The sequence below is a fragment of the Acomys russatus genome, chromosome 16, assembly GCF_903995435.1.
Source record: "Acomys russatus chromosome 16, mAcoRus1.1, whole genome shotgun sequence".
Lineage (NCBI taxonomy): Eukaryota > Metazoa > Chordata > Mammalia > Rodentia > Muridae > Acomys > Acomys russatus.
The window spans coordinates 46,770,717-47,018,304 of NC_067152.1; the positions used below are offsets into that span (position 1 = coordinate 46,770,717).

The window sequence follows — 247,588 nt, forward strand, 5'->3', positions numbered from 1 at the left end:
CCCTGCTAGATGTCATCTGAACACACATTGTTTTAGTCGCAGGAAAACTAACACAAAGAGCCCGGCGTGGTGGCGCACCCCTTTAATCCCAGCACTCGGGAGGCAGAGGCAGGCGGATCGCTGTGAGTTCGAGGCCAGCCTGGTCTACAAAGTGAGTCCAGGATGGCCAAGGCTACACAGAGAAACCCTGTCTCGAAAAACAAAACAAAACAAAAAACTAACACAAAGTATCAGTACAGTGGGTTATGGTCTATTGAAGCCGCAACTTCCAGTATGACAGTGACTGGAAAAGTACTATTTATGGGGTAAAGTTAGCCAAAATCAAATGGTAGGGCTCTGCCCAGCCTGAGGAACTCTGGGAACAGAGGCTCCACTCTGTGAGGCTTAGCTCTCATCGTTAACTCCACACAACCTAGAGTTATCTGGGAAGAAGAAATTATCTAGATCAAACTGGGCTGTGAACCTGTGGTGGGTGGACGGGTTGTCCTGATGGTTAACTGATGGAGGATGAACCTGTGGAGGAGGGCAGTTAACTGATGGAGGAAGACCCAGCCCCATGTAGGCGATCCTGTGATGGCTAACGTTATGTTGATGCTAACTCTATGCTTAAAAGCATAAAAATTAATGTGCTTAAAAGAACTATACACACTGGAAAGGCAGAGGCAAAGGCTAGCGATCTCTGTGAGTTCGAGGCCAGCCTGGTCTACAAAATAAGACCAGGACAACCAGGACTGCAAGAGAAACCCTGTCTCGAAAAACAAAACAAAACAAACAAACAAACAAACAAACAAAAAACTACATACAAAGTGAGTCCAGAACAGCTGAAGCTACACAGAGAAACCCTGTCTGGAGAAACAAAACAAAAAAACGGGGGTGGGGGGAGGGGGCAGGGAGAATGGTCAGACTGGTGAATCTCTGAATGACCCCAGACCCATAACAGTATCTCTTCCTAGGCAGAAGCCCCGAACTTTACAAAGTTGGAGAAAGCTGGCTGCAAGCAAGGAACACAAGGTTTATTCTCTTTGCTCTCGACTATGGCTGTGACGTGACTAGCTCACGGAGCTCCTGCCTTGATTTCTAAAAAACTATGGGCTGTGAACTGGAAGTGTAAACCATATAATCCCTTTTCCCCCAGAGCTGCCCTTTGCAGGGGTATTTTATCACAGCAGCAGAAGCACAACATGCTCTCTAACCGCATGTGAGCACAGCGAAGGGCCTTATCAGCAAGCCGGAGGAGTTCTCTCCTGAAAACTTGATGAACGCTCACAAACACGATGGAAGAGAAACGTTTCATTGGGCCTTGCTGAAGAGTAAAAGATTCAAACCTACTTTCTGGGTTTGAAAACTCACCAAAACCAAGCCCTGAGTTTGCCTTGAGATCCCAGCCACATCCCTGACCTGGGAAACCCTGGCAAGGAAGCCGCATAGAGGCATTCCTCCCAATAAATCTCTTGTGTGAGGCTTACTGTGCCCTACGTATGACTTCATGGTTTTCCTTGGCTCCCAGCCGCCAGGTGCCTTTTCCTCACAGCTGCAGTACTTAAACATGTGTTATCATCAAGGCTAGCACAGGAAGTAAAATCAGTAACACAGCCTGGCCAAACAGATGGGAGGGGTGTGTGGCGCTCTTGGGTTTTTATTTATTTGTTTGTTTGTTTGTTTGTTTATTATCAGTTCCATGCCCTCTCTGAAGTCTTCAAAAGAAGTGGTGTTTCTCCCAGTCTACAGAAGTGAAAACGGCTTCAGGGGCATGGAGTGGGCACTGAGACTCGACTGGCTGAGGCGATGCTTTCCCAGAGTACCACAGGCTGTCTGCAGATGCTGTGACGGGAGTGTGTCTTCAGCTGGTTCTGTGGTGGCCCCCTCTGCAGCGGCTGCTCTGGCCTCAGAGTGACTGTGTCTAAACCAGCCTGGCTGACAGGAGGGCAGTCCAGTCAAGCCTGCCGTGTCCAAGACAGGGCTCCTTCAAATGCCTGCTGTTCCGGGCGGTTTAAGCTGCTTGTAGAAACTGCTTAATATCCAATACCATAACAAACACCTACAGAAAGTTCTGCACATAGCTAACCGTTTTACTAATCGTTAACAATACTAAATAGTGTTGACCAATGTTTGGTAAGGTTTAATCCCGCCCCAGTGCCCCAGGGGAGCCGGGTCCCTCTGCCCTGTCTAACCACATCCTGACCTCCCACTGCCAGTCAGCAGAGCTGTAACAATCTCAGTCTGTCCGTTAAGCTGCCTAGCCTTGACAGTTTGTTTTTATAGCCAGGCAGACTAAGACAAGAAGCAAGCCAACAAAAATAGCTAACAACTGAGGGCCCGGGAAAGTAGCTTACCTGGTGGAACTTAGGATGCCAAGACAGATAAAGGGGAAATGTATCATTCCCTGAAGAGGTGATGAGGTGTTAAACATTGTTTAAAAAAACAAAACAAAACAACAACAACAAAAAAAACCCAGACTTTGAAAACTACTGTTACTGTTAATAGCAGACCTGTCAAGTCCTTTACTGCAAGCCCTGACTGTGATGTTCATTTTCCTGTAAATAAATAAAGATGTTGAGCGTGGGTTGGCAATTTTACTTCCTGATTGGCAGCTACTGGATTCTGGCGGCTTTGAGCAAAAGACTATCAGTCAAATAGCCAGCAGAGCTGCCCTTATGACAGCTTAAATGCCTCGAAAAAATTATGCAGTGGCTCATAGCTGGTAGCCTGACTCCTCAAGGGGCAGCTTTAGCAAGGGCTGTCTCCAACAGTTGGCAGAGAACTTTTGTTATCACAAACCTTGGTGAACACTACACAGCCCTGGCCAGGGAGAAAAGAAGTGCTTCCTCTGATGGGCTGGCAGAGGGGCGGCAGAGGCAAGGATGTGACTGGTGAAAACACGACCCTTATTTGTACGTGAGGTGTGCTTCTCTGGTTGTGTAAGCACGTTGCTCAGGCTAATTTGATGAGTTAGCTGGAGGCTACCCTGTAGGCTCTCACTGTGTAGCCTTGGTTGACCTGGAACTAACAACGTAGCAACATAGAGCTGACTAGGCTCTAAGTAACGGATCTGACTCCCAAGCGCTGGGACTACAGGCATGGACGGCCTCATCTAGCTTTCTACATTTTTTTATTTTATGTGTATACGTGTGTTTGTATGTTCGTGTGTCTTTGTGTGTATGGTCACGTGTATGTAGGAAGGCCAGAACTCAGTACTCACCATTCTCTGTCTTCTGTATGTGAACATGGAGGTTGCTGATTCAGGCAGACATGGACCCCATGAACCCCAGAGATCCTCTGCCCCTGCGCCCCATTCCCATCTCACAGTGCTGGGGTTACAAGCACTTGCCACCACAGTCAGTTTCTCCCTGCCCCCCCCCCCCCAGGTGTTGGGGACTGATGCTCTCAAAACAAGTGTTTTACCGACTGAAACACCTCCCCAGCTTTTCAGAGGTCCTTGCAAGTGATCTTTTTTGTTTGTTTTTCGAGACAGGGTTTTCTCTGTGTAGCTTTGGCTGTCATGGCCTTGCTTTGCAGACCAGGCTGGCCTCGAACTCACAGAGATCTGCCTGCCTCTTCCTCCCAAGTGCTGGAATTAAAGGCGTGCGCCACCACGCCCGGCCAAAGTGCTCTTTTGGCTTTCAGTAGTGCAGGCTGAGCTGTTAACGTGAAGAGAGCAGCAGAGGCAGTAGAATGGCAGGGTGGCATATTAACGTCCTTTCTGTTGCTGTGATAAAATATAACCAGAGTAACTTGCAGAAGAAAAATTTTATTTTGGCTATGGTTCCCAATGGATAGACCATAATGACAGAAGAGGAAGGTGAGAGATCACACCTATAGCCAAAACCATGAAGATGAGAGAGCAGATTGGAAGCAAATGAGGCTCTGAATTCTCAAAGGCTACTCCTCCAGTAAGCCTGCACCACCTAAAAGTCCCAGAGCAGCCCCACCAACTGCAAACCAAGTGTTCAAATACACCATCTGAGCCGGGCGGTGGTGGCACACGCCTTTAAACTCAGCATTTGGGAAGCCGAGGCAGGTGAATCTCTGTGAGTTCGAGGCCAGCCTGGTCTACAAAGCGCGTCCAGGGCAACCAGGGCTACACAGAGAAATGCTGTCTTGAAAACAAAACAAAACAAAACAACAACAACAACAACAAAAAGGAAAGTTCAAATACAGGATCTTTTTCTTTTTTTTTTTTTTGGTTTTTCGAGATAGGGTTTCTCTGTGTAGCCTTGGCCATCTTGGACTCACTTTGTAGACCAGACTGGCCTCGAACTCACAGCGATCCGCCTGCCTCTGCCTCCTGAGTGCTGCGATTAAAAGCGTGTGCCACCACGCCCGGCTGCAAATACTGGATCTTATTTGATCTTATTGGACTTTTCTCATTCAAACCGCCACGGGTGTTAACAGTTGAACACTAAGGCCAAAAGGCAAGCGTGAGGATGGGCAGCTGGCTGGCTAAGAGGAGACAGCTGAGCCGTTCACGAGCACAGACGCCAGGTAATAGTGCGGGTAGAGAGAAGTGAGGATAAAGGGTGGAGGACTACACAGAGCCAGGCAAGACTGTCGCGTTTACAGCTGCACATAGCAGCTTTACTCATAAAAGCCACAGACAGCAACAACATACTCTTCATGAGGTGAGTGGATACACAGAGATATGTGCAGATAAAGGCGTATTCCTGAGCCCTGAAGTAAAGCTTGCCTCGGGCTGCCCCGGGGCACCCAGGAAACCTAGCCTTGTATCCTGCAAGGAAACTGGGATAGTCCTTGCTGCTTGAGGCCAGACGTGTGACATTCTGGATAGAACCGAATGGTCGCAGAGGTCAAGGCCAGGGCCGGGCAGGGCAGGACGCCAAGGGGAGGCCAGCCCGGAGGATCTGTAGAGAGAGTGAATCTGCCCTGCGCGACAGGGGCTCGCCATGGATGTCGGGGACGGACTGCGAGCACCAACTTGAGGGGCTAGCACCCTGAGTGGACCTCTGTGCTGTGAAGGCTGCGCTCGGAGCGACGCCGCTGGAAACCTTGTCTCTTCTGCCTGGTTTGTCTCAGGGTCCCAAAGTCTACAAAGGATACTAGCAAGAGTCTAAGAATGGAAAGGCCCGAGGGGGGAAAACTGAGTTTAAGCCACAGTGGAGGCCGAGGGAGCGTTTTCACAAGCTTTAAAGAACTTTTACTAAAGAGGCCGAGAAGAAGGAATCCTCTTTCCCTCCATCACGACATGGCCCAGGCCTAGGCACCCCCCAAGGGACAGAGACCCGGGGTCATGGGGCACCCAAGGCAGCGCACAGGAAGCTGGGGGACCAGGGTGACTCAGCGCCCTCACTTCCTGAGCTTTAGAGTTTATGAGAGATATGTAAATGAGCTAGGGCATCAAGGGGGCTTGGTCTTTATAAGGCGGGGAGGTCAGCATCCTTGCCCTGGTGTGGAATTGAGGCTTGTGACCCTAAGGAAGCTTCTGAAGCGGTGGGTGTGCTGAAAGAGCCTCCACCTGCTCCAGGTGAGCCTGAGCCCCATGAAGGCCTGAGTCCCAACACCCCTCCCCACAGTGGTCCTGACTGCTTGCCCAGCAGAGGGGAGCCAAGCCTCGTTTCTTTTGCCTTTTTAGTTTTCCAGATCCTGGAGCAAGCGAGAAGCTGAAGAGATTCTGGAAGCTCAAGTCAAGGAGGTATCCATTGAACTGGCACCCAGTTCTTGAACCGCCGCGGGCCCGTGTCCTGGGGCCCCAACACCCTAGGCCTCCTGTAATACCCCGTTGTCTCCTGTTTCTCCCACTCTCAGGTTTCCCCGCCTGTCCCCAGCATCTCACGATCCTGGAGACCTCAGCTGCTGAGATCCCACCAAGCAAGTCTCCCCCTCTCCGTCCAGTTAGCTGCAGGCAGGCTGCTTGGCCATGTGTCCCCCAGTCAGTGTTCGCCATGGCGACAAGGGCATGTCCTGCCTCTATGCAGCCTGGCTGTACCAGCTTGTCCATGGAGACCAGATGAAGATCTGCTTTGCTTGCTTCAAGGCAACGTTCCTGATGTGTAAAGAAAATCTGGAAGAAGCCCCTGAGGAGTCGTTGGCCGAGCCGGAGCTGATGGCGGGGTCGGGGTCGGGGTCGGGGTCGGGGTTGGGGTCCGGGTCCACATATGGGTATTTGCTATCGACTGACTCCAAAGACGGAGAGCCTGAGCTCCTGAAACCACTCCTGCAATGGATACAGGAAATGGAGGTACCCAAGCTTTTTCCCACTGAGCTGGGGCCTGAGGAAGTTGTGCCCCTGGATCTGGGCCCCGAGGATGCTGAGTGGACCCAGGCCCTTCCCTGGTTGTGTGAGGAGCTTTACCCCTGCCTGCACCAGCTCATGCCACCTATGTCTTTGTGGGATATTGTGGATTTTAACCCGGCTTTGAGGCAACCTGTTCTGTTGGAGGTGAGCACCATCTGGCCGGTGAACTGCTATGACGCAGGAAGCTTTTTGCTAAGCCTACAGTTTTTCGTCCCGTTGATGATCCATCAGTATATATGTCACTTGCTGTCGATGCACGTCTGCTGGGTTGTGAGGATTCACACCCAGCGCTGGCAGGTGTTGCTCGATCCCGGTGAGGTGATGGCGACCTACCTACCACACACATTGTCTATACTGCTGAATCCACACTGGAGGCTGAGCATCCTGGAGTCCTCACAATGTGTATCGGAGCTGGTGCCTGCCACCTGCAGCCTGCGGAAGAAAGGCTTCAGGCTGCACTCCTACCTGCCCTGGCACGATCACATCCCAGATGACTGGAGCAGACCAACAGAGGACAGGGTGTTTGTCACAAAACCTGTGCCTGTGAACCACTTGTTCTACTAACCACTGCCTTGCCCAGTCCTCCCTCCCCTGACTTCCCCCTCTCCTGATCCTGACTCCCTCCTACACATAACCGATACCCAAGCAGCCCCCAGGGCTCCAGCATCTGTGAAGAGCCAGAGGTTGCCTGTCCTGAGCAGCAGAACAGCTGGTCCAGGATTTGAGGGGAGCATCTTGAACGGCCTAGGGACTTAGGGGCCTCAGAGGGAAATCTGGCATGTTCACATGAGGCGTGTAGTTGTTCCCAGTTGTCCAATGTTTGGAAGGTGAGGGCGAGCTGTCTGAGTAGACGAAGTGTTGTGGAGAACAGGTCACAGAAGTTGTATTAGTATTGCCGTGGTCTCTGAGGCACTGGGTGACCTGGTACGTTACATACTTAGGTACTGTCTTAGGCATCAGGAGAACTGGGTTCAGGGTTAATCTTTGGTTTTACTCGTGTTCTGTTCAATTGCTTTTGTTGAATAAAGTTGGTATTTTAAGATTTATTATTTTATGTGTATGGTTTTGTCTCTACAAATTGCCTTCGTACTTGGTACTTGCAGCAGCCAGTTGAGGGCCTCAGATCTCCTGAAGCCAGAGTTGGTGACAGTTTTGAACCACCATGTGGGTCCTGGGAATTGAACATGGCCCCTAGAAAAGTAACCAGTGCTCTTAACTGCTGAGCCACCTTTGTAGCCCCGGTTGTCAGTGTTTAACGGAGGCTGTTTTCCTAAGTGGGTCTTGATGGGGCAACCTCCTCCCCAACTTCTGGCCTTGGGCTGGCGGGCTTGTAGTCCCACAGAGCTGGGACCCGGGCACAGAGGGTTTTGTGTCTCCTGTGACAGGCTCTCATAGCCACCAAGGGCACAAGAATTTAAAATAAAAAAGTGCCCCGTGTGGAATGGTTGTACGTGCTATAGAAGTTGGCAGGGATCTGTGCACCCATGCGCACGTCAGCTCTGCACTTGCGCGCTCTCACAGGTGATGAGGTACCCCGGTGCCTCATCAGTGCACACTAACTGGCCATTGACGTCTTCCTACAAGTGACACATCTAAAAACTTCTGCAGTTCTCTGGGTACCCCTGGCTACATCACCTTCTGGTAATACAAGTGGTTCAGTTGATAAAGACAGAAAGGTCTCCGTCCTAGGGCCATCATGCTGACCAGTTCACCACGTGATCGCATCCAATTATAGGTTTTCTTTGTTCTGTTGCTCTTTGAAATAAGGTCTTACTATGTGGTCTAGGCTAGCCTCAAGCTCACGATCCTCCTGACCGCAGGGATTACAGGTGTTTGCCATACGCCCCACCTCGAACATTGTTCTTTTACCTAACTTTTCAGTGTTGCTTTTCTTTTTCATATGTCTTAATTCTTCAGTCACTTAGGGTTCTGATGCTCGTTCCTGGACGCGTGGCGCTGCACCGTTGTGTAAAGGACACGGGAAGGAGCAGCCTCGATGTGGCCTCCTTCAGTGGTCAGTGGATCCCCAACTCTCCTCCATAGTGGGGGGGCTTGTTCCTCTTGTTCCCTCCTCCCTCCCGATTACGCCAGCAATCCCAGCAGGCATCTTGTTGTTGTTTTGTGTTTGTTATTTAATTTTGCTTTTATTCGTGTTTGTGTTTGAGAGTGTGGAAACACACATGCCACTGTCACATGTGGAGGTTAGGGGACACCGTTCAGGGGTCAGCTCTCTTCTCCCAGGAGTGGGCACTTAGGTCATCAGCAAGAGGCTTCACCTGTCAGGCCATCTCATCTGAGGGAGGTTTTTTTTTTTTTTCCTGGTACTGGCTTTGGCTGTCCTGGACTCACTTTGTAGTCCAGGCTGGCCTTGAACCTACAGCGATCTGCCTGCCTCTGCCTCCCGAGTGCTGGGATTAAAGGCATGTGCCACCATGCCCGGCTGTGGCTTATACCTTTAATCCTGTAGGTTCAAGGCCAGCCTGGACTACAAAGAGAGTCCAGGACAGTCAAGGCTACACAGAGAAACCCCGTCTCGAAAAACAAAAACAAACAAAAAAAAAAAAAAAAGAAAAGAAAAAAGAAAAAAAAAGGCGTAAGCCACCACCAACTGGCCCCCCCCCTTTTTTTTAAGAAGAAGAAATGTATTTGTTGGTTGATTTGTGATTATGTATGGGCCCAAAGCCCAGAAGAAGGTCCCAGTTGTCCTCTGTCACTGCCTGTCCTTGAGGCGGGGTCCTAGTGCCTGGACCTTGTGGTTTTCTCAAGTAGGCTGGAAGCCAAGTCCCAGGTACTGTCCTGTATCCACCTCCCTCCCTCCCTCCCCCAGGGCTGGGGTTGCTGGCATGAATTGTTGGCATGGTTTGTTGAATGGGCACTTGGATTTAAAGTCCAGCCCATCTCTCCAGCTCCCAGGCTTTTACATTTTTAATTACGTTCATGAAGGAAAGATAAACATGTTTTTTGTTATGATCCCAAGGGTGGGATGAGGAACGGACTTGTGAGAGAACAGGTGATGTTAATCTACTAGAAGACCAACCACCTCATGCGGGAGCTTGATTGTGGCCAGCTGAAAAACACAGGGCCAGACTCTGGGAGGAGCTATGCAAATGAGCCCAAGGCTTCCGGGCTTGGGCTGAGGCTCTGGTTCTGGTTGCTCCAGGTTCCAGCAGAAGAAATCTTGCTGACTACTCCAGGACAATCGTTCCTCGGAACTGATATCCTTATGGTTTCATTATTGTGTTCTTTAATCTCCTTTTCCTATTGCCTAGGTTAGTCACGTTATAAGTGAGGTACTCTCGGTTTACAAGTTCATAATAAAATATAATTGTTAAGAAAATTGAACCTGAACCCTGTCTCGAAAAAGAAAAAACAAAACAAAATTGAGCCTACGTGTTCATTTATTGTGGGGACTTGTAGGTGCGAGTGTGCCACACCACAGCATACATTAAGTTGAGGTGGCATTCACAACAAAATTATTTGATATGAAAAATTCGACGGCACTTCACATGTAGGGTTATTCTCCCCTTCCACACGTGGAAGACTGACCTCAGATGGTCAGTGTGGCTGCAGCTGCCTTTACCACTGAGCTCCTTCCACGTGTGGAAGACTGACCTCAGATGGTCAGTGTGGCTGCAGCCGCCTTTACCACTGAGCTCCTTCCACGTGTGGAAGACTGACCTCAGATCGTCAGTGCGGCTGCAGCGGCCTTTACCACTGAGCCATTCCCTGGCCCTTCCAGACTTCTTCTTTAGATAATGTCACCACAGTGGGACATTCTGGGGAGGGGGGTATATCATGTGGAGAGGCAGCCCCAGGATATCGCTATTTCTGTCCAGCAAGATTGTACTGGCTCCTCAGTTCTTCTCATGTAAAAATAGGGAGAAAAACATCTGACCCAGAGTAAACTTCAGAAGAATTCTGCACAGGTATGTTGATATTCTTAGCAGCGTTGCTCACAACAGTAAAGATGAGAAGCAAATGCCATGAGCAGATAAGTTGTGGGGATCCAGGCCTAGGGATGTTAGTGACAGACAGCGTGGGCTCATGCCCGCAGCACGGTCAGACTTCAGAGCATCATGCTGAATTAAAGAGCTCACACTGTTCACCGTGTTTTTATGAGACATTTAAAGTAGATCAGCCCTTAGGGAGAGAGGCCATGAGGGGCTGGAGGCTTCCGGCTCTTCTTGAGTGATGGACGAGCTCTGCCATCAGGTGGGGGTGGGGCTAGCTGCGCATGCGGGGAGCTCATTAAGTGCCCCTGAGTTCTTCATATCGAATCATTTTGTTGTGTGAAAGTCACCTCAGTCAAGTGTTGCAGTTCTAGGGTGCTGGCCCAGAGATGGGATCACCACCCTTTCCTAGAGCACCTGTGGGGAAAACCGAAGCAGACACACATCTGAGAGCACAGCCACTGCCTAGGGAAATACTGGCCTCTGTGCTCCCACAATCCTATGATTCCTGCATCTGAAGCTCTGTCACTCTCATTTGCACTCACAGCTTTCCAGGATCATAAGGTCTGTTGTTCTAAACATTAAAAAAATATTTTTTTGTTGTTGTTGACCTGAAATTCAAATTTAATTGAGTTCTGTACTTTATCAGACAATGCTGCCTGGATCAGTAGAGTAGACCAGTCTGGGCCTCTGGGGCTAAACAGAAAGCAGGAGATAAGGACAGGTATTGGGGCACCAGAGCCAATGGCAGCATACCCTCAGTGCTTGTTACCAGGGTGTCAGGGGTCAGAGCCAGGGCCCTAATGCTCTAGTAGCTGTGACTGGGCCACTTGTCCTCAACAGGCCAATGAAACAAGAACGAAAAGCAGAAAGTCATGTTGGATGAAAGATGTGTCAAGTATTAAACTGATTTAAAAAAAAAAAAAAACAGATACCAGCCTCGCGGTGGTGGCGCACGCCTTTAATCCCAGCACTTGGGAGGCAGAGGCAGGCGGATCACTGTGAGTTCGAGGCCAGCCTGGTCTACAAAGTGAGTCCAGGACAGCCAAGGCTACACAGAGAAACCCTATATTGAACCCCCCCCCAAAATGCAAAATATGTCATCTCATTGTCTGTGGCATTCTATTATATTCTTCCTGAACACTACGTGCCCTCTCATATGTCTGTTCTCAGCAAAACATCACGTGCCCTCGCACAAGACAGCTTCCAGCAAAAACGCCACGTGACACAACTGAGGTTTTAAAGAAACCGGAAACTTCCGCTTCAACTGTCATTTCATGATGTAGACGTAGGAGGTGTCTTTTACTTACTATAGGAATGAAAAACAGTGGTTACGATCATACTGCTGACGGTGGCGGTGACAGAGATGACGATGTTGACAATGCCTGTGATGGTGGTGACAAAGACGAAGATGGTGGCAACAGTGGTGGTGATGCTGATACAGCAAGGATAGCGAAGAAAGCTCCTGGGAGGGAACCTAGAGAAACAAGGGTCCTGCCCCTTAGATTCCAACTGTCACAACGGCTCCTCTATTGGTTTGGGGGTGAAGGCCCTCACACTGCTGTTAGACATAAGCTAGCTGATGCTCCTGCCTAATTGTCACCACTCAGGGAACAGAAAGGAAGCAACGGCCATGCTGAGGGGAGAGAGGGTTTGAAGTTATATGGTCACAGGGTCAGCGGTATTTTAAGCCCGTACAGCTTCAGTATACTTCTTGCAGGAAAATGTGGGCGTTTGCAGTCACTCCACCTTCGCAATACCCAGAAAGGCTCCCCCGTGGCTCTGTGTGCAGGCTCTTTGCCCAGGATGTAAGGGATTCGTAGGTCCTAGACTGAGACCTTTTCTCAAAGGTTACTCAGCCTTGTGGGACCAGGAGACTGCAATGTTGGGACCCTTATAATCCCTCTCCACAGCAGGAGGCCCCTGAGGTGGACTCTCAGGAACAGAGGGCGTCCATGTTTCTCTTTGCACCTGTGTTTCGGCTTTCACTAGCTTGGGCGTTTCCAGTCAGGAACCGGGTCTGCATTGGGCCCGCCTGGCAGCCTCAGGCCTCCATCGCGGATTACCAAGCCGTCTGGGGCTGCCCGCTAATCAACTGCCGCACCCCCAGCTGCCCGTACCCCCAGCTGCAGACGGGTATGGGCTCTAATTGATTTCATTGTGAGTGTCATCTCTCCAGCTGTGTCTCAGATGGAGGCTTCTGGGGACATGGCGCGGCCGCAGGCTGTGGAGTGCTGTCGCAGACATGTGTGCAGAGAGAAGCCCAGCTGACATTGGTGAGCCATCTCTGCCCCGAGCACTTTTGGTTCCCCAGGGGCTGCCTAGAATGTTAGGAGTGCACAGAAGCCTAGGCTGCCGGACTCTCGGCCCGCCCCTTACCTCTCCCAGTGTCTTCCATAGCAAATCACTGCTCTCGTGGCCTGGAACGGTGAAGAGAAGGACCTGTGGTCTCTAAGCATCTAGTGGTAGATGCTTACAAAGCATCGGGCTTCTTTAGTAAGCAGCTGTGTGTGGGCTGGACGTACACCTGAGAAGAGATATCCCCACAACTGGCTTTTCTGAAGAGTGTGCTAATGCAACTGGAAATGAGTTCTTTGATGAGAGAAATTATCATTATCAAATGTAATGAAGCCATTATGTGCAGAACAAAGCTTTGAAAGTCACATTCAGTGGAAGTGCAGGCTGCACGAGCAGCGTGCGATCTGATGGTCCGTGAAGTGACTCACAAACAGGTAGTGTGCTCCTTCACAGAGCATACTAGATGTGGGGGGTGGGGGGAGCATGGAAACCATTTGCCTCTGGACAGCCCAGAGCACTTGAATCCTGTGGACACTCAGGCGCCCCTTTAGCAGGCCACCTGTGCGATGAGAGAAGGGGTCTCAGATGGCCTCCCATTCCTGGCTCTGAAGTTTCTCTCTGACCCCTTTCCGTGTGCTCTCACCCCTGCTAACCACCCTTGGGATGATCTAGCAGCTTCCCTGCTCACAGGGTCTGTCCAGCATCCACATTACATAGGCGTCTGTTCCTTGGGGCTCTGCAGGGTGAAGAGATGAGGGGCTGGGCTGGGCCTCGGCTCCGTGGTGAATGCTTGCCCAGCTGTCCTAGAAGGGAGAAAGGACACCCAAAGACAAGGGCTTGCAGCTTCTGCTACAAGTGCAGAGAACCAAGGGACAAACGATGACCATCTCGGTCGTCCACATGTCTGGCCTGTGGCAGCTTCCTCAGGAAGGCCATCGGCATCTAGAGGCCTTTCCCTCTAGTCTGTGCTACCATCAGGCCAGAGCACTGGCTAAAGGGAACGATTCTCTGGTTCCTCTGCTGCAAGGAGAGTGCAGATGTGATTGCTCACCAGCCCGTTATCTAGAGCTTTCCAGCGGCCAGGGCTTCCTTTCTACCTAGGACACAGACATGGTTGAATCCAGATAAAGATGCCCGCCAGAAGGTCTTCTATCCCTCCTGGCTGAAAGTGCTGAGCCTGAGGTGGGAACCAGGGTTTAAAGGGATGTGGGAATCCGATGATGGCTTTGTAAACAAGAGAGGAATACGGCTCAGACAGAGGTGAGACTAACCCTAACCCTAACCCTAACCCTAACCCTAACCCTAACCCCGAGCAGAGGGGATGAGCCTGGCGCCCCGCCCACTCTGACGCCATCCAAACCCCACGTCTGAGCTCCAAGTAGGAAATGGATCCCCACAGAGTAATCTCTGTGGATTCATCTCTCTGCATTGGGGATGGTATGGCTCCCTGTCCCAGAGACATGGGAGATTCACTTTTGTTCAGCATGTGACCAACATGGACCTGTCCTTCTGAGCACTACCTGCTCATCATCTCAGCTGGGGTTAGCCACATCACAGGGTGCCTTTTCTAACACTGATGGGGGGCAGAGCGCAGAGTGACCCCTTGCACCCTAAGTTTGCCTACGCGATCTCTCCTAGAGGGCTGAGCCACCTGAGAATTGTGAACGCAGCAGCATCATTTGCTGCATAAGACCTCAGGGTTGCTACCCAAACCCAGGCTCCTGTTACTTAGAAAATAGTGGACCTTCACCCTACCTGGGCAATGAGCGCAGGGCATGTTGCTCACCTTTACAGTAAGTAGTAAATCTTTGCGCCTCAGCCTGACACTGGTGGTTACATGAGGTGTGGAGGGGATGAGCCCTCAGCATACACAGAGGTCCTTCCCGCTCCCTAGCCGGGCAAACACCTCGGTGGCCGGCCGCGACCTCAGCCCCGAATCCGGTGCCCATCTCTGCTGAAGAGCCCTCACAACGGCCCGCGTGGCCGGTTATTAATACTCAGACCGGCGCATTCCCAGCTGGCAGTGGGACAGGTGGCAGCTGCAGAGCAGGAGCGGGCGTGGCGTGGGACTCTAGGGAGGCCGGCGACCCGTATGCCCCGAGCCCAAACCGGCTCAGAACCCGGAGTTCGCCGCCCCGACTGCGGGGAGCGGTCCGCAACATGGCTTACTGCGCGCGACATTAGCCAATCTGTGCGCGGTGATGGCCACTGGGTCTCGAGCATCTGAGTGACAGGACGCAGCGCCTTTCTTAAGCCCGGGGCTGGGAGGCAGCCGATGACTTCGTGACAGAGGTGAGAGCACAGGCGCCCGCTGCACAGCCCGGGACGCATGGCCAGGGGCGCACCGGGGAGCGCCACGCTGCCTGTGAGCTTCGCGGGGCTTGGCTGGCTTCGCAGCAGCGGCTGGCACTGAAAACTTTCACCCTCCCTGAACCGGTGGCTCGAGGGGCAGTGGCTTCTGCGCCCTTTCGCCTTCGTAGCGGGGCTGGAGGACCTCCGTGTCTCCGGAGCTGACCTGTGAGGTGAGACAGCTGCAGGGCGAGGTTAGATGAAGCTGGGAGCTGCTGGTGTGGGGATGTCTTCTTAACCCTAGACCTGCCTGGGTTCTTCAGCTTTGGCTGAGGGGAAAGATCACTTCTAGAGGCATCCCTAGGCCTGGGTGTTATAGAGGCCTGTGCAACTCTGGGTGTTCTTTGCTTCCTTTCAGAAAGTCTACCCGTTAGGCCTTTTTCTTAGGAGGCTAACCTAATCCACAAGGCTTAGAGGGTTTTGGTTTTGTGTTGTTTGTTTTTGTTTTTGTTTTTTGAGACAGGGTTTCTCTGTGTAGCAGCCTTGGCCAGCCTAACTTGCAATGTAGACCAGACTGGTCTCAAACTAAGAGACCCGTCTGCTTCTGCCTCCTGATTGCTGGCATTAAAGATGTGTGCCACCACTGCCTGAGTGAAACTTAGAGGCTCCCCCCCCCCGCCCCCACCCAAAACATGTTCACTTGTGTGACCCCTGCTGAGGGAAGGGAGAGAGAGACAGAGAGACAGACAGGCAGACAGACAGACACACCACTGCTTTGGCTTCCTGTAACCATGACCTTGTCAGTTAATGAACTTGCCTCAGAGGGAGCCACATTTGAACACCTGCCTGCTACTGTCCTTTAAAACCCCGTGTCACCCAGCCTGTGGCAGTAGGTCTCACTGCTCCTGCAGGTCATTTCTCTGGAACTTTTGCTTATCCACACTACTGCTGCTGCTATTTATGGTCATTTGGGTCATTTTGAGCCCATTAAACATAACGGTGCTGTTCTTGGGGTGTGTGGGATCACTGCTAACAAGGGACGCACCTGCTTCGCTTCATTGTAGTGCCAAACTTTTCGAAAACTGCCTGTAGCATTTCACTTCTCAGCTGCAGTCAACAAGGAACCTAGCTCTCTCCTGTCCTCTCTCCCACAACTGGACGATAGGTGCACTGATCTCTTCGGGTATGGACTCGGCGCGCTGATTTCTCTGGTTACGGACTCGGTGTGTGTGTGTGCATGCACACATGTGTGTACTTGCATACGAGTGCTTGTTAGAGTATCTTTGTAGTTTTGATTTGCATTTCTCTGATGGCAACAACCCGTGTAGCATTTTTTCCTTAGCTTGTGGCCATTGGTGTGCTTTCTTTCAGACATTCCTGTTCAGTTTGCCTTTCCTGCCTGCAGACCAGGCTGGCCTCGAACTCACAGCGATCTGCCTGCCTCTGCTTCCGGAGTGCTGGGATTAAAGGCGTGTGCCACCACAGCCCGGCCATACTTGCATGGATCTTGTTCTCTGGTCTGTTGAGCTGATGCATATTTTCTCGTAATTTCTCAACTCACTTTTGTTTAGTGACGTTCTTAATTTTTGTGGGGCTTTTTTTGTTTTTGTTTAAACTGAGCCAGACATGGTGGCACACACCATTAATCCAAGCACTCAGGAGGCAAAGACAGGTGGATCTCTGTGAATTTCAGGCCAGCCTGGTCTACAAAGCGAGTGCAAGGACTACACAGAGAAACCCTGTCTTGACAAACCAAAAGTAAATAAATAAATAAAACAAACAAAAAACAAAAATAAAAATAAACCAAAAACCCAAAACACCTTATTTTTGCTTCTGTATGAATGTTTTCATTTGAGTGCATGAATGTGTTCTATATGTGTGCTGGTGCCTGAGGAGTTCAGAAGAGAGTGTCATCCCCCTGCAGCTGGAGTTACAGATGGCTGTTAGTGCCGTGTGGATGCTGAGAATCAAACCCAGGTCCTCTACAAGAGCAGCCAGTGTTCTCTCTTTTTTTTTTTTTTTGTTTTTTTGGTTTTTCGAGACAGGGTCTCTCTGTGTTAGCCTTGGCTGTCCTGGAGTCGCTTTGTAGACCAGGTTGGCCTCAAACTCACAGCGATCCACCTGCCTCTGCCTCCAGAGTGCTGGGATTAAAGGCGTGCGCCACCACCGCCCGGCCTGAAGTTTGCTTTTAAGTAATCTTTTCCTGGGCTAGAGGGATGGCTCCATGGTTAAGAGCACTTACTGCTCTTGCAGAGGACCTGGGTTTGGCTTGCAGCACTCACGTGGCAGCTTACAACCGTCTGTAACTCCAGTTACAAGAGAGCTGATACTCGGCTGAGGGCACCAGGAATGTACATGGTGCACATGCATTTGTGAAGTCAAAACACGCACACACAAAAAGTAAATCAGAGACACAGACAGACAGACAGAGACTGTATTCTCTTTAAAACAACAGAACAAAAAGCAGCGCATGACAGCACACTTAAGCAGAAGCACGCAGATTTCTGTGAGTTTAAGGCCACTCTGGTCTCCTCAGAGAGTTCCAGGGCAGTTAGGGCTACATAGTTGTGTGGGTTTTTCTTTTCATCATTTTGGGGGGTGGGGGGCTGGTACTGCTCAGTGGGTAAGGCTGCTTGCCTCCACGGCTGATGGCCCGAGTTAGAGCCTGGAGACCTGCACGGAGGGGAAGGAAAGACTTCAGTCTCCAAACACTGTCCTCTTAGCTCCACATGAACACTGGGGTATGCACATACGTACACACTCACACACACACCCTAAATACAAATGTAATTTAAACAACTTTTTAGAATAAATCTTTTCCTGCCGTGCCTCATGGTTTCTTCCAAAGGCTTTTTGACTGGCTGCCTCCATCACAGTTCATGTAACGTGAGGCAGGGACACAGGCTCATCTTCTTCATATGAATGAAAAGCCGAAGGCCTTTACCTGTTTTTCTATTTGAACTTTAAAGCTCAGTAGCTGTTACTTTTGTGATTGAAAGAAATAATTTTTTTAAAAGTGTACAATTAGGAGCTGGAGAGATGGCTCAGAGGTTAGGCGGGCCACCTGCTCTTCCAAAGGTCCTAAGTTCAATTCCCAGCAACCACATGGTGGCTCACAACCATTTATAGTGAGATCTGGTGCCCTCTTCTAGTGTGCAGGTGTACATGGAGGCAGAACACTGTATAATAATAATAAATAAATATTTTTTAAAAAAGAGCGTACAAGTAACATGAAATGGGAAACGGGACTCTGAGGTTGTAGGGTTAGAACTTAGGGCTCTTGTCTCTGCCCACAGCTGACCTCTGCCTTGCTGTGCTCAGCTTTTCAGAAAAGCAAAGGTCTTATACTTGCCTTGGGGTGGGACTTGGGGTCCTGCTGGGGAATGTCCTGGGGGACAGAGGGACCCAGTGGCTCTAGGGTCGTTCCCCCCCCCCCCCCCGTGTAGCTGAGGAGATAACAAAAAAGAAGTTCTTTGGGGGCGGGTGTTCCAACAGGGGACAGGACTTGGTGAGCCTGTGTCCCTTTGCAGGGGAACAGGGACTGTGTCCATCATGGAGGCCGCTAGGGCACGGATGTGGGTTGCTGCCTTGAACCTTTGACCCTACTCTCCTCCCACAGGACAAGCTTCCCACAGGCCCTCCTCACTGAGCACTGGGACTCCCACCAGAAGCCTAGTGTGAGGACAGAGATGGCGCTGCGCCTGGAGCCTACAACCCGCTTTCCCATCCTGGCTGTGTCAGGAAGCACTGTGTCCGAGTTGCCTGGTGGCCCCAATGTGTCCCTCAACGGTTCCTGGGCCGGTCCAACAGATCCCAGCTCCCTGCAAGACCTTGTGGCCACGGGTGTCATTGGGGCAGTGCTCTCAGCCATGGGTGTAGTGGGCATGGTGGGAAACGTGTACACTCTGGTGGTCATGTGCCGGTTTCTGCGTGCCTCAGCCTCCATGTATGTCTATGTGGTCAACCTGGCCCTGGCCGACCTTCTGTACCTGCTGAGCATCCCCTTCATCATAGCCACCTACGTCACTAAGGACTGGCACTTTGGGGACGTGGGCTGCCGTGTCCTCTTTAGCCTGGACTTCCTGACCATGCATGCCAGCATCTTCACCCTGACCATAATGAGCAGCGAACGTTACGCTGCGGTACTGAGGCCTCTGGACACAGTGCAGCGCTCCAAGGGTTACCGTAAGCTGCTGGCCCTGGGCACCTGGTTGCTGGCGCTGCTGCTGACCCTACCCATGGTGCTTGCCATCCGGCTGGCCCATAGGGGCTCAAAGAGCCTCTGCCTGCCGGCCTGGGGCCCGCACGCCCACCGCACTTACCTGACACTGCTCTTTGGGACCAGCATTGTGGGGCCTGGCCTGGTCATCGGGTTGCTCTATGTCCGGCTGGCCAGGGCCTACTGGCTATCTCAGCAAGCTTCTTTCAAGCAGACACGGCGGCTTCCCAACCCCAGGGTGCTGTACCTCATCCTTGCCATTGTCCTCCTGTTCTGGGCCTGCTTCCTGCCCTTCTGGCTGTGGCAGCTGCTGGCCCAGTACCATGAGGCCATGCCGCTGGCGCCCCAGACTGCGCGCATCGTCAACTACCTGACCACTTGCCTCACTTACGGCAACAGTTGCATCAATCCCTTCCTGTACACGCTGCTCACCAAGAACTATCGTGAGTACCTGCGTGGCCGCCGGAGGCCACCGGGTAGCGGTGGCCGTGGTCCAGGGAGTGCTGGCAGCTTCCTGCCCGGCCCAGTTCACCTCCAGCAGGACTCTGGCCGCTCCCTGTCCTCTAGCAGCCAACAGGCCACAGAGATCCTCATGCTGTCCCCAGTGCCCCCGAGTGGGGCTTTTGTCTGAAAATGTCCTGTGTGACCCTGGAGGGTAGGAAAGGACCCAAAGCCAGGCCACTCAGGAGCCCATTCCCAGAATCCCCCACTCAGACCTAATTAGCTTGTCTGTCTTAAAGTTCCCTTTCTCTTTTGCTGCTCAGCTCTATCACCATCTTGCCTGCAATGCCAACACACTCCTCCAGAAGCTTCAGAAGCTGGGCCCCAGACCCTCTTCCAAAGACCCTGGTGACTCAGCCAGAGCAGCTGGTGCCAGGCTGTCAGCCCGCCCTCAGCCCCGGGGACCCGCCCCCATCGGTTGGTAAGGGGCTGCGGGCATCACTACCCTCTCCCTCCGCTAGCCTTATCCCACAGTAGCTTCTTGCTTCCAGATGCACACGAAACAATAAACCCTGTACTCTGCAGTCTGTCCTGCCTCAGTGCTGGGGATGGAAGTTAGGGTGCAGTGGGGTCCTGGACTCAGGGATCCCCAGCATGAGGCAGCTGAGTGTTCGGCGAGGGCCTGTCTGCTTTCCAAGCCTCCTCTTACTTAGGGCAGGAAAGAGGGCAGGTAGCTGAGAGGTGTGAGAGGCTGGGGTGGGCTGGGCTGCCTGAGGGAAGCTAGGCCAGCTAGCACTGAAGCTCACATAAAGGAAGGGCTGAAGTTCTCGGATGAGGCAGCACAGCCCACAGGGGCTCACGTTGACAGCGATGAGGCCTCGGCTTCACTGTTCCTGGACAGACTGCTCCCCTGTCCCGAGAACCATCCTCTGGACACCCTTCCCTGGCGACCATCTCTCCTACCATGGCCAGAGACAGCTGTCCACCCCTTTTCGGGTGACCATCAGAGGCTGGGACAGCGCCTTGGTCTGGTACTGTTCTTGCTGAATGTCAGATACACTCTGGTGGCAGGACATGGAGTGCAGGTCCCCGGAGTGACAGAAGGTTCCAGAAATAGGTTCTGGTGCCACAGTACCGTGTGCTTCACCATGGTTATGATAGGTTTATCTAGCTATATTTTTTTTAAAAACATGAGGGCTAAACATGGGTACATACATGAACACACCCACACTCATACCCAAATGAATGGGCTGGGCCTGTAATCCCAGGTGTTGGGGAGGATTTAGGCCAGCCTCTGCTACCTATCAAAGACTCTGTCTCTAAATTTAAAAATAAAAATAAATTTTTTTTGAGACAGTGTCTCACTATGCAGCCCTGGCTGGCCTTGAACTCACAGAGATCCACCTGCTTCTGTGTCTAGAGTGCTGAGTGCTGGGATTAAAGGCCTGTGCCACAATGCCCAACTCTAAATTTTTTTTTTTAAATTCTTTTAAGGTCTGGGAATATAGCTCAGTGTCAGAACTCTTGCTTAGCCTGTGAAAGGCCCTAGGTTTTACCACCAACTCTGCAAAGCAAAACAAAACAAAAATGGCTGGTGGCGAGTGAATTCACTTGAGGAGTATGTAGGTGGTGAGGCAGAGCATCCTAACCCAGGCTGGAGACCCCTATCCCTGCCCTGCCCCTCCTTTGCCCCAAGCCCCACTGTGTCTCTGATGCTGGGCTTCAGCTTTAGAAAGCCCCTTCTTTCTTGACAAAGCCCAATTCCTGGTCGTGTCTCTAAGAACTCAGAGCTGGGCCTGCCACTTTCACTTGACACTCACATATGTTGTGGCCTCAGGCCTGGGTGGGGGTGGCCTTCATTTCCGGCTTCTTCATGCCTCAGAGCAGAGAGTTTCTGCAACTCTCAGAGTCAGCACACCTAAGGTCCAGGACAGTGTGCCAGGCTCCTGTGCCCTTGGGATGTCAGGTCCTGTCACCTCGGCTCCACCTGGAGAGAAGGCTGCCCACTCTTGGAGGGAGGATGTCTACCCACACCTGCCTGGGGCTCTGGCTTCTCATGCACCAGACTCAAGTGGGAGCTCCTGGACAGTTCAGCCTGGCTGCGGACTCCTGTGTCTGAGCCATGGGATTTGGATGGGGAACCAGAAGCACATTAGACATAGTGTGGACAGTGGCCAGGGGAGCAGAGGCTACACAGCGTTGGTGCCACTTTCCTCCAAGGTACTAAACATCTGAGCACAGTAGTCTTCCACTGGGGCAGCCTGGCTTAGAAGGCCCTGAGACAAGAGATTTCCCTTAGGTAGATGGGGCACTCCACCAGGCAGAACAAAACTCAGGTGGCATTTTAAACATTCCTGTGAAATACAAAATCATAAAAGAATGAGGGAGAAAAATGAGTGCTCATATTTCTAAAATAAGGAAAAGAAAGATGATTGAAGTCTGACCCAGCAGATGGTGGTGGCACACATCTGTAGACCCAGCACTTGAGAAGCAGAGGTAGGCGGACCTTTGAGAGTTCAAGGCCAGCCTGGTCAGTCAGCTGGGGCTACTTAGTGAGATCCTGTCTTAAAAAAAGAAGTCTGACCCAGAGCCATTTAGGGGAAAAAAAAAAAAAAAAAAAAAAAAAAAAAAAATATATATATATATATATATATATATATATATATATATTGAAAGCCAAAACAGAGATCCTGCAGTAACAAAACAAACCAAACAAGAACAACAAAATTTGACCTTTTTCATCAAGAGCCCTGTGGGGCTGGTGGGTAGAATGTTTGCCTGAGAGGCCTGAGGGACTGGGTCCCATGTCCAGCACCACAAGACAGGTAGGGTAGCCAGGTGTATAGTGGATACGACCAAGATACATTGTTTACATGTCATGAAACTGTCAAAGAATAAATCGAAACCTATCTTAAAATTCAAGTACATAAATACATTGAGCCACACAAATGTTTATAAGTCTTGCCTGAGCAATCAGGGCTTTATCCTGAAATCCAAGTATCAGGTGTGGATAAGGATTTACGCAGCGAGGAGCTAATTTCAGCATTGTCACGGAATGCCCCACAGCTGTTAACATGGCATGGCATCTTCAAAGAGCAACATTCTTTGGGGTCAGGAAGGATGAACCTGAGGCACTGACCCAGACTCCACTGACTCCACTGTCCAGTGGTCGTGGAGAGGAACCACGGCATAAGACTGTATAGCACAATCTTGTTTCATTTTTAAAAATGTATTTGTGCCTGTGTGGTTGTATGTAGGCATGCATGTGTGTTCATACAAGTGTGCCTGTGAGCATGACTCCTTGGTGTGTAAACACACATGCACATATGCAAAAAAAAAAAAAAGGAAGAAAGAAAGAAAGAAAGAAAAATAGTTTCACAGAAATGCTTTAAATATCAACAGTTAGTTCATGATGGGAAGACTTTAGGGATTTTTCAGTGTTTGGTTTTGATTTTGGGGGTTTTTGTTTTGTTTTTTGTTTATTTGTTTTTGTTTTTTGAGACAGGGTTTCTCTGTGTAGCCCTGGCTGTCCTAGAACTAGCTCTGTAGACCAGGCTGGCCTAGAACTCAAGGGACCCGCCTGCCTCTGTCCCGAGTTGTGGGATTAAAGGCGTGCGCCACCACCTCTCAGCTAGTTTTATTTAATATTTATTTTAATCTTATACTGTTCAGCACGCAGCTTAAAATCTGGCAATGTTACTTAAGCATTCCTGTGTCGCAGGCCTCCACTACCAGCCCTGGCTCAGGTGGATGACGGCATCTCCTGGTAACAGGGCCTGCGCCTCCCCAGGTCTCCTACACTACCACCCCTCTACACCGGGCCCCATCGGCTACACCATAGGCAGAAGGGAATGGACTGAGTACAGAAGTCTGGGAACTGGTGAGGTCAGAGCTAGGGTCCAGCCCGTGTTGCCCAACCGCCAGGTGCCCTGCTGCACCCTGCCTAGGCTTTTCCTTTCTCCGATGTTCACCCACTATTTAGGTCTGGGTCCTGGGCTCCTTTGCTTCATGAATCTCCACGAGCACTGGCTCTACTCTATGAAGTGATGTGGGTGAGGGAAACGGTGGTCCCTACACACCAGGCAGCTTGTAAAATCTGTCTACCCCAAAACCAGAGGCTTTCAGCAAGAGGCTTTTCTGCCCACGGTAAGCACCTGGCTCTAACCTGCCCATGATGTCCTTGTCTGTGAGACAGGGACCTGAACATGACCTGTGGGCATTACCAGCTACTTCGTCCTAAAGGTGCAGCCACCCCGAGGCTGCGAGAGGCTATGTTCCTGCTGCTGTCCACAGATTTTCAGACAGCTGCTCTTCCCGACCTTCCTGATACGGCAACCCTTTAATAAAGTTCCTCCAACCATCAAATTGTTTCCTCGCTACTTTGTAACTAATTCTGTTGGTTATGAATTGTAGGCAGGATATCTGATCCTGACCCCCAAAGGGGCTGCGCCCCACAGGTTGAGAACTTCCTGCTGGGACTCACACCTGTGGCCCTGGGCCTGCATCCTGTCGGTTTCCAGACAGGTGCACGCTATCAGTAGCCACAGCTCCCTCTCCATGGCTTAAGGAATCTGCTGATGACAGCCTACAGGTGGACATGTGGATTTATACAGTGCACATGTCAACAAGGTTGCCAGAAGGGGCCACAGTGGGGCCCCCACAGGGCCAGTGCTAGTCTGGACTAAAAGCCATTGTTGTAGTGTTTGGGTCATGACTGCTCACGGAGGTCTGGCCTTTCTGTTCTCAGCCTTCACCACGGATCCAAGGTATTCTGGTGTGTCTGAGAAGAAATTTCTTCTCATAGAATGCTGGTGGGCATTCTACCGGAAGACACTGACTTAACTGGGGTTGTGTTTTGTAAAAAGCAGAGTTAAAGGCTGAGGGTGCTATGGGCAGGAGACGTGCCAAGTGTGGGACAAGGAAGCCTGGAAGCTGGATGGCCTGGCTGGACTGAGTGTCCGTGTGCCTCAGGAGGGGGCCACAGGGACAGACATACCCTTCCTGAGCCAGGAGTGGTGACCGTATCCTGACCAGCTGTGAGCCCCACACGCAGGACAGTGGAGGCTGCATTTAGTAGATGAATGAATGGACTGAGTGAGTGAATGAAGACAGTGGCTCCACTAGCAGACCTGGTAGGTAAACGGCTCACAGGCACGATCCCACCCCCAGCCAGAAGGCTGAGCTGACTTCAAGCAGCTTTATTATAACTTGAGTCTGGCTTCAAATCATCTTACTTCAGCTCTGGGTTAACGCCACATCTCCCAGGCTGGATGTTTTCACAGCTCCAACGTGGAGAAGGTAGGGGGTGCCCAGCTGACTGCTCAGGGTGCATCAGCGCCTGTGTCAATCAGTCATCGATGGGAAACCGCGCGCACCAAGGTTTCCTGTGTACATAATCTTCCCGGGAATGAGGTCCTTTGGGAAGAATCACCTCCAGGCAAGAGCCTCTGCTCTCCTGCTGTGGGCAGTATCTCAAGTACAGGGAGGCACAGAGGCCCCACCTGGACTACGGGGGTGCCCTGCCCTGCAAGGACAGCAAGAGCAGATGACTGTCACTGGTTTGTGAAGGCCTGCACTGCCCCTGAACCTGTACACAGATGGGGTGGGGGAGGGGCACTGATCTTGCTGGGCCCCCAGAAAGCCAGCAGGGGATGGGTAGCTAGGTTCTCAAACACCCTTGGGTAAGGCCTTGGGAACTGGTCCCAGCCTGTCCTGGCACCTTCCTTCACCACATGCATGTTTTTCCATTAGAATTCCAGACAGATGACGGGTGAATGGAAGCCAGGCTGCTGGAGCCAACGGCAGGCACCTCCAGACTCAGGCCATTTCTAGGCCAGTGAGAAAACCTTGTCCCATGTGGGGTCAGGAAGGCCAAGTCCCTCCAAGGGATCCTGTCTCTGTCCCTGTCCCCTAGGCTGTCAGGGGCAGGTGCACAGGTTGGCAGTGGCCTAAGGCCGAACAGTCATGTACTACAGTGCTCCTGTCCTGGAACCACAGATGCTGGGTGGCCCAGAGGCTACAGAGGGCAGGAAAGCAGCACAGGGCAGCTGCTGGGGAACCTTCCTGCCTGCTGTCTCCTACCAACACAGCCTGAGATGCTTCCGTGACCTCTGTCCAGCCCAGGGGTCGCCTTCTGGGGGTGCCCCTTCCTCCTCTTCCTCCCGTAGTCGGCTTTTTTCACCTGCAGTGCTCTCAGGCTACACAGGTTGGCGGCCGGCTGTGCCTTCCACACATTAGTGGCCTTGCTGGCTGTCCCGATGCTAGGCTACTTTATATTAAGCCCTCTTAGCTAAGGCACCAGGGGCTTGGGGGGGCACCCCAGCTCTGTAGGCAGGGGGCATGGGAGGGGATATACAGATGCTACGTACTAATGGCTTCTTGCAGGGTTCTAGCAAAGACACTGCCCAGACTATGCTAGTGGAGCCTGCCATGAGCCTGGAATACAGCTACTTTGGCTAGCCAGCAGGGACACAGTGGGCCTTTCACAGCCTCTGGCAACTCACAGCATAATTGAAAGTCCAGATCCTATGCCTCACTCCATAAATATGTATCAGTGTGAAATTCAAAAGTCCCGCAGGTGCCCGGGGCGGTGCCCTGAGCACTGGTAGTCAGGATTGGCTGGTCTGTGCCAAGAACTCTTGTAGAACTGGGACCCTGAACAGGGTTGGGCCTGCGGGCTGATGGGTGAATCAACACGCACATACAGCCTGAAATACAGGCATAGACCAGGTCTGTCTGGGTCTGAGAGGGGCCTAGAAACATAGGGGAAAGAGACACTGGTGGAAATCCTTCCCAAGCCCACCCTGGAATTGACCCCATTGACAGACAGAGACGGGGGTGGAGTGGGGGTGTTCGGAGAGATGGCTCAGCGGTTAAGAGCATTGTCTATTCTTTTGGAGGTCTTGAGTTCAATTCCCAGCAACCACATGGTGGCTCACAACCATCTGTACTGTGATCTGATGCCCTCTTCTGGCCCGCAGATGTACGTGCAGATAGAACAATCATACATAAAATAAATAAATTAATCTATTGCTGGGCATGATGGTGCAGGCCTTTATCCCAGCACTTGGGAGGCAGAGGCAGATGGATCTCTGTGAGTTCAAGGCCAGCCTGGTCTCTAGGGCTACACAGAGAAACCTTGTCTTTAAAAAAAAAAAAAAAGCCAGGCGTGGTGGCGCATGCCTTTAATCCCAGCACTCAGGAGGCAGGTCTACAAAGCGAGTCCAGGACAGCCAAGGCTAACACAAAGAAACCCTGTCTCGAAAAACAAAAACAAAACAAACAAACAAAAACAAAAACAAAACAAAAAGACAGAAATGGGGAGGGCTCATTGGTCTGGCCCTAAGCATTGCCAAGGCCCCCCACTTTAAGTCCCCCTAAGTCTCTCTGTAGGTGACATGGGAGTGTTCTTGGGATTCCATTTATATGTGTATATTGGGGGAGGTGCCAGCCCTTCTCCTGGGGGTGTGACCTGGTAGGAACTGGGCTAATGGAACTGGAATTGCTGGGGCCCAGGCCTCCCCCATGGCACTTTTGTCCCCAGTTCCTCTGACTGTTGCTGATGGGGAAAGAGATGGTGCCAGAATAAGGAGGGGACAAGCATGCTGCCCCCACTGGGCACGGGGATGCTGAGCCCCTCCTCGGCAGGGGCACACCTGAATCTGTTCTGCTGGGGATAACGCTGGTGACAGGCAGGCCCGGCACAGCAAGACTGAACTCAGGTGGTTCCCCAGGTGCACACTTAGTCCCTGGGTCATTCAATGTCCATCTCCTCCCCCAATGCACAGAATTATCCTTCACCAGTGACAGACACCAACTGCTGGAGCCTTTTCCAAAGTGCCACCATTTCTGTTCCTATGTCCCCTCCTTTTCTCTCGTCTGTCCTAGGACTGACTATTTTTAGTGGGCTAAGTGGGCTGGGGCAAGACGTCTAGCTCCACCAACAGACGGGCGCTTCTTCCCTCCTGAAGGATGAAGCCCGCCCCCCACGGGGAGCAGCACCCAGAGCACACATGCAGAGGCCCCTTCCTTGATTTACTCACAGATGAAAAGATTAAAACATAAACAAATCAAAATTCAGGCTCATTCATAAGGCACTCTGTGCAGCAGCAATGGGCTGAAATGGGAGGGATCAGCAGATCACGCACTTGGCCTGGCCTGGGCGCGCCTCACTGATGACAGGGCTGTGTCACAGTAGGGTGCCTTGAACAGGCTTCCAGACACGGTGCTGAGGACCCAACCTAGCTGGTTACTTGAGAACGGGATCCGCGATGCCATGGTCAGGGTTGCAGGTGAAAGCGATGGTGATGGCATAGCGGGTGCCCCAGAGCACCTTCTCCACTCGGTGCAGGTTCTCAGAGCCTGAGGTAAAGAATGAGACTCGACCTGGAGGGAGAGAGAAGAGAGAAGGCCTCTAGGACACACTTACAGGACGAATGCAGCAATGAGCACAGCAGCACTGGACAAGATGGACAAACCCTGACCCCCAACTGCCGCCACAAAAGCCAGAGGAGTTAGAGCGCAGAACCAGCAGTGCTGGGTCTATCAGCAGGGGCGCAGGGCACCCCAGGTCTGTTCCTGAGTACAGTGCCCGTCCTGCGTTCCTGAGTACAGTGCCTCTCCTGCATTCCTGAGTACAGTGCCCGTCCTGCGTTCCTCAGTACAGTGCCCGTCCTGCGTTCCTGAGTACAGTGCCCGCCTGCGTTCCTGAGTACAGTGCCCTGCGTCCTGAGTACGTGCCGTCCTGCGTTCCTGATACAGTGCCCGTCCTGCGTTCCTGAGTACAGTGCCCGCCTGCGTTCCTGAGTACAGTGCCGCCCTGCGTTCCTGAGTACAGTGCCCGTCCTGCGTTCCTGAGTACAGTGCCCGTCCTGCGTTCCTGAGTACAGTGCCCGTCCTGCGTTCCTGAGTACAGTGCCCGTCCTGCGTTCCTGAGTACAGGCCCGTCCTGCGTTCCTGATACAGTGCCCGTCCTGCGTTCCTGAGTACAGTGCCGTCCTGCGTTCCTGAGTACAGTGCCCGTCCTGCGTTCCTGAGTACAGTGCCCGCCCTGCGTTCCTAGTACAGTGCCCGCCCTGCGTTCCTGGTACAGTGCCCGCCCTGCGTTCCTCAGTACAGTGCCCGCCTGCGTTCCTGAGTACAGTGGCCCGCCCTGCGTTCCTGAGTACAGTGCCCGCCCTGCGTTCCTGATACGTGCCCGCCCTGCGTTCCTGAGTACAGTGCCCGCCTGCGTTCCTGAGTACAGAGTCCGCCCTGCGTTCCTGAGTACCAGGTCCGCGCGTTCCTGAGTACAGTGCCCGTCCTGCGTTTGCTGAGTACAGTCCGTCCTGCGCTCCTGAGTACAGTGCCCGTTCCTGCGTTCCTGAGTACAGAGTCCGTCCTGCGTTCATGAGTACAGTGCCCGTCCTGCGTTCCTGAGTACAGTGCCCGTCCTGCGTTCCTGAGTACAGTGCCCGCCCTGCGTTCCTGAGTACAGTGCCCGTCCTGCGTTCCTGAGTACAGTGCCCGCCCTGCGTTCCTGAGTACAGTGCCCGTCCTGCGTTCCTGTACAGTGCCCGTCCTGCGTTCCTGAGTACAGTGCCCGCCTGCGTTCCTGAGTACAGTGCCCGCCCTGCGTTCCTGAGTACAGTGCCCGCCCTGCGTTCCTGAGTACAGTGCCCGCCCTGCGTTCCTGAGTACAGTGCCCGCCCTGCGTTCCTGAGTACAGTGCCCGCCCTGCGTTCCTGAGTACAGTGCCCGCCCTGCGTTCCTGAGTACAGTGCCCGCCCTGCGTTCTGAGTACAGTGCCCGCCCTGCGTTCCTGAGTACAGTGCCCGCCCTGCGTTCCTGAGTACAGTGCCCGCCCTGCGTTCCTGAGTACAGTGCCCGCCCTGCGTTCCTGAGTACAGTGCCCGTCCTGCGTTCCTGAGTACAGTGCCCGTCCTGCGTTCCTGAGTACAGAGTCCGTCCTGCGTTCCTGAGTACAGAGTCCGTCCTGCGTTCCTGAGTAAGTGCCCGCCCTGCGTTCCTGAGTACAGTCCGCCCTGCGCTCTGAGTACAGTGCCGTCCTGCGTTCCTGAGTACAGTGCCCGTCCTGCGTTCCTGAGTACAGTGCCCGTCCTGCGTTCCTGAGTACAGTGCCCGTCGTGTGTTCCTGAGTACAGTGCCCGCCCTGCGTTCTGAGACAGAGTCCGTCCTGCGTTCCTGAGTACAGTGCCCGTCCTGCGTTCCTGAGTACAGTGCCCGTCCTGCGTTCCTGAGTACAGTGCCCGCCTGCGTTCCTGAGTACAGTGCCCGTCCTGCGTTCCTGAGTACAGTGCCCGCCCTGCGTTCCTGAGTACAGTGCCCGTCCTGCGTTCCTGAGTACAGTGCCCGTCCTGCGTTCCTGAGTACAGTGCCCCTGCGTTCCTGAGTACAGTGCCCGTCCTGCGCTCATGAGTCCAGTCCGTCCTGCGTTCCTGAATACAGTGCCCGTCCTGCGTTCCTGAGTACAGTGCCCGTCCTGCGTTCCTGAGTACAGTGCCCGTCCTGCGTTCCTGCGTACAGTGCCGTCCTGCGTTCCTGAGTACAGTGCCTGTCCTGCGCTCATGAGTACGAGTCCGTCCTGCGTTCCTGAGTACAGTGCCTTCCTGCGTTCCTGAGTACAGTGCCCGTCCTGCGTTCCTGAGTACAGTGCCCGTCCTGCGTTCCTGAGCACAGTGCCCGTCCTGCGTTCCTGAGTACAGTGCCCGTCCTGCGCTCATGAGTACAGAGGTCCGTCCTGCGTTCCTGAATACAGTGCCCGTCCTGCGTTCCTGAGTACAGTGCCGTCTGCGTTCTGAGTACAGTGCCTCTCTGCATTCCTGGTCAGTGCCCGCCCTGCGTTCCTCAGTACAGTGCCCGTCCTGCGTCCTGAGTACAGTGCCCGTCCTGCATTCCTGAGTACAGTGCCCGTCCTGCGTTCCTGAGTACAGTGCCCGTCCTGCGTTCCTGGTACAGTGCCCGTCCTGCGTTCTGAGTACAGTGCCCGTCCTGCGTTCCTGAGTACAGGCCCGTCCTGCGCTCATGAGTACAGTGCCCGCCCTGCGTTCCTGAGTACAGTGCCGCCGCTGCGTTCCTGAGACAGTGCCCGTCCTGCGTTCCTGAGTACAGTGCCCGTCCTGCGTTCCTGAGTACAGTGCCCGTCCTGCGCTCATGAGTACAGTGCCCGTCCTGCGTTCCTGAGTACAGTGCCCGCCCTGCGTTCCTGAGTACAGTGCCCGTCCTGCGTTCCTGAGTACAGTGCCCGTCCTGCGTTCCTGAGTACGGCCCGTCCTGCGTTCCTGAGTACAGTGCCCGTCCTGCGTTCCTGAGTACAGTGCCCGTCCTGCGTTCCTGAGTACAGTGCCCGTCCTGCGTTCCTGAGTACAGTGCCCGTCCTGCGCTCATGAGTACAGTGCCCGTCCTGCGTTCCTGAGTACAGTGCCGCCCTGCGTTCCTGAGTACAGTGCCCGTCCTGCGTTCCTGAGTACAGTGCCCGCCCGCGTTCCTGAGTACAGTGCCCGTCCTGCGTTCCTGAGTACAGAGTCCGTCCTGCGTTCCTGAGTACAGTGCCCGTCCTGCGTTCCTGAGTACAGTGCCCGTCCTGCGTTCCTGAGTACAGTGCCCGTCCTGTGTTCCTGAGTACAGTGCCCGTCCTGCGTTCCTGAGTACAGTGCCCATCCTGCGCTCCTGAGTACAGTGCCCGTCCTGCGTTCCTGAGTACAGTGCCCGCCCTGCGTTCCTGAGTACAGAGTCCGTCCTGCGCTCATGAGTACAGTGCCCGTCCTGCGTTCCTGAGTACAGTGCCCGTCCTGCGTTCCTGAGTACAGTGCCCGTCCTGCGTTCCTGAGTACAGTGCCCGTCCTGCGTTCTGAGTACAGTGCCCGTCCTGCGCTCATGAGTACAGTGCCCGTCCTGCGTTCCTGAGTACAGTGCCTGTCCTGTGTTCCTGAGTACAGTGCCCATCCTGCGTTCCTGAGTACAGTGCCTGTCCTGCGCTCATGAGTACAGTGCCTGTCCTGCGCTCATGAGTACAGTGCCTGTCCTGCGTTCCTGAGTACAGTGCCTGTCCTGCGCTCATGAGTACAGTGCCCGTCCTGCGTTCCTGAGTACAGAGTCCGTCCTGCGTTCCTGAGTACAGTGCCCGCCCTGCGTTCCTGAGTACAGTGCCCGTCCTGCGTTCCTGAGTACAGTGCCCGCCCTGCGTTCCTGAGTACAGTGCCTCTCCTGCGTTCCTGAGTACAGTGCCCGTCCTGCGTTCCTGAGTACAGTGCCCGTCCTGCGTTCCTGAGTACAGTGCCGTCCTGCGTTCCTGAGTACAGTGCCCGTCCTGCGCTCATGAGTACAGTGCCCCTCCTGCGTTCCTGAGTACAGTGCCCGCCCTGCGTTCCTGAGTACAGTGCCCGTCCTGCGTTCCTGAGTACAGTGCCCGTCCTGCGTTCCTGAGTACAGTGCCCGTCCTGCGCTCCTGAGTACAGTGCCCCGCCCTGCGTTCCTGAGTACAGTGCCCGTCCGGCGCTCATGAGTACAGTGCCCGTCCTGCGTTTCCTGAGTACAGTGCCCGCCCTGCGTTCCTGAGTACAGTGCCCGTCCTGCGTTCCTGAGTACAGTGCCCGCCCTGCGTTTCCTGAGTACAGTGCCCGCCCTGCGTTCCTGAGTACAGTGCCCGTCCTGCGTTCCTGAGTACAGTGCCCGCCCTGCGTTCCTAAGTACAGTGCCCGCCCGCGTTCCTGAGTACAGTGCCCGTCCTGCGTTCCTGTACAGTGCCCGCCCTGCGTTCCTGAGTACAGTGCCGCCCTGCGTTCCTGAGTACAGTGCCCGTCCTGCGTTCCTGAGTACAGTGCCCGCCCTGCGTTCCTAAGTACAGTGCCCGTCCTGCGTTCCTGAGTACAGTGCCCGTCCTGCGTTCCTGAGTACAGTGCCTCTCCTGCGTTCCTGAGTACAGTGCCTGTCCTGTGTTCCTGAGTACAGTGCCCGTCCTGTGTTCCTGAGTACAGTGCCCGTCCTGCGTTCCTGAGTACAGTGCCCGTCCTGCGTTCCTGAGTACAGTGCCTCTCCTGCGTTCCTGAGTACAGTGCCTGTCCTGTGTTCCTGAGTACAGTGCCCGTCCTGCGTTCCTGAGTACAGTGCCCGCCCGCGTTCTGAGTACAGTGCCCGCCCTGCGTTCCTGAGTACAGTGCCCGTCCTGCGTTCCTGAGTACAGTGCCTCTCCTGCGTTCCTGAGTACAGTGCCCGTCCTGCGTTCCTGAGTACAGTGCCCGTCCTGCGTTCCTGAGCACAGTGCCCGTCCTGCGTTCCTGAGTACAGTGCCCGTCCTGCGCTCCTGAGTACAGAGTCCGTCCTGCGTTCCTGATTACAGTGCCCGTCCTGCGTTCCTGAGTACAGTGCCCGTCCTGCGTTCCTGAGTACAGTGCCCGCCCTGCGTTCCTGAGTACAGTGCCCGTCCTGCGTTCCTGAGTACAGTGCCCGTCCTGCGTTCCTGAGTACAGTGCCTGTCCTGCGCTCATGAGTACAGAGTCCGTCCTGCGTTCCTGAGTACAGTGCCTCTCCTGCGTTCCTGAGTACAGTGCCCGTCCTGCGTTCCTGAGTACAGTGCCCGTCCTGCGTTCCTGAGCACAGTGCCCGTCCTGCGTTCCTGAGTACAGTGCCCGTCCTGCGCTCATGAGTACAGAGTCCGTCCTGCGTTCCTGAATACAGTGCCCGTCCTGCGTTCCTGAGTACAGTGCCCGTCCTGCGTTCCTGAGTACAGTGCCTCTCCTGCATTCCTGAGTACAGTGCCCGCCCTGCGTTCCTCAGTACAGTGCCCGTCCTGCGTTCCTGAGTACAGTGCCCGTCCTGCGTTCCTGAGTACAGTGCCCGTCCTGCGTTCCTGAGTACAGTGCCCGTCCTGCGTTCCTGAGTACAGTGCCCGTCCTGCGCTCCTGAGTACAGTGGCCTGTCCTGCGTTCCTGAGTACAGTGCCCTCCTGCGTTCCTGAGTACAGTGCCCGTCCTGCGCTCATGAGTACAGTGCCCGTCCTGCGTTCCTGAGTACAGTGCCCGCCCTGCGTTCCTGAGTACAGTGCCCGTCCTGCGTTCCTGAGTACAGTGCCCGTCCTGCGTTCCTGAGTACAGTGCCCGTCCTGCGTTCCTGAGTACAGTGCCCGTCCTGCGTTCCTGAGTACAGTGCCCGTCCTGCGTTCCTGAGTACAGTGCCCGCCCTGCGTTCCTGAGTACAGTGCCCGTCCTGCGTTCCTGAGTACAGTGCCCGTCCTGCGTTCCTGAGTACAGTGCCCATCCTGCGTTCCTGAGTACAGAGTCCGTCCTGCGCTCATGAGTACAGTGCCCGAGTACAGTGCCCATCCTGCGTTCCTGAGTACAGTGCCCGTCCTGCGCTCATGAGTACAGTACCCGTCCTGCGCTCATGAGTACAGTGCCCGTCCTGCGTTCCTGGTACAGTGCCCGCCCTGCGTTCCTGAGTACAGTGCCCGTCCTGCGTTCCTGAGTACAGTGCCGTCCTGCGTTCTGAGTACAGTGCCCGCCCTGCGTTCCTGAGTACAGTGCCCGTCCTGCGCTCATGAGTACAGTGCCCGTCCTGCGTTCCTGAGTACAGTGCCCGCCCTGCGTTCTGAGTACAGTGCCCGTCCTGCGTTCCTGAGTACAGTGCCCGCCCTGCGTTCCTGAGTACAGTGCCTCTCCTGCGTTCCTGAGTACAGTGCCCGCCCTGCGTTCCTAAGTACAGTGCCCATCCTGCGTTCCTGAGTACAGTGCCTGTCCTGCGTTCCTGAGTACAGTGCCTCCTGCGTTCCTGAGTACAGTGCCTGTCCTGTGTTCCTGAGTACAGTGCCGTCTGTGTTCCTGAGTACAGTGCCCGTCCTGCGTTCCTGAGTACAGTGCCCGTCCTGCGTTCCTGAGTACAGTGCCTCTCCTGCGTTCCTGAGTACAGTGCCTGTCCTGTGTTCCTGAGTACAGTGCCCGTCCTGCGTTCCTGAGTACAGTGCCCGCCCTGCGTTCCTGAGTACAGTGCCCGCCCTGCGTTCCTGAGTACAGTGCCTCTCCTGCGTTCCTGAGTACAGTGCCTGTCCTGTGTTCCTGAGTACAGTGCCCGTCCTGCGTTCCTGAGTACAGTGCCTGTCCTGTGTTCCTGAGTACAGTGCCCGTCCTGCGTTCCTGAGTACAGTGCCCGCCCTGCGTTCCTGAGTACAGAGTCCGTCCTGCGTTCCTGAGTACAGTGCCCATCCTGCGTTCCTGAGTACAGTGCCCATCCTGCGTTCCTGAGTACAGTGCCCGTCCTGCGTTCCTGAGTACAGTGCCCGCCCTGCGTTCCTGAGTACAGTGCCCGTCCTGCGTTCCTGAGTACAGTGCCCGCCCTGCGTTCCTGAGTACAGTGCCCGTCCTGCGTTCCTGAGTACAGAGTCCGTCCTGCGTTCCTGAGTACAGTGCCCGTCCTGCATTCCTGAGTACAGTGCCCATCCTGCGTTCCTGAGTACAGTGCCCGTCCTGCGCTCATGAGTACAGAGTCCGTCCTGCGTTCCTGAGTACAGTGCCCGCCCTGCGTTCCTGAGTACAGTGCCCATCCTGCGTTCCTGAGTACAGTGCCCGTCCTGCGCTCATGAGTACAGAGTCCGTCCTGCGTTCCTGAGTACAGTGCCCGTCCTGCATTCCTGAGTACAGTGCCCATCCTGCGTTCCTGAGTACAGTGCCCGTCCTGCGTTCCTGAGTACAGTGCCCGTCCTGCGTTCCTGAGTACAGTGCCCGTCCTGCATTCCTGAGTACAGTGCCCATCCTGCGTCCTGAGTACAGTGCCCGCCCTGCGTTCCTGAGTACAGTGCCTGTCCTGTGTTCCTGAGTACAGTGCCCGTCCTGCGTTCCTGAGTACAGTGCCTGTCCTGTGTTCCTGAGTACAGTGCCTGTCCTGCGTTCATGAGAGCAGAGGCTCATCCTCAGTACCACTGAGGGGCATAAAGGAAAAATGAGGACACATCCTGAAACATCACAGCCTCCTTGCCACAGGCTGAAGGAGACGCTGCCAGCTGGAAACCCAGATCCAGAGAGGGGTGATAAGTACTAGAAAAGGCAAGCATGTGGAGGTTGGGGGGCATGGAGACAAGATGTAAACCTCCTGCTAATTCCCAAGAGAGGGAAGGAGTCATTTAAAGAGGGGGGGATCCATAGCACATTGCTTGAGTAAAATTAATGAAAATGAAAACACAAAAGTTATGCAAGCACTTTGGGAGGTGGGCCAGCCAAAGACCTTGATATTTTGCTGTAATTACTCCACAGATTCAATGCAACGCAAAACAGAATTGCTGAGGAGATTAACAACTAGACTCTAAAATTTGTTTGGATAGGAAGCCAAAAAAATTTGGCACCCAAATCACTTTTAAAATGAAGAATAAGAACTAGTGCCACCTGTTCCCGATTACAGTGCTGCAGCAGCCACAGAGGGGACATGTTGCTGGGTGGACAGAACAGGCAGAAGCAGATGGCACGGTCTAAGGATCTGGGGCAAAAACTCCAAAGGCCACTGGGTAAAACGGTCTCTTCAGCAGATGATGTAGCAACATCTAGAAGCCACATGTGACCAGTAGCCCAACTGCACACCACACAGCAATAGTATTTCAACAGAGATCAGAAACATAAACATAAACGCCATAAAGAAAGTCTCTACACGTAAACACACAAGTCCCTGTAATCTTAGGGTGGCAAATATTTCTTAGGCATTATCTTAAAGTATGAATACTAAAAGAAAAAGACCAGCAAGTGTGGCTTCTTAAGAGCTTCAGCTCTGATTTCCTTCAAGAGATGAGGAAATGATGCCAGGTGTGGCAGTGCACACCTGTACTCCCAGCACTTGGGAAGTGACAGCAGGAGGATCGGCTAGCCTCATGGCACTGTCTCAACCCAACCAACCAACTAACCAGCAAAAACAGGGGGGGGGGGGAGTGGGAGGAGAGAGACCGAGAAAGACAGAGAGTGTGAGCCAGGGAGACAGCACATGGGGTAAACATGCTGCCGGCCTGACCATCAGGAGCCCATGTGGACAGTGCAAGTGGCTGGAGAGTCCATAGCTGCGGGGCACGTGGCTACAGGATTAACCTTCAGTGGGAGGCCGCCTGGGCCCTGGGTGAAGCCTCTCCTGTGAGCAGGTGACTGGCCTCAGCCAGCTGATATAAAGAGACCCAACCCCACACAGGGAACAGTTATCTCCACAGCTGCACACCGCAGCTCACTACCTTGTGAGGGAAAACGTGTCACCACCTTCCTCGCTGCATTACCAGTGTCGCACACCAGATGATGTGGTGATGCTGACAGGGCACTTAACCCTGGCAGCTCGGAAGTCCCTCTCTGAAATGACATGGGAGGCCTTGGAGTCGCAAAACGGTAGAATCCGTATCAATGGAGTCAGAATGTGAGAGCAGAGACAAGGACAGACTGACAAGGACAGACAGACATGATGATGAGCAAGGGTACCCCAGTTCTCCGAACAGGGTATTGTATGACACCCACTCTTCCTGGAAGCACTGTCTGATGGCAACCAATCTTCTCAAAGCAGGACTGCTGACCTGGGCTGCGGGCCCCGCCACAGAGTCTAGCCAGCAGCATGGTTTACAGCAGGGCCGAGAGCCATGTGGACTAAGCCCAACCTCTGAGGGCTAGAGACTTACGTGGGTTGGGGTATCAGTCGTGCCCTCCTAACCAACATCCAATAAAAACCCTGCATACTAAGGCTCAATGGGTACCTGGTTAGAAGTACTGTGTGTGTGTGTGTGTGTGTGTGTGTGTGTGTGTAAACGTGTGTAGTATGTGCATGTGTGTGTGTTGCTGAGTGCCAGGGCTGAGGTTTGCAGTACATAGCAGGAAAGTTGCCTGGCTCAGCACAACCCTACCCTTCAGCTTCCTCCCTGGGTGAGTTATAATTTATCATGAATACATAGTGAAGGGCTGGAGAGATGGCTCAGTGGTTAAGAGCACTGCCTGCTCTTCCAGAGGTCCTGAGTTCAATTCTCAGCAACCACATGGTGGCTCACAACCATCTACAATGTGATCTGATGATCTCTTCTGGCCTGCAGGCGTATATGCAGATGGAGCACTCATACATACAAAATAAATAAATAAATCTTTAAAAAAAAAAAAGAATACATAGTGAAGAGTGAATGGCTTAACTACGTTCGGAGCTCCAGGCTGGACCACAGCAGACATGAGGAGAATACAGAGAAGGCAGAGAAGCTGCCAGAAGCCCAGGAAGAAGCTACATTGTCCTGACTGTAGGGAACTCATGACTAAGATTCATGAGTTTTAGTATTTATGAAGTTGAAGATTTGTTCTTTCTAAACTTTAAGTTCCAACACAGCTTTTAAAAGGAGGCACTAGCCGGGCGTGGTGGCGCACGCCTTTAATCCCAGCACTCGGGAGGCAGAGGCAGGCGGATCGCTGTGAGTTCGAGGCCAGCCTGGTCTACAAAGTGAGTCCAGGATGGCCAAGGCTACACAGAGAAACCCTGTCTCGAAAAAACCAAAAAAAAAAAAAAAAAAAAAAAGGAGGCACCAGATACACTCCTCACAGGAGAGGCACTGGTCATGTGCTTGATGCCTTACTTACCTCAGTGGACAAAGGCAGAGGCTGACATGCTATCAGCTTTTACTCCCATCTTAGGAGCAGCCTGGGTCCTGATCACCAAGCAGCCCTAAACAGGTCCCCACAGTTCCAAAACAGGTCCCTTTTGTCCCGGGAGAGACCATGCTCCCATCAGGAGCCCTAAGTGGTAAGTAGCCTTGTGGTGGTTGGAAGGCCTGGTCGCCAGGGAGTGGCACCATTTGAAAGGATTAGGAGGTGTGGCCTTTTTGGAGTATGTGTGGCCTTGTTGGAGGAATTGTGTCACTGAGGGCTTTGGGGTTACAAAGACCCCAAGCCAGGCCCAGTGGCTCTCTCTTCCTGCTGCCTGAGAATCCAGATGTAAAACTCTCAGCTCCTTCTCCAGCACCATGTCTGCCTGCGTGCTGCTGTGCTTCCTGCTATGGTGCCAGGACTAAGCCTCTGAACTAGGCCAGCCCCAGGTAAAGGCGTTCCTTTATAAGAGCTGCCATGGTCATGGTGTCTCTTCACACACCAACTAGGACATGTCCCCACAGCTCATATCATGCAGCAGCCAGCTCTTGTGCCGGCTCTTGGGTCCCAGTCTGCAGGGCGACCAAGGCACTGCCGTCTCCAGCCTGCTCAGCCTCCGTGGTGGACACCCTTGATTCTACCTTTTGATTTCAAAGCCATTTTCAGGAGTTGGAGAGATGGCTCAGCAGTTATGAGTACACACTGTCCTTGCAGAGAACAGAGAACCCAAGTTCAGTGCCTAGCACCAAGGTCAGGCAGCTTACAACCACCTGTTACTCCAGTCCCAGAGAATCTGACGCCTTCTTCTGCCCTCTACAGGTGCTGTGCTCGTGTGCACAAACCCATGCTCTCTCTCTCTCCCACCCCCACACATGAATCCCAATTTATTTATTTATTTTAAAGATTTATTAACTTATTACTTATACACTATTTGGCCTGTATGTGAGCCAACAGGCCAGAAGAGGGCACCAGATCTCATGAACTGAACTCAGGACCTCTGGAAGCACAGACAGTGCTCTTATCTTCTGAGCCGTCTCTCCAGCCCCTTATGTATTTATCACACATACACCCATAAACCCCCTAAAATTAATTAATTAATTAATTAGGTTTTTCCAGACAGGGGTTCTCTATGTAGCTTTGGCTGTCCTGGACTTGCTTTGTAGACCAGGATGGCCTTGAACTCACAGAGGCATTTATCTCTGCCTCCCTGGGGTGCTGGGACTACAGGTGTGTGCTACCACCGTGCCTGGCTTAAACCCAAAAAATTTTTAATTTTAATTTATTTTTTTATTTTATTCACTTTACATCCCGATCATAGCCCCCCACTCCCCTATCTCACCCCACCCCTGTCTCCTCCTGGTTAAACCCAAGAAGTTTTAAAGCTGTTTTCATGTTCAACCCTGTGGGGGGACGGAATCCTAAATGCACATGTAGTGTTGCTGTTTTCCTTGAAACAGTCTCCGTAGCTCTGGCTGTCCTAGAATTCATCTGTGAGATCTGCCTGCCTGTGCCGCCTGAGTGCTGACACCGAAGGTGTGCGCCAACACGCCCAGCCTCAGTGTGCATTACTGACATGAGCATGGCCGTGCCTAGGGCTGCGATGCTTCAGGCCTTTCTGAACGGCAAATCCTTTCTCTGGTGCAAACACAGGTGCTACCAATGACTGACCTTCAGCTTACACTAGTGTGCCATGTGCAGCGTCCTCCTTCCTGAGCCCTGAGGCAGGCCCCACGGTGCCATACAGGACACAGCAGAATGTGGCATGGCACGCCACCTCTAATGTTGCACTGGGACTATCACAGAATGTGGCACGCCACCTCTAATGTTGCACTGGGACTGTCACTTAATGTTTATTATATTACTGTCTTTGTTTTGTGGAGCTGATAGGCTTCAGAGAAGGTACTGGGCAGGAGCATGCAACAGTCAGGTGAGATCCTTAGGAGGCTGGCTCTGCCAGTCACCTGCAGTGACACTGGGCAACTGAGTAGCAAAGCTGGCCTCTGGGTGTCACAACCAGCAGGTATACTTAGACAAACCCAGAGCCAAGCCTAAAAGATGTAGAATAAGGGTTCTACATATGTAGTATTGACTGGAGCAAAGCCCACTCACCCACAATGTGCGTGTGCGTGTGTGTGCGTGTGCATGTGTGTGTGTAGATGCTTGTGAGCACGCACAAACGTCATCAAGCTGAACTACAGGTCTGTACCCCACCCCAGGCAACCCAGCAGCCCGTGTCCTACCAGCTCTGGGCTCCACTGTCTTGTTGGAGCCTTCCTCCATGAACACAAAGCGCCCTCCACCGAAGTCCTCTAAGTAATCCGATAGGTAAAGCAGCGACGTGTAGTCAAAAGAGCCATAGGTTACCTGTGGGGCGAAGCATAAGGGCCAGATGTGCCAACTCTTACGGGGAACAAGGCTCTTCAAGTGCCTGTGTCTGTGCACACCATGTGTGTCTGTGTCCACCATGTGTGTTAAGGCGCCCAAGGAGGCCAGAAGAAGGTATCAGGTCCCTTGGAGCTGACGTTATAGGCTGGTGTGAGCCGTCCAGTGTAGGTCCCCTCTACAAGATCAGCAAGTGCTCTTAACCTTTGAACCGGCTCTCTAGCCCCGGAATGAGGCTTCTGGGCCCAGCTTTGCTCCACAAAGCTGCACGGGGAGCTGGTGAACACAGAAGCTGGTGCAAACGCTCTGACCTGAGCACAGCAATGGGAGCAGGGTACTGCTGCGGAGAACAGCGTGTAAACTGTGCTCAGCTATGGGGCAGTGCCAAGTGTTCTGTAAATAGGGTAAAACAGATGTAGCGTCAAGTCTGCTTTCGACCATTTTTCCGAGCACTATCAGCAGCACTGAGCACACCACCTTGTGTGCGGCCATCTCTACCTTCTATCCTGGCCTCTGCGCCTTCCCCAGTTGGATGTCATCCGAATGACCGTAACTCCCCACCTGGCCCCTGGCAGCCACATTCTGTGTTCTCTTTGAGAATGTGGCATTCTGGGACCCTGACGAGCAGCGCAGACCGCTGGGTGTGGCAACAAGCTCCTCCATACTTCAGATCCTCGCCTTCCTGGAGCACACACAGTAGGAAGCCTCACTGGGGCCTTGACACGGGCCTTCAGGAGACGTGGCAACGCTGCCCGAGCAGCCCGTGGGCACAGAAGAGCCTGCTCCGCCACTCAGGTGTGCTGGGTTCCAGGTCTGGTGGGTTGATGAGCTTCCTGAGGCCTTGCGGCCTTTTCCTCAGAAGGAGGCGACACCAGCCCCAGAATACAAAGGTTTGTACCCATAATTCCCACAGAGCCAGTGCTGAGAGCAGGAGGAGCTTCCCTCTGTCCCATACAGCCCCACTGGACAGAGGCCATTCCGGAGCCAGTCAGTTGTGGGAAGAGCTGCACCCTGGAGCTCCCCGGCCCCATCCTACTGCGCCTGCACAGACCCCGCTGAGAACTTCCCACACCAGGTCTTGCTCAGGCCTTGCTCTGGTGATCCCAAACTAAGACAGAGTCAAGAGAGCAGAGCAATCGAATGTAGGAAAAACTTCAGCAGAATGCCTACAAAATAACACATCAGAAAATCTGCTTTACATCAAAGTGACGTGAGCGTGGAAAACCCTTTTACAGCAACTCAAAACATAAAAATAGGAATATATTTAACCAGAAGCACAGAGTAAGCTCTGTATGGTGAGCATGCCTGCAGTCACAGCTCTTGGGAGGTAGAAGCAGAAAGATAGAGTTCAAGGTCATCCGCAACTACATATGGAGTCTGGAGCCTCAAGCACAACACAACGAAACAACACAAAACGCAACCACACATGCAAAGGCGGGTGTAGGAGAGGGCTCACGGGGGAACGGTCCTTGATATGCCAGTATGAGAATCTGTTTGAGTCCCTAGTGCTCACATAAAACCTTGGACAGAGCTATGCAGTTGTCTGAAACTGCTGCACCATTGGGGGTGGGAATAAGAGGACTTCTCAGGCTTGCTGGCTGCCAGCCTTGCTCCAGGCTCAGTGAGAGACTCAGCCTCAAAGGAATAAAGTGGAGAGTGACAGAAAGAATGGGACACCCAGTGTCCACCTTTGCCCTCCACATGCACAGATGATAGTAAACACAAATACACATAAGGTATGAAAGTAATGTTACCCTGAAAAGCTGCACAACAAATGCTCCTGACACTGACTTTCAGGAGAACAGTTCCACCACGGGACAACTGTTGGAACACTCCTGGAAGCCAGGTGCGGTGGTGCATACCTGTCATCCTAGCACTTGGGAGGCAGAGGCAGGTGGATCTCTGTGAGTTCGAGGCCAGCCTGGTCTACAAAGTGAGTTCAGGGCAGCCAAGGGTACAAGGAGAAACTGTGTCTTGAAACAAACAAAAGAAAGAAAGAGAGAGAGAGAGAGAAAGAAAGAAAAACTCCAATTTGCCATCTTCTGGCCTCTGTAGACACACATGTGGTACACAGACATACATGCAGGCAAAACACCCAACCACATACAATAAAGTAAATTAATTTTAAAAAGAAAACATATTAGAACAGAAGAGAGAATTTAGAAACTCACATATGAAGTTATGGGTAACTGGCAATTGTATGTGTGGTACCCCCCAGATTTATGGGGAAACCACAGATGACTTTTTATCTTTTTTCGAGACAGGGTTTCTCTGTGTAGCCTTGGCTATCCTGGACTTGCTTTGTAGACCAGGCTGGCCTCGAACTCACAGAGATCCACCTGCCTCTGCCTCCCGAGTGCTGGGATTAAAGGCGTGCGCCACCATGCCCGGCTTCACAGATGTCTTTTAAAATGGCCTCAGAGCAATTGACCTTCATATGAAAAAATGATAGGCCTCTACCATCAACAGACATGGATGGCAACGTTTACTTCTCATGACTCACAATGTATGAACAGCTAGAACGTACAAAGGAAAAAACCAGTCATATTAACACTTTGTAATCTTAGCACATAGGAGAAGGACAAGGCCAGCCTGGGCTACACAGTGAGCTTGAGGCCAGCCTGGGCTACATAGTGGAAGTCTGTCTGAGAAACAGAGCAGGAAGGAGGAAAGGTGGCAGGAGAGAGAGAAAAAGAGAAGCTTGAAGAAGAATGGAGGGTTTTTTTGTTTGGTTGTTTTTGTTTTGTTTGGTTGTTTGCTTTATCGTTGTTGTTTGTTTTATTTTGGTTTGGGTTTTTCCAGACAGGGTTTCTCTGTGTAGACCAGGCTGGCCTTGCACTCAGAACTCACAGAGATCCACCTGCCTCTGCCTCCTGAATGCTAGAACTAAAGGTGTGCACCATCATCACCCAGCTAAGAGAACGTTTTCGAAACCTCCTTAAGTCAGGGGCATTCTACCTAGATTCCAGATCTATTCCTTATTCATCAGCACATTCACCCACACACACACCAGACTGATCAGGGGCCAGATGCCCTCCACTCCCAGCAGCATAAACTGTGGTAGCCAAACCCTGGACACAAAGGATACGTGACTGTGAGTGAAATGCAACATTGTCATAAGTAGAATATTCTTCCCTGTTCCATATAACAGATTGAAATCTGTGTATCAACCCACAAGAGACTGCTGCTGGTAAGAAGGGTGCTGGAGAGCACGGCGGTTACAGGACACATCAGGCCCAGCATGGAGGCTCGGTGGGTAAAGGTACTTACGTGCAAGCATGGTGCGTGAGCTCAGCCCCCTGGGCCCATGAAAAGGAAGAAGAAGAGAACCAATCTCACAAAGTTGCCCTCTGACCTCCACACATGCTCACACACACGTACCGTATATACACAGACACAGACACACACATGGGCATGCATGGATAATAATAATAATAATAATAATAATAATAATAATAATAATAATAATAATTTTATTTATCTGAAGGCTATCTCAGCATCTAATTACCTAGTTTCCATTAAAAACAATGAAAAGGATGAGGTGGCTCAGTGGGTAAAGCCTGAGTTCAGTCCCGGGAACGTGCATAAAGACAGAAGGAAAGAGCGAGCTCTACTTAGTTATCTTCTGAAGCCTGCACATTCACCACGGTACGCCTTCTCCCGTAACAATCACGGTTTTAAAGAGCACTACAGGTACAGACCTGCAGAGGGCAGTGTGCTGTGTTACTGCAAGATGAAAGTAACAGAAAAAAAGCGAGACAACTTAAAAAAATGCTGCTCTCTACAAATGACAAAACTCAGTATTTTATGCATTTGTTTTTGCATTAAAGTAGTTGGAGATGCCAGGGAGTGGTGGCATAAGCCTTTAATCCCTGCACTCGGGAGGTAGAGGTACATGGATCTCTGAGTTCGAGGCCAGCCTGGTCTACAGAGTGAGTTCCAGGACAGCCAGGGCTACACAGAGAAACCCTATCTCAAAAAACAAAAAAACAGAAAGAATAGTAGTTGGATGTCGGGCTGTGGTGGCGCACGCCTTTAATCCCAGCACTCGGGAGGCAGAGGCAGGCGGATCGCTGTGAGTTCGAGCCCAGCCTGGTCTACAAAGAGAGTCCAGGACAGACAAGGCTACACAGATCATCCATGTCCTGAAAAGCCAAAAAACAGAAGTTAGAGAAGGGACCCTAAAATCTGGCCAATGCGTTGACTTGGACAAGTGAGGGGCTTCTGTGAAAGGGGGTGCTTGTCTTCTCATATTCTCTCCACTTTTGAACCTTGTGGGGTGTATTACTCTGCAAACAACCCAACTTAAAGCGAAGCCCGCTGGCTGGAAGTCATATGGCATGAAGCAGAACACGGTGGCCGTCGCCCAAACCTCCACCCAATTCTGTTTCACTGAAGCAATTTTTTTTCCAAGACAGGATCGCACTATGTAGACCAGGCTGGCCAAAGCAAATATTTAATTAGGAACGACACGCCTCATATGCTGAGCTGGTTCCCCGGCAGACAGGTAGAATTTAGTCATGGGCCACAGGGAACTTGGAAGACTTTAAGTCACTGCAGTAACCACAATTTACCAGGCAGAGACACAAACTACGTCACAGCTCAAGAGGAACTGAAGAGAGCCAGGCATGCTGGTACTGGCCTGTGATCCCAGCACTCCAGGGGTGGAGCGAGCACCTCTGGAGTCAATGCCAATCTCAGCTGTACAGCAAGTTTAAGGCTAGCCTGAACTACATAAAGACCCAGTCTCAAAACAAACAAACAAACAACAATAAGCAAAAAAAAAAAAAAAAAAAAAAAAAAAAAAAAAATATATATATATATATATATATATATATATATATATATATATACATATATATATATATGTAGTTCTTCAGTCTGAAAGTCACACTGGTTTGGATCCTGGCTGATGGGAGAAAGAACGCCTTGGACAGGAGCAGAGCACCCGGAGGACAAAGCTCTGGGCGTGGAATCTTGGTAACATACCTAAGCTCTGGTATTCTGTTACTGAAGAGAAAAATTAATACAGAAAAACATTTAAAGAAATAATGGCCCCAAACTCTCCAAATGCAGTAACTAAGCTCACACTCTACCACTGAGAAGTAACCAAGCACCAGAAAAACCACTTTAAAGCTTTCAAAAAGCATTTAAAATTTCACATAGAGGGGTTTCAGAGGTGGCTCAGTGGTTAAGAGTGCTTGCTGTGAGCCGGGCAATGGTGGCGCACGACTTTAATCCCAGCACTCAGGAGGCAGAAGCAGGCGGATCTCTGTGAGTTCAAGGCCAGCCTGGTCTACAAATCGAGTCTAGGAGAGCCAGGGCTACACAGAGAAACCCTGTCTCGAAAAACCTAAACAAACAAACAAAACAAACCCTGTCTCAAAAAACCTAAAAAATGGGTTGGAGAGATGGCTCAGCATTAAGAGCACTGTCTGTTCTTCCAAAAGACCCGGGTTCAATGCCCAGCACCCACATGGCAGCTCACAACTGCCTGTAACTCTAGATCCTATGGCTTTGACACCCTCATGGCCATGCACATAAAATAAAATAAAATAAATTTTTATTAAAACAAAACAATACAAAAAGCAACAACAACTGGCCAAGTGGTGGCACACACCTTTAGTCCCAGCACTCTGGAGGGCGAGACAGGCAGCTCTCTTGAGTCTGAGGCTAGCCTTTCTACTAAGTCAGTTTCAGGATGGATAGCCAGGGCTATATAGAGACCCTATCTCAAAACCAAACCAGAGAGAGAGAGAGAGAGAGAGAGAGAGAGAGAGATTGAGATTGACTGACTCAGCAGGTAGAGGTGTTTGCTAATAAGTCTAAAGACCTGAGTTTAACTCCTGGGACCCACATATGGAAGGCGAAAACCGACTCCAGGAGGCTGTCCTCCACCTCCACACAAGCACTAAGAAATGTGCTTGCACATTCATATACCCACTGCCAAAATAAATGTGATTCAAAATATATTATTAAAAAGTCTATATTGTAGAGAAAAGTTTTTTAAGGATTTGTTTTATTTGTGTATGTGCGTGAGTGCAGGTGCCTACTCAGGCTAGCGATGTCAGATTCCCTAAAACCCGAGTTACAGGTGCTTGTAAAACACCTAATGTGGGTGCTGAGAGTTAAGTCAGTTCCTTGCAAGAGCAGTGGGTGAGCATCCTTTACTGATGCATCTCTCTAGCCTCAGGGGAGCATTCCTACTGTGTGACACTAGCAAAGTGACTTGACTTCTCTGAGCCTCAGTTCCCTGCTCTGCAAGAACAGGATGACAGACCAGGGCTTGGTGGCACATGTCTACATAGTGAGTTGCAGGCCACATAGGGCTGCACAGTGAGACCTTGTGTCCAAAAAAGGAGAAAAAAGACTGAGTACCTGTTTTCTTAGACTGGTCAGGGTTAGTTCAGGAACTGGGTGAGCAAAGCAAGACCCTGTAGCGGGAGAGCTGCAGCTCACTGGGGGTGCTACAGGTGAGAAGGTTCTGTGGTGCTGTGCGGAGAACATACCAGGAGTGTGACGTATGACTCTAGCAGCTAAGCTTCTAAAAGGGCAGATCCCCTGCAGGGTCAGAGGTCTCAGTATGTCAGTTCTGTGCTGGTGCCTGGAGACATATACTCACCCAAGGGCCCTCCCAGGCCATATTTCGTGAAATAAGAAGTGTGGGCCTGCCAGGCGTGGTGGCGCACGCCTTTAATTCCAGCACTCGAGAGGCAGAGGCAGGCGGATCGCTGTGAGCTCGAGGCCAGCCTGGTCTATAAAGCAAGTCCAGGACAGCCAGGGCTACACAGAGAGACCCTGTCTTGAAAAGCAAAAAAAAAAAACCCAAAACAAAAACACACACAGAAAAAGTGTGGGCCCTTGTCTGCAGGCAGAGGAGACACGAAACCCCTCCGCGCTCCCTCCCGGTAAACTTAGTGCTCAGACATAGGTGAGCAGACCCCCCTGCTGATAACAACTGCCAGACCCAAATGTGTTAAAAAGCTAGTTCCTTGCAGACCTTAACCCACACAAAAGGTGTCAAAACCTGGCTCTTTGAAGAAAGCGCCCCCCCCCCACCCAAGTGTCTTGGGAGTGTCTCCTGCTATTCAAGTACACTTAGTTTAAAACCCCAGGGGCTAGAAGGCTTGGCAGCTCACTCCCCATTTCTCCCTGTAGCTGCCTGTCCTTGTCTTTTTTTTTTTTAATCATTAAGCTTAGTAAATTAAAATCTAGTTCTTTGACATTTGACTGTCTTTATTTATTTTATTATTTTTTTATTTTTTTGGTTTCTTTGAGACAGGGTTTCTCTGTGTAGCCTTGACTGTCCTGGACTCGCTTTGTAGACCAGGCTGGCCTCGAATTTACAGCGATCCACCTGCCTCTGCCTCCCGAGTGCTGGGATTAAAGGTGTGCACCACCACCACCCAGCTGACTGTCTTTATTTTAATCAAGTGCATTAGGCCTTCTTGGTGACTGGTTCTCAGGACAGAGCCTTCTTCAGCTAGCCTCCAGAAGGCTGAAGAAAACTCTGTGACCAGATTCTGGGCCCAGCCTCCCGGAGAAAGGAAGCAGGAGATTCAAGCTCCCACAAGGAGCACACCAGGCATGACGGCCATTTCTGAGCAGCTATGTGGAGGACGCTCAGAACAAAGTGCAGATGGCGGGTGCTGCAGGAGCTTCCAGTGCCCTGTACAAGTGCCTGCCACATGCAGAGCTGTTTTCAAGGGATGTCAGAGAGAACACTCACAAATTGGCTTCTGGTTAATAAAGGTGACTAGTGAGACATGCCACAAAGACAGTGATATGTGACGTGCGCAGACCTTCAATCACATTAGACGACCATCCAGCCTGACACATCATTCAATTAGCGAGTCTGCGGTGAGAGGTTAAGAGGCTCCGAGGCCCAGCTGCAAACACTAAGCCCCCACCACCCGCCTGTGCCGTCCTCCACTCCCCTCCTGAGTTTAAAGACAGAATCAAATGATTGATCGTCCTCCACTCCCCTCCTGAGTTTAAAGACAGAATCAAATGACTGATCCGCCCTGCTGGCACAGGCTCAGTGAGGCGTGGAAGATGCAAGACTCCTGCTTGTGGGTGTCAGTCTGCTGGCGGACCCAGCTTGACCTTGTGAGCTGAGTGCTCCCCACCCCAGCATCAGCCCCCTAGGCTAACACCAAAGGAACACCAACAGGACAGACTCCAAACGCTTCAGCAGTGACACACAAGGCAAAGAAAGCAGAGAGAAACCACACCAATCCTCAGAAGACCAGGTGGAGCCAGCAGCACCAGGAAGCATGTGCGACTCTGACGCCTTAAGAGCCTCAGCCCACCCTCACACACTGCAAACCTCCTAACAGTTACCAGCTACCACACTCAAAGGGAAGGGTGGGGGCAGACTGCCACACAGAAAGGTGACACTGCACTTTCTCATGGTACCCTGGCAGCCACCTGGCACCAGGTGAGGAGAACTGGGTGGTGGGTACGAGTGAGTCCTCACCTGCTGTGCACAGTTGACGGGGAAGAGACCTTCACAGAGAAGGCTCCCGTCACTGACTGGGCAGAACTGGCCACCAGGGATTGAGAAACCTCAGCAGGGCTGACCCAAGCAAGGCAAGTTGACTACTTAGGAAACAAGCCACGAGACGCAAAAGGCCCCCTCAGTCTCTTTGCTCTGATTCCCACTTCCCACTGGCTGGCACCCCAGGAATTTTCATATTACTAATCAGACCACCTGCAAAATAGCTGTACCCACTATAAACATCCCAAGTCATGATTGTTTAAAATGGCAAATGAAGCAAGCCTTATGGGGCCTGCCTACCTGCGACACACACACAGAGAAAGGGCCTTTAATGAAAAGGGTTGTTCGTCTTTTAGCTGTTTTGGGACAGTACCCTGTAGCTACACTGGACTCAAGCTCTCCACGTAGCTCACGGTGATTGTGAACGCCTCTGCTTCTATCCCCCAAGTGCTGGGGTTACAGGTAGGAGCCATCTTGTGCAGCTGCTATGATGCTGGGGATCGAACCCAGGACCTCATGCGTGCTGGGCAAGACTCTACCAGCTGGGTCACACCCCAAGCATGAACGCTTTACTCCCTTCTCAGCAACAAGACCGCCCAGTGTACCTAAAATGAACTCTCCTTCAAGGACAAAACCCTGTGCCTAAGAAAGAAGAGGCCAGCACAGACTGTCCCCAATGTCTAAGCCTAGGAGCAGATCACACGGTTTCCGAGCAAGCTCCCAGACCACGGTCATGGTGACTGCTGAGGCGTCCGTGTGTCCCCGTCCTACCACCCACACCGAGTCTCCTCAGGTGCATCCTGGCTCCCGAGTTCATCAATAAACTTCCTAGCTTTGCTTCCTTCAGACTCATGCTGAATTCTCTGCTGTGGTAGAGGTCAGCGACACAAGAGAACCCTCATGGCTTCCCTGCTACGGTGACAAGGTCTTAGGGAGGAGACGAAGAAAAAAGAAGCAACGGCTGTGATGGGGAGAGGACACCCTGTGGAATAGAGTCCTGCACCCCACCCTCTGCTTACACAGCCCAGTCAGAAAGGCTGTACGTGACTTGGGAGCAAGTATAGAGCAAAGGCCGCCACAGCTGTCCCAGCCCTTGATGCTCATGAGACAAACTCGATCTCCTCAATTGCATCACCTAATTCAGAGTGCGCCCTAGGACCTCAGGAAGAAGAGCTCTAAAAAAGCGGATGCTTACCTTGTCCACATGTGCGTGCCAGTACTCATCGTGAGCCGTCTGGGCCGCTGTGCTGTTTATTCGGGAGAAGAATGTGGGCTTTGTCAGATACAACAAGGAGGCACTGATGCCAAAAGCTTTAGCAATGGTGAGCTGGACCTTCCGCCGGATGTCCCTGCACAGGACACAACGCAGCAGGCTGACAGTTTTGTACGTTTTAATTATTTCAAATATTTTATAGAGTGAAACATGTCAGAATATTCTTTCCACTTTTCCTCCTAATTGCAAATCTCTTTTTTTTTTTTTTTTTTTTTGAGAAAGTGTTTCTCTGTGTAGCCCTGGCTGTCCTGGACTAACTTTGTAGACCAGGCTGGCCTCGAACTCACAGCGATCCGCCTGCCTCTGCCTTCCTAGTACTGGGATTAAAGGCGTGCGCCACCATACCCGGCCTTCCACTTAACTCTTCAACCTAACAAAATATAGCAGACCTTTGGATAAAAACCCGGACTTGGTGTTTTCCACCTTTAATTCTTGGAGGGAGCAGCGTCTGTGAGGAGCAGCCCGAGGCTGGCACTGCTCCTCAGGCCCCCTGCTGCCGTAAACACACGTCCCACGTCCATCTGAGCGGCTCCTGGGCCTGTGTGTGGAGGGGGCCATGTGGAAAGGCCCTCGCTGCTCTCTGCATGCGGCTCCCGACGTTTGTGTCCCTGATGCTCAACAAGAACATGTAGCTCAATCTTGCTTTCCTGTCACATTGTGCGCACACGTGTGTGTGTGTGCGTGTGTGTGTGCGCGTGTGTTCGTGCGTGCGGGCGGGCGGGCGTGTGCACGTGTGTGTGCGTGTGCATGTGTGTGTGCGTGCGCGTGTGTGCACGTGTGCGTGCGTGCGTGTGCACGTGTGCGTGCGTGCGTGCGTGCGTGCACGTGTGTGTGCGTGTGTGTGCATGTGTGCATGCGTGCATGCGTGCATGTGCATGCGTGCGTGTGTGTGCACGTGTGCGTGCGTGCGTGTGTGTGCACGTGTGTGCGCGCGCGTGCGCACATATGTATCTTATAAACTGTGGAATTTACAATTGTCAAACTATCACAGGGCACTTTCCATCTCAGCCAGTGTGTGCATACCGGAAATAAACATAAAGACTGAGATGAACAAGTGAGGGCAGGCCACAACTGTCAGCTGGAGACGGAGATAGCACAGAGTGGAGCCGTATGCAAGGTGGGACCCTTGAAAGTTGCTGCAAAGCTTCTGATGGCTCCGTGCCACCTCAAAGAGCGGACTTAAGAGTGACTCTGTTGTGTGCACTGAGCGACAGCTCACTGCTGCCACTGCCAGGTGTGCAGAGTCAGTCAGGCCTTCACCTGCTCCCTGGACCAGGAGCCTAAGCGTTGCTTAGCAGCTGTTTCCCTGGGAACATAATGAAGGATAAATGTCAGCTGTGGTTCTGGCAGCGATGCTGGCGGTGAGAAGACGGGTGGGCATGGGGCTACAGGACAGCAGGAACTCGGTGCTCTGCTGGCAAGCTCAGCGTCGTGGCTAGTTCAACACTCTAGTAGGTGATAAAACCACATAAAATTCAACACACACATGCCCACACAGGGCTACAGGGCCTGTACTAGTGCCCACTCTGGGGAGCGATGTCATACTGCAGCCAGCAGCACTGGTGACGGGGCTAACCCAACACACGGTGGACGGAATGTCTCTGGACTATAAGCCACATCTTAACAATCTTTAAATAAAAGCTTTAATTTCAAAATTCTCCAGATAGGCCAGCTGCCTCAGGGTGAGGACTGTGCAAGAACCGTGTGACAAGTGCTGGACTGTGACCACTAACAGGACATGCTTGCGGCAGGACCAAGAGGGCTTAGAAAGTATTAGGGGAGGTGCCCATCTCCCAGAGACAGGCTGAGCTTTGTCTACATCTACATCCACAGGTCTTGATCGCCGACACCACAGGAGCGATTGTTCTGGCCTGATGTGACCTCAGCCCCCTTGGCATAGCTAGCTCTTCATCCTCCTTACCTATATAGCCGGAAGTCCTCCTCAGAGAAGATATTTTGTATTTTATCTCCAAAGTATCTGTGAAATAATAAGAGCATAGCAGGAATGGCATGTTACTAATCTTTTCCTTACTTTTTGTTTTTATAAAAACAGGGCCCCACTCTGTAGCTGATCTTCAACTTTGAGGCTCAGACTACAGGTACACACCACCACGCCCAGCATCCTTGCTTCCTCAAGCTAACCAGCCTCCACGCGTGGGTCTGACCCATCATCTGAGCATTATCCCACTTCTACAACAGCAACTATGTGAGCGAGGAGGACAGTGGGGCAGAAAGAGGGAGGGGGGGAGATGGTGGGAGGGAGGGAAGAGGAGGGAGAGGAGAGAGGGAGGGAGGGGAGGGGAGGGAGGGAGAGAGAGAAGGGGAAAAGGGGGGATGGAGAGGGGGAGACGGAGGGCATTCAGCAGTTGACAGAGTAATGACACGGAGGCTGAGAGCTCTCAGGTCTCTCCAGCCCTTGAGGGACATCACAGCCCTGAAGTCCATGCAACTGCCGGACACGCATCTGCACCCTTCCTCTTCCTCTTCCTCCAGCCTCTCACCTGTACAGGTTCACAAAGTGTTTCCCAACAGACAGAGCTCCAGAATGCAGGTCCAGGATAGATGCCTGGAAAAAAATACACACACACACACATACACACACGATAGTCACTTAAATAGCCAAACCCCAGTTACCACAATCCACTGTATAAATGTTCTAGCTCTGCCTTGAGACAGGGTTTCTCTGTGTAGCCTTGGCTGTCCTGGATTTCCCTTTGTAGACCAGGCTGGCCTTGAACTCACAGCAATCCTCCTGCCTCTGCCTCCTGAGTGCTCAGATGAAAGGCATGCGCCACTATGCCTGGCTTACCTCTGACTTCTTTTTTTTTAATTTTTTAATTTCTATTTTGTGTGCACTGCTTTAAGGGTATCAGATCTCTTGGAACTGGAGTTACAGACAGTTGTGAGCTGCCATGTGGGTGCTGGGAATTGAACCCCGGGTCCATTGGAAGAGCAGACAGTGCTCTTAACCACTGAGCCATCTCTCCAGTCCCTACCTCTGACTTCTTAAAACCCTGCCTTGTGCACTGTCTGCCTGGACAGATATGTCTTTCTCTCTCTGCTGTCCACACAGAAAACCAAACTCTTAGGCCTAACGTCTTTAGAAATAGTCCCCAGACACATTGGGAATGCTCATGGTGAGTCACAGCCCACACTATTGACTTTCTCTTTCCTTCCTTCTACTAGGTCTGTAGAGGTAAAAGTTTGGCACATGATTCTGTCCCTGTGTCAAGTGTGGCTAGTTTCTGCATACGTGCACACGTCTGCATATGCACCAGATGCCACCCAGTGTGACCCCTCTCTGCTCTACTGCCTCTTTCTACAGCCCGTCCTGGGCATCTGAAGCTCTACTCTCTGAGGGAGCGGCCATGTTCTATTGAGGCAGAGAATGGCAGAAAGACCCTGTGGTGGGCATGACTCATGCTGTTCATCCCAGCTAAGCACTGAGGCTCCACCCCATGCACGTGTCAAACCAGCTGGCCTGCCCCGTGGTAGCCACAGGTGCACGCAGGCGGCTCGTGGGCTCCCAGTTAAACGGTACATATAGGACAGCACCTCAGTAGCTTTTGTTTTGTTTCTTTTGTTTTGTATTTCGAGACAGGGTTTCTCTGTTTAACAGCTCTGACTGTCCTGGACTCACTCTGTAGACCAGGCTGTCCTTGAACTCACAGCGATCTGCCTGTCTCTGCCCCCCAAGTGCTGGGAGTAAAGGCGTGCGCCACCTTAAGAAACTGTCAAAGTGTGTTATGACCCTAACCGCCCACCTCTGAGTCCTTCCCTGTGTTCCAGGAAGAAAGCGGCCACCAACGTGGACCATTCCCCCCCCCCCCCCCCCGCACATGGTGGCCAGTGGTAACAGAAATCAAGCCCTTTTCTTATTCCTAGAGTGACTTAGCTAAGGTGTAGACACAACATGGGCTCAATGTTTACAGAACTTAAAGGTCTCCAGACTATTACGTGGGGGCGCTCAAGGGAACGCTGAAGACTGAGTGAGGGACAAGGCTCTCACTGATAGCCCGTTAGCAAATATCTCCCTGAACTCATCAGAAAACATAAAAGGAATTCCACTTTGAGAACTCTAAAGAAAGAGGTAAAAGCCTGGCGTGGTAGCACACGCCTTTAATCCCGATGCTTGGGAGGCAGAGGCAGGCGGACTGATGTGAGTTCAAAGCTAGTCTGGTCTACAAAGTGAGTCCAGGACAGCCATGACTACAAGAGAAACACCATCTTAAAAAAAATAAAAATAAAAAAGCTGGGTGTGGTGGCGCACGCTTTTAATCCTAGCACTCAGGAGGCAGAGGCAGGTAGATCTCTGTGAGTTAGAGGCCAGCCTGGTCTACAAAGTGATTCCAGGACAGCTGTGACTACAAGAGAAACCCTGTCTTGAAAAAAACGAAAAAAGAAAGAAAAAGAAAAAGAAAGAGTTATAGATGAAATCGTGAAGTCCTGCAATCACATAAAGTGTGAAATTATAGTCAAGTCTGAAAGTCAACCTTCCCAATGGCATCAGCTCTGCAGATTTGATCTAGGCCCACCACAGACTACAGTGCAAAGGCTAACAGGCCTCTGCTGGCCTCCTGCAGTGGATCCATGGACGCATCTTATGGGGCTTTGCCTTGCCCAGCAGCCACCTGGCCACCAGGCTCCTGACTCCTTTGTCAGCTGCCTCCCTCTCCCGTCTCTCCACCTTTACCTCTTCCTGTCCCTATCCACAGTGCCTAAGGTGCCCGTGTGACCTGAGGCCAGGCAGCCCATTACAACCTGAAAAGACAGCCACGTGTGATGTAATACACTCAAGAGGGATGTTTTGTGTCCACTAGGCAGAAGGAACACTGGCCACTGTCTAAGAAACACTATGGATATACCAGCCCATGCCTCTGGAGGGAACAGAAGGGACCCCGTGAGTCCAGCACTTTCTCCTTCCCTTCCAAGGAGAGAAAACTTAAAATGTATCAAGAGCTGGGCAGGGATGGCGCATGCCTTTGGTTGCTGTGAGTTCAAGGCCAGCCTGCTCTACAAAGTGAGTCCAGGACAGTCAAGGCTACACAGAGAAACCTGTCTCAAAAAACCAAAAAAAACCAAAAACCAAAAAAAAAAAAAAAAAAAAAAGTATCAAGAAAGTGAGAACGGAACCCATGCTGACTCACCCCTCCATCTGATCCTCCTAGAGAGAGCCCCTTCTCCGCTATTCTGTGGAGGCAAAAACAACTTAAGTCAGAATTTAGCTGACAGCATTACCCAGAAAGTATCTAGGCAAAACACCAACGGTATGGCAGTGCCTTGTGCATGGTTAACATTCATAATGTCAACAAACGTGAAATCGCAAAACTGTAGCCTTCAAAGCTGAGGACGGGTACGTCAGCGTCCTCTTGCTGCTAACACACGGTCTGCTTGGAAACCACTGGCCTAAACCCTGTGCTCTGACGGCTCCCCCGCAGACAGGGAGTTTGGTAACCACAGCTCAGAAAGTGAAATAGCCATCCCAGCGCCCAGAGGACCACCCTACTGAAGAGCAAGCAGCTCTGACAAGGCCACCAGGAGAGCTAAGCCCTCAGTAAAGTGTTAGTAACCGTCAGGCGTGGGGAAGCTAGAGGCTCAGTGAGCAGCAGGGTACAGCGGGCAGGCTCCCTGCAGCAGGCCTGGCCTGAAGACAAAGGGCAGTGGGACGCAAGGGCCAAATGAAAGGCCACACGCTAGATCTGAACAAACTGCTCAGAAAATGGTATCTTTCTTTTTAAGATCTTGATTTTTAAATCCTCACAAAGAAAGCTCCAGCACCAGCTGGTTCTGGGCTAGCATTTATGATTACCTAATGATTGTCAGCTGAGGCTGGGCCTCCAAACTGCTCAAACAGCAGAAACATTGCTAAGGCCACAGCATTTCCTCAAAGAAAGCAGGAAGCAGGAAGCCTGCCCTCTGACCCCCAAAGCCCTTGAGCACGGTCCACGGAACTCTGAGTTCTGTCCACTCTGTTGCTGGCCCGGCTCACTCCCCATTCACTGTTTAACTCAGCTCATGGATGCTCTAGGCAGGGCGTAGAGATGCACAGGTACCTGCGAATCTGCTCTGCCTCCTCCCTGGTGATCACCACGTCAGTGACTCCTCTGCCACACTTCCTGGGGGTGCAGCCTGGAGGAAGACAGCCAAGGAGAAATACTGATTTCCAAAGCCTCTGCCCCAAGATCTTGGCTGAGCTGGCAAGGCCCTCCACCCTGACAGGGGCCAGTTTGGCTAACATACCCAGTTAAAAGTCAACTTCAGATACACAGTGGTGACTTTCCACCAGAACTGCCCCGAGACAGTGACTGACAATTTTTTTTGGTTTGTCTTGTTTGTTAGAAATATGCTCACTAGGTAGTTCAGGCTGCTTCAAATTCAAGAACTTCCTGTTTCCTGAGCCTCCTGAGTTCTGTGAGATCACAGGCCTGTGCTAACACACTAACAGTCTGATAACATTCCTTATCTTGCTCGCTGGTGTGAGCACTCCTCACACCCACTGAAAAGTTCTGGCACGGCCCAAGCTCAGCCTGTTACTCTGGACACCATCTCTCTCCAGGACCAAAGCACCTGCCCGGCTGGCTGTACTCACTCCTGCATCTCCTCCTACCCGGGTGTCATGCAGAGAGAGGAAGTCAGGATGGGGAGAGGGTGAGTGTGATGGCGCTCAGGCTCGTGGGAGAGATGGCATGGATGGAGAAGCGCATCAGAGGCAAGCTCAGCAAACAACCAGTTCCTGTATTCTGGCAGCAAAGGGCCAGTTCCCTTGGCCCTCACTGATGAAATGGGACTTTAGACCCTGGGGACCTTCCTGTAAGATATGCTGGCTGGTAAGCTGCCATTTATAGCTCTCTCTCTCTCTCTCTCTCTCTCTCTCTCTCTCTCTCTCTCTCTCTCTCTCCCCCTCCCTCTCTGTGTTAAATTAGGATGCTGGAAGTAAAGTCCTAGCACAGAGCATCCAGCACAACAGAAACATGTTTATTTCACTGACTGCTGGAGGAGAGATGGTATGCCCATTGTCCCTGGCTACCCAGTCCACAAAGCACTCTCCTGCCACCTCCCAGGTGGACAAGTGCTGAGTTCCTGTGCATCACAACAGCGCCCCTTTGTGGAAGAACATGGAATCTTTTCGACATTCAAGTCCAAAACATTACTATGAATTAAAAAAAAAAAAAAAAAAAAAAAAAAAAAAAAAATATAATATATATATATATATCCTTATAGAGCCAGGCCCAAATGCTACATTTGAGAAACAGAATGAATCTGGGTGGCACAGAATGTTCAGGAAAACAGCAGCCCAAGGAAGCCTGCACCACCACACCCCTTCAGCCAGGGTGTGGGCTCCCCAGGTGCTGCCCTCGACCTGGCCCAAATCCCAGGGCTCCAGCTTGTACCCGCCTGGCTGCTCCTTTCTGCCTCACCCAGTGCCATCAGTAGAGCCGCAGAGCTGACCTGGGCTGGCGTCCTCATCATCACATTTGCTGGGTGTTTGGTCTCCCACTTATCATCCTCATCATCCTTTTCTGGAACTTTTTTTTTTTACATTTATTATTTTATGTGTGTGGACACATGGCATGTGCAGAGGTCAGAGGACCACTTACAGGACTTGGTTCTCTTCGACCATATGGGTTCGGGATATTATTGCACTTAGGCCATCCGGCTTGGTGTTATGCACTTTTAACTGCCGAGCCGCCTCTCCGACCCTTTCTTATCTTCCTAGTCCTGCTTCTCTGCAGGCAGCCTCTAGGCTAAGATGCTAAGATGCTGTGTACACCTGAGTGGCTCAGCATTTAAGAACACTTGCTGCCTTTCCAGAGGACCTGAATTCAGTTCCTAGCATCCTTGTATGGCAGCTCACAACTGCCAGGAACTCCACCTTCAGGAGAGCCAACTTCTTCTGCAGCAGGCACTTCCTACACACACACACACACACACACCGCACGCATGCACGCGCGCGCGCACACACACACACACAGTGACAGAAATGAACCGCACCATCGCCTTTTGCTACAACTGGAATCAGCTGCAAATGTTCCAGGTGGACAGGTGCAAACTTTCCCTTCCAAGACAGGCAAGCCCACACCTCACTGAGGAGCAAAGATGTCTCAGGGTCACCCTTTATTGAGAAGCACATACCTTCGAACCTCCGGTGGCCATCATAGTCCTCAGAGCAGGGGACTTCAATGAATCTGCCTTCTAGCACCTCAGCACGACGGGCCACAACTTCAGCAACATCGTCATCAGCCCCAAGGCTGCTCCAGAGCAAGACTGTGACCAGAGCAAGGCTGACCCCAAGGACCACAGCCTTTAGGCAAGTCCTCTGTGCCTCCCGCGGCAGCCAGTCCTTCTTGGTGCTGGGAATAGAAGACAACCTCTGGATGTATGCCAATCAAAACCACAGGGTGTCCACGCTGGGTGTCACCAGCCTCAGGCTGTGCCGACATTTGACCTCTGATCAAGATGGATGGACCCCCATCAATCCTGAGATGCTGCAGGTACCCATGGGCTGATTAAGAAGCAGCCGGTGGGAAACAGGGGCGTCTACTTCCACCCACAGCCCACCGAAGCTTACCAAGATGCCTACCATGCATCACCACTCAGAGGAACCTCCCAGGCAGTATGTGCCTTGTCTTCTCTGACAAGACAGGGCTAAACACATGCTTCAACAGGCAAAAGACCATGGGCTGACCCCAGGTTCTTTCTGTCCAGCCCACGAAATGCAAGTCTCTAACCTTACCCACCTATCCCTACAAGAACACACGTGTACTTGAACCAATACACATGAAGCATATCCATATGACTCAAATCATAAACCCAGGGCCAGAGAGAGCACAGAAGAATGTCAGAAATGATATGTGAGTTAAGGTGTCTCTATGAACCAGGTCTGTGTGGCCCAAACAGTCCCCGATGAAGCTGCATCAGGTACTGATGCAGCACATCTGGGTGTGTAACTGGGGTATCTGAGCTCTGCTGTCCAGGAAAGGTCTCAGGAGCCTTAGGTCTTGAAATACACGCTGAATTGTCAGAGTTAAGTCCCTGTCCCTAAAGGCTCCATCCCTTAGCTAACAATTCAGGTGAAGGTTTGGACAGGCGAGGTGTGAAAGGTGTGACAGCAGGGACGTGAGGAGGTAGGGCATGCATACAGAGCAGAAATGGTCCCTAGAGAGAAAAACCTGCTCACATGACTGAACGTGGATCGACTCCAAGAAGAAGCTCCCTGTGGGCAGGACCTCTGTGCAGAGCTCGGAGGTGGACAGCCACGTGGACAGCTCACTATGGGAGGGTTGCCGCAGAACACTGCAACCAAGCCACGCCCACAACACATCACGCCCATTCTCCAAGTCGTGCCAGGTCACACAGCAATAGGGCTGGTCCCGCCCCACACCTCCAGCCAGGAGCCAACCCAGACACAAGCACACCAGTACGGCGGGCCAGACCCCGCCTTGTCAGAACCGTGCCCGCCCCTGCCAGGCCACGCCCCGGGACGGCCACGCCCGCTCTGGCGCAGGCGCCGCGGTAGTGGCCACGCCCTCAGGGTGGCCACGCCCACAAGCCCCCAGTCAGGCCCCGCCCGCTGTTGCGCGCGGCCTCCCGGTCCCTACGGTCCTCGCTACCTGTTCGCGCGCCGGCGCTCGGCGACGCTGCTTCCTTCGGGAACTCGGGGCGGTCCCCTCCGTTGAGGCGCCATCGGGCCAGGCGGAACACGAGAGCCGCGGGACAACAGCCGCGACAGCGAACGCGAGGCCGGCACGGTGTGGAGACGCGGGAGCGACGCGCTCGACCCTCGGCCGGCTCGCGGCCAGACGTGAGCAATCGGAGGCCGAGCGGGGGCGGGGCGGGGGGAGCAGGTAGGCGGGGCTTCCTCGGCCCTGGGCGCCGCTCCCCTTAGGACACCTTCGGAGTTCAGCAGCAGTGGCGTGGGTGAGCCAAGGCCGCAGCCCTCTCTATCCTGTCAGGGACTCTGAGCTGCCTGACCGGTCTCTGGACAAATTCCCTGCCTGAGAATGGCCGGCCCGAGTTGGGGGGTTGAGGGCCGGGGGGAGTGGTTCCTAAGGCTAGGGCTTTGAGTCCTTGCACAGGATGAGCAGGTGAAATCATGGAACTGAATGCGCGACTCAGTAACTCTGCTTTCCTAAACACCCTCTTTGTGATTTTACAGGAGGTAGGAAAACGGTTTCTTTAAATTCCTGGCTGCTTCAGTATCATCCAGAAATGCAAACTGCAGTCAGCTCTGATATGTGTATAGCTTATTCCCTTTTCAAATTATTATTATTTGCGGTGGTGTGGGCGGATCCCAGGGCTTCCGGCACAGTGAGCAAGGGCTGTATCATGGAGCTAGCCACACTCTTCCCATCTCTCCAAATTACCATTGCCTTAATTGTTTTCTCAGTACCAGGAATTGAACCTAAGGCCTTATGCACGCTAGACACGTGTTGTGCCACTAAGCGATATCCCCAGGCCTTCTTTTACCTACTAGTACGGAGGCATGGTCTCCCTAACTTTCCAAGGCTAGCCTTGAACTTCCTTTGTAAGCCAGGCAAGCTTTAAACTTTAATTGTCCTTCCTTAGGTGGGATGGATGGGGACGGTGATACAGGTGTGTGTCACTGCCACGCTTGCAGGGTTTTTTGTTGTTGCTATAAGTCATAATCATCTCATAAATTAGTGCTTTCCTATTTTGGGGCAATTCAGAAATACTGTATTTAAATGTGGGAATAAACCTTTTGGCTTATTTTCATATTAGTAAAACGGTTTCCCTCTAGTAAGAAAGGGGAGAGAGAGCTGCCTCTGCTCCTAGTTGTAACTTGAGTTCTTTCCACCAGGAAGAAGTCACACACAGAGAGCCTGCTCTAGGAGTTTACAGGAAATACCAACATGTCGTGTGACTCGCCGTTCAAGATGAGATTCGTTCATTTGGACCTTAAAGGAGCACCACCAAAGGTCTCATATCTCTCTGAGGTAAGGGCTCCCTTCAGCTCTAGAGAATCACTTTTTACAGTGAGGGTGTGCACTGGTGACATCACCTTGAGGCTCTAAGGACCAGGCAAGGTAGTGACAGAGCACAGGTTTTTCATTTTCTTCCAGTTCCCCTCAAAACCAGACAGAACAACCAGGGTGGCACAAAGAACAGAGAAACCATGACCTCTTTGTTGAGGCTGAGTTGTACCCACCAAAAAGATAAGTTCAAGTCTTAACACTTAGTGCCGGTGCATGTAACCCTAACTCAAAGGTCCTTGGAGAATTGACCAGCTAAGATGAGGTCATACTGGATTTCTGTGAGCCTGAGTAAGAAGTAGGCTGTGTTGGGGGGGTTGTGTTTGGGGGAGCACACCTTACACTCGTGTGTGTGTGTGTGTGTGTGTGTGTGTGTGTGTGTGTGTGTGTAGATGACAGGTCGACAACACATGACTTCTGTATCGCTCACCATTCCTCCTTGTTCTGAGCCGGGAGCTCTCAGTGAACCTGGAACTCACCATTTCAGTTAGACAGGACGGCAGCAAACCTACAACCTGCTGTCTCTGCCTGCCAGAGCCTGGGTGACAGGCACCAGTCAGTGCACCAGAAGGATGATTGTAACCACCAGCAGCTAGAAGAGGCAGGCAGGCCTCTCCCAGGGAGCCTTTGGAGAAAGCATGCCCTGCCAGCTCCTGAGTGTGGGGCTCTCGGCCTCTAGAACTGTGAGAGGAAATCCCTGTTATTTGAAGCTGTTTCGTTTGTCATTTCTCAGAACAATCCTAGAATACCAATACACTCTTCAACATGGATATGGTGACACTCATCTGTAATCCCAGGACTTGGGAAGTAGAGGCAGAAGGTTGAGGAGATCAACGCCAACATTGACCCCCATAGCAAATTCAAGACCATTCTGGACTACATAAGACATTGTCTCAAGACAGAGGGAGTGTGGGGAGCTAGTAAAAGTGCGTGCCACCAAGCCTGTAGGCCTGAGTCTTATTTCTAGGACTTGTGTAATGAAAGGAGAGAATTCCTGCAGATTGTCCTCTGACCTTCACACTCACACACACAGACACACACACAGAGAGACTCACACACAGACTTACACACAGACACACACACATAGATACACACAGACTCACAGACACACACACAGATGCGCATACACACACTCACACACACAGACGCGCACACACACACACACACACACACAGATTCACACACACCACTAAATAAATCAATGTGCTGAAAAGGAGTAAAATTTAGGTGTTAGGTATCTCCATAGATTCTAACCCTGGAATAAGCAGAGCCGTACCCAGACACCACAAAGACCGTGTGGGGTGAGCAGCCCTAGTAGAAGATGATAAAGCAAAAAGAAAGGGAATTCTAACAACGCTGTGACAAAGGACCTAGGAAATACCGCCAAATGGATGTTACCCACATCAAGAAGAAATTGGGAGGCGTTTTTAACTGGCTTGAATTTGAAGATGGGTGTGAAAACTGAGTCAAGAAGGTACAGGGCGGTGGAGGGCCGTGAGGCTCAAATCGGAGACCTATAGTAAAAACAAAGCACTGGGGGTAAGAGGGTGTTCAGATACCGGGGCAAAGGAGGCAGAGACCCGCGGTGGCCTCAGGAGTGACCATGGCTGGAGGGTCTGGTGCCCACGGCAACAGTAGCCGGGTCGGAGGCCCATCTCCATCCCTACAGGTACCTGATCCTAAACACGAGCGGGAACGGGGGACATAACTTCAGCTGTACAGCGAGTGCCTGCCCAACATGTATGGAGCCCTGAGTTCCACCTGCAGCACCTCAGTGCATCATATGTAGGGATTGGAGTTAAACTCCATCTGAACATAGAAGGACACTGCAGAAAAAGAGGGTAGTATTCATGGCATAACAACAACGAGGTGTGGCAGACTGTGCAGTACCGGGGTCCTCAGGTGAGACACAGGATTTCTAGGAAAGAGCTGTAAGAATCAGAAACAAGACTCGGAAATGGGATAATTAGACAAAAGGGTGTGAAATCGCTCCTGCCAAACTCCAGAGTAAACCAAGGAGAACAGAAATGAGGAGCATAGAGAGCGCGGTATTGGAAGTAAGTGGCCAAAAAGCATGCGCTCGTCCTGTAAGCAGCCTGAGACGACTTGTGAAAACAGTCGTTTGGCCTAGAAAACTCTACAAAAACTTAAATCAAGAGTGTCATGTCAGCCGGGTATGGTAGCGCACACCTTTAATCCCAGCGCTTGGGAGGCAGAGGCAGGCAGATTGCTGTGAGTTTGAGGCCAGCCTGGTCTACACAGAGAGTCCAGGACAGCCAAGACTACACAGAGAAACCTTGTCTCAAAAAACAACAACAACAACAACAAAAAAAAACCCAAAAAATGCACATATTCAGAAGTCAACCAAAGAAATGGTTCAGAGGTTTCGAGTACTTACTGCTCTTGCCGAGAACCAGTACTCAGTTCCCAGCACCATATTAGGTGGCTCACAATTGGCTGTAACTCCAGTTCCAGGGGATCCAATGCTCCTTAGCCTTTGTGGGGAACCTCTGATCTACATAGCAAGTTCAAGGTCCCTGGCTAAAATAAAAAAAATTACATATCAGCGATGAGCTTAAGGACTATCTGGTCACTGAACATGTCCAAGTGAGCAAAGCACTGAGATGCACTTACAAAGCCCATGTAGGATTAAGCCATGTGATCATCCCCCTGCCACATCGTAGATGGTCCTCACTGAAAGGACCACACCATCCCTAAGTCAGCAGAGGCACCTGTGAAGGAGAAGATGCCCCAAGACACAAAAGCAAGCATTATAGGAAGAAATTCTACATAAGATAAATACAAATCATACTTCTTAAGAACTAGTTTATGACTTAGACCAGATCCTAGCACCCGGGAGGCAGAACGGCAGGAATTCAAGGTCACCCTTCCACCAACAGTGGCCTTGAGGCCAGGTTTCCTGTGCGAGCACCCTTTGTGACACACACCCCTTTTGCCAAAAAAAGAGGAGGAGGAAATAGGGAAGGAAAAAGGAGAGAGATCACTTAGTGACCATCATGAATAACAGCTACAGTAACTCAGGGCAGCACAGACTTGGGAAGAGTCGCCCTGGGATCTGAGAGGCTGGTACAGGAGGAGGCAAGTATGGGTGACATAGTTCTAGGCCAGCCTGGAGTGCAGTGTGACACCTTGACTCAAAAACCAATGTATAGCCAGGAAGTGGAGGCACTTAGATTTCTGTGAGTTCCAAGCCAGCCAGGTTTACGTACTCAGACCCTGTCTCAAAATTAACACAAGATACTGCTTTAGAAATCTGCTCCAGGGGCCAGTGAGATGATGGGTCAGTGGATACAGGTACTAAGTACCAGCCCGGTGTGAGTCTGATCCTGGTGGAGTGCGGGCCTGGTGGAGTCGGATCCGGGGGAGGTCTGAGCCGGGATCCTACACGAGGAAGCACTCCCAAATCTGACCGGACATAGACAGCCGCCCCCGACACACACACACATAAACACCACACACAGACACACACAACCCACACACAGACACACACACACACACATACACACACACATACACACACATACACACACACACACAACACCAACTACACCCACACACAAAACAACAACCCACATACACACAGACACACACCACATACACACACACACATACACACACACACAATACACAACACCCACACATACACACACACACATACACATACACACACACATACACACACACATACACAACCACATACACACACCACACATACACACACACACATACACACACACACATACACACACACACACTAGATGTGTGTAACCATGTTATCTGCTCCAGGGGCCAGGAGATGGCTTACACCTGTAACCTCAGCAGTGGGGGAGACTTCGGCCCTAGCAGGACCACACACACACAACATAACACCACAGACACACACACAGACACACACACACACATACCACACACACACAACACACACACAACACACACACACATACACACACACACACATACACACACATACACATACACACACACATACATACAACACACAACACACACCACAACACACACACAACACACCACATACACACACACCCACATACACACACAATACACACACACACACATACACACACACATACACACACACACATACACCACACATACACACACACTACAGACACACACACACAACAACACACACACACATACACACACACACACATACACACACACATACAGACACACACACACATACACACACACATACACACACACATAAACACACACACACACTACACATACACCATACACACACACTACACACACACACATACACACACACAACACTACAACCCACATACAACACACACAACATACACCCCCACATACAACACACACATAAACACACACACACATACAAACCACACACACAACACACACACACACACACAAACAAACAAAAAACTTACGTTAAAATGCATAAATCTGGCCCAAGCCACTGCTTTTTGCAGCAGGGAAAGTGTGAGAATGAGCAGCATCATGGGCTGTTATTGATTGGCTTGGTGGGGTTAGGAGCATGGTTATTGTCCTTTAAATTTGTAGCAAACCATTTGAAATATAAACTGAAATATTTACAAGTGAAATGGTGCTTGGCATTTACAGTGTTCCAGATGAAAGAGAAGTTAGTGTGCTCGCTTGGGCAGCACATATACAAAAATTGGAATGATCCAGAGAAGACTAGCATGGCCCCTGTGCGAGGATGACACACAAATTCATGAAGCGTTCCATATTTTAAAAGAAAAGTTAGCCAGGTGTGGTGGTGCGCACGCCTTTAATCCCAGCACTCGGGAGGCAGAGGCAGGCGGATCACTGTGAGTTCGAGGCCAGCCTGGTCTACAAAGTGAGTCCAGGGCAGCCAAGGCTACACAGAGAGACCTTGTCTCGGAAAAACAAAAACAAAAGGCTGCAAGAGAGAACTGTGGGTATCAGTTCCAATCCCTCTCCAGACCTAGGAAGGAAAAAGTGCACACTCCGTCTAAGCCGTTCGATGTTCAGACCCCACCGTTCCCACGCCCTCTTTGTCCCTGCAGGCTTTCCCCTTGTTCCACGCACTTGGTGCCAACGGCCTCCTCATAGAGTATGAGGACACGTTTCCCTATGAGGGCCACCTGCGGCTGCTGAGGGCCAAGCATGCGTACAGGTATCAGAGCTGGCGGAGGGTGCCGCATGGCTGGCGAGGGCCTCCAACAGGGAGGGCTGGGCATTGCAGTCTCACATGTCATGCTCCTCCTGTCTTTTTCCTTTTCTAAGTGGCTTTGTTTATATAGGTTGGTTACAAAATTAAAACACATAGCCACATGTGGTGACTCACACCTATAACCCAAGCACTGGGGAGGCAGAGTGATTGTTGATAGTTGAAGGCCATTTTAGGCTGTGGATTGAAATCCTGTCTCAAATACAAACTGCTGGAGGTGGTGGCACACAGTTGAATCCCAGTACTCAGGGAGGCAGAGGCAGGCGGATCTCTGTGAATTGGAGGCCAGCCTGGTCTACAGAGTCCAGGACAGCCAAGGCTACCCAGAGAAACCCTACCTCAAAACAAAACAAAATCCTGACTGGTGGTTCATGCCTTTAATCCCAGATAGATCTCTGAGTTTGAGGCCAACCTGGCACACAGAGCCAGTTCCAGGACAGCCAGGGCTACACAGAGAAACCCTGTCTCAAAATACAAACAAACAAAAAGCAAACCTAAAACACATTATGAAAAAAGCAATGGGCTGGAGAGATGGCTTAGGTGTTAAGAGCACTGAATGCTTTTCCAGAGGACCCAGGTTCAATTCCCAACTTCTACATGGTGCCTCACAACTGCCTGTAACTCCAGTTCCAGGCAATCCAGTGCTGTCTTCTGACCTCTCATATTAAAATATGTGGTATACAGAAAAATGCAAGCAAAGCACTCAATTTTTAAGATTTATTATTCTCTCATATTTAACATCCCAACTGCAGTTTCCCTCCTAGCTCTTCCCACCCCGACCTCCCCTCTCCCCCATTCCCTTCAGAAAAGAGCAGCCTCCCAGGAAGATCAGCCAACGTTGGCATAACAAGTTACAAGACCAGGCACATACACTCATATTGAGGCTCGACAGGGCAGCCATGTAGGAGGAAAAGGGTCCCGAAAGCAGGCAGAAGTCAGAGACAGCCTCTGCTCCCACTGTCAGGAGTCCCACCAGGACCAGGCTAAGCCCTAACGTGTGCACAGGGCCCAGGTCACACCTGCACAGGCTCCCCTGAGACCTGGCTAGTTGATTCTGTGTGCCATGTTGTGCTGTCCTTGACCCCTCTGGCCCACAGCCCTTCTTCCCCTCTAAGACCTGGAGTGGTGTCTTTTGTAGACAAACTTTCTATGCTACTTTTTTTGGGTTCTTTTATCTACCACCTTCTCCCCCCATTCTCTTCCATCACCAGGCAGGAGAGACAGGTTAGTGGGAGAGGGGCCATGTCAGGTCCCTGGGGCACGTCCAGTCTACGTCTTGTCGGGACATCTGTAACTTCTTCCCGTCTGTGTTCTCAGGAGGAACAGCTGCACCTCCTCTCCTGGGGCTCTGGTCTTTTTATACCCTCTCTAGAGTCCCCAGAATTAAACTATCAGAGCACACATGAGGCAAATAGTCTGCTGCTGTGCACAATCTGAAACAGCCCCATATCCCACACCTGGGATTAAAATAAAAACATGTTAATATGATGTAACTGAGTTTTGAGGGTTTTAGGGGGGTTTTTGGTTTTTGGTTTTTCGAGGCAGGGTTTCTCTGTGTAACCTTGGCTGTCCTAGACTCACTTTGTAGACCAAGCTAGCCTCAAACTCAGAGATCTGCCTGCCTCCGCCTCCCTGAGTGCTGGGATTACAGGTGTGTGTTTAGGAACACTGCTTTTACAGAAGATCTAGGTTTTTTCCCCGGTACTTATGGGGTGGCTCACAACCACCCGCAACTCTAGGTTTGAGGGAACCAATACCCTCTTCTAAGCTCCCTGGGCTCCTGCACTCAGTACACACATATGCAGAAAAACATGTACTTAAAAGGTCATCATGAAACTTTTTTTTTTTTTTTTTTTTTTTTTTGGTTTTTGAGACAGGGTTTCCCTGCATAGCCTTGGCTGTCCTGGACTCTCTTTGTAGATCAGGCTGTCCCAAACTCAGAGACCTACCTGAGTGCTGGGATGGGATTAAAGGCGTGCCCCACTACTACCCAGCTGTTGTGCTGTTTTCTAAACAGTGAATATCTGCTTGTCTTTTAAAGTTTAAAAGGGGGAGGAGGGGTGGTGAAGGGACCCTTTCTTAGGTTAAGGGCTATACAGAAGCAACTGAGGAATAAATTTTGCCCTTGGGCCAGTCTGCCAACCCCTGTTGATTCTGGCCAGTTCATACAAGATGCAAAGGGGCAAGAAAGGGCTGGGCTGGGCTGGCAAACATGTCAAGCAGCTGACCCAAGCCTCTGCTGCTCTTACTACCCAAGCCCCTCCGAGGTGACAGAGATCCTGCGCCTGGCCAGACTCAGCGAGCTGGAAGTTGTTCCCTTGGTGCAGACATTTGGACACATGGAGGTGAGTGGGAGGGAGCCTCAGAGACTGCGCTTGGGCTCCAGTGAGGAGCAAGGGCCTGACAGGGACAGCTCATGGCTGCCTGAACCCCTCTTCTCAGAAGCACCAGCCTGTAAGCAGCCAGAGAACACAAGTCTTGGTCAGGGCAGCTTCACTAGGAAGGACGGAGGGATGGAAGCCTTCTGTTTTCAGCTTATATCTTTTTACCGGGACTGAAATTGTTCTCATATGTAAGACAGACAACTGAGAAGCAAACACGGTGTTGCTTTAACAGCCTGTCGGCTGCAGCTGCATTCCCTCCTCTAGAGCTGTTCAGAGCACCAGTGTGCCTTCAGAGAACCCACGTTTGATTCCACAAGGCAGCTTAGAGCTGTCAGCTCCAAGGGCTCTAATGCCCTCCTTCGGGCCTCCATGGGCTCTAGACGCATGTGGTGCACAGACCCCTGACCCTAACAAGACAAACGCCCATGCAAGTAGAGATGAAGCTAGAGATCTAGCTTAGTGGAAGGTAATGCACTTAGCATGTGCAAGGCCCCAATTTAAAGTCCCAACACCACAGAGATTCGGGGGGGGGGGGGAGCAAAGAGAGGAGGGGAGGGAGAAGGGGAAGGGTGCTGCTGAGGAACTGGCTGGGGGGAGGGTTCACAGCCCAGCTCAGGCGGAGTCAGGAGCTCTGAAGCTTGCCTCAGCCGCTGAAGTCTGGAGAGCTAGGAGTAACTCTGCAGGCCACCCACCTGCCTCCCAGGCATACCATCAGATTAAGCAGCAAAAGCATAGACTCTTGCCGACATGGTGGCACACACCTTTAATTCCAGCACTCAGGAGGCAAAGATAGGTGGATCTCTGTGAGTTCGAGGCCAGCCTGGTCTACAGAGAAAGTCCTATCTCAGCAAACAAACAGTGTGGACTCTTGCCAAGGACATGCCAAGGGGCCCAGCTTCCTTCCCTCCCTGCCCTTCTGTCTATAGTTTGTGCTAAAGCATGCAGCATTTTCCCATCTCCGTGAAGTGGCGCTCTTCCCCAACACCCTCAACCCTCACGAGGCTGAGTCCCTGGCACTGGTACAAACCATGATCGACCAAATCCTCCAGCTCCACAGGGATGTCCGGTGGCTCCACATAGGCTGCGATGAGGTGAGTGAGTGAGTGCGGCCTCTGTGCTTCAGAGCCACCTGTGCGGGACTTCGCGTCTCCCTTTTCTCCTTTCTTTTTTGTATGTATGTATTTACTTACTTTATGTCTCTGGGTGCTTTGCCTGCATGTGTTCCTGTGTGCCATGTGTGTATGTACCTGGTGCGCCCATAGGGGCCAGAAGAGGGTGTCAGATCATCTGGGCCTGGAGTTGCGGATGGCTGTGCGTTGCTCTGTGAGGGCTGACAATCAAACCTTCATCCTCTGGAAGAGCTTCCAGTGCTCTCAACACTGAGAAATCTCCCCAGCCGGGCATGGTGGCACCTGCCTTTAATCCTAGCACTCAAGAGGCAGAGGCAGGCAGATCACTGTGAGTTCGAGGCCAGCCTGGTCTACAAAGCAAGTCCAGGACAGTGAAGATAACATAGAGAAACCCTGTCTGAAAAAACAAAATTTTTTTTTAAAAAATGGTTTTTTTTTTTTGGAGATAGTTTCATTACATCCCCTAGGCTGGTTTGAACTCTTGACCCTTCTGCCTCATCCTGCCAAACACGAGGATTATAGGCATGTGCCATGATGCCAGGCTGACAGATTCTTTTAAATAGAGAAACAGTCTGAATACTAAAGAGTAAAGGTAAGGATTGCCAAGGAGACAGGCCTACTGAGGGAGCCATTCTAAATGACATCTTCGGAGAAGAGCGTCGCCTGGCACGGGGCAATCCTGCCAAGTCCATGGAAGGTGCCCTGTGTACCAGATGGCACTGCCTTCCGGGCACAGGCTTCTTCACCTCCTCCTCTTGCAGGGACAGCCAACTCCAGCCACGAGCAAGTTCATACCCTCCAGACTCTGTGGCCGAAGAGCAGTTTGGGGTGTTGAGAAGAAGGTGTTGTATGTTTGGATCTTGATGCACTAGTTGGGACAAGTGCTGCTCTGGGACATCTGTGGTGTGTCCTCCTGCTTAGCCCACCCAGTGGCTAGCCTCTACCCTTCCGCTTCTCCGGCTTGATTCCAGGGCAGGGCTGGGGAGGCTCTGAGACAAAGGCCTCTGCCTGGCTTTATAGGCATTCAACCCTAAGGTTTCCATTTTTAAAAGGAAAGCAGAGCTGGAAATGATGGCTGATGCGTATAATCCTAGCACTTAGAGCACTGTGGAGAGAATTGCCATAAATTTGAGAGCAGCCTGGGTTACTAAGTGAGTTCTAGGTCAGCTTGGGCCATGGCATCTCAAAATAAGGAAATCTGAACAGTGTAATTATACACTCCTGTAACCCAGCAGCCTTTACAGCATAGGGAATTACAGGCCAGCCTAGACTACATGAAATCCTGTCTCCAAAAAGAAAGGGGGGTGGGGGCGTTGGAGTGATAGCTCAGCTCTTCCCGAGGACCTGGGTTTAATTCACAGCACCGACATGGCTGCTCATAACTGTCTGTAACTTCAGTTCCAGAAGATCTGACACATTCACAGACATATGCAGGCAAAACATCAATGCATATAAAAATTTTAAAAATAAAAAAGGAAGAGGAATAATAATACAACCTATTACAATCTGGCTCAGATGGAATTATACCCCCTGTTGCCTTCTTCACTCCCATTGTGAGTATAGGACAAGGCTCATCAGCATGATCACGTGTCAGCAGTTGACATGGCACAATGGGTCACATACCCACCCACTCTGCAGTAAGTCAAAAAGGCTGTCCTGCTTCTTAGTGATCCGAGCCGGCCCTGGGCGAATCCAGTCCAGAAAGGCAGAGTCTCGTGTGGAAAGCAAGGAATGCAGTCCAGAAAGGCAGAGTCTCCTGTGGAAAGCGGGGAAGCTGAGCTGCTTTCTCGGTCTCCTCTGTATGTGCAGCCCCCCAAGATTTAGGGCAGGTGGGTGCCCTACAGACAGAAGGATGGCAACAGATGCAATCCCACCCTGTTTCTTCTTCTAGGTCTACTACTTAGGTGAGGGGGAGACCTCGAAACAGTGGCTACAGCAGGAACAGAACAGCCACGCGAAACTGTGTCTGTCCCACATGCATGCAGTAGCCAGCCACGTGCTGGCCCAGCATCCTGGCACAACACCCTTGGTGTGGGATGACATGCTGCGGGACATCCCCCAGGAACAGCTAAAAGGTTGGCAGGGCCTGTGTGGATGGGGGCTGACATGTGGCTGCTGGCAGGCCCACAAGAGCCGTGGGACAGCTTTAGCCCAGGCGTTCTGTGTGGCCAGGGCCAAGGGTTTACACTGACCCAATGCTTGGAGATGAGAGCTGAAGGGGACCTTTCCCAGCCTGGAGACGGCACTTACACACTTCACTTAGCGCCACTGAGCCCTGCGGTTCACTGCAGAGCCCCAGGGCCAGCTGTGCCTGTACTCTGAGGCTAGTATAGGTTTTGTTTTTTTGTTTTGTTTTGAGACAGGGTCTCTCTCTGTTAGCCTTGACTATCCTGGACTCGCTTTGTAGACCAGGCTGGCCTCGAACTCACAGCGCACCACCACTGCCCGCCTGGCTGAGGCTAGTATAGGTTTTATGTTGATGAGTGAGAGTCAGTTAGAGACCTGCTCCAGTGCCCTGAGGCCGCAAGGCCAGCAGCTGGGAGAAGAGCTTAGTCTCTCCTCACAAAAGCAGGCAGCTACAAACATTTGTAATTCTGGTGTTTGTGGCCAAAAACCTAGCACAGCTGCAAGCTGTACGTAGAACCCAGTAGACCCAAAAGATAGTTTATGTTCCCACTTTAACATTAAAAGAATGTGGCTGGGTGCGCTGGTGCACAACTTTAGTCCCAGCACCTGGGAGGCAGAGGCAGGTGGATCCCTGTGAGTTTGTGGCCAGCCTGGTCTACACAGAGGAACCCTGTGCCAGATGAGATGAGCACAATGGCACATGACTGTACTGTCAGTACTTAAGAGGTTGAGGCAAGAGGATTGAAGTCCAAAGCCAGCCTGGGCAGCAAAGTGAACCCCTGTATCTAAATATGTCTAAGGTGCCGGGTGTGGTGGCGCATGCCTTTAATCCCAGCACTTGGGAGGCAGAGGCAGGTGGATCACTGTGAGTTCAAGGCCAGCCTGGTCTACAAAAGCGAGTCCAGCACAGCCAAGACTACACAGAGAAACCCTGTCTCGAAAAACCAAAAAACAAACAAACAACTAAATATGTCTAAGAAGCAGGGGTGTGAGCCGGGCGTGGTGGTACACTCCTTTAATCCTAGCACCCGGGAGGCAGAGGCAGGTAGATCCCTGTGAGTTCGAGGCCAGCCTGGTCTACAAAGTGAGTCCAGGACAGCCAGGGCTACACAGAGAGACCCTGTCTTGAAAGAAAAAAAGAAGGGGTGTGGTGTGCCTGGTCCTTCCCACGCTCACGGCCTTGCTCTGTTGACAGCATCTGGGGTGCCGCAGCTGGTGCAGCCTGTGCTCTGGGACTACGGAGCTGACCTGGATGTCCACAGCAAAAGTCAGTATGGCTTGCTCACGATGCAGCCCTCACGGTGCATGTGCCTGTGTGACTGTTTCCCAGTCCTTCCTAACACTTTAACCTGAATTACTCAGCCTGGGAAAACAGGCACCTCATTAGCTTGGCTGACTAGCATGGAACAGAAAGTCTGTGCTTAGCCTCCTGTCCTGGCTTGGGATCCCTTGCTGCCTCCAGATCCTCCCAGGTCCTTTCCAGCTCTCTTCCTGAAGAGTTTACCCTAGTGAGTGATAAACCCCAGGCATTGGGACCGGTTGGTCTCCTCAGCGAGCACAGGCATGGCTCTCGGCTGCCCTGGTCAGCCCGTGCGTCCAGGGCCTCTCTGTGAGAGCTGCTCATCTGTTTGCTTTCTTGCCTAGTCTCCCTCATGGGAAAGTACCAGGAGTGTGGCTTCCAGAGGCTGTGGGCTGCCAGTGCCTTCAAGGGGGCCACAGGGGCTACTCAGGCCCTGACCCCTGTGGAGCATCACGTCAGAAACCAGGAGCAGTGGCTGCAGGTGGCAGCCAGTGGGCCAGTGGACGCCCTGCAAGGAATCATCCTGACTGGCTGGCAGAGGTGAGTGCTCAGAGGCTTGGGGTCAGGCATGCCAGCAGCTGCTGTCTGTCTAGTGTTGGCCTTGCCTTCCCAAGTCACGCCCTTCATGCCTCTCTGGTTGCCTCAGTAACTGTACTGAGGAGACACGTGAGGGCCCAGAGCTGCAGGCGTGCGGCCTCTAGTGTCTGATCTGCATGGCCATGAGTGACACTGTTTCATGTGTTGCAAGGCATACAGATCAGTTAGCCTGGCTCTTCAGGGCGTCACACCCTTAGGGTAATAGAATGAACCCCGTCTTTGGTTCTAGCCACCAGGAAGAGCTGGAAAGATGTCCCTGTGGAGGCTTCATAGGTTCCAAAATGTGACTCGAGAGCAGGGCTCTCAGCCAAGTGAGGCTGTCAAGGTGGCTATAGGAGTTGCTCATGGCTTCAGTGCCTGCCCACTGTTGGCTTCAGAGATGAGTCTAGGCGGCTCCTGCAGCCTTCTCAAGCATTTGCCATTCTGGGAGAGTGGATTGCCGTGTGAGTCAAGCCCTTTCTACGCATTGGAAAGTGGCTAGGGACTCAGAGGTAAAGGAAAACTGATGGGAGTGATGTGACCCTGGCCTCTGGCCCTTCTGTCAGCCTCTGTCTGCCACACTTGAGGAGCTGAAGGAATGGAGGTCAGGCCAGGCCAGGCGGAGGCTCTCTGCCCAGCACTGAACGGATCAGATGCCCACTCTAGCCTGGGGCCGCGGGTGGAAAGCATGAGCTGGCTAGACAGGATCGGGCCACAGGATAGAAAGGCTTCCAGGACTGGAGAATGGCTGGTAAGGCTCTATAGGAGCTCCACCTCAGGCCACTGAGTGGACCCAAGTGCTCAGAGCCCATTTCCCCATACAGGCTCCAGCCTGCTGGGGCATCCTCACAAGCCTAATGAGGAGTCCCCATGACAAGGAACCCACTTTGCAAACCCTGAGCCAGGATATGCCAGGCTGCCACTGTGGTTCCCATAAATGTAAGAAAGGGCTCCCCAAGTCGGGGCACCCTCGTCAGGCTGAGATGACTGAGAGCTTCAGGGCTGACACTGTTTCTGGACACAGGTACGACCACTTCTCTGTGCTGTGTGAGCTGCTCCCTGTGGGAATCCCTTCCCTGGCTGCCTGTCTACAGTCACTTGTACATGGTATGTCCCAGCCAACAGTCCTTGCCCTCCTACCTACTCTCAGCAGCTTTCCCCCAGTGACTGCTCTGCTCTCTCTGGGCTGAGGAAGGCTCGTGTTTGCTGGACAACCACTGGTCCAGGACTGCCTGTATATACCCAGACCCTCAGCCTGAGCCTCGGGTAGATTAGGAAGTTATAGAGGATGTGCCCTCAGATTCAGAAAACCTATTTAAGAAACAGGCTTCAGATGCAGGTGTAGAAGGTTCTCTTTGCTGCGTAAGTGTCTGAGAGACATGAGGCAAACTCTGCAGAACTGGGTGCCCCACACACCAGAGGACCTGAGGGAGCAGCTGCCCACAGAAGGTAAGCATGGGCACTGCTCAGCAAGTGTAGGCCCTGGGGCCATAGTGAGATGACCACGCCCAGCTAGACTATAAAACAGCTCTCAGTGGATGCCCACATATACACATTTAGCAGCTATGGGTTAGAGGAAGGATGTACAAGTTGTCTTATTTCAGCTCTTTTACTGGCAGTTGTTCATTGTAAACTGTCTAGAATGTGCAGAAAAACAAGGAAACAATGTGTACAAACAGCCTCACCCACACCGAAGAGGCACTGATGTCAGTAGTATTGGCTTTAGCTCTTCCTGGTTTTTTTTGTTTTGTTTTTGTGTGGGTTTTTTTTTTTTTTTTTTTTTTTTTTTTTTTTTTCAGGACAGTTTCTCTATGTAGCCCTGGCTGTCCTAGACTCATTTGTACACCAGGCTGGCCTCGAGCTCAAAGTGATCCACCTGCCTCTGCCTCCCAAGTGCTGGCATTAAAGGCGTGCGCCACCACTGCTAGGCAGCTCTTCCTGTTTTTAAAGTGTGACCCAGGCCCCCCAGTGCAGAGCTAGGAACCCTCTGTCAGTGGTGCCATGCTACAGCCTTTTGTGCTGACTTGTAGGTGTGTCTGCTCTGGTCTCGAGCTGCAGCAGTCTCCAGGCTCTAGGCTGCTCCGCCCCCGATTGAGCCTGGACAGGTGCACGTGGCCTGTGTAACCCTGAGGGCTCACCCAGTGATCTCTAACAAAGACCCTTCACACGCGCAGTGAAAAGCAGCTGGCAGGGCTGGAGGGGCTCCCCGAGCTGCTGTGCCTTTTGCCCACAGCTCCCAGAGGGAGGCTAGGAGGCCTCCTGACCCCTTCTGCCTGCGGATGTTTCAGGAGGCTTTGCTGAGGATGTTAAGATGAGAGTGGAGCGACTCCTTGGGGTTTCAAGCCTGGAAATAACGGATGCTGTGAGGTAATCCCACCCTCCCTGACACTCCCCCACCCCTCCCTCTGGTGACCACTGTTCTCAGTGTGACTCTCTGGCAGTGAGGGAGCCGGCTCCTTCCCTGGCAGTGACATCCATGCCCTCGTCACACAAATTAGCCTCCACCTGCGCAGCTCTGTGGATACGCTTCTAGAGAGGAACCGGTAAGCAGTCCTACAGTTCTCCCGGCATTGTTCCTGGCAAAGGCTTTCTAGAAAGACTTGTAATAACCCCTGCCAGATTCTCCAGTTTTCCCAGCAGTTATCTCCGAGCCACTCCTGGCCACTGACAGCCACTGTGTGGACTTGCCGCAGGTATGTCACTGGCTGGTTCAGCCCCTACCATCGAAGACGGAAGCTTATCCACCCAGTTATGATTCAGCACATCCAGCCGGAGGCACTCAGGTAGCTGCCACTGTCATCCTCATGTCCTCCCACAACAGTAGCAACGTATACGGTCATCAGGGTTAAAACAAGACGGGCTCTCCAGTAACACTGCCCTAATGTTATCATGGGTGAGTGAACAGGCCACTGCTCAGGAACAGTGCCCTAATGTTACTGAGGGTGAGAGGACAGGCCACTGCTCAGGAACAGTGCCCTAATGTTATCATGGGTGAGAGGACAGGCCACTGCTCAGTAATACTGCCCTAATGTTAGCAAAAATCCCTGGCCTGAGATAGCAGCAACCACATGGCCAGTGTGCCCTAAGGCTCATCTTTGGAATCAGACAACTGAGGGTCCCTGCTGTTCTGTCATTCCCTGGTGCAACCTGGCAGAGCGCCCTTGTGGCCGGAGCCCCAGGCAGCCTGCACTGAATGCAAGGTGCTGCCAACAGCATGATCAGTTCATGGCTGTGAGAAAAACTGCCAGGCAGTGGTATGGTTTTGATTGTTAAAATATGACCAGCTGGCAGGCAGTGGTGGCGCACAGCTTTAATTCCAGCACTTGGGAGGCAAGAGGCAGGTGGATTGCTATGAGTTGGAGGCCAGCCTGGTCTACAACACGAGTCCAGGACAGCCAAGGCTACACAGAGAAACCCTGTCTCAAGCCCCGCCTCCCCAAAAAGTGACCAGTCGCTCATTTATTTTTGTCCCAATGTTAAACTGGGCCATGGAACATCCTGGCTCAAGGGGCTGAGGATGTGAGTGTAGCTGTGTGAACTGGCGTCTTAGCAGGAGCCCTCATCAAGTCAAACCATGGCTGCTGTTGCCCTCAGCCTTCTGAGCAGGTGGAGCAGCCTTGTGCAGCGGTTGGAGGCGGCCCTGCAGCTGGCCTTCCACCCGGACACCATCGAAGAGTGGCTGGAGGAGAACGTGCTCCCAAGCATGCAGCGGCTGCAGAGTCTTCTGCAGGACTTGGGTGAGGTGGCTGCCCCACCGCCACCGGCCACCAGCCCAGGCTGGGACACAGGTCAGAACCCCTGAGAGGCTGGAGCCCTGTATAACCTGGACAGCATCAGCATTTCTGCCTCAGTGGCCCAGCCCTGTGGGGCCTGTGCTCTTCCCGGTGCGCCCTGGACACCTGTGCAGACAGGCTCCCAAACTGCATAAACAGTAGCCTCGGGCAGAGCAGACACCAGAAAAAGGCACATTTGCAGTCTGCATGTAGAGCTTTATGAATTCTGAAATAAAAAGACCAGTAGAAGCAGAAGTCCCACAACAGAAACTTGAATGAGCTGTTTACCAGCACCCTAGCTTACAGAGCGTCTCGTTCCTTCACCCAGGAGCGAGTCTCCGCGCTGGGCAGTGTAGGAAGGAGACAGTACCCAAGAGACAGACTTCTCCCTTGTCTAAAGCACCTTAACAGTCTGTTGGCAACAAGCAAAGACGAACAAGCATGCATCACACTTTCATTGTGGGGAGGGGGTGGTGTGGGGTCTTTAACTTGGCCATTTTTAAAGCTCACTTTGGCAGTTGGGAGTAGGTGGTGCACACCTGTAATCTCAGCACTCAGGAGGCACAGGCAGGTGGATCTATGTGAGTTTAGGGCTAGCCTGGTCTACAGAGTGAGCTCCAGGACAGCCACAGAGAAACCCTGTCTCAGAAAACAAAACAAAACAAAACAAAACAAGCTCTTGGCATGTTCGATGAAGCGCGTTCCCTAAGTCAGGACTGGTGACAGTCACTTCAGAGAAGATGTACTCAAGGTTCTGGCCTAACCACCCAGCGTGGGTACGATGGCCTCAAGGCGGCCTTGACTTCTTTGTCTATCTAACTCTTCAGTTTCCCAGTTCTACCTGGCCAGGCATAGGCATGCAGCCGTGGCGGGGCTATGTGTAGACCAGAGGTCCTCACCACTGAGGCCTGGAAGCCAAGCAGGGAACTTAGTGAACACTGTACTTTTAAGGGACTGGAGTCCACTCAGAAGAAAACTAGAACAGAGAAGGGCCATCAGTGGCTCATACCAGCTGTCATTAGACAGGCAGTGGCCTAGCTGGCCTTGAGCTTTCTTCCTGCCTCACTTCTGAAAACTGGGGTGTCTAGAGGTGTGTCTTCTTCAGGTCCTGAGCCTGCAGGTGTAAAGAGGCGGCCTTTCCTCCACACGCAGCTTCTTCCAAGGCTGAGGGGGGAGCCTTCTATCCCTGACAGCTGTGTTACATTGCCGGGCTCTCAGGCAAACAGGGCAGTCGGCAGCACCCAGGCACCCAGACCTGCCTGCAAGGAAGCCCCTGACCACTGACGATGTCCAGCTTGAGGGATGGTCAGGGAGAGATGTCAGGATTTACAGCAACACATGTGTCCTCCTCACATGCATGTGTGTGTCTCACTGTCACCATGGAGTGTAGCCTTGAATGAGTGGCCTTGAAGGCAGGCACTAGGTCTGTGCTGAAGGAAGCCTGGCATCTTACGCTTCGGATTGCCCGTGGGTGAGCTTACTCGGACCAGGCTAGGCTGCCCGAGCCAGGGCTGCGTTCTGACTCTGGGGAAGGCACTAATTTCCTGAGACCCTGCCCTCCCCTGGATGTCCTGATAGATGCAGTCTTTCTGGGTTGCGGAAGAGGTCCAGCCCATGGTTCTGCAAAGCGTAGAAGCGTAAGTAAGGAAAAGGCAGGTGGTCCACACTAGAACTGCCCAAGGAGTCACAGGCAGATGTCCAGAATCTGCTTGTAGCCTGATAATTGGCAAGTCAGTTGGCGACATGTCAGGAGTGGGTGACACTTGCCAGCAGCCATTCTGTGCTGTCAGCTCTGGCCACCAGGACCATCAGGCTCACTGTCGCTGCTTTGTGACCGTTCAGAGGGGCTCTCCAGGCGGTGCAGCTCCAGGAAGCTAGTGATGAGTCTGGCGATGGCTTCCACATCACTAGGTCATCATCAAGAGAGCAGGTCACCTCAGCAAATGGTGCAGCTCCACAGCAGACCACAAGAGACCCACACTGTCTCACCCTCACAGAACACCTACAGCAACCCCAGGGGCTCCCAGATGGGCCTCAGTCCTCCTCTCAACAGGCCCCAGCTCTCTTCTGATGGTTCCCCTACAGACGGCCACGGCAAAGCTGCTCCTGAGCACACGCATCCTTCCCACAGCCCCAGATCCTGCCTGTGAATGTTCAGCTTCTCCTGTTTCCCTGAGAGACACTAAGGAGTTTCCTGGTCTTACCTGCGTCGGCCCATGACCGCACTCTGAGTAAGGGGATGAGAGAACCCTGTTGCAAACCGGAGTACCACAGTGTAGCCCTTCCCGAAGTAACGGACCTTCTCCTCCTCCACGTTCACATCCTGGATGTCCTTCAACAGGACCACCACTGGGGACAGGGGTTTGCAGATGAGCCGAGGTCCCTATGTTGCACCCTAAGCTGGAGGCCAGCCTGCTCAACAGCAGGAGTGGCATTAGTGGCACACGTACTTACTATTCCACATTCTGGACTGTGGATCCAGAATACCTTCTGGATAAGGAAGCACTCAAGAGGCCCCCCACACCTGCAGTTTCCCGCAGAAGCTGGCTGTCCTGGGCAGGGGTAACTAAGCCCAAGCTGCCATCACATGTCCTTTTTGCCTCATTTTTACCCAAGGCTGGAAAACCTGTCTAGGTCAAGTGGGACAGCCCTGCCATTTCTTTGCACAGGAAAATCAATGCCTAAGTAATATACGGCTGATGCTGCTTTCTAAAGAACCACTGGAAAACCTATCTCGTCTCACGGCCACAGTGACACGGGGTAGGCCCTGTGGGGACCGGCTCCCAGATGTGCAGTGCACTAACTCACAGCCCACAAGCCAGCTCTTGACTTCACCTATGCCACATTAAGCCACATTGCTGGCACTCCAGCAAGTTAGAGGCCTGAACCCTTGGGACTTAACTCCTCATGTTAAAAGCCTACTCAGGGGCCTGCACACACATAGTTATTTGCACGTTTGTAATGCAATGTAACAGGTGCGCTGGACACGTGGGGGAAGAGACCTGTGAGAATCTGCTACTTCACAGCTCGGCTAGTTACCAAGCCTAGAAGTTCAAGGATTGGAGGCCTCCCAACCATCTTCACTGCAGGGCTAGCATAACTGACAGGAATCAGGTTCAGGACCTGGGCCTGAGAGACGCCAAATGGTTCCTGAAGACCAGAATGGCTCTGTTCTAGTCTCCCTGGCACAGTGACCCACTCCTACCACCCTCACCCAACCTAAGCGAGCTGCTGAGTAGTTTCATCCTCCCTGGCAGGCTGAGTCCTGAAGTATTCAAGATGAGGCCTCGGCTTGGATCCAACACTGCAAGCCAAGATAGGCCTGGGGACCCTCATTCCCTGAGCTGGTGAACTTGGACCCAAGCCTTCACCCAACTGCAGCTCCCCACATCTTACCTTGGTCGTGGCCTGCTCTGAGAAGAGTCAGCAGCTTCTTGTAGAGGCTGAATGTTTTCAAGATGACCTTCCCAGTGCTCTTGTTGAAAATGGCCTCCTGCAAACCAATGCACGCTAACCACACACAGCTCCAGACAGAGGCCCATCCCCACCCACACGGCACAACTCAGGATGCCCAGTGCAAACTCAAAGCCTCAGGACTCTTCCAGAGGCAACGCCTGTGTCTGACCTCTTGTGCTCCTGTGGGTAAGGAGCACATAGGAGAATGCAGAGACAGAGTGGGTGCCAGGCTGGGCAACCTAGCTCAGTGGTAGAGCACTTGCCCAGCAGGTGTGAGTCCCTAGGTTCAGCCCTCAGTCCTGGGTATAAAAGAACAAAAGTATAGGATGGCAGTGCAGCCCTTAAGCAAAAAGGAGAAGCCTGGGCCAGGCGGCGTCAAGGATTCTAAGGCCAAGACCGAGGAAAGGGCTTCCCCAGAAGCTACACCTGGCTCCAGGCTCAGGTTCTGCTCCTGACCCCTGTCAGCCATTTTAGGCCTGCAGTGAGACCTAGATGGTCAGAAGGAGCCCCAACCCTTCAACTTCAAGGCCTGGGAGCTGGTCCAGCTGTGAGTCAGCAGAATGCTCTCTCAGGTTCCTGTCCTGTGCAACCAGCCCAGCAAAGGACAACACAGACTTGTTGCAACAACCCCAGAGAAAAGGCACTGCTGTGAGCTAAGGCTGAGGCAAGCCTGCCGAACACAACGCAACACAACACAGCATGCCATGTAGAGCCTTGGTGAGACACAGCATGCCACACAGAGCCTTGGTGAGACACAACATGCCACACAGAGCCATGGTGAAAACACAACATGCCACACAGAGCCATGGTGAAAACACAACATGCCACACAGAGCCTTGGTGAAAACAGAACATGCCACGTAGAGCCTTGGTGAGACACAACGTGCCACAGAGAGCCTTGGTGAAAACACAACATGCCACAGAGAGCCTTGGTGAAAACACAACATGCCACAGAGAGCCTTGGTAAGACACAACATGCCACAGAGAGCCTTGGTGAGACACAACATGGCATGCAGAGCCTTGGTGAGACACAATGTGCCACAGAGAGCCTTGGTGAAAACACAGCATGCCACAGAGAGCCTTGGTGAGACACAACATGCCACACAGAGCCATGGTGAGACAGTTGTGAGTCGTTTCTACATGAGCCCAGGGATATTACAAGACAGGACCGAGGAAGGGCTGAGTCAGGTGACCCAGTGCCTCGGGACTGGGACAGGTGCTTCCAGAAGGGAAGGGTGCCACTGTGTCATCTTACCTCCCAGTCCTCCAAGTTCTGTACGGCCACAAACAAGCAGCCTGTCACATAGAAGAGCTTCCAGCCCAGACTATCTGTAAGCAGACATAGTGTGTCAGCCCATTAGCTACAGAGGGATGTGTTCACAGGAGGCCCTTGCCAGCTCAGCCTTTCCTTTGGCTCAGGTTAAAGGTGCTTCTGTCCCTGCCTGGGTCAGTGATGACACGTGCATCCCAAACTCTGCCTAAGGCCACCTAAGAGATGGGTAGCTCCACACAGCCTTGTCACGGAGGATGAGACATATGACTCCTCCCTGTAGCAAGGTGGCAGGCCAGAGGACTTTATAACACAGGAAGAGACTTAAAATACAAGACATGGGCCGGGCTCATCTCCTACACGAGGCAAGGCAGAGGCTACCCCGAAGGCCACACGCACCAAGACTGCTTACAGGTCACTGGTTTTTGTTCATCTCCAAGTGCAAGGAGTTGAGGGGTAGCATACTTTACCTCCACTGTAGTAGGCAGCAGCCAAGCCTGTAGAGAGTATCCCTGTAGAGAGAGGAGTGTACCGTGTTAGCCAGCTAAGGGAGCCAGCAAGCAGGCCTGCCTCATGAGGCAGCAGACAGAGGCTACCTATTACAGAGTTGGTGCAACAGCCAAAAAGTTTATTTTAAAATGGGAGGACAGCTGGGCGTGGTGGCACACCCCTTTAATCCCAGCACTCGGGAGGCAGAGGCAGGCGGATCGCTGTGAATTTGAGGCCAGCCTGGTCTACAAAGTGAGTCCAGGATAGGACTACACGGAGAAACCCTGTCTCGAAAAACAACAACAACAACAAAGGACAAGGGGACTGGAAAGATAGCCTATTGGTTAAGCGTATATACTACTGTTTTAGAGGACCCAGTTCAGGCTGTAACTTCAGCTCCATGAAATCTAATGCTCTTTTGGGCTCTACAGGCACCTATGTGCACCTGCATAGACACACATAAATGCATATTTTATTTATTCATTTCAGTTTTTTGAGACAAGGTTTCCGTGTTAACACAGAGTGCTGGCTGTCCTGGACACTTTGTAGATCAGGCTGGATCCGCCTGCCTCCCGAGTGCTGGGATTAAAGATGTGTGCCACCATGCCCAGCTCTAGATACACATAATTTAAGAATAAAAGTAAATTAAATAAAAAGCAGGATACGCTATCCATGGCATTCGCCGTTTTCATTTGAAATGTACAGATGGCCCTGATGTAGGCATTTGCTGCACATGGTGAGGAATGAGACAACACAACACAGCTCAACACGCAGGTCATGTGTAGACCGTGAGAACAGACTAAGTCACAGCTAGTGCTTCCCCTCAACCCTGTACAGCCCAGCCAACAGGTGCAGCTGGCCTGGACATGCAACAGCCTTCTGATGGGCAGCGGTGTATCAAGAGGAACCATGTGAACCCATGGTCACCTGCCACATGGAAGAAAAACTACAGTGATTCAAGAAAGGCAGATAGGCTGGGAGTGCATCTCAGTGTTGAGAAAGGTTGCCTAGCATGCAAGGCTGCATGTCTTCTGAAAGAAAAGGCACACAGAGGGTTAATGAAACGTGCTTTATCAAGGCCTTGAATTGAGAATCGCTAGTAGAACGCAACGAAGCCGTTTACATCACTTTTTAGATTTGTATTGGGAAGTCTTACCGACCAGTAGGGACCAAGACCGGATGCCTGGAGCCCTCTTCAGATGGAGGCGGGTGCTGGTGCGTGTCTCCACCTGCATGTACATCCCTGGACCCTGGGCTCCACTGCACAGCTGACCAGGCTTGGGAAAACACACAGCTGAAGCCTGAAATCACAGGCGCCCAGGGGAAGATCACAGCTGACCCCCAGCCCCTTTCTCCTGAGTCCACCCCCGCTCGCAATTATACACATGGGCACCGGGGCTAGAGCCCACAGGCTCAGTGTTGGTCTCGCTTCCGAACCCTCCTCTTGAAGTTGTTACATTAGCCCCCCACAACTCCCCGGTTTCCGGCACCTTACCGGAAACTTCCAGACACCCCTCTTTCCACCAAGAAAGGGAACTGAAAGTGCCAACGTGCATGAGTCTACAGTCATAGCTGTGAGACCCGGACTGCTACTGACACCGACTACCAAACAATGCCCCGAATGCATTAATTAACGGAACACTGGAGATTTAACACCCAAAGCCCCCAGTTCTGAGTGGCTCCTTGGATACCCTACATCATCAAGAACCCTAGCTAGGCACACAACTCGCCTCCCTCTGGCCTCAGTTACCAACGAGCTCCACAAGAGGCCAGTTCCGCTCGCTCCTCCGCGGTGCACGCGTGGGTTTGCTCAGTCTACGCGCACGGAGCACGAACATGAGACCGGGAAGCACAGCGGGTCGGAACCTGAAAAGCCGCGGGGCGCGCACCTACTTGGGCACGGAGAGACGCGCAAAATTAGCGGGACGGAACAAGGGAACAGCCTCTCGAACTTCCGGACTTCTGTCGGGCGGACTTCCGGGATGAGAGCTGGGTAGGAACTTCCCAGGGGTGGAGACTGATTACGTAGTCCCGGGGGCGGGCGGTCCATGGGACACCTGAATTTAACCTCCTGGCTTGCCGAGGATGACATCATTCGGGGAGGCGTTCTACCTGTGCTGTGTGTGGGCGTGGCTTAGGAGCCTGAGGTGTGGATCTGAATTGTTCGGTTTTAGGGAGTGGGTGGGAATTGTCGTTTTGGTTTTTATAGATTTATTATTTATACAGTATTCTGTCCGCATGTACGCCTGCGCGCCAGAAGAGGGCACCAGATCTCATTATAGATAGTTGTGAGCCACCATGTGCTGGGAATTGAACTCTGGAAAAGCACTCAGTGCTCTTAACCTCTGAGCCAACACTCTAGCCCTTGTTTTGTTGGGGTTTTGTTTTTTGTTTTCCGAAACATTGTCTCTCTGTGTAGCCTTGGCTGTCCCGGACTCACTTTGTAGACCAGGCTGGCCTCGAACTCATAGCGAACCACCTGGCCTGCCTCTGCCTCCCGAGTGCTGGGATTAAAGGCACGCGCCACCACCGCCCAGCGAGTTTTGTTTTTGTTTTTTGGTTTTTCGAGACAGGGTCTCTCAGTGTTAGCCTTGGCTATCCTGGACTCACTCTGTAGACCAGGCTGGCCTTGAACTCAGTGATCCACCTGCCTCCGCTTCCCAAGTGCTGGAATTAAAGGCATGCGCCACCATGCCCGGTGAGTTTTTGTTTTTTGGTTTTTTTTGAGACAAGGTTTCTCTGTGTAGCCCTGGATGTCTGGGAACTCAGAGAGATCGGCCTGCCTCTGCCCCCTGCTTGCTGGAATTAAAGGCGTGTGCCACGACCTCCCAGATGGACCTGGATTTTAAGGAAACAATGAGAGGTTATACTCAGGAGCCTCCTAAGGTGCCTGAAGTCAGTCTAACAAACATGCACAATAAATGAAAATGAGGGCATGCCTGCGCCTAGGCTCTAGGTGTGGTTTAGGAAGTTTTTATTGTAGGTGGGAGGAAGGAAAGCACAGCCAGAGGCCCGTGGCAGAGCTCAGCTGAACAAGGCCAGCAGAATAGACAACGCCATGAGAGGAGAAAGGGAGGGGCAGAGTGAGGAAGGACGAGTAAAGAGAGAGACAGAAGACCAATAGGGCAGAGAGAACCAAGAGGCTAGGATAGCAATGTAGCCAAAATGGCTGGGCTTTATAAGCAAAAATAAGCTGGGGGAAGCCTGGCGTGGTGGCGTACGCCGTTAGCCCCAGCACTCAAGAAGGCAGAGGCAGGCGGATCTCTGGGAGTTGGAGGCCAGCCTGGTCTACAAAGTGAGTCCAGAATAGCCAAGGCTACACAGAGGAAACCCTGTCTGAAAAAAAAAATCAGCTTTAGCCAGGCGCTGGTGGCACACACCGCTTATCCTAGCACTGGAGAGGCAGAGGCAGGCAGATCTCTTGAGTTTCTGAGCAGCCAAGACTACATAGAGAAACCCTAATTTACTTAACCATACTAACCTAGCTTCTGTCTTCTGTAGTTCAGCTTCTGGTAATCTTGTATGTCAGCCTAGAATATGTCTTTTGTCCTTAAAATCTCACCCTGAAAAAGGCTGGGGGCTACACTGGGATCCAGAACACCCAGGGCAGTCACTGGCTGCCTAGAACTTTCTATTGGCTTCCACCTTGTGCAAGCAGCCTTCTCTGTTGCACACCACACAGCATTAGGACAGGCAGGACCACCTGGACAGTGTCACAAACAGCCAAACAAACAGAGAGGCTGAGGCAGGAGGACAGCTCACCTTGGTTTAGAAAATGAGACTCTGTCTCAAAGGCAGATTTTATTTTTATTTGTTCATTTTTAAACAATGTTAAAGATTTATCTGTGTAAATGTTTTGCCTGCATGTCTGTGTGTGTATCTATGTGTGTGTGTGTGTATCTATGTGTGTGTGTGTATCTATGTGTGTGTGTGTATCTATGTGTGTGTGTGTGTATCTATGTGTGTGTGTGTGTATCTATGTGTGTGTGTGTATCTATGTGTGTGTGTGTATCTTTGTGTGTGTGTGTATCTATGTGTGTGTGTATCTATGTGTGTGTGTGTGTATCTATGTGTGTGTGTGTATCTATGTGTGTGTGTGTGTATCTATGTGTGTGTGTGTGCATCTATGTGTGTGTGTGTATCTATGTGTGTGTGTATCTATGTGTGTGTGTGTATCTATGTGTGTGTATCTATGTGTGTGTGTGTATCTATGTGTGTGTGTGTATCTATGTGTGTGTGTGTGTATCTATGTGTGTGTGTGTATCTATGTGTGTGTGTGTATGTATGTATGTGTGTGTGTGTGTGTATCTATGTGTGTGTGTGTATCTATGTGTGTATCTATGTGTGTATCTATGTGTGTGTGTATCTATGTGTGTGTGTGTGTGTGTGTGTATGTATGTATGCATGCATGCACGCATGCCAGGCCGAACGCTTCCCTAGGACCTGGGGACATCAGAAGAGGGCATTTGATACCCTGGGAGTGGACTTCAGACGGCTGCGTGTTGTCGTGTCGGTGCTGGGAACCAACCCCACATCCCTTGTGAAGGGAAAAAGCGTTTGTTTGTTTTTCGAGACAAGGTTTCTCTGTGTAGCCTTGGCTGTCCTGGACTCTCTTTGTAGAGTGATTTTAAACTTGTAAACAGAACATTAACCGTCACAGTGCTGTGTGCTGAGTTTTACAGCTTGAATGGCACTTCCGTCATGGAGTCAGTTGTCAGTTGTACTCAGCGCTCAGGCCCTGTTACGCTAGAACCCACTCACCAGGCTGGCCTTGAACTCTTCTGTGCCTCTGCCTCTTAAGTGCTGGGAGTAAAGGTGTGTGCCACCACACCCAGCTAGTTAACTCTTTAAATCACTTAACTTTGGAGGTCACACACCCAGTGATTATTTCTCGAAGTAGGTTTGCTATAGGTGACACCTCTGCCCGTACCTGTAGGGTGAAGGGTCCAAGCCCACTTCTGGCTTTGAAGACCTACCAAACCCCACAATCCCTGGGCAACTCCTCCCTCAAGACACTTTGTATTAGCCCGTCTCCTGCTCAAACCACTTCTCGCCCAAGCAGAGACAGCCACCTTCTTGGGGCTCTCCCAATAAATCTTTTGTGTGAGGTTTGTTGTGCTGGGTTACTCTGAGTGTTAGGAGACCCCATACAGCAAGCGGTCCCTTTGGACGTGGACTAGGCACAAACCACGCCCAAACACCGGTTCTCGCAGCGAGCACCTTTATTAATCAGGGAAGACAAGTCAAGGTGGCTGCTTTCTGACTCAGGCTGGAAGACAGCAGCAAATGACCTCGCGGGTGCAACTTTTCAGAAGAGAATCACGGGAGGACTGTGTCAGACAGAGTAGGCGCGGTGGTGCGTTTTGACTGGGCATGTTACCTGGGTGAACCAAAAGACGCTTTGGTTGCTGCACTTTAGTACTTGGATAGCCAGACCTTGGCAGTCAGCCTCAGGAGGAAGAAGTGGCCAAATAAGGGAATAGACCTTGGTGGCTAGCTTTAGGAATGTAATCTACTGTTTTGATTTGTTTTGTTTTAAGCAAGACAGAGGGAATGGAGTTAAGGACAAGGTTGCCAGAGCCAGGCTCACTATGTCCAAGCTGGCCAAAGTTCCCTCACCTTCTAAGATGCCTTTCTCCTCAGAGCTGCAACACCTCCACGGAGGAGGCCTTTCCTCCAAAAGCTCTGACACAATGCTTATGTGGTGAGCTAAAATTGTAGAGCATTTGCCTGCCATACTGAAAGTCCAGTGCCTTTGTGAGTGTAGCTGAGAGTCTGGAGGTAGACCGAAAGCAAACTGCATCATCAAGTGTAAGGAGTTTTATTGTTTATCCAGCCTCCATGTTTAATGAGACTGAACATTTTTGTACCTCCCAGAAAGTGACGCTGGCTATGCAAAATTTATTTATAATTATCCACTTAATAGTGCTATAACAAGTACATAGGACAATATATTCTAATTTATTTTTATTTTATGTCCTTTGGTGTTTTACCGGCATCCTCTCCCTTGAACTGGAGTTACAGACAGTCATGTGGGTGCTTGGAACTGAACTCCTGTCTCTGGAAGAGCTCTCAACTGCTGAGCTATTTCCCTAACCCCCGATATAAGTACTTTATCAGAAAAGTGCATGCTCATGAGCAGATTGTACAACAGTTTCCGTTATTGAAACATTCTATCCTGACAGAAGTTCCTCAAGCTGAAGGTAGACAACTCAAAATAGCTTCAGGAAGCCCCTGAAACTGACCACATTCTTTAGGCTTTATCCCAGCTGCAATAATCAACAAAAGCTACGTTTCTCTCAGACGGAAGGAAGCTCTGAGACAGCAGCTGCCTGGCAGGGTTAGGGCAATGGAAGCAATGCTTAGAGAAGACACTCTGCCTGCAGCCCGAGCAGCGTGCGCCAGTCCCCAGCTTTGTGAGCTGTCACCCAGGCTGTGGTTGGCTTTGGTGCGGCAGCTGTCTTTGAGTCAGCTCTGCTCCTGCAGGTAACCCAGTGCAACTCATTGGCTCACCAAATTGTACTTTGGTGATATCCATACTTTGGTCTGTCATGGGTGAGTAGATGTGTGTGTTGTGTCTTCCCCAGTGGTAAAGAAATAATACTGCTAACTAATGTAGAACTTTCTTGATATTATGCCACTTCTATCTGAATTTTGAGAATAAAAGCACTTTTACGGGGCTGGAAAGATGGCTCAGAGGTTAAGGGCACTGCCTGCTCCTCCAGAGGTCCTGAGTTCAATTCCCAGCAACCACATGGTGGCTCACAACCATCTCTAATGTGATCTGATGCCCTCTTCTGGCCTGCAGGTGTGTGTGCAGGCAGAACACTGTACACGTAATAATAAATATATATTAAAAAAAAAAAAAACACTTTTAGTTGCATAAACAGGCAGGACTAAAGGAATGTCCCAATTAGACAGTCTCAGGGCTCCTGTCTTCAGGTCCTTTTCCTAGTTGTACCTAACCTTGCAGTTAATCAAGAGAATCAAAGCATCAGTGAATGGCTAAGTTGCTAAAATTCATCTCAGTTTGATCCTTGGAACCAAGATGGTAGGAGAGAACCAACTTCCACCTGTGTGCACACAAACACACACACATGCACTATCCGTACATATATGGAAAAACGGCCAAAGACACATGAGAGAGAGAGAGAGAGAGAGAGAGAGAAGAGAAGAGAAGAGAAGAGAAGAGAAGAGAAGAGAGAGGAGAGAGGAGAGAGAGACACAATAGCCTTTGCAGCAGAGCAGGTTTTGGCTCTAGGGATGGAATCTGGAGTTTCTCAGGCCCATGACATTACTAAGAATAATTTTAGTGAACTAAAAGTCAGGTATTTAAACTCAAAATGATATTTTAAAATGTACTTATTTTATTTTTTGGATTTTTTGAGACAGGGTCTCTCTGTGTAGCCCTGGTTGTCCTGAACTCACTTTGTAGACCAGGCTGGCCTCAAACTCACAGTGATCCACCAGCCTCTACCTCCCCAAGTGCTGGGATTAAAGGTGTGTGCCACCACACCTGGCTTAAAAATGTATTTATTTATGTTGTGTGTATGTATGCATCTATAGTGGCAAGTGAAGGGGAGGACAATTTGCAGGAGTTTACATACTAAACCATTTCACTGGGCCTTAAATTCATAATGACTTTTTTGTTTTGTTTTATGAGTGTTTTGCCAGCATGTGTGCAAATGCACTGTGTGTCTGTTGCCTCCAGAGGCCAGAAAGTGGCACTGGACCACCAGAACTGTAGCAAGGGACGGTTCTTAGCCAGTCAGTCATATGGGTGGTAGGAACCAACCTCAGTCCTCTGGAAGAACAGCAGTGCTCTTAACCGTCAGCCATATCTCCCTAGCTCCCTTAAATTCCTAATGATGCTTAAACTCAGTTTGTAGAAATACTGAAAAGTCGGGTAGTGGTGCACACTTTAATCCCAGCACTCAGGAGACAAGAGGCAGATGGATCTCTGTGAGTTGGAGTCCAGCCTAATCTACAGAGAGTGAGTCCAGGACAGCCAAGGCTACACAGAGAAACCCCACCCCCTACCCCTCACCCCCACAAACTCGGTTTAACACACTAACCTGACGGCACTGTTATTGCCTGACCAGAAATAAACTGCCCTATCCCAGTCATTAAGAGACACTTTCTGGAGAGCCCTGTGCATTAATTTACAAATAACTCCCCCATAATACCTCTTAAGGTATGGCACCTCTTGAGGGCCATTGACCTTTGACCTGGAATGTCTGTGAGATCCTAGTAGCCAGCAGGTGAGACAATGGGATGGTATTCCTGCTGTGAGGGATTTAGTGCCTTTTGCTGGCTGGGATGAAGCAACCTTTTTACTACTATAATATGTGAAGGAGACACAAACAATTCCGTGACCAGCTGTGGATTCTTTGCTATGCTTTATAAACCCTCTTTTGCCTCCTCCCAGCATGCTGTTTGGCTCTGGTACCAGTAAGAATAAATTCATTTAATCTAAGTTTGAATCGACTCCAAGTCTTTGGTCTTTCCCAGTGTTAGGGCTCTCCTTCCGTCCCCCGACCTGTGATGTCATTGCTGGTCCCTCTCTATTCCTTCTTACTCTACTTTCTCCTTCTTCTTGCTCTTCCTGTCTGTCTCTGTCTCTCTCTGGGGTACCCTTCCCCCCTTCCTCTCCCCATGCTCACTTAATAAACTTCATATAACATAATATCTGGTACCTTGTATCTATCATTATCTTATTCTCATATGTAAACCCCAGTGGATTCGAACGCCACAACAAAAGGTTGAGGCATTTAGTCTGCCTTTGAAACAGGTCTCACTGTGTAGCAGTTTAGGACATGTTGGCTTTTGTCCTACCATTCTCAAAAGACTCAAAACCCTTCGCCAACATCCAACATGCCTACCTATCCCACTTGGTTTTCTGTTTGTAGACAGGGTTTCTCCGTGTAGCACTGTACAGACCGGACTGACCTCGAACTGAAAAGATCTGCCATGTGCAAACCCCACCCACCCCACCCCGCCCACTTCCCAGCCCGGAACTGCCTACGTGAGGCCTCGCTGGATGGTCATGGCGGCGGCAGAGGGCGGCGCCGGCTCCGCCCTCCAGGGCTGCAGTACAGCCGAGCTGCTGCCGCTGGCCTGACTGGGCTGGCCGGGACGCGGCCTCCTCCGCTCGGACAGCGCTCACTTCCTGCCTCTTACACCACCTCGGCGCCTTCGGGACCAGGCCGCCACCGGGCAGACCGGAGGACGTGCCCGCGCCCGGCAGCTTCCAGCCCAAGGACACGCTCCACCCCCACTCCCTGATTGGCTCCTGGGAGGGACCTGCCACCTCCTGGCCCTCTCATTGGCTCAGGCGGAGGAGGCGCGGCGAGCGTGCCATCGGAGCCTTGCGCCCTTGTCATTGGCTCAGGGGTGTGGCTCATCATGTTTCGGCTCTCTGATTGGTCTACCCCAGTTCTTGGGGGGCGGGGCCACGGCGGACGAAGACAACAAAGGGTCGCGGGACGCTAGCGGGCGGCAGGCGGCGGTGTGTTCCAGTCCCCCTCCGTCCTCTCCGCCGAGGCGCGCCGGCCTCCCGCCAGTCCCGCTCCAGATGAAGTGTGAGCACTGCACACGAAAGGTGGGTGCGGCGTCCGGCGGCGGGGCTCGGGGCGGGATGGCGGCGAGTGGACCGTGAGGGTCGGGCTGCGCCGGGTGCGCCGTCCTCTCCGTGGTGTGTCAGCCTCTGACAGCCATCACCTGTCGCGGAGGAGTGGGCGGCGAGCTGGCTGAGGGCCACTGCGGGCTCGCGCGCCGCCGGGACTGTGTGGTGCCTCCGCTTAGTCCTGGCGCCCTGCTGTGGAAGAGAACGATTAAGGAAGTGATCAGAAAAGCTCAGAGTGGCTCTTGTGCTAAAAAAGCCCCAGTGAAACTTGAGTGGAAACAAACGGAGAAGGAAATCAGGGCAGGCCCTCCTTTCCTGCTTGCTAGGTGACTGAAGTGACTGACAACTACCACACCTGCGTACACATGGTGATGACCATGCGATGCCTGTGCAGGAATCCTGTTTTTGCAGAAATTGTATCATATGTAAATACTCCATAAGTTGTTCACCTGTCTTCTTGTGTAATAGCCACATCTAAGCGTTCGTATGTCCACCAGGGCCATATCACTTCCGTTCTTAGTGGTCGCCAACAATGCAAATGGAGATGTGTGTGTGTGTGTGTGTGTGTCCTTAAGTGTGGATGATGGTGTTTCTGTAGAAAGGGGCTCTAGAAGTAAGATTGGCTGCCGCAGGATATGTTTTGGTTCTTGGTACCGGAGAGAATCACATTAACTTATCCTTGGCTGAGCTTGGTGGTACACACCTATGATCCCAGCAATCAGGAGGCAGAGGCAGGAGGATCTCTGAATTTGAGGTCAGCCCGGACAGTCAGGACTGTGTAGAGAGACCTGATCTCAATAAATAAATAAATAAATAAATAAATAAAAAGAAAAATAATGCCCCCCCCACCCTGTTTTTAAAGGAATGTAGCAAAAAATCAAAGACTGATGACCAGGAGAATGTGCCCACTGCCGCATCAAGTCCAGCCCAGCGGAAGGAAGAGGTAAGTAAGCGTCTCGCTTCCGTGTCAGCCTAGTGCGCGTGGAGTGGCTGCTGCTGTACCTCCTCCTGTCAGGATCCCATGTCACCTTGTACCTCACTGCTCTGAGCCTGAAGCAAAAGGCGGTAAGGGCCACGAGCAGGGCAGTCTCGGGTCTTCTCAAGCACAGCAGGCTGCGTGAGAAATAGGGACATCATGGTGCTGTGCTGGGACCAGTATTCTATAACATGCAAGGAATTTACACCCTGTAATGCGTGAAAAGACTTGAAAGTCAGGTCTCATGAGTCTTTAGGCTTGCCGTGGAAATGGCTGTACTTCTTGCTTCAGCTAACAGTGATGCCTGTTCGTGCTTCCTTGTCACGCTCTGAACTGAGGTTCATACCTACCTCATTCATGCTCTCAAGAGGCATTTGCCTCTGTATGCGCCCTGGATTCACGGTCTTGTAGAAAATACTAGGAGCAGTCAGGAATGGTGGCACACCTCTGCAGCCCCAGTTTGAGGCCAACCTAAGCTATAGAAGGAGACCTGGTCTCAGAAAATAACTGAAGGCCAAGGTTTTAAGTCAACCCATAAAGGCCTTGGCTAGCTAGCCTGAGCTCAGTCACAAACAAGCAATTGATTTTAGAGCTGGTTAGAAAGCTCAGCTGGTAAAGACACTTGCCACCAAGTCTCAGGATGTCCGTTTGATCCCCAGAATCCGTATGTGACATAGGGTGACATGAACACATAGGTGACACGAGGGAGAACCAACTTTTACAAGTTGCCTTTCTACCTCTACACACATGCGCAGCCCCCAGCACCAAACAATGTAAAAGCCAAAAGCAACACAACTCTACGTAAGTGGAGAATTGGTAACAGGGGAGAAGCAGGCGGCAGGGTTCCCTCTGACATTTCGTAGCTCCGATGCATCTGATGGGCAGAGCTCTGGCTTTCCTGTGTGCCAGGGCTATGCCGCGGAGACCAAGCCTTTGGGGAGTGCCAGTGGGGCCTGGAGCCCTGCCAATGCTTTAGACACCAGGCCTGCACCCTACTGCCTGCCCTCTGTTGCCTGACTCTGGACAGAAACCTAATTCCAGTGGCATGTTAGTATATACCCGAGAAGTAGAGGCAGAAAGCCATGAGCGGGAAGCCTGCCTGGACGACACAGCAAAACTCTGCCTCCAAAGTAAATACACAAACAAATAAATAACCCCACAACCCTTTGACGCCCTATTTCTTATCAGTGTCATGGGGGCTGGGCGTCTTCCCTCCCAGGGTCCTGGTGAGGGTGAGATAAGTGCAAACACAATCTAACCAGCATTTTGGCAGTTTAGTGTAGACATTTTATTTATTTTTTTTTTTTAAAGACTGAGGGGTGCTGAGGAGGAGTTGGTAGACTGGGCGCTGAGGGTAAGAATTCAAGGTAGGATGGAACATTGGGTGGTTGTCTGTACTACATAATGTCTGGTGCCCACTGATGTCAGAAGAGGATGTTTGATCCCTGCCATTGGAGTGACAGACGGTTGTTAACCGCTGTATGGATACTGGGAATCAAACCTGGGTCCTCTGGAAGAGCAGCCAGTGCTCTTAACTGCTGTGCCATCCCCAGCTCCTATTTATTTTAATTTTTGAGATGGTCATACAATGCATCCCTATGGCTTGGAACTTGCTATGTAGACCCTGCTGGCCTTGAGTTCAGTGATCCTTTGTCTGCCTCAGGAGTCCTGATATTAATGGCGTGTGCCACCAAGTCACTTAGAAGACAGCTTCAGCTTCTAGTGCCTAGCTGGATAGCCAGGGGTATAGCAGGGACGCAGGGCTGGCTTTGGGGCCCTAGAGGTAGGGGTGACAGGCAGTGGAAGGCTTCTCACATCAAAAGAAGAGGGCTTCTGTAGAGTCTAGCAGTTCAGGAAGCACAAGAAAGGAAGGAAGATGAGGGGTGGGAAGGAAGCCAGCCAGGACCCGGAATGTTGTTTGTTTGCTTACTTATTTTGGAGACAGGATTTCACTATATAGTGCTGACTGGCCTGGAACTTACTATGTAGACCAGGCTGGCCTTGAACTCAGAAGTCACTTGCCTCTGTCTCTGGAGTGTTGGGATTAAAGGTGTATACCCATGCTCAGCTGAGAACTCTATGTATTTCTTATTATTATTTCTTCTTCTCCTCCTCCTCCTCCTCTCTGGACTTGCTTTGTAGACCAGGCTGGCCTTGAACTCACAGAGATCTACCTGCCTCTGCTTCCCCAGTGCTGGGATTATAGGCATGGGCCATTGTGCCCAGTTACAAGAACTATATCTTAAAGGAATACACAAACACAGACACACACAAACAAAAAGCTTAATCAAGCATGTGTAACAGGAGCAGGTGGATTGTTGTGAGTTCAAGGACAGCCTAGGACAGCCAAGGCTACATGGAGAAACCCTATCTCGAAAAACCAAAAATACAAATTAAAAAAGAAAAAGAAAAGAAAAACCGAAACAGAAAGGAAAAGAAGCAATGTTAACACCATTTTCTTTCATAGAAGGGAGAATTCCATAAGTTGGCAGATGCGAAGATATTTCTGAGTGACTGCCTCGCATGTGACAGCTGTGTGACTGTGGAGGAAGGAGGCCAGCTTTCCCAGCAGAGTGCCAAGGATTTCCTCCATGTCCTGAACCTTAATAAGGTAAGGTGTCAGCAGGAGCTGATGCGCAGGCCTGTAAGCTCAGCTACTGGGGAACTGGGGCAGGAGAGCTGCCAGGTCAAAGTTTGCCTAGTGAGCCTACAAAGTGAGTTCAAGGCCACCCTGGGCAACTCAACAAGACCTTGTCTATGAATGAGTGAGTGGAGTAGTGAACGCTAGAGACACAGCTCAGTGGTAGGACTTCCACAAGTGTGTTGGAATTCTGTTGGTTAACAAGTCTATTTTGTATGTAGCATTATATTTCATTTGGTTTTCCAGACAGGGTTTCTCTGTGTAGCTCTGGTGGTCCTGGAACTCACTCCGTAGACCAGGCTGGCCTCCAACTCACAGGGATCCGCCCGCCTCTGCCTCTTGGGGAGAAGCTTATCAGTTGACTTCTAGATTGGACTCTGGGGATTTGTGGTAGCTGTTCCTGTCACCTTGCATTTCACCTGCAGATAATAAGCCCTACCCTGGAGCCACATAGACAACACTGGGAGCCTAGGCATAGAGGAGATAGATGCTGATCTCCGTCTCCTGTCTCTCCACAACCACTCACCACACCAAGATCCCGTGCATCTTGTTTGTTTGTTTGTTTGTATTTTGAGACAATGTTTCTGTGTAGCCCTGGCTGTCCTTGAACTCAGAGATCTGCCTGCCTCTGCCTCCCAAGTGAGTGCTGATGATTAAAGGAATCATCACCACTGCCCAGGTTTCTTTTTTTGTAGGGGGGAGTGGGGGAGAAGTGGGGTTTTTTTTGAGACAGGGTTTCTCTTTTCTGTATAGCCCCTGGATGCCCTGGAACTTGTCCTGTAGCCTACATCTTTTTCTTTTTCTCTTTCTTTCCTTTTTAAATGTAATTTAAAATTTTTATGTTTTGTTGAGCTACAGTGGCACATGGCTTTAATTCTAACACTCAAGAGGCAGAGGCAGGTGCAGCTCTGGATTTGAGGCCAGCCTGGTCTACAGAGTGAGTTCCAGGACAGCCAAGGCTACGCAGAGAAACCTTGTCTCAAAAAACAAACAAGCAATCCATTTTACTATGAATTTTCCATTAAACATGTGACATTAATGTTTCTCTTTCCAGAAATGTGACACCTCAAAGCACAGAGTATTGGCTGTGTCTGTGTGTCCTCAGTCTCTGCCTTATTTTGCTGCTAAGTTCAACCTCAGTGTCACTGATGCATCCAGAAGGCTGTGCGGCTTCCTCAAAAGTCTCGGTGAGTAGGTCACCTTTTTATAATCCTGTGGATGAAAACTCATAAAGGCCGTTTTATTTCTCAAGTTCAGTTTTAAGGGCACGGGAGAGAGATGCTTGAGGGAGACCCCTGGAACGTCAGGGGTGACCTTGTGCTGTGAGTGGGCAGATGTCCTGTAGTGAGGGAGACCCCTGGAACGTCAGGGGTGACCTTGTGCTGTGAGTGGGCAGATGTCCTGTAGTGAGGGAGACCCCTGGAACGTCAAGGGTGACCTTGTGCTGAGTGGGCAGATGTCCTGTAGTGAGGTTGACCTCTCTGCAGTGAGAAGTGAACAGCTGCTAACTAGAGACAGCAATTACTAGAAGGCTTCTGTACTACCTCCAGCTCACATAATGATTACTTGACAATTATTCCTGCAATGATTCATGTCTCTAGCTAGTTAAGTGGCAGCCCTAGTTACATCTCCCGTCCCAGGGCATTTGTTCATTATAAGAAGACTGAAAGGTGGTAATTTGCCATAGTGGTGGCCCACGCCTTAATCCTAGAACTTGAGAAGCAGAGGCAGGTGGATCCCTGTGAGTTCAAGGCCAGTTGGTATACACGGTAAGTACTAGGCCATCCAGGGATATACAGTGAGACCCTGCCTGGAAAAAAATCTAGGCATGGCAGCTGACTCCTGTGACTCCAGCATTGTAAGATCTGAGACAAGTAGATTTCAGTTGCTGCCCAGCTAGCCAGTCTAGCCGAGACAGCAAACGAGGTTCTGTGAGAGCACGGCCTCAGAAGTAAGGAGGAGGGTGAGCAAGATGCTCAGCAAGAAGGCTGTGTCCAATAGAGGGGCGTGCTGCTGTGAGCCCATTGCCCCCAACCCTGTACACAAGTGAGAGGCACATGACTATAATCGTAGCACTCTGGAAGCAGAGGCAGGAGGACCGTCCATGAGTTTAAGGCCAGCCTGGGGAACATAGTGAGCTCCAGGATGGCCAGGACTTTGTTTCAAAAAGTAAAATGCTTGTCCTAACCAGGCCACTGCTATAAGAAAGGTATTAGGACTAGCGGTGGTGGTGGCTAAGGAGAGACGTGTGCCATCGAATCTATGATCCGTGTTTGTGTCTGAAGCAGAGAAGGCCAAGCTGAGGAAGAATTAGGGTGCTCAAAAGCTGGGGATGCTGTAATGTAAGCATTCAGCAGCGGGAGGTAGGAAGATTCAAGTTCAAGGCCAGCCTGGGCTATGTAGTCTAATGAGCTCTGGGCTGGCAGGGCTGCATAGCAAGACCTCGTCTTCCTATAAAGTACGTAGAAGGCAGTCAAATGTGACCTGGATCCATGTCCCTCTTCCCTGCAGGGGTGCACTATGTGTTTGACACCACAATCGCTGCAGATTTCAGCATCCTGGAGAGTCAGAAGGAATTTGTACGCCGTTATCACCGGCACAGCGAGGAGCAGCGTGAACTGCCCATGTTGACCTCTGCCTGCCCTGGTGAGCATAAGCCTGCTGGTACTGTTTCACCAGGAAGGTGGAAATAATCACGACTCTGGCTTTGGATGGAGGTGGCAGGCCCATCCCACTCAGCCTTGTAGAGCAGGGCACCTTATGAATAGGGACAGTGTGGAGGAGGAGTCTTGGCTCACCCTGGGGTGACAGTCTCAGGAATTCACTGTACCTAGTGCCAGAAGGCAGGAGGGAGTAGTGGGAGCTGATCCCTCCCCCGTGCTTTCTCTCTCCCTCTCTGTCTAGGTTGGGTCAGATATGCTGAGCGGGTGCTGGGCCGCCCCATCATCCCACATCTCTGCACTGCCAAGTCCCCCCAGCAGGTCATGGGCTCCTTGGTGAAGGATTACTTTGCCAGACGGCAGGTAAGCCGACCTCTCCAGAGAGCTGCATCAGGGAGTAGACTCAGGCAACTAAGGCCCGAGGGGAAACACTACAGACTGTGGGTAGGGTGGCCCTGCTCACCCATGAGACACTACTCGATTCTTCTGTTTTGGGGGCCTCAGGGAGCAAAGCCTCACCTCTATCCTGGATTTTTGCTCCAGACCACAGATGCCACCCTTATCCTGTCCTTTGGATGGGTTTGGTTTTTTGAGACAGGGACTCTCAGTGTAATCCTGGGTGTCCTAGAATTACTATATAGATCAGGTTGACTTTAGATTCACAGAGATCTGCCAGCTTCTGCCTCCCGAGTGCAGGATTCAAGAAATGTACTGTCACACCCAGCCCTTTAAAATTTTTTTAATTTTACTTTTTATTTTATGTGTATGGGTGTTTTGCCTGTCTGTCTGTCTGTGCACCACTTGCATGCCTAGTGTCTACAGAGGCAAAAGACACCATCAAATCCCGTGGCACTGGCGGTTACATCTATTTGTGAGCTGCTACATGGGTGCTAGGAATTGAACCCAGGTCCTCTGGAAGAATAGCCAGTCTTTTAAACCACTAGCCGCCTGTGCAGTCCCTGGTCCCATGGTCACAGGACAGCAGCACACATGGCGTAGGGCAGGAGCAGCAGCTGGGACTACCTGGTGCTGTAGCTGCCCTCATTGCTTGCCTGAAGCTCTGAGCTGAGCGCTCTCTTCCACAGAATCTGTCTCCAGAGAAGATTTTCCATGTTGTCGTGGCTCCTTGCTATGATAAGAAGCTGGAGGCTCTTGGAGACAGCCTCTCCACCACCGTAAGTGGAGCCAGGGGCACTGACTGCGTCCTGACGTCAGGTGAGAGGCGGGCGGCTACTCTCAGACTCACCACAAAGTGAGCACTTCCCTGCCAGGCCAGGCTGCCCGACGACACTGACAGCCAAGGGTTCCTGGGATCTCGAAGGCCTAAAGTGAAGAGGAAGGCCCTCCTCCTCTCAGGTCTGGGGCTTGACATGCTGTGCCCTAGGCCTTCCCGCAGAGAGGAGCTGGGTTAGCCCTTCCTGTAGAGAGGAGCCTGTGCACAGTGAGCATAGAGGAGCTAGGTTAGACCTTCCTGTAGAGAGGGCCCTGTGCACACAGGGAGCATAGAGGAGCTGGGTTAGACCTTCCTGTAGAGAGGGGCCTGTGCACACAGGGAGCATAGAGGAGCTGGGTTAGACCTTCCTGTAGAGAGGGGCCTGTGCACACAGGGAGCATAGAGGAGCTGGGTTAGACCTTCCTGTAGAGAGGGGCCTGTGCACACAGGGAGCATAGAGGAGCTGGGTTAGACCTTCCTGTAGAGAGGGGCCTGTGCACACAGGGAGCATAGAGGAGCTGGGTTAGACCTTCCTGTAGAGAGGGGCCTGTGCACACAGGGAGCATAGAGGAGCTGGGTTAGACCTTCCTGTAGAGAGGGCCCTGTGCACACAGGGAGCATAGAGGAGCTGGGTTAGACCTTCCTGTAGAGAGGGGCCTGTGCACAGGGAGCATAGAGGAACTGGGTTAGACCTTCCTGTAGAGAGGAGCCTGTGCACAGGGAGCATAGAGGAGCTGGGTTAGACCTTCCTGTAGAGAGGGGCCTGTGCACAGGGAGCATAGAGGAGCTAGGTTAGACCTTCCTGTAGAGAGGGGCCTGTGCACACAGGGAGCATAGAGGAGCTGAGTTAGGCCTTCCTGTAGAGAGGGGCCTGTGCACACAGGGAGCATAGAGGAGCTGAGTTAGGCCTTCCTGTAGAGAGGAGCCTGTGCACACAGGAAGCACTAGGGGAGCTGGGTTAGACTTGCAGCATCCTCCAAAGGAGAGTGATGTCTAGCCTGTCCTCCTGGATGCTGGGACTGGATGAAGTTTCTAAGGCTGTAAGAACCCATCTTAGCGAGGAAGCCATATGTAGTTTGTAAAGAGCCTCAGTATAAACATGTCTTAAGCTTAGGTGTACTCACAGGGCTCAGTTGTTACCAGAAAACTTTTTTTCTGAAATTGTACCATGCGTAAATATGGCTAAAAGAAATGAACTGATGTCATGGCCCAGCGCTGGTACCTAAAGCGGGGCTGACTCAAGTCTCAGTCTTGTCTTTTGTGAATTGTTTCCCTGCCTGCTATAAGGCTGCAGCAACCCTTCTCACTTTCCCACATGTGAGAAAGCAGTATACAATAGGACACAGTAAAGTGGAAGCTCAAATGTACTCTGTGGCGCTGCGGTTAGTGGCCCTGTTGGTAGCACTTTTCAGATGCTACGCTTTAGAGCAGCACGCTTCAGTCTGTGAGCCGTGAGTCCTCACATATCAGAGGCCCCGCATACCAGATACTTAATTATGATTCTTAACAGTGACAGAGTTATAGTTATGGACCAGCAATGAAAATAACGTTATGGTTGGGGGTCACCTCAACATGAGGAACTGTATGAAAGGGTCGCAGCATCAGCAAGGTTGAGAACCACTGCCTGAGACCTGGGAGCTTTTCAGAAGGACTAGGGCCAGGAGCACTTGTGGGGTGCTATTTAGGGTTCAGGCTCATCTACTTGAATTAGCCTGTGAGGACTGATCGTGATGGTGTCCTGCTTCTCTCTGGATGACTGGGAAGGAAGGTGTCCGTCGGTGCCTGAGCAGGAGCCATCTCAGAGCCTCACTGACAAGTTACCCCGTGCTGTGTGTCCATGTCTCATGGTGCCTGGTGTCTGACCGTTGTCTGGTGGACTCTGCCAGGGGCTTCTCCTGGGTACCTTATGTAGAAAGAAGGTAGTATAGCAAGTGCAGGGTCATCAGTGCGGCGTGGAGCCTGCACATGCTTCCACCTCAAGGCAGCACGGAGCAATACAGAGTTACCTCAGTTCAGGGTCCAAGCGAGGCCTTCTGTTCTCACATCTTTTTAGTGGTTTTAGATGTTAGCATTATTTTGTCCTGGTGAGGGGCTCCTGTTACAGGAAATGGATTTTACAGCAAGGAGGGGTCCCAGGTTCCTAGGCAAAGCCTGACCCAGAGCCGTGGACCACTCCTCCTTTCAGTGACTCGTGCCTCTTGTTTTTTTCCTCCAGGTGAGATTGCTCAGATGATGGAGCAGAGTGGCCTCACAGTGAAAGACACTGCCATGGATACTTTGTAAGTGGCATCGTTGTGATTTGGGAGGGGCCTCTGCTGAGCTTTGCAGGCCCGGGGCTGCCCTTCTCAGGTCATGCGGGTACTGAGGCAGCCTCTGCAGCCTTACCAACCCGGCCTTTGAAGGGGATTCAGGCAAGATCCTGGGGTGCGGCACTGTTCTCTAGTACTGCCAGGAGATTGGGGCTTCCTTGAGTGATGGCCATACTGAATTCTTCAGGAAGGGAGGTGACCCTGATGCCGAGCCAGGACTTTGGCTCTCCCTGCATCCCATACAAAGTGTATTGCAAAGGCCAAGTGCACAGCCGGTGGCCTGGGGGCTGCGTCTATGCCCCTTTTGTGGAAGGTGAGCTGGAAGGCTGTACAAGTCCAGCAGCTTGAGTACTTGCTGCTGGAGCCTACCTGACAACCCAGGGTGACCAAGGGTCCTCACTCTGGCAGGGCACAGTCGAGCACATGCTTACGTCACTCTCAGATGGTCACTCACCACACCACTACCCTGCTCTGAGTGCACATGTAGCTGCTCAAAGAAGCAAGCAAGCGAGACCAGCGAGAGCCCCATTTCAACCTTAGGCCAGGTGCAAAAGGACAGCTCATGTTGTTCGTTACAGCTCACTAGGAATTTGCTTTTCGGGGCTGGAGAGATGACTTAGTGGTTAAGAGTGCTTACGGCTCTTTCGGAGGAGCCAGGTTTGGTTCTCAGCACCCACATGGTGGCTCCCCAAAGTTTAAACACCTGCAAAGGACTAAGTGACTCCATGAGTCCTGTTCCAGTAAGAACTGGGTTGGTGAAGGCTTCTGTCTTCTCTGTTGGAGGTTTGGAGATGTGAAGGAGGTGGCGGTGCGACGTCACGATGGAGTGAGCTCAGATGGGCACCTGGCCCACGTCTTCAGGCACGCAGCCAAGGAGTTGTTTGGCGAGGATGTGGAGGAGGTCACCTACCGTGCGCTAAGGTTGGAACCAGCGTACCCATAGTGGTGTACAGGAGTGATGCTAACAGAGGAGCCAGAGCCAGGGTGTGGTGCCTGTGGCATATATGCCGTATGTGTGGGCTGTGTGGTAGCTCTATGGGGAAGCAGCACCAGCGACAACAGAGAGCCTTTGTGCGCCTTTCCATCAACATCTTGGTGACATCCTAAAATTGAAAAGTGGCGGATATGGTAGGCCCATCACTGGGGAGACCAAGGGGGAATTGTGCGTTTAAATTTAGCCTGGGCTACATACTTTGAGACTGTACCTCAGACAAACAAGTGATCTTTAGGCCACTGACCATTCAAATCCATTTTATTGATTCATAGAAACACAGACTTCCAGGAGGTCACCCTTGAGAGGAACGGGGAGGTCTTACTGCGCTTTGCTGCGGCGTGCGGCTTTCGCAACATCCAGAACATGACCCTGAAGCTCAAGAAGGGCAAGTGCCCCTACCACTTTGTGGAGGTCCTCGCGTGTCCCAGAGGTAAGGGGTTCAGAGGGCCACGAACAGCCTGTCCCCCCAGGGACCATGTAAGCCTGGGTGCTCCCTCATGCCACGGCAGGCCATCCTCACACATGAAGGCCCCCTTTCCTCAACTGCAGGGTGAGAAGTAGACAGTTGAATTTTGTTTGTTTGTTTTTTGTTTTTCAAGACAGGGTTTCTCGATGTAATAGCCCTGGCTGTCCTGCTTGCCTCAAACTCAGAGATCCGCCTGCCTCTACCTCCCTGCCTGCTGGGACTAAAGGTGTGCGCCACCACGCCTGGCTAGACGGTTGGATCCTTAGGCACTCCCTGTAGGTGCTCTACAGAGCCTCGGCTTGTTGCCAGGGGAACCAGCTCCTAAGGTCACTAACATGGAGTTGGTACCTAGGGCCTACAGGAAGAGAAGCTGAACCTGTGCAGAGGCAGCAGGAAAGCGCAGGTGTCACTAATTGAAAGACCCAGGCAGGTGAGGAACGTTCCCTGCTGGGGTGGAGAGGCAGTGGGAGCAGGCCAGAGCTAGGACAGGGTGCATGCCTGGACTCTGGCTCACACAGTGGGTGTCGGTAGTGGAGAATGAAGGGACCGTCCGAGGTGGTCTGTCTTCGGCCCTGGTGTGAGGGAGCCATCTCAAGATCAGGAATGTCTCGGTCATCCTGAGTCGGGTGACGAAAGGTACTCAGGTAGGAGCACTAGCGTTCTCAGGAAGGCCCAAAGGGAGCCCGGCAAGGGACACGGCCAGGAGTGCAGACAGGCCCATGGTGGGTGTGACAGGAGCACCTGTCCCTAGGGATCCTCTAGAGGAGGGAAGTGGCGAGTGGCCACCATTTAGCAGAAGGGATGTGAGCAGGGCACATCTGCTTTTCCTGGGCCTCAGGAAAGGAGATGCTGCTGCCTTGGAGCCTTGTGCTACAGTGGGTAGAGAAAAGATGGAGCCTGCAGGAGGGCTTCTCTTGCTCGCCGGGGAAAATTGTACAGGCCTGGGACAGAGAAGAGGTGGGCGCATGCCCACTGGAAAGGTGGATGTCCAAGCTCTAGCTGCCAGGTGTCTTGGCTCAGCGGACAGTGACATTAACCAGGTGTCTTGGCTCAGCAGACAGTGACATTAACCAGGTAGGTATTTCCTGCTGCTGCTGCTGGTTTTCCCCTGGTGCTGGAGTCTGAACCCAAGGCCTTGTATATGGTAGGTAAGTGCGCATCCACTGATCTGTACATTTCTAGCCGATCTCCTGGTTCTTTTCAATGAAAGTCTTGCTGCTGGGATTGGACATTAGGACCTTGAACGGTCAAGACAGTCTACGGTCAAACTGCCCACCCTATGCCCTTAGTGCAGGTTAAGAGTGAGTTGTTCTAACCGTAGCAGACACACACTTGGGCTGTGTGACTGGCATGTGTGGGCTTGCGTGGAACTCATGGACTCACCAAGGCCTGATACAGGCTTGTTGGGCCTGCACGCTGACAACACAATGCGAAAGCAGGAGCGTGCAGAGCTTGTCAGCCACCCTAATGCTCTGTAGGTGGGTAATTCTCACAAGCCAGGTGTACAGATCGCAGACACAGCTGCCCACTTCTAAAGGCTTTTTAGGAGCCAGGCATGGTGGCGCACGCCTGGGAGGCAGAGGCAGGTGGGTCACTGTGAGTTTGAGGCCAACCTGGTCTACAAAGTGAGTCCAGGACAGCCAAGGCTACACAAAGAAACCCTGTCTTGAAAAACAAAACTATGTAAAGGCTCTTAGGCAAGGCCTATGGTAACGTACATGTAAGAATGAAGAACACTTAGGGCCCTCCTCCCGGGCAGGCTCCCTGACAACACCGCGAGCCGCAGGAACAGCCTCAGCTCAGGTGGTCCTGCCTATTTCACCTTCTGCTTCAGCTGCCCCTGAGGTAAAGCTCCCTGTGGCAGGCCATTCCACGGGGAAGAAGAGGTCTACCTGTCTGTCTTTCAGGATGCTTGAATGGCAGAGGCCAAGCACAGACAGAGGATGGTCGCACAGACCGTGCACTGCTGCAGCAGATGGAAGGGATCTACTCCGGAATCCCGGTGCGGCCCCCAGAGAGCAGTGCGCATGTGCAGGAGCTGTACGCTGAGTGGCTGGAGGGCACCGAGTCCCCCAAAGCCCAGGAGGTGCTGCACACCAGACACCAGAGCTCCGAGCCCTGCACAGACAGCCTGGATATCAAGTGGTGACAAAGCCAAGAGAGCAGGAGGGGGACACTCTGAGCGGGGAGTGGGGGCGCTTCAAGCAACAACAGGTCACGTAGTGTCGGCAGCCAGCACTCGCGACGCGCAGTTTATCTCTGTGGTGCTATCCCTGTGGGGTGTGAGGGAGTGCAGTGTTTTCACACGGGAGAGGCATTTTCCCTCTGAGTGCCCTTTTACCCCAGGATTGTGAGAAAGACCCCAAAGAGCGAGGCCAGGGATAGACCCCCTGCCTTCAGGTTAAAAAAGTCCAAAATGTGTGCTTAAAGAATCAGGACTCGGGCTGGAGAGATGGCTCAGCGGTTAAGAGCACTAACTGCTCCTCCAGAGGTCCTGAGTTCAATTCCCAGCAACCACATGGTGGCTCACAACCATCTGTAATGTGATCTGATGCCCTCTTCTGGTCTGCAGGGGTATATGCAGGCAGAGCACTGTATACATGATGATAAATAAATAAATCTTAAAAAAAAAAAACTCAGGACTCCATGAGCCTAGACATCAGGATGACAGGGCTGCTGCAAAGTGGGCAGCTACGGCCAGTGATTGCACAGGCCAGTCTTCTGGCCCAGTTTTCCTCTTCTATTTGTACACGTTTTTTAAAATGAGCAAGATGCTGGGCGTGGTGGCACACACTCGGGAGGCAGAGGCAGGTGGATCTCTGTGAGTTCGAAGCCAGCCTGGTCTACAAAGTGAGTCCAGGATAGCCAGGGCTACACAGAGAAACCCTGTCTCAAAAGAAAAAAAAAAAAAAAAAAAAAGAAAGAAAGAAAAGAAAAGCAAGATCGCTCATTGGTCCCAGCCTTAGTTTGATCTTTGGAGCGCACATGGTGTGCATGTGCACCGAGGCCACCCCCCCAAAGTAACTATAAAGAAAGTTATACACAGTTTAAGTTGTAGTCACAGTGAACTATGTTCTTCACAGTCACCAAAGGTCATCAGGCACCACAGCCCTTGGCAAGCTGGACCTTTGGTGAGTTAGTCTTTGTATGTGACCTGTGCGTTCAGCTTTGGGCTGCACTCACCTCATGGCGGGGGAAGGCTGATGACAATGACACACATCCACCCAGGGGACCCCTGCTTAGCGTTTGTGAGGCCCTGCACTGGACGCAGTGTGTACTTAAAAACGAGTTAGAGAAGGAAGGAGGCTAGCCCACCTGGTCTGGGGTCCGCAGGGAGGGCCAGCTTGTTGTTAGCATCATGGGGCACGGTGACAGCTTTCTGAAGTGCTCCCCGTGCCCTTGTCTTTTCATACAAATGGGCCTGGACGCCCCCCCCCCCCACCACAGTGTGAGCATGCCTTAGAAAGGGAAACTACCATCCCCGACCCCCGACGCCGCCCTGAGATGGAATCCAGTCATGTGACACATAGGGAGTTCATCCAGGAGATAACGCCTGAAGAAACCCAGGGGCGGCTTTATAAAGCCCTTGAATTTGCTCGTGTGTGTGACTGCCCCGACTCCTCAGTGTTGTCACCTTTGGCCTGTGTGTGTTGGCCCTGCAGTCTGCCTAGGGGCAGCTCCTGTGTGTGACTGCCCTGACCGTATCGTTGGCCTCCATCTAGGAGCACACCTGGACATGGTTCTGTAAACCAGTGGTTCTCAACCTGTGGGTCGTGACCCCCACAAAGGGGTCACATTGTCCCATGTCCTGCATCTCAGACATCTACATTTAAATTCATAACAGTAACAATATTACCGCTATGAAGTAATTTTTATGGTTGGGGGTCACCACAGCATGAGGAACTGTATTAAAGGGTCGCAGCATAGCAAGTTTGAGAACTGCTGTTGTTAATTAGAATGTTTTGCTTTCTCGGTCTATATGCCTTGGGTATTTACCCCCCAAAGTAACTGATTATGGAATAAACAATGCAACAGGGTCTGAGTGTGAGTTGAAGGAAGCAGATGCTGTTCTGCCTGTCCTGGACTACCCCTGCACTATGCCTCCCTCACCATGCCCAGCCTGAGTGATGCTGCCTTGTTTCTGACTTCCTTCCTCACAGCAATATTAGGTCAGGAAGAAGCGGGCTCAGTGTGGAAAAGGACTGCTTTCCTGAAAAGGTCATGGCACCATCCATGATAGCAACTGAGGCTGGGCTTGTGTTTTGCTGATGCTAGGTTGTGGCCTGTGAATTTTTTTTTAAAGATTTATTTATTATTTATACAATGTCTGCCTGCACACCAGAGGAGGGCCCCTGATCTCACTGAAGATGGTTATGAGCCACCATGTGGTTGCTGGGAATTGAACTTGAGACCTCTGGAAGAGCAGACAGTGCTCTTAACCTCTGAGCCATCTCCAGCCCCCCTGTGAGCTTTTTAAGACTGCAAGTGCCTTTCTGTTCCATCACAATAGAAGCATGAGGAGGGTGGTGGCGGTGCATGCCTTTAATCCCGCCACTCAGAGACAGAGGCCAGCCTGGTCTACAGTGTGAGTTCCAGGACAGCCAGGGCTACACACAGAAACCCTGTCTCAAAAAAACCACAAGAAACCAAAAACAATGGAAGCATGACGTGAGCAAGTTCCTGACAGACAGGACCTGTCAAAGCAGCATTACAGTTAGAGTAGACACTGCTGCTGCTGAGCGGCTGGTCCCAGCATGAGAAGACGGCATAGTCCCAGACTTCTGTCCACCCAGTACTGTTGTGCAGCGCCTATGGCCCTGGCAGAGGCCCAGTTCCTTGGCTTGTTTCCTGCTGGCCTGAGCTGCATTGGTTTACACTACTCTACATGATGTCTCAAGGACAACGAATTTGGTTTCTGTTACAGGTGATTTAAAAATGGTTGTGTCAAGGCTTGGGGGTCATGGTTTAGGAACAGAGCCCATGCCTAGCATATGTGGGCATGAGTTCATCCTCTGCAACCATAAAAGCGCCCCTCCTGGTGACGTGTACTTCAGACTGCTGTTGGACTCAGTGTTGCCCTGCTCGTCATCAGTTGGCATCCGGGCTTGCCAGGTGCATCCCAAGTGGGTCAACTATGGAGCTGGGGTTGCAGCTGGCAGCTAAGCTGTAGATGCTGCCTTGGGTGCAGCACTCACTTGAGGGGCACAGCTGGCTGCAAAGGTAATGTAGGAAACGCGGCTTCTTTTCCACGTCTGCATCTGCACGTGGGAAGGTGCCTGAAGAACTTCCTTCTACCATTTGAGGGACCGCAGCCCATGATGGCAGAGACGACACCTCACACCTCCCCTTTCATGAAGCACAGGGTCTTCTGTGCATGTGGCTCCTTGTAAATCCTGAGTTGAGATGGAAGGTTGGTTTGTTTGTTTTTTCTTTCCAGCCAGGGTTTCTCTGTGTGGCCTTGGCTGTCCTGGACTCACTTTGTAGACCAGGCTGGCCTCGAGCTCACAGGGATCCACCTGCCATCCTGATCCTCCTGCCTCTACTTCCCAAGAGCCAGGATTACACATGTGCTACCATGCCCCATTTATACAGCGGTGGGACTGAACGCCGAGTTTGGGAGTCGGGTATACAAAGCTGGCACTCTGATAACTGAGCTATGTCCGCAGCTGTTTCTCCTCTTCCCTTCCCTGCCCCCCCACCCCCGCATTTTCTTTCTCCCTTCCCCTTTCTCTCTCCCCCTTCTGTTCACTCCTCTCCCTACAGAAACAGCCTGGTGCTCTGAGTGATGCTCTGGGATCTGTCTCGTCTCAGCCAACCAAGCAGATGTGACTACAGGCTCACATCACCGCTAGAGACGATTTACTAGAGAAAGTCTCAGAGTCAAGACTTTTTCAGCCAGATATGAGGGCACATCACCACAGCACTCATAAGGTAGAGGCAGATGGATCTCTGAGCTGGAGGCTAGCCTAGTCTTCATGAGTCCCAGACTAGCCAGAACTAAATGAGGAAAGCAAACTAAAAACAAATCAAAACAAAAAATCATTTTCTTCGAGCTTCCTGCGTCCTTTCTTCAGCCCTTAGGAGACAGTTATGGACCACTACACCCGGCCACGTCTACACCTCCCTCCCCCTCCCCTCGCCTTCCCCTTTGTCTACAGACCCCTCTCTTGTTTTGAGATACCGTCATATTTAGTCAAGGCTGGCTTTGAACTGGTTCTCCTGCCACCATCATCTTCCAAGTGCTGGGGTTCTAGGCATGAGCCACCATGCCCAGGGATGTTCTCCTTCAAATCCGACAGGAAGCTGGGGTGGCTGCTCAGCAGTTAAATATGCTTTCTGGTCTTCTAGAGGCCCTAAGCCTGGTTCCGAGGACCCACATCAGGTGACTTAACCACCTTTAACTATGGCTGTAGGGGATACGATACCCTCTTCTGGCCTCTACTGGCCCCCACACGCACATGGCACACAAACATAAAAAAGTCTTAAACCTTTAATACCAGTACTCAAGGGAGAGGCAAGTGGATCTCCGAGTTCAAGACCAGCCTGGTCTACAGAGGGGAATTTCAGGACAGCCAGGGCTGTCCTCGTCTTGAGCTAGAATACTTGCAAAAATTCAATTTGGAATGTATTATTCATCTGTGGAATTTATTCATAAAAAATTAGATATGTTTTCCTTGCATGGCACGCACAAAGTCCGAGGTCCATCCAGAGCACCACATAAAAAGCATGGTTAGTGCCTTTTATTCCAGCGTCTAGGAGGTGCTCTTAGGGTCACAGTTCAGGGTCCTCCTCAGGACTCTGCGGTATGTGTGTTTATATAAATCAGTGTTCTTAGCATAGATGATCATAAAATTAAAATTTGCTGGAGTACACATTAAATCTCAGTACTTGAGATGCAGAGAAAGAGGACACTGAGTTCCAGGCCAGGCTGGTTTACACAGTGAGACCCTGTCTCAAACAAACCAACCAACGAAACATACAGATCAACTCTGGAAAACTCTATGCCCTGCAGGATCAAATCTTCAGTAGGCTTGGGGCATGGGAGGGTCTTGGGGGCCCACTGGTCTGCCAGCCTTGACAAAACAGTGAGCTCTAGGCTCATCGAGAGGCCCTGGCTCAGAAAAAGGTAAGGAAGAAAAGCCACTGAGGAAGCCACCTGACATCGACCCCACCGTAGGAAAAACACACACGCCTACACAAAGCATACACATGAACACAAGCCTCATCTGTAATACATGGTGCAACTTACATGTACATTTAAGAATTGCTTTAACTGTGATTTATTGTAAGTGTTGGATTTGGCCAGATGTGGTGGTACATGCCTTTCGTCCAAACACTTAGGGGGCAGAGGTGTGTGCATCTCTATGAGTTCACGGAGATCTTGGCCTGCACAGTAAATTCCAGGCCAGCCGGGGCTATGTAAAACTGTACCTCCTCCCACACACACAGAGACAACACCAAAACCAACCCAAAAGCTGAACGAAACAACATAAGTGATTTGTATGCTTGCTTTATATACCTGTATAGCCAAGGTTATGTAAAAAGTTATCGGACAAAAAAATGGTGTATAGTGGGAAAAGATTTAGCCCTGCTGCGGACAGATGCTTGATGAGCCTGTCACAGATGCACGGCTGAGAGCCAAACCTGCCCTGGGCTCAGGAGGACACAGCAGTGTCAACAGTTGATGCAAAGCATTTCCTGCTCTTGACTACGCCTTTTCCTTTGTGTTCTGTCTCTAGATACTTACCTTGTTATCACTCACATAGCCATCATCTACAATGCCTCAAAACGAATGTTTAATGAGATGGCTTTCTGTCACATTTATAGTACAGGTAGATTGAGCCCTTAGGAGTTTATACTGTAATTACAGACAGATACGTCAAGTCAGATATGGAAGTGCTATAAAGACATTAATATCTATTAAATTTATCGTAAGTTCAGACTCAGAATGATTTAAAATGTAAAATGTTCCGATGCCTCTCGCCTGGGGCCTCCACTTAGAAGCTCTTGCCCAGAGCCTTCATTTTCCCCGTGCAGCTTAAGTCCAGCCTGCACTCAACCTTTCCACTCTTCCTGACCTGAACTCCTTTTGTGCATCAGTGGAAAGAACACTGCACCCCATCGCCTGCACCCAGTGGCCACCATATTGGTGTGACGTTCTTCGTGACCACGTGCCTCCCTCAGCAGAGCCAGAGCAGGTGCACCTGCGGCTGCCCTTCGCCACCTCGGTACCGGCACGGGCTTCTTGAACCCCTCCCAGCCTGCTCGATCTGCATAGCCCCGCTCTTCCCACGGGCAGTGTCACACTCAAGCTGGCGGAACGCTCAGCCCCGCTCGCAGTCAGTCCCCGGTGTGAATGACTGAGCGCAGCACTGCGAGCAGCGCGCGCGCACGGCTCCGCGCAGCCTGGGGCGGAGGAGGGCAAGCCCGGCCGGCGGCTCCCGGGGCGCACCGGGCGCCCGTCCTGACCTTGGACCCCAGCGCACCCCGCGAGCGAGCGAGCGCTCGACAGAGCGCGCGCGCGTCCCCGCGCCAGCTCCGCGCTCCGCTCCGGGTCTTCCGCGCCGCCGCGGCCGACCCGCGTCGCCCGACGCCGCTGGACGTACGTGCGTGAGGCGCGGCTCGCCATTGGGCGGCCCCGGTTGCCCCACCGCGTGCGGCGCGCTCATTGGCCGGCGCGCCCGTCCGTCGTGCGGCCCCGGCGCGCGGCCGCGCCAGCTCCCGCCCTCGCCGCTCTCCTCGCCGGCCGGCCGGCGGTCTCCGCGACCGTGCTCGGCTCGCGCGGCCCACGACCGCGCCCGGGCCTCGGCCCGCCAGGGCGCCCGCGCGGATCGGCCAGGCCTCCTCGCAGGCGATGGCGGCCGCGGCGGCGCTCTCGGGCGCGGGCGCCCCTCCCGCGGGCGGCGGTGGCGGCGGGGCCGGGGGCGGCGGATCCCCGGCGGGCGGCTGGGCCGTGGCGCGGCTCGAAGGCCGCGAGTTCGAGTACCTCATGAAGAAGCGCTCGGTGACCATCGGGCGCAACTCGTCGCAGGGCTCGGTGGACGTGAGCATGGGCCACTCGAGCTTCATCTCCCGGCGCCACCTGGAGATCTTCACGCCCCCGGGCGGCGGCGGCCATAGCGCGGCGGCGGCGGCGGCCCCGGAGCCCGCGCAGCCCCGGCCGGACGCGGGCGGCGACTTCTACCTGCGCTGTCTCGGCAAGAACGGCGTGTTCGTGGACGGGGTGTTCCAGCGGCGCGGGGCGCCGCCGCTGCAGCTGCCGCGCGTGTGAGTGGCGGGCGGGGGCCCGCGGCCTGGACCTGACCCACCCCCGGGGAGGGCGGGCCTCGAACCCACTGCCCTTGAGCAGGCAGGCGGGGCTCGGGAGACCCTCAAGAGCCGGGTCAGCGCCGGGGAGGGAGGGATCCTGGCCCGCTATCCAGGAGCGGGGCTAGAGCGGAGTCCGACCTGCAGCCTGGACCCTCCAGACGCAGGGACCGTCCATGCCCAGCGTCCGCCCCCGCGGCCAGAGCCGGCCCCACCCCCAGCACTCGGCCCCCACTCGCGCGCCTGCCCTCACAGCGCCAGACCCCACGCACTGGCTGGCATTCCAGCCCGCGGCCCTTTGTCCAGTCCGACAGGGCCCTCCCTGGGCACACATCATCCTTCCTGCCGTCGGCCTCATCCGCGGCGGTGGGTGCAAGTTTTCCGGGCTCTCTGTGCCTTCTGGGAGTTTGCATAAGTTGTTCACAGCCCTCAGGGAGGTCGCACCCAAGGGGGATGTTAAGCAGTGCGTGGTGGGAAAACTGCCCCGAACTAAAATACCTATCTGAAATCAATAGATGTCCGTTACTTTTTTTCTCCCGTTAGTCACGTTTTCAGTGGGGAAAAGAAAGAAAGAAAATAATAATAATAATGATGATGATGATGATGAAGGTAATGCCTTAAGCCTAGCAATTCTCTTTTCCCAGGAGTGTGTGTGTGTGAGTGTTTGTGGCCTAAAAATTGAAAACTCTAAACATGATAGGAAGTGCCTAGAACCTTAGAAAGCTGGGAAAACTGGATACTTTGAACACAGCTGTTTTTTAAAGAAGCATCTGTAGCCAGGTGTAGTGTCTTCACCGTGTCATCCCGGCACTCTGGAGGCTGCGGTGGAAACTTAAGTTCCAGGCAAGGTTGGACTGTGTAGTGTAGTTTGGTTTGCATGGTGAGACACTTGTCTTCATAAATCAAAAACAGGACAAAAGCTGTTCGCTTTTTAGGGAATTAATACAAGGTTACATAGAGTGACAAGGGAGCCTTGTAGCGAGCTGTCAATCACAATACAAAACAATTTCATTTGTTTCTGTGGTTGGATAAAATTATCATTTGCTGTGCTTGAAAAGCAGCTTTGCTCTCCAGGAAATTCTAATTATTCCTCGGGGTTCTTTTTTAGATCACTGACAGTATAGCTTTTGCCACAGACTGGAGTTTTTAATTGCTTTCAGTTTTTGGACATACTGGTAAGAGCTGTGCTTTTTAACTAAGGTTCATGTGTGTATACCCCATATTTCTTAACCTTGGAAGGGTGTCCCAGCATGTGACAATTGTGCTTGGCTACAAAATTTATTTACTTATTTATTTATTTAAATTAGCAGTCTTTGTGGTTAAGAACACTTGTTGCTCTTTGCCAAGGACTTTAGCTTCAATGTGCAGCATCAACATTATAGCTTGAAACCATTTGTAACTCTGGTTTTAGGCATCAGATGCCCTCTTCTGAATGATTTGATCACCAGGCATGCATGTAGTACATAGACATACTTGCAGGCAAAATATTCACACAGATAAAACAATAAATTTAAAATTACATTTGTTGCCAGGAATAGTGGCACATACTTTTAATCCCAGCATTCAGGAAGCAGAGGCAGGTAGATCTCTGTGAGTTCAAGGCCGGCCAGAGATAACCCTGCCTATAAATAAATAAATAAATAAATAACAAAATTCCATTTGTTTGTGTGTGTGTATACGTGCCTTGCTTGCACTTGCCACAGTACACACGTAGAGGCCAGAGGACAGCTTGGAGAAGCAGGAGGATCTCTGTGAGTTCAAAGCCAACCTGGTCTACATTTAGAATTCCAGGCCAGCCAGGGTTAACCTCTGCCTCAAATTAAGTAAGTAAGTAAATAAATAAAATACATTTGTTTATGTGTGTGCCTTGCCTGCATTTGCCACAGCACACACGCCTTACCCATAAGCTGTCTTGCTGGCCTATGCTTTATTTATTCATTTATTTATTTATTTATAAATTTTCAAATTAGATTAAAATTTTTTAGATTAAAGCTTGTAAGTATGTGTCTGTGTTGGTATGTGCGTGTGAGGGTAGGTGCCCGCAGAGGCGTCAGGAGCCCCTTAGCGGTGCTGGGAACCAAGCTCAGGTCTTCTGAAGGGCAGCTCGGTTTCTTAATTGATGAGCCATTTCTCCAGCTCCAAATTATTTGAATGCATTTTTTTTTTTATATGTATAGATGTTTTTCCCACAAGTATAAGTTTGAGCAGCACACATATATACCTGGTGCTTTCGGAGGTTAGAAGAGGACTTTGGATTCCTGGGAGCTGGAGTTCACACAATTGGGAGTCTCCCTGTGGGTCCTGGGAATTGAACCTTAGTTTTTTTTGAAGAATAGCCAATGCTCTTAACCACTGAGTTGACACTCTAGCCACCCAACAAATGTACACCTACAAACACGCTTAAGATTGTAAATATAGTAAGTATGCTGAAGCTGAGATTTTTTATTTTTATATTTTTGAGATGTCCTGACTATGGAGACCAAGGTGACCTTGAACTAGAGACCTTCCTGCCTCTACCTAGGATCTGGGATTACAGTGTGCACTGCCACAGCAGGCATGAATACTCTCATGTTTTCAGAAATAAACCCTCTATAATCTAGGCAGACTGGGAATTCAGTATTGTGTTAGGCTGGCCGTGAGCTCCGCCCCCCCCCTCCCCCCCCAGGGTTTCCTCTGTGTAGCCTTGGCTGTCTTGGACTCGCTTTGTAGAAGGATCCTCCTGCCTTTGCCTCCTGAGGGCTGGGATTACCGGCGTGAGCCACTGAAGTCTTGAACACTTAGTGAATCTCCCTCCCCAGGTGTTATATTTTTGTTTGCTTGTTTGTTTGCCTCAAGACAGGGTTTCTCTGTGTAGCCCTGGCTGTCTTTGAACTCACTCTGTAGTCCAGGCTGGCCTCGAACTCAAAGATCCTCCTGCCTCTGTCTCCCCAGTACTGGGATATATGCCACCACTGTCTGTCGTCCACTAACCCTGAGTGCTGGTATTTATAAGCTACCATGACTGACTTTGCTTGCAAATATGCTTTCTTTTCTCTCTCTCTTTTTTTTTTTTTTTTTTGTTTCTTGTGTGTGTGTGTGTGTGTGTGTGTGTGTGTGTTGTTTTAGTCTTGGCTGTCCTAGACTGACTTTGTAGACCAGCCTTGTCTCAAACTCACAGAGATCCACCTGCCTCTGCCTCTGGAGTGCTGGGATTAAAGGTTCCACCACCACCTTTCCACTTGGTTTTACATTTAAGCCACCATGACTTTATTCTAGTTCCAACTTTTATATGTTGTATTTTGTAGGTTACTTTAAAATTTCAAAGAGGTGGGGCTGGAGAGGTGGCTCAGTGGTTAGAGCACTGTCCGCTCTTCCAGAGGACCTGAACTCAATTCCAGTACCCACATGGCAGGTCACAACTGTCTGTAGCTCCAAGGGCTGACACTCTCACACAGACATCTTAGTGTATGCCTTTAATCCCACTCAACACTTGGGAGAAAAAGGCAGGAGAATCTCGCTTGAGTTCCAGGCTAACCAGATCTACAAGTGCCACCCTATCTAAGAAAACAAAACTTAAAGGTAATCTGAAAGAATATAAGGTGTGGTAGTTTTAAAGTGTGACTGATTCATTGAAATAGTATACACTGTCTGTATTTGGTATGCATATTTGCATAGGACTGTCCTGGCTTTGGTGAATATCTTTAGTAACTATGGTTGGAATAGTAACTGCTCTCTGCAATAGATGGTGAGCCCTGTGCCAGCAGTACTGTGGATGGGTGGGTACTGGGACTGTGGATGGGTGGGTGCTGGGACTCAGTATGCATGACAACAACAGGGGTGTGTTTCCCCAAAAACAAAAGCCCACATGATTCTGCAGGTCCTTCTTCAGCCAAGTATATCAAGCCTCATACAAGGGATGATAGCATACATACATTCATTCGTTTATTTATTTAGGGACCCTGTGCCTTGCTGGAAGCTCTGGTGCTCCTGGGCTGGCATCTCTGGGGTCTCCTGAAGATGGGCAGGTGGAGGTGGCTTCCCAGCTCTGGGTAAGCCTGTAACCTGGCACTGGAGTGGATGGAATCCCGGCTGGGAGGGTGTGCAGCAGCCCAATATGGGTTTGTCTAGACTTGGAGTTGGCTTCACCTTAGTGGCCGTGCCCTCCGTAGGTACAGACATTTGAGTATTTGGCCTCCAGTGGGTGCTGTTTGGGCAGGTGTAGGAGGTGTGCCTTGCAGGAGTCTGTCACCAAGCGTGGGCTTTGCGAATAAACACCTCTCCTAGTGTAGTTTGTTTGTCCTGCTTCAAGCTCTTGGTTCAAGATTTGATCTCTCAGCTTCCTGCCCCTGCTGCCATGGCTGCTGCTTGCTACTGTGCCTTCCATTATAACGAATTTGTATCCCTCTACATAAAAATATGCCAAAATAAATGCTTTGTGAATTTGCCTTGGTTATGGTATTTTGTCACAGTAACAGAAAAGACAAGGTCCTTTGCTGTCTAGTGACTAAGTTTAGTGCCTAAGACTAAGTTTTAAGAAATCAGTGGGTAGCTGAGCAGTGGTGGCGCACGCCTTTAATCCCAGCACTCAGGGAGGCAGAGGCTGGTGGATCTCTGAGTTCCAGGCCAGCCTGGTCAATAGTGCGAATTCCAGCACAGCCAAGGCTACACAGAAACCCTGTCTTGAAAAACAAAAATAAAAAATAAAAAAGAAGGGCTGGAGAGATGGCTCAGAGGTTAAGAGCACTGATTGCTCCTCCAGAGGTCCTGAGTTCAATTCCCAGCAATAACATGGTGGCTCACAACCATCTATAATGTGATCTGGTGCCCTCTTCTGGCCCGCAGGTGCACATGCAGGCAGAGCACTGTATACATATTATAAATAAGTCTTTTTTTTTTTTTTTTAAATAAGTCTTTAAAAAGAAAAAGAAAAAGAAAATATCAGTGGGACCAGAAAGTTTGAATTTGTTTTGTTGTCATGGTAGCAAACTTAAATGTAATATCAAAATTAGCGACTTTTTTTTAATACACAGCTTTTAAAAACCTTTTTTTTTTTTTAATTGTGTAAGTGTGGGTGTTGGTGTCAGCTCCTTCAGAACTGGAGGTAGAGGTGGTTGTGAGCTGGCGTGGGTCTGAGAACCAAACTTGGATCTTCTCCAAGAGCAGTGTGTTCTCTTAACCACTCAGCTGCCCTTTAGCTCCACCCCGGCCCTCCAGCAGCTCCTGGATGTACGTATTTGAGATAGAGTCTTTGTACATTGGCCTGGGACTCAGCGATCCGCCTGACTCTCTGCCTTCTGAGTGCTGGGATTAAAGGCGTGTGCCACCATACTGAGCCTAATGGTTTTTATACTTTGAAAATGTCAATTATGCCAGGTGTGGTGGCGCATGCCTTTAATCCCAGCACTCAGGGAGGCAGGTGGATCTCTGAGTTCAAGGCCAGCCTGGTCTACAAAGTGAGTCCAGGACAGCCAAGGCTACACAGAGAGACCCTGTCTCAAAAAACAAAAGAAAGATAATGTCAATTATGTAATTTATCTGTGTGAGTGTTTTCTTTCCATGTGTCTGTACCAGGTGCATGCCTGGTACTTTCAGAGGCCAGAAAAGGACTTTGGGTCCTGTGGAGCTGCTATGTGAATGCAGCCAAACCCTGATCCTCTGGAAGAGCGTCTGGTGCTCCTCACAGCCTCACCGTCTCTTCAACCCCAAATCCATCATTTTAATCAGTAACAGTCTAGACTAAGCCAGCATAAGCAGAACGAGTGGATTTTACTGTTGCCTGAAACTAAGTGTTTTTTTAGAGGGCCTCATTGTGTGGCCTGGGTTAGTGTCTAACTCCACGGTTTTCCTGCTTTGTCTTCCCCAGTGGGAGCATCTCGGTGTGCATCACCATGGTCAGTTGCCTCAGCTCGTTAATATGTAAAGCAAGTTACGCTTCTTAAGAAACTGACTTCATGGGCTCTCTGCAGTGGGTCATGACACAGCCATGCTTCTCACATAGGTTTTTGACTTGGAAATTGTATTTGGTAGGATCATGTTTGTAGGCTTGCTCTGTATGTCAGCGAAAACTGGAGAGAGACTGCACACGTTCAGGCAATGGCTGCTGCTGCCTACGAGTGGATGGAAGGAACTCTGGAGTGAGCTGGTCCTGATGAGCTGGACAGAGCCTTGGTAGTATCTGTGAGGGAGGGAGAGGTAAGGAGGGGCTGTTGGGTAGAGGTGGCCACAAAACAGGGCCGTCAGGATGGAGGGTGAAGGGTAAGGCGGTCTTGATTGATTGCTTTTTGAGACAGAGTTTCTCTGTTAATAGCCCTGGCTGGCCTCGAACTTAGAGATCCGCCTGCCTCTGCCTCCCGAGTGCTGGGATTACAGGCGTGTGCCACCACCGCCTGCCATGTAGGGGGATCTTGAAAGGGTGGAGAGGTGAGATCAGCGTTAGGAGTAGAAACCTTGTTCATCAGCAGTTGGCAGCAAAGACCTTGCTTGCCTGAAGAGGGACTGGCAGGTGTGAGCTGGAGGGTAGCTCCCTGCTGGGAAGGACCCAGGCAGAGCTGGTCAGAACACCCCCTGGACAATGCTTGGGTGTTTGCTCACCAAGGGCTGTGAGGCAGGTTGAGATGGCTTTGCTTAGTGACTTGCTTCCCTGGTGAAGTTGTTGTCAAATGCACATTCACTCAGCACACTGGCACATTTTATGACTGATTTATGGACATTGCAAGGTAGGACAGTCACTCTGAAATTGTCATTTTACTATGTTGAGAACCCATCAGTGGCCTAGGGATTTGTTGAGACATTATTTGTTCCCTGCCCCACACACATCCACCTCTATACTTGTCTCTTGATGTTGTTGTGGTGTGGTTTGTTTGTTTTTGTTTTTGCCCTGGAAATTGCTCTGCAGACTGTAGAACGTGTTGGCCTGAAACTTGAGACCTGCCTCCTGAGTGCTGCCGTTAAAGGTAGCCACCACCATGCCCAGTGTTTTTTACAATTACATTTCTTTGTGCATGTCAGTGTGCACATGCCACAGTACACATATGGAAGTCAGAGGACAAGTGGGAGGCGTCATTTTTCCTTCTACTGTTTGGGGCCCAGGACTGAACTGCCCTCTGTAGTCATTTTAACATTTACTTGATAATGTAGCTGTCTTAGATTTAAGTAACTTACCTTGTAACATTTTAAAGCAGTTCTGTTTTCTGTGTGTAAGCATGGGTGCCATTGCACTTATATGGAGATGAGCGTTCAAGTTCAGAAGTTGGTTCTCTTTCTCTTATTAAGGTAGAATTCTCTTATTTCTGCCTCTTTGTATACTTCAGTCTGGCCTGTGAGCTTCTGGGTGATTCTTCTGCCTCCACCTCCCATTTCACCTTAGGGGTGCTGGGATTTCAGATGAAACTGCTGTGTTTTGGCTTTGGGAATCAATTAAGGTCATTGGGCTTGCTGAGGCAAGCTGTTATATGCTGAGCCATCTCTATCTACCTGTTTGTCTGTCTGTATCTGGGGCAGAGTTTCCCTGTGTAGCCCTGGCTGTCCTGAAACTGTAGACCAGGCTGGCCTCAAACTCAGAGATCTACCTGCCTCTGCTCCTGAGAGCTGGGTTTAAAGATATGCACCACCACCACCACCAGCCCAACTGCAGTTTTTAAAAGAAAACATTTATTTATCTTCTTTCCTGTTCTCTCTCTTCTCCCCTGCCCCCGCCCCTTCTGTGTGTGCTGTGCATGAGGAGTCAGTACAGTCTGTGGAAGTCCCTCCTACCATGTGGGCTCTGGTGATGCAACTCAGGGCAACAGGTTCCATGACAAGTGCCTTTTCCTGTTGAGCCATCAATTTTTAATTTTGGTTGTCCTGGAACTCACTTGGTAGACCAGGCTAGCCTCCCAAGTTGTTTTGGTTGTTGTTGTTTTAATCACAACAATAGTAACCCTAATGAGGCCTCGATGAAGTCTGGTTTCCTACCCTGATGGTGACACCCAGCCCCACTGCCCAGTGTCCATTCCTTCTCCCTCCCTCCCTCTGCCTTTCCTTCTGTCTCCATCTCTCTTTAGAGACAGAGTCTCACCTATATAGCCTTGGCTGGCCTGTAATTCTCTGAATAGACCATGCTAGTCTAAAGCCCAGAGATCTTCAGGCCTCTGCCTCCTGAATGTTGGGATTAAAGGCATGCACTACAATGCTGATATCCTCTTAAATCTAGTGAATTTTATCTCCGGGGCTCAGTTTCCTGAGACCTGTTAGCACTTCTTGGGTGAAATAAAAAAGTGAACATGTATTGAAATCACTGATCTATGTTCAGATTCCAGATACTTAGAAATTACAAGCATTAAACTAGCAAAAGATTTTCATACCCAAAAGAATATTTTAAAAAAACAGCTCAGAACTCTTTGTGTACATAAAGTATCCCAGATTATTGCTGTGCCCTCTGTGCTAGCAGAGTAGCAGGTCCCTGTTGTAACTAACCAGCAAGGGGCACTGGGATAGCCCTGACTCCAAACTGGCTTCAGAACCATCCCCATCCCTGGCTTCTCAGTGACTGTAGGTGTGTTTGACAGGTGTGCTCTCCCTTCACTGTGAACTCCATGGAGACCTCAGGGCTCTTTGAAGCTGGGTTTGTCTGTGGCTTAGGAGAGAGACATCTCAAGTTTGCCCCCACAACAGTGTCTGACTTCTTAGATCCTCTCGCTTCTGACTGATGCACAGAGTGAGCCTTGTGGTGGAAGGGAAGGACCTTGGTGCTAGAGCCCTGATTTCTGACTGATGCACAGAGTGAGCCTTGTGGTGGAAGGGAAGGACCTTGGTGCTAGAGCCCTGCAGACCCTTTGTTAACAATCTAAACTGGCTCGACGAGAGCCTGCTCAATCTTCTGGGGGAATTTTCTTTGTAGAAAATAGGAAAAGACTCCAAGGTCAAGGTTGAGTTAAACATCTGTGATGGTTATGGTGAAGCCTCAAAAGGTGGTTCCCAAGTAACTTGTAAAAAAGTGTTGTAGTTCTAAAAGAAGCTAAAATTCCAAACTCCAACAAGTGATTGTGTTTTGGTGTTGGTGTGTGTTTCTGTATCTACCTAAGTGGGGCTTGAGCAGGCTCCTGACAGCTTCAGCAGAGCATGCCTTTCCTAAGGCTGGAGAAGGAGCCTGGGCATGTCCAGCCCCGTGTGCGACCACTAGCCAGCTCCTGCTGTGTTCTGATGGGAACAGAAGCTCTGTCCCAAGGCAGTGGTAGCCATGGTTCTTGTAGATGCATTTATGGGTAATAAGGGTTGATTGGGCCAGCACTGGTCGGGGTTTTGTTTTGTTTTTTTAGTCTGAGTTCTAATTTTGCCACCCTGTTTTACTGGGAGAGTGGAGTGGGTTAGATAAGTGTTAGAGTCACCGTAGCCATGTTAAGTGATAGTCACCCAAGATACTGTGTGTATGGTATATACGCAATGCTATGTATCTGCTTAGAGGGGTCAGAGTGGATGGACGGACGGACGCGCGCGCGCGCGCACACACACACACACACACACACACACACACACACACACACACGCACACGCACACGCACACACACACACCAGCTAGAGGACAGCCTGTAGGAGTTGGTTTTCGCTACTATATGAGTTTCAGAGATAGAACATAGGTTGGCAGCCAGTGCCCTTACCTGTTGAGCCATCTCATTGGCCATTGATGTAGGCTTTTTGGTTTGTTTTGGTTTTTTCAGACAGGATTTATTTATTTATTATATATACAGTGCTCTGCCTGAATGTACATCTGCAGGCCAGAAGAGGGCATCGGATCACATTACAGATGGTTGTGAGCCACCATGTGGGTGCTGGGAATTGAACTCAAGACCTTTGGAAGAGCAGACAGTGCTCTTAACCTCTGAGCCATCTCTCCAGCCCCTGGAACTCACTCTTTTGATCAGGCTGGCCTTTAACTCAGACCCGCCTGCCTCTGCCTCTTCCTCTTGAGTGCTAGGATTAAAAACATGTCCCACCAACCTACCGAAATAGGCATTTATTGATTGATTGAGACATGGGCTTTTAAAACTTGACTTTTGTGGGGTGGAGAGATGGCTCAGCAGTTAAGAGCAATGGCTGCTCTTACAGAGGACCTGTATTTGGTTCCTAGCACACACACCCCAAACACATGTTGTACATACACACATGAAAAATAAATATTAGAGGCAGGCTGAGGTCTCTGAGTTGAAGGCCAGCCTGGTCTACAAAGTTCGAGGCTCGTCAGTGAGATACAGTGCCAAAAAAACAAAAACAAATCTTAAAACAGAATAAAAACAAAACTTGGGAGCCAGCTAGAGAGAATGGCTCAGCATTTGTGAGCACTTGCTGCTCTGGCAGAGGATCCAGTGTCTGTTCCAGTCCCCAAACCAACTGTAATCCAGCTCCAAGGGCCCTGTTGTCCTTTTCTGTCTTCCGGGCACTAGGCATGCACATGGTACACCAGTGTACCTGTAAGTAAACACCCTGACTCACAGGAGAAAAGTGCATTCTTAAACAAAATACCAGAAAACCTTGGCGTTTGATAATGCTACAGAGCAAGGCAGGAATGTTAGAGGCAATTCACCTCCATTCTATAATTATCTCTATTTTGGGGGGTCAAACATGTGGCCTCACACATGTTGTTTAAGTGTTCTCCCATTGATCTGCACCCTCAGTCAGTCCCTCCCTGCTGCCTGAGACAGGGTGCCCCCCCCCACCTTGGTTGATGAAGGGCTACCCAGAATGGCTTTTGGGGCCCCCTGCCCTGGCTGATGAAGGGCTACCCAGAGTGGCTTTGGGTCTCCCCCCCCCCCACACCCCCTTGGTTGATGAAGGGCTACCCAGAGTGGCTTTTGGTTTTAAAGCTAAATAAACCTGATATATTATATTAAACATGTGGTTTAAGTAAGTAAAAGCATGTATCAGGGCACAGAATTCATGGCGGTGCTTACAGACTGTTCCTGGGCTGTTAGAAGAACAGGGTGGACCTGCTGCTGACCTCACCTGATGCTGGACAGAGGGGCTTGGTGTTCCTGCCAGCGTTGCTTGTTTCTATTTCTCCCGCAGACCTTGTGTAACTGGCTCCTGTCTGACCTGGATTCCATCTTCATGTCTCGGCTTGGTGTGGTGGTCTTTGCTGAGCTTCTTACTCATCCTGTGTATGGTCCTTGCAGAGCTCTGGGGAGACTGGAGCATAGCCTTGTCCTAACTGTGCTGGCTGCACCAGCCTGCGCTTAGTGACTTGGTAGCTCAACAACTCCCCCCCCCCCCCCCACCAGTTTCCTACAGAACACAGTCAAACTAGTTGAAATCAGTTTCTCAAAATAAAAGTATTACTCTTTTTTTAGTTTATTTATTTTGTTTTGAAACAGTCTCTGTGTATCCCAAGCTGATCTGGAGCTCTATAAAGACCAGGCTGTCTCCATGCTTGTGCCACCCTCCTGCCTCTGCCTTCTGAGTGCTAGAATTAACATGCTATTCTGCTTTCTTGTAGAAGGTGTTTCTCAGTGTGTACTTTTTTTTCTTCTTCCAGTGTTTTTTTGTTTTTAGACAGCGTCTCTCTATGTAGTCCTGGCTGTTCTGGTTCTCTCTGGACCTGAGCTTTGATCCTTGGAGTTAGTATACTCCATTAACCACTGAGCCAATTCTTCAGCCCCAGATTTTATTCCATTTGTTTGCTTTTGAGACAGGAATTTACTGTGTAGCCCAGGCTAGCCTTGAACTCTCAGTGATCCTCCCACCTCAGCTTACCAGGTACTGGAACTGTAGACATGAGTCGCCATGCTTGGGTAAGGAATGTTGTTTTTAACAGAATATCAGTCATTTGACTTTACCAGTAAAGACTTGGGAGCCAGATGCTGAAAGCCTGCTAGCTCAAGACAGAGAAAGAACCCACTGACCTTCCTCCTGAGCCAAAAGGAAAGGGAAGTCTCCTTCTCCACAATGTCTCCAAACCCCCTCACACTGAATGCCCCTCCCTTCTACTTCCTGTGCACCCCTCTATCCAGCTTCCTGACTTCCTCTTATTCTTCATAGTTTTTTCCTATGTTCACTCCTGTCAGCTGGTTGCTTGCTCCACCTCTTGACCTGTGATTGACTTAAGTTTAGTCCTGTTTACAAGCAGATAGCTCTTGGATAAAAAGTGTCTGCCACCGGGTTGGAGAGATGGCTCAGCAGTTAAGAGCACTGTCTGTTCTTCTGGAGTTCCTGGGTTCAATTCCCAGCAACAACATGATGGCTCACAACCATCTATAATGTAACCTATGCCTCTTCTGGTGGGCAGGCACACGTGCAGATAGAACACTCAACAATAAATATTTAAGAAAAGAAAAAGATGTGTCCTGGGATAAGCCGTACCACAACTAGAAACAGGATTTTCTAATAAACAGCACAATCTTAGTAGGGTCCACAGCATTTTCAAATATCCTGTAGCTTTTCCCTCCTTTTCTCTAAATAAAAAGGAAAGGTTTTAACTAACACAGTAAAACCTTTTAGATAATGAAGCTGTTTCTGCCAAGCTTTTCACAGTGTCCAGCTTGGTTTGATTGGTTTTTTTTTTTTTTTTGTTTTTTTGTTTGTTTGTTTTGTTTTGTTTTGTTTTGTTTTTGGCTTTTTGAGACAAGGTTTCTCTGTGTAGCCTTGGCCATCCTGGATTCACTTTGTAGACCAGGCTGGCCTCGAACTCCCAGCGATCCGCCTGCATCTGCCTCCCGAGTGCTGGGATTAAAGGCGTGCGCCACCACGCCCAGCTCGGTTTGATTGTTTTTTAGCAGTTTTCAGGTTAAGTACTTTTTATATTTATTTTTATTTATTTTATGTACATTGGTGTTTTGTCTGCATGTGTGAGGGTGTCAGAGCCCCTCAAATAGGAGTCACAAACAGCTGTGAGCTGCCATGTGGGTGTTGGGTCCTCTGGGAGAGCACTAACTAATTCTAGAAATAAGCTTTATCTTGCTTCCTGGGCGTATTTTCAGGTTTGAGTCTGAAGCAGGTAACTAAGAGCAAAACTTGTGTGCCAGCTGGCCACAGTGGCACACTCCTGTAATCCCAGCATTCAGGGAGGCAGAGGCAGGTGGATCTCTGTGAGTTCAAGGCCAGCCTGGTCTACAAAGCAAGTCCAGGGTAGCCAGGGATACACAGAGAAACCCTTGTCTTGAAAAACCAAAAAATTTAAATAAAAGTAAATAAATAAATAAATAAACAAACGTGGTGCCAATTTGTCCACTCTGTCATTTGTTTGATGTTTCATCCGTCTCGCCTGTATGAGCGGCAGAACATTTGATAAGTCTTGCTTGGCTTTGCCATGTCGACTTGTGCCTCCCATGACCAGATATCTTTGGCGTTTATCTGCCAGTTACGGTTTTCCATTTTAATGACCATGTAGCTGTACCGTTGCGCACGCCATGAACTGGAGAAGACAGGTTTCCCTTTGGCTTGTTTGTCTCATGGCCAACAGTGCCGCACTGACTTTGTGGCTCCTTCCCCAGGGTTGGCCTTTCCATCCCTGGCCTGTGGCTGCCGCTTTCCTTTAGTTCTGATGAACCATCAGTAAACCATGCGTTACCTATATGTTGTGACCATTCCATTGGTCCAACCAATTCAGTAGGCCCTCTTCTGGGGGTAGGGAGAATGGTTTAGGCATGGGGATTATAGGCAGCTGTGAGTGATTCCCTCAGTGTGGGAAGGCATTCCTTTGCTACCACCTCCTGGTCACGAGAAATGTTAGACAGGTACCAGTTCCTCTATAAAAACCTGTCCTCCCATGGCTAAGCCTGCGAAGGGATCCATGCGTCAGGGAACGTGGCCCTGACCACAGGGGTTGCTAGGACTGAGGATGAAGCTCTCCAAGCCCGTAAAATGTCCAGACTCGTTTCTCAAAGGGAGGGTATTTATTCTTCATATATGGAAAGTTTGCAGTAGAAGCCAACAGGCAAATGTTGGACTCTTTTTTGCTTTATGAAGAATCCCAGTTGCCAATTCAGCAATAAATATGATACCCATAGTTAGGGTTCAATATTGGTCAGGGTTGCATATGAGGAGATGAGCTAACTGGCAGCTGCAAAAGCTGCTCCTGGTTCCTGTTCCCAGTGTAAATTACTGACTTTCTAGTAACCCTATGGAGGCCTTTTAAAATAACCTGTAAGTATGGTATATGATGTCTCTAGTGTGCAAACATACCAATTAGGAGCCATATCTGAGTTTTGTCCCTGGGTGATGGGATTAAAGGCATTGGAAAGTGCTGGGTTTTTTGAAACCTCCGTCGGGTGACATACCAAATCAAGGCTATGTCTCCTACACCTGCCAAAACAGTGCCAACAGCTGGGGACCAAGTAGTCAAGTATCTGACAGTGTGGGCATCTCATTCAAACCATCACTGTGCTTTAATTAATAATATCAGATCAGATTTAGTTCTCACCCCCAAGGAAGGAGGAAAATGTGCTGGACAGTCCTCATCTGCGTTTCTGGCTGAAGTAGAGCAAAGGGATTAGATGTAATAACCTGAGCAAATTAAGATTTTCTGTTTGCTGCCTTTGGATTCTATGGTCTTCCTATGGTAAGAAATCAAGACCTGTTTTTTAAAATGATGGTTCAGTGCCTTGTGGGATTATAAGAAATGAAATCAATTTAGGCCAGTAAGATGGCTCATTGGATAGAGGTGATTACTGCCAAACCTGAGGGTCTGAGTGCAGTCTTCAGAGCCCACATAATAGGAGAAGAGAACCAACTCTTACATACTGTGGTGGGCACCCCCCCCCCCAAAAAAAAGGTAAAGAAAATAAATTAGCCTAATAAACTTTCTAACAGAGCTGTTTGCTTGCTGTGGAGATTAGATTCTTTCTTTGTATGGACTAATTGTGTCCATCAGGGTCTGAAATTCTGAGGCGATGAGGTGCAAACTTGTAAGTGAAATGTGCTACCCAGGTCCGTCTTAGACAGGAAGAGAATTCTAGTTCCTCATTTTGACTGGGTTGCAATGTTGTTTCTCATGGATTTAGGGGGATGGAAGATGGTTCTTAGCTTCATCTGTGGGCGGTGAGGGCAAGCCATCATGCCCTTGGTGGATGCTCTGAACTAGGCTCACTGGCTCCTCTAGTCTGCTCCTGGACCTGCATGTTGCTGTGGATTTGGATGCAGGCAAAGGCACCTATTGGCTCTTGGAGAAGTTGCTAGGAATCCTGCCATGTAACTAGTCCTGGTCTTGGTATCATCTCAGAAAAGATGGGTGGGTGATGCACGGGGTGCGTGGGTGATGAGAAGCCTTTCGAGTTGTGTCTAGACTGTAGAGTCCTTGAGGCTAAGGTTGGCACATAATAGGAACAGCTCGGTATCGGGAAATAAGACTCAAGAAAAGTGAGATGTTTCCTGTTGTCAGTACATAAGTGGGCAACTGACAAACTGCCTCTTAGAATGAGATTTTGTTCATTCTGTGGTACTTGGAGAAGAGATCCAACCTAGGTCCTTAAAAATCCCAGGAAAACATTCTACCAGCTGAGCCATTTTAGCTCAGCTAAATGGATTTTTTTTTTTTTCTTTTATTTTTCAAGACAAGATTTCTCTCTGTAGTCCTGTCCTGGAACTCTCTCTGTAGACCAGGCAGGCCTTGAACTCACAGAGATCTGCTGCCTCTGCCTTCCCAGTGCTGGGATTAAAGGCGTGCACTATCACGCCTGGCCAGAATGGAATTTTGAGGCAGCTTTGGGAATTGGAATACGAGGTTGTGTGCAGTTGCCTTAGCTTCCCTGTCTTTTTCTTCTTGGGCCTTGTCCTGCAGCTGGCGCACTGAGGCGTTTGTATAGGGCCCCTCCTGCCCTCAGGGTCTCCATCCGCCGGGGACCTGGCCGCCTCCCCCATGTGGTCGGGCCCTCACGACTTACTCCTCTCTTCTCCTGGGACTGGCCCTGCTGTGGCCGCTGCCCACTCTTGGGCCAGGATGACTGCTGCCTCTCCTTCCTCACATGGAGTTTCATGTTTACTAACAAGACAGACAGCAGAGTGAGTCGTGCAGAGCATAAAGCCCACCTAGGCTCACAGAACTTAGAGTGCGTTTGCCGTGGGTGACCCTGCATGTGGTCTCTCCTTGGGAATCCTTGGGGAGTCCGCGGCAGCGTTTGTTGTGCAGCCCATAATGCCCCTGGCTTTGCTTTCTAGTTGACTTCATTTGGCAGGTGAAGCTTTTTCTAGAGTGGTGCTAGGTAAGAATACAGTGTTTGTTGAAGAAATGAAAGATACAAGTACCCTGAGAGACCATTTAGAATTAGCATTCCCACTGATAAATAAGCTGAGCTTCTCAATTCATGAACTTGTACTTATTATAAATTAACACAGATAGGTGACAATCAGATGTGATCACTTTTTTAAAAATCTAAGTTTTTTAATGTGTATGAGTGTTTTGCCTGCATCTATGTGTTGTGTGTCCTGTATGTTCACTGGTGCCATGGAGACCATAGAGATGCTGGATTTTCTTGGACCTAACCTGGTGCTTTTAGCTGCTGAGCCATTTCTTCAGTCCTGTTTAGTTCTTGAGGCAGAGTCTTATGCAGCCCAGACTGGGCCTTGAGCTCAAGTAGTTGAGAATGATCCTGAGCTCCGTCTTCCTCCCCCACCACCAGAGCCGGGATCACAGAGCTGAGCTCTGCAGACAGGTGTTTCTGTTAGTGGCTGTACTCAGACCGCGCATGTCCCTCTCTGATGTCAGGGTTAGGGTTGGAAGATTAGAAGAGACTACTAAGTGGGAGTGGGCTGTTTAGCAGGTGTGCTGCTTTTATTGCTGATGTATTGTCATGTACACAGTGCTCTGCCTGCATGTACACCTGCAGGCCAGAAGAGGGCGCCAGATGTCCTACAGGATTGTGAGCCACGGTGTGGTTGCTGGTAATTGAACTCAGGACCTCTGGAAGAACAGCCAGTGCTCATAACCTCTGAGCCATCTCTCTGGCCCTGTTTGTTTGTTTTTCTTTCTTTTTTAGGTTTTTTCAAGACAGGGTTTCTCTGTGTAGCCCTGGCTGTCCTGGCGCTGAACTCAGAGACCGGCCTGTCTCTGTCTCCCCAGTGCTGGAATTAAAGGTGTACGCTACCACCTCCTGGCTGAAATGTCTTCTTTTTAATAGATTCTCCCCTCCCCCCAGTTACAGATTCAGTGTATTAAGTAAAGCGTTAAGAGATTTTCTTTACACTCTGCTGTGACTCAGGGAAGTATAAACCACCAGTCAGGGTTTCTGATATGGTGATCTGTGAACCTCTGCTCCTGAGAGATGGTGGCCAATAGAGGGCAGGAGTTACTAGCTTTCTTCTCTAGATAATCCAGTCTGCTGTGAGAGTAATCAAATGTTCTAATAAGTATGCTGGGAGTATTTATTGCCTACCAGTAACGATAGAAATACTAACTAGTGGTCTAGGATGGCAGCCTAGTGAACTTAACTCCTTTCTATATAAATACCTAATTTGCGCCTTTAACAAATGAGGGTATTTTGGGGAAATTTTGTGAGGAGCGGTGCTGTGTTGGATAGAATACTTGCAGGGGTCACAGTAGAGCCGCGCAGGCCTGTCTGGCGGGCACGGTGGGCACTCTCTGACTTAACACCCCCAGCACTGTGTGTGTGATCCAGAAGCGGAGACTTCTAAGGCAAAACCACAAGGTGGTTCTCGCTAAGTGGGACAACTGAAAGCTATAATTAACTCTTCAATGCAGGTCAGAATGGGCTGCCAGGGGATTTGAGATGAGATTTTCAGAACCTTTGCTCTTCCAATTTGGAGAAGGGACTCTAACCCTGTGTAAGGGACAAACGCAGGTGTCCTGTGACGAGCAGGAGGAGCATGCTCCTGCAGGCCTGCGGTGCCTCTTCCTGCTTCTCCCCTACCCTCCCAGGAGAGAGCCCTGCCACGGTTCTGAGCCCACACAACTGCTTATCTGCCCCTTCTTCTCGATTGAGCATTTCTCCAGTCCCTCTTGAGTCACCAGGAGACAGTTCAATCTCTGTTGTTATTGCTGCTTCACTGTAACTCAAACGTAGATGTACCCTGATGAGGAAAACGTAATGAAAGCCACATCTGTGGCCTGTCACAGTAAGGACGCAGAGCGTCAGCAACCATCTTCACTGTCACTCCCTCCAACACGGAGCCCTCTCCTCAGATCTGGGACAGCCATGCTGAATCCTAAACCACACACTAGCTGTCTTCCCTTCTGAGTGTGTATGGAATGAACTCTGAGGTAAGGGGGTTGAATGGTATGCTTATTAAATTAGTCTGTGTCTTTAACATAACTGTAGATCATTTCATTTCTATAAAGTTTTATGTTTGTTTGTTTGTTTTGTTTTTTGAGACAGGGTCTCTCTGTGTAGCCCTGGCTGTCCTGGACTCTCTTTGTAGACAAGGCTGGCCTCGAACTCACAGAGATGCGCCTGCCTGTGCCTCCCGAGTGCTGGGATTAAAGGTGTGCATCTCCACCACCCGGCTTCTGCAAAGTTTTTAAGCATGTGAATTTAGTAAAATTTATCTACTACAGATCAACACATACAATAGTTTTATTTGGAGCTATTATGGATGCTGCTGCTGCTAAGAATATTCTCAAGTGCTTTTGTGTAAGTTTGTGAGAAAAGATCTCATGTAGCCCAGTCTGACTGACATGATAGGTAGCTGAGGACGGCTTGAACTCCTGGTCCTCCTGCATCACTCTCATGACTGTCATGGTTATAGGCACATGCCACCATACCTACCTCTTTGTGTAGATTTTAAGTTGGGAAGCTTTTTTTTTTTTTTTTTAAATTATTTGGAAAAAATTTATTTATTTGCTATTGTTATTTGTTTACTTTTATATATTTTTTTTAATCCCAGACCTTGAATTCTTGGTAGTCCTGCCTCAGCTTTCCAGTATTGAGATTATAGGTATGTGACACTGTGCCTGGCTGGTTTTGTTCCTTTGAGACAGGGTTTCACTATATAGCCCAGGCTGTGTGCAGCTCTCAGCTGTCCTTCCTACCTCAGCCCCCAAGAAGAGACAAAGTCTCACTGTGTAGCCTTGGCTGGCCTGGAACTCCCAGAGATCTGCCTGCCTCTGCCTCCCACGTGCTAGTATTAAAGGAGTGTGCCATCACATCCAGATAAAGGATGCTTCTTATTTGTTTTATTTTTATGTGTATGAGTGTCTTGTCTGCATGTATGCCCATGCACATGTGTGCCTGGTTCTCATGGAGGTCAGAAAGTAACATCGAGTCCCTCGGAACAAGAGCAGTAAGTACTGTAACCATTGAGCCATCTTTCAGCCCCCAAAAGGATGCTTTGAAGTAGAAATTTGTTGTTTGGTTGGGTTTCTGCTCGTTTGTTTGGGACTGATTATCTTTATGTAGTCCTTGCACTCACTGTGTAGACCAGCCTGGCCTTGAACTCACTGACATCCACCTGCTTCTACCTTCTGAGAAAATTTTGCTGAAATTGTAGTGGATATTTTTGGTGACCTCATGTGAGCTCCTGTTGGGGGTGCTTCTTGGCTTTTTGTTACCCATATGAGGGGTGGTGCCTGCGTCCACCTTTCGTGGCTGTAGCCATGTTCCTTTTAATGAGCTCAGAGTGCTGTTAACTTCTTCAGCCTCAACATTTTCTCATCCTTCATTTCTGGTACTTTAGCAGGTGTTGAAGTTCCCCTGCTAGCTGATGACTTGAGCTTTTCCTGTGCTTATTAGCCATCCCAATGGCTTGTTTTGCTTTATTTTGTTGGTTTTTCAAGTCAGGGTTTCTCTGTGTAGCCCTGGCTATCCTGGACTCGATTTATAGACAAGGCTGTCCTCGAACTCACAGAGATCTGCCTGCCTCTGCCTCCCCAAGTGCTGCAATTACAGACGTGTGCTACTGCACCTGCCTCTAGTGGCATTTTAAAGACATACCTCTGAACTAAGGTGTGATGTGAAGTGTTGGAATATAAGACATTTAGGTGGCCTTGTGGCATTTGTCACTGCAGGTGCCTGGAGGGAGGGGGAGAGGCGGACAATTTCTTATCGGGGATCCTGATAATTGAAACACTTTACCCAGAGTCAAATATGTAAAAATCCCCCCCCCCCCCCCACCTTTTCCTTTTTTTAGGTTTTTCGAGACAGGGTTCCTCTGTATAACAATCCTGGCTATCCTGGACTCCAATTTTGTACATCCGCCTACCTCTGCCTCCTGAGTGCTGGGATTAAAGGCGTGCACCACCACCATGCCCGGCTGTAAAACTCTTTACTGCTGTGCAATTATCAACTTTATTAGTGATTAAAATGACACTCCTACACATTCATTTTGCTCAGACCCTTCGCAGACAAAAGTGATACTTTGTTCAGGGTGTCACCTCAGAGTCAATGTGTGTGCACTCTAAACTGTAGTTGAGGTGATCTTTTGGCGTTTAGGGGAAAAGGACACTATTGGGGTTTTTTTTGTTTTAAAAATTATTGTGGGTCCATGAGTGTGCACATTTGCCACAGGACATGTGTGGGGTCAGAGGACAACTTTCAGGAGTTGCTTTTTATTCCCACCATGGCTTAGGGTTTAAACTCAGGTGATGAGGTCCACACACCAGAAAGCTAGCTATCTTGCCAGCCCCCGATCATTTTCCTGACTTGCTTGTTATTTCAAGTAAGCTTTCTTTGAAATATACTTTATATAGAATAGAACAAGCCTAATTTGAGTGTGGTGCCCACATGCATCCTGGCAGCCGTCGTTCCAGTCTGGAGAATGGAGCCCCGGATTTACCCTCAGAATTGCAGGCATTGCCTTCCTACCTGGGAGCCCAGGTAGTCACTACTGTGTTCTGGGAGATGGGTTGTATTTTCAGGATTTCATGACCTGTGTTGCCTGTGTGAGTGCTTCTCCTTTGCAGGTGTTGTGGGTTCTCCTACTGCGTTGATGCGACGTCGGCGCCATCGGCTCTGCTTGTTCTCCATTGCTCTCTCCTTTGTTTCTTCTCTTTCATGCGTGCTAGAGACACACACGGCCACTGAGCTAACCTTCGCCTTCTTACTCTTTACTGTAGAGAGTGTCTCACTCCACAGCCCAGGCCTAGAGCTTGTGGACATCTCTTGCTGCTGCTTTCTGAGTAGCTGGCATTACAGGCCTGAACCATGATTGCACCTACCTTTCCAACAGCAAATTGTCAGACAGAACAGTAGGTGCAGAGCTCTTTCCAGAGCCTTTGTTAATAGAATTAGGGGGCAGATTGGACAAAAGTTGAGACAAAATTGGCTGTGTAAAGAAACTCAGATGAGTCGGGCGTGATGGCGCACGCCTTTAATCCCAGCACTCGGGAGGCAGAGGCAGGTGGATCGCTGTGAGTTCGAGGCCAGCCTGGTCTACAAAGTGAGTCCAGGATGGCCAAGGCTACACAGAGAAACCCTGTCTTGAAAAACCAAAAACCAAAAAAAAAAAGAAAAGAAAAGAAACTCAGATGATCACAGCAGGCATGGTGGCACACGCCTTTAATCCCAGCACTCCAAGAGGGGAAGAGGCAGGTGGATCTCTGTGAATTCGAGGCCAGCCTGGTCTGCAGAGTGAGTCCAGGACAGCCAAAGCTGCACAGAGAAACACTGTCTCGAAAAACCAAAAGAAAAGAAACCAGATGATCCGCTCAAGCTGCTCGGCATAAGCCGCTGGGTCCATGAGAAGAGAATCTGAACGCAGGGTCCCTGGTAGATGTCCACAGAAACACGTTCATCTGTGGAGAAGGACTGCCTGCTAATGAGGCAGCATTCATGCATTCACTGATTCCGTGTGCGGGTGCTCTGGTGAGCCGAGGGCCCTGACACTGTCGGCAGGGAAAGTATACATGGGCTCACTGGAAGTGTCTTGTTTCTTTCTTGGCTTTCAAACTCCTGTAGCCTAGGAAGGAAGAGGAGTCTTTCTCTTTTAAATTTTACCCCTGTTTTGCTTTTTTTTTTTTTTTTTTTAAAGACAGGGCTCCGGTAGCTAAGGCTGACTTTGACCTGGTGCTCCTGCCTCTACTTCTGAAGTGCTGGGATTATTACAGCTATGTACCATCAAACCAGCCTCAGAACTGAAGTTTAAGAAAGTGTTTTAAGGGGCTAGAGAGATAGCTCAACAGTTAAAAGCATTAAAGAGAGAGGTGGGGATATTTAATACAGATACAATTACAGGCATTACAACCAGGGAAGAAAGCCAGGAGTGGCTCCATGTCTTTAATCCCAGCATTCAGAGGTCAAGGCAGAGGGATGAGGGTTGCTGTAAGTTCAAGGACAGCTTGGTCCACATAGGGTTCCAGGACAGCTGGACTACGTAGTGAGACACTGTCTTGAAAGGCAGGGGAAAAAAGAAAAAGAAAAAAGACAGGGGAAGAGAAGATTCCAGCTAAAATGTTTTTAGAGGGTTTGCTGGGACTGTGGCCGTTTGAGTGGAATCTGTACTCGAGCCCCCAAGTTGGTGGTGTTGGTATGAAGGGGACAAGAGAGAAGGAGCTGGTCTCCAATCTTGAAACGTGCAGAACAGGAGCCACTGTGCTTGTGTGAGGGAACTCCAAGAGCAGGCGGTGCTTTCCCAGAGGCCGGGACGTTGTTGTCTACTGTGGGGAGGTGGTTGGGTTTCAAGAAATCTGTTGGAAGTACTGCTTTGAAAACCGTTAGAAAAAACAGTTTGATAAATCAGTTGAACTGGTTTTGTGTGAAGAGACTCTCTAATTTTAAACTGCCTTTCTTCTGTTTGAATATGGTTGATTTCCATGTATGTTGGTGTTACGGTCTGTTTTTATACCCTAATATAGATGTTGGGTGAGGCCTTAGGTCTTAGCTCAGAGCTTCAGACTGGCTGGCTGTCGCTTTTGTAATACAGTGAAGGAGACATCATCAGCCAGTGTAAGTGTAGGATAGAGGCCATATGTTAAAACCGCTAACCTTTGTTGCAGTAAAGGAAGCTCTTACTTAGCTCTTGGTGGGGACTGTGCCTGGTAGGTGCTGGGTTTCTTGTGTTGTTGTTGTTCTGTACTTTGTGCTTTCTGTTGGGTGGTCTGAGCACTGTTTCTCTCTGTGTGTCTCTGTCTCTCACTCTGTATCCCTCCTGCTATCTTTTTGGGGTGAAGTGGCGGGGTATCTCATGTAGCCCAGGTTGCCCCTTGAACTTGCTGTTTAGCTAGAGCTAGTCTTGAACTTGTACTCCTACCTGCCAAGTGCTCGGTTCACAGGTGTGTACTCTCATGCCTGGCTAGAGTCATATGAAATACCTCATTTGTGAGTCTGCTCATTAGAGACTTGGTGTCCATGGGGTGAGTAGAGAGGCCACGTCCTCGCCCTAAGGGAAGCTGAGGCTCTGGTGGCCACAGGCGTGCACTGACTGTCAGTTTTGTTTTCCAGGTGCACTTTCAGGTTTCCGAGCACAAATATCAAGATAACATTCACAGCCCTGTCCAGTGAGAAGAGAGAGAAGCAGGAAGCCCCTGAGTCGCCAGTGAAGCCTGTACAGCCGCACATCTCACCCCTGACCATCAGCATTCCAGACACCATGGCGCACCTCATCAGCCCGCTCCCCTCCCCCACAGGCACGATCAGGTACAGCAGAGGATTGTAATTCCCACGTTGGAGGTTGTGGATTCCCGTTCTGTCTATGTCCCTTTGGGTTTGTTTTACCAGGGCCGTGTTTGTGGGATTGGAATTATCGTTTGGGCACAGCAGTGGTTAGATACCTGAAGGCAGTCTCTTGAGTCTCTTGTAGTCCAGGGTAAGGGCTGGGGTCCCTGACTCAGGTGAAGAGGGCTTGCCTCGTGCGGCCCCGTGTGAGTCTGTGGCTACACTGACTTGTGCTGTGTCTAGAGCCTTAGAGGAGACTGAGCCCTCACATCACTGTTGTCAGAATCATGAGCTCTGGAGAGTTCCTTCATTCAGTGGTGGGAAGACTATTGAGGGGAGCTGTGGTGTTGGGGTCTAACCCTTAGGACCAAGGCTGGGGCTGTTTCTTTCCTTCTTCCTTTTTTAAAAAAACAAAACAAAAACTAGTGTCTCACTGTCTATAGCCCTGCCTCCCTGGCTGGACTAGAGCTTGCCATAGGGACCTGGCTAGCCTGGAGCTCACAGAGATCCACTTGCCTTTACCCTTGCTTCTGGATCCCAGCTCCAAGTTCAGCTCTGCTTCTTTTGGGGGAGGGGCTGAGGGGTGCTCTGGTTTTTCAAGACAGGGTTTCTCCTTGTATCCCTGGCTGTCCTATAACTTACTCTGTAGACCAGTCTGGTCTTGAACTCAGAGATCCGCCTGCCTCTGCCTCCCCTGAGTGCTGGGATTAAAGGTGTGCGCCACCACCGCCTAGCTCGTGTTTCCATTTTTTAGAGAGTATTTTTTTCATTGAAGAGCTAACAGATTATCTAATTACATTTCTTCCAAAACTCCTCACAGACTGAGAGTGACTGAGTCTCCAGGCACCATACTCAAAGCTGAAATTTAAAATTTTCAGGGGCTAGAAGGACGGCTCACTGTTTAAGAACACTTCCCGTTGTTGCAGAGAGACCCAGGTTCAGTTCTCAGCAGCATGTCACAGCTCACAACCATCTAATTCCAGTTCCAGGAAATCAATCTCAATCTCTCTCTCTCTCTCTCTCTCTCTCTCTCTCTCTCTCTCTCTCTCTCTCTCTCTGTCCACACACACACAAACACTTCAAACATAACATATGTTTTTTTTTAAAGTTTGGGGCTGGAGAAATGGCTCAGTGGTTAAGAGCACTGGCTGCTTGCTTTGCCAGAGGACCCAGGTTCAAGTCCCAACATCTACATGGCAGCTCACAACTGTCTACACCTTCAGCTACAGAAGATCTGATACCCTCACATAGACATGCAGGCAGGGAAAACACTAGTGCACAGAAGCTTTTTTTAAAAAATGAGTTCATATTGGCTATGATGGTTTACTTTTTCAGGTAAAACAAACGGGACACTGCCTTCCCACAGTTTGTATTGACAGTTGCATTTCCTGACACATTTGCTGCTGAAGCAATTTGAGACAGGGTCTCTCTGTGTAGCCTTGGCTATCCTGGACTCACTTTGTAGTCCAGGCTGGCCTCGAACTCACAGCGATCCACCTGCCTCTGCCTCCTGAGTGCTGGGATTAAGGGCGTGCGCCACCATGCCCGCCGATACTGAAGCAATCTTAAATGCCATAAAGAAGTCCTAGGAAATACTGCTTCCTGTTCTCAATTCTGCTCAGATAAGCTCGACATGGTAGCACACACTTAACAATCCCAGTACTTCAGAAACGGAGGCCAGAGAAGTGCTGCACATTTAAGACCAGCCTGCACTACAGAATGAAGCATTTTCTCAAGGAAAATAAAGAAGGTTGAGAAGTGTAGTTCCTGCGTCAGGAGACCCAGCACCCAGTCCTGGCCTCCTTTAGGCACCGACACATGCAGGCAAAGCATATAATACAAAAAAAAAAATCATAACAAAAAACTTTTCCCCTGATCTCAGATCTTCATCGAAGAGCAATACTATGTTTGCTTTAAAGTGGCCTCTTACCCCTCTTTCACAGCGCTGCAAACTCCTGCCCGTCCAGTCCCCGGGGAGCAGGGTCTTCAGGGTACAAAATGGGCCGTGTGATACCATCTGACCTCAATTTAATGGCTGACAGTTCACAGCCAGAAAATGAAAAGGAAGCTTCAGGTGGAGACAGCCCAAAGGTAAATGTTTACGGTTTTGTGCCTGGGCCTGGGGGACAAGTCCTTTTGGGAACGCTGTGTTGTTTGGTTAAGTTTCTCTGTTGCTGTGATAAAACACCGACCAAAGCAACTTGAGGGAGAGAAGGGTTTGGTTGTCTTGCATTTCCATACAGTGGTTCAGCACTGAGGAGAGTCAGGGCAGGGTCCAGAAACACAGTGAGGCAGCGGCCCTGAAGAGGAGCCTGCTTATACAGTGTCGTCAGGCCCACTGCCCGTGTCGCTGCCCATGGCGGGTGGGCCCCTCTCACGTCGCACCATAGCTAGTCGCCACAGGCTGCCCTGACGAAGGCCACTCCTCAGCTGAGGCCCCCTCTTCCCTACTGAAGCCAATCTATGTCAAGTGGACAAAAGCTAAGCAGCACACCTCACATGCATCTGTGAAGGAGCCTCTGTGGATTTAACCCTGTGTCCCTATGAGAGATGGCTCAGAGGTCATGAGCACTGCCTGTTCTTCCGGAGGTCACATGGCAGCTCACAATCATGCATGATGACATCAGATGCCCCTCTTCTGGCATGCAGACACACATGCAGACAGAACACTTGTATACATAATAGATAAATAAAGCGTATAAAAGAAAAAAGCAATGTGACACTATAATTGCAGAACTGAGAGTGATCCCTGAGCGGCAGGAGATGTAGACTGAGCGCCTTGTTGGAGCTTCTGGGTCCTGGCTGTACTGATGTTCACTTTGAAAAGTTTGTTCTGCCCATATGAATATATGCTGAGCATTTTCTGTGTTAAGTTATTTAAAAATAAAAATGTTTTTATGTTCAATGTGGTGGCATACACCTTTTTTTGTTTGTTTTATTTTTGAGACAGGGTTTCTCTGTGTAGCCCTAGCTGTCCTGGACTCACTTTGTAGATCAGGCTGGCCTCGAACTCACAGAGATATGCCTACCTCTGCCTCCCTGGGTGCTAGGGTCATAGGCATGCTCCACCATGCCTGGCAACATACACCTTTAATTTCAGAATTTGGGATGGAGAGGCAGGCGGACCTCTGAGTTCAAGGCCACCCAGGGCCAACAGGACTGCCTAGAGTATAAAGGCATCATCACTAAGCAGAAAGTCTGAGCTCGAGTCCTGGGCACATGTAGCAGAAGAACTGACACCTGCTCAGAAACAGTAAGAAAAAGGCCCTAGGAAGTACATGGCCATCTGAGCAGGGGTGAAGGTTTTGGACTCAAGCACTTGTTATTCCTGGTTCTTTTCCTGGAGCCTTGGAGTGCAGTGCTGTAAGTGCTTAGGCAGAGCCTTTTGTGGCCTAAGTGATTGCAAAATGTTACCCATGTAAGGTAGGCTGTGGCGGTCTTCTGGATGCGGGCATTGGCTGGGTGGTTAAGGTTTTTCATTTGGAGAGTTAAGAACCGTCTCTGCACCATCAGCTTGTAGGACAAAGCACGGCTGTTCCATCAGCCTGTTCCTCTGTGCCTTCTGGTTTTACCCTTACCCTCAGTGCATCTCTGCTGAGATGTGTGGTGGTGCTATCATCATTATTATTATTAATTTATTTTCTAAATCACTTTACAGCCTGACCCCGCCCCCTTCCTCCTCTCCTCCCACTCTCACGCCCTAGACGGTGCTCTTGTTTTTTTTGTTCTGCTCTTTGAGATAGGCTGGTCTTACACTCACTTTGTAGCACAGCAATAGTTTTTTTTTTTAAACTGTAATTCTAAAAATAAAAGGCAAGGTTGGGGAAGAGTCTGGAGACGTGGTTTCAGGTGTTCTTCCAGAGGACCTGGGTTTAAGTCTCAGCCCTCAAGTGGGGGCTCTAAGGGCTCCTGCTCCCTCTGTCCTACATGGCAGTGCACACACATGGATCTGGACACACATCCACGCAGTAAGTTAAATAAGTAGATAAAAAATGCACTTTAGGCCGGGTGGTGGTGCACGCCTTTAATCCCAGCACTCGGGAGGCAGAGGCAGGCGGATCGCTGTGAGTTCGGGGCCAGCCTGGTCTACAAAGTGAGTCCAGGACAGCCAAGGCTACACAGAGAGACCCTGTCTCGAAAAACTAAAAAACAAAACAAAACAAAACAAAATGCACTTTAGGCATGAACAATACACACAGCCAGGCCTGGTGTGGATGAGCTTTGATAAGTGGCATCGTTTGGATACACTTTATTGCACATTGCTTCTTATAATTTATATTGCTTTGCTATTTTGCAGTGGTGCTATGCATTTTCCAGAAGTTCATACGGAAGCTAGGAGCTCTGTTCTCAGAGGCTAATACTGGTACATGTGGAATTTTGATACATTAGAAAAGCTGGGAGGTCCCAGCAGCCTGGAAAGAGCAGTGGACTCTGTTTGGCTCCTTGACAGGCATGTCGTCCTCAGGTGTAGAGCCTTGACAGGCATTTGGACAGTTCTCCTCGCGTGCTCTTGTGACTTACGATCCCTGTCAGCTCTGCATCACACCTGGATGTGCCAGTTCCTCTCCATGTCTCAGGGGTCTCCTTGAAATGTGTCGCTCTGTGCTGCACTGAAGTCCAGTGGCTTTGCTTGGCTTTAGTTGATTTTTTTTTTTTTTTCTTGTCATTAAAATTATCTCCTTAAGTGATTTTTGTTGTTGTTGTTTTGTTTTCAGAGCTGGAGGCCAGCACCAGGGCAGCGCTCTACCACTGAGCTAAATCCCCAACCCTTGTTTATTGTCTTTTGAGACAGGATTTTTCTGTATAGCTCTGGCTGTCTTGGAACTTACTCTGTAGACCAGGCTAGCCTTGAACTCAGAGATCTCCCTGCTTCTGCTTTCTGAACTGGGATTAAAGGAGGACTGACTGGCTCCTGATGGGATTTTCAGTGTTTCTATGCTGTTCTACAATTTTTAAATGTACTTTTCTCAAATTTTCCCCATTCTATTACTTTTATAATAAATACACTGTTGTAAGAATGCCTGAAATACTCTTGAATCTTAGGTGATTTTTTTTCCTAATGCAGGATGACTCAAAGCCGCCTTACTCCTACGCACAGCTGATAGTACAAGCAATTACAATGGCTCCCGATAAGCAGCTCACTCTAAATGGGATTTACACTCACATCACTAAAAACTACCCGTACTACAGGACGGCAGACAAGGGCTGGCAGGTAAGTCGCCTCAGCCGCCGGAGCTGCTGGCTCTCACTGTGCCCTGCGCAGTGGCATCTCCGCTGAGAGCCCTGGGCCGAGAGGGCCTGTTCTTCGTTTGGCACAGAAAAAGCAACAGTTCTGGAGGAACTGGAAACTGACGTTTTTACTGTCTGGGAAATAAGGCTTTCCCTGAGATGCACAGAGCCTGAGCCGGCTCCTTTTCTACATGCTGAGAGTGTTGGAGAGTTTTAAACTGAAGTCCATTCTTTCCTCCATGCTCATGCACCTCTGCTGCAGGAACGCAGGGACTTTTCCAGCTGTCTAACTGGGGTCGTCATTGCCTCTTAGGATGTAGGCTCCTGTACTTGGCCATCACATCATACAGAGATGCACACAGTGTGAGCTGCAGCCGCCCATCCCCTGCCTCTTCACACTGCTGCTGCGCTGGGTGTGGGTTCCCTGCAAGGTGGCTGTTGTTTGGTTGGGTTGGGTTTTGTTTGTTTTGGAGAAAGGATCTCACTTTGTAGTTCTCTGGCTGTCCTGAAACTCACTGTGTAGACCAGGCTAGCCTTCAGCTCAGAGGGATGTGCCTGGCTCTGTCTCGAGTGCAGGTGTAAAGGTGTACACCACACACTACACAGGCTTTTCTCTCTGTATCTGTCATTTACTGGGTGCGTAGAAAACTTTGGAAATTGATATGGGAAAGGGTAAGTTTGGAATGCAGAATATTAAACAACAAAAAACAAGAGCTGTATTGTGGGTTTTTTGTTTTGGTTTGGGTTTTGGCTTTTGTATTTTCAAGACAGGGTCTCTCTGTGTAGCCTTGGCTGTCCGGGACTCACTTTGTAGACCAGGCTGGCCTAGAACTCTCAGTGACCCTGCTGCCTCTGCCTCCCAAGTGCTAGGATTAAAGGCCTGTGCCACCATGCCCGGCACCACTATGATGATTTTCAAAAGCCCCAAAGAATATTGCTTTATCCAGTCTGTTCCATGAGTTAGCATGGAACACAGTCAGTGTGAGCGCGCAAGGACCCTTGAATGTTTCTTAAACATTCAATATTTGATAATTTGAAATAAAGGGGATTTGGAACGGAGTAGTTCTGAAAGCTTGAGTTAGACTTGGGTGTGGTTGGTTGTGTCTGTGTGCTTCTGGGGTGTATTGCCCTGAGGGACCCTGAGATCTAAAGAGACTGGAAGGACAAGGCCAGCTTGAGCCTTAGGACACATATCTGGGACATGACCCTGGCCACTGATTCTTGCTGGCAGCTGGGAGTGACTTCACACCCTCTCAGGGCAGGGAGCACAGCGTGACTGAAGGACTGCTGAGTTGCTGGTGCCTCTCGTGTGTCTCTCACCTGAGTGTTGCTGTTCCAGGAATGCTTCATTCCTCCTGGTTCAGATAGCTATTTAGTGGGAGAGGATGGCCTGCTCCAGAACCTGTTCTAATTCACGGGCATCACCCCCACCCTCACCCCCACCCCCCAGCCTTTCTCTGTGTAGCCCTGGCTGTCCTGGAACTCGCTCTATAGACCAGGCTGGCCTCGAACTCAGATCTGCCTAGCTCTGCCTCCTGAGTGCTGAGATTAAAGGCGTGCACCACATGCCTGGTTCGATGGGCATGCACCTTTTTTTTTTTTTTTTTTTTTTTTTTTGCGGGGGGGGGGGGTTCGAAACAGGGTTTCTCTGTGTAGCCTTGGTTGTTCTGGACTCACTTTGTAGACCAGGCTGGCCTTGAACTCACAGCGATCCGCCTGCCTCTGCCTCTCAAGTGCTGGGATTAAAGGCGTGCGCCACCACGCCCGGCTCTGGGCATGCACTTTTAACTTGCTCCTGTTCTTAGTTTTGTTTTTAGTTTATCAAGTTTTCCTTATGAGTTTTTATTTTCTAAATTTTCTTTATTATTATTTTTTATTTTTTACATGTTTATATTATTGCACATATATACAATAAACTACCTACAGCAAGAAGAGCCATGAAACAATCAGGAATGATATATATGTTACACTCACAGTGTTTTGGCTGTTTGTATTTGGTGGCCTTGAAGAAAACATCTTTCCTATGTTGGTGCATCTAAAATTATGAATGTAAATCAGTATCTCATATTTTGTCATGATCAACCTAAAACATATGTCTAGACCTAGAAACATCTTAACCCCTAAACAACTAAGCTTAATTGTAAAACTAAACTCTCTGGTCTTCAATCCCATCAGAGACTTGAGAAGGAATAAAATTAATTACCTGAGTAAACAGGAAGTGCAGGTGAGCAGCTGCCCAAATGAGAAGATGGCAGAGACAGTTTGCTGCCTGAACAGTCACCCAAAACTCTCTATAACGTTGGAGCATCATCTTCAGCCTTCTGGCCCAATATCTCTGACATATTTGTGAGGCAGGAACTATGGAGGACTTGCTTACCCTGTCTTGGCAGAGTTTGGCCATCAACTCCGCCTGCATCCAAGCTTGCCCTTTTTTTTGTTTTTTGTTTGTTTGTTTTTTGAGACAGGGTCTCTCTGTGTGGCCTTGGCTGTCCTGGACTTGCTTTGTAGACCAGACCGGCCTCAAACTCACAGCGATCCGCCTGCCTCTGCCTCCCGAGTGCTAGGATTAAAGGCGAGTGCTATCATGCCGGCTGTATAACTTACTTATCCTAATTAGCTCGCAACAGCACTCTCAAAGTATTGGAGGTAAACCTTGCACTCTACTTAAATTATATGCATACAATACCTCATGTTAGAGTAGAAATGTATATAATGTGTTTAAGATGGAGAATCATCTTAAATTTGAATTCTGTACCACAGTATCAAAATTAAATTTATTTTGAATCAATATACAAAACTCTATAATAGTGAGTTAAAAATAACTTTGTGAGTAACAATCATGGCCCTGAGTAGATTCACTAGTCTGCTTTTTGTCCTGTCATCCCTACACTGTTCTTGGTTTTGGACCATTGACTCTCATCCGATCTTGTACTGCCATGGTAGCTCTGCTGCCTTTCCAAAAGCTGTCATTTAAATCGCTATATGTCAGGCCAATTTATTACTATTTTTCTTTGGGTCGGGGAAGGCCTTTCAACAGAACAGTTCATGTAAGAAAGTTGGATCTCCAGGGCTGGAGAAATAGTTGGTTTAAAAACATCATCAACAGCAACAACTAGTACAGGAGGACCTGAGTTCCATTGTCAGAATCCATGTAAAAACTTAGGGAATTAGGGAGGTGAATGTGGGCATCTCCCTTGGGCTCACTGGTAAGCCTTAGGCCTGTTAGAGACCCTGTATCAAAAATACCAACGTGTTTGGCTCCTAAGGAAGGAACCTAAAGATGGTTTTCTGGCCTATACACACACGTACGCACACAACAGTTACAGAGGTGGTTTCCACTTGAGACCTGATCTCTACAGGGTGTTGGGAGGAGGGAGCAGTCCCCTCCTCATCTCAGGCACCTGATGGAAAAGACTGCCTGCCTCTCAGACTTTCAGGGCACCACAGGGGGCTGCATATCAAACAAATTGTTCGTTAATTCGCAGAGGAAATTCTATCATAATATAGGGGCAGTTTGAGTGATTTTATAGAAAGATAGAATGGTTCTTTTTTTAAAAAAATAATAATTTAAGCCAGGTGGTGGTGGTACACACCTTTAATCCCAGCACTTGGGAGGCAGAGGCAGGTGGATCGCTGTGAGTTGGGAGCCAACCTGGTCTACAAAGCGAGTCCAGGAGGACAGCCAGGACTAACACAGAGAGACCCTGTCTTGAAAAACAAAACAAAACATTTATTTATTTTTATTTTATGTGTGCTAATGTTTTGCCTGCACATATGTCTATGAGTGTCAGATCTTGGAGTTACAGACAGTTGTGAACTGCCATGTGGGTGCCGAGAATTGAACCCAGGTCTTGTGGAGAAACAGTCAGTGCTCATAACAGCTGCACCATCTCTCCAGCCCCAGAATATTTCTATGTTTATAATTTCTGTTACAGCACCAGCACCTCTCCATCTCCCCCTGTCAAGTCTCCTTGTGTTGTGTAGGCCTCAAACTTGTGATACTCCTGTGTCAGCCTTCTAAATAAAATAACTTGGGTTACAATTGTACTCTCGTGCCTGCTTCCGAAATGATTTTTTTATAATTTTACCCAGCCTGGAGTAGGATGTTTGCTGTACCTACCAAAAAGTAGGAAAAGTTAGACCGTAACCCTGTAAAGGGACCAGAGCTTGGTTTGGGACTCCTGTCAGATGGGCATGTGCTGAGCCGGGGCAGCTGGGCAGAGGGACGAGGCTTGTTTCATTCTTCCTACTTAGATAGAAGGGCTGCGGCCTTCTTTGTTTTTGATGAAAGACAAAGAATTACTCTTAAGATTACACTCATGTGTAGGCTACCTGAACCTAGCAATTAGGGTTCTCATGCTTGTAAGACAGATTGAAGGCATATTTATTTTAGGCTTAACCACAGTATGTAACCCTAAAACTACACACAAATAGGTGTTTTCTGCTTGTATCTATTTGTAGAGAGTTGGCTGAGGGATTGCAGGTGACCACCCATGAGTCTGACCTCACACTGCATGCAGACCAAGCTGCTGGGAGCTGTTACTACTCAGAACTGGAAGCACCAGTTCCCTGGCCCCAGCACTGCACAGCTGAGTGGGGGGCGTGAAGTCCCTGCTTCATGCCCTGGTGGATAGAAAGCCTCCTCACCGCTGCCGCTTACCCACCATGCTAATGACATGCAAACTAGGGTGTTCCCATGGGCCACTGTGTATGGGACGGAGTCTGCAGGAACCACAGAGCCACAAGGACTCCTTTTCCAGGTGGTGCTTCTGAGCTGACTAGCTTACATCTGCTGTCAGATTGCAGTGATTCAGACTTTGGAATTTGCCTTGGGGAAGAAAACCATTTAAACATGGTATTCATTGATTTTTCTTTTCTTTTTTAAAGATTTACTTATTATGTATACAGTGCTCTGCCTGCATGTACACCTGCATGCCAGAAGAGGGCACCAGATCTCAGTACAGATGGTTGTGAGCCACCATGTGGTTGCTGGGAATTGAACTCAGGACCTTTGGAAAAACAGGCAGTGCTCTTAACTTCTGAGCCATCTATCTCTTCAGCCCATGATTTTTCTTGTACACATAGACTGAAGGTGATTTTATGTAATTTTTCTAGTGTGCCCATGCTTGATGGCAGCTTGGCACATGAGGGCAAGTGGGGATTTTCTATTCGGAGCATCATGTTTCCTCAAAGTTTTGAATTAGGGATGCTGACCCTGTGTCATCTTTGTTTGGGTTGATTCTCTTAATATACAGCGTTTGACTCTGCCTGTCTTCCAAACCCGAAAGGTCTGAATGCAGCTGCTGAGGGCTGGCCTTCTGTGTCTGATGGGCACCAGAGCAGCCCCTTTGATTTTCCAGAATTGGAAGAAAGTTTGGTTGTCAGCGGTACCTGTTAACACAACAGTGCAGCATGTATGTCCTGGTTATTTAAAGTATTCCCTTCACACTGCCTCTGAGGAGCTCAGGCCCTGTTTCCTGCCTGTGACTAGTCGGTTCTGGAACAGTCCCTGGGATTGATTGTAAAGGAATGCTAAATATTTGCTGGAGTTTTTCAGCTGCCTGTGACAAGTCAGAATTCCAGGCCATGGCTAGTTTTATTAGAAGACTAACGGGAAGAACACTGAGGCCTTTTCATATGCCCAGATTTTATTTGCATTATTACCATTTTGAAACTTTGATTTTAAATTACTCAAATACCTAAGAATATGGTATATTAGCTGTTAACCTCATGACTTTCTGTCCTGTGTGTGTGCACACTGCAGTGGGGTGGTCACAATACTTGATGACTTGCTGTCCTGTGTGTGTGCACTGCAGTAGGGTGGTCACAACAGGCGTTGTCTCAGACTCTTGGGAAACCTGAAGCTGAACTTTTTGAAGAAGAATGGTGGCTTAGCAGTTGAGTTTTCTGTTTCCCCAGTAGAGTTCTTTAAGATGAAGGCCAGATAAGCACCTGGTGTGCTTTACAGACGCAGAGACGAGCACTGGGGGGAGGGGGTCCTTAGCACTCCTGGCCTTGGCTGACTAATAACTCCTTTGTACCATACGAGTGTGCTTTAAATGGCTAAGCATACGCAGAAACATGAGATAACAGCATTTTAGAGGTGTGGCTTGTGTCAGCTTGTCTCCAGACAGAAAGGGTTGGCACTTTAGTCTTGACTCCACCTGCCAGAAGACAAGGTGGCAGTGACAGGCCTGTTTCCTACCTTGAAGGAGACAAAAATGGGAAATGTCAGAGACTTAACCCTACCCATGCCCAGGTTCCCCTCCCAACCCCAGACTCCCTGAGTTGTGGCTGCCAAGGCTCCGACCCAGTGCCATCTCACCCAGGGAGAGGTGGGCGGGAAGCCTTGCCGTTGTGTGTGTCACTGAGCATTTGGGTTTCGCTTTACAGGGCACTAAGGCTTGGGCACATCTTCATTGCTCAACAAAGTGAACTCTACGTATTTTTTTTATGTTTCATAGAATTCAATTCGCCACAATCTCTCTCTGAACCGTTATTTCATCAAAGTGCCACGTTCCCAGGAAGAACCAGGCAAAGGCTCCTTCTGGAGGATAGACCCCGCCTCCGAGAGCAAGCTGCTAGAGCAGGCTTTTAGGAAGAGACGGCCTAGGGGCGTGCCTTGCTTTAGAACCCCCCTGGGACCACTTTCCTCTAGGTAAGGACTCAGGCACCAGGGGCTACACCCACGGTCAGTAGCATCACCTCAGCATGTTGTCTGCAGATGCCCTGACTGGTGCTGGGTGGGAACTGGGAAAGGTTGGTGTGCTCCGCCTGTGCTGCTCGCTGTATCCGTGAACTTGTTGTGCATCTTAGAGTAACTAGACTGCACTTGGAAGGCCATGGAACCACATGGTAGCTTTCCTTTCTTTGGCATGTGAACAGTTCTTTAAAGCGGCCTTTAGTTCCTGTAAACTCAAGATTTCTCATTTGCCTGATTTTAAAGCCAGACACTTTCCCTTCTATATCAATGTTTTTTGACCTAAAAGAGATGAGCTTACTAGAAACCTTAAGGCCCCACACCGATTCCTGCTGCATAGGAACACTCAGGGAGGGTACTGAGCAGCCGCAGACGTTGCGGGATAACGCTGATACTGTCCACCTGAGGCTCACTGGATCCCCAGCTCAGTCTGTAGGTGAGTCCAGAGAAGGTCAGACACAGAACTGCACTCAGCTGCCAGGAAACAGAGGACTCCTTAGATTAAGTGAGCAATTCCCTCCAGAGTACCAGTGTGAAAACCCACTGTCTTCTTTTGGTGACTCAGGAGTGCCCCAGCTTCTCCCAACCACGCAGGAGTGCTGTCTGCTCACTCCAGTGGCGCCCAGACCCCTGAGAGCCTGTCGAGGGAAGGCTCCCCAGCCCCTTTGGAGCCTGAGCCTGGCGCCTCACAGCCCAAACTTGCCGTCATCCAGGAAGCACGGTTTGCCCAGAGTGCACCAGGTGAGCCCACAGGAGAGAGGTGGCAAGGGTCAGGCCTTGGGACCAGACATAGGCACCTGCATTTGGCACTGAAGCAGCCGTAAAACCCTCAGGAAGCTTTGTACTTGGTGCTTGGCACTTTGTGTAATACCTGAGTGATGGTGGAAGGTTTTAGAAAAAACTGGTGATACTGGGATTTTTTTTTTTTTTTTTTAAATCAGTGTCCAGGCGTGGTAGTGTTTTATTGTAATAGTACCCAAGAGGCTGAGGCAAAGATTGAGGTGTTAAGGCCAGCCTGGCATATATACTAATAGCCTGTTCCTAAAGACAAAACTAAAAAAATCAGTAGTTTTTGGCGCTGATCGGAACACAAATGTATCCATTTAATGAACAGATGAGTATTTCCAGTCTAGTTGCACAGCCACAATATAGAATAACTGTGCCTTGGTAAGATGGGCAGATAGGCATTTGGCCGCTAGGCAGGGTGTCCCAGGGAAGCCCTGCCCTGCCACCTGCCAAAAGAACACCAAGCTCGGTGTCCCTGTCCTACCAGGGTAGAAATTCTGGTCCTAGGTGTAGATGGCGCATGTCTTTAGGCCCCTGTACAGGGCATATTTTTGAAGGAGGAACCTAAGTGTATTGTCAGAAATCAGAACAGTTTTTAGTAACTAGACATGGAAACTAAACCATCCTTGTTAAGATAGCACATTCTGAGCCAAAGAGATGGCTCAGTGGTTAGGAGTGTTCCCTGCTCTCGCAGTGGTCCTTGCTTCACACTTGGTTTCTGTACTCACATTGTGTGGTTCACAACTATCTATAACTACAGTTCTAGAGGATTTAATGCTGTCTTCTAACCTCTGTAGGCACCATATACATACGGTGCACAGGCAGAAAGGCAAGCAAAACACTCAAACAGGTAAACAAAAATACATCTTGAAAAAATTTAATAAAGATACTGTGTCTCATTAATAATGTTCTGTGTTTCAAAGTCTAGTGTTGATGTTAGTAAAAGCTTAATGTGGGAGCTGTGAGACCCAGGGCCATGCATGCCTCAGCACTGCCATGTTCTCTCCCAACAGGGTCACCTCTCTCTAGTCAGCCCGTCCTAATTACTGTCCAGCGGCAGCTACCCCCGGCCATTAAACCTGTCACCTACACCGTTGCAACCCCGGTGACCACATCCACCTCTCAGCCACCTGTTGTGCAGACGGTACATGTTGTCCATCAAATACCAGCAGTGTCAGTCACTAGTGTGGCTGGACTGGCCCCAGCAAACACATACACAGTTGCTGGACAAGCTGTGGTCACTCAGGCTGCGGTGCTGGCTCCTCCTAAGACAGAACCACAAGAGAATGGCGACCACAGAGAAGTCAAAGGTGAGCAAGAAAAACACGTCTCCTGTGAGCTTTTCCTTCAGAGCCACAAGGCCATGGCCATGGCCTTGCCTGCTTTAACGTGTGCCTTGGGGGTTTGGTGGTGGTTGTTGCCTTACTGACTTTTGGGGGTGGCAGTACTAGAAATTGAACCTGGGCCACATACATCCTAGAGAAATCCTGCATCACTAGGCTACATCTCTAACCACTTTATTCAATTTAAAATTATAAATTATGTTTGTGTGTGCTCACGTGTGCATGCATGCACATGGTTCAGGGGCCCTTGGAGGTTATGGTGCTGGGGTTAGGTCCTCTGTGAGCAGCCCTGAGCCCTGAGCAGCCCTGAGCCAACTCTCCGCCCCATCACTGGGCTTCAGATGTTTTTTTATCGATATTATGGTCAAACCCAGGGCTTGTGCGTGCCAGGCGACTGTTCTGCTGCTCAGCTATGTCCCCAGCTGTTTTGCTTCCTTTTTAAAAATTAAGACATAGTTTCAAGTTGCCCAGACTAGTCTTGAACTGGCCTGCACTTAGGACCTTGTTCTCTGGCTCTTCACAGTAGCTGCAGGCATCCTGGCTCACCCGTGTTGGAATTAAGCTTGCGCCATCGTTGCTTGTTTTTAAACTTTGCAACCTTTTCTTTTATTTCAGTGAAAGTAGAGCCTGTCCCTGCAGTTAGCCCAGCCACACTAGGCACTGCTAGCCGGATCATCCAGACGTCACAGGGTGCCCCTGTGCAGACGGTGACCATAGTGCAGCAGGCGCCTTTAGGTCAACACCAGCTTCCAATAAAAACTGTAACGCAAAACGGAACTCATGTGGTACCCATGCCTACAGCAGTGCACAGCCAGGTGAACAATGGTAAGCAGCCTCATTTGTCCTCGCTGGCTCTCGGGATCGCATCCGGGAGCAGAGGTTCTTACCTCGTTGAAGGAGTACTGTGTGTTTGCTTCTATCCTGACTTTGTATTTCTGTCTGTAGAGATGTTCGAGTTTTAAGTTGTAGGCAGTGCAACAATGCTCTGGGCGTTAGAGTAGGGCATAAAAACTTTCCACCACGTCCCCTTTGTCGTTAGGTGTTTGATTCAGTGCTCCTGAAGGCTGGAAGAGGGTGTCAGATCCCCTGGAACTAGAGTTACAAGAAATTGTCGGCTGCCTTGTGGGTGCTGTGTGTGTATGTGAGGGTCAGAGGACATGTAGCTCTAGGGTTTACACTCAGGTTGTCCCATGTAGACAGCAAGTACCTTACGTGCTGAGCCATCTTATGCTGGCCCGTAAAGACAAGATCAGCTGCACAGTGAAGAGAGGTGTGTGCTTAGTGACTTGTACATAGAGCTAAATCTTGCCTGTCTGATGCTGTAGGACTTAGAAAAGCTGCACGTTTTTCAGAGCTGGTGTGTTCTTAAAGAGATTGCTCAGTGATAAGAGCACTTGCTATTTTTTAAGAAATGAAAACCATTAGCAACTGAAGCAGCTTTTGAACACTTCAACGGTGCAATACAAAGATAGACTGACTTGATTTAAATGCTGGGAGTGACGGTAGAGAAACATTATTCCTTCCCCTGTAATTAAAGCACGGTGTTCCTATGATAGCAGAAAACTTTGTATATACAGTAAAGATTGCATTTCTTTCCTTTTTATAAGGAGACTGTTTATTTATTATGTATATGATATTGAGTCTGCATGTTCACCTGAACGCCAGAAGAGGGCACTAGATCTCATTATAGATGGTTGTGAGGCACCATGTGGCTGCTGGGAATTGAACTCAGGAAAAGCAGACAGTGCTCTTCCCCTCCGAGCCATCTCTCCAGCCACAGCCCCAGCAGTGCATATCTTCATAAAGACCCACAAGTCGGGTCAGGGTGTGTGCCGAAGCATTTGCTGCCATTGTGCTGCATGGTGGTATAAGCAGAGCAAAGTGCTCGTGCGTTCAGAACCAAGGCTGCTGCACCTCAGATTCCTTATGTGGGTTTTGTTTGTTTGTTTGGGTTTTTTGGGGTGAAGGGGTGGTCGTTACCTATTCAGAAACCTTCTACTATTGCTAGTTTGTCAGGGGAAACTTCATGTTCAGAATTGTGACCATAAAGGAGGTGTCTGTCAGGAGACAGGGCGGAGAGAGGAGATCCTTAACCTTTTGTAGATGGCCAGTATAACGCGGGAAGCTGGATGGAGTGCCACCACCTGAGCCCTGTCTTGTGGGTTCTCACTGTGGAGGTGTTTGGCTTGTGGATTCTCACAGACTGGAGACACTGCAGGTGAGGACGCTGGCTCTTGGTTCTTATTGCTCCAGAATCTTGTGGAGCCCCATCTATGGAGACTCCAGGGAGGAGCTGCGGTGCAGGCCAAGACTAGTGAGAGCCCAGGCGTGCTCCTCTAACCTGCTGTGTGGAGCACTCTTTTGTTGCTGTTCTTGTTTTTAAAGATTTACTCCTGAAACTTGAGTTCACCTGGCTGTGAGCCACCTGGCATGGGTGATGTTGGATCCTCTGAAGAGGAGTGAGCTGATCGCAGCTCGCCCTGAGTTCACTCAGGACTCGGAGGTCTTTGGGGCTGGTGCTTCCTTATAAGAGTGTTTTATGGTGGGGTGTGGTTCTGTGGTTGGATGCTTGCCTGGCATGTTCCAGGTTCTCAGCCTCCTAGGTAATTGCAACTGTAGTATATACCACCATGCTTAGCTATAGACACTCCAAGCTGAGTGAGAGACATTTGGCAAAAATAAATGAAGAAAAGAAAAAGATGACCTACCCACACACGCGTGTGTGCCCGTACCCACCCATATCCAAGGTCTTGTATTGGAAACCTCTTGTGACTTCCTGGTGCCTGGATATGGAGTCTGCTTAGGAGACGGGTGAGATTCTCAGCCACCTTCTCCTGGGGCTTACGGTCAAGGTCCAGTCCTCACCTCCCTCACATGGATGGTCCTACCTAGTGCCTCAGGGCCCTTCTCTCCTTCCTTTCCCCCCCCCCCCCCCCCCCCCCCCCCCCCCGTCTCGGTTGTTGTTTTAGTAGTACTGTGAAGTGGGTCCTTGGGATGGTCCATCATAACCTGAGACTGTTCAGTTTCTAGAACCCATACGGTGGAGATAACTGACTCTGACACATCCTGACCTCTACACATTGTACCAAGGCACATACATGATAGATAATTATATGTGATTATAAGTCTAATTGATATATAAACAGACAGTAAGTAGTAAATGTCTTTAAAGAACAATGCTCACAACATTTTTTATGCATAGGTGCTTGCCTGCATGTACATCTGTGTGCCTGTTGCCCAGCTGGTACTTAGGGAGGCCAGAGGTGTTGGGGCTTGTGGAGCTGGGGTTACAGGTGGTTTTGGGCCACCATGTGGGTGCTGGGAACTGAACTACAGTCTTCTGGAGAGGCTACCAGTGTTCTTAACCACTGAGCCATCTCACCCACTTTAGAAATTAAGCTTTAGTTAGTGTAGTTAGTTAGTTAGTTAGTTAGTTAGTTAGTTTTGTGGTAGTGGGGATTAAACCAGGCAAGGTCTGTATCAGCTTCTTTCACATTTTTTGAGACATTTCTTTTGAAGTCAAATCTACCTGCCTCATTTAGTGTCAGGCCAGCTAAGTCAGACCTTCCAGACAGAAAAGATGGCTGCGGTATTAGGGCTGTGTGGAAATAGGACCCTGCCTTTGCTGAGGGTCTTTCAGTCTTGTTCTTCTGCCAATGTGGTGAGGCCAATCTAGGTTGGCACACAAGGTGCTGTGCTCCGTGTTCGTCTACACAGCAGCTTCAGCAGAGACCCTCAGGGTCACGCTGACATGCAAGATGGCCTTGCCTGCTGCCACAGCTGGAAGTTCAGCCTTTGTATAGTCAGGGTGGGGTGTGCTGTTGCACGCTGTGATTCAGAAGAAGGGAGGGGGTTACCCCCAAAACACATTTATTGCATGGTGGGCATGTGCGGCACATGAAGATCACAGGGCAGCTTGTGGTAGTCAGCTCTCTGCTTCCACCACGTATCTTCTGAGTATGGAACTCGGGTTCTCAGGTGTGGTGGCGAATTGTAAGAGTGCCTTTTTTGTAGACAAATGCTCTATAATGTCTTGAACGGGTGAGAAATGGCTGTCTCTGAAGGCAGAAGGGCACAGCCTTATTTCCTCTTTGGAGGGCACAGCCTTCTGTCCTCCCGGTGACTTGACAGTGCTGATGCCCGAGCAGCCTGTGCTCTCTTAGAAGCTACAAAGGTCACCTGTGCTGACGGGCATACCTGATGTGCTGTAGTGCGCCTCTGCTTAGGGGCCTTTGCCTTTGGCCCTGTAGGCCATCCCTGCGGTTCTGTGCAAAAAACTCAGTAGGTTTGGAGGGTGGCCTTCTGGTCGAGGGCTTGTGCTGCAGCTTGGGCCTCTAATTCACTCTCTCTCTTAAGCAGTGGCGAGTCCCCTGCACATGCTGGCCACTCATGCGTCAGCGTCCGCGTCCCTGCCCACAAAGCGCCAGAACGGTGACCAGGCAGAGCAGCTAGAGTGCAAGCGGATAAAATCAGAAGATGGCGAGAGCATTGTCATCGCCCTGAGTGTGGACGCAGCACCAGCAGCTGTGAGAGAGCAGGGGACCCAGAACTAGCTGCCGGGAGACCTTCTCTTCAGACATCAACTTTGTGGTGCCAAAAGGAGACGCTGCCTCTCACTGATGCAGGGAGCACGTCTCAGTGGGTACAGGGCCCTGCACTTGGATTCACCTCAGCACTGAAGACATGAACCCAGGTGGCCTTAACACTCTAGCTTAAAGACAGGTTACACTTGAACAGACCCACAATAGCAGCCCTGGCTCCAGAGGTGGGGTCTCCTACAGAGCACTCGCTGGGCTGTCGCCTGTGGGCGCAGCTTTTACTACAAGCAAGAACTCCAGGTCCCAAAGGACTGAGTCTCCTGTGAGGACGCAGCCCTGCTGCAAGTGGATCTCGCTGGCTTTCCTTTAGGGCACGGAGCCACAGCCACCTGCTGGCCCGCATAGGACCCGCTGGCTGTGGCTGAGAGACAAGACAGTATTTTGTTGTCCACATGTGGAATTAGAGTACTTGGGGACGTCCTTTCTCTACTAAGTAATGGGGTCTTTGACATTTCGTGCCACTCCATTTCTACCCTGGAAATTTGAGGTTCATTTGGGGGAAAGAGCATCATTTTGTTTGTTCTGTGGTTTGTTTTCTGCCGTGGAATGGTTTGCTCTGGTCTGTCCTGCCTGTGTAGGGTGGCACTCCCCATGTCACCTGCTGGCCCATTTCCGCTTAGAGCAGTTATCTGATGAATTTGACTGTCGAGGGTGGGCGGGCTAAGGCTGCATGGACCCTTAAGGCAAGAGGGCATCTGGACAAGAGGCCGGGAGCTGTCTAGCCTCCCAGCTGCACGCACCTGCTCCTGCTTGCGGGTTTTGTTGTGTGTTTCTTTATGTCGCCTTTGTTCTTGGCGTGATTCCCCACTCTAGTAAAACAAGTCTCCTACAGAGTGTGTATGCTTAAAGCAACAGAGAGCCCTTCTCCCTCTGTGGGAAACAGAGCCAGGCTTCTGCCACATCTTTTCAGACCAAGGTCATAGATCTCTTCCAGAACCTGGGGAGTCTTAGGGGTCAGCTCTGGGTTCTGACTGGTGATCTGCATGACACATTCATGGCAAGAGACGTGGCCACTTAGCCGGAGGGTCTTGGAAGGAAGACTTTGTGGCCAAGTATCAAGCATTCAGGCCATTTCTGATTCTCAAGGTTTCTCGGGCTTTTCAGAACAAAGTCCTGCCGGCAGTGACCCTGACCTCTGTCATATAGTAAGTAAAATAAGAGGGAAGGGTGAGGAGAGGTGGGAGGCCAGCAGCCCGCCCCACAGTCAGGAGCACCGCTCACCTTTCCAGAGCGTTCTGGACTTGGAGCTAAGCAGCAGGCAGAGAGTGTTAGCCTCATTGTGAGTTGTGTTGTGTTTTTTTTTTTTTTTTTTTTCCCTAATGTCATCATCATAACGTTATTTATTTAAATGTAGTTATTTTGGTATTTAATTTTTTTAAGAGGGGGGGAACCCTGTATTTTCCTGGTAGAATGAAATGGCTCAGAATGGTCTATTTAGGCAATTTAAAACATTATTTACATAAAGACCAAATATGCTAAGTCTGTTCTAAGTGTTGCTTCGCCCACAGTATGGAGCTGTCAGGTGTCACTGCAGATGGTGCGCGTTCCCATTATGGAGCCACTGCACACAGCTGGATTCATATAACTCAGCCACTTAAACAATAAAGGTGAGACGTCATGTGAGTGAGAACATATATGTGCCTCCCCCATCGTCTGCAGGTAACCCTGGGATGTGTATTTCCTAAAGGTTTGCAGTTTGCAAAGTACTTTGGGTTGTGCTGTGCCCAGCATGTGGGTCCAGATTGTGGGCCTCAGTTGACGTGGTGCTCTGGCAGGAGGCTACCCTACTGGGGTGAGCTCAGGCATCACCAAGTGGACGTACTGTGTATCTGGGGAAATCTGTGAGTAGCATGCTTGACCAGGACTTGGGTGGACGTTCCCTGTTTGAGTGAAGTCTGCAGACTTGTTACCTCTGAGCTCCAAACAGACCTTATGGGTCTGCGGGAGTTTGTTTTGGGGATCATAGAACATTTTTAAAGATATAAGGAGGATTTTTTTTTTCCCTTTAAGGCCACCTTTTCAGTCTCAAGTGAGCGAAGTGCAGCCACAGGCATGCACTCGTCTTTTCTCCTTGCTGCTGTACTGGCCTTGCTGCTGCTTTGGCGCATAGGAATGTAATGCTGTCAAGGAGAGGGCAGAAGTAAACCGTGCACTAACAGTACTGAACCCAGACTTTGTTCCCAGTGTTTGGCACTGCTGTAGTTTTATGTTCATCTGAGTTTCTAGAAGCCCCTCCACACACCAAGCTGGGCTCATGTTTTATCCCTCAAACAATATCTGATGTGGGGACATACGACCTTGCAGCAGCTCCCAGGCCCACGGTGGCACCTCAGTGTTGAATGCTTAAGGAGTCTCTCTTTGACCTTTACCAAACTCGTAAGCTCCCTCAGGGACTAGCTGACTTGAACAGCTTTGGCTTGAGCCACACCGAACACAAAGGGAAACTCACCTGTGTCCTGGGAACAGTGCATTCCGGAATGTGGTGCCATTTTGTATAGATATTCCCCACACTGCAGAATGTGTTCACAGACAGCAGCTGGCCTTCGTAAGCACCCCACCCCACTTCCTTGTCCTCTGCTGGGGGGGGGGGGGGTCACAGTAGCTGTAGTAGTTGAGAGGGGCTGGGGAGCATCAGGACTTGGGTTTCCTATGCTGTGTGACACAAGGAGGAAAGTGACAATCGTCAAGTCTGAGCACCTGCAGCTCTAGAGACAGCAGGGTGCTGATATGTGTGCAAAGATTTGGAATTTTTAAAAAGTACCAAGTTCCTGAAATTCAATAAAATATTTTTATTAATTTTAATTGAATACAGAGTATCATTGTCTTTTGATGAGCAGATACATCATCTATCTTGCTTTTTAGCCTGTGCTGGGGAGACTCCGGGAGCACAGATGGGCAGCACAGGCTCCGACAAGGCTGAGCGCACAGGGTCTTCATGAGAGCTACGGCTGCACAGGCAGCTGTGTGAAAATCAGTGTGCAAGTGTTTTAAGTTGTGGTTGTCTGTGCTACACCTGCTGAGGTGAAACTGACCAGATTCCAGAGAGTAAGCAAATGGCCAAAGAAAGCTTAGCCTAAAGAGGACAGCTATCAACTCCAATATGACCAAAATTTAAATAAAAGCAGATACTATTAGAACTAGCTGTGCTTCCTACGGTAGAGCAGATATTTGTTGTTGTTGTGTTTGTTTTTCGAGACAGGGTTTCTCTATGTAGCCCTTGCTGTCCTGGAACTCACTCTAGTCAGACCAGGCTGGCCTCGAACTCACAGCGATCCTCCTGCCTCTGCCTCCCAAGTGCTGGGATTAAAGGCGTGCGCCACCATGCCCAGCTCAGAGCAGATGATTTTTAATACATCAACAAGTTGTAGATCTGAAGAGTTAGCTTTAAAATAAACAAATAAATAAATAAATAAATAGGAGCCAGGTCTGGTGGCACACACCTTTAATCCCAGCAGAGGCAGGCAGATCACTGTGAGTTCAAGGCCAGCCTGGTCTACAGAGTGAGTCCAGGACAGCCAGGACTATACAGAGAAACCCTGTCCCTCAAAAAGAAGGGAGAAAAAAATAGGAACTTGAATGTGCTTTGGTCCATAGGTACAGACTAAACTCATCATAGACACAGAGAGGACCAGTAGTCGTAGGTCCGTGTATGAGGAGCACAGCCATTGCAGGCCAGCGGGGGGACGGTAAGCAAAACTGGACAGTTTAAAGGCCTAAGGAACAAGCAAAGCAAGGTGTCCTGGAGAATAAAAGCAGAGCTAGCTAGCCACTGCAGCTGCTACGGAAGTCCTTGGGCTTTTTTGTTTTGTTTTCATTTAACTGATTATAATAGGTAAAAGCTGAGACTTTTCAACTTTCAGGAATGAAGGGGGCAACAGCTGTTTGAGCAAATTAATTTTCTCATGTTCTAAAATGTGATCTGTGTAATTTTCCTCTATTAAAATCAAAACTTGCAATTTGGTTTTCAGAATTGTCTTAGAACATTCATGTTGATAATGTTATGAAGGGACCAGAGCTTTGAAGTAGTAAACTCATGCTGGAAAGTTAGCTTTGTCCTCTGTACTACACAATTATTAGGAACACCTAGTAAAGACAAGCTAAAAATCCACAGGTGAATTTTGATTTTGATTTTCCCTGTGAGCAACTCAGATAAATGCAGAGAAGGAAAAAATAGGGAGGGAAACAGACAACATATACCCTGGAAACAGAAATAGCAGTTAAAGACGCCGCACGGCTGGTACAAAGCGCACTGGTAGAATGCTCTCCTGGTACATGCAAACAGTAACAAAGCGTGGTCAGCACAGGCCTAAGTGGGTGGCGCAGTGGGTAAAGGTACTTGCTGCCGAAGCTGAGGACCCGAGTTCAGTCCCCAGGACGCACACTGAAAAACGCCAGCACCTGCTGCCTAGTGTGGCCCAGCACCACCAGCACACAAAAGGAAATGTCAAAGTTTCCAAACTCACGTCTTACTGGTTAATATGTTGTTCCCTCCCATCTACTTCTGCTTTTGTTAAATCCTGTGTCCATGTTGTGATTGATAATTGTGTTGAAAAATTAATGATACAAGTCACAGAATTTACTAATTAGAAATCCACAACAGGAGGGTGTGACAAAAAGCATTAAGTTATTACAAACCAGTATAATACCCTCATTATATAGATAATATATATTTTATTTATTTATTTAAGGTTTTTTGAGACAGGGTTTGTGTGTAACAGTCCTGGCTTTCGTGGACTTGCTTTTGTAGATCAGGCTGGCCTCGAACTCATGGAGACCCACCTGCCTCTGCCTCCCAAGTGCTAGGATTAAAGTGTGCACCACCACCACCTGGCTTCCTCAAATATTTTTAGAAGTACTAAATCCAGCAATATCAAAGACACCACGATCAGGTAGGATTCTCAGACCAGCAGAGTTGGTAGAAGGTTGTTGATTCACATGGACATTGTGAGCGTAGCTCCATGGTAGAACTATTGGTTAGCATTCCTGAGATTTATGGCATCCTGGAATGGGTCCTCAGCATTATACACATCCAAGTAAAAGCCAGATATGGCTAACACCTTTTAATCCCACTACTGAGGAGGTAGAGGCAAGTGGACTTTAGTGAGCTGCGGTCAACCTCGTCATACAGTAAGGGTTAGGCCTGGCAAGGTTACATAGTGAGATCCTGTGTCAAACAACGGAAAACCAGTGTGATCCACTATCAAAAGAGGCAGGAAGTGGTGTCATTGGCCTCTCACCCCAGCATTCCAGGAGGACCAGGGTAATGAAATGGCTCAGCAGTGAAGAGCGTTGGTGTTCTTACAAAGGACCCAAGCTGGACGCCCAGTCCCTCGAGGAGACTCACAACTGTGTTGACTCCAGCTTCGTGGAGTCCAGTGTCCTCTTGTGACTTCGTGCACAGGGCGCTCGATGTGCAGCACCCACCCCTACCTCGTGCACATAATTTTGCCTGTGTAGACCTGGCTGTCCTGGAGCTCTATTTAGACCAGGCTAGACTTGAACTAACATAAATCTGTCTGCCTCCAGAGTGCTAAGATCGAAGGTATGCATGCATATAATTTAAAATTAAATCAGAAAAGAGGGTTGGAGAGGCAAGCTTAGTTAAGAGCAGTTGTCACTCTTCAGAGGACCCAGGTGGACTGATGTGAGTTCTGCATGTTCCACTCTAGTTAGTAACTACATACAGGCAGTGGTGGGCGCATGCCTTTAATCCCAGCATTCAAAAGGTGGAGGTGGGTGGATCTGAGTTTGAAGCTAGCCTGATCTACAGAGTGAGTTCCAGGACAGCAAGAGCTTCATAGAGAAACCTTGTCTTGATTGCCCCTCCCCCAAAAAGATAACACACATTTTTCTTTTCTTTCTTTTTTTAATCCTAAGTACTTTCCGACCCATCTTAAAGAGAAAAACTCTAGCAGAATATCAGGTCCAAAATGTGCCCCAAAAGCCTCACACAGGCAAACGCAAAGACCATGACTTAGTCTATTACCCATGACTGTGCCCAGAGGCATGGTTTGCCTGCAGAAGCAGAACATTAAACAAGAACCTTTGGTCCTACAGTGATGCTGACCAACACGGCGGCAGCCATCACCCAAGTCTACCCAGGGCCACTGTCACTCAACCGTGTAAGGCTGTGGCTTCTGAGGTGAACTTGGCAGCTGTAGGAAAAGGGTGGCATTTAGCTTGCTAAGAGGTCCAGGCGAGGCAGCAAACAAGGTGCAGCTTTGCATATCTACGTCCTGGGTCTGGGCCTTGCATGCTAAGCCACACCCAGGAAAAATGGCCAGCCGGTAGCTTCTGGAACCCCTAGAAGGTCAAGACCCACAAAGCAGTGGATGTTTGAAAGCACTGCTGATCTCTGCAAACCTACAGCACCTGGCAGCCCATATTGTGTTTACCCAGAGAGAAGTACAGATCTGGGGAGCCGGCAGCACTAGGCGTCCCCACCTAACTCTCACCCTGCCATCCACAAAAGGAGCAGGAGCCTGAAGACCCCTTGCATGGTCCATCAAAGTTGTCACCCACTTCAAGTGCTGAGGGAGTCTGAGGGAAGGTGTGGGCTGGGAAGCTGACTAGGACGGCCACAGCCACAGCCTGGAGACCACAGATGGCGCGGGACCCTAACCCTCCCCACATGGCATGCCAATGCCATGGCTCTGGAGCAGAACCCTGCCTCACGTCCCAGTGTGCCATCTGCTGCCACCTGCTTGCCTCCCCAGTCCTGAATCACTAACTGGATAGACCCAGCCTTCTGCCTGTGTTCTCTTAGAGACTGCCCTTGGGGACATGGCCAGCTAGAAATGACACTGAAGGACCATCACACCGCCCATTTCGTAAAACTGCAAAACATTAAACAAACCAGCTTAACCCAGCCAAAGTACATTAGGCGATGGTGCCTCACAGCATCTTCTCAAGAGGCAGCATGCTGACACCTCTGAATGCAGGGAGCACGAAGCTGGTTTATAGCATGGGGCAGTGGCACCAAAATTCACGAGCTGTTCGTCTGCACCCGCTATCTGTCTGGACCTAAACCATACAAACATCCCCACCGTGTCCCTCTGCAGTGGCTGTGCTGGCAAGGCACCCACATAACAGCACCCTACTCCCATTTAACACCTACAGGTCTGGCTTGCGGCAAGTGCGGGACCCCAATCCCATTACACACTCAGGATGAGGACATTCGGTTTCATTACACATGGCTCTGCTCTTTACAGATGGAGTACAACAAATTAGTCACTTTTATTTCAAAGAAAACAGTACAAACAAGTGTGCAAAATTAAGTTCCATGATTAAATACACATAAAGTAACATGCATACTTGACATCAAATCCACAGTTAGCCGATAGAGGAGCATGAAGGGACTGGCAGAACTGAGAACCTGCTGCTGTGCACAAATTAAATGTTTGCAAAACCTGCAATCAAAACCGCAAAACTGAGCTGCTTAGAAGATATGTAAAAAACAAACAAAAAACAAAAAAAAACCTAAACATATACCTTAAGTGGTACAGAAACACAGACCCCACAGTCTGTGCCAGTACCAGGATGTGCCTGCCATCCCCAATGTTAGTGTGTGTTCCTATGGGTGTTGGGAAAGAAGAGACAGGGTAGACCCACAAGCCAAGGCAGTTCGCTCCCAACTGCCAGCTAGAGGCACATGGACACTGCACTGTGAAGGCCCCAAAGTAACGCTTTCTTCTGGGACTAATTTTTAACGTCTATGTGGTGTTCTGTTCCCTACAGGTAATGGGAAGTTCTGTTTTAACCCCTTGCAGCCTGAGGACTGTGCCTCAAGTAGGTGCTGCAAGCATTCTGCTCTGTGGCAGGTCTGGGATGTCAATCATTGTAATGGCCCAACAAGATGAGAGCATGCTCTGGACAGTGCTCCTCGCGTGCGGCAGAGGGCGCTCGACCAGACAAGCTGCTGGATTACCCTACTGAAATCCTCCTACAAGCTTCCAATGATTCCTGCTTGGATAGTCCCCAGGGATTGCAGGGAGCCTACTGGCATGAAGGTATGGTGGTACCACTAATGCTAACATCACAGTTGAATTAAAGGGTAGTGGCCAGCAGTGGCACAAGATGCCCAGAGCCACGGTGTCCGCAGAGCCAATACGATGATCCCTTTTACTATGCGAATGAGAAGCCTTGTTCAGGAAGGCAGACAACCACGTATGGCTTCGAGACCAAGGTCCTCAAGGGAGTCCTTGAGCCCTCCCCAGAGGCCTGGGGCACTGGCACCAGCCCCAGGAATCCACAGGGCGCTGGGTGGCGGAGGCATCAGCTGCACTCACAGGCACAGTCACAGCTTGTCATCGGTCATCTCCAGGAACTGTGCACACACATCTCGGGCACACTCGCCCTTGGGACTGAAGAGGAACTTGTAGTAGCTGCCATCCGCACAGATAGCTGGGAGAAAAGACCACATCGATTCATGGCTGTCCCCGCTCACAGTGACACAACGCCTCAAGAACCCTGAGCACACTAGCCAGGAGCTGTCGCCTGCAAGGGCACATGCCCACCTGTGAGGCTAGGGTAGGGACATAGCCCTGGGTCATCTTCACAATGCCCAGATCTGCTCTAAAGCATCCCTGGGAACCAGGAAGGCAGGTACTAATAGGACCCTAAACACTTGGGGGCTTTGCGTAGGACCCACGCCAGCCACAGAAGGAAGAAAGGGGCTTTAGCAGTCTGTGCGGCCTAGACCACATGCTGAGGCCTCCCACAGGATGGACCACTTACCAATGACTGCGTTGGGCTCTGTTCCAAAGGCACAGATGCACGGAGAGCCTGAAGGAACCTGAAACTTGGAAAAACTCCACTTGGAGCTGAAGTATTTTGGGAGGAAACTGGCTGATGCCAAACTACAAGGACAAGAGGAAAAGAGAGAATTTACATTTACACAGTTACATTAGAGGGGTCACTCTGGCTTAACTCCAGACTGCTGCTGAAAACTCAAGTCTTTTACAGAGCTGGAGAGATGGCCAAGAGGTTAAGAGCACTGCCTGTCTTTCCAAAGGTCCTGAGTTCAATTCCCAGCAATCATATGGTAGCTCACAACCACCTATAATGGGATCTGGTGCCCTCTTCTGGCGTGCAGGCTCACACGTGGGTAGAATACTGTACAAATAATAAATAAAAGAGTAAAAATAAATGTTTTTTTTTAAAGTCTTTTACAGTTTAGGGCTGTTATTTCTTTTTTGTTTTTGTTTTATGAGACAGGGCTTCTCTGTGTAGCCTTGGCTGTCCTAGACTCGCTTTGTAGACCAGGTTGGTCTCGAACTCACATCAATCCTCCTGCCTCCGCCTCCCGAGAGCTGGGATTAAAGGTGTGCACCACCACACCCGGCCAGGACTGTTCTTTCTAATTGACTGATTATATTTTGTGTGTATGGGTGTTGTGCCTGCACATATGTCTCTGCCCAGAGAGGCCAAAAGAGGGCATCAGATCCCCTGGACACTGGAGTTACAGACAGCTGAGCCCTGTGGGTGCTGGAAATTAAGCAGGCCCTAGCCCTGGGCTGAGAGATCCTATTTCTTACACACAAATTTATGGTTTTATAAATAAGAGAGCAAGGCTCTCAGTACAGTGAGGGGCACAGGACTCTCCTGCTATCAGACTAACCCTCTAAGAGCCTGGCAGCATTCAGAATCCAACCTGCCTTGGGTGAGTGGAACAGTGGGTACAAGGTCAACTTACATTCAGCTCCAAACTCTATATACACCAAATTAATGAGATGTGAAGAGCTCAACCTCAACTTACACTAGGATTTACCCTTCTAAGAGACAGAGGCAACCTGCGACACTGCAACAGGTGGGCGCTCCCTCCCACAGCACCGCAGGTAAAACCCACCTAGACTGTTTATTCCTTTTTGGATCCTCAGCTGCAAAAATGTGCACAGTGCCATGATCGCTGGACACACAGATGAGAGAAGCGTCCTGATTGAAGTTGATGCTGCGGAAAGACCAGACAGGCTTGTGTCTGCGCAGAAACAGAGGGCCCAGCTCTCTGGCCCTCAATACACAGCGCACCAGCCCACACCCCAGGTTTGCACTGCAGTATCAAAAGCAGTGGTGACGTGAAGCATCCACTGCGGAGCAAAGACCAAAGCCAACAGTCCAGGAACAGTGTGTTCACCAGTGCCCACAGCCACACCACTGATGCCTGTGCACAGTAAAAGGTGTGGGGTTTCCTGAGATGAGCCCCACGCCACTTTCAGGAGGTTCGGTGAGAAAGGCACACAATGACCCGAGGAAGTGGCTATCTTGTGCAGCAGGCAATGGCCACATGCATTCTGAACTAACAGCAGGCATGCAGGAGTGTGCAGAACCCAAGGGCCAGAGCACACAGGTTAGTAGTCTCCCAAATTTGGCTCAATGATGGCCAGGGTGGTGCTAGACTCTTGCTGTAGCCATGGTATGAAATCCTTCCAGGGTGGGCTTTAGCACCACAGACACCGTGGGACCTCTCGAAACCAACTGGTTACAATAATTATAAAGAAACCAGCAAGGTCAGCTGGAATAGACGGGCAGAAGCTGGCGAACACCCACACGAACAAGGTGCACGAAGGCCCGCAAAGTTCCATCTTTAATAACCTAACAGCTCAGCCACACCCTCGCACCTGTGCCACCGCCCCGGGTCACTTCTCCCAGGGTGAAGTCCTTACCAATAGATATTAGCTGCTTGAGACCCTCTTCTTAGCTCCTGGATCAAATGCCCTGATGAAGTATCAAATATTCTTATAAGGGTCCCCTTTGAAAAACAGTGAAGTGTTTTATTATCAACAATTTATAACTCTTTTCATTAGTCTGAAACCATTTATATTAAGACCCACTGGCCCCAACAGCCCCCAACTTTCTTTCTTTTTTTTGAGACAGGGTTTCTCTGTGTAGCTGCCGTTATCCTGGACTCTCTTTGTAGACCAGGCTGGCCTGGAACTCACACTGTCCGCCTGCCTCTGCCTCCCGAGAGCTGGGATTAAAGGTGTGCGCCAGCACGCAGGGCTCCATTCTTAACTCAACCCCAGTTAGGGGTCAGAAGACATCTCTTTGTGGGGTGGCCTTGACTGACCTCTGCCTGCTCCAGTTCTTCACTCAAAGACCTGTCACTTGCTAGAGCAATGTCATCTCAGACAGGAATCAAGAGGAGGGGCATGTACCCCCCCCCCACCCCGCCTCAGGAAATTAGGTAGCACAAAAGCAAAGGCAGACTATCCATGTCAACTGCATTAACCTCCTGAAAGAACTATGCTCAAAAGACTCAAAACTTAAAATACAAAAGAAAAAGCAAGTTTCCTTAAAAGTGACAACTCCTTAGTCAATTCTGATACTGGGACAAGCATCAGTGGTCAGTTTTTGTGAATATGACCTGGCAACCCTGTATTATAATAAGCCATCTCCCAGCACCACTCCTGGCAAGGCAGCAGGAGCCCTGTGCAGAACCAGAAGGGAAACTGCCTTGCTCTCCAGCTGAGTAAAAAACCCCCGACCCTGAACTGCACCTGATCCACCTGCTGCTCAGCCCTAACAATGCCAAGGCTGTTAGAACCAAGTCTAACAAGATGAAGCCGGAGGAAATTCTGGGGAAGAAAACATTAATTACTGCAGAAACCAGTGACAAAGCATTATCCATTTAAGACTAACTTGTTTAAAAGGGGGAGGTGCACGTGGTAGAGCACGCTGTTAATCCCAATGCTGGTAAAGCAGAGGCAGGCAGACTTCTGGGTTTGAGGCCAGCCTGGCTTATATAGTGAGCCCTTATCTCAAACAAAAATGAAAACCAAACCCCCAAACAACAGCCCCACTGCAGAAAAACAGGAACACTCTTGTAGTTATTAGTTTGTTTAACCTTTTTTTCTTTTTGGATACAGAGTCTCACACTGTAGCCAACACTGGCCCTGAAGCAATGTTCCTGCTTCAACTTTTCCTGCAGCAGCTTGCAAGTGCTAGCCTGCCTGTCCTTACTAGACTTGTAATATAAATATTAGATTAACCCTGCGGCAGGAAGAATATAAAGGGGTTTGTAATTGACAAAATGAAACCCCCTGACATTGGGTAGAATGCTTTTACACAAAGCATGTCTTATAACAGATGAGCAGTGAGGGCTGGGGTGTGCACTTACTGAGTATTTATATCCATAGTAAGGTTGGAGCATGACGGCACAGAAGACATCACGTCACGGTTATACTTAGTGAGACTTCCAAAAGGAAATGAAGCAAAACAAAACATCCTCCCAATTACTGAGTCAAATCATCCTGAACTGGCACTGGGGTTCAGCTCAGTGGTGGAGGGCTTGCCCAGGACCGTAAGGCCTGAGCCCTGGCTGTCCTGGACTTACTCTGCAGACCAGGCTGGCCTCAAACTCACAGCGATCCTCCTGCCTCTGCCTCCCGAGTGCTGGGATTAAAGGCGTGCGCCACCACGCCCGGCTCTCCCCAAAACCCATTTTTAAAGGGCCAAAAATGACACATCTGTAATCCCAACACTAAGGATGCAGAGACAGAGGGATCACTGGTCGGTCACATAGCCTACTTGGTGAGTTGCAGGCCACCTGAAAACACAAGGTTACCTGAAGACCATCCAAAGCTGACCTGTGGCCAGCACGAGTACACACGCACAGCATCTCCTGCACATGCCTGGATACAGCGTGAAGCTGAAAATGGATAATCTAAGGGAAAAGGAGATGAAAAAACCTGCCCAATCAGCCACCCTACCTACAGCAGCTGTTTTGTTTTTAAGACAGGGAGATATAGAGAGAGACTTGTCAAGACTTGATTCTCTAATCCACCTCCTAAGCACTGCATTTACAGGTATGCATCATATGTACCAATTTTTTTGTTTTGAGACAGGGTCTCACTAATGTAGCTCTAGCTGGGTAGCCTAGAACTCACTAGTGGATCAGGCTAGCCTCAGACTCATTCACTGGGTGCTGAAATTAAAGTGTGTGCCACCATACCAGCCCCGCCCCCCATTTTAAAAAGATAACAACTCATTGTGTAGGTCAGGCTAGCCTACAGCTCCTCTTACCGCCTTCAGCCTTTTAACTGGGTGATGGGAAATACTGGTGCCTGTAAACTTGCACACTTGGCATTTTTCTTCTCCGTCCTGTGCTGCTTTTGCTTGTTTTTGAGTCAGGGTCTCACTATGTGACCCAGACTGGCCTGAAGCTCACTGTACATAGACCAGGCGGACCTCTTAGTCCCCATCTGCCTCTGCCTCCCAGGGCTAACACAGCTCTGGAGACCACACTCAGGGATTTGGGTGCTAGGCAAGCATTATCCACTGCGCTACATAATCTCCAGCTTGAAAAGGCCTACTTCCAGATTTACATAAAACTGCACTTGTCAGCCGGTAATCTTAGCACTCAAGAGGTTGAGGCAGAAGAATCACAAATTCCGGGCCAGTGTGGGCCACCTGTGTCTCTGAACTTCACTCTGAACAGCAATGTTTGCAGATGTCTGGGCCTACCGGTAACCAGAACAAAAAGAAACAGGCCTTGCTTCCTCTCTGCTACTGGTCCACATACACACTGGCCACCGCTACCTGTCAGTAACAGCTCAGCCAACAACTAGACAGGGCAGAGCACGACTTTGACCTGTTCTCTCAGTGGGCTGAACACACCAATGGACCACTGGCTTGTGGGCTCACTCTAATTAATAGTTTCATACAAAGTGATACTGGTTTTTGTTCTAGTTTTTTCCTAGATAGGGTTTCTCTGTGTGTATCCCTGGCTGAACTGGATCTCGCTTTTTAGACCAGGCTAGCCTGGAGATCCGCATGCCTCTGCCTCCCCAAGTGCTGGGATTACAGGTATGCACCACCATGCCCTGCTCAAAGTGATACTGGGTTTATTGTCCTAAGTGGAAATCATAGTAAAAATATACCACATTTTCAGAGGCCTGTGTAGGTGGTCAGTGGTAGCACAAACCTGGCATCCAGAGTTCAATGCCTAAAACCCACACAAATGTAGAAAGAGAACCAACTTCACAAAGTAATCCCTATACCCATCGCCCCCTTAGTCTAAAAATAGGTATAAAATTTCAGTTTTCACTTCAGAGAAAATAAAGGGTAACATGGTTGTAGAGTTCAGATAAGCAATGTTCCCCCACAGACCCGGATGTGCACACCTGGCTCACAGCTGCAGTCAGAACCCGGCGTGAGGAGGCGCGGCACTGTGGGTGCTTTGAAAACTCATTGTCTGGCCCCATTTACAGTGTGGTCTGTCTCAGGATCTCACTTGCAGATGTGACCCCTCAGCTTTCTGCTCTAGCTATCTGCTGCCATGCTTCTCCAGTTATTAATAGACTCCTCCTCTAAAGTATAAATCAAAATAAACTCTTCCGTGCTTGATTTTTGTTTTATCACAGCAACAAAAATAAACTACTACAATGGACAATGTCCCAACTCTTAAAACTGTGGATGGGGCTGGAGAGATGGCTCAGAGGTTAAGAGCACTGGCTGCTCTTCCAAAGGTCCTGAGTTCAATTCCCAGCAACCACAAGGTGGCTCACAGCCATCTGTAATGTGATCTGATGCCCTCTTCTGGTGTGCAGGTGTACATGCAGGCAGAGCACTATATACATAATAAATAATAAATAAATCTTTTTTTTTCAGGACTGTGGTAATGCAATGCAGAAATGTCCTTAGGTAAGTGTGAAAAGACACTTCTGAAGTGTCACCAGACAACCAGGACAGAAGAAAGCATCACTGTAGCCCTTGGTGGCCTGGAACTCTGTATCATCCCTTCCAGTCTGGGGGGGGGGGGGCAGGTGGTGGGATTCCAGCAGCTGCCACTCCCAGGTCTGCACCCCGTCTATCTTTACCAGACTTCAATGACGAACAGGAAACAAAGCCTCGTCTGAAGACCTGGCCTAGACCTGCCCAAAATTAGATCGCACTGGTGGTGACGGCCTGCACTTACTTTTTCAGATGCAGTTGCAATCCTCGTTCCCTGAAGGTTGAGAGCAATGCAGCTCAGGGCACCCTCATGTGCAGGGATGTCCACTGGTGGTTTCTCAGTGCTGGCCAGGTCCACAAGCTGCACGTGGCCAGTGTGGGTGCCGGGGAAGGCAAGAAGGGAGTTGTTACTGTTGGGACACAGGACACAGAGGCCTATGCAGAGACAGAGAAAACGGGTTGGGAGATGACAATGGCACACCTACTTCCTGCCCTCAAGTCCCGGCCACACTTTAACCATTGTGGAGCACCTTGAATTGCTGTCCCTGGCAAGAGTAACCAAGGCCGACAACGCGCTGCCCGTGAGACTTTATAACTGGGAACATTTGCTGGATAATTTACTAGTGACCATGTATCAGGTGCCTGTCTTTCATAATACCAGCTGCTGCGAATACAATGAAAAATTACACAACTTAAGAGCTAGTCCATTAGCAATAACACAGACCCTTAAATACTTAGGGGTCGATCTAGAAACAGACGTGCCACAATATGCAGAGACCCAGACGCACTCCCAAGGCCGCGGCTGGAAAAGTCAGCTGTGCCTCTGTCTGAGTCATCCACAATCTGCAGACACTGCTACCCTCAGCGCACAGGCCGACAGGGAGCGCTATGAGTTAGAACAAAAGTCCTAAAAAAAAAAACAAATTGTTTTGGTAAAGTCTGGAAGGTTGATGTTACATAATTTGCAGATTAACTTCAAAGCTTCAGCAATCATGGCAGAATGGTCCTGGCGTGTAGATCACCAGGGAATAATGGAGATTCCAAAAGACTGTTGATTCTTATTGATCCAAACAGAAGGAAGTAAAGTAAAGCAACACAGAAAACAAAACAGCCAGTGTCAAAGACAGCGACTCTCAGCAGGGCGTGTGTGCTAGGCACAGCATCTGGGAAGGCTGAAGCAGGAGGAGCTGTGAGGGGCTGTGCGTCTGCCTCAAGAAGCCAGCGGATTCAGAGCTGAATGAGTCCTGGCTGGCTGGCACGTCAGCTGCTCTGGAAGTTGAGTCCTGAAGTGCAAGACTGGCCGGAGCAACCTAGTAAGACTTCATTCAAAAGAAAAGGGGAAAGAGGAAAAAAAAGAAAAGAGAAAAATGAAGGGAAAGATGGGTGGGGTGAGCAATGTAATTTATAATAAAACATAACTGGGGGGGGGGGGTGACAAGAGCATGAAGGTGACAATCGAATGCACAAGTCAGTCATAAATAGTCTTCTCCAAAGAAAGGAAGAAAAGGCCAGAGCTCAGCGGCTTCCAGTGTGGTTAGTGGTGGCTCAAAACCACTATGGAGGCACACAGCAGAAGAAGAGGCCCAGAATGTGGTGTGCGTGTGGCTTCAGAATTCTCACCCAGGTCGCTAAAGGGGCTCAGCTCAGGCAGGCAGGGAAGCAAGAGCTAGCACTCCTCCAGACAGCCCGAGTATGACCAGGACACACCCACCACAGTGCCACTGCTCAGACAGCCCGAGTGTGACAGGACACACCCACCACAGTGCCACTGCTCAGACAGCCTGAGTGTGACAGGACACACATACCAGTGCCACTGCTCAGACAGCCCGAGTGTGACAGGACAGACCCCCACCACAGTGCCACTGCTCAGACAGCCTGAGTGTGACAGGACACACCCACCACAGTGCCACTGCTTAGACAGCCTGAGTGTGACAGGACACACCCACCACAGTGCCACTGCTCAGACAGCCTGAGTGTGACAGGACACACCCACCACAGTGCCACTGCTTAGACAGCCTGAGTGTGACAGGACACACATACCAGTGCCACTGCTCAGACGGCCCGAGTGTGACAGGACAGACCCCCACCACAGTGCCACTGCTCAGACAGCCTGAGTGTGACAGGACACACCCACCACAGTGCCACTGCTTAGACAGCCTGAGTGTGACAGGACACACCCACCACAGTGCCACTGCTCAGACAGCCTGAGTGTGACAGGACACACCCACCACAGTGCCACTGCTTAGACAGCCTGAGTGTGACAGGACACACATACCAGTGCCACTGCTCAGACGGCCCGAGTGTGACAGGACAGACCCCCACCACAGTGCCACTGCTCAGACAGCCTGAGTGTGACAGGACACACCCACCACAGTGCCACTGCTTAGACAGCCTGAGTGTGACAGGACACACCCACCACAGTGCCACTGCTCAGACAGCCTGAGTGTGACAGGACACACCCACCACAGTGCCACTGCTTAGACAGCCTGAGTGTGACAGGACACACCCACCACAGTGCCACTGCTCAGACAGCCTGAGTGTGACAGGACACACCCACCACAGTGCCACTGCACAGACAGCCCGAGTGTGACAGGACACACCCACCACAGTGCCACTGCTCAGACAGCCTGAGTGTGACAGGACACACCCACCACAGTGCCACTGCTCAGACAGCCCGAGTGTGACAGGACACACCCACCACAGTGCCACTGCTCAGACAGCCTGAGTGTGACAGGACACACATACCAGTGCCACTGCTCAGACGGCCCGAGTGTGACAGGACACACCCACCACAGTGCCACTGCACAGACAGCCCGAGTGTGACAGGACACACCCACCACAGTGCCACTGCTCAGACAGCCCGAGTGTGACAGGACACACCCACCACAGTGCCACTGCTCAGACAGCCCGAGTGTGACAGGACACACCCACCACAGTGCCACTGCACAGACAGCCCGAGTGTGACAGGACACACCCACCACAGTGCCACTGCTCAGACAGCCCGAGTGTGACAGGACACACCCACCACAGTGCCACTGCACAGACAGCCCGAGTGTGACAGGACACACCCACCACAGTGCCACTGCTCAGACAGCCTGAGTGTGACAGGACACACCCACCACAGTGCCACTGCACAGACAGCCCGAGTGTGACAGGACAGACCCCCACCACAGTGCCACTGCTCAGACAGCCTGAGTGTGACAGGACAGACCCACCACAGTGCCACTGCTCAGACAGCCTGAGTGTGACAGGACAGACCCCCACCACAGTGCCACTGCTCAGACAGCCTGAGTGTGACAGGACACACCCACCACAGTGCCACTGCACAGACAGCCCGAGTGTGACAGGACACACCCACCACAGTGCCACTGCACAGACAGCCCGAGTGTGACAGGACACACCCACCACAGTGCCACTGCTCAGACAGCCTGAGTGTGACAGGACACACCCACCACAGTGCCACTGCTCAGACAGCCTGAGTGTGACAGGACACACCCACCACAGTGCCACTGCTCAGACAGCCTGAGTGTGACAGGACACACATACCAGTGCCACTGCTCAGACGGCCCGAGTGTGACAGGACACACCCACCACAGTGCCACTGCACAGACAGCCCGAGTGTGACAGGACACACCCACCACAGTGCCACTGCTCAGACAGCCTGAGTGTGACAGGACAGACCCACCACAGTGCCACTGCTCAGACAGCCTGAGTGTGACAGGACAGACCCCCACCACAGTGCCACTGCACAGACAGCCCGAGTGTGACAGGACAGACCCCACCACAGTGCCACTGCTCAGACAGCCCGAGTGTGACAGGACACACCCACCACAGTGCCACTGCTCAGACAGCCCGAGTGTGACAGGACACACCCACCACAGTGCCACTGCACAGACAGCCCGAGTGTGACAGGACACACCCACCACAGTGCCACTGCTCAGACAGCCCGAGTGTGACAGGACACACCCACCACAGTGCCACTGCACAGACAGCCCGAGTGTGACAGGACACACCCACCACAGTGCCACTGCTCAGACAGCCTGAGTGTGACAGGACACACCCACCACAGTGCCACTGCACAGACAGCCCGAGTGTGACAGGACACACCCACCACAGTGCCACTGCACAGACAGCCCGAGTGTGACAGGACACACCCACCACAGTGCCACTGCTCAGACAGCCCGAGTGTGACAGGACACACCCACCACAGTGCCACTGCACAGACAGCCCGAGTGTGACAGGACACACCCACCACAGTGCCACTGCTCAGACAGCCTGAGTGTGACAGGACACACCCACCACAGTGCCACTGCACAGACAGCCCGAGTGTGACAGGACAGACCCCCACCACAGTGCCACTGCTCAGACAGCCTGAGTGTGACAGGACAGACCCACCACAGTGCCACTGCTCAGACAGCCTGAGTGTGACAGGACACACCCACCACAGTGCCACTGCACAGACAGCCCGAGTGTGACAGGACACACCCACCACAGTGCCACTGCTCAGACAGCCCGAGTGTGACAGGACACACCCACCACAGTGCCACTGCTCAGACAGCCTGAGTGTGACAGGACACACCCACCACAGTGCCACTACACAGACAGCCTGAGTGTGACAGGACAGACCCACCACAGTGCCACTGCTCAGACAGCCTGAGTGTGACAGGACACACCCACCACAGTGCCACTGCACAGACAGCCCGAGTGTGACAGGACACACCCACCACAGTGCCACTACACAGACAGCCTGAGTGTGACAGGACACACCCACCACAGTGCCACTGCTCAGACAGCCTGAGTGTGACAGGACACACCCACCACAGTGCCACTACACAGACAGCCTGAGTGTGACAGGACACACCCACCACAGTGCCACTGCACAGACAGCCTGAGTGTGACAGGACACACCCACCACAGTGCCACTACACAGACAGCCTGAGTGTGACAGGACACACCCACCACAGTGCCACTACACAGACAGCCTGAGTGTGACAGGACACACCCACCACAGTGCCACTGCTCAGACAGCCCGAGTGTGACAGGACAGACCCCCACCACAGTGCCACTGCTCAAGACAGCCTGAGGGTGACCAGGACACACATACCAGTGCCACTGCTCAGACAGCCCGAGGGTGACCAGGACAGACCCACCACAGTGCCACTGCACAGACAGCCCGAGTGTGACAGGACACACCCACCACAGTGCCACTACACAGACAGCCCGAGTGTGACAGGACACACCCACCACAGTGCCACTGCTCAGACAGCCTGAGTGTGACAGGACACACCCACCACAGTGCCACTGCTCAGACAGCCTGAGTGTGACAGGACACACCCACCACAGTGCCACTGCTCAGACAGCCCGAGTGTGACAGGACACACCCACCACAGTGCCACTGCACAGACAGCCCGAGTGTGACAGGACACACCCACCAGTGCCACTGCACAGACAGCCCGAGTGTGACAGGACAGACCCACCACAGTGCCACTGCTCAGACAGCCCGAGTGTGACAGGACACACCCACCAGTGCCACTGCTCAGACAGCCCGAGTATGACCAGGACAGACCCACCACAGTGCCACTGCTCAAGACAGCCTGAGTGTGACAGGACACACCCACCACAGTGCCACTGCACAGACAGCCCGAGTGTGACAGGACAGACCCCCACCACAGTGCCACTGCTCAGACAGCCCGAGTGTGACAGGACAGACCCCCACCACAGTGCCACTGCACAGACAGCCTGAGTGTGACAGGACACACCCACCACAGTGCCACTGCACAGACAGCCCGAGTGTGACAGGACAGACACCCACCACAGTGCCACTGCTCAGACAAGGGCCCAAAGCTGGGGCCAGGGCACCCAGGCCTTGCCTTTCTCCCCACGTGGATCAATTTCCCATTGCGGCTCCTCCTCTGCAGATCTCACCTTTAGGGTTGTAGCAGGTTTCAAAGACGTGCAACTGATGGGGATTGTGTGTGAAAGTGAACACCTTAATCATGGAGTCCAAAACCACCACAATTCTGGAAAGAAAAATGCAATCAGAGTTCCTCTCCTCAAAAGAGAAATAAGCATTTTGTGACTTCTGTTCCCATACTGAAACTCAGGACACAGAAAGTACCTCATACAAAAAGGACTGGGCTTTTTACTGTTTTGTTTTGTTGTCAAGGCCTCACTCTGTAGCTGAGCTAGGTAGCTTCAGCCTCAAACTCGCACTAGTCTCTTGCCTCTGACTCCTGAGTGCTGGGATTAAAGTGTACACCAACACACCTACTGTGTTTCATTTTGCGAGACAGGGTCTCACATGGCTCAAACTGGCCTTGAGTGTGTGATACACTTGCGGGCGGCCTTGAACTCCCTCTCTTGCCTTCACTCCTCAAGCGTTGGAATTCCAGGTGTGTACCATTGCTCCTTTTAGAAACAGGTCCCAATGTGGCCAAAAGACTAAAGCACAGGGCTGAACACAGCCGAGTGGCCCCTCACCTTGCAGAGGTCAGCCTGGAAGACACTTGTGAGCTTAGAGAAACATCACGACCAGACATCTCGCCAAGAGATCAGCAAGGTGACACACATCACAGAATTACACTCCCATACTCTTAAAACATTTCTATAACTAAGAAGGTTGTGCCAGGAGTAGTGGCACACGCCTGGCCTGAAGTCCCTCCTGCCACTTGGGAGGCAGAATAGCAAGACTTTAGGGCCAGCTTAGGCTACCTAGTAAAACCCCGATTCATCAAATTAAAACAAAAACAGAACAAAACACCACCCAACAAGTCTTCAAATAGAAGGTTGTTCGTTGGGGTCAACTGTTTGCAGGATTAAGGCCCCTGAGCCGGCCGTAACAGGCCTAGGCGTGATGCAGGGGCAGCGAGATCAGCTCCTACATACACTTAAGTTCTCTCTCTACAGCTGACAGACACGGAAATCTTAACGTGGCACCTAAGTCTCATCAAATTAAAGACCACGTGATGAAGGTCCGCTCTCCCCCTGTCAACAAGCAAGGCGCTGCTGGGCGAGCCTGCTACCTTCACCAGGTAAGATCAGCGTCCAAGTTCCCCTCTACTCTCAACATGGGGACACCCAGCATTTGCCAGGGCCTGCCTGACACTGAGGTGCCTTACGTGCACCTGTGGGCAACCCCAGTCTACCCAGAATATCTTAGACCCTGCAGAGTCTAGAAGCTAAACAAACTCCCAGCCTTCCTCAGGGCAGAAGAAAAACCCTGCTTCCCCGCAGTAGGTCACAGCTACAGTTATTAACACAGAAAAGCAATGTGTCTACTTTAAATGAAAGTCCACTGAGAAAAGTAACAGCAACCCACCTATCTCTCCGCAACTTGACCGCCTTGACCTCTGTGGAGAACTCTATCTCGATGACTGTCTTCTTCTTCAGATCATCCCAGATCATCACTGAAACACCAGAAGAGCACACGTGGTGTCACAGCCCAGGTGCTGAACTGCAGATCACACCTGAGGCACAAGGCCAAACACACCAGGAAGACGACCTGGCAATGGCGGGGTACGGCCATGCTCACAGGCGAGGTGGGGTTTACCCTCACAGCCCTCTCCTCCTTACTTGTGTCCCACCCCTATGCAACAGACACAAGCAGAACCAAGGTCTTAGGAAAGCAACCTGCGTCTACACTGCAGGCACAGCCTCCCCTGACTGAGCTAAAGCAAACCTGACTGTGGTTATAAATGCCAGCGAGAAGCCTGCGAATGAAAAGTGGGCCCGGAGAGATGGTTTCTGGTTTCAAGTGCTCACTGCTCTTCTAGGGGACTCAAGTTCAGTTCTAAACACCCATGTCTGGCAGCTCACAGTCACCTATAATCTAGGTCCAGGGACTCCAATGTCCTCTTCTGGCCTCCTCTGACACCCACAGGCATGTGCTGTACATGTAAACACATGCACATAAATAGACTTTTAAAACTTGACTGAGAAAGCACGTGGGAAGCAGACACAGGTGAATCTCTCCGGTCTACAGAGTGAGTTCCAGGACAGCCAGGGCTACACAGAGAAACCCTGTCTGGGGAGGGGGAAAGGCTGGGCATACAGGGCACTGTTGAATACTGGCTAGCACGGTCTTGAGAACCTAGGTTAGGTTCCCAGCACCATAAAGGAGGGAGAGTGGGGAGGACGGGGAGAAGGGAAAGGCAGACAGCAGACAGGCTCAGTGTGGACAGGTTCTGGCCACAGAGTCTCAACCTGAGCTCAAGACCTGGAGTCCACATGATGGAAAGAGAGCCAATTCTGGAAACTTCTCTCTTCCCCATCCCATAAATAAATAATAATTTAAACAATCTATAAACACAGTGACAAGTAGTTGGGAATAGAGGGCCTGGGTTCGCTTCCCAGTACCACACAGTCAGGAGAAGGAGGCAGACCTCCAGCTTACAGCTACACTACTGTCTGCTCCAGTCTAAACAGAAGCAGAGCGGCAGGGCCAATCCCACGTAAGAGCTGGCTCTTTCTCACGTTCACGGCGCTCCACTGGGGACGGTGAGCCTGGCCCAGGCACCTCTGTCTTTGCACGTGCTCCACTCTCTTTTCTTTTTCTTTGCTATTTGGTGATAAAACCAGGACCTCAAGAATGGCAGGCACACACTGCACCCTGAGCTGCCCTCCACCCTCACAGTCCTTTCATCCGTCCCTGCGTCAGGCCTGAGCTATTCCAGTCTCTCCCAGTCTCCCTCAATGCCTCCCCTCCGGAAGCACCTTCCATGCTCCCTACACTGCTTCCTCCTCTGTAGGTCTCCTTCCCCTCCTTCCTTCTTCCTTGCATTCACTTTCTCCTTCAAACAAAAGGTAGATTAAGCTCAACAAAGGGCATGACATCTACAGTGAAAAGAAACGCTCTCTACCCCTCACCTCTCAAAGGCAATTTCCTCCACCCTACACCCCCACAGCAGTGCTGTGACCCAGCACCACAGCCAGCCTGGCTCCTTGTTCCAAGTGAACAGTGAGCTCATGGCTTTCAGCAGGGAAAGCCTTTCTTAGAGCTTGCTTTACCCCGAACCACAACTTTACCCACGGCAACCTACAGGTGCAGCTCACTCCTCTTATTAGCAGCTGACATGCATCCTTTCCACCCATCTAAGCACTTTCTGGAGGCTACTTTCCCAGTGGTTGGCCCTCAATACCTCAAAGGACTTACTAGAGAGGCTCTCGTGTGATTGCAGACAAAGGGTTTTCTACAGAGGGCATAACACTACACACGTGACAAGGTTTTTAAAGGCAGAGCTACTGTACCTTTGTTGGGAGGGTATTTCGGCTTTTTTCCACCACCAACTAAAGCTAAGTAGTTACAGCGAAATAACATTTCCACGTGGCCAACTCCTCCTTCTAAAAATTCTGAAAAGACAGTTTTTAAAGAAGATATGTTAAAATGCTGCCAAATTTTTTAAAAAGTGAAAACACACAATGCTCAGCATGTCGTTACTTTATTGCTTATTTTTGAGACAGGGCCGTAGCTTTTAGTCTCTATTTTTTATTCTTTTGGCTGCTTTATGGGTTCTTGTAACGTCTCTTAAACAGGCTCTTCTCTGGCTCAGCTGTCGCGAACTGTCTTCTCACTCAGCTAGCACAATTTACCTTCTACTCCGACTGTCTTCTCTGTGCCTGCTCTCCGGCCTCCTGGATCCCCAATCCTACTCCTCGCTTGTGTCCTCCTCTCTTCTCCCAGCCTCTGCTGGCTTTTTATATGCTCTCCTGTTCCCAGAAGTCCAAGCTAGCTTTTTTTTTTTTGTTTTGTTTTTTTTTGTTTTTCGAGACAGGGTTTCTCTGTGTAGCCTTGGCCATCCTGGACTCACTTTGTAGACCAGGCTGGCCTCAAACTCACAGCGATCCGCCTGCCTCTGCCTCCCGAGTGCTGGGATTAAAGGCGTGCGCCACCACGCCCGGTTTAAAACTCTTTTTTCTCACCTGAGAGAGGGTTTATCTGTCCTGGACTCACTTTGTAGACCACGAAAGTGTGTGTCTGTATGTATAATTTTCTCTGTGTGTTTAAAGACAGGGTCTCAAAAGATAAAATATAAAAAATAAAAAGTGTCTCTACATAGCCTTGGTTGTCCTAGAGTGACCTAGAACTCAGAGATTCATCTGCTTCTGCCTCCTGGGTGTTGGGATTAAAGGTGTGTGCCACCATGCCCAGTTCCCAAGTTCCTATTTTAAGATGCAGCAAGATCTGTCATTGAAGAAGCAAGCAGCTGTGTGATGTGTGCCTGTAATCCCAGTTCTCAGGAGGTGAGGCAGGAGGGCTAAGAACACAAGATGGCTCAGTTGGTGAAGAGCTGCCATGCCTAACAATCTGAGTTTCATCCCCAGAACCTATATAAAGGCAGGAGAAAAAGAACAGAACCCACAAAACTCTCCTTGCTTCAACATGTGCACCATGGCAAGCATACAAATGAAAACTGGTGTGTGCACACACACAGTAAGTTAAAATGAACAGAAAGAGCAAAATGCAGCCTGTAGAATATACAGTCTCAGAAGTAAACAAATAAATGAAAATATACTCAAAGCTTTAATGCAAAGGCCATGTGCCTTCACGTGTGGGGTGCCTTCGTGTGTGGGGTGCCTGCGCGCGTGTGTATTGTCCCAGCCATTCATTCTACCAGTCATGAGATGTTCAGAACCCCCAGGGCTGGGTGCAGCTTACCTTGTATGCACAAGGGCCTGGATAGGGAAGAAGGGAGGGAGGGTCACGAATTAAATCAGAGGGAAACACCCTAAGATTTCCCATGTCCGCTGTAACAGGAAGCCCCGTGCTCTCTCAAGTGAAGCACCCGGAGACCTGGGGACAAACTTCCTCCTTCACGTAACTCAGCAGGACCAGCGGCACAGGCCTCTCTAGTCTGTGACACACTGGAGTACCTCAGACTACAAGAGCAAGGCAGAAGGCAAAGCCTCTGGGAGGCAGAGGCCGGCGGATCTCTGAGTTTGAGGTTAGCCTGCTCTACAAAGTGAGTCCAGAACAGCCAAGGCTACACAGAATAACAGAATACAAACAGCAACTTTGCAAATAAGAGCGGATTAGGACAACTGGAAATGCACATAAAACAGAAGAAACTGGACCTTTACCTTGTACAACATAAGAAGAGTAATCCAAAATGGATTAAGAACCTATTAATAAGACCCCAAACTATAAAACCTAGTGCAAAACTTTAACCAACATGAGGTGTTGAAATAACTTCTTGACTAGGACATCAGAAGCAATAAAATTCAAAACAAATGAGACAAAAACAAATGTTAAAACTTACATGGGAGGTGGGTGTGGTGGTGCACGCCTTTAATCCCAGCACTCAGGAGGCAGAGGCAGGCAGATCGCTGTGAGTTCGAGGCCAGCCTGGTCTACAGAGTGAGTCCAGGACAGCCAAGGCTACACAGAGAAACCCTGTCTCGAAAAACCAAAAAAAAAAACAAAAACAAAAACAAAAACAAAAACAAAAAAACTAAACTATGCAAAACAAAACAAAAAAACAAAACAAAACAAAACTTGCACGGGGCCCTGTGAGGACTAAGTAAAAGTGGCACAAACCTGACGGTCTGAATTCAGCCCCTGGATTCCATGGTGGAAGGAAAGAAGCAACTCCTGAAAATTACCCTGACTGCTCCATGCACACTTGAGCATGATGGATGACACACGCTTGCACGCACACACGCTCGCTAGCTCATGCACTGACATTCTCTGCAGGCGCTAAAGATGCCTCAGTAAGTACAGTTTGCTCACTCAAGTCTGCAAACCTGAGACTGATCCCCACAGCCACAAAGAAAGAAAGGGAGGGAGGTGTAGCGGGGATACAAGGAGGAAGGGAAAAGAAAAGAGCGGGCTGAGCATGGCAGCTCGTGGGGAAGCAGAGAAGGGGATGCCTGGGCATCAGGACCAGCCAGCCTGGCCTCACCAGTGAGCCCCAGCCCTGTAAGAGTACCAGTTAAAAAAGCAAATCATATTTTTAAAAATTGGTTAGCACAAGACACTGACCCCTGGCTTCCACATGCACGCAGGCACATGCACACACACTGGTCACACACACACTGGTCACACACACACTGGTAGTATATATATGCATGAGCGAATATCTACAAACTATGTACTTCATAACAGAATGATAACCAGAGTACACAAACTCCCACAACCCACAAGAACCTAAGGCAATACTATTATTTTAAAAATTGGGCCAGGTGGTGGTGGAGCACACCTTTAATCCCAGTACTCAGGAGGCAGAGGCAGGTGGATCTCTGTGAGTTCGAGGCCAGCCTGGTCTACAAAGCGAGTCCAGGACAGGCAGGGCTACACAGAGAAACTTTGTCTTGAAAAACCAACCAAACAAACAAACAAAAAGGTCTTTACCCATGATACAAACAAAATGTTAGGTGAGCTGGAGAGATGGCTCAGTGGTTAAGAGCGGCTGCCTGCTCTTCCAAAGGTCCTGAGTTCAATTCCCAGCAAACACATGGTGGTTCACAACCATCTGTCATGTGATCTGATGCCCTCTTCTGACCTACATGTATTCATGCAGGCAGAGCACTGTATATGTAATAATAAATAAATAAATCTTTAAAAAAAAATGTTCTACTAAGAAACTTTTTAGTTCCAGGGCACCAGGAGAGTGACTCACCTCAGTGCTGGTTCCATTAGTTTTAGAAACAAGGTAGCAGCAATCTGAGAATTATCAAGATATACCCAGTGTATTCGTCAGCTTCTGTTCAAAGGGAAGTGTAATGCTGTGGCCTGACTGGTGCAGACGTCCCAGCACTGAGCTGCTCAGAGCTCACCATGCCCATCAGTCAGGAAGACCTGGTCCAGCTAACGATGACATGCACAACTGCCGGGAAGTTCCCAGAGAGCAGCCTCACTGACAGAGTACTGAAGAGCTTTGCTAAAAGCTTGTAAGGAGAGTTTGTTTATTTATCTATTTATTTATCTCTTTATTTTTTGAGACAGGCCTTCTCTGCATAGCTCTGGCTGTCCTAGACCAGGCTAGCCTCAAACTCTGCCTTCAAGTGCTGGGACTAAAGGCGTGTGCCACCACGCCCATTTTTAAATGCATTTTTGTTTCATCTTTTGACTTTGAGACAGGCTGTCACACTAGCCCAGGCTAGCTCAGACCCAGGGCAGGGACCCAGCCACAGCCTAAGCACGAGCACCACACACAGCCTCAAAGCGCCCTTAATGTTTTACAGTTTTATCAGCGTTATTTCTTCCTTATGCCTTTCCAAAACAAAATAATGCTAAAAGCAGTATCTAAAGAAAAGGCAAAGGTGCTGGGGAACCTGAGTTCAGTCCCCAGCACCTACATAACAGCAGTGGCCTCTGGACTGCACTGTGCTAAGCCCCAGGTCTCATTCAGTGTCACCTCTGGCCTCCACAAACACACAAGGCCACGTGCATCACCCTACCTCACTATGTGAGCGTACACTCACACAAAAATAAATATTAAAAAAGGGCAAACATCTTGCTTTACCTTTATGACTACTTCTGATGCAATTTAGAGTAAGACTTCAAATCAGAGTTAACAAGAGGCCTGGTGAAGCGACACAGGGCTGTTTAACGCAGGAGGATCTGAGTTCAAGGCCAGCCCGTGCTACATACTCAGGAATCTGAGGCCATCCAGGTCTACCTTATGAGACCCTGGCCAATAAATGAATAAACAAATAAAAGCAAGTAGGGTTGAGGGTCTATCTTTGTCAAGAGTTAGTGGTGCTTAGTATGTGATGCTCAGCCTAGGGCTTTGTTTGTTTCGGCAGGGGTGGGGCGGCAAGGGAAGGGAGCGCAGCACACAGGGCCAATTGAAGAGGGCAGCACAAGGGAAGGTTAGGCGTACTGTAAGACAGGTAGAAGCAACCTAAACAAGTTGAAGGTGAGTCCTTGTCACAGAGGCCTTCCACCTGACCGCGCTGTCCCTGACTTGAGACAGCACTGTTACCAAGGAAACGTCTACTTAAGAGGTTAAGGTACCAAGAACTCCGCACCCCCCCTACTCAGCAAGGCTGTCTAACAACACAGCTCAGAAGTGGCTCCCAGCAACCAGGACTCATTTAGCACCAAGGAAAACACACCTCAAGTCTAGATTCCTAAAGGAGCCCACCGTCAAGAGGCTACGGTGGGAGATGGACGTCTGTCCAGCAATCTCACGTCACTCCAGTAAAGCATGTGAGCAACACACAGCTTCACAGGAATAGGGACCTAGCCCTAGGCCTCAGCCCAGCTTCTGAGCTGCATACCCCAACTCCTACTTTGATTTTTTTATGAATTTTTTTAAATGGAAAATGTAATGTCTCATCATAAATTTTATCTCTTGCTCCTGTTCTCACGGAACAGTTCTGTCTGAGACCTGCGCACCCCCTTGAGGTGTTATGGCCATCTCTTCTCAGGCCGAAATGTAAACCAGTCCTGACATTTTTACTGCAGGCACACACAATTGTAAAGGTGGGCCGTAACCAAGGTAGCCAGTGTTCTAACGAGGGTCATCCAGCAGCTACCTGCTGTTTTAAAAGGTAATGACAATCGTTCTAGTTTGCCAATAGACTCAGAAGCCAGATGCTGGAGTGAAAACCTGCTAGCTCAGAGAGGCAGAGAAAGCACCCAGCTGACCGTCCTACTCAGCTCAAGTCTAGATGGAAAAGGCCCAAAAGGCTCAGTATCTCAGCTGACAGCCCAGGAGGAAAAGACCAAAAAACCAAGGCCAAAGGCTTGCTAGGCCCTCAACTCCAAGTCCTTCCTACTCTTTCCTCCCTGTCAGCTGGTTTCTTGCTCCGCCTCTTGATGTAGAGTTAATTGACTAAATCCTGTGTACAGAAAGCTGGGTGTGTGTGGCCAAAGCACACCATGATCACCTGCTTTCAACAAAAAGGTGTGTGTTAGGGTTCAACCACAAGAAACAGATTTACAGTTCGCAATTTCAGGGATCACAATGGGATCAAATACCCTGCAACACATTCCAATTCTTAATTTTTCTTAATTAGAAACTGCTAGAGCAGGGCATGGTGGCAGGCTACATTAATCCTTGCTTGCACTCCGGGAGGCGGAGACAGGCTGATCTTTGTGAGTTCAAGGCCAGCCTGGTCTACAAGGTGAGTCCTGGACAGCCCTAGAAAAAAAGAAAGAGCGAGCTCCAAGTAGTCTCTTCATACAAGTGTCTTTTCTCCAAGTTTTTCTTTAGTTGAAATCCTTTAAGTAAGTTGTTATATCAACCAGTTGATTTATATAAAACAAACACACACTTCCAAACTGGTTCTACAAACTGAAGCTTTTACCAGGTTACAAAACACTATCTAAGCTATGAAGTGCCTTTGCATCATTCTGAACCAAGCAGTCAGCCCATGGCCTTTGTCCCCAAACTTCCAATTTCTCTAGTGCCTTCCTTGAAACACTGGTGATCTAAAACATAAAGACAATAGGGCCCAAGCGGGCAAGGTGCACTGGGCATTATGGCCTGCATACAGTCTGATAAGAGGTAGGTGGATAGGGTAATTTATGCCTCTCCTCCATGTATGTCCAACCTCCAGCATCTAAAGACCAATAGGGACCTGACGACACAGAATTAGCAACCCTAAGAGAGAACGTGAAAACGGCAGCATGCCTCTGACTGCTTTTTCTGGGCAAATGGAATGTATTACGTTCCATTCAACTTGTAAGGCAAGAGAAAACTATGCTTCCTTTTTGTTTTCATTCATTCATTCATTTTTTGGATTTTCAAAACAAGGCTTCCGTGTAATGGCCTTGGCTGACCTGGAACTTACTTTGTGGACCAGGCTGGCTAGAGATCTGCCTGCCTTTAACCCCAACCCTGAGTGCTGGGAGTAAAGGTGTGTGCTACCAACCCTGGCGAGAGCTGTGCTTCTACATAAAGAACTCGCAGCTAATGGATACCGCACTTCACGCACACACGTCACTCTCAGGTGTCTGTCTTTACGGTGCTCAGTGAGTGTGACCATACAGCAGTACCCTGCAGCCAGGACACCATCTGCTCATAAACTCCAGGCAGCCCTCCCCCGAGCGTCACCTTCCTGAGTTAGTCATGCTGCTCAGGTGGCTGAGCTGAGTGTAAGCGGAAGACACAGCCTAGGAGTAACACAGGAATGGTGCCCCGACCTGGGGGAGAAGAAAATTTCATGTGGCAGCCCATCTCACAGGCTCCTTGCCATGGCCCACACAGAGGACAGGACGGTACCAGGACATGAGTGCCACATTTCTGTTCAGGAGAGTGAGCCAGGGAAGTAAGGCAGCTCCAAGGCCATCAACAGCAGAGGAGCCCCAAGGACGGCAGAGTCGAGAGCACTGGCTGTTCTTCCAGAGGACCCATACTTGATCCCAGCACCACACAGTGTCTCACAACCACCTGTAACTCCAGCTCCAGGGGCTCCAACACCCTCTTCTGGCCTTGGCACACACATGGTGCACACACACGTAGGCAAGCATTCAGACACATTCACACACACACACACACACACACACACACACACACTAAACAGGGCTTAAAAAAAAGACTTCAAAGATGGAAAAAACTTTGTACATACAAATTTCTTAAAATGTGGTGTCCTGGCTGATAGTGGTGGCGCACACCTTTAATCCCAGCACTCTGGAGGGAAAGTAAATCCTCTAACTCTATACAGTCTCAAAAAACCAAAAAACAAAAAACAAAAGGGGGGGGGTGTGCAGCTTGGCCACACTTGTCTCCTAATACAGGACCTCCTGTAAAGATGGACAGCTCTGCCCCAGTTCTTGAAGGGCCAAGCTCTGCTTACTCCTCAATTAAGCCCGTCTCTAGACTGGGTGCTAACAGGGGCCCAGCAGGTGACGTCATCCCTCACCTTGTTTCTCTTTTTCTTTGAGTGGATCGGTGTTATAGACTCGGAAGCCGTTTTCCATTCCACACGCAAAACACCCTAAAGCAAGAAATATAAACAAGACATGTTAATCCCCACTGCTACTTGAACACTGGGCGTACTACCTTTCACTAATAAATAAAAATAAAATTATAGGCACATATACTTTATTATTTAGTATTTATTTATCTATGTATTTGGTTTTTTGGAGACAGGGTTTCTCTGTGTAGAGGCCTGGCTGTCCTGGAGTCCCTCTGTAGACCAGGCTGGCCTCAAACTCAAAGAGAATCTCCTGTCTCTGCCTCTCCAGTGCTGAGATCAAAGGCCTGGCTTAAATGTATTTTTATTTATATGTGTCTGTGTGCCTGTTTGCATGTGTATCATGTGTGTGCAGTGCCTGGAGAAGCTGGAAGTGGGTATCAGACCCCTGGAGGTTGTAAACCACCTGACATAAGGTGGAACTGGTAACCAAACCCCCATCCTCTAAAAAACAGCAGGTGCCCTGAACAACTCACCGGATCCCTGCAGTGATCTCTGTGCCTAGAGGGGTCAGCAGCAGAGCGCTTGCTGCGCAGGCGTGAGAGACTGAGTCCAGGTCCCCAGCTCCTGCTTAAACGCCAGCCGAGGCCCACGTGCCTATAACCCTGTCACTAAGGGCAGTAACGGGCGGGTCCCAGAGGACTCAGAGGCTCACTAGCCTGCTAGCTTAACTGAAAGGGCAAGTGTCAGGCCCAGTGAGATGCAGGTGAAGATTGACAAGGGAAGACAGCCAATGGCTGCCTCTAGCCTCCACACGAGTGTGCTTGATGTGCACGCACACATAGTCACTATCAGACACAAATATGCTCCCTCACAAACACACACCCACACAGAGGTGATTTCCAAATCCAGTGTGTAACAAGTGTTTAAAACACTACGAGTGTCCAGTCAGTGATCCAGAAAGTCTCCCTGGGAGTTCAAGGACAGCCAGGGCTAGAGAAACTCTTGTCTCAAGAATAAAAACAAAGCCGGGCGTAGTGGCGCACGCCTTTAATCCCAGCACTCGGAGGCAGAGGCAGGCGGATCGCTGTGAGTTCGAGGCCAGCCTGGTCTACAAAGTGAGTCCAGGATGGCCAAGGCTACACAGAGAGACCCTGTCTCGAAAAACAAAAACAAAAACAAAAACAAACAAACAAACAAAAAAGAATAAAAACAAAACGAAAAAACAAGAGTAAATCTAAAACTTAGTATAAACAAAACCAAATTGTGACTGACTCAACTGCTTGCTGTGAATTCATATTGTAAGGCTTAACTGTAGCCAAAAATTTTTGTTATCAAAGTCTACCTCTTCATAGCTGGGTGTGGTGGCCCATACCTATAATCCCAGCACTCTGGGTAGCAGACAGGAGGCCAGCCTGGCCACCAATTGAATCCAGGACAGCCAGGGCTACAAAGAAAAACTCTTGTCTTAGGTGGGTGGGGGTCCTTTTTTTTTTTTTTTTTGAGGCAAGGTCTCACATAGTCCAAGAAGACCTCGGAACTCCTAACCCTCTTGCCTCGGCTTCCCCAGTGCTGAGATTACAGGACTGTACCACCACTCCCAGTTACGGGAAACACTAGGGCTCAAACTATGAAGTCACAAAAAGCTCAGCTCCCATTCCATCCCTGTGAAGGTCTGAGTAAGAAAAGCCCCCATCAGCTTATACTTTTGTTTTGTTTTCGAGACAGGGTTTCGCTGTGTAGCCTTGGCTGCCCTGGACTCACTTTGTAGACCAGGCTAGCCTCGAACTCACAGTGATCTGCCCGCCTCTGCCTCCCGAGTCTGGGACTAAAGGCGTGTGCCGCCACCACCACCAAGCAGCTCATACTTTTGAACACCTGGCGCCTAGATGGTAAACTACTTTCTAAGGATTTGGAGATAAGACCTTGTTAGGCAAGGTGCGCCCTGGGGCATGCACTGAGGGTCATTCCAAAAGTTCACACCATTCCCCGCCTTTGTCTCCCTGTTTGTGGATAGGATGTAAGCTCTCAGCTCGGCTCCAGCATCATACCTGCTGCCCTGATGGTCATGGACTCTAGGTCTGAAACTGTAACTCCCAACAAACTCTTGTGTAAGTTGACTTGGTCATGGTGTCTCATCATAGCACTAAAAAGGTAATTAAGGCAATACGCCAGCTCAAAAGCTATTTCCTTTCTTCCTCCTTTTTCTTTCCTTCCTTTGTTCTTTCTCTTTGGTATTTAGAGACAAGCTTTCTCTGTGTAGCACGGGCTGTCTTGGAACTCACTCTGTAAACCAGGCTGGCTTCAAATTCATAGCTGTTCGCCTATTTCTGCCTCCCAAATGCTGGAATCAAGTGTGTGCCACCATACCCAGCTTAAACGCTAATTTCTTTTTTTTTTTTTTAACGCTAATTTCTTAAGGAACTGTGTATAAATTCTGTGAAAGGTTTAATTACCAAAATTTATTTTAAGAAATTACTGATCTCTTGCTCTTGAAAATTCAGAATGTTCAATCAGATGATGCCCACTGTCCATCTCTCCCCTAACATGTTAACGCTAAATGCTCCTTCACAGTCCCCACAATGGGACCAAGCCTAACACGTCAGTCACCACCAGGCCAGTAGTCCCACGGTGGCTCAAGGCCACCATACTTGACTCTAACTGCTCTCTTCCAAGAGCTGTCTGAGCCTTCAAATGACAGTAATAATTGTGTCTGTCTCAGATCTAAAGGAAAGCTTTCTACACTCGTCACAGGATATGTACACTCTGGACCTCGTCTTTCCTTGGTTTACCCTTAGAAACAGAACAGCCCTCCTACGGGTTTGGATTATATTGAATGCATCCATCAACCTCAAGTGCCTAGCACTGTAAACACATACAGATGAAAGGCACAATAGTACTCTCTACTTGGAATTATTTATTGTTTGTATCCCAGCACCTCAAAATAAGTTATTTAAAACACCTAGCGGGATGGTGTAGTGCTGCAGAAGCAGGAAGATCAGTGGAGTTTGAGGCCAGCCAGTCTGCACAGTGAGACCCCCAGGTCAAAAATCCAAACAGTGCAATCAGCCTGTGATCCTGCCTACTCCAGAGGCTGCCAAGAAGATCCCTTGAGCACAGCTCAGGCAAGCCTGAGCAAGAGAGCAAGCAAGGTGCTGTCTCAACAACAAAATTCAAGTTAAGTTCACCTTCTGAGACAAACTAGACATTTGCCTAAGTTCCTTCAAAATCGTATATATGAAAGCTACGATGTTAAACCTATTAGAAGCCCGAAATGCCAGTCTTTACCCATTTTTTCCTTCCTTTGGAGGGAGATTTACAAAAGGGAAGTTAGCTGGGTGTGGTGGCACACTCCTTTAATCCCAGCACTCCTGGAGGCAGAGGCAGGCGGATCCGAGCTCAAGGCCAGCCTGGTCTGCAGAGTTCCAGGACAGCCAATGCCACACAGAAAAACCGCCTCCAAGAACAGAAGGGGCAATTTGACATCTGGAGCAAGGGAGATACAATCCCCACCGAGAGGAGTCCCCGCCCACACCCCGGAGCACTGCGTGCAAGGGCAAGAACCCGGAGACCCCAATCTCAAAAGGCAGTTTCCGAAAAGGCAGATCCCACGAGTACTTCCATCCCACTGAGCAGAAGAAAACACTAGAGGAGAGGGCAAGGCGTGGACCCGCTCCGGGGGGAAGGACCTACACTTCACACGGGCCATGACAAACTTCCACTCCGTGACAGGCAGGACGTGCTAGGGCACCGATGGCAACGCGAACGCCCGGTGGGAAGCCGCCCGCGGGATCTAGGCAGCCGGGCGGGGCGGGACGTGGCGGGACGGGGAGGGGGTCCCCTGAAGGAGCCGCCGGAGCGAGTGTGAGCGCCCAGGCCTGGCGGAGGTCTCCCGTTAGCGTCCGGGGCTCCCGGAAGGGCTGGGCCCGGGGTCCTACCGTGGTCCTGGTTGAAGCCGGCATACAGCAGCCCGTTGCCGTGGGGGTTACACGGCAGGAGGTTCATGACGGCGTCGTAGAGCCAGCGGCTCCTCAGCACCGCATACCGCTCAAACCTAGACGATCCACCCCGTTGCGCGGCGCTAGGGCCGCCGAGGCCGGAAGCGAGGGTCCCGGCGCTTACGTCGTGCGCGTGACGTCAGCGCGGGGGGCGGGTCCCCCTTGGCGCGCGCGCGCGCGCCGGCGCGCAGCCAGCGAGCGCCCAGCGCCTGGGACGTCGGACACGCTCCACGAGGAGACGCTGCAGGGGAAGAAGGTAGGTTCCCAGGCACTCACGAGCTGGGCAGGACTGACAGGACCGGGGACTTGGTAGAGACCCCGCCCGCCACGTCCGCCCGCCACACAACACCCCGCAGCCCTCGCCGCGTTCTCACGGAGCATGCCTTCGACCAGAGGCAGCCTCCTGGTGATGGCACCTGCATTTTCCAGTGGACACAGGTTCTCCGAGAGACAAACACAGAGACTTATCCCGTTTTTCAGGGCTCCCCACCCGCCGTCTGACACGCCTTCACACAGACACAGATTCCCTAAGAGACATTTCCTTAACACACACACACAGTGTCTCTGTCTGTCTGTCTGTCTGTCTGTCTCCTCTCTCTCTCTCTGTCGTCTCTCGTCTGTGAGTGAGTGAACATGTGTACAGGTCACTACAGGCAGCTTTGATTTTGTTTATGAAACTCGTATTTAATTGATGAAGCTGTTTTCCAGCAACGTGAATTCCATATCTCCAAATCTTTACAAAAACACACAGTGTGGCACCTAAATTGCACATGTTTTGTCTTAAGTGGGTGTGGGTATCCTTGGAGGTCACCCAAGGAAGTTGGCTCTCGGGAGGTGGAGCAACAGATGTGGATGCTGGGAACCAAATGCAGGCCCTTTGGAAGAGTGAAAAGTGCTCTTAACTGCTGAGCAATCTCTGCAGCCCAATAGCGTAGTTAATATCGGGTAAAAGTCGCAAAGCTTTCCGGCAGGAAATTTTCGCAAGGCAACTGAGGGCATAATTGTATGTGATATATTTTGAAACTCAGTGTCTGAAGAGAGAAGCTCACACACACCTGGGATCAATGTGGTACCCAATGCTCAGACTTGCCAGTGGGTAACACGGGAAAATGACAAAGGTTCACTGCGGTTTACCGTCTGTTTCAGTTATACTTTGTGTGTTCACCACCGAAACACTTGTGTAATATATTCCGTTTGGTAACTTTCGTTCTACAGAAATGCACTTTGATTTGTTGTAGCACTTCCTGGTTCTATTTATCAGGTCGCCGTGATAAACTGTCACAGCTGTGGTGGCATAAAAAGTGGATATCTATTCTACAACAGTCCCGGAAGGCAGAGGTCCAAAATCAAAGTGTGAAGAGGCCTCCGTTCACCCCCAGAGGTCCTGGGGAAGAGTCCTTCTGGCCTCCCCAGTTACCACTGATTTTCTGTGGAGGGCCAAGACCTCTGGGCAGCCTGTGCTTTCTATAAATACCTGTTGCGATGTAGAGGGACGTTAATTCAGACCGTGGCCGTTCTGGCAAGAGATCGCTTGGGTCCAGGTGTGGTGGTACACTCTTTTAATCCCAAACAATGAAGGTAAAGTCAGTTTGATGAAGGAAGCACCCATGTTTGAAAGTGATGTCTAGGGCTGGAGTGACGGCTCAAAGGTTAAGAGCACCATCTGCTCTTCCAGAGGTCCTGAGTTCAATTCCCAGCAACTACATGGTGGCTCACAACCATCTATAATGTGATCTAATGTCCTCTTCTGGCGTGCAGGTGTACATGCAGGCAGAGCACTGTATAAATAATAATTATTAAAAAAGAAAGTGATGTCTAATTGAGTGGCAGAAAAGGTGACAAATCAGAAGATCTGACAGAATAAGTATACCCAACTCACACCAGAAGAGGGAGGCTGGGTGTGGTTGGCGCACGCCTTTAATCCCAGCACTTGAGGCAGGCAGATCTCTGTGAGTTCAAGGCCAGCCTTGTCTACAAAAAGAGTCCAGGACAGCCAGAGCTCCGTGTACCAGAGAAATTCTGTCTCAAAAAACCAAACCAAACAAAAAAGAAGAGGAGGAGTAGGATACACCCAACTCTCACAAGAAAAGAGAGGAAAGGGAAGTTACTTAAGAGGCAGTTTTTGCCTCTTGCAGAGAGAGAGCCCAGGCGAAGACAGAACGAGTCAGAAAATGAGAAGCCAGAATATTAGAACAGATTGCTGAGTTAGTTTGAGGCCAAGCAGAACAATTCTGGGCCAAGGGTGAGGCCAGATTATATAAGTCAGCCGGGAGAAGAGTTTGAGCCAGAGCAGCTGAGTTGAACAGCCAGCCCAGAGCTCAGAAAGAACAAGGAAGGGTGAGCTTATCAACCAGTAAGTCTCAGAGGCTAGAAGCTTCCAGGACTAGGCCTAGGCTAGCAGAAGGAGGCAGTAAGCCTCCCAGACGACATTGAAACAGAATGAAAGTTACTTTTACAGTCGGTGTTGATCTGGAGCTCTGTGTATTCACATGTTGATTGCTCGTCCCCCAAGATCTGTGCTGTCTACCAGCAATTCCTCACATCTCCAGAATGACATTGTGTGGACCTTGCCCCCCAGATTATCCCTACATAAAGTTGCCTGCAGCCTGGACTGGCCAGAAAAGAGGTAGGCAGAGCCAGGGTCCAGGGGCTTGGGGGTGGGGTGCAGGAGGACCACAAGGAGAGAGGACGGAGGAGGAAGGAGCACGTTGCCATGGGTTACCGTGAACTAGAAGCTCGTGGTGGCTGGAGGAGCTTGCTCTGAGGACCGGCATGATGAAGAGAAGCAGCCCAGCTGGAAAACAGGTGCAAGCACTGATGGGGATTTTGGCTGAGGAGCAGACAAGATCGCTTAGAGGGTTAATATCTGGCCATCCTCGGTGCGTTAAGGCTTATTAAAAATCTAACAAGTATCCGGGTACAGTGGCGTACACCTGAGATCAATCTCAGCTCAGGGAGGCAGAGGCAGGCGGAGATCTGAGTTTGAGGCCAGCCTGGTCTACAAAGTAAGTCCAGGACAGCCAATGCTTTTACACAGAGAAACCCTATCTCAAAAAACAAAAAATAAAAAATTTTAAAAATTAAAAAAAAAAAAAAGAAAACTAACAGGTTTCTGTGTCTTTATTTATAAAACAGCAAGTTATGGAATAACTGCTGCCTTAATAATAACATGGCTCAATATTAATATAAATAATCATTCAGCAAATATCAGGCTTCCAAAAGGCTGCAGATCTGGACATGGCGGTTCATGCTTGTCATCCCAGTGTTCAGGAAGCTGTGACAGAAGTGCCTGCCTGGCGTCTCTGTGGTTATGAACCAAGGAAAGCGCTGCTAAGGCTTGACTGTGAGTGTCCACTTCCTAGGTGTTGTCTTCATCAGTGGCACAGTGAGTAGGAGGCTGTGAGGGCCCCGGCAGGGTGTCCACAGGTTGGCCACTGTCGGGGAGGCCTTGTTTCTTCAGGTTTCACTGTTTGTCTGTGGATGTAGATTCACCTGGTCTCCACAAGGCTGCATGGCCCCAGCCTCAGGCCTCCAGTGTCCCCATGCTCCCTCTTCTCTGAGGACATTGTTACTACGTATCTAGAGCCTCGAAAATCACTAACAAGGTCTTACTTCACGTTTCATTGTTGTTCAGTCCCTCACCATGTCCAGCATCCTAAGCAGCAGGACCAGAAGAGACAGACGTGTGAGCCTTTGTAAAGCCAGAATGGTTTTGGCAAAGAGTGCAAGAGTTCATCTGTAGGGAAGTACCTGGCCACAGCTTTAATGAGCCTCTGACATTTACCAGGCGACACACACAAGAGTGTTGTCTTTTATTACTTTCAGTTTAGTTTGTTGAGACAAGGTCTCAGTCTCTAACCCTGGAATTCCAGATAACAGGCATTAGCTACCACACCCAGCACTGCTTTCTCTCTCTGCATTTTTCTCTGGGAAGAAATATTTTCCAAAGATGACACAGGAAAAAAAAAAAAAAAAACAGGCTTTGTGGTTAGTATCATGAGCCAGGCAAGGAACCAAGTGGAGAAAAGAGCTGTGATGTTCGGGAGGCAGAAGCAGGCGGATCGCTGAGTTCAAGGCCAGCCTGGTCTACAAAGCGAGTCCAGGACAGCCGAGGCTACACAGAGAAACCCTGTCTCGGAAATAAGTAAATATAGAAAGAAATACCATGACTGTCAAGAGGGGAACAGGTATCCACTTTATTGAGAAATATTTCCTTAAATACTGTTTTCTGAAATACCTTTCTCCTTGCTAATCTGTGAAACAGTGCAGGCTGTGTCCAGCATACAGAGTTGGGGGTATCTTTGGCTTTTTCTTCCCATGGCATCATAACTTATAGGGTACTTTGTACAAAAAGTGTAGGATTACAGAAAAATATGAATATAGATTACTTATTAATCTCAAAATGTAGTAAACGACATAGCAAAAACTTTATCAAATCCATGTTCTACCCAAATGGGTCAGACTTGCACACAATCTCCGGGTGCAGCTGCAGCGTTTTCATAAGTTGGGGCTCTGCCATGAGGAGGTTTACAAATGGCCCCTCTCCTAACAGCGGCTCATGCTGGACTGTCTGACCCTCGTTGCTTCCGAAGGCCCCTGACTATGTGTTTACTACACACATCAGCCGTGTGAAAGCAGTTACGGAAAAAGTTGCACAACAGTCGTGGCAAAAGTAACACTCAGAATTTCATATTGTCAAGGGTAGAGCAGAGTACTGACTGTTGCCTTTGCACACACAAGTCTAGAACAGGAGCTTCATGCACATCCACGCAGACGTGTCAGTCACAGCACACTGGGCCTTGATACCACATCAGTGGCCATTCCAAGTGTCGTTACCCTAGGAGACGGAGGTGCGTTCCTCAAGTCTGGGAAGGTCTCTGTGTCTCTCCCAGAGAGGCAGCCCTCTTATTTACTCTTCAATCTCTAGGCGGGGGCCTCACTAGTTGCCCAGGCTGGCCTTGAACTCACTCTTTAGCCGAGATGGGTCTTGAGCTTGTGATCTCCTGCCTCAGTCTTTTGAGTAGCTGGGATGGCAGGACTCTAAGAAATTTTGCAGCTGTTCCTGGCACAGTGTCTGTGGGGGCTCTGGGACGGGCGGCTGGCCCTGGCCTTGCGGAAGCTGTTCCTCTTGTGGCTGGAGCTGGCGGTGAGGGAGTAGGAGCGGCCGTGCATCATCCTGGTGTTGAGGCCATTGGCCATGGAGAATGACTTAAGGTGGCTTCTTAAGGCAGCAGGGAGAGGGAGCTTGTCTACCAGGTGCACAGGCGTGCAGGACACCACAGCACGGCAGCAGAGGTCTTGCAAGCTCAGTACTTGAAAAAGGAAAAGAGAACGGCTTACTTTGTTTTCTATGATTAGAGAGTGTTACAAGGGGGAAGCCCCACGTCTGATTGCCTTTAACTAGGAACCTCAGGTGGGCAGCTGTGTCACTGATGAGTGTGGCAAACCCTGTTCTGCCCCCACCTCTGACCGTGTACAGGCCACAGAAAAATCTCATGAGCTTTCTTCCAAAGCTGTAACAATTATCCCTTTCAAATACATTTGATTAAAAATATACATTTGTCGTTTGTTTTGTTTTTGGTTTTGTTTGTTTGTTTGTTTTTTGTTTTTTTTTTTTTTTTTTTTTGAGACAGGGTTTCTCTGTATAGCCTTGGCTGTCCTGGACTCGCTTTGTAGACCAGGCTGGCCTCGAACTCACAGCGATCTGCCTGCCTCTGCCTCCCGAATGCTGGGATTAAAGGCGTGTGCCACCATGCCTGGCTAAAAATATACATTTGAGGTGTGTGTGTGTGTGTGTGTGTGTGTGTGTGTGTGTGTCACAACTTGTATGTGGAGATCAGAACCCTCCATGAAGGATCCAGGGGTGTGTGTGTGTGTGTGTGTGTGTGTGTGTGTGTGTGTGTGTGTGTGTGTGTGTGTGTGTACACCTGCATGTGGAGATCAGAACCCTCCATGAAGGTTCCAGGGGTGTGTGTGTGTCACAACTTGCATGTGTAGATCAAAACCCTCCATGAAAGATCCAGGTGTGTGTGTGTGTGTGTGTGTGTGTGTGTGTGTGTGTGTGTGTACACACCTGCATGTGGAGATCAGAACCCTCCATGTGGAGATCAGAACCCTCCATGATGGTCCCAGGAGGGCTGTGGAACCACCTCACACCTGACAGGGCTAAAGGAGACTTATGTGGCCCTCCTAACGTACCCTTGCTCGGCCTCCAGAGACGGTCCATCCCGTGCCGCAGCAGCACGGTCCTAGCCAGCTCCGTGAAGGACTCTGTAATGTTGAAGTTGCACAGAGGGCTAACCTCAAAGAAGGTCACGCCCAAGCGCTCAGCGTAGGCCTGCGCCTGCTCGGTGGGCACCTGCCGCTTGAAGGCCAGGTGCAGCCGGTTTCCCACCAAGATTCTAGGAACCCCAGGAGCATGCTAGAGTGTGAGAAAGGCAAGGAGAATGGGTTGAATGGAGCACCCCCACAAATTCATGGCCACCCAGAACCTCCAAAAGGTACCTTATTATTAAGTATGGTATTTGTATAGATAATAACTGGAGATGAAGTCTTACTGAATTGGAGGGGGAGGGGGAGCCCACAGGGAAATGCCACGTGACAATAATGTCATAGGATGGAGTGACTGCCAAGGCTATCTGCAACCACCAGAAGCTGGGTAGGCAGGAAGAGCCCTTTCCTAGAGCTTTTGAAAGAGCATGGCCCTACCTATCTCTGTCCTCCAGAACCTGGTACAAATTAATGCTGTTTTAAAACACTCAACCTGTGGCCCTTTATTAGGAAAGCCACAAGACCCTAATCAGCATTCGGGCTTGGTGCTCACCCAGTAGATCTCCACTAGTAGTTGGGCAAACAGCTGTCCATCCCTGCCCACCCATTCCACCAAGTGGGAGTGGGGCAAACAGAACCTGCATGCCTGAACAGAGGCACGGCAGAGCCCCTGCACTCTCCTGAGCCTTAAAAGTCCTTTGAGCACACTGTTGGGTCCAGCTGTGAGATGAGAGCATCCTCTGTGTTGTTGAACCTCTGACCAACAGCCACATGGGTCAACCCCTGGCCAATATCATGTATCCTACCTCATCAATCTCCTTAATCCATCGATTGATGCCATCGAAAGACCATCGGTTGGCAATGTCATAGACCAGTATCACACCCTGGGGGAGAAGTCACAAAGATCAGCACACAGAAGAGCACAGAGGCAAGCTTGGTCCAGAGACTTGGCAGAGACACAACCAGCTATTTAATAAAAATCAAGACAGCATCTCATTGCATAGATGAGGCTGGACTGGAACTCACTGAGACTCACTTGCCTCTGTCTCCCAAGTGCTGGGTGAAAGTCATGCACTACCATGCCTGGCCCTTAACTAATCATTTTACTTACTGTAACAAAAGCGTAAATTTTGATTTATCTCCTTACAGGAGTTACATTATTATTTCCAATGATGTTTCATGCACTCACTGATAGATGCTCAAATACCAAGTTGAGCTGGAGGCTGGAACTCATATCCACAAGCTGCTCTGGGGCGTAGGATGTGGGGACATTACCACCTAATTCAGAACAAGCCCCTCCCCCCAGTGGACACATGGACAATACTTGCACAGCCACAAGAAGCTCAAGTACAGATATGCACACGCATGTACACACACTCAGGCACTCAAGAGAAAGCATGCCCACACACCGCATCCGAAATGCTGAAAAAACACAAGCCACCAAACTGTAGCCTGTGATTGCCCGCGTCTGTTTATATATAGAAGCCTAATTGCCTTGTCCTCTAATTTCCATAAAGGAGATGGCTAAGTAAGAATTTGTAAATACTATTTTTCAAAAAATCAACTTGATCTCCAGGCTTGGAATGCTGTTTACCTGTGCTCCTCTGGAGTACGAACGGAATATGGTACAAAATCTCCCCTGCCCTGAGGTGTCCCTGAAAAAGATGGTGGAGACTGTTAAGAGGGAATTGGTGTTCTCCCTGACAACCACCCCCTGAATCTTCTGGCACGAGCTTGGCATCAACATACCCTTCTGGGCTCATTCACCTTTTAATTGTCTCTCGTGTGTGTGTGTGTGTGTGTGTGTGTGTGTGTGTGTGTGTGTGTGTGTACACATGCACAAGCCATGATACATGTGTGGAAGTCACAGGACAATTTGTGGGAGCCTCTTCTTCCACCATCTCGGTTCTGAGGACCAAATTCAGGCTGGTGGCAAGCACTCTTACCCACTGAGTCATCTTGAAGGCCTTGTTTGGTTTTCTGAGAAAACTCCTGACCACTGAGGAGATTAAAAGTGGACACCACAGCCTCTGACTTGTTCTGAGACAGCGTTTCTTTGTGTAACCCAGCCTTGACTGAGACTTGCAGTGACTCTTGCTTCCTCCTCCTCCCAGGTGCTGAGGTTATGGGTATGTGCTACCGAGCCTAGCTTTAACATTTACTTACAAAGAACAATTAATGTGTGTCTGCGTGTCTGTGTGAGTTTTGGGGCACTGTGTGCCTGCTGCTAAAACCAGAAGAGAGTGTCAGACTCTCTGGAACTAGAGTTCATTGTAACCTTGAGCCACACGTAGTGCCGGGCACCAAACCCAGATTCTCTGAAAGAGCAGCAATTGCTCTCAATACTGACCTGTCTGGAAGCCTCTAATATTTACTTTAAGGTCAAACTAGAGCCAGGCGGTGGTGGTGATTACCTTTAATCCCAGCACTTGACAGGCAGAGGTAGGAGGATCTGTGAGTTCAAGGCCAGCCTGGTCTACAGAGTGACAAGCCAGAGCAGCCAGGGCCACATAGAGAAACCCTGTCTTGAAAAAACTAAAACAAACAAAAAGTCAAACCAGAACCAGGCCTGGAGCACACCCCTTTAATCCCAGTACTCTGTGGCAGACGCAGGCAGATCTCTGAGTTCAAGATGCGTGGTCTAGATAGTAAGTTCCCACCACTCAGGGCGACATTAGTGAGAGCCTGTCTCAAAAATAACAAAAAAGGCACACTAGAAACTAGAGTTTTAACATGATTCTCAGGCATTTAAGTAAACCTAATATAATTTTACATTATGTTAAAGCTGAGGGTATAGCTTGGTGGCAGTATACTTCCCTCATGAAAGCAAGGCCCTGGGTGCTATCTGTAACAGAGTGTAGGATGTTTTCAAGATGGGGAAGATCCTTCCTTGACACCAGCTGCACCATAGGCAGACCCTCCAGGTAAGTCCCTGAACTGGTCCACTCTGCAGACGATGACACACAGCAGGAGTGTGGTGCTTGGAAGGCTAGCTTGGCATGCCAAGGAACTACCGGGGTGGGGGGGGAGGCTGTCCCCACAAGGGTGGGTCCCTGGCATTGTGCACTCCTGTGGTAACTCTGCAGAGAGTGCACTGACTCTTCAGGCCTGTTTAAAGCTGTGTGGACACACACCTGCACGCGGTGTGAGCACTCCCACCTCAGCGTTTCTCTCGGGAATGAAGTTTCTGGCTGCGTGTACAAGGTGTGTCTTCACAGCGCCCATGGAATTGATGTGTTTTTTTGTTCTACGTCATCTGTGGCTGGTGACTAACCCAACACCTGAGAGGAGGGCTGGGGCTCAGGAAGGGTGTGAGCCAGAGGCAGTGACTGCTGTCAAAGCCATGGGAAGGACTATCTCACTGTTCAGAGTGAAGCAATTAAAGATCTCAGGACCAGCCTCAACAGAACCCATGTGGAACGTCTCTGGCAAGAAGACAGTAAACTAGAGTTATGTCTGCTGTCCTTGGGTGATGCCGTTCATCACACAGGCCCATGGCCACAGCCCCCTCTACAGGCATGGGAGAAGAAATAGGCTGGGGGCTGACAGAGGGCCTGGTCCTGAATATGAAGACACTGCAGTGGGAGTGTGACTGAAGAAAGGTCAGTGTGACCATAGCAACTGGCACCACCTGAGAGAGGCCTCAGGTCAGACACGGACTAGGGTTGGTTTTTGTTTTGTTTGAATTTGTATTTATTTTTATTTTATGTGTATAGATGTTTTGCCTGCAATTATGTCTGTGCACCATGTATGTGCTGTCCCTGAGCGGGCTAGAAGACATCAGATCCTCTAGAACTGATGGCTGTTAGCCACCACGTAGTTCTGAGAATCAAACCCAGGTCTTTTAGAAGAGTATCCAGTGCTCCTAACCATTGGGCCATCTCTCCAGCTTTTGTGGTTAGTTTTGAGCATGGTGAGAGTCCCTAAGGCCTCTGGAGGAATGCAATAAAATGGGCCTGACTTCCTAAGAAAACAGCAAGAGCTGCAGACTCAGGAGAGACCAGTTCCACTGGGACGTTAGGCCTTACACACAGCTATGGACTCGGCATCTTTGTGCAGAGTCAGTAGGGCTAGATGTGCAACCTCAGGCATAACTCCCCACAGGTCAAGGGGGTTCAGGGGAGAGGATGAACCCCTAGTTCCCAGGCTCAGGGCCTGGAGAAAAAGGAAGATGGGCTGTTCAGCTGAGCTCAGGACTCGTGTGGTACCTGTAAGGAAGCCAGAGCTGAGGGAGCTGCGGCCCAGGTTGTCACCAAGTCCTTTGCCCTTGGCACTAGGAATTTCTGAACTCTGTGCTGTACACTCCGAACTAGAGGTGGGAGGAGCAAGCTATCCTGGTCACTGTACTTCCCTGACAGCACGGTGAAGTGAAACAGGAAGCAGGTGACAGTGTGGTATCTTTTGTCAACAAGGGCTTTTTCTTGGCCATAGCTTAGCCTGGGTGCACGTGTCCTTGAATAACAGGAAAACCGGCTTCAATAGACGCAGATACTGTGCCGACACCTTTTGAGGAAAGACACCAGCTCAAGCTGGCTCTGAGGGGCCTGGCTCCTGGGCTAGAGCACCCTGACTAGAATGGTCCCCCAACTCACCAAAGCTGCAGTTTCACCCTTCGGCCATCTAGCAGGATGGTGGTCGTCTTGTGATCAACCCCTGCAAAAGGGTTAAGGACATCTTAAGTTTGGGGTTGCTTGTATTTCCTCAGTCATCACCCATAACAGAACTGTGGAGTGTGTGAAACCCTTGCATTGAGAGAGAAAAAGGTTTCTCAGTGTATAGTTTCAAGTTCACAAGCAGGAACGTTAAGACCCTGACTATTTACCCCGAAGAGCCCCTTGGCCCCCAGACTGACCTTACCAGCTACTCAGATTCAAGCACTCTGGGATCCATGTTGGCATCTGTCATCAGCTCAGTGTCTGGGTGCTTCCCAACTGGGTGTGCTGGGCCTTGGTCACGCCTACCGCTGTCCTGAGGGTGGGCACTGCGCAGGGTGGTGTGGGGGCTGGTCACCCCCTACTGCTGTCCTGAGTGTGGGCACTGCGCAGGGTGGTGTGGGGGCTGGTCACTCCCTACTGCTGTCCTGAGGATGGGCACTGTGTGGGATGGGGTGGGGCTGGTCACCCCCTACTGCTGTCCTGAGGGTGGGCACTGAGCGGGGCGGGGTGGGGGCTGGTCACCCCCTACTGCTGTCCTGAGGGTGGGCACTGCGCAGGGTGGTGTGGGGGCTGGTCACCCCCTACTGCTGTCCTGAGGGTGGGCACTGCGCAGGGTGGTGTGGGGGCTGGTCACTCCCTACTGCTGTCCTGAGGATGGGCACTGTGTGGGATGGGGTGGGGCTGGTCACCCCTACTGCTGTCCTGAGGATGGGCACTGTGTGGGATGGGGTGGGGCTGGTCACTCCCTACTGCTGTCCTGAGGATGGGCACTGTGTGGGATGGGGTGGGGCTGGTCACCCCTACTGCTGTCCTGAGGGTGGGCACTGAGCGGGGCGGGGTGGGGGCTGGTCACCCCCTACTGCTGTCCTGAGGGTGGGCACTACGCAGGGTGGGGTGGGGCTGGGTTGAGCCCATGATGCAGACTTGGCCCTTCTACTTTTAAGAACCACGGTCAGTCTTCAGAGCAAGCATGGTGGCTGAGGATCTGCTGTAGCGCGGTGGCCAGGTGGGTTTGTACCCTTTATCTGTCTTGCCCTTGTCTCTGCCCTTGTCCTAGCCACCCTGAACTGTACATGAAAGCCCGTATCAGCTGTATCTGAGGGAACAGAGTTAAAATAGCAGGTCTGGAAGCAGGAGTGTGTGCCTCAGGGATCACACTCGGAATGTGAAGGAAATGCAGTAGTGTGGGGCAGACGGGAAGGCAGGCCTGGGAGCAGCCTCAAGCCAGGCGACCTCTAGACTGTACGTTACGGGCAGTTTTCTTTACTTTCCTCTCTTTTCAAGTGTGTGTGAGTTGTACGTATGTCTTATATTTGTGCACATGGCCCAAGTGTGCCCAGCATGTGTGAAGATCAGAGATTAACCTCAGACCAGACTTTACACCTTATTTTACAATTTTATTTTTAGTGTGGATGTGTGTGTGTGTGTGAGGGTGGAGGGAGTGTGCCACTGTGGTACTCATGGAGGTGAGAGGACAAACTCCAGGAGCAAAAATGTGTGTTTGTGTATGTGTGTGTATGGGGTGTGTGTGTGTGCGCGCATGCGCGTGCACATGTGCGTGCATGACCTTGTTTTGCTAGGGATGGAACTAAGGACCTCAGGAATGACAGGTAGGTGCCCTTCCACGGGCTGCATTCCAGATTCCCCCAAACTTCTGTTTCGGTTTGGTTTTGAGACAAAGTCTGGTGTGGTCGAGGCCTCAAATTAGCCTCCCTTTTGCTTTATACCTTCCATGTACTAGGGTGACAGGCACGAACTGTCATACCCAGCCTCAAAAAATATTTTTAAAAACAAAAATATCTTTCATTCATAACACCAGAATTCATTTTTGTGCTTCTTAAAGAAACCACTTAGTGGGGCTAAGAGACAGCTTAGGGATCAAGAGCCCTGGATGCTCTTCAAGGGACCACAGGTTTAATCCCAGCACCCCATTGGCAGCTCACAGCCATCTGCCATTGCAGTTCCTGTGGCTCCTATGTCCTCTCCCACCTCTGCATAGTGACGCAGGTACATACAGATACATACACATAAAATAAAAAATGTAAAAGAAGAAACTATCTCCTAAACTGGGTGTGGTGATGCAAGCCTCTAGCCCCAGCACTGGCCAGACCGATTACCCTGACCTACATAAGATTTCATGCTACCTTGGGCTACCTGCCACTCTTTTTTTAAAAAGAAAAAAAAAAAAAAATGAATGAAACTGTGCATTCACTTCTGGTGCCCTTGGGTGACAGCCAGATCTGGAGACTAGAACATACTAACAGCCCAAGAATAGAGCCCAGAAAATGAGGCCAGTAAAGACACCAGCATGGGGTGCACCCTTTGTGTCACAAATGCCACAAAGTTTGTAACCCATGCCACAAACATTTGGCTTTTTTTTTTTTTTTTTAAGGTGGAGTTTCACCATGCAACCTTGGTTAGCCTAGAACTTGCTTTATAACCCAGCCGGGCACAAGCTCACAGATAGAGGCCTGCTTCTGCCTCCATAGTACTGAGACTAAAGCAGTGCCCAGCCTGAAGAGTAGAGCTTGTGTGAGTCAGGTTAACATCTTCGCCACGCACCTTTTGATCTTCAACACTAAAGGACCAGCCTTGCAGCTCGGTGCAGCCCCCTGCAGGCTTTTCCAGGGAAGTGCAGCAGCCCCAGAGCGCAGGGCACAGCAAGGCAGGAAGGAGCCAGTTCCCCACGACTGGTGCTCTCTGTGCTCTGGCTCCACGTGCATAGAACAGTGGTTGACATCCCCCTGAACCCACCTGAGGTGCTCTGCCACGCATTTCCCCGGTGTCGAGGACAGGTCCCCTGCCCCAGCCACTTGTGACAGGCTCTCCTGTTTCTGGTCCAACTCCCTTACCCAGGCCCCAGTCTTCTTAGCTCTCAGTCCATGTCCATGTCTCAGAGTAAGGTCTTGAGTCCCCAGCTGTCTCCTGTTAAGCTGCCGTTCTGCCCAGAGGAGATGGTCCTCATGCCAGTGCATAGGTGAGTCAATGGAAAAATAAACCCTACTCCTTAGACATGAGTAAGCCTGCTGTGTAGAGGGATATTAATTCAGAGCATGGCTACTCTGGCAAGCTATCACATCCGAAGACCTTCTAGGTCTGTGTGATCCAGCTGGAATGCAGACAGGCTGGGCGCCAGTGGCACACACCTTTAATCCCAGGAGGCAGAGCAAGTAGATCTCAGAGGCTGGTATAGAGCAAGTTTCTGGTAAAGAAAAGTTTAGGACTGCGCGGTGTTGGTGCACAGCTTTAATCCCAAACAGTGAAGGTAGAGTTAGTTTGTTTGTAGAAGGAAGCACCCGTGTTTGAAAGTGATGTCTAATTGAGTGGCAGAAAAGGTGATGAATCAGAGAGGATTTGACAGACTAGGATACGCCCAACTCTCAGGAGAAGAGAGAGGAAAGGGAAGCTACTTAAGGGAGCAGCTCAGAATGAGAGAGAGCAGAGGCAGCTTTACAGAGGGAACAAGTCAGAGAATGAGAAGGAGCCTGAAGATTACAGCAGATTGCTGGAGTGAGTTTGAGGCCAAGCAGAGCAATGCCGAGGATGAGAGAGAAGCCAGCTTGAATGTCAGCTGGGAGAGGAGTTTGAGTCAGAACAGCTGAATTGAACAGCCACCAGGTGTTCAGAAAAAAACTAGACAGGGTGAGCCTATCCAGCAGTAAGTCTCAGAGGCTGAAAACATTCTAAGCCTAGATTAGATTGTACAGAGGCTAGAAGCTTCCAGGACTAGGCCTGGGTTAGTGGACGGAGGCAGTAAGCCTCAGAGATGACAATTAAATTAGGTGAAGAGAGGTTACTTTACACCACTGTTCTTTTTTAGAAACCCAGAGTCAGGAGCATGGTACCTGCTAGCCTTTAGTGAAAGGAAAAGGTGCTGGCATGCCTGTGACTTCGGACCTTCCTTGCCTTGGGCCTCTCTCACCCTTGACTGCCCCTCTCTGGTCAATTCCTTCTGAGACCCAGTAGAAGCACGGCAGGCCATCCTACCCTACTCAAGTCCCACTCCCTATTTAAATTTTTTTTTGTTGTTTGTTTTTGTTTTGTTTTTCGAGACAAGGTTTCTCTGTGTAACCTTGGCTGTCATGGACTCACTTTGTAGACCAGGCTGGCCTCAAACTCACAGCGATCCGCCTGCCTCTGCCTCCCAAGTGCTAGGATTAAAGGCGTGCGCCACCACGCCGGGCTTATTTAAATTTCTTTTGTTTCCCCTCCCGGTAGACATTATTTTGCCAATTTTTTGGCTTTTTGAGATAGGATCTCATCTAGTCCAGGCTAGTCTTGAACTCCTGACCTTCTTGCCTCCCAAGTGTTAAGATTATAGAAGTGTCCCAACACTCATAAAGCTGTTCTGGTTTTTGTTCATTTGGTTTTTTGAGACAAGGTCTTCTTAGTGTGTAGGCCATGCTGGCCTCACATGTTTGGCGACTCCTGCCTCACCTCCCTGTGGTTATAGCATGTGCTGACACGTCTGCCCACATTTTAACCTTTATTAATCATTATTTTGCTATTATGTCTCCAATTTTTAGTGACATTCTTGTGTTCTTGACTTCTGGGTTTACAGTGCAGAATTAACTGACTTCCCACCATGAGAAGTAAAACTTTAATAGTCTCCACACCTCTAGCTTAGCATTGTCTCTTCCCCTGCACTTGCACATGGACAAACGCATCCCACGAATAGCTACGTTGGTATTTTAGCCAGACCGTGAAACCGTCCACACTACACTGTGCAAGTCTTCATGTACAAACTTCTGACTTGTTGCTCGCTTTTTGTCTTTTGTTTTCATTTATGTGTGTGTGTCTGTGTGAGTGTCTGGTTGGCCACAGAGCAGCCTGACATGGGAGTAAGAGCTGTTTATTAGCCTTCTGGGAGGGCGCCGGGTGCTCTAACCGTGGCATCTGTTCAGCCCATTAAGCAGTGGCTCTGGATCAGTGAGATGGGTCACTGGGCAAGGGCTGCCACACAGGCCCTGACTTGATACCTGGTGGCCATGTTCAGAGGATAGAACAACTTCTGAAAGTTGTTCTCTGAACCCAAAGTAGGCACCATGGCATGCCTACACACACCCATTCTCCCTTCCTCCCTCCCTCCCTCTCTCATCAAGTTCCTCTTGATCTAAATCTGCTGTCAGAATCTCTCTGCTTTGTCTGGGCCAGACACGCTGCTGCACATGGACCTCCTCGGTTCTTTGTGATTTCTCCGTTTTCTGTTGAGAAAGACGTGTGGAAGGTGACTGTGGAGCTCTTGGGGACGTCCCTGCTCATATGTGGATTCTGTCGGGGTTTGGACTAGGTAGGGAACACCTTTCTTTCAAAAGTATGTCTCTGAATGTGACAGCTGTCAGACCGGTCCTCCATCCTTCAAACACACTTGATTTCCTCCTGGCCATGTGCAGCACTGGTTTCCCCTTCAGCACCTGCCAGAACAGGCTTGCATCTTCATGGGAGCTTATCATGGTGACTGTTGTGTGGGACACAGTTGGTGGAAGAAGAAAACTCACTCCTGCAAGTTTTCCTCTTACTTCCACATGTGTGACATGGCATGTGTGTGTGTGCGCGCGCATATATACAATAAATAATGAAAAATATGATTAAAATACAAGGAAGCTTCTTTTTTTGTTATTGTTGTTGTTTTTTGTTTTTTGAGACAAGGTTTCTCTGTGTAGCCTTGGCTGTCCTGGACTCCCTTTGTAGACCAGGCTGGCCTCAAACTCACAGCGATCCGCCTGCCTCTGCCTCCCAAGTGCTGGGATTAAAGGCGTGCACCACTACCTGGCTTTTCTTTCTTTTTGTTTTTGTTTTTGTAAACAGGGTTTCTCTGTGTAACCTGGCTGTCCTGGATTCATTTTGTAGACCAGGCTGGCCTTGAACTCACAATAATCTGCCTGCCTCTGCCTCCCTGAGTGCTGGGATTAAAGGTGTGTGCCACTGTGCCTGGCTTCAAGGAAGCTCCTAAAACAAAGCCTGTCAGAAATGTTCACTGAATGAGTCAGAAAATAGGGTTATCAAGAGAGAGATTATTTTAACCCTAAAAGAAAAAATCACACACACAGAAAAAGAAAGAAAGAAAAAATTCTCAGCACACGTGGATGAATCAGTGACTTTGTCATCTAGTGTGACGCCTCCACCAGCTGCTGCTTCCTATTTCTGGGAGTGAGCTGACAGGAATGTGCCCCTCCATACAAGAGGATCACTTATGGTGCAAGTATTGATGAAATGTAATTTATAACATGTTTGTTCTGAGCACCTGACTTCTGAGTAACGTAGCGGGTTGGATTACAATGTGCTGGAGGCTCGTGGGTGCAGCTGGTCTGGCTTCCTACTGGGATGAGGAGAATGTGGCATCAGTAGGCAGTGGTGATGACTGCTCACCGATGTGAATATCCCCAAAGCACTTTAATAAGGTCAGTCTAAAATGGTTTACTCCGACCTTAAATATGTGACTTTGGCCGCCTCCGAATGAGCTTGGCCTCTTGGCACCCCGCCCAGGCCACACCATTTACCTTTGCAGTTCACTTATGTGGACAAGTGAGGTGAGGGCAACGTTCTGGTTTTAGCAGCATCCTGTTTAACTGTGCCCAGAGGGCACCACTGTGTTATTACATGCCTTTCATTACCTGTCTTAGAAGGATCCCTGTGCCCTTCCTGGGGCTCATTTTTGGTTCAGCAGACACCGCAGAGAACACACGCCGTGTGTGTGTGCAGTGGGAAGGGCAAGGCCTCATTGGAACCTAGCTGAGAAAGTGGCCCTGGTGGCTGTGACTACACTCAGCCCAAAGATGGCAAGTCATCTGTCTGTTCTGGGCCGGAAAAGGGAGCCACCTTCCCCATGAGCCTAGAAGATGCTCAGACCTGACTTTAGGGAATCATGGCTGGGAAGGGCAGGTGACTGCGAGTCTGAGGCTCTGACCCTGTCTTGCCTTTACCCCTGCAGAAAACTGGGAAACGTGAAGGAAGCAGGCTCACATACAGCACACGGGAGCAGTCATCCTGGGGTTTGTGAGCTACTGACCCTAATGCTGAGAACAGACATGAGCAGGAGAGGCCTAGAAGGTGACATCGTCTTGGGAGAGGGCTCTACAGGGCACAGAGCCACCTCCTTCCCTGGTACTCGGCTGGTCACTTAGGGCACACTAGCTCATTGCATACCCTGGTCTCTGTGCTGAGACGGACATTCAGTGGCCACAATTCCCTGGAACTAAGGAAAGCCATGGCCTAAATTCTGCTCAGGGCCTGGTATGGCTCAGTTGATCAATTTTCTACCACTGTCAAAAATGCCTAAGAAAAAAACCTTAAAGGATGACCACTTTGGATTTGCCTGACAGTTTCCTAAATATCAGCAGTCCAACTCAGCTGACTCCTTTGCTTTGGCCCTGAGGTGGAGGAGTGTGTGGCGGGACAGTGCTGCTAAGCTCATGGCACCCACGAAGCAGACAGGAAGGGGCAGGGACATGTTTCCAAGCACCTGTTCTCTTCAACTAGCTCCCATAGTCTCCCACCTCCTAACAACGCCGTCAAGTTGAGAGCCCATCAAGGGGTTAATCAGCCCACTGAGGAAGTCCAACCCCTAATCCAGTCACCTCCCAAAAGTCCACGTGACCTTTATACTTATAGGACATTGTACAAGTAAACCATAGCAAGGACCCCAGCTCGGCCTTGTCCGGCATCTTAGCCAGCTAGGAACCAGCTCGTAGAGTTAGGTGCTCATGAGGACTTCAGTGGCCTGACTCTGTGCCTGGCTCTCTCCCATGTCCTACCACAGCCAGGGAAACACCCTCTAGCCGGGGCAAAATGGCCCTTTATAGGCATTCCCGCTAGGCCCCAGACCCCACATGGAGTAGCACCTGCCTTTCCAGTCACTGACATCTTCTCAGGGAGACACTCTGAGGCTTGGCCGTGTGGAGGACCAGAGTGCAAAGCTCCACCCTCACTCCAACTCCTGGTGGTTTCCACAAGTGTCTATTCAGGGAGCAGAGGTGACGAGACCCTGGAGCAGGGAGGGTCCCAGCAGCTGCTGGAAGCCACCAGACCTTCTTCTGGAAGTGAGCATGCAATGAGATGGGCACTAACACGGCGCACATCTGTAACCACAGCAGTCAGGAGGCTGGAAGTGAGCATGCAATGAGATGGGCACTAACACGGCGCACATCTGTAACCACAGCAGTCGGGAGGCTGGAAGTGAGCATGCAATGAGATGGGCACTAACACGGCACACATCTGTAACCACAGCAGTCGGGAGGCTGAAGTGAGCATGCAATGAGATGGGCACTAACACGGCGCACATCTGTAACCACAGCAGTCGGGAGGCTGGAAGTGAGCATGCAATGAGATGGGCACTAAGGCGGCGCACATCTGTAACCACAGCAGTCGGGAGGCTGAGGCAGGAGGACCTTGACTTTGAGGTTAGCCTGGTCTGTATAATGAGGTCTTGTCTCAACAAAACAAAAATAAGAGCTGGGGCCTATAGCTCAGAGACTGAAAGTGTATCTAACATGGAAGAGGCCCTTGGTTCAGTATCTAGTACTAAAAAAAGAAAAGAAAAGAAAAACAAGCATATCGAAAAGCTATTTTGAAACAAAGTAATACTTTGAAAACTTAGTGAAATCGCCCACAGTTTTACCTCCCTCCGACCACCCACGGGACATCCGGTCCTTGCACTTTCACTTTTAGTCTCTCTGCCACATGACAATACTACAGTAGACGTCATTTATAACTCTTTGTATGAAATTAATAACCTATAACCTAAATAAACAACCTATGTTTCTAAAATATACTTTCTTTTGTTTGATTTTTCAAAACAGGGTTTCTCCGTGTAGCCCTGGCTGTCCTGGAACTCACTCTGTAGACCAGGCTGGCCTCCAACTCAGAGATCACCCTGCCTCTGCCTCCCAAGTGCTGGCATTAAAGGTGTCTGCCACGACTGCTTGATTTAAAATATACTTTCTTATAGTTTGAGTAATATCCTTCAATTTTTTTAAGGCAACAGAAACTTTATAATGTAATTAAATGTGTATATGTGTGATTGTGTATCTGTATATATTTTTGGGTTTTTTGTTTTTTTGTTTGTTTGTTTTGTTTTTTTGAGACAGGGTTTCTGTGTTAGCCTTCGCTGTCTAGACTCCCTTTATAGACTGCCTGCCTCTGCCTCCCGAGTGCTGGGATTAAAGGTATGTGCCACCACGCCCGGCTTATTTTATTTTTTAAAAGTTTATTTCTTTGTGTATTTTATGTATGAATACATTACCTACATGTATGCTTGACCACCAGCAGCAGGCACCAGATCTCATTCTGGATGGTTGTGAGCCACCGTGTGGTTGTTGGGCATTGAACTCAGGGCCTCTGGAGGAGCAGAGCATCCAGTGCTTTTGCTGTTACCTGCTTAACCTGCACAGCCCCTGCGCTGAGACCCACTGGAGCTCTTAGCGTGACTGTAGCTCCTGGCAACACCAGCTCTTAGCACATCAGAAACCATTTAGACTCCAAGTCTCCATTTTGATTATAAGGTGAAATCAAGTTCTCAGGCCCTACATGCCTGAGACCAGGAAGGGTCAATGCTTGCTGCCTGGAATAAAACAATAGATGATAAATGCATGTTCCGCTTGGGTAAAGATAAATGTATGTTCTATCAGCATTAAGACCACAAGGTCCTGCTATGTTCTTTAAGCCCAGAGAGCTGGAAAGCCCCCAAGAGCTTAAATCAGCCCGTCAGCTTAAAATGCTTTGTCTAGCCACCTGGAACACTGTGCAAAGAACAAAATCGATTCTTGTGTTTAACTGGTCAAAATGCTGTAATGCTGACCGCCCCTTGCTCCCCACATGGTTACCTGACTGTTACCTGGTTACGGTTTTCCTTATAAAAAGTCTGCCTTAGAAGCTGACCAAGGTCATAGTCTGGCGCTGGAGCCTGGATTATGGCCCTGACCAGCCAGTTTGTGTTTAGTTCATGTCCAGTTTGTGTTTGGTTTGTGTTCAGTTTATGTTCAGCATTCAAATAGACTCCCATGGAGCTGAGCCTGGGGTTTGAGTGGTCAGTGTGTGGCTGTTCTTGAACCCTAATACTTTTAATTTCTGAGCCACCTCTCCACCTCCTCTCTATATAAGTTGAATTTCCTCTAACGTAGTGAAGGATAGTGAATGGGTAATAATGTCAATTATTAGAAGTAAAAGGCTATTACAGGTAGTAGATAAAAAGTACTTTCATGTTGGGTTGGACAAACAGCTCAATGCGTAAGAGCACTGGCTACTCTTGAGGAGGACCTGGGACCACTTCTCAGCACCCACATGGTGGTGGCGCACACCTTTAACCCCAGCACTCCGGAGTCGGAGGCAGGAGAATCTCTGTGAGTTCAAAGCCAGCCTGATCTACAAAGTGAGTTCCAGGACATCCAGGGCTACACAGAGAAACCCTGTCTTGAAAAAACAAAAGAAACAAAAAGCCCCTATAACTCCAGTTCAAAGGCTCAATACCCACTTCTAATATCCTTGGGCATTATAGGCACATAGTGTATAGACATATGTATAGGCAAAACATTCATTCACATAAAATAAAAATAAATCTTTTTTTAAAAGTTATTTTTATGGGGGCTGGAGAGATGGCTCAGAGGTTAAGAGCACCGGCTACTCTTCCAAAGGTCCTGAGTTCAATTGCCAGCAACTACATGGGGGGGGGCGGGTGTCACAACCATCTATGAGATCTGATAAGCATAACACTGTATACATAATAAATAAATAAATCTTTTAAAAGGTTATCTTCATGTTTATCTTCCTTTTCTCCTTTGCAATTTAGAAAATGTTACTAAGAAAGATTGGATAAAGGCAAGTTAAACAGATGAATGGCAAAGCCTTGTGCTGCCTGCAGGCTTGTGGGGCGACCAGGGAAGTGCATGCATAAAGCTCAGTCCTGCATAAATCAGGTGTGGCAGTACAGTTCTGTGATTCCAGTCAGCAGCCTCCCCAAACACACAGCATTCTGACCGGAAGAAACCAATCCCACCTGTGGATGGGATTTATCAATCTAAGAGAGAACTGTGTACTATCCACAGTAGTCAATGAATATTTTCCTGATAAGACAATAACCTTTTGTGCTAATAATAACCTACAGGTCACAGCCAATTACTATTTAATGTGGATATTTATGAGTCTTTCTCTGTAAACCTGCTTTGTTTTTATTTTAAATTAAGCCAATCAAACCAATCCTGCCAGAAGCTACGGTGTAAATAACACTGTCAATTCAGATGTCATGTTTGGAGGAGGGAATTAGAATGCACAACCATACACTATAGCAAATTTTTGTTTGTTTTGGTTTTTGGTTGTTGGGGGGGGGCCGGTTTGAGACAGGGTTTCTCTGTGTAGCCATGGCTGTCCTGGACTCACTTCGTAGACCAGGCTGGCCTCGAACTCACAGTGATCCACCTGCCTCTGTCTCCCAAGTGCTTTATTTTGGTTTTTCAAGACAGAGTTTCTCTGGGTAGCTCTGAATGTCCTGGAACTCTTGCTATAGGCCAGGCTGGCCTTGAACTTGTAGATTTACCTGCCTTTGCCTCCCGCGTGCTGGGACTGCCTGACCACCTATGTAACTATTTACTAACGACATTATGGGACTCTTTCTGACACATGACCATCAGCTGCTGAGGCCACAGCACCCTGGACTTCGGCCTGGCTGTCAAGCTCTGGCACTGACACGCAAAGAGAGCATCTCCCAACCTGGGCTCCTGACGGTGCATGCGTATTGCTGTTACTCTCCCAGCTGAGTCTAGGAACAAAAGCCATATGGCAGCTTCCCCATTAGCAAAGGGTCCAAGGCTCAGCTGTGTACCTGTTGGAGGTCCGGATTCTATACACTGTGTTAGGAGTTTAAAATCAGTAGGTTGGAGAGACGGCTCTGTGGTTAACGCCACCTGCGGCCACTCGGCAATGGCGGCACGTGCCTGTGATCCCAGGATTCAGGAGACTGAGGCAGGCAGATCTCTGAGTTGGAAGCCCGCCTGGTCTCCAGAGCAAGCAAGTTCCAGGACAGCCAGGGCTACACAGGCAAATCCTGTCTTTGACCGCCCCCTCCCCGCAAAAAAAGCATTGTTTAATTCCCAGCACGCATATGGCAACTCTTACAACCGGCTGTACTCAGCGCCCTCTTCTGGCCTCAGCAAGCACTGCATGCATGTGCCGTACAGATGTGGAACACCCTTTCTTTCACACTGAGCCAGCCAGCCAGCCCCAGAACCCAAATTCTTATTTCATGGATGTAAAATGTCTCAGATACCACCAGATCACCACAGCTCCATCTGTGTTGTTCAAACAGGAATTCTTTTTTTTTTTTTTTTGGTTTTTTGAGATAAGGTTTCTCTGTGTAGCTTTGCTGTCCTAGACTCACTTTGTAGACGAGGCTGGCCTCAAACTCACAGTGATCCACCTGCCTCTGCCTCCTAAGTGCTGAGGTTAACGGCGTACGCCACCACACCCAGCTCAAACAGGGATTCTTTGTGTAGGTTAATCCAGCATTTAGGAGGACAAGCCAGGCTCACATGCCCATTTAGACGAGAGCAGCACAAACAATGCATACAAACTTGCTGCACTCCCACAGAAAGTCCTAATTAAGTCCAGTTGCTCTACCGAGACACTGTAACTATGTTTCATTTTGTAAGGTATTCAATAATGGTTTCCTATTTTGATGTCAATTTTTCAGTAAAGTTTTAATGGTGGGAGTTTAATATCGGTGCCAGCCATGGTGTCGCAGGCCTTTAATCCTAAAACTCAGATCAGACAGATCCCTATGAGTTCAGGCCAGCTTCATCTTCATAGTGAGCTTCATCCAGGGACACACAGTGAAATTGTCCCAACATCAGCAACAACTAACACCCCCTTCACCGCACCCCACTCTCCATCCCCCCTCACCCCACCCCACCAAGGGTTTAATACCATGGAATGCCAAGTCTAGTTAGGGAGAGGAAAAGAGCACATAGCCAAATTCATTCATAGAAGAAAAATACTGTTGTGGGCTGGTGAGAGGATCGGTGAATAAGGGTCACCAAGCCTCATGGCCTGAAATCCATCCCTGGAGCCCTTCACAGATACGCCATGGCATATATGATAAATAAATAAAATGCTAAGAAAAAAATCATGCTGTGGAAAAACAAAACTAAAACCATCCAAATTGCCCAAAGATCACACACATTGTGCCATACTTACTTACGAACATCTGTAAATATCAAGAAAACTTTCCCAAAAAAAAAAAAAAAAAAAAAAAAAAAGTGCTGGGCGGGTTGGTGAGATGGTTCAGTTAGAGTGCTTGTTCTTCCAAATGCTGCAGGTTCGGTTCCCACCACCAACTGTGACTCCAGTCCCAGGGGATCCGATGCCCCTCTTGTGATCTCTCCAGGCACTGCATGAGTGTGGCACGCAGACATGTGTGCAGGCGAACCCCCATATACATTGTTTTTAAAGAAGAGAAACCCTCCGTCCACTTACTTCACAGGAGTCACTATCCTTAGTCATCAGGGAAATGCAAATGAAAAGGACTCTGAGATTCTATCGTACACCCATCAGAATGGCTAAGATCAAAAACTCAAGTGACAGCACAGGCTGGTGAGGATGAGGAGAAAGGGGAACACTCCTCCATTGCTGGTGGGAGTGCAGATATACATCCACTTTGGAAATCAACTGGTGCTTTCTCAGAAAACTGGGAATAGTGCTACCTCAAGACCCAGTTGTAACACTCCTGTGCACATACCTGAAAGATGCTCTGTCCTACAACAAGGACATTTGCTCGACTATGTTCAAAGCAGCATTATTTGTAATAGCCAGAATCTGGAAATAACCAAGATGTCCCTCAACCGAAGAATGGGTTAAAAAAAAATTGGTACATTAACACAATGGAATACTACTCAGCCACCGAAAACAAGGAAATCTTGAAATTTGCAGGCAAATGGGTGGAACTAGAAACACTCACCCTGAGTGAGGTAACTCAGACCCAAAAAGACACACATGTATATACTCACTTATAAGTGGATATTAGCCCAACATAGATGTCTTCTGAGAGACTCCACCCAGTGGGGCATCGGGACAGATGTGTGGACTTTAGGGTGGACTCTGGGCGGAGTGCTGGGAGTCGCAGGGAAGACTGGGGGACAGAAGGTCTGGGATGGCGCAGGGTCTCCACTGGGAGACCATCAGGCCGGAGGATCTGGACACAGGGGGCCTGCACAAGCTGATGCACCAAGCAAGGTCAGTGCCTATAGATAACCCTGACCCTTGCTCAGATGTAGTCGACGGACAGATGATTCTCTACGAGTGGGGGGGGGGCAGGGAGGACTGCAGCGGAACCTCAGACATGCCCCCTGGTGCCCACCATTTGGTCACTGCCCCTTGGCAAGATGGCCTTGTGGGCACACAGAGGAAGGGCATGCAGGCTGTCCTGGTAAGACCTAATAGGCTGTGGCAATGTGGTGGAGGAGGAGAGCCCCCCATCAGAAGTCTAGGGGAGGGAGGCTGGGAACAGGAAGATAAGAGAGAGGAAAAAACAATTGGGATGTAATGTGAATAAATTATAATAAATAAAATATACATAAAAATAACCATAAGTGGAAAAAATTAAAATTTACTACATACTTATAAGTGGTACCATAGTCTGTAAAGCAGCAGGAAATCTTCCCCTCTTTGGGGAGGTTCCCCAGAGGCCATGGGTTCAGGTAAGAACTCTTGAGTTCACACTGGGGAGCAATGACTTTGTACATCATGTTTTAAGTCTTAAAGAGGTTGCCATGGGAAACGTACAGGGTAGCTTTGTAAATGAGCAAATGCACGGTTGCCTGCAGAAAAGAAAGAGGAGGAACACACAGCTCTGCGAGGAACATCTGTCCCGAGCAAAGAGAAAGGAGAAGATATTACCGTTGTGCCAATGAATAAAGAAGCCTGGGTGGAAGAAGAGGACTTTCCCGGACAGCTCCTGAGCCCACTGTGCCATCCTACGGGCATCACTCAGATAATAGAACTGTCTCATGAAGTGATTCTTGCACACTCTCAACAACCGCAATTATTATTACCTCTTGGTGAATAGGAAATAGGAAAATAGGGGGATTTTCCTGAGAAAAAGAGGCTGGAGGCATTGCCAGGAAGAAAGTACTCGGAGAAGATGGCATGTCTGCTTTGCTGGAAACATTTGGGAAGCAGCAGATGTCATAGTCAGGGTCTGTTTAATGCACGTCCCCTCCTCACCACTAGTGACATTCACAAAATGCAGGAAAGTCCTCAGAAGCTGACAGGGAGGTCGGGCGTGGTGTAGATCCAGGCAAGCGTGGTCCATTCTGTCGAAATTCAGGACTGTGGCTATGCCGAGGGCCACCCTGTGCCTGGCAGAGGGACAATGCAATGGGCACTAGGCTGGCAGTGCCACATCTTAACCCAGGTGTGGTGACATGGTGCGTTAGGTCTGCGGAAGCGCACTGAGCCATGTAATGACAGAATGTGCACTGTTCTATGTGTTTCTCTCACTTCCAAAAGCTAAGAGGAAGGAAAACATGGCAGACAGCAAGGAACAAAAAAAGTCCATTCTGACTGCTTTGACAGCACAGCAAGTTAACAAAAACTATGTTGCAAAGCTATGAGTTGAAAGAGATGTTTTGCAACATTGTTTTCTTTTCTGGTTTTTTTTTTTTTTTTTTTTTTTTTTTTTTCCGAGACAGGGTTTCTCTGTGTAGCCTTGGCCATCCTGGACTCACTTTGTACACCAGGCTGGCCTCGAACTCACAGTGATCCACCTACCTATGCCTCCCGAGTGCTGGGATTAAAGGCGTGCGCCACCACACCTGGCTGTCTTTTCTGTTTTTTAAATAATTTATTTTATGTGCATTGGTACTTTGTCTGCATGTGTGTCTGTTTGAGGGTGTCAGATCTTGGAGTCACAGACAGTTGTGAGCTGCCATGTGGGTGCTGGGAATTGAACCCAGGTCCTTGGGAAGGGCAGGCAGAGCTCTTAACCGCTGAGCCATCTCTTCAGACCCCAGAGGCCAGACTGGTCTACAAAGCGAGTCCAGGACAGCCAAGGCTACACAGAGTAACCCTGTCTCGGAAAAACAAAATAATATTCACTGTTTTAAACGTTCTGTGTATGAATGGCTTGCCTGCATACATGTATGTGCAGTGTGCCCATGATTGTTGCCTACAGAGGCCAGAAGAAGAGATCAGCTTCCCCTGGAAACACAGTTATAGGCAGTTGTGAGCTTCAGCACCAAGTGGATGCTGGAAATCTCACCCAGGCCCTCTGAAAGAGTAGAGAGTGCTCTTAACTGAACCATCTCCAGCCCCTCAAGGAGATTTTTAAGTGAAATGTAAAAACTGAATTGAAAAAAAAGAAAATAGCAAAAATAAAGAAAAAATTGAAATGACAACATCATTATTGAATAAACAACCAAATTGGGAACAGCTGCAAACTATATTTACTAAAGTCAAAATGCTCAGTAAAGACATGATAGTCACAGAAAGCAGATGACAGAGACAAAACAAACCAACCCACTAAAGCAAGTGGAAAGAGGTAGATGCGTATGGAAAACACAAAGAGACGCCCAGCGTAGCAGTGAGGGGCAGAACAGCAGGCCTGTTGTCAATGAGCACGTTCAAGCCCCGTGATCTGTGAATCTGTTAGGGTGCTTGGTGTTTGAGCCCCGTGATCTGTGAATCCGTTAGGGTGCTTGGTGTTTGAGCCCCGTGATCTGTGAATCCGTTAGGGTGCTTGGTGTTCAAGCCCCGTGATCTGTGAATCCGTTAGGGTGCTTGGTGTTCGAGCCCTGTGATCTGTGAATCCGTTAGGGTGCTTGGTGTTCAAGCCCCGTGATCTGTGAATCTGTTAGGGTGCTTGGTGTTTGAGCCCTGTGATTTGTGAATCCGTTAGGGTGCTTGGTGTTCAAGCCCCGTGATCTGTGAATCCGTTAGGGTGCTTGGTGTTTGAGCCCTGTGATCTGTGAATCCGTTAGGGTGCTTGGTGTTTGAGCCCTGTGATCTGTGAATCCGTTAGGGTGCTTGGTGTTTGAGCCCTGTGATCTGTGAATCCGTTAGGGTGCTTGGTGTTTGAGCCCCGTGATCTGTGAATCCGTTAGGGTGCTTGGTGTTCGAGCCGCGTGATCTGTGAATCTGTTAGGGTGCTCGGCAAAGGGCGTGTAAGATGCAGTGGAATCAGAGATGGTCGTAGACAGTGTGGAGATAGAGACGCTGTCTCAGATTGTAGCCATGGACAAAAACAAAAAACAAACCATCACCGTGTCCTTTGAAGTGAAAGAGGAGGCAGGACAGTGAAGGGACATTGAGAGGACTCCACTGGTGACCAGTGTCTCTGAAGACCAAGAAAGGGCCAAGAACTCTTGCGGGGGGTGGACAGGAGGGTTCTAGAAGCTGAAAAAGACAGGAAGGCTTTGTCCTAGAGCTCCAGGTAGAAATAATGTCCTACTTGTGCCTTACCTTTGGCTCAGCCAAACTGTGTAGATTACCAGACCCCAAAACTGTGAGAGAATAAACTCCTGGTGTTTTAAGCCAGTTTGTAGTAATTCTTCATAACAGCAAACAAGAAACTAATACAAAAGTAATAGATATTTTATGAACATAAAGAAAATTCCTCTGAAATTACGATTTTTTTTGTTGTTGTTGTTCGAGACAGAGTTTCTCTGTGTATCCCTGGCTGTCCTAGAACTTGCTCTGTAGACCAGGCTGGATTTAAACTCATAGAGATCCTCCTGCCTCAGCCTCCCGAGTGCTGGGATTAAAGCTATTCCCTGGCTAAGAAAATATTTTTTTTTATCTAGGAACTCAGAATATACAATGTATCAGAAGTCTGAGTCATGACCTGATTAAACAAGGTAAGGCAAAGAAAAACAGGCGTCAAACGTTCCATAAGAAAAGGCAGATCTGGGAAATGAGCTGATGTGAAGCTTTCCTCATTCATCAAATACCAGAAAGACAGTGAAGCCGCTACCAGGTGCTGAGCGAGAAGAGCGGAGTAACCGCGTGCAGCCAAAACATCGTCCAAGACAGACAGCCAGCTCTCAGTGCGAGCAACTCAGACAGTCCTAAGTCCTTCCCAGATAACCAACCGAGCCGCCGCCGCTGGTTAAGCGCACTGTTAAGAACTCAGGAGTCGCTATGGTTAAAGAGAGTTAGCTGGTGCTGAATCCATTTAAACACTGCACGAATACGGAGCACTCTGACTTTATAGCTGCGACCTGCCAGAGCACGGAGACTCTCACAGTGAAACGCCCTTGTAACTAACGAGAACCCCCGCTTCTAGGTGTTTGTTTTTCCCCCTATTTGTTTTTTTGGTCTCCCCTTTTTTTCTCCCCTCCTTCTTTTTCTCCCTCGCATTTTTTTTCCTCCTCCCAGACAGGGGTCTCATATTGTAACCCAGGCTGGCCTCAACTCATGGCAGTTCCCCTCTGCTTCTTGAATGCTGGGATTACAGGTGTGTGCCACCGTGCCTTCCCAAACTCTTGTCTTAGCCCTAGAAGAAATATGTAGTGAATCAAAGGCCTACAAAGGAGCGGGCCTTAGTGGCGCTCGCCTTTAATCCCAGCACTGGGGGCAGGGGTGGGGCAGAGTAAGCAGATTGGTGTGAGTTCGAGGCCAGCCTGGTCTACAGTGCCAGTCCAGGACAGCCAAGGCTACACAGAGAGACCCTGTCTCTAAACAAAAAAGTCCACAAAAGCCACAACCCATGGCACCAGCCCTCTGCAATCTGCCATGCTGACAACAGTCACAAAGGAAAGCAACGGAAGCCCAGCGGGCCTGACTCAAGCCAATCAGTAGCAAGTCTGCTCCCACGCCCGTCAACAGCTTTCTCACTCCCCATATCAGTCATCTGCTGTGGGACTCACGTGCCTATTTTTGAGCTTGTTAAATGTTCTACTCTGTTGCCTCTGCTGAGGCCTGTGCTTCACTGAGCAGCAGCACCTGACGCTCTGGACACACCCCCTGCTCTCAGGGTAAAGACATCCGACAGAGCTTGGTCCTGCTGGAAAGGAAAGGTCTAAGTCTGTGCTGTCCAGGCTGGCAGTTACCGGCATTGAACCACACTGTTTTAGAGCCTCGCTAGCCTTTGTGGCGTTGCCACGGGGCTGGAGATGCAGGAAGCAGTCTGCAAGCCCAGAAAACAGAGGGTGGCAGGGTCTGTACTGGAAAGATGAGATGAAACCCCCTCAACAACCCCAAAAGGCAGTCGCGGACATCTGTGCACAGCCGCAGTCTGAGGGAGGGGTCACTACATGATGTTCTGCCCAGGTTTCTGGAACCGTCTCGTTCCTCTGGGGTGTAGGGTCTCAAATCTCAAGCCAAACCTCAGGCTTCTAGAACACAGGGCTTACTGCCTTCGAGCCTGAGGCCCTCTGGTCTAACCTGTGCCCGGTCTCCTGAGCCTCTTGGTTGGGTTCCTTCCTACACTGTAGCCAACTCTACAGGGTCACTTACGCTCCTCCTCCTCCTCGAAGTCCTGTCCATTAGGACGCAGTTTGGTGCTTGGAACCAGAGGCTACTGTCTGCAGTCCCACGCACCAAAAGGTAATGGCCCCGGAGCCGGTGGTCTCCCTGCCCTGCTCTAGGACCCGCTGCCTCCCTGCCCACGCCTCCCGCAATCGCACGCACGCCTCCCAAACGCGTCGCTCACACCTGCGGTCTCCCTCGACTCCCACCCCCGAGCCGCTTTGAGGACTCTGCCCTCAGAGCACAGTCCTCCCCAGCCAGCATGCGGGACCTAGCCCTGCCCAGCCGCTCCGGGGGTAGACCCACGCTGGAGAGGCCGCTCGCACCAACACCCCAGCGCTGCGCCCCGGGTGCTGTGGCCGCGCTCACCCGCCGGGTGGCCGTAAGGAGACTCGGCTGCTCCGTCCTGCAAACTGGCCAGGATCTCTCCCTTGCCCACGTCGCTGTCGCCCACCAGCAGGAACTTAAGAAGAAAATCGTAGGCCCGCACCGGGCTGCCCAGGGAGCTCATCGTGCCGGCCCAGCCACTCCGCCCATGCCGGCCCCGGGCTGTGCCGGACCCCGCGAACTCCCCACGGACCGGGGGTGCTTGACAGCCCCAGCGCCCCGCCCACCCTGCCTTGCCATTGGCGAGTGTCGGTTGCTGAGGTAAATACCCATGCTCATTGGTTAGCAAGCTCGTCCATCTAATTCTTAACGCCTCCGCACCGCGCCCACCGCCTCTCTTGAAGACTTGTTGCCTCGGCCAATGGAGGTCCGCAGGCCGAGCCAGAAGAAGCAGAAGGAGGGAGAGGTCTGCTCCCACAACCAACGGGAGAGCGGCGCTGGCGGGGAGGGATGTGGCCAGTGTTAATCCGCCCCTCGTGCTGGTGCTCAGCAGGAGCTGGCTCTAGATTGGTGTGGGAAGTGTTTGAGTCCCTGCATGGCAACAAGGGTTTGTCCCGCAGCTCCACAGAGCTTCGAATGCTAGCCTGAGAGCTGAGGCACACGCGCATGTGTCCGTGTAGGGGATCAGATGTAATGCGAGGTACAGCAATTGTGAGTTCCAGCACCAACTGGACACATGGACACAGGACATCTAAAGGTGTCTGCTCCTGGGCCCCTCGAGGTCTCCATGCATGTCAGTGTGTCTACTCGTGTGTGCGTGATGTGCCTGTGCGGTTGCTGCCAGGGAGCACGTGGTGTTCTGCCTGTCTTTGACCTCTTAACCCCTAGGGGAGTAGTGGACCGCTGGACAAAGCCTGCGCTCTGCTCTGAGTTATTAAGAGCAGTCCTAGTTCAGCATCTCTGCTGCTACCTGAAGTGGAAGCACCTCCTGCACTCGGTGCCCTCCACTCTGTAAAGGAGCAAATGTTTCCATTCATTTACTAGGGGCAAGTGGAAAAGAAAAGGCAGTGGGGCTGGGCTTGGTCACGCACGCCTTTAGGTGGATCGCTGTGAGTTCAAGGCCAGCCTGGTCTACAAAGCGAGTCCAGGACAGCCAAGGCTACACAGAAAAACTCCGTCTCGAAAACAAAACAAACAGAACAAAACAAAACAAACAAACAAAAAGGAAAAGAAAGAAGAAAAGGCAGTGTGTGTGGGGGGGACTACAAAAGCGTTTGCGGACACTGCTGCGCTTCAGAACACGGCTGTTTTGCCTCAGAACAGGCTGGTGTCAGATCATGGTGACTGCTGCCTCCCTACAGAACCATTATCTTTTCAAAAAGAATTGACCATAATAAGCCCCTGTTATAAGGGAGGATTGCCAGTCTAGAATGGGTAATAGAGACAGGGTTTTTGCAGACAGGGTTTCACGGTATAGCCGTGGCCATCCTGGAACTCGCTCTGTAGACCACTCTGGCCTTGAGAGCTGCCTGCCTCTGCATCCTGAGTGCTGGAATTAAAAGCATCGGCCTCCGCTGCCCAGCTAGGATGGGTGATCTCGCTGAGCCGTTTCTGACTCACAACAAAACTATCTTTGACTCAAGGCTACTTTGTTGCCAACCAAGAAAAGCCCTAGCTGCAAGTATTTCAGTGCACCGTGACATTGCAACATTGCCTGACTGCCCACACAGGAAAATCTTTCTTAGAGAGCCTTTTAGAATGCCTGTTCCCCAAACAGCCTTTCCCTACTGTTTTGCCAGCTGAAGTGCTACCATAGTGCATTAAATAAATTCCACTGTTGCTTTCTGTCACAACTCATATCTCACCAGGATGTCAGTGTCACTCCTGTGAGATGGCAGCATTTGAGTTAAGGTTTGAGCCAGTGTGATTGATGGTTTGCCTGTAATCCTGTGATTGCTGATCTGGGCAGCCTGGTAGGATCTGAAGGCACCTAACAAACATGCTTCCTGTCACATCTGTGAGGGGGGAAATGCGAAGACTGAGTAGTTGCCATCTTGCAGGAGGATGTTCAGACATGAAGAGGTGCCTTCATTTCACCCTGAGTGAGCGTGTGTGTTGTGCAGTGCCTTTCTCCACCGACATCACACTCCAGCGTCCTGCATGGGCTGAACATTGGTAACTTTTCAGGAATCTTCCAGGCCTGCAGCATTAGATTCAGACCTGCTGAGGCATCTTGCTTCCTGGCTTGTCAGCTTCTAGACTCTCAGCCTCTGCGTCATATAGGTTCTATTGTGTAAGCCAATCTTATAAATCACTCTTTATTACATACAAACATACATACACACATGCACGCGGGCATGCACACACATACACACAATTAGCTCTGTTCTATTCTATTAGTTCACACACTATTCTCTAGAGAATCCTGCCTAATACAAATCCCAAACAGTAAGGCAGCAGAGGCAGGAGGATAGTGCATTTGAGACTAGCCTGGGCTAACTAATGATTATGGGGCCAACCGGGACTACGCAATGTGACCCTATGTCAACAAAAAAAACCCAATGTCTATACACAAAAATTTGCATTCATTCTGATTTTATTTTAATTTTTTACGATTTTATTTATTATTATTATTATTTCTAAATGTATGTGTGTGTATGTCTGTGTGAGTGTGCACTGTTGTTTATGCAGATGCCCACAGAAGTCTGAAGGTGTCAAGTCTCTTGGTGATGGAGTCACAGGTGCTTGTGAGCCCTGCCTGTATGTGGTTGCTGGGAACCAGACTTGGGCTCTCTGGAAGAGCAGCAAGCACTCTTAACAGATGAGTCATGTCCTCAGCCCCCAATTTGGACTTCAAAATGTTCATTTTTGATTACCAGTTTATTTTCCCAAATTAACGAGTTACTGACTGATCAGCTGATTGAGGTGCTGGTGAAGCCACTATTTAAAATAAGAACAGGGGCCTGGGCTGTTGCCTTGGTCATGGCATCTCTTCACAGCAATAGAACAGAGACTAACACACCTACCAAGCACAAAGTCGTGGGTTGGATCCCGAGCACTGAATAAAATGGGCACTGAGGGACATGCCTGTAGGGCTGGCACCAGGTAGGTGGAGGCAGAGAGATCAGAAGTCGAGCGTCATCCTTGGCTACACATAGATTTTGAAGCCAACTTGGACTACATGACACCCTGTCTCAAAACAAACAAAACCAAAACAGAAACGTGAAAGACTAGGAGATAGAGGAAAGGTAGAATTTTGTCCCTACTCTGAATTGCCCCCCATGGAAAAAAATCCTCTGAAAATAGCTGGCCTTTATCTCCCCGTCTCTAACTCTTAGCTCTCACATTCCATATTGCTTCGGGTCCTTTGCCACCTCGATAAGAAAGGACACGTTCCTGTTCTGTGCATGCGTATTTGTTTTATGACACATCATTGAGTTCTTTTATCTACCACCCTTCTCCACCACGATCCCTTCCAGCACCCCAAGATCAGGTAGGAGAGACAGAAGGTTGGAGGGGACAGGGAACATAGGTTGCTTTAGACTACTTCCTGCTGATAAGGGTTGTCGGGTTCTTCGGGGCGGGGCCTGTCGGGTTCCTCAGGGGCGGGGCAATCTCTGTTGTCAGGGAGTCAACAACTTCTCACCAAATTGCAGCAACAGCAACCAGGAACGGCAAGGGGAGCGCAGCCATCTTCAGAGCCCCCTTCCCCGCCCTTCTCTGAGCTCCGGTATTTATTCCTTCTCCAGATTCCCCAGAATTAAGATGTCTGCAGCTGGCATAGATCACAGCCCTGCTAGTGCAGGAGACAATCGTAGCTAACGGCTGTGGACTAACTGAAGGGGCCCCAAATCCCACACCTGGATATTCATATACTATAAAACAGAAACATATTAATAAAACGCAATTGGGTTGTTTTTTTATTTTTCTTTTGTTTTGTTTTGTTTTCAAGACAGGGTTTCTCTGTGTAGCCTTGGCTGTCCTGGAACTCACTCTGTAGACCAGGCTGGCCTCGAACTCATAGCGATCTGCTTGCCTCTACTTCTCGAGTGCTGGGATTAAAGGTGTGCACCACTACCACCCGGCTCACAGTTGGGTTTTTTAAGAAACCCAAATTCTCACTACTGTTCTGAGTTCCTTACCCTGCATGAGTAGCCTCGGGTAGGTGCTAAGGAGGCCCAGGGGTCAATGGCACGACTGCGTTTCTAGAGGTCTAGGTTTCAATTCCCAGCACACACATGGTGACTCGCAGCCATTTGTAACTCCAGTTCCAGGGTGTCTGACGCCCTCCTCTGGCCCTTGTGGGACTAGGCACACACACAGTGCACAGACACACATGCAGACAAGACACCATTCACATGAAAGAAAATAAAATCCCTCACGTCGCTGCCAGGAATCACACTCCATGGCCTCTCGGCCCTTCGCGGCTGTGGTGCACTTCCAGAACACTTCCTGGAAAGGTGACGAGTGACGCCTGCTTCCTTTTCTTCCCATCCCATGGCTCTTGTCCTGTCATAACGGTCACTTTGAGGCTGGTCTTTACTCAGCTAAAACAGGGTAGCTTCTACCTGAAGGGGAAATCAAAGACTCCCTGATATACTGAAGGAGAGGCTACAGGCCAAATATGAGTTCAGTATTCATGTTTTGTATAAAATGACATAGGATTGGGGCTGGAGTGGTGGCTCAGAGGTTAAGAGCTGTCTGCTCCTCCAGAGGTCCTGAGTTCAATTCCCAGCAACCACATGGTGCCTCACAACCATCTATAATGAGATCTGGTGTTCTCTTCTGGCCTGCAGGTGTACATGCAGTTAGAGCACTGTATACACAATAAATAAAGCCAGGCAGTGGTGGTTCACGCCTTTAATCCCAGCACTTGGGAAGCAGAGTCAGATGGATTGCTGTGAGTTTGAGGCCAGCCTGGTCTACAAAGTGAGTCCAGGACAATCAAGGCTACACATAGAAACCTTGTCTCGAAACAAACAAACAAACAAGTAAATAAATAATTTTTTAAAAAAATGACAGAATTTGCATGGATCCTATAAATATCTTCCTATATACTTAAAACCATCTCTAGGTCACTTACAATACTTAATACAGAGCCGGGCGTGGTGGCGCACGCCTTTAATCCCAGCACTCGGGAGGTAGAGGCAGGTGAATCGCTGCGAGTTCGAGGCCAGCCTGGTCTACAAAGCGAGTCCAGGACAGCCAAGGCTACACAGAGAAACCCTGTCTTGAAAAACAAAAACAAAAAACAAAAACAATACTTAATACAGTGTAAATGTTACTACTGATATCATCTACATTATTTGTAATAGTTGTTCTTACTGTTTATAGAACAATGGTAAGAAAAGTCCTGCTCAGGCTGGAGAGACGGCTCAGAGTTCAGAGCACTGTCGGTTCTTCCAAAGGTCCTGAGTTCAATTCCCAGCAACCACATGGTAGCCCACAGCCATCTATAATGAGATCTGGTCCCTTCTTCTGGTGTGCAGGCATATATTTGGGCAGAATACTGTATACATAATAAATAAATTTTTTAAAAGTCCTGCGCATGTTCTGTACAAGTGTAATTTTTTTCATCAAATATTTTTCCTTTTTTTTTTTTTTGAGACAGGGTCTCTCTCTGTAGCCTTGGCTGTCCTGGATTCGCTTTGTAGACCAGGCTGGCCTCGAACTCACAGCGATCCACCTGCCTCTGCCTCCCGAGTGCTGGGATTAAAGTCGTGCATCACTACCGCCTGGTTCATCAAATATTTTTAGGTCATGGTGAATTGAGTCCATAGGGCAAAACCTACAGTTTGAGAGGCCGCTGAAGTGGTGGGAAAGGACTGTGGCCTAAGCTAGGTACATGATATGCACCAGAAAACAAGCTCATTAGAAGCTCAGAGCAACAGTTTTTTCAAACATTATAAGTTAGCAAGGGTTTTGTTGTTGTTGTAGTTGTTTTTCTCCAAAAACAAAACAAAACAAAAACAAACGAACAAACAAAACCCAGATCATCTGTCTTATATCTCATTTTAAGGCCTTGTATAGCCTAAATTATTATCATGGTGCCTACCAAGACTCATGACTCTAACTTTGGACCTAACCCAGAGTGACTGCCTTCCTAGATGGTAAATTTGCCTGAAGCCTGTTCTTCCTCCTAGTGCAGTTTATGTGCTTGTGACATATGAAGAGTCACAGAGCTCTTGGCAGTTTTTGCTATTCTGAGGGAGGGAAGGGCTTAGAATTACTTGAATTAAATGAGGAATTCCATAAAAGCCATCAGGAATCATAAAATTATCAATTCATCTAAACAGCATTTTATGAAAGACAATCTTCTTATTGATCTGCAAGAAATTTGCCCAACAGAGTGGGTTAATACTCAGGAAGCCTAGGCGTGGTGGCACACACCTGTAATCCCAGCACTCGGGAGGCAGAGGCTAGTGGATCTCTGTGAGTTCGAGGCCAGCCTGGTCTACAAAGCAAGTCCAGGACAGCCAGGGCTACACAGAGAGACCCTGTCTCAAAACCCCCCTAAAAAGGATGGCTAACAGACTGGGTATCCATGTCAGCGTGCTTGGCTCACCCTCTGTACCTCTTAACAACCCTCAGGGTAGGGATTACAGCTCCCACTGACACCAGAGGCAGCTGTGGCTCAGAGAAGCCACGTGGGTGGAGGGTCAGTATAACACGGTCCTCCTTGAATGATGCTGCTCACTATTAACCCCAGGAGGCAGACACAGGCGGACCTTTGTGAAGTGAGGCCAACCTAATGCAGACAGTGATGTCAGGGCCAGCCAGGGCTTTATGATGAGACCTTGTCTAAGTAAGTAACCATGATAACTTTAGTTTTATAGCAAAATATATGTAACATGAAATTTACCGTTTTAACCTTATTTTTTTCTGTGCTGTGGACGCCCTCCCAGGACTTGCTTTACCCCTGAGCTACATCCTCATCCCACTGTAGCTCTGTTTAGTTATGTAACCATTTCTACACTGGTTTCTCGAACTCGTCCATCTCCCCACGCTGATGCTTTGTGCCCACTAAACTGCACAACCCTCTTCCATTCCCCACTCAACTTTTACCTCTATGAGTTCGCTCACTCCTGGCACCTGTACCGGGCATACCGTATGTAGCATGATCACCTCAAGGTTCATGCACACATCAGGGTTTCCTTCCTTATGTAAATACATATTTGTGCATTTATCATGCATCCAGCTGCTAGGGATGTCCTGTGCAAGTTTCTGTGTGGATGTTTGTGCCTTGGGGTATATAGGAAGAGGTGGGATTCTAGCTCATACCGTGGCTGATTAGTTGTTTGAAGACTGTCAAGGCATGGGTTGTATCTTGGAAGAAGCTTACTCTGTAATTTTCAAAGCAGTTGATGGGTGGTGACATTCTCCCCTCCTCCTGCCTAGAGCATAGTTTCAGGCCAGGGGTCCCTTATTGTAGAGTGGAGGGGAAATTCCAGCCATATGCAAGAAATACCTTTCCATAAAATTAGATTTTTATCTCCATCAACTAGAAGAAAAGTAATCCCTTTTTGTAACTTTCTCTAGTGCCCAAATAAAAATAAATCAAAGACCTGTAAACATGGATTGACCATATTTATCTCAAACCAAGGGCTGTGCAAACAAACAAACTCTATTTTCTTTTCCTTTCTTAAGAGAAGTAAATTGAAATTAACAGCTGGGCACAGAGTGGGTGTACGTTGGCTGATGACTCACCAAAACTCATCGCCATGCACCAGTTGCTCTCTTGCTATAGAAAGAAAATTTATTTTAGGCCACACTAACATGTGGATGCCTCAGAAGCACCAGAGATTCTATCAGAAACTTCTAGCAGAGCCCTGGTTCCTGTGCCCTGGCCTGCCCTGTCAACAGTTCCTCCCCTACACAGGTAGGCAGCCCGCCCACCCCTGCCTCACCAGGGCAGCCACACCTCCATCTGAAAAGCCTACCTTCAAGCTTCCCCTGTAGTTTGCCCCACTTCACCCACACTCCTTCCAATCAGCTCAGCCCAGGTTAGTTCAGAGCCTGCTAAAACTGCCTAGGGATCCTCACTGACATCCTGCGGCCACTGGACAGGGCCTACCCCTCTGTGGCCCATCCAGATGTGGCTGACATCTTCCGAGGACCTCTGGGGGTGAGTAAAGGACTATCTGGGGGCCCACTGGAGAACGATTATAGGGTGCCCATGATCCCTACAGCCACCATCATGTCCCCAGATGGCCAGAGTATGAGGTGGACACTGGATGAGATCACTATAGATTTGCGTGGTTAGGGGGACGGCTGCTTCAAGTGTGTGTCATGTTGACTTGCACTGCGTGCAGCACCCTCCCCCCCGGCAACATGATGTATCCTCACAGTGCCGGGCTGTGTCCTGGGCCATGGGCTTCAGGCCAAGTGCTCTCCAGTAGCTCCACCATAATATAACTGGGAAAATATACTTGGGGGACCAGAAAGACAGCTTGCTGCCAAGCCAATGACCCTCAGAACCCGTATGGTAGAAGAAAGCTAATTGTCCTCTTACCCGCCCACACATGCTTACTACCCCCCTCACCCACACCTACCACAGATAAATACATCCTGGGGGCCCTTTCAGCAGCCAGGGGTGACTGATAGAGGGGCCAGGACCATAACAGCCATGTGAGGTGTCTATCAGACCCAGGGAGCCAGTTCTAGTGGCAGACATGACAAACAAAGTGTGGTCCTGAGCCAGGCTGGTAGCACCAGATGTTCAGACGAGCCTTTGTGGGGCAGAGGATGGACATTCCACAACAGAGCCTCAGGAAGAATGCTGCTGTTCACCCCTTTGTGTTCACTCATTGCACGTGCAATGTGACCAGCCACCTCATAGCACTGTTGTCATGGTTTCCCTGCCATGATGTGACCTTCAAACTGTGAGCCAAAATGAACTCTCTTCCAATCACCATCACCATCATCATCATCACCATCATCACCACCATCACCATCATCACCATCACTATCATCATCATCACCATCATCACCACCATCATCATCATTACCATCACCACCATCACCATCACCATCATCACCACCATCACCATCACCACCATTACCATCACCATCATCACCATCACCATCATCACCACCATCACCATCACCATCACCACCATCACCATCACCACCATCACCATCACCACCATCACCACCATCACCACCATCACCATCACCATCACCATCACCATCACCATCATCACCACACATCACCATCACCATCATCACCATCACTACCATTACCATCACCACCATCACCATCACCACCATCACCATCACCACCATCACCACCATCACCATCACCACCATCACCATCATCACCATTGCCACCATCACCACCATCACCATCATCACCATCACCACCATCACCTCCATCACCATCACCATCATCACCATCACCACCATCACCACCATCACCATCACCACCATTACCATCACCACCATCACCATCATCACCATCACCACCATCACCATCATCACCATCACCACCATCACCATCACCATCATCACCATCACCACCATCACCATCACCATCATCACCATCACCATCACCATCATCACCACCATCACCATCACCATCACCACCATCACCATCACCACCGTCACCATCACCACCGTCACCATCATCACCATCACCATCACCACCGTCACCATCACCACCGTCACCATCATCACCATCACCATCACCACCATCACACCATCATCACCACCATTACCATCACCATCATCACCATCACCACCATCACCACCATCACCATCACCACCATTACCATCACCACCATCACCATCATCACCATCACCACCATCACCACCATCACCATCACCACCATCACCATCACCACCATCACCATCATCACCACCATCACCATCGTCACCATCACCATCATCACCACCATCACCATCACCACCGTCACCATCATCACCATCACCATCATCACCACCATCACCATCACCACCGTCACCATCACCACCGTCACCATCATCACCATCACCATCATCACCACCATCACCATCACCACCGTCACCATCACCACCATCACCATCATCACCATCACCATCATCACCACCATTACCATCACCACCATCACCATCATCACCATCACCACCATCACCATCATCACCATCACCATCGTCACCATCACCACCATCACCATCACCATCATCACCATCACCATCACCATCGTCACCACCATCACCATCATCACCATCATCACCACCATAACCATCACCACCATCACCATCATCACCACCATCACCACCATCACCACCATCACCACCACCATCACCCCCATCACCATCACCACCACCACCATCACCACCATCACCATCATCACCATCACCATCACCATCACCATCATCACCATCACCACCATCACCATCACCACCATCACCACCATCACCATCACCACCATCACCATCACCACCATCACCATCACCACCATCACCATCATCACCATCACCACCATCACCATCACCATCATCACCATCACCACCATTACCATCACCACCATCACCATCACCACCATCACCACCATCACCATCACCACCATCACCATCACCACCATCACCACCATCACCATTACCATCACCACCACCACCATCACCACCATCACCATCACCATCATCACCACCATCACCCATTACTTTTTTTTGTCAGGCATTTGTAGTGGAAGTTTTGGTTTCTTTTATGTGTTTTTTGTTTGTTTGTTTGTTTTGTTTTGGTCTCACATGTGGGATGTGGAAATGTCTTTAGTTCATTTTCAGCTGACAACAGACTTAAAAGAGGGCACATGATCTTAGTCTGAAGACAGATTCATGAAAGGTACGTGATATTTGTCAGCTGAAAACTGTCTTGTGCGAGGGGTGTGGCTTTTGCCCGCAGGAAAACGTCCTTGTGTGGACTCTGAGAGGGGATGTATGAGAGCCCACAAACAGAGCAGCAAGTCTTCACATCACTTTGCTGGCTTTTCCTTGCTTCGTTACACTCCACAGAACTCTGTGCTGCTGCTGTTTGGTGTTTGCGACTTGACTGGACAACCAAGAATCACCCAGGGAACTGCGTCTAAAAAGGTCCACGTTCCCTGCCCCTATTAACCTTCATTCTCTCTTTTATTTTTATTTTTTTCAAGATTTATTTATTATTATGTATACAGTGCTCTTTCTACATGTACGACTGCATGGGGCACCAGATCGTATTACAGATGGTTGTGAACCACCATGTGACTGCTGGGAATTGAACTCAGGACCTTTGGGAGAACAGCCAGAGCTCTTAGACTCTGAGCATCTCTCCAGCCCCTAACCTTCATTCTCTCTTACCTAAAGTTGGTGGGTTGGAGGGGAGGTAGAGGCATTTAAAAACCCCCAAATAAAGTAGGTTTTTGAAAACTCAAAGTCAACAGGCATTTGGTCACAGTAATAAAGAAATTACTAGCCAGGCGTGGTGGCGCACGCCTTTAATCCCAGCACTCAGGAGGCAGAGGCAGGCGGATCCCTGTGAGTTCGAGGCCAGCCTGGTCTACAAAGTGAGTCCAGGAGAGTCAAGGCTACACAGAGAAACCCTGTCTCAGAGAAAAACAAAGTTTTAATTACTATGCCGAAGAGATCCATGCCAATGGCCTGTAAGCCCCTTGCCGAAGGACAGATACTTCCTAAGATGTTAGCAGCTGTTGTTTATGGGAGATAAACCACATTTTTTACTTCAGTAAACAAGTTTATTTGGCCCAACTCTACCAGACATGCTTGGTCACATGTGGAAGGGAGGATTGTAGGCAGGGAACATGTCAGAATGTATGTTTGCCACGGACTGGATCTGACGGAAAATGCAGTGAAGTGTGGGCTCTTCTTGCCTTTGTAAGCCCCTGCAAAATACGACTGGCGCCATTTCCCTGGGAACCTGGGTATGGACCTGTCCGGACTATATCCACTTGGCCAGCATTTAATTAAAGCTTGCTTTAAAACTGGGTTTACACTGTGGTAGTGGTCTTATTCTTGACCAGTGGGATGAACGTCTTCCTTAGAGATAGGTTCTATAGACAGACAAGCTCATGATAAGGGTGTGGGGGGAGGATTTGGTTTGGTCTCAGGCGCACAGATAGCACAAAGGTCACCAGGCTCCTCTGAAGGAACAGAAACGTGGGTTACATTCCTGGCTCCCCCAGGAATGCAAGCACAGGGAGCTCCATGCCTCCCACAAGGAGGTCAGGCCTCATCAGGGCTGGGAAACGGGCTCCTGGCCAGCGCAGCCTGAGAAGGGACTGGGTCACCCTCTGCAAATCCTAGTGTCCCAGCTTCACCTCACTAACGGTTTCACGGAGAGTCTTCACGGACGTCTGGGAACTGGTTTGAACCGGTTTGAATAGAGAAGAGCTTCCAGGCCAGGGGGGTTACCCACTACCCCTGGCTCCATGGAACCAGAGAGACCCCCGGACCTCGCTCTACCTCTCACCGGCACGGGCCACGCCCCTCCAAAGGTGTCTCCGCCCCCTCTCCAGACACACGATCCCCAGGCGGACCCGCCTCTTCCTCTGCACACCATCCTGGAGTTGGTTTCTCCGCCCCTTCCTCCTGGTCACCCAATCCCGTCGCCGGCCTGTGTCTGCCCCGCCCCCGCCCCGCCCCGCCCCCGCGCTGCACCAGCTTCTGCTGTGGGCCTGACCCAGGTTTCCTGTCGCGCAGCTAATCATGGAGACGCTGCTCAAGCAGGAGCTGGGCTACGGCTCAGTCAAAGCCTCGGGCCACTCGGGAGGCGGGTGCATTAGCCAGGGCCAGAGTTACGACACGGACAGAGGACGGGTGTTTGTGAAAGTGAATTCCAAGGCGGAGGTAGGGCCCCCGGCGCTGGGCCAGGCTGGCCCGGGCTCCTTGGCCCCCCGAGACGCGGAGACCCCCGGGGTTCCAGCTCTGGGTCCAGGTCCCTGTCCACGCGTGGCCGCCCCACCCTGGCCTCGGGCGTCCCAACCGCTGCCCACGCGGATGCGGCGCCTGGTGTTCTCTGACATAGCGGTACCCGCTTCTTTGAGAAGAGCCTTTGTATCTGGCCAGTTTTGAGGAACGTCACAGCACACGCGTTTATCTGGGGGCTTATTTTAACTCGCAGAGACTCAAACTTAATGGATCAAAGATCGTAAAGTGTCAAGAATAATGCGCTTCCCCCCGCCCCCCGCCGTGCTCTGTTTGAGTGTGAACTTTTCTGAAGTGCCCTAGGGAAAGATAGGGCGAGCTCCACTGCTTCCGTGTGCTACTGGTTGCTGCTGTCCCTTTGTCACTTTAAGCGGTTCACTCCAGGGCTTGGTTGGAAGGAAGGCGGGGTGGGGATGGATAGCTTATGTGGGAGTTAGAGATGACCTTTTGAATAAGACTGAAGGTGTTTATCTTCTGGCCAAGCGTTGTACCTCACACACCTTCAAAGTAGCCTTTTCTTTTTTTAGTTTTGTGTGCACTGGTGTTTTGCCTGCATGTATGTGTATTTGAGGGTGTCTGATCCCCTGGAACTGGAGCTGGGAACTGAACCCCGCTCCTATGGAAGAACAGCCAGTGCTCTTGACCGCTGAGCCGTCTCTCTAGCCTCTTTTATTCTTAAAATTGGTTCCTGTAACCAAGGCTGGCCTCCAACCCCTATCGTCAGACATCAGTTGAACTTTATCAACTCCTGGACGAAGTTGCCCTCAGCACTAGCCTTTGGTGTGTCCTGGACTTCAAGGCACCCGCCTCTTCTGGCCTCCCTGCACCCTGCCTTTACACATGCCTCTGCATCTCCACCTTGATTTTTCTTTTCTTCTCTTTGTGATGACAGAGGTTGAGCCCGGGGCCTGGCACATGCTAAGCAAGTGCTGTATCGCTGAGCTCCCTTCTCAACTCTTGGGATGTTTTTAAAATGTTGTTTGGAGTTCAGTGTGGGTTTTTTGTTTGTTTGTTTGTTTGTTTTTGGAGACAGGGTTTCTCTGTGTAGCCTTGGCTGTCCTGTAGACCAGGCTGGCCTCGAACTCACAGAGATCCGCCTGCCTCTGCCTCCCGAGTGCTGGGATTAAAGGCGTGAACCACCACGTCCAGCTTCAGTGTGGGTTCTTTTTCTTTTCTCTTCTTTCAAATTGATTTTTTTTTGGGGGTGGGGGTTATTTTATTTTTTGAAACAGGATCTCACTATGTAGCTCTAGCTGGGCCTGGAATTTGCTATGTAGACCAGACTGTCCTTGAACTAACAGAGATACACCTCCTTAAGAACCTGCATTTTCTCTGAGGAAGTGGCTTGTTTGTTTGTTGTTGTTTCTGGGACACACTCCACCCAGGCTAATCTGGAACTTACTGTGGAATCCCCAGCCCCTCAAGTGGTAGGATTCCACTTATTAGCCAACATGTACTGTTGAGTTCTTAAAAAAAAAAAAAAAGAAAGAAAGAAAGAAAAGAAAAAAAGATTTATTTATTCTTTATTTATTCAGTTTTAAAGACGATATGTATGCATGTATTTGTGTGTGGGGTGTGAGTGTAGTGCCCATGGAGACCAGAGGCATCAGATTCTCCTGGACCTACCTGATGTGGGAACTGAACTCAGGACCCCTACAGAAGCAGTGTGCACTTTCAACCACAAAGCCCCACTGCTGGGTTATTTCCACTTCAAAGTCTACTTTCAGTTTTTCCGGTCTTCCTTTTCCTTTGGTCTTTTTCTTGTTTGCTCTGGAATACAGAGTATGAGTTATGCAGGTGCACTGTGTAAGATAAACATTTGCTGGTGTAAACATAACTTTTGTGTTGGAAAATCTTCCTTGCTCTGCTTGCTATGAGGTAAGGCTTTTCAGGTGCCTGGCTGCTCTTATGTTCACTTTCTTGTGCCTTGCTAGGATCTGCCTGGTCTAAGTTGTTTTCCCACTTCATTGCTCTTATTTGACTCTTGTGAATGTATGTAATTGATTTTCTCATTTTTAGATTGTTTCTAGATTTTGTTTTGTTTTTCACAATGATCCAACCTTGGCTTAATTTTCCCATGGTCTATTCATGAGTAGCTGTGTTCTTAGCTTAGAATATCGAGACCACACAAGCAGTAAATTACTTCTGTAAAAGAGCTCTGCTTCTTTATGACTTTACAGTTCCTTTTAAAACCTCTCTTGCTGGCCGAGTGTGGTGGTGCACACCTTTAATCCCAGCTCTCGGGAGGCAGAGGCGGGGGATCTCTCTGAGTTTGAGGCCAGCTTGGTTTACAAAGGGAGTCCAAGACAGCCAATGTGACACAGAGAAACCCTGTCTTGTTTTGTTTTGTTTTGTTTTGTTGAGACAGGGTTTCTCTGTGTAGCCTTGGCTCTCTTGGACTCGCTTTGTAGACCAGGCTGGCCTCGAACTCACAGAGGCCTGCCTCTGCCTCCTGAGTGCTGGGATTAAAGGTGTGCGCCACCATGCCCGGCTGAGAAACTCTGTCTTGAAAAAAAAAGAAAGAAATCCTGCCTCTGAAAGCATCTCTTTCACTGGTATTCTCATCACCAGTGCCTTTGCGTACATTTAGCTTTGCCTTCAATTATAAAGAGATTGCTATGAAGGTTCTGTGCAGGGCGCAGTTCCTTCTCAGAAGCTTTGACCTTCTTAGTGACTAATAACATTTGTAAAGCTAAGAGGTTCAGTATTCTCTCATTTTATAGGTGAGGAAACTGAAGCAAAGAAAACTTGAGTAACTTGCCTGGGATCACAGAGGTAGCAACTAGGAGAGTGAGTAGAGGGATTTCTGTGGCAGCCCTGTTCAGTAGGGTGCGCGATCCCATCTGGGTGTGACACACTGTGAAACAGTGAACATGAGAAGGTATAAAAAATACACCAGATCCCAGAGCCTGTATGATTCTGTGTAAAATGATCAAGCAGCCCTCGGAAGCCTGAGGCAGGAGGATTGTGAGTTTGAGGCCAACGTGGACTACATAGCAAAACCCTGCCTTTAAAAACAGCAGCAGCAGCAAAAACAACAAAGCCCAGAAACACAAAAAAGCAGGCAAAATAGCTCTGTGATGGCAGAAGCCAGGGTGGAGACAGCTGTCTCATGTGGGCAATGCTCTGAGTAAGAAGCCAAATTTCTGTTGCTATCTGGACTCTTTGTTTTGAGACAGAATCTCTCTGTGTCACCTTGGCTGTCCTGGAACTCACTCTTTAGAGCAAGTTGGCCTTGAACTCAGAGATCAGCCTGCCTCCGCCTCCCGAGTGCTGGGATTAAAGGTGTTTGTGCCACCACCACTCAGTGGTATCTGGACTTTTGAATCTCATATGATGGTGATGCCTCAAGATTAATTGATTGGTGCACGTGGGAGACAGAGGCAGGCCGTTCTCTTCGTGTTTGAGGCCAGCCTGGTCAACATAGCGAGTTTCAGGACAGCCAAGCCTACATAGAGACCCTGTCTCAAAAAACAAAAATCAAACAAAAAATGCAGCCCCAAGCTGGGAGTACAAGCTTGCTTATGTCTCTGTGACTTATAGCCGATTCCTCTGCCGAGTACCATGGAAGAACTTTCCATTTCCCTTGAGTCCCAGATCTGGCATAAATGCGGTTTAAAATTGTAACACCAGAAGAAATCATGACTAAAGGTCATCTCTGGTGACTTTAGCCTCTTCTTTCATCCTTTTCCTGACAGGCTAGAAGAATGTTTGAAGGTGAGATGGCAAGTTTAACTGCCATTCTGAAGACAGACACAGTCAGGGTACCCAAGCCTATCAAGGTTCTTGACGCCCCAGGAGGCGGGAGTATGCTAGTGATGGAGCACTTGGACATGCGGTATCTGAGCAGGTCAGTCTGGACAACATCTCTTCCGGTTAAAAGCAAAGGCTTTGTTTTTCCTCTGTGGTTCTTTAACTTTGGAATCTTGTGTTTGGGGGGTGCTGTACAGAGCCCACAACAGATGACAGCTGTATATTATGAATGGCATGCATGCTCGGCCAAAAAGTCAGAGAAGTAAGGTGATCGCAGAAGACTCAGCTGCAAAGTCTAAGAAGACTAGGACACGTGGTCAAAATATGGGACCCTCTGTTTCAGTTTTGCTTTGTTTTTGGAACAGGGTCTTGTAGGCGTTCTCTTTTAGATATTTTATTAGGTTCTTGTATCTACCACCCTTCTCCACCCCAATCCCTTCCAACCCGAACACTAGGTAGGTGAGAAAGCAGGTTAGAGAGGAAAGGGGGCATATCGGGCTCCTAGGGGCAAGTCCAGTCTCAGCCATCAGACTGTCCAGCAATCCAGCAAACCAGCAATTGCAAATGCAGCAGCAGGAATCCGCAGCAGCATGGGCAGCAGCTGCCACCACAGGCCCTTTCAGGGCTCCCCCATTTATACCCTCTCCAGAGGCCCCAGAATTAAACCATCTTCAGCTGGCAACGATCTCAACCCTGTCAGTGCATGAGTTAACTATGAGACATCATAGTTATGGGTGTGGAGCAAGTGAAGCAATGCCATACCCCACCCACACCTGGGATTAAGACAGAAACATATTCACATAACATAACTGGGTTTTGGTTTTTTGTTTTTTGAGACAGGGTTTCTCTGTGTAGCCTTGACTGTCCTGGACTCACTTTGTAGACCAGGCTGGCCTTGAACTCACAGCGGTCTGCCTGCCTCTGCCTCCCGAGTGCTGGGATTACAGGCGTGCGCCTGGCTCTTCTTAGGATTCTTGTTGTGTGCTACCTAATTTCCGCTTTTATTTCAGTAGAATGTTTGACTTGCTTTATGTGCCTCGAGACCTTTCAGATCTATCTGCTGTTTGTGTGTCATTTCTTTACTTCCTGCATTTGGGTTTCAGCCACGCCGCCAAGCTTGGGTCCCAGCTTGCAGATCTACACCTTGAGAACAAGCAGCTTGGAGAAGGGCTCCTGAAGGAGGCTGGCACCGTGGGTAAGGGGCTGCATGCGCCCTGGGGGCTCCTGAAGGAGGCTGGCAACGTGGGTAAGGGGCTGCGTGAGCCCTAGGGGCACTGCCTGGAAGGGTCTCAGGGGTGGCATGATGCTATATACAGCCTATGCTGATGTCAAAGCGAAGGGTGGCCACCCCGGGGCTGCACATAGCAGTGCCGTGAACACCATGGCGGCAACGGTCACAGTGTACCCTCCACATACTGAAAAACAGGAAATCCCCTGGACTTGAAGCCATGTGATGTTATGGTTGTTTTACATCTTACTAATAAAAGTTGTTTTGGCTTTTGATACAAAGTGTTGCCTTTAAACACACTGTCTTCGGTGGGGGAGAGATGGCTCAGCAATTAAGAGCACTGACTGATCTTCTAAAGGACATGGGTTCAATTCCCAGCACTCCCATGGCAGCTCACAACCGTCTGTAACCCCAAGATCTGACACCACCACACAAACATACATGTAGGCTAAACCCCAATGCACATAAAATATATAATAAATACATTTAAAAACAAAACCAAAACACTGTCTTCTGTTCCATGCACACACCATTCTTGAGGCTAAGAATGACAGCCCTAATGCCCCCCGTGTAGAACAAAGTACAGTGTTAGCTCATGTGCTGACTCTGTTAGACAGAGTAGCTGACAGCCAGAAAGCAGATAATCATTCTGGAATCTACTGTGTAGAGTGCTGCTGATGGGCCCTGCTAGCCTGTCCATCCTGCTGCAATGTGCTGATGGTAGCACCAGCCCATCTCCTTGTCCTGTAAGATCTGCTAACTAACACGTCCTGTAACACTGGCTCTCCTGTTGCTTCCAGGCAGCATGAAGTTCACTTGATTGGGATTTTCTTAATTTTGGGGAGACACATGAGGTTGAGTCACTTAAAAGCATAATAGTTTTATCTGTCAAAAATGGAACTATATTGTCACTGAAATACATCCTTTCCTGATGGGTTATAGGGTTGATATTTTTTTTCTCTAAAGAAATGTATATATTATCTATTTATTTTTGACACTGTTACCCATCCCTCCATCCCCGTGTACCGTCTGGTACTTGGTTCTGCTTCTAGAATAGCTAGTGCCCTTGGTTATTAAGTCTGCTCTGAGTGACCTGGGGGTCTTGCTTATCTCTGGGTGCAAGCACTGGGGGGAAGGACGTATTGATACCAAAACAGCAACTCTGAGCTCCAAGAGTGGGCCTGAGGGGCTCTTGGGACAAGGGGACAAACGAGTCACCTCTGTTCGTTTCCTTTTTATGAAAGGGAAAGGATGTGGACAAGCGGAGCGGCTCTTTGTGGACCAGTTTGGGTTTGACGTAGTGACGTGCTGTGGGTACCTCCCCCAGGTGAGTGACACAGAACCCACAGTCAGACTGCCTGTTCAAACAAGCGGGGAAATTATCTCTTCCTTTTCTGTGAGATTTTGTAACTTTTTCTGGTTTTTTGAGACAGGGTTTCTCTGTGTAGCCTTGGCTGTCCTGGCCTCAAACTCACAGAGATCCACCTACCTCTGCCTCCCCAGTGCTGGTATTAAAGGTGTGTGCCATCATGCCCAACTTATTTTCAGAGATTTATCTTATTTTAATTAGTGTGTGTATATAGTAGATAGAATGACAGTTGTGATCATTAGATTTAATTGTCAACTTGATACAATCTAGAGTCATCTGGGAAGCTGGGCCTGGTGGTGCACACCTTTAATCTCACCACTCAGGAGGCAGAGGCAGAGGCAGGCAGATCTCTGTGAGTTCGAGGCCAGCCTGGTCTACAAAGTGAGTCTAGGACAGCCAGGGCTACACAGAGAAGCCTTGTCTCGCAAAACCATACCAACAACAAAATGTGCCCGAGAATCACCTGGGAAGAAAGTCAGAGTGAGGGATTATCTGAAGTGGCCTGTGGGCGTACTTGTGGAGGCTTTCTTACTTGGGTTACTTGATGAAGGCAGCACCACCCGAATTTGGGCAGCACCATTCCCTACTCTGGATGTGAGCAGCTGTCTTTAGTCTGGGCCTGCCTTGACCTTCCTGGAGTGATGGGCTATAACTTGGAATTGTTGGATGGGCTAGTTTTATCACAGTGACAGAAAGGAAGCCAGGAAAGCACGTTGCCAGGGAGAGAGAATGCAGAACATAGAAACTCTGAGGTGTTTTATGGTGGCACAGGAGCCGTAGCTTTGGGCGTACGCAGGAAGTTATATGTAACCTGTTTTACATGGGGCTTCAGGTTCTACGGGTTCAGAGCATATGTCAGGCGGCGTTGGTCCTTCCTCCCTTGCCTGTAACTCATGATGCGTGTGTGTCCACGTGCAGTTATGTGCATGTGCCTATATGTGTGCTTATGTGTATTGTCTGTCCGGTGTCGTGTCCTGCTCTGAGCTGATTTATCCTCACATGCCTATCTTATTTTCCTCCTGGGTGGTAAGCGCCTGTGGCCTGTCTGTTGAGAGAGGCTCCACGTGACCTTTCTCATCACTCTCAGGACAAGCCACGAGATCCAGGGGGTCAGCGAGCGCTGGCCTTTGCTCCACAGCTGTTCTAATTAGACTGTGGCTCTTCAGGCTTGGAAGGCTGCAATGCTCCCTTGGCGCACCTGGCTTACCATTCCTCCTGGGACACGGGACCTCCAGCTCAACGTGTGTTGGGTTCCGTGTGGCCCGGTCATGCCTCCCCTCTTTAGCCGCCTGTGACTGCTGCCCCTGCTCCTGCTTCCCGCAGCCCATTCTGCTTTGGGAGCCCTGGGCACACAAGCCTCCTTCAGCTCCGGTGTTTCTGACAAAGCCCGCTTTCTCCCCTACTGTCACCTGTGCAGGTAAATGACTGGCAGGAGGATTGGGTCACGTTCTATGCCAGGCAGCGCATTCAGCCCCAGATGGACATGGTGGAGAAGAGGTCTGGGGACCGGGAAGCTCTTGAGCTATGGTCGGCTCTGCAGGTGAGCAGGGCCTCTGCCCCACTGAGTCCTGACACAGGGGAGGCACCACGGCAGCATGGCATCCGTGTGGCTTCTGTGTAGGAAGCACAGTGCTTGTCAGTGTCATGTAAATGTGCCTGCCCAGACACGGAACAGCACCTAGGCAAACGTGTGCCTCCACGTGCGCTGAGCACTTTGCTTAAGGCTCCACCTTCCTCCCTGCAGCTGAAGATCCCTGGCCTGTTCCGTGATCTGGAGATTGTCCCTTCCTTACTTCATGGAGACCTCTGGGGAGGAAATGTGGCAGAAGATCCCTCTGGCCCCATCATTTTTGACCCAGCATCCTTCTATGGCCACTCAGAGTACGAGCTGGCGATAGCTGGCATGTTTGGGGGCTTCAGCAGCTCCTTTTACTCCGCCTACCACAGCAAAATCCCGAAAGCTCCAGGGTTTGAGAAGCGCTTGCAGTTGTACCAGCTGTTTCACTATCTGAACCACTGGAACCATTTTGGATCTGGGTACAGAGGATCCTCTCTAAACATAATGAGGAATCTCAGCAAGTGAGCTGGCTTCCCACCAGAGGGAGTGTCTTATGAGTGTGCTGGGTCTTCTGGTAGAGGATCAAGTCTTAATTAATATCACAAGCGTCACTGTGAACTGAGGGTCAGGTGACCAGATCCAACTATTTGGTCAAGGGACACAGCCCCTTTCCCTGTGAAGTCTTCTCGTTTACTCCACCCTGGACTCGCTTAAGATCCATTGATGGTTTCTTTCTTTTCTTTTTTCTTTTTCGTTTTCTTTTCTTTCTTTCTTTTTTTTTTTTTAAGACAGGGTTTCTCTATGTAGCCTTGGCTGTCCTGGACTTGCTTTGTAGACCAGGCTGGCCTCGAACTCACAGCGATCCACCTGCCTCTGCCTCCCAAGTGCTGGGATTAAAGGCGTGCGCCACCACTGCCCAGCCCATTGATGGTTTCTTTCTTTTCTTTTTTTCCCCTCTCTTTCCCTCCCTGTTCTCTCACGTTTTACATTCAGAACACAGTTTCCCCTCCCTACCATCCCCCGAACCCCCCCATCTCCCCCAGATCACCTCCCCCACCTCTCCTCAGGAAAGAGCAGGCCTCCAAGGGACATCACCAAACATGGCATAACATAGCATCACTTCAAGGCTGGATGAGGCAACCCAGTAGGAGGAAAAGGGTTCCACAAGTAGGCAAAGAGTCAGGGACAGCCCCGCTCCCACTGTTAGGATTTCCGTAAGAACACCAAGCTCCTCAGCCATAGCATATCTGCAGAGGATCTGGGTCAGCCTCACAGGCTCCCTGTCAGTTGGTTCTGTGGGCCCTAAGCTTTGTATAGCATTGGTTAGCTCGGGCAGGGGAAGGTTAGGTGTACATTGGACTTCCTGGCTAGACTGAGCCTCACTGGTGATGCAAACACAGACGTGAAGAGCCACACTCTGCTGCAAGGTCGAGAACTAAGTGACCGTGTTGGCGTGGTGAAGGATGTCCACTGTGCGGGAAGTGGCCAGTGTGCCATCCCCCAGCTCTTCCTTGTTGTGAATTGTCAACACTTCTGAGCCATTCACAGTGATGCTTATGATGGTTAGACTTGATCCAGACATGGAGGCATCTTATTAGAAGATATGAGTGATGACCAATTCTAAAATCAATGAAATTCCCTTTGCTTATGTAGCGCTTCTGGTCCCTGCTATGAGCTGAGCTGTAATGGATGTTTTGGTTTCTTTGTAAACTCAGTTATGTTATGTAAATATGCTTTTATTTTAATTTATTTAATTTGAACACAGCTGTTAATTGTCTTATGCGGGCTGTGGTCTTTGCCAGCTGGTAAGAGCCTGCCTTGTGCAGCACACAGAGGGGCGTGGTCGAGGACACTGAGGAGGATAAAAAGGAGAGCGGAGCCTGGAGAGAATGGTGTGGTGGGTGGCGTGAGGTGGGGAGCAGCTTGAAGAGACCTGAGACCAGTATGGTGGATGAAAATGACCGTTTCGAGGCAGCGGCTCGGAGGAGGCTGCTTGCTGCGTTTGCTGTTGGTGGAGATTAGTGTTGCCCCGAAAGAACCCACGGACCCTAAACAGCTGGGAGAAGTAAAGGTGTCTGCGCCCCCTCTCCCTGCTAACGTTCTTTCTCACACCTGGGGTTAAGGGTTGGTGGAAGGGAGGTAGAGGCTTCAATACCCCAAATAAAATAGAGATTAAAAAAACAAACGTCACCACTGAGCAGGTCTGGAGACTGATTTGGGGACTGAGCAACTTACCAACCTTAAGGGTAGCTTTTTCTCAGTTCAGTTTAGGAGCCTAGGATACTCCTGGTACGGCAACTTTGTGTTCTTTTCTTTTCTCCTTATTTCCTTCTTTATCTCTTTCCTTTCCTTTCCTTCCTTCCTTCCTTCTTTTTTTCTTTTTGGTTTTTCGAGACAGGGTTTCTCTGTGTGCAGCTCTAGCTGTGCTGGAACTCACTCTGTAGATCAGGCTGGTCTGGAATTTGGAGGTCCTCCTGTTTCCCCGCCTCCCAAGTGCTGGGATTGAAGTGTGTGCCACCTCCATCCAGCTTTGTTTTCTAACGTTGTCATTCTTTTGAAGCTTATGAACATTGGATTTTTTTTTTCTTTTAACACTATAGAAATGGGAAGTTTCATGAATGACATTGATCTTGATAAATATTTTTGCCTAAAATTTTGAATAAAATTTCATTTTCAGTGATGCCTGAGACTAGTATATCTCCCTATTTATGTACTCAACCTTTGTTTGTTTGCTTGTTTGTTTTTTGTTTTTCGAAACAGTGTCTGTCTGTGTAGTCCTGGCTGTTCTAAACTTGCTTTGTAGACCAGGCTGGCCTCGAACTCACAGTGATCTGCCTCTCTGTGCTGGAATTAAAGGCGTGTACCACCACACCCGGCTATGTACTCAACATTTATCTTAGGTGTTTGCTAGAAAACTTTGTGTCTTAGGGTTTCATTGCTGTGAAGAGGCATCATGACCGCGGCGAGTCTTGTGAAGGGGCTGGCTTACAGTTTCAGAGGCTTCGTCTGTTATCATAACAGCGAGAAGCATGGCAGCGTGCAGGCGGACACGGTGCTGGAGGAGCTGAGGGCTCTACATTGTGACACGAAGGCAGCAGAAAGAGACTGTCCCACTGGACGTGGCTTGACCATTTATAAGACCTCAGATTCTGCCTCCACAGTGACACGCTTCCTGATGGACCTATGGGGCCCAGTTACAGTCACACTGCCGCACGTGACGCTGCATTGTGATAATAAGTAGGCAGAACTGCTGTTTCTCTCTGTTTCGAAAGGGGACTGTATTAGTTACTTTCAGTGTGATGAAACATGACAGCCACGACAATTTATAGAAGAGTTGAGTGAGGCTGACAGCTAAAGAGGGTTAGGGTCCACAATGGAGGGAACCACATGGCAGCAGGTGACAGAGAGCGAACCCGGAGTGGCTTGTAGCTTTCCAACCTCAGAGCCCACCCCCAGTGACTCACTTCCTCTAGCAAGGCCACACCTCTGAATCCTGCCCAAATAACACCACCAGCTGGTGACTGGTGTTCAAAACAACCAGGTCACAACCAGTAGTGTGGGGAGCGGAGGAGGTCTGGGTGGGCTTGTGTTTCGACATGAGCCTGCACTGTCAACGCCAAAGCCTCAGATTAATGAGGATTTGGCAAAGCCCTTCCTCCAAGTGAAGCTCAGGGAGATAACAAAGTTTTCATGGAGTCTGAGTGAGGAAAGTGTCCACCCCAGCTTTTCCTCCCAGACACTTACTGCCTAAAGACTGCTCCCTAACAGAGACTGCTCCCCGACACAGAGAGACTGCGCCTACGGAGACCAGTTAAGCCTGCCTCCTTAATTTAGCTGCAAACCACAAACCCTGCCTGCTTGTTCAGCTGAAAATAACAGACAGACAGAGATTCTGGGACCCTGAAGCTCCTCCATCAGAGAGCCCAGGCCACCCTGTCCGGGCTTTTCTGTGTGTTCACGGGCTTGTCTTTTCTTCACTCTCTCACCACCCGTTAGGTCAGTCCCTGGAGCCACGGACCACCCAGCACAGAGGGAAGAGTGGAAATGGTGCTCACCTTCAGGTTAGACAAGGCCCTCAGGGTAGAACTCTGGCCTCCGCCATGGGGAACGATCGAGCCACGTTAGGAGGCCGTATCAATGTATCTTGCGTGATAGTGTCTGCTGAGCTCAGGTTGCGGTCATGCCAAACAGGCACCAGACACAGGAGTTACTAAAGCGCCTCCAGGGAAACCCAGTCTCAGTTTTGAGGCAGGGACAGGTCACAGAGACCATGGGGATGACCAGCACTGACAGGCTTTGCCCCTCTGAGGCCTGGTGGAGCTCCTAAGATAGGCATGTTAATTACACACACACACACACACACACACACACACACACACACACACACACACACACCTCTTCACGTGCTTTGGGCTTCTTCACCGTAGCTTAATCCTTAATGTGAGGGAGTCTGATAAGGAAACAGCTGTAGAGCTGTCAGACCCCAAGGAAAGTGTTGAGCAGTGTGGTGGAGTCATACTTTCCTTGTTGTTGTTGTTTTGGCTTTTTGAGACAAGGTGTTCCTGTGTAGCCTTGGCTATCCTGTTCCTTAGACCAGGCTGGCCTCAAACTCACAGAGATCTGTCTGCCTCTGCCTCCCGAATGCTGGGGTTACAGGCCTGTGACACTGTCCCTGGCTGGAGTCAGGCTTTCTAGGGTGCACGCTGGGAAGAGCCTTGACCTGTTAGGGCCTGAGACTAGGATTCGGAGGATGGAGCCCAAAACCAGACTGAGTTTCAAATATTCTGAGCTGTGTCTCAGCACTGGGTCTGGTGCAAGGTAACTTTTCTATGCGTGTTTCTTCAGAGAGTGCTGGGAACTAATTGTAGGACCCTCTCAGAGGACATCTGTGAACTAAGGTGGCATTCACGTGTGCCCTAGTGCACCCCACTAATCTTTATAGTCAGTTGGAGACATTACAGTACAGGAGAGGCACCAGCAGCTCGTGGTGGCAGCTGGGATTTGAGGCAACCTCTCCTGAGTGTGCATCCATGTACACATGAGCACGTACATCTTGAAGCTTCTTTCCTGTCATGGCTGTCTGAGGCCCAGAGTCTCCTCCGCCCTGGGTGGGGTAGGCTGCTGCTATCACAACTCCCAGAGCAGCCTCTATCACCCAGCCCTGTGGCATTAAAGCTGCCACTAGGGCCTAGCTAGGGTATCCCCTGGGCTAGGACTCCACCCTTATCTGGGCTGTCCGAGCCTCTCCATAGAATAGCTGAGTCTCTAGGCTGTGCCTTGTGTTGCAAGGATAAAGAAGCCCTGGCCCAAACCTTCCTGTTGGCACGCCTGATTCACCCAGTTGTGCATAGAGCACAAGGCCTAAGGTGGACCCCAGATGAGCGCAGAC

At 50.1% G+C, this 247,588-nt stretch overlaps 10 protein-coding genes and 1 non-coding gene across 12 annotated transcripts; 7 read left to right on the forward strand and 4 right to left on the reverse strand.

The window, feature by feature from the left end:
- Positions 1 to 5,872: 5,872 nt before the first annotated feature.
- LOC127200851 (testis-expressed protein 19.2-like) lies at positions 5,873 to 7,083 on the forward strand. Its single transcript, XM_051159314.1, has one exon. It carries the CDS (start codon positions 5,873 to 5,875, stop codon positions 6,812 to 6,814), a length of 942 nt encoding a protein of 313 aa, XP_051015271.1. The 3' UTR covers positions 6,815 to 7,083.
- An 11,269-nt stretch (positions 7,084 to 18,352) lies between these two features.
- On the forward strand, positions 18,353 to 19,660 carry Uts2r (urotensin 2 receptor). Its single transcript, XM_051157892.1, has one exon. It carries the CDS (start codon positions 18,477 to 18,479, stop codon positions 19,635 to 19,637), a length of 1,161 nt encoding a protein of 386 aa, XP_051013849.1. The 5' UTR covers positions 18,353 to 18,476; the 3' UTR covers positions 19,638 to 19,660.
- Positions 19,661 to 27,661: 8,001 nt separating this feature from the next.
- On the reverse strand, positions 27,662 to 59,875 carry Ogfod3 (2-oxoglutarate and iron dependent oxygenase domain containing 3). Its single transcript, XM_051159256.1, has 9 exons — positions 59,777 to 59,875; positions 58,299 to 58,516; positions 56,219 to 56,294; positions 55,313 to 55,355; positions 52,667 to 52,731; positions 52,087 to 52,143; positions 50,088 to 50,241; positions 40,251 to 40,374; positions 27,662 to 27,832 (listed from the first exon to the last, which is right to left on the reverse strand). Exons 1-9 carry the CDS (start codon positions 59,848 to 59,850, stop codon positions 27,696 to 27,698), a joined length of 948 nt encoding a protein of 315 aa, XP_051015213.1. The 5' UTR covers positions 59,851 to 59,875; the 3' UTR covers positions 27,662 to 27,695.
- Positions 59,876 to 60,860: 985 nt separating this feature from the next.
- Hexd (hexosaminidase D) lies at positions 60,861 to 78,028 on the forward strand. The gene is made up of 12 exons (XM_051159257.1): positions 60,861 to 61,120; positions 66,220 to 66,329; positions 68,641 to 68,728; positions 69,694 to 69,858; positions 71,789 to 71,972; positions 73,220 to 73,291; positions 73,669 to 73,864; positions 74,925 to 75,007; positions 76,189 to 76,267; positions 76,342 to 76,443; positions 76,594 to 76,683; positions 77,495 to 78,028. The coding sequence occupies exons 1-12, from the start codon at positions 61,037 to 61,039 to the stop codon at positions 77,700 to 77,702; spliced, it is 1,461 nt and encodes a 486-aa protein (XP_051015214.1). The 5' UTR covers positions 60,861 to 61,036; the 3' UTR covers positions 77,703 to 78,028.
- Positions 65,817 to 65,923, forward strand: LOC127200939 (U6 spliceosomal RNA). The gene has a single exon (XR_007832155.1). It is a non-coding gene; the product is annotated as a U6 spliceosomal RNA (small nuclear RNA).
- A 1,346-nt stretch (positions 78,029 to 79,374) lies between the features above and the next one.
- Positions 79,375 to 84,206, reverse strand: LOC127200789 (cytochrome b-245 chaperone 1). Its single transcript, XM_051159258.1, has 6 exons — positions 84,044 to 84,206; positions 82,869 to 82,910; positions 82,384 to 82,457; positions 81,070 to 81,166; positions 79,878 to 80,022; positions 79,375 to 79,580 (listed from the first exon to the last, which is right to left on the reverse strand). Exons 1-6 carry the CDS (start codon positions 84,126 to 84,128, stop codon positions 79,460 to 79,462), a joined length of 564 nt encoding a protein of 187 aa, XP_051015215.1. The 5' UTR covers positions 84,129 to 84,206; the 3' UTR covers positions 79,375 to 79,459.
- Positions 84,207 to 92,350: 8,144 nt separating this feature from the next.
- Positions 92,351 to 105,998, forward strand: Narf (nuclear prelamin A recognition factor). The gene is made up of 11 exons (XM_051159259.1): positions 92,351 to 92,488; positions 93,375 to 93,455; positions 95,956 to 96,099; positions 97,184 to 97,316; positions 98,641 to 98,775; positions 99,034 to 99,152; positions 99,875 to 100,004; positions 102,218 to 102,281; positions 103,095 to 103,232; positions 103,578 to 103,735; positions 105,679 to 105,998. The coding sequence occupies exons 1-11, from the start codon at positions 92,462 to 92,464 to the stop codon at positions 105,918 to 105,920; spliced, it is 1,371 nt and encodes a 456-aa protein (XP_051015216.1). The 5' UTR covers positions 92,351 to 92,461; the 3' UTR covers positions 105,921 to 105,998.
- A 6,627-nt stretch (positions 105,999 to 112,625) lies between these two features.
- Positions 112,626 to 156,089, forward strand: Foxk2 (forkhead box K2). 2 transcript variants are annotated; one of them, XM_051159260.1, is made up of 9 exons: positions 112,626 to 113,038; positions 136,351 to 136,545; positions 138,507 to 138,654; positions 141,629 to 141,775; positions 148,257 to 148,450; positions 149,058 to 149,233; positions 150,292 to 150,588; positions 151,237 to 151,446; positions 154,978 to 156,089. In XM_051159260.1, exons 1-9 carry the CDS (start codon positions 112,626 to 112,628, stop codon positions 155,172 to 155,174), a joined length of 1,977 nt encoding a protein of 658 aa, XP_051015217.1. In that variant the 3' UTR covers positions 155,175 to 156,089. The 2 variants fall into 2 exon arrangements, with proteins under 2 accessions (XP_051015217.1, XP_051015218.1); XM_051159261.1 differs by having other exon boundaries at positions 154,981 to 156,089.
- Positions 156,090 to 163,163: 7,074 nt separating this feature from the next.
- Wdr45b (WD repeat domain 45B) lies at positions 163,164 to 190,815 on the reverse strand. Its single transcript, XM_051159262.1, has 10 exons — positions 190,631 to 190,815; positions 186,699 to 186,773; positions 179,136 to 179,237; positions 177,208 to 177,295; positions 175,815 to 175,909; positions 170,134 to 170,324; positions 165,881 to 165,966; positions 165,067 to 165,168; positions 163,956 to 164,077; positions 163,164 to 163,622 (listed from the first exon to the last, which is right to left on the reverse strand). The coding sequence occupies exons 1-10, from the start codon at positions 190,695 to 190,697 to the stop codon at positions 163,516 to 163,518; spliced, it is 1,035 nt and encodes a 344-aa protein (XP_051015219.1). The 5' UTR covers positions 190,698 to 190,815; the 3' UTR covers positions 163,164 to 163,515.
- Positions 190,816 to 195,550: 4,735 nt separating this feature from the next.
- Positions 195,551 to 221,613, reverse strand: Rab40b (RAB40B, member RAS oncogene family). The gene is made up of 6 exons (XM_051159264.1): positions 221,434 to 221,613; positions 201,553 to 201,613; positions 198,555 to 198,615; positions 197,767 to 197,844; positions 196,889 to 197,111; positions 195,551 to 196,002 (listed from the first exon to the last, which is right to left on the reverse strand). Exons 1-6 carry the CDS (start codon positions 221,573 to 221,575, stop codon positions 195,731 to 195,733), a joined length of 837 nt encoding a protein of 278 aa, XP_051015221.1. The 5' UTR covers positions 221,576 to 221,613; the 3' UTR covers positions 195,551 to 195,730.
- A 12,427-nt stretch (positions 221,614 to 234,040) lies between these two features.
- On the forward strand, positions 234,041 to 242,818 carry Fn3krp (fructosamine 3 kinase related protein). Its single transcript, XM_051159265.1, has 6 exons — positions 234,041 to 234,213; positions 237,990 to 238,141; positions 239,148 to 239,239; positions 240,517 to 240,599; positions 242,059 to 242,181; positions 242,386 to 242,818. Exons 1-6 carry the CDS (start codon positions 234,073 to 234,075, stop codon positions 242,722 to 242,724), a joined length of 930 nt encoding a protein of 309 aa, XP_051015222.1. The 5' UTR covers positions 234,041 to 234,072; the 3' UTR covers positions 242,725 to 242,818.
- The last annotated feature ends 4,770 nt before the right edge of the window (positions 242,819 to 247,588 follow it).

What these genes read in the sequence shown, in the direction of transcription:
- LOC127200851 (XM_051159314.1), top strand. Translation starts at nt 5,873, where the DNA reads ATGTGTCCCCCAGTCAGTGTTCGCCATGGCGACAAGGGCATGTCCTGC.
- Uts2r (XM_051157892.1), top strand. Translation starts at nt 18,477, where the DNA reads ATGGCGCTGCGCCTGGAGCCTACAACCCGCTTTCCCATCCTGGCTGTG.
- Ogfod3 (XM_051159256.1), bottom strand. Translation starts at nt 59,850, where the DNA reads ATGGCGCCTCAACGGAGGGGACCGCCCCGAGTTCCCGAAGGAAGCAGC. An exon ending in TGGCCACCGGAGGTTCGAAG is followed by an intron (nt 56,295 to 58,298) that starts GTATGTGCTTCT and finishes GTCTTCCTCCAG; the next exon opens with GCTGCACCCCCAGGAAGTGT. An exon ending in TAGGAGGATCAGATGGAGGG is followed by an intron (nt 52,732 to 55,312) that starts GTGAGTCAGCAT and finishes ATTTTTTTCCAG; the next exon opens with GCATCTATCCTGGACCTGCA.
- Hexd (XM_051159257.1), top strand. Translation starts at nt 61,037, where the DNA reads ATGTCGTGTGACTCGCCGTTCAAGATGAGATTCGTTCATTTGGACCTT. An exon ending in TCCACATAGGCTGCGATGAG is followed by an intron (nt 69,859 to 71,788) that starts GTGAGTGAGTGA and finishes TTCTTCTTCTAG; the next exon opens with GTCTACTACTTAGGTGAGGG. An exon ending in TCTACAGTCACTTGTACATG is followed by an intron (nt 75,008 to 76,188) that starts GTATGTCCCAGC and finishes CGGATGTTTCAG; the next exon opens with GAGGCTTTGCTGAGGATGTT.
- LOC127200789 (XM_051159258.1), bottom strand. Translation starts at nt 84,128, where the DNA reads ATGTACATGCAGGTGGAGACACGCACCAGCACCCGCCTCCATCTGAAG. An exon ending in AGAACTTGGAGGACTGGGAG is followed by an intron (nt 81,167 to 82,383) that starts GTAAGATGACAC and finishes ATTGGTTTGCAG; the next exon opens with GAGGCCATTTTCAACAAGAG. An exon ending in CAGAGCAGGCCACGACCAAG is followed by an intron (nt 80,023 to 81,069) that starts GTAAGATGTGGG and finishes CCCTGTCCCCAG; the next exon opens with TGGTGGTCCTGTTGAAGGAC.
- Narf (XM_051159259.1), top strand. Translation starts at nt 92,462, where the DNA reads ATGAAGTGTGAGCACTGCACACGAAAG. An exon ending in CAGCCCAGCGGAAGGAAGAG is followed by an intron (nt 93,456 to 95,955) that starts GTAAGTAAGCGT and finishes TTTCTTTCATAG; the next exon opens with AAGGGAGAATTCCATAAGTT. An exon ending in GTCACCTACCGTGCGCTAAG is followed by an intron (nt 103,233 to 103,577) that starts GTTGGAACCAGC and finishes ATTGATTCATAG; the next exon opens with AAACACAGACTTCCAGGAGG.
- Foxk2 (XM_051159260.1), top strand. Translation starts at nt 112,626, where the DNA reads ATGGCGGCCGCGGCGGCGCTCTCGGGCGCGGGCGCCCCTCCCGCGGGC. An exon ending in CAGGTGGAGACAGCCCAAAG is followed by an intron (nt 138,655 to 141,628) that starts GTAAATGTTTAC and finishes TTCCTAATGCAG; the next exon opens with GATGACTCAAAGCCGCCTTA. An exon ending in CGACCACAGAGAAGTCAAAG is followed by an intron (nt 150,589 to 151,236) that starts GTGAGCAAGAAA and finishes CTTTTATTTCAG; the next exon opens with TGAAAGTAGAGCCTGTCCCT.
- Wdr45b (XM_051159262.1), bottom strand. Translation starts at nt 190,697, where the DNA reads ATGAACCTCCTGCCGTGTAACCCCCACGGCAACGGGCTGCTGTATGCC. An exon ending in CGGCTTCAACCAGGACCACG is followed by an intron (nt 186,774 to 190,630) that starts GTAGGACCCCGG and finishes TTCTTGCTTTAG; the next exon opens with GGTGTTTTGCGTGTGGAATG. An exon ending in CAAGCAGCTAATATCTATTG is followed by an intron (nt 165,169 to 165,880) that starts GTAAGGACTTCA and finishes GTCTTTCCGCAG; the next exon opens with CATCAACTTCAATCAGGACG.
- Rab40b (XM_051159264.1), bottom strand. Translation starts at nt 221,575, where the DNA reads ATGAGCTCCCTGGGCAGCCCGGTGCGGGCCTACGATTTTCTTCTTAAG. An exon ending in TCCTTACGGCCACCCGGCGG is followed by an intron (nt 201,614 to 221,433) that starts GTGAGCGCGGCC and finishes ACCCTTTTGCAG; the next exon opens with GGGTTGATCACAAGACGACC. An exon ending in CGTACTCCAGAGGAGCACAG is followed by an intron (nt 197,845 to 198,554) that starts GTAAACAGCATT and finishes CTTCTCCCCCAG; the next exon opens with GGTGTGATACTGGTCTATGA.
- Fn3krp (XM_051159265.1), top strand. Translation starts at nt 234,073, where the DNA reads ATGGAGACGCTGCTCAAGCAGGAGCTGGGCTACGGCTCAGTCAAAGCC. An exon ending in GCTGTGGGTACCTCCCCCAG is followed by an intron (nt 240,600 to 242,058) that starts GTGAGTGACACA and finishes TCACCTGTGCAG; the next exon opens with GTAAATGACTGGCAGGAGGA. An exon ending in AGCTATGGTCGGCTCTGCAG is followed by an intron (nt 242,182 to 242,385) that starts GTGAGCAGGGCC and finishes TCCTCCCTGCAG; the next exon opens with CTGAAGATCCCTGGCCTGTT.